The following is a 239675-nucleotide window of genomic DNA, read 5'->3' as shown; positions in this document are numbered from 1 at the left end:
CATATTTTAGTTCAGTTTAATTTAAATTTAAGCCGTTATTTGAGGAATGATGACTAAATTTTCGAAAAAGAATTGTTATTTTAGGAAAATAAATTTTTATACATAAAATTCAATTGTAATTTGATTAAAACCATAAGAACTAAATTAACTGTCACTGGAACAATCAACGGTAGAAAAATTACTTCGTTGTTCAAAACTTTTTCATTCGGTCTTTCTCACAAATTTTTTCCTTCAGCTGATCTAAAACGTTACAACAATATTCAGAATTTATTGTTTCCCAGTTTGCAAGTAATCCACAAACGAAATTCCTTTCGCATACCAAAAAACTGACGCTAACACCTTCTTGGCCGATTTCTGGACACGAACTCGCTTGGAAGCCGAAGAACCAGGTTTCTTACCACTCTTTAGCCTCTTGTTTTCATTTTGAATCCTGATGATAGGCCCAATGCTTATCCACAGTGATAATCAACGCACAAAATCCACTTCAAAAACACTCTAAATGTTGCTGAGAAAGTTGCATTCGAATGTATTGTAGTTCCATTGTTAGCGAATGCCGCGCTCATTGTGCACACAGCTTTCTGAAAAACAATCCTTCAGTCAAAATATTGCTTACACTGACCAATAGATTGTCTAGGGCTCTACTAATTCTCTGTCAGTCACTCAACGATTTTCCAATACGATATCCTGTATTTTGTCCAAGATTTCTGTTCTGTTGCTGTGTCTGAACGTCCTTGACGAGGATCGTCTTAAAGGCGTCTAAATTCTATTTTTTCTTCTATTTAATTAAAAGCGAAAAGACAGGAAAATGATATTACAAATAAAAGCGTAAATCTGCAACTGAATACTCAGCTCTTTTCCCACACTTACGTTTTATCCATATTTCCTAAGCTGATGCAACAAGCAGAATGATTGTTAGTAGATTATTTAGAGTCATTTAGTTTTTTCGAAATATATGCATTTGTCGCAGCTATATGAACAAAATGGTAAAAAAGTCGCGTCAATGGGTTTCGAGTTTTAGCTTGAATATGGCGAAACATGAGCTACAGTCAGGTTAAGATCCTCACTGGTATTTCGGAGCTTTCCAGACTGGTGGACTATGCACTTCCGAATTGAGGATCTTTGAATCCAATGTAAATGAGAGGATGTGAAGGTGTGACATTAATGAAGCATATGCTCGTTAATCTTGAAATCCGACGGCGAAAGTGGAAATGGTTCGGCTAGTGGAAGCAGAAGCGCTACAAGCAGGTCGCACTTGCCGATAAATCAAATTCTTAGCTTTAAATAAATATAATTTTAAATTGTTTATCCTTTGTCCCACCTAAAAACTACTTTGCAGGCGATGGGAGTGGTCCAGAAAGCAGGTAGCTGGGTGCCCCATCAATTGGAGGAGAGGGTTATTGATAGACGTTTGGTGACGTGTGAGATGCTTCTTGAACGGCAGAAAGAAAAAGTTTTCTGCATCGCATCGTCTCTGCAGATGAAAAATGGATCTATTGCGATAGCCCTAAGCGTCGAAAATGTTGGAGCCTGCCAGGTGAACCTGGTCCACCGACAGGAAAAAGAAATATTCATGCTTCGAAGGTTGTGTTGTGCATCTGGCGGGATCAGAAGGGTGTCATCTATTATGAACTCCTTAAATCATCTGAAACCATCACAGGCGATCGTTACCGACTGCAGCTCATGCGTTTGAATCGAGCTCTCGAAGAAAAGCGGCCAGAATGGGACGGTAGACATGACAAACTGATTTTGCTGCATGATAACGCCAGGCCACACGTTGCTAAATCGGTCCAGAAATATATAGAGGGACTAAGTTGGAAAATCTTGCCCTACCCGCCGTCTTCCCCAGACACTGCACCTTCGGATTACCATCTGTTTCGATCAATGCAGTCAGCCTTTATTAGAGAGCGTTTTACTTCTTACGAGAGCCTCGCAAACTGGCTCAATGAATTAATCAAGTAAAAAGAAGTCGAACTTTTCGTCAGAGGACTCCGTATGCTGCCTGAAAGATGGAGTAAAGTTGTAGCTTCCAATGGCATATACTTCACCTAATATCATGTATTATTTAACTGTTTGCCTTGTCTGTATGCAGCCAACAATGTTTCAACGCCGTTGATCCAAGTGTTGTCAATAAACGATTTGAGGATTTGGAGGAGAGCAAGCTTTCAAAGGTCACTCTTATCGAGCATTTTAACGTTAGCACATTCCGCAGCATGTCTTAGTCTTTTGTTTTATTTTTTCCCCGAAAAATCTCTTTAATTTTCTTTCAAACTCAACCTCCTTTATTGGCATTGCAGTAAGAAACAAAAAAATGAAAATTCAATTCACCTGTAAAGTTTTGCATTTTGTGTTTTGCAACTTTATGAAAACTGCAGTTTTACGCCTTAAAGGTTTCCATTTAAGTGAATGTCAAAAACAGAAATTGCACAAAATGAAAACGGAATGTTTCTCTACTCACATAACCACCGACATTTCATCCAGAACTCCCATCTGTATCCATACATGAAAACGACTACACAAGCACATTGTAGGTGTGTGCGTTTGTATGCAAAGAAAGTTTTTCTACATCTTGAAATTCACAGAAATGCACTAAAAAAAGTATTCGTAAATTGGGTGTACTTTTGTAAAGCTTTCATATGTAATCTGCCCCCGCACACTGAACGCCATGGCGAGCTGATAAGTGCATCATATATAAAATTTAGAAACAATAATTCTCATTCAAGCACATACAGTAAAACCGGAAAAGTACTGACACGCACACACACACACACTCACTAGTCCATGCTTGGTCCATGAAAAGTGGTCAGCTGCGTAAAAAAGTTAATTTATCGTCACTAAAGCGAAAAGCAACGGAAAATAACGGAAAAAGTAATAAAACAAACAATTGTAAACATCAAAAAGAACGTCAATCAAAAGCTTCAAAACATTTCACAATTCCCTCAAATTATAGTTTCACACAATATTTCCGAAGCGACGCTTGAGGAGCCAACTCACTCACAAATCATGATCACAAACACCCCATCGAAACACTCATGTGCACTTTCCCGCTTTCCAAAGCAATTCCGCCACTGCCTACCGCCCACTTTCCCATTGGTCGGCTGGCGTACAGTGGCCGTGCTCGCCATGTGGCGGCAACATATGGCGCCGTTGACCACTGCGGCAAAGGGCCTTTTCACCAACTTGCAGATGAAGATGAAAAAATGCTCAGCCAGGAAAAATAAATTTTCGAAAAAAGGAACTGGTAAACGGCGAACGTAATTTTCAAGTGAAGAAATATGCTGCCACAAGTTAAAAATTCGTAAATCATATTTCAACGGGCCAAATCAAAACAGCCAAAGCTGAGTGGATGCGTGTTTCCGCAGCGGGTAGGATAAGACGGAGTGGGGGCGAAAGCAATCAGTGGCACAGAAAAATGGCGTAGTATGCGAAACAACAAGGATTATGCTTGAGCTTCGCACACAAACCACTATGCCTTGCACTTACACTCAATTCAATTGACCTCTCAGCGTGGAGCGGAAGTTGTAAAAAAGTCCAAACAATTGGCGCTATAATGGGAGCAAAAGTAATAAAAACAAGTAAGGAAGGCCAAATTCCGTCTGAGCGGAATTTCGTATGCCCACGCACATTTTTGTAAAATTAAAGTTATAGCTTATAACATCAGATAAAGACGCAGACATTTGGTCTTAACCTTTACGAAGAAGTGGGCGTGGTTTTTGTACAAGCTTATTAGTATTTTAATCGAATTTAAATGAGGTGGAGAGCAATATGTACGTCTGGGCGAGTTATGTGAAGTCGTTATTAGTCCATAAGTAGGCATGGCATGGTTGGTATTATTACCAGACACAACCCATGCGGTCAGCATATGACCACCATTGGAATCATTAAGGACGCAATGTGCCTATCGTGCTTGGAGGAGGCGGATAGCACTGAGCATTTTCTATGTGTCCTGCCTTTGCTAGAGCGAGGATACGAGTTTTGGGTTCCGATGTCGTGAGAATGAGTAATATTCGTTCTCTAAAACTGGAGGATATCTAAAGATTTGCCAAAGAATATGGAAAATTCTCACAGGACTAACCTCTGTCTCTATTCTTTCTCTGATACTTTTCTCCTTCCCTCCTTGACTATCTACCCTCTTTCCAGAGCTCTAAATGCAATGGGCTTTTTAGCCTGAGTGTCACCTGGAGCCACCAAATCTCCTGGTGCTCTTTGGCTCGACCATTTCAAATTTCAATTTCAGGCATGGCACCAACCATTTTTGAAAATTTGCTGCACGTTGCCAATTTTGGGTTCATCATATTTCCCAATTTTTAGTAATTTTACATCATTTCTGACAGAGAAATCAAATTTTATTTTTACGGTAAAAATGGGGTAATGGGGGTAAATGGGGCGGCCGCCGTAGTCGAATGGGTCGGTGCGCGACTACGATTCGCAATTCACAGAGAGAACGTCGGTTGGAATCTCGGTGAAACAACAAAATTAAGATAAACATTTTTCTAATAGCGGTCGCCCCTCGGCAGGCAATGGCAAACATCCGAGTGTATTTCTGCCATGAAAAAGCTCCTCATAAAAATATCTGCCGTTCGGAGTCGGCTTAAAACTGTAGGTCCCTCCATTTGTGGAACAACATCAAGACGCGCACACCACAAATAGGAGGAAAAGCTCGGCCAAACACCCAAAAAGGGTGTACGCGCCAATTATATATATATATCTGGGGTAATGTATATCCCAAGCTTCATTGAAATTGCTCACATAAATTTTTGCTCGAGTTAGCGGGCGCACGGACGGTCAGGCGGAAAGACGTAGCTAAATCGACTCGTCATCATTCTGGGCATTTTTTTTATAATTATGTCTTTTACATCTATCCCGATTAGTTTATGCTTTCACATCAACCGTTATGTGAACAAAATTATAATACCCTTGGGCGCAAGTGCGCGGGTATAAAAAGGGAAGCGAGCAAAGAAAGAAGTAAAAGCATTCCATTTGGCCATAACGAAAACTTTAAGGGGAGAATGAAGGGCTTTTATTGTGAAATGTATGCATGCACGTATGTATGTATTTTCTCTGAACTTTTTAAATACTTGCAAACAATTGTGGAATTTAAATTTTTTGAACAAGCAAAAATTTGCGACGAATATGAATTAAAATAAATGAAAGTAACTAAACGAAATTTAACTCAAAAAAAAAAAACGCCAACATCAGCGGCTTCCAGCTGCTAGTATCTGAGTATCCCGTTAAATATTCCTTCACACGAGTAAAAGTGGATCAATGAGTTTATGCGTTTTTAATGAGGTTCATGCGAAAGTGTGTGAGAATTTGTGAAAGTACCTCCACTGCACTCCTAAACTTATTTCATTTGTTGTCGACTATTTTTTATTTTACAATATTTTACTTTTTTTAATTATTTTTTTTTAAGTATTGCCGGTAATCGACTTCGGCAATTCAGGCGGTCATTTGCTTCTATTTTCCTCGGTTGAAATTAATTATGTAAGCGTTCTACTTAATGAAATCAGCCGAATCTCTCTTTTTGGCATTTCAATGGAGGAGTTGAAATAGACGGAATGTGTCAACCGCAGATGTTGCAGCGATGGAGGGTTGTGTGGGTTGTCATTGTCAAAAGCTGCAATATCCCTTAATTCTAAGAATAGGTTTATTTAAGGGGTTAGGTGGGTTACAGAGGTTCAAAAAAAGGGTATTTTTACTATTTTTTTTTTAATATATACAATCATATATTTTATTTAAACAATTCAGCATATCAAAGATACATATTTAAACAGTATTTTGTGAAATTTTTATTTAAAAATTCCGAAAACTCAGCCGTTGGTACCTCATCTCCCTTAACGTCTCACAAAAAAATGCTCTTGCCGTGGACAGCATAACTCATTATTGGTTCATTTAAAATCAAAAAACCAAAAATATTTCGTTAGTACATGGATAAATCTCGTTACTGGACGAAGGAAAAAAAAATAAAATTTAATTTGAATTTTTGACAGACTTTGAACAAAAAAAACACATTTTTTGGTCAAATTTTCGTCATGTGTTAGCTCGAAAAAATTAGTTGTAATAAAAATAAAAAAAAATCCTTCGTTCAATAACTTGATAATGTTATTCCAAACATGTGTGCAAAATTTGAACAAAATCGCTTCATAACTTTTCGAGAAATCGTGTCCACCGACTTAAAAAATCGAGTTTTGAGATAAACGCGTATACCTGCGAAACGCTGCACTGACATGGCCTGATGGGCGGAACTTCTGAAGGGTCTATCTCGTAGAATTTTACTCGGATCAATTTGAAATTTTAGGAGAATATTTTAAATATATTGTACTATTTAATAAGACAAAAAAAAATCGATTTTTTGAAATTTTCAAACCCACCTAACCCCTTAAATTAATTTTTATCATTAAGTGTTGTTGCAGTATTCGAAGTTAAATACCCTGGCATGGGCTCATTTTTGGTTTGTAGCAATTCCCAGCCTCAGATGCTCTGTCTCCATATAAGGCTGGCATTCAATTTCTGAATTTTCACTTGCAGATATCCACCTAGACTATTGTTTGTGATTTCTATAGCAATTTTTATGAATCACCCGCCATTTATGGCTGCTGAACTTGCATCAAAATGGTTGGGCTGTTGTATGAAACCAACTTCGAAAGATTTTTTTGAGAAAATCACAAAAAATTTAATTCATACCGAATCTGCGTTTTTACACATTAATAATTTTGGTAGTTATACTAGATGCTTACCAAATACTCAATGCTTAAAAATTAGTCACTCAGAAATTCGGTACCCTAAAGTTTTAACAAAAAACACAAAAAATACCCCAGTAATGTCGAATATTTGTCCAATTTCTTAAGCACTTTCTACTTTATACCACCTTGATTCAGTTCCTTTCGGGCCACGGATACTTCCGGAGATACCTATACCGCATGGGCAAGGTAACCGATTCCAAGTGCATATACTGCGAAGCGGTGAGCGATGATGCTGAACACATATTTTTTAGTTGTAACAGATGGCTCGCGGAAAGGAATGGCCTGAGGGAGCAGATTGGCGACATCGCACCGAGCAAAGTAATCAGCAAAATGATCGAACGCGAGGACAGCTGGAACGCGGTAAAGAAATACATCGAGAACGTACTACGGAAAAAAAGATAGACCTCGACACAGTGCAGCAAAATGAAGCCGCACAGATAGAGACACAAGAAGACGAACCTATAGCATGAAAGCTGGCTACAAATATGATGGACCCACGTGGGTGAATAGAATTGGTCCTTTATGGATGCCGTTCTGAGCCCTCCCGAAGTAATATAGAAAGTAGTTCCGAGAAGGGTGTCTCCCCAGAAGGAGAAGAGGGATCGCTTTAGTGGCCGCACTACACGACGCAGTAGACGACAGTCGCTGTAAGTGCGAAGGCATTTTGAACCCTACCTCACCCTCCAAAAAAAAATACCACCTTGATCAAAAAGTTCTCGGAATATATTCAGAAAATTCAAAATACAAGTTTATTCCTCAAAAGTGATATTATCGCCTTCGCAGTATTCCCCATCAACTGCAATGCATTTATGCCAACGTTTGGTTCAGGTCTCGAAACATTTCTGGAGCTGTTTTGATTTTTGCATTACTTCCTTTCGTCTCTTAAAACGCGTTACTCATAGTGGTTTTTTGAGTCGCCCAAACAGCCATATCTGGTGGGAACTTCCCCATTTTTCGATTTAAATCTTGGAAGTATTTTAATATCTATTAAAAGTGGATAGTCCCAAATTTTCCAATGTTTTAGGTTACGATAATTTCCTGAATTTGCTGAATCATAGTTTGTATAGTATCGTCCTACTTTTCAAATCTATAGTCATTAAAATTTTTTTACCGACACTTTTTTGTCATATTTTCTCCGACGACAACGAACAAACAACTTCGAATAATGTGCAATAGTAATTGGTTGCTTCCTTGGAAAAATAATTCAATAACATATCCAGAATTTAAGGTGAGCTCGGGCTTAACAATTGACCAATTTTAACAACCGAAAGTATCCATAATTTTTCGCAGACTCGCCAATTTTGTAGTAAATTTTAGATTTTCCACTTAATATCTCTCTAAAGAGACTTCAAGACAAAATATGGCTAAAAAAATAAATTTTAAGGACCCTAAACCAATAGATTCTTAAAACAATCGACATAATTTAACCTTTTCCAAATGATCCAGCGTCATCTAGCGGATATAAAATTTTGCGGATTTTTTCCTTTGACACTGTTTTGTGGAATATCCTATTGCGGAAACTTGAAACGTTAGGTTTTCATTCAACTTATGGTTGAAATCTTTTCTTCCCAAAAGAAAATCGTTTGTACAAATTGAATACACTAAATCCTATACTTTTGTAGCTTCCCGTTAATGATTATTAATGGCATTGGGGTCTGTTTTAGCCACTGTAAGTTTTTACTATATTATATGCTGATGATCTAAAACTGTTAAGTAAAGTAATTTGCCAATCGGATACTTCTTTTGCTCAACAAAAATGAACTTTCACTTAATATTCACAAGCTATGAATGTTTTTCTTACTAAAGTTAAGGGGACAGATACCTGTAAAATTTCTAAAAAAAATTGTTTTTTTTTCATAAAATGTTAATATAATCCTTTAAGAATATGTCAAAACATTTTTAGAACGTAAATTTAAGTATTTATTATATTATAGATCGTCAACCGTGACGACTCTATTCTTTGCGTTCGAGCGCTGGGAGAGGCAGAGTTAAGTATTCAAACTTTAGACGCGTTTTTCTCAAAACTAATAGGACTATAAATAAGTTCGTGCGGTTTTGAAATTTGAATTTCGAATCATTCCCATGGCTTTTAAACGTTTGGAAATGGTTGATTGATCAACTCCCAAAGTTTTTGCAACCTCTTCTTGCGTTTGAGCCGGATCTTGATCGAGCAATTCCTCCAATTCGGTATCCATGAACTTTGGCGGCGCGGCCAAAATCACCACTTTTAAAGCGTGCAAACCACTTCTGGCACGTTCGCTCAGCTAGAGCATGCTCACCATAAACTTCCACCAAGATACGATGACTTTCGGCTGCTTTTTTCTTCATATTAAAAAATTCCCCGCAAAAACACATTATTTGGCACGAAATTCGACATTTTCAAGTGTGATAAAAATATTGTTGTTTACGCTTCAAATAAAAAACTTATACTGACGTTTGTGCCTTACGACAGTAGCTCTCCAATGAATGTTTGGAAATGTGGATCGATGGAATAATAATCAAGTTACGCCATCTGTTGTAAAACCGCACGAACTTATCCATAGACCTATTATATTTTTCGAATTGGCGTACACGATAACTCGAAAAGTTATTGACCGATCTCCCTGAAATTTCGCACACATATTTCTTATGATATTTCTTTCTGTGTGAATTTTTCGAAAAAATAAGCAAAAATAGTAGGAAAATTCGCCCCAAAATTCATTTTTCTTAACCATTTTATTCCGCAATTTTTTTTCCATTTTTGTTTAATTTATATAGAAATTTCGACATTAATAAACAAAAAAATGTTGGTTTTTTTGAATTCAGGTCACTGACGCCGATGCTACATTGTCCGCCTATTGAGAAGCCTCGCTGCGACCTTCCTGGAAGAATTGAGTCTACATCCGCCATTTTAAATGACTAAAAAAAAAGGAAAAAATGTGTATTTATATTTTAATGTATAAATAAACTGTATGCTAATTTTGAAAAAAATATATTGAGTTCTTCATTTTAAAATATTTTAATGAAAATTAGGGAAAATATGGCCGTTTACAGGTATTTGTCCTCTAAAAGCATTTTCTGATCTACGAGAGAAATTTGGCTGGTTTTACATTCGTAAATCTTGTTAGTCAGATATTGCCGATGGTTTATGCTAATTTCGCATTTCTGAGGCTCTATGGTAGGGATTTTAAAGACCCCTATATTAAAAAAATTGTATGTAACCCCCTAGTAGCTCTAAGCTCGAATACGCATCTTTGGTTTGGAATGCAATTTATGCCTCTCATTCAAATATAATTGAAAAGTAGATCGAAATTTTATTCCATTCGCTCTGCAACCTCTTCATTTTTCTATCCACTACAACTCGGTGCATGTTAATAAATCTGGGGTCACATGCCAATAGACGTATCCTTCAGTTCTTAGAGTTTGTTTGATATTATTTGTGACTCTGGTGATTGTTCCAAAGTTTTTGAACAGACTGGCTTCAATGTTCCTCAGAAAACTTTACTTTACTTTTACTATCAATTTAACTTCAACATAGTCAAATCAAACTACTATAACTTGGAGGCTCTTACTGACTTATTGTAGTATCTACAGACTACTCGACCCAGATTTTTCTATGCCAAGATTTCTTTTCGATTCAAGATTTGCGCCCCACTCTTCATGAAAGCACTCATTTGTTCTAGCACATAAGAATTATTTTGAGTGAATGTATGCGTCTAGTCTGTAAGGTTCGTGTCGTCATAGACTTAAATAAAACAGTGAAATAAAATGAAAATATATTCTGACTACTTAAGAACCAAATCGGACTGCAATTACCTGTTTTCCCTCGCCACTTAGCGGAATCACTCTCGTTTTGTAATTCGTCGAGTTCAAAATCCCGGCTGCGTTGAGCTTCTAGTTGTGGCATCCTTCAGTCTTATTTCGTCAAACTCTTTTCATTGCCTATTTTCAATAAAATCTCAAGCACGAGCCAAATTACATCACTACATTCACCTTATAAGCTAAAAACCATCCCGAATTGCTGTACACTTGAAAATACTGCTGGCTATCAACGATTTGACTCCACTCTGACTCTCCAACTGTGCCGTCTTAAAATGATATGGAATTAATTGCAATTAAATATTTCTATTTGTCAACAATACGGCATTTAATTGCCAATTCAATATACAATACGATAATAATAAAACTTTACCGCTGAATGTCAGAAACCAAAATATGTCAGCATCAGCAGTCAACTACCCAATAACAAAAAACGCTTAGCCATTTTATTGAACCGCCAAATGAGGAGTTGATTGGTTAGCTGATTTCAATGGCCGGTAATTTCAATAAAAATTTCCCCAAATTATTTGTATATGCCCATGCCACCTGCTACCTGCCCTTCCCACTTACTCGCTTAGGAAAAAATAAATAAAAATAAAAAGAACGAATAAAATCATAATAAGTAAATGCGTAAATGAGATGCAGGGCGCGCCAGCCAGCAAGTTGGGCCAGCGGTTGCTCCATTCAATGCAGACATCGCAATATGGAGAAGAAGACGGAGCAGTGCGTGCGGTGATTATAAGATTTTCTCGACTGGCCAGCCAACCATTTATCCACTTAGCTTCACCACCACCAGTGCAGTTCAACGCTAACAAAAACAGCGCACGACCAGCGGAATTGAAATATCTCGAGAGCGGATGTAATAAAAAATGTTTATTATTGAAAGCGCTGCACTAAGGGCGCAATGGTGTGGGAAGGAGAGGGTCCTTTGGCTGTGAGCAAGATTATGCTTATGGGGTCACACACATACAACGAATCGCGACACCGCAGGAAAAACCTGAGCCGGTGAGACAAATCTTTGGTGGTGACTAAAATGCGGACAGTTGAGAAAAAATTTAGAAATTAATTACTATTTTATGAATGCAAAGCACAGCATTTTAAGAGAATATTACTAATATATTTATTTATAATTTTGTTTACTAATAAAGGGTTTTCCACTAACAGGTGTTATTGGTGAATGAATTGCGCTATCGAGAGATGATTAACGACTTTCTATGGCAACAAGGCGGCGCTACGTGCCACACAAGCAACGGAACCATTGATTTTTTACGGGAAAAGTTTCCGGTCCGTGTTATCTCTCGAAGAGGTGATCACAATTGGCCAGCGAGATCTTGTGATTTAACACTTTGTGACTTTTTTCTTTGGGGCACGTGAAAGAGAAGGTCTACGCCAACAGCCCAGGGTCGATTCAAGACCTCAAAGATAGAATTCGTGAGGCTATCGAGGACATAGGGCAGCCACTTTGCAATTCGGTTATGGAAAATTTCATGAAAAGGATATTGTCCTGTAGCGTTGACGGGGTGGTCATTTGCCTGATGTTATTTTCCACTATTAACGGCATACCTTCCTCTTTATAATGAAATACACTTATTTGTTTTTTCTTTCGAACAAAACGAAAATGGTGGGCGTTTATTTTAACAGCAAATCATTTTAATCGGATTTAACAGCACAACTCCATTTGGCACTAACAGCGCGCTCAAGGATCTTTGAAACGTTCGAAAGCTCGGTCTGTAATTTAGAATTTTTTTATATTTACCTATTTTATTCTTATTTTTAAAAATAGAGATTAGGGATATAAGCTTCCAGTCATCTAAAACAGTTCCAGATAATCTATATCTGTATATACGAGGGCGGATCAATAAGTCCGTGACTTTTTGTATTTCTGACCTCTTTACTGAAAAAGAAATACTGCTCTTGCCAACAGGCATCTGTCAGTTGACTCCTGCCAAAATTTGAACGCGCTGCGTCAGTTAGTTTGTGTTTTACAGCTACCTTTATCAGACTACCCAGTAATCTGAGGAGAAAAAAACTGAATTTCGTGTGCTTATTAAGCCAATTCACCCTTAGAAACCCACTGTTTCGACTGTTGTTTGGTCTCTGGTGTGTGGTGATGGATTCATGTTTCGTCCACGGTTACAAAACGGAGAAAACTCCTCCATACTGCGGTTAAACAACACCAAACCTTCCTGTGAAGTTGTTATACGATTGCGTTTGTGGTCGACTTACTGGGTAGTCTGATAAAGGTAGCTGTAAAACACAAACTAACTGACGCAGCACGTTCAAATTTTGAAGGAGTCAACTGCCAGATTCCTGTTGACAGGAGCAGTATCTCTTTTTGAGTAAAGAAGTCAGAAATACAAAAAGTCACGGACTTATTGACCCGCCCTCGTACATATATATGTAGGTTCGTTTGACTCCTCTGTGGAGCATAGCGCATCAACTACTCCTCTTCGCCAACAAGCACGGTTGGTGATCTCGACTCGATCCACGTTAAGCCGAGAGATTTCATTACGTCATCTGTTGAACGTCGCTAGGTCATGCGTGGTTTGCCAATTTCTCGGCCGGCTTGCTGACAAAGATTCCAGCGTAGAGCCTATTGGGAAACGTTGTCGTCGCTCTTTCTCAGCTTGTGGCCAATTCACTGCCATTTCCTTTAACGTATGTCGGTTGCTACATTCATCTGCGAAGCTTTCCTCAACAAATCGGCATCGGTTATTGTTTGCGGCCAGAAAACTCGCAAGATGCGCCGAAGATAGCCGTTGATAAATGTTTTTAGTCGTTTCGTGATCGTCAGAGTTACTTTCCAGGTGGCGCAGCCATACATAAGCATTGACGTAACACTGGAGTTAAATATGCGTAGCTTTGGGCGAAGGCCGATGTTATTGATTTGCCACAGTGGAGCGAGAATGGTGAAGGCCGACTTTGCTTAGCTAAATCTGCATTCAATATCCATTTCAGAGCCACCGTCTGCTATGTATCAAAACTGTATATATCAAAACTGTATATATTTTCTCTGCATCTTATAAAATAAAGTCCTGAAATACACACAACCTTAGACGCACCTGTAAGCTATAATGCGTTGAAAAATGATAAAATTAATTTTCAAACTGCCGCAAAATAAAAATGACTTATCCGATTGGAGTGCTGCTTTTTTGCTATAAAAGTTTGAAATATTTGCTATCACTAAGCATTAATTAAATTTATCCACCAGTTTCAATTATCATTACAATTTTTAAAACAAGAGACATTTATTTTATTTCTATTTATTCTGAAATAAGCAAGCAAAGCAAAGATGAAGGATGTAGGCTCTCTGATTTCTATATCTGCTGGTTCAGTTTTTATTTTGTTGCTCATGACTCTTTCATATAAAGGGTGGTTAAGTTTGATTTTGAATCAAATACAATTTTTTTAGGAAATTATTGTCATTTCTCTATATTATGATAATATTGGTATGGCTCAATTGCGTATGGGACAAAATATTGGCCAAATGGCCGCCGCAACCTCGGCGGCACACCTCCATCCGATGGTCCAAATTTTCGATGACGCTGAGGCATAATTGAGGTTCTATGCCGTTAATGTGCCGAATTATCTCATCCTTTAGCTCTTGAATTGTTGCTGGCTTATCGACGTACACCTTTTCTTTCAAATAACCCCAAGAAAGAAGTCCAACGTTGTCGTTGACGTTTAGGTGTGGTTCACATTCAACATCGGCCCTTGAAATTTAACCACCCTTTATAATTTGCGCAAGCCGCGTATTTGCTAGTTTTATTAAAAATAGGAACTTAGGCGCAATTACTGAACCCCGAATCAGGCGGTTGATAATTCAAATTTTGCAGATCACTGCAGTGCAGTTATTTGTATTGGAGAGGACATTAGTTCGAAATTAACAAATTTTCCTACAGGGAACGCATAACTGAACATACAGTATTTGTATACGTTTGTGTATGAAGGCGGATTTAATATTCTTGTATAATTCATAAGAAATTCTATCAACGCGAAAGAAATGCGTTAAAATATTCTAAGTGGGCAACAAGCTGACGCCACTCAATATTGAAGTATACACACACACACAACGCGACACACACACATAAATACATACACTCCCTTATTAGCCCACTCCCTGGATGTGGCGTTTCGGCTTCCATTTCACGACCCTTCGGCGACCCATCCCCACTGCAAGCTCTCCCACCTGCGTTAGCAGCCACCCACTCGATTAGCTGCTAAACGCCTGCTAAGCTTTGTTTTCCTCCCCGACGGTGGTTCTGCGTATATTCCGGTGCGTTGCACAGGTTATTTATTTACTGGCGATATTTTCGTTTTCATGGCCCAATAAGAACTTTTCGAATTCACATTCAACTGCAACCCCTGGCCGCTTACTCCGCTCTCTCGCTCGTCTTCCCTCGTTCCTCTTCAATATTGGGCCCCATGACGATTCGACAGCCTTAAACGGAAATTATACTATGCACTGCAACATATTGCGGCAGCATTTTGCAATTGTGACTTTATGGCGAAGAAATTTGCCGTTTTGTTTCCGATAAAGTCCTGCTACTATTCCATTATTACTCTCACACACAGCCTTCGTTTGATTGCTTGCGACTGGATGAAGTCTTACTCCGCCGCCGTGGATAGCATAAAATTCGCATGTATGTGTGTGTGTAAGTGTAAGGTGGATTATCGAGTTGTAGGTGTGGCGGTGCATGGAGGAGCATTGAATGGTCGTTTGTGCGGTAGCAAATTACTTTGATATACAATATTTTTATTGGGTTTTATGGCATTCATAAAAGAAACTCAACTTTCCCTTTTTATTGTGGCGAGTTATCGTGGATATGGCGAAATGCTTCCGTACTTTTTATGCCTAAATAATGGATCCGAAAGTTGGTATTCGGACGCATAAAGTTATTGCAAATTATTCGATATACGAATATTTGATGGTAGCCAGTTGGTGTTAAATGATTTTTTATGCCCCACAAGCACAACAACGAATTGATGCATGCGTAAATATGTACATGGATATGCTCCGATTATAGGCCCCGTTGCATAATTATAAGCGCACAATAATCTTACTTATTTTTTTTTTATTGTGTTTTAGAGGAAATATTTAAGAGCAACAAGTTAGCATTAAAAATAAATAAACAATTGGCACGTTCACTTTTGTTAGGTATTTTTTCGAGCTACTCCTCCTACTGGTAATGTACATCTTGATGTTGTGCCGCAAATGGAGGACCTTCAGGGTTAAGCCGACTCCGAACGAAAAATGGCCGAAATACACTCGGAGGTTTGCCTACCGAAGGGCGACCGCTTTTAAAAAAAACTCTTTTTATCATTTTGGTGTTTCATGGACGGTGATTCCAACCTTTGCACTCCCGAATGGTAGTCACGCACCAACCCATTCGGCTACGGTAGCCGTTGATTGTTTTAGTAAACTATAGGGTTGGCAATTAAATAACTGCGCATTTGTTTTAGAAAATTAAAGACAATTTTTTCATGGAACTAAATAACTTTATTCTGTAATGTATTGCCAATTTTGATCAATGACCTTTTGATATATTTTTTTTATTAGTAAAAAACTGAATCAAGTACGATTTGACATCATCATCATTATTGAAATTTTTACCATTCAAGGAGTTTTGTCGAAACAAAAAGTAATCAGATGGTGCAGGGTCAGGACTACAAGGCGGTTGTGGCAAAACTGCCGAGTTGCCGAGTGGACAAAGATGTGTATGGCCTTGCATTGTCATGATGGAATACAATACCTTTTCGATTTGACAATTTGGGCTGTTTTTCTTCAACTGCATTGTTTAATTTTGTTAGTTGTTCAATGCAGACATCAGAATTGATCGTTCGGTTGGGTGGTAAGAGTTCAAAGTAGACAATTTCTTTGTTATACCACCAAACTCATAACAAAACCTTCTTTTGATGAGTATCAGCTTTTGATGTTGTTTGTGTTGGTTCACCTGGCCTGTTTCACGATCTTTTGCGGTTGATGTTGCTGTAAACAACCCATTTTTCATCGCCAGTTATCAGTCGTTTTAAAAATTAATCATTTTTATTACGTTTCAGTTCGTGAGGAACCCATGTATCGAGTTTTTGAACATAGCCGCCTTGTTTTAAGTGATTTTCAATGCATGTATGTGATACATGAAGCTTCCCTGCAATCTCAAGCGATCTGTGACGATCCGAATTGATTATTGCTTTGATTAGAGCGTCATCAAATTCAACTGGACGACCAGAGCGTTTTTCATCTTTGAGTAAAAAATCACTAGAACGAAATTTGGCAAACCAATTTTAACACTGCCGTTATTTTAAGGCTTCGTCACCATAAACAGCACTTAACTTTTTATGAGTTTTCAAAACTAAAAGAGGTAGGTAGCATGATTCAATTATACAAGGTTAAGTAAAGTTTGACAACTGATTTCGGATGCTACTTAATCCATTGATGCAATTTGGAAGCAAGGGAAAAAAGGGCATAAGTTTATCCTCTTTCTGAAAATGTAGTAAAAAATTGAAAAAGGTCGTTGTAAGCCATAGAATAATTTTATGTTATTTTATAAGTGGTACTTAATTATTTATATTTTTAACTTAACCATTCCCATGGATTTGTGTCATATATGTATGTATTTTGACCATGCATCGGATTGGAATCTATATGTGCCATTTGTAAACCTACACTGAAGTATATTAATAAATAAAACAACTTGAGAATAGTGGAAACTCTTAACGAGGAAAAACCACTTTTATTTCGTCACGTCCGCTAATCATACATTTGATTTTTTAACGAGATTACCTGCAAAGTTACAAGTATAAAATCTGTGTTAAAAAAGATAAATTTATATATACGCAGAAACACAAGTAGACGCCCAAAGCATTGCATACTTTACTTACAATTATCTTACCGAATGCTCATTGTTCTCTTCTTTTGTTTATTGCACCGGTTAAGATGCTTTATTCGAAAGTGCATCCGGCATTTAAAAAAAAAAATCGTTTAACGTCATCGCGTAAACACACGCTTTCACTTAATCTGAACAATTTTTGTAAAAATGATATCCCACCGTAAAGCTCCCTACCGTTGAACTGGTTAAACGCTGATTCCAACATTTTAATTTTGCCCAAAAACTCGGTGCTTGGTTTAACTAATCCGCCCTTAGATAAAGTGTCAACCCAAGTAAATGTAGGCTCATTGCATGAACAATCGGTCAACTTTAATTTGCGTATTATGTAACCGGCAATATATTTAAGGCATCTTCGTGTGAGCTATCAAAGTCAGCGTCCTCATTTAATGAATCGTTGCCGAAGAGAGAGTCGTCTGAAACTATCTCATCTTCTGTTAGCAAACTTTGTAAAGTTTCTAAAGAAGTATCATTGAGACGGAGCCAGTTAGTTTCATCGGCCTCAACATTGCCACGATCAACTAATATTGAAGTATTTCGTGCTGTTAATAGAAATCGGTAAGTTATTCAGAAATGAGTAATATTATATATGCATTCATTCACCTAATAAATATCTTCGTAATCTATATTTAAATTCCATAGGACTAGGACGCATCGCCCCGAAAAAATGCTCCAGTACATCCTGATTTAATCGATAAGTCAGAATGTACTGAAAGCAGTACTTCTCCTAAACATAACGATATAAGTCCCTGAGGGACTTGTTGCTTAGTTGTATGCCCCTTTGAAAAGGCAACATTGAAATTCGTCCATAAGCGCGTGTTTCATCGTTCAAGGCGTCCACCTTACTTATAATTTCATCCTGCTGGCCCAAGTCCATCCCATAGGGCTTTTTTGCAGCAGCAGTTTGAAAATTCGAAAACTTTGTATTGAAAATATCGAACCAATCATGCACCGTATCAATGAACTCTGCTGTTTCCATGGGCTGATACATATCGAGCCCCAACGCATAACACCTTCGGATTGCACTTGCTGTGGTGTGCGAAAACAACTGTGCTGCTAACTTCACCTTCTGGCGGCCTGAATGATGCACGGCTAGATGCAGCTCCGTTAGCTTGTGCGTTATTCGAGCATCGGACAATGACGTATACGCAAGAATCTGAACGATAGGTCTTGCCGTTAAGAGCGTGCCTTTGTATAAATACCCGGTGTCGATGAAATGATTTCTTAACAGTTTCAGCAAATGTGGAACATCTGCGAACACGAAAACCTTTCCGTCTATCGCTGGGTGGGCAAACCATGTTTGATCTAAATATAAATAAGTATCTATAAAATATCAATCCTAGTTTTTAAACGACCTTCACGTACCACATGAAATGTTTAGGTCCTTCCATAGGGCTTGATTTGCGGAACCCATATCCGAAACAATTCCAACAACCGTATAGCCAACGTCATATAATTTGCCGGGTTGCCTTTTCTAAAATGCTTTTAGAAACTTTGCAATCATAATCGCAAAATATCGGCTGCTTCCATGAAGACCTTAACCCTCGCACAATCATTACTTGCACGTTCTTACATGGTTTGCGCACCGTATCAGTTAAAGAATCGTATTCAAATACCGATTCCACTCTCATTTCATCGAAGCTTATTATACACAGCCTATCTTCTAACAGGGCATCGTTTACGCTGCGCATCATGCTCAATGAAAAACTTAAAATACCGTCCTCAAATTTTAGTTTTTGCAGCCATTTTGAGACAGTCGACTCACAAGGCAACGGTAATCCTTTGTTGTATAAATAATTATACGCCTTTCGCCTAGCAGAATGCAAGGATATAGCCTGTGCCATATCGGCCCAAGCCCAATGAATTGTTTTGGTCGGGTCTTCTAACTTTTTAATTTGCCCCTCAGAAAGTATTTGACTGACGTTTGATTTGAATTCATCCAGTTTCACTAGTCGTTCCTTAAGATGGACCAATTCTTTTTCCAGTTGAGACACACGAAAATCGGTAAATGATCTAAATCAAAATTCGTTTAAATAAAACTACACTTTTCAAATAAAAAAGAATTTACTCTGTTTGCGTAGAAGCGTCAACTAAATGAGGGGCTGTCTCAGGCTCATTCCAACAATGCAAAATTTCGATAGGCATCGGAAGAGCATCACCATACAATTTAGCCCTTTTCCGATCTGGTCCGATCTCGAAATCCTTTGCCGAAAAGTGATACATGCAAACTTTTTCGCCTGGCTTCAACGAAGTGCTGCATGATTTTACCCAATTTTTTCTTTTCACTTCGTCTTTGGGAACATGAACAAACTTAACTTTCTCTTTTGTTCACGTTTTGTGGCACAGAACACTGCTTGGTTTTGGCATATTTCGTCTGTTAAAAGATTCAATCCAAAAATTAATAGTAAAGAAAACACAGGCATTTTTGATAAAATCTTCCCCGAAAATTGTTAAGAAAACTGTAGTGTTTTGAGTGTTTTCCTTCATTGTACTTTAAATATAAACAAAGTATTCTAAAAATCTCAATTTTATTAATTTACTTAAAATGTTATTTCACGAAAAATCTTAAGCTATTAAAAATAAAGCACTTCAAGAAATCTTTTTTTCCGTTTATTTTCTTATTCTTTGGCATTTTTTTTCTTATAATTTATTATACTTAAATGATTACTAAATATATTAAGCAGATAAAGCAATTTTTTTTTTGAAATGTCAAACTGCTAAAAACTTTGTAGACCAGAAATATTAATAGCAACCCTCGTATGTTTCTGTGGTCAAAAGATGCTAAGTGTCAGTGTTATTTTTTGTCACAGAAATCATGCTTACGTGGATAAATGCTGTTATTTAAAACTGGGTTCTTTTTTTTATTAAACGCAAAGTATTGGTGGCAGCAACGGGCTCTAATCACACCTGTGTATATAAATTCTAAGCAGTTATTAACAAAAAATCAGATTGATAATCTGCAGCAAAAGACTTACCTAAATGTGGCTATGTGGCAGCTATTTATCAATGTAATTTTCACAGAACTTTCAATAGAATTGAAAGATGCGAAAGTCTAACCAAAATGGAATAGGCAAAACAATATTGCCTGCTAACTTTTTCAGCAAAAATTTTAATTTCTACGCTTTTGAGTACTTTTTCTTTAGAATTTGCTCTGAAATAAAAAGTAGCTTTTCCAAGAGGACAACACGGATTTATTAAGTAGCTTCAAGATGGCTAACACAGGGTGAAAATTAGGCTACTTACATCACCTTTAATTATTGCTTCATGGGTAGGTAGCAAAAACGAAAACAAACATAAATATTCCCTGGCCACGCATTCCATGGCAGTGTCTTGGACAAATAGTTTTGTTGCAATGGGGACATGTTTTTGCATAATTTCTGTCTAAATTCTGAAGACAAACTTCACATCAACGCCTTTTTCGTTCTGGTTCTGGGATATTTTCTTGCTCGTGAGAGAGTTGTGTGAAACGCTGAATGAGAAACGGCAATTCCCGAGCCATGCTTTAATGGTGCTTGAACAACTTAGATGAGTTTCAATTATTTATATTAATTATATTTATATTCTGCTCTATATGCAAAGTGTCATATTGTACAACGAATATCTAGCACTGAAAAAATAAACTAACCGGACCGAAAAGTGGGACTTCAGTCTATCGACGACGTCAACACCACCTTTGTTGGGATTGTAAAATTCAATAAATTCTGGAAGTTTTTTATGCGATGATGTGTTTACAAAATTGTTTTTTAGCAAAATTGAACGCAAGGCAAATCTATAGAAGGTCGTGTGATTAGAGCAGTTGATTTCTTCTTATTCAGTTCGCCTTCAATTTAGGAAAGCCAGTAAAACGGAATGGCGGCACGTTGTTGTTGTGTAATGAATACGCAGCAAACTAATTTTGCCGCCACCTTAAATAGACTTGCCTTGGTTGAAAGTAGCAACTCAATTTTTTTCTTTGGGTAGTCCGATAGTGAAGTTATACTATTTGATATAAAACCAAAACGAGATGAGACCAATTTATGCCCTTTCTTGTGAATACAGGGGGTATTCCGGGCTTTGTCTTTTTCATCGTGCCAACCACGGCGAATTGAGTTACTTTATTTTTCGCGATTTTGGCAAGTCTAACGTGAGCTTCCTTTCCGATACAAAACAAACAAAAGGAGGAGAAAATATTTATGTTTGTGAAAATTATGTGAATGGTTTGGTAATATTGTAATTTGTGAGATTTAAACTAAACAAACTAATGAAAACCAAGTGCCGCGTGTTTGATTGCAAAGCACCAATTAATACGAAGCGCCCAAACGCAATTTTTATACGGAAGACACCGTGGCAAGAAAGTGTGTATGTGTGAGTGCGTACAATTTCTTGTGTTTGGTTGTTTCCATTGCTCTCGCCTACTCTTCTTTTTCACAAACAAGTAATTCCCCTTCCTTTTCTTTGTTTATTCATGGACTCTTAGGACGCAGCGAATACGGAAGGCGCAATCTCCCTCTCAATCATTCTTGCGTGCATAATTGTAAAATTACGACAGGACTCTGATATGGGCCTTGCCTTACCATTTATTACTGCCATTGTTGAATTAACACTCAAATACGTCCCTGACTACCGCAAAATGCGAGTTTCTTCTTGACAACTAATTTTAAAATTAACGGGTTACAGGTTTCGTTACAATTATCTGCTTCATTGCTATATTCGGACGCCTAAATATATGTGACGCCTGGGAAGCATCTATCGAATTAAAATTTTAAGCTTTCCTATGTGCCTCTTAAAACTACCCACTTCCGCAGCCGGCGCGCAACCTCTACCACCGGTTGTGAACTTAGCTAGATTTTTACAGAACAGCTATGTTTTCAACACGCAAATACGCAATAACAGGGTGACATGAATGTTATAATTTTACACATAATTGTGTGTAGAGCCCGCTGGTTTGACGAGAGTCGCGAACGAAGTGCACATCATAAGTTGTGAAATGTAATTTAGCACCACATCTGTAACTTCCTCTGTATTTGTTAATATTTGTCAAATTTCTGTTTTGCCTTTGTCCCATTTTATCATTTGCGGAAATTTCATTTTCAAAATGGCAACAAGTAAATTGCGAAATGGTGCATTAAGGAATTTTGAAAATTTGAATGAATCGAATTTTCAAACTGCGAAATGACAGCTGACGTTAAGACTGTAGTGGTAGGAAATTTGATAAGACAGTGAAATACGCGGCCTTCATCTGACATTTCCGTTTTAAGAAAGCTTCTGCGGAAGGTGTAGATGTGTGGGAAAATCCAATGCAAATGCGTGATTTTTAACATTAACGGGTCGATTGTGACAAGCTGTGATGTTGTTTTGGCTGCGTCTGTGAAATATATTTTTTTTATTATCTAGTCACTGATGCCAAATCACCATCGCAAGTTACATAGGAACAGCTAAGTATATCGCGGAGTCCGTACTTTTACAGTGCGAGGCTCGTTGAAAAGTCAGTGCAAAGTAAGACAAATGGAACTACTGGCGCATACCGAGATTATGTTAAGTTGGTGGCATCTCTTAAAAGAGCACACACCAAGTTTTAGCCAAATTGGTGTATTTCTTTGTGTTTGGCATTCGTTTGAATCGAGGAAGTCGGGTGATTTTCAAAAAAGTCCTCTTCCATTACGACAACGCACCAGCTCGCGCCTCAGTTGTTGTGGTCGAAAAATTATTGGAAATGCGGGTTCCCACTCGTTCCACATCCTCCTTATTCTTCAGATTTGGCTACTTCGGATCTCTCGAACTACTATTTGTTCCCCAGTTTGAAAAAGTGGCTAGCTGGAAACAGATTTTATTCAAACGGGGATGGGATTTGCGAGAGAAACGAATGGCTATTTTTCAGACTTAGGCGAATTCTATTATTCGGAAGGGATCAACAAACTACAAGTGGACGTTGGACGAAGTATATAAATCTAAAAGGCGAGTATGTCGAAAAATAAAAAAGTTTCACCCCAAACAGTTCAGTAGTTTTTATTTTTGTAGGGACTTTTTAAACAACCCTATCCGCTCTTTTGTCAATGGCATATGCGCTACGAATTACCAAGTTTTAACTATTTTCTTTTGTATTAAATTTTTTATGTGGCTTTATTAAAGTAAAGTGCATTGTGCAACAAAAACCATACAACTCAAAACCCCAAACTTTGTGTTGTTCCCTACTACAGCCTTATAGCGACCAGTATCCGTATTTAATGGCCCTCACAAAGAAATCCTAAGTGTCTCAAATCGCCTCCTCTTGTAGACTAACTGACACTACCATTTCTGATTAAACGGTCGTTCAAAAAAAAGATTGTTGGATGGCACATCGTATTTGTCTTTCCCTATTCCAAAAAACCAAGACTAATAATGGCTACACTCCACAAACCATACCAAAAATCAAACGCTCTGTTCACATAGACTATCTTAAGACTACCAGTGGGTTTTCCAAGCGCCTAATACGGCAATCAGGACCTCATTTAAAATGATGATTTTTGTGCTGCTGCAATGGCCACACGACGGAAGTTCATTAACTTGATTTCATATTTAATAAAAACGTATTATCCTATTGATAGAAATCCTCATGCAGAATTCTCCTCTAATGCTTGGCTACTGTTAAATGAGATGACAATTTCTCGTATTGTTCGCAAATTTAGATGCTTTGTGTAAGCTATGGAGGAGCTATGACATTAATAGTCATGTCGGTGTCAAAATAACATGCAAGTTAACCAACAACCAGCTAATGGTGCACCCTTTACTTATACTAAATCCTAAGCAACAAAAGAATCCAACCAGTGCATGCTCTGCAACATTTTTTGTATAATCATATTACAGTTGGGTTAGGTTGAGTGGCTGTCATCCGACACACTCAGACTCTGAATAGTCCCGTTGTGATGCCACTAGTGCTCGTCCTTTACACTCCTGAGTCTTATCTGAACCGAGCTGACCAGACAAGGGACCCTTGAGGCGGTATGCCCGCGAAAGGAGAGGATCGGAATCCCCTTGACAACCTGCGCACTACTCCTGAAAGGATGGGCTTTGCACCCTTTTCAGCGAGCGCTGGGTAAGTACACGAACGTGTAGGGTCGCGAAGTCCTTCTGGCCACGTTTGGATAGGAGGCGTTCGAGGGATATTCTGAGGATGACGAAATCTCATCTCTCAAATTTCGTGGGCATCCTCACGGGGCACTGCCCGCGGGGTACACATGCCGCGAGACTCGGAATCACTTCGAGTCCCTTTTGCGTCAGCTGTATGGAGGATGACTAAGATTCAAGCATCTTGGTTCTCACTTCTTTTCTGCGCCTGCTGATATAGCGAGTCTTGATAACAAAAATCTGATGAACTTCACCAGCAGCATAAAGAGGTTAAAACAACCGCAGACCAGTCACCGTTCACAGTCCACAAACACTCAACCCTCCAAACCCCTTTCCCTTTCGTCCTATCGTCCTTTTCCTTCACCTCTTTTCCCCCCTCTTGCAGTTGTATCACAAAGGATGAACCAAACTTTTTCGTGCAAATGGGCCCACTCTCTGGGCAACCATCACTACCTAACCTAACCTAACCTTATCTGAACCAACCTGTTGATTTAATAAATTTTGTTAATTTCGGCAACCCTACTTGAGAGACCTCTTCAATGCTGCAAAGAAAGGCAAATCCTAACGAGAAAAGCCTTGTTCTGTATACTCGTAGAGCAATGCATGTACACAGGAGGTGCCCCACGGGTTCCTCTTCTTTAATATCGCGACAGCTTCGAAAAAAGTCATCATGCGGTACCCCCAGTCTGTTTTCACGCCTTCCCATTAGACAATGCCCTGTTAGACGAATATATTTACTTGCGGTAAATCTGAATTGAAACAAATAAAAAAACGCAGAAAAAAACATTTCTTTCACTTGTGAAAGTGATCAGGAATACCTAATCATCAAGCGAATGAACTCATCCGTACAATGGATAAGGAGCTTCCTCACAAACAAATCTTGAGAGACTTCACTTACTCAGAAAAAGACAATAATTTATTTAGGTTTACACTTATTTTCTATTGTACATTTTACAATTTTAAATACAATAAAATTACATTCCTATTTACCGTATTTACAGGTAGCCACACAAGTGCGGCACAGCTTTTATTACAAGGTTTTGATTTTACTTTTTTTCAGTCCATAAAACCTGCATTCAGAATACCAACAGAAAATAAAAAGAGTTTTCAAAACAGAAAATAAAATATTTAACACACAGAGGATCACAAATCACAAAATGGGTCGGCAGCACAGAGTGTACAAGGCAGGAGGTTGGCCAAAACGGGCGCAATCCTCAGAACTGATGCATTGGATAGTCGGGTCGATATCGATGGTTGGGTGTGCGCGAGGAGAATTGCGATATCGTATCATCGCCGTTGATGGCAACGTTGTGCGGGGGTGCCACCAGCAAAATGGGCTGCAGATTCAGCGACTTCCGCGAACCGGCTAGGCTGACAGCGTCTGTAATGTAAGCGTTGTTAATCTCACCTGGTCAGAAGAGAAAAAGTCATGATTTCGAAATTCGAAACGTTTTCCTACAATCATCTAAACTCACCTTTGTAGAGCGAACTCTGGTAGAGTGGATCCGGCTGTAGGCGCACATGTCGCGTGGCAAGTATAAAGGCGAGCGTGGCCAAAACAACACCGTCGATGCAACCAATTATGGCAAGAGGATAGGCCCAGCGGATGCCGCACAGACCGAGCTCAAAACGATTCGCATCGGGTCCACAGATTTTGCGAAAATCGTCCGAATTCCAGCCGAACGGAAAGGCGGCGCAGGCAACAATCATACAAAGCGCTGGATTAAATGGAAAGAGAAAACCAAATAATAGGAATTCGTGAATTTGGATAAAAATTATTGTAAATTCGAAATGTTTGGCTATTTTCACAAATTATGTAAATGAAATTCTCCTCCGAAATAGCGACTTATTTCATAACAATTTTTGCTCAACTATTGTGTTGACAGCAACATAAATAAAAAAATGACTACCTTTGCAAATTAATCTGATCGCTTTGCTTTGGCAGCGATTCGGGCTTGCCGTCAAGTACATTTTTTTGCATTCGAATGTCGGTCAGTAGAGTTTTTCATTTATTATTATGTTTGCAAACCTTTATGAAAAAACAATTCGCTATGAACATATTTAATGGGCATATGTATGTGTTTATATGTGTGTATGTGTATGTGCACAATGCAAGCAACTGCAATTGCACTCTGTTACATTCAATTATTTATACTTTGCACACATACATATGTACACCTGCACCTAAACATGTACAAACATGCTGAATACTGCGCATACTGACCTGATATGATTTGCATCCAACCGCATATATGAAATACTCTCGTTGACTTCATAAAGATCAAGAATACCAAGAAGCAGATTGTCAGCAAGGCCAATGCCACCGCCGCAACCATAAAGAATGTTGCCAACTGTTTGTTCATCGTGATGAAGACGCGTTGTTGTTGGTTGTAGGTAAGCGCAAACAATGGTTAATTAAACAAATGAAGAATGAAAAAAGAAAAAAGAACAAATAAATGAGTGAATAGAGATAAGACAGCTGAAAGACGTGGATATTTTATTGGTGCTAGCCACGAAGGTGACTGCGATACGCACTTGAAACGAGAATGTCGGCACTGAAAGTATGGTCTCCCAACGGCGCTTGCAATTGTCGAATATCTCGTCGCGCTGACACACCTGCCACAGACCTAAGCGTCCCGCACTTTCATTGTCTGGATCGCCAACCCATTCTGCAAAGAAATGACAAGCAACGCAATTAGAAATGGAGAAATCATACAAATGCGGAAATAGAATACGAGCAAATAAGGGCGATAAAAATTAATTAAAATAAAATAAAAATGAAATAAAGTAAGATAACATAAATTAAGGAAAATAAAATAAGATAAAATAAAGTAAAATAAAGAAGAATGAAATAAAATATATAAACACTAAATATAAAATAAAATAATATAAAATATTTTAAAGTAAGATAAAATAAAAAAAAATTAAAATAAAATAAAATAAAGTACAATAAATTAAATTCAAGTTAAATAATGTAAAGAAAATTAAAAGAAAATAAAATAAAATAAAAAAATACAGCAAAAAAAAATTCAATAAAATAAGATAAAATTAAAAAAATGAAATAAATTATATTAAAGTAAAATAAAATGAAAGAAATTAAATAAAGTAAATTAAAATTATATTAAATTTATATATATACCTTCTGCTCAAATATGAACGAGACGGTATCAATAAAACGGTCCGCGGATGACATATGGCAAAAATAAATTTTTTGTTTTTTGGTAGGACTGTTATAAGCTTTCATAGCAAATTTCAGCGTGATATGTCACATAGTTTGTTTTCTGTGCTACTGTAAACAAGTCAAGCTCGAGTGTGTTCTTCGAATTCTCTTTTATGACTTCAATTGTCTCAAAATGTTTTCCACGGAGCGGCAACTTGAGCTTGGGTAACTGGAAAAAGTCACATGGAGCCATATCAGGCGAATACGGTGCTTGCGGAACGATATTAACATTATTTTTGTTCAAATAATCGCGAACAAGACGTGATGTATGAGCTGGTGCAATATCGTGATGCAAGAACCATGACTTGTTGTCCCACAATTCCTTCCTTTTAAGACGAATCTTCTCGCGCAAACGCTTTAAAACGTCTAAATAATATTCAGCGTTAACCGATTTTGTGATTTGTGCGATTTTCAACACAATTTCCTTTACTTTTCCGATGTTTTCGTCGTTTACTCATGTTGCTGGACGACGTTCATGAGGCAAGTTTTCAACCGATGTACGGCCCTCTTTGAACGATTTGTATCACTGGAAAACACGTGCACGCGATAGAGCAGAGTCCCCATAGGTTGTCTACAACATTTTTAAGGCGTCTGAAGCCGAAATTTTGTTGGAATAACAAAATTTCAAACAAATTCTTTGTTCAACTTGAATTTCCATCGTTAAAGTCGAAGAACACACTCGAGCTTGACTTGTTTACAGTAGCACAGAAAACAAACTATGTGACATATCACGCTGAAATTTGCCATGTAAGCTTATAACAGTCCTACCAAAAAACCAAAAATTTATTTTTGCCATATGTCATCCGCGGACCGTTTTATTGATAGCGTCTCGTTCATATTTGAGCAGAAGGTGTGTATATAATTGGCGCGTACACCTTTTTTGGGTGTTTGGCCGAGCTCCTCCTCCTATTTGTGGTGCGCGTCTTGATGTTGTTCCACAAATGGAGGGACCTACAGTTTCAAGCCGACTCCGAACGGCAAATATTTTTTATGAGGAGCTTTTTCATGGCAGAAATACAGTCGGAGGTTTGCCATTGCCTGCCGAGGGGCGACCGCTACTAGAAAAATGTTTTTATTAATTTTGGTTTGACCGAGATTCGAACCAACGTACTATCTGTGAATTCCGAATGGTAATCACGCACCAACCCATTCGTCTACGGCAGCCGCCTATTATTATATTATATTAAATTTACAAAACTCAAATATTCGACCGTATATTTGCGAAAAAAACGCAAACTAAGGCTCCGTCACTCTAATAGTTCGAAGAGTTGTCCTTAAATAATTTCCATAAATTCAATATTTCAATGCAACCAACAAAAGATAAAGGCATTCAAATTGCGGCTTATATTCGACCAAATGGCATTACAAAGTCAAAATAATGTTTTTTTCATGGCTCATGACACAACTCACTCTCTTTAACTACACCAAAACTATTTTTATCTTCGCTTTTAGTTCACAAAATTCCCTTAAATCTAACACTCTGCCAATTGCTTCATGACTTAGCACAAAGTGTGGGTGTATTAACATGGCTGACTAGATGAAAATACGCCGAAAGAAAGCTTCCGACCAATTTCGAAGTTCACTTCGAGCTGCTCTAAGGCCACAACTGAGAAGCATTAATTAAAGGTTGTACTAAAAAAGCTAGGTGCAAAATTCTCACATATCCTCCTCGCGAAACACCAGAAATCGGGCAGCACCGAAAGTAGTGAGCCCAGTAGTGAATTATGTTGACTTAAAGCCGTTCCAAAATGTAACTTGCATTTGAGTCACTCTGTATTTTTTAATAAAGTTCACTAATTTATTTTTTTATTTTTAATTTGTATAACTAAAGATTTATGTGTTATAATAATTCCCTCAATGAATGATTTTCGGTATTAGTATATAAACTGGAGATGTCAATCTCGGAATCTGTCACACTTTTAATGTAATCCCGGGAATCTAAGATTCGTGGAGGATATGACTTTCTCCAATTCAGTAGTAATTCAATAAACCTAATATTTTTTATAAAATCTAGAACATTTTAAAACTTCATATTAAATAATCTTTGAGATAAATTCCTAGTACAGTAGAAATTATAATTCCTCACGCATTAATATTAGTTTTTTTGAAGTATTTATTTAATTCTCAGTTTAGAATCATCGTTTAGATTAACTACTAATTATACAAATTAAACTAAATCAAATTAATATTAATAAATTATTAAATTAAAATTAATATTTAAAGAGAAATGTAAGACAAGCATAAGCGAAAACCTGGATAATTTCTTTCTATCCGTACAGTCAGCGTCGAAAATAAATATGATAAGTTTAAATTATTTATTTATTTACTTTTTAATTTAAATCACAGTTCTTATAAAGCAAAGTTTCAAACTTTGTATTGAACAAATTTTCATCAAAATTTCAAGTACGCAATTTTAGAACTCCTTATTTTGGTATAATGAAATGCAAATTTCAAGTTCATCAAAAGTCACAATGTTTTTAGGTCGCGCGCAAAAGCATTTTCTCTATTTAATGCCTCGTTCACATTTTTTTATATGGAAAGCACACAGCTTCATCGGAAGAAAAAAAGCGATTCTTAAACCACTTCAAGCTTGCACTTTATCAAAATTCAATAATCTATAAAACTGTGTACTTGAAAATTTTCTAAAAATTCTGAGCAAAAGGTTTGAAATTTTGCCGAATTTCAAAAAATTTTGTAAAAAGTTTTAAGTTTTGCCTTATATGGTTTTTGTTATATGATAGTATAAACAGTATTTTTATAAAAAATAATTGAACATAAAAATTAATATACAATGTAAAAAATAGTCAGAGCTAATGAATATGTGGTGGGCACTTTCTTTTGACGCACTTTCATATTTCATATTTCAGGCTCTCCATAAAGTAAATAACAATTAATCAAATATGACTAAACATCCATACTCACGTAAACAAAAAATTGTCTACTTGCATTTTGCCCAACGGGAAAGTCTTGTAATTTGAATTAATATGAATTTTTTTCCAATTAGATTTTATTCAAAATCATTCCTATACTTAAACCTAAAAAAATGTATAAATTACCAAAGGGCTAATATCAACTAATTCTAACACTGAGATTCCGGGCTTGGCATCCCTAATATGAACATACGTATTTATTATATACTCGTATATGCCCCGCCATGTAAAGATAGAAATTTCAAAAGCAATCTAACTTAGCCAACTGTTCATTCCATTCAATTGACTGGCACACTAACCTGGCGTCACAAAGGCAACGATTCCGATGATAGCGTAACATATTGTGAATATCGCCCAGAGTACGGCTATGGCCTTTGAGTTGCGTATGTATTTGGTTGCATAGAGATGCGTCGTGTCCACGTACTCGATCTTTGTGCCCATTTTCCAGCTCACAAATAACTTTGCACACTCACGACTTCACAGTGATTTGGCTGAAAATAATTGTAAAGTAAAGTAAATACAATTATTTTTTATATTTCTCTATGGTTATAATACGGTATGTAATGCGTACTTGTGCAGAGCACATATAATATTTTGAAAGTATAAAAGCCAAAACATTAAAAAGTACTAACGTAAAATAACACATCATTAAAAAGCTTCTTGCGGCAGTAAAGGAAGTAGAAACTCAGTAGTAGAATCGGCTAATATTTTAAGCTGCTTACTTTTTGTCGTGAAACAAATAGTTTTATGTGAGTCAGTTGAATGACCTTAGAGTTACTTATATGCCAGAGCTGCTTGTGGCACTTCGTACAAATATTCGTAGCTGAGCCTTGTCGGTTGGCGGCTGACATTCTGTGAAGCCAACTTGCAACTAATTAATCACTGGTCTCCTCCAAAGTCGTATAAATTCTTCTTATTTACAGTAAACGCATTTAATTATTTAGCTTCCGCAACTCCACTTGGCGATCAAATAATAGTTCTTTGTAATTGCAATCAGTGGCCTGTTATCATGAATGTATATTTCTGGTTAGGTTATAAAAACTCAGCGGATAAGATCACCCAGGCAACGTGAAATGTCTCTGTTTGACTATTTCTATTTCCGGAGCAAAATCTGTCACTTTTAATAGTTTTCGCTGCAGATAAAACCATAAAACAACCTTCACTAAAAGCATTGATGGTCATCCACAACCTCAAGGGAGAATTCGGTAGGGTTGTACGTAGGTTAGGACTGTAGTATATATGTACGTAGAGACGTACTTTGGGGACGTAAAAATCAATTTTTCTTATTCCAAAAGTGTAATTTGTAAAAGGAGGAGGTAAAAAAATCGCACTTAATAGCAGTTGGCTGAAATGAAGTTGGAAAGCGCAACAACTAATTTAAGTTAGATGGCACTTAGAGTTAATGTACTGACAAAGTGCCGCGGGTTCGGCTATGTAGTGATCTCCGAAATAGCGGCTATAACCTTTACCACTTTCAACTATTTTTATATTTTATTTATATTTTATTTTTCATATTTTGAATTTTCGACAAACCAGCTGGTCTTGAGCTCGGTAAAATTATTTTTAATGTTTAGTGATGACCTCATGATTTTGTTATTTTACTAAAATTTTTTGTACCTATTTAAATAGTTTCGAACATAAAATAAAAATGTCTTTATATTTCTTGGCTTTCGATCTTGTATTAATTTCCCATTTTTCAGCTAGTTTGAAAAATATGCAGGATGGGCCAAATAAGACCTACTAATGTTAAACACAAATAACTTTTGCAATAATCATTTATTTTGGTTAATTGTTTTTATACATTGAATATATTTTATGGAAATTATGTATGAAATATTACATCAGACAAATGTCCACCATTTTTCTTGATACAAATATTGACTCTTTTTAACGCGTTTTCCGTTACACCACGTAATGTTTCGGGTTGAAGGCTCAGTATTTCGTCTCGAATATTTTGCTTCAGCTGTCTAATAGTGTCTGGTTGATTAAGATACACTTTGTCTTTTAAATATCCCCATAAAAAGAAGTCGAGCGCAGTATAATCTGGCGAACGAGGTAGCCAAGGGAAATCTGAATTTTTGGAAATCAGATGTTCGCCAAAAATTTCACGCAGCAGGTCCATAGTTTGCCTAGCAGTAGCCGCAGTTGCTCCTTCTTTTTGAAGTCACAAATTAGGTAAGGAGCTCCTGAAATCGATTCCGGCGTTTCAACCTCATTTTCGAAGAAATATGGACCGAAAACTCTAGTGGCCATTACACCGCACCAAACAGTACATTTATATGGGTGCAACTGATGTTGGTGTGTTGCCCTTGGATTTTCAGAGCCCCACAATCTGCAGTTTTGTCTATTGACATAACCATTTAAATGGAAATGCGCTTCATCCGACATCAAAACATTATTGCCGATATTTACGCTGCGTTAAAACAATTGATCGTTGACAAGAATAGAAAATCTCGATAATTTTAACGCGTTGTGTTGTACTGTAGGGTTCCATAATAAATTTCCAACAACTCGATTATAACCTACAAAAGGAGAAAAATAAATATAATATGTCAAAAAATAAAAAAGTTATTTATGCTTAACATTAGTAGGTCTTATTTGGCCCACCCTGTATAAGAGAAATAAATCATCTTGTCTACTTGCCCACTGTCTAGGTGAACTTTCTTCCATAGCCGAATTGGTATATATACAGAGTTGCCATTAAATATCAAATGGTAAAACTGTTGTATTTTTCTAGGAGCCTTCACTTAAAACAAAACTAAAAAAAGGTTGCTTGAAAGAACCTCACGCCGTTTCTAGATGGCATCAAACTATAGAGCTATCCATTTGTGGAATACACTCAAGATATACACCAAAAACCAAAGGAGTAGTTCCGCCAAACTGTTATCAAAAGATGTGTGTGTCAATGAGCTATAACTATCTATGAGAGCCGATGTAGCCGAATGGGTTGGTGTTTGACTACTATTCGCTAGTGCCCGTATTCGAAAGTCGGGGTATGAAACATCAAACATAGAGTCAGTTTTTTGTTCAATTGTGGTCGCCCCTTGGCAGTCAATGGCAAACCTCCGAGTGTATTTCCGCCATGACAAAAACGCCTCATAAAAAATCATCTGCCTTAAAACTGTAGGTCGTTCTATTTGTGAAGAAAGACCCACACCACAAAATAGGAGGAACAGCTGGCCCAAACACCCAAGAAAGAGTGTAAGCGCCAATTATAAATTTCGTATCACTTCAACTTCCTTAATAAGCAGCATTCCTTTTAAATATCCAGTGATTTTCGTGGTATAGGCCGCATTATGTATCTGGAAGCCAAACAACATTTCCGAATCAGTTAATGAATATAGTTTTAAAAGGTCCATGTTAAAATAGAAGGACTTGTTTTGAAAAAGCATTCACACTACCGTTACAGGCAAACTTATTGACCGCTGAAAAGTTGTATCCAATAAGATTTTTATGTATGGGACCAAGAATGCTGAAAGAACTCTTAAAGCTTTTTGGAAGCTTTTTCACTTCTTTGTAAAATAAATAATTTATCAGCTTTAACATGGTTTTAGCTGTCGGCGTTCTGCGTTGGTAATCGCAACCTTGGTGATGTCTCTCTATTTTGTGATTTATCATTTAAAACTGGTCATCAAAGAGACGTTGTCCACATAGTAAAACTTTTGATTCTGTGTCGCAGTATGTTTTTCCTTTTTTGTTTAAGGTCCTACCTGTCCAAACAAACCCCTTCATTACCACCTTTGGTGTGTTTTAGAGTACCATTCTTGCTTTTCTTAATGGCATTTGTATTCGTTTTAACCTCGCTTTTTTTTTCTTAGGTGTTCCTAGGACCGATCCCAATTTGTGCTTCGGGCGACGTTATGAGCGAGATTGTAAAGATCCTTATACTAGAAAAACGCTTTATAATTCTCTATTGAGGCCAAAGTTAGAATATATCTCAATAATTTGGAATCCAATTTATACTTCCAAAGGATTGAAAGAGTTCAACGCAAACTTTGTCCGGTTTTCTCTGCAATCTCTTTATTTTCACGAGCCAAGTTCATCTTATGGGACGCTTTGCACATTTGTTAATAAATTGGAAATCTCATTCCTCAAGGCACATAGTACATCCACTAATGTTTGTACATGGAATTATCTGTCATTTCATTGCTGCTACAGATCTGCTGGAGCAGATGAGATTGAATATTCTCCAAGCGGTTTTCCGTTGCATGTTAAAATTTTTAAGCCAAACTATTTAAATTACGCACCTTTTAATAGGCAAACGTCATACCTAGAACTTCTTTACAAATTACTAAAAAACCAATAACTCATCAGCAATAAACTGAGTGCTATTGTACGAGTCCTCTGCAATATCTGGTCCTGAAACTTCAATAGTAAGAAAAATTCCCAGATTATTACAGTGTTTCCCAAGCAGGCATAACTTCATCCGATTCAACTGATAATGACGGCGTCCGCTTTAACCCAATGGATTGGTGTGTGACTACCATGCGGGAGTGCTTGAAACACCAAAATGATAGAAAAAAAAAATTTCTGATAACGGTCGTCCCTCGGCAGGCAAGGGCAAACCTCCAAGTATATTTCTTCCATGAAAAAGCCCCTCATAAAAACCATTTGTCGTTCGAAGTCGGCCCAAAACTGTAAGCCCCTCCTTCTGTGGAACAACATCAATACACAGACTACCAATAGGAGCAGGATCTCGGCCAAACATCCAAAAATTATATTTATATTATAATATTTATTTTATAACTTCGTCCTCAGGTGAACCAACTACTCTTAATTCTCACAAAAGTGATATACGGATCACAATTCAACCAGTTTTTAGTTCGTGTGAGATAACTAAAGGATAGGTAGGTAAGCAGCAGTGTCAGTCGGTCGTTAAACCCACTTACTTGGGACGTTGCCGAGCCATTGTTATTCCACATAATCAAAGGGTAAAGCCATTTAGTATATTTAAAAAATCATGTTTTCTTATTAGCCTAAAATATACTTTGAACCTGCTTAAGCTCATCACCTGGCTTCTAACATTTCAAAATTTCAACAGCTTTTATCTCGAAATGTTATTTTACAATAATTTAAGCCGAACAACTTTCAAGATTTTTATTTGAGCAACCAAACACAACTTTCAATATTTTTATTTGAGCAACCAAACACAACTTTCAAGATTAATACTTATTTAGTAATAACACCCCGTTACACACATTCAGTTCTACGAACCAAATATACTTTTTCGGAAAGGGGATAAAAAATAAAAATACACATGTATCGGCGATTTTCATGTACATGTCACAATTTTTTTTTTGTATTTTATAACTTTAAACGAGCAATTCTTGTATGCATATCTGTATAGCCACACGATCTCAGGATTAGCTTAACGGATTTGAATGAAATTGGGCACACAGATAGTTTATCACATTTCTAGACTTTTCACCTAGGTGTTACCACTGACAATATTTCACAGGGTTGCCACCTGTTCGAATTAAAAAAAAAATTGCATGAGATATGCCGATGTGGGTATCAAAAGAAAGGTATTTCACTGCGCACTACAATAGAGATATAAAACCCCGAATTTTTTTATTAATTTTATTATATTAAAATTAAAAATTGTTACATTAAAAATTTTCCTTCAAATTGTGCCGAAAATTTAGAAAAAAATTCTGACGTGTACATGAAAACCGCCGATACACGTGTATTTTTATTTTTTCTCCTCTTTCCGAAAAAGTATATTTGGTTCATAGGACAGAAAAAAAGTTCGTTTTTGTAACGCAGTGTAATCAGCGCTTTTCTATATTGCCCTAATATTATTTAAAATTTTACATTCATATATCTTTGCCATTTATTTCACCTTTTTTCTATTAACCAATAAGTAATAATTATTTAATTATACTTTCAAATGTGCAACCAGTCGGGTGATGTTCCAAATACGAAAGACTTTTGCTGCAAACTCATCGTACCATCAACAGATAAAGTGAAGCAAACAGCTTCCCATACACAGTAATACATACATGAATATTTAACATACATACGTATTTCTGTTTACCAGCTTGCAGCATCACTTAGCTTTCCATTAATCAAAAAAAGAATTGAAAATATGTTCATCACAAAAACACTCTCACTATTGCTCCAAAATTGTTTTCGCTTTTTCGACGAGTTTCGCAAGCTCAACGGAGAAAAAATAACGAGTGGATGGGAAAAATGTAATAAAAACTAGCTGGCATTCTTTGGCCATAAACATCTACTCGCATGTGGTGTGATTGGCCACGTAAATATGGAACGTGATTCACGCAGCTTTTTCACTGCGAATTTCTGTAATTCGACAATTCGAACGTGATTTTGTTGTTAAATTTTATTAACTTTTGACGAAATTAATTTTTTTTTATACTTGACCAATTAATATATGCTAAATAGAATTAGCACGCAACCTCTTTTTTACGAATAGTAATCAATATAGGTGCGACCTTTTAGGTTCAAATTTCAATATAAACATGTATGTATATGCATACATACATACATACCCACGTACATTCACTTGTATATGCTCTCCGAGTTCATCGTGGGATTAATTCGGCACAGGCTGCTGTGAGATATTCAATAAAAGTGAAAAATGCTGCATATGCACAACCGAGTAAATAAATCCATTAGCGCACACCAGTTTAATTGTTAAGGTCGTTTGCGTGCGCGACCATTACAATAACAAATAACAATAACTTTGGGAAAAGCAACAGCAATTGCACTAACATCAAGATAAAAAATCAATGCGAAACATAGGCGTTGGCAACGCTGAAATTTCAGTAGCGCAAGAAAAAATTTGAAAAAAACTAAGAATTTCTTTTTTGATTTTCGATACTTGAAAGTAGAAAAATGGTTCCTCTGCAAATGATATTAAACGTATGACTGCTCAATAAGCCTCATTCAATAGTAAAATGTATCAAATTCGGCAATATGTAAATTGAAAAGTGGGTAAGAAACGATCGAAAATGAGCGAGTAGTAATGTTCTTCAAAATTGTTAATAGTTATTTTTTAAATCATGACTTACTATATTTTCATATTTCAAAAGATTTGTTTAAAAAATAAATACTAAAAAATGGTTTTTAAGGAAAAAATTAAATATTTTAAGATTGTGAGCTCTGGCACGTACGGCATGAAATAAAAAGCTCATAGGTATGAAACATCAACAACTTTTATGGTGGCAGAGGGATAACCGTTTTTGGAATCAAACAGCCAGTCTTCGATTGCTGCTATAAAATATGGTAAAAAAGTTATTTTTTATGCCAAAAGTTGAGAGGCTACTCCACAGCTGGTACTCCCTATTGAAACCAACACGCGGATATTCATTGGTCTCATGCTTGCCACGTAGCCTTTGCATGCGCTTTTAAATGTTAACACATATACATATATAGGGTTATTCAATAGGTGCGCTTCAACTTTTTTCCGATAGGGAGGGCGAACGACGCAATATTTTTTATTTTTCGCTCGTCATTTGTCAACTTCATTAGTATACATTTCATCATGGAACGCTACGCACTTGAGCAACGATTGCAAATCGTGCAAATTTTTTATGAAAATAATCGTTCTGTTGCTGCTACTTTAAGAGCATTGGGGTTATGTGAAGTCATTGGTCTACAGTAACAAGCCGGCGACGATTTGTGAGCTCAGAGCCAATATTGAACGCGAAATTTGCTGGAATTTCGGCCGATTTATGCAAAAGAGTGGTCGAAAATTGGGTTCAACGATTGGACTTCGTAAAACGTGCACGCGGTGGTCATGCAAAAGAAATCGAATTTCATACTTAAATGTATATGTTCAAACTCGATAATAAAAAAAAAAATTAGTTAAAAAAGTCAAACCGTTTGTGTTTTATTCAAAAAAGTTCAAAAGTTGAAGCGCTCTTACTGAAAAACCCTATACAAGGTGGCGCAAATTTAATCATTCAATTTTATTTTATTGAATAATTTTTTTTATTTTATAAATAAAATTTTGAATAATTTTTTTGTAAAATAAAAACAGAAATGATTTTCAGTGAAATCTCTGAGGGAAAATTTTGAGGGAAATCTTCATTCTGAACTTTCTCTATGGCCTGTATTTTCGTATACTGTAGCTGTCTAGTTTACAAACGTCAAATATGATCGGCGTATGACGTCATTTGCTAAAATCACAAATCTTCCGATAGGATGATTAATTTTGCGCCACCTTGAACAATACGCGTACTTATAATTGGCGCTTACATCCTTTGTTAGATGTTTAGCGGATCCCTTCTTCGATTTGTGGTTTACGTCTTGATGTTGTGCCACAATTGGAGGGGCTTAGCACAAATTTGTTGAAAACTGCAGGCGTGTGCTTGTCAAGTGAAATCTTCGCCGCATCATTAAATAATATATGCGAATTCTTTAGAAGAAAGAAAAGATGTATTATATGTATATATAAAGACCGAAAATGTGAATGTTTATGTGTAACGGGTTATTTGGATTAAAATGGCAGTACTGCGACTAAGCTCTTCCGAACGCAACAACAGTACACTAAGCGAAATAACAGATGGGACAATGAACAAAAAAAAACTTTTTTTGGAATAAAATAATCAGAAATTAAATCTGTTTACATTTCGGCATATGGGAAGAAAACAAAGGTAAGAATAAAATATGCTAAAGGATTTATTTCAGCCTTTTATTGTAAAAATTAAATAATTTTCAAGGGCTTAAAAGAAAATATAAGTAAAATAAGTAAAAATAAGGGGAAAACGATGCATGCAGCACAGTAGCGATTACAGCTTAGGTTGAGCTTCATCATCGTCCATAATCCGATTCCAACCTCCACAGCTCATAGTAATAAACTTCCAGCTCTTATCTCGTCGATTTTTCAGGTCAGCTATGACTTGGTCAAGCCACATTAACCGTGGGCGTTCTCGGGCCAAGGTACCAACCTGTTGAGAGTTTGTTGTTAAAAAGAATTTTTGTGAGCAACTGCCCTCCAAGCGCACAGTATGTCTTAACCATCGAAACCTTTGGAATTTAATGTGTGTAATGACATTTTCTCCCCGGCATAAGTTCAGCAACTCAGCGCTGCGGCGTATGGAGCCAAACTCCCTTCGAAACACTTTTCGCTAGAACACTCTTAAGCTTCTTTTGTCTTTGCTTGTCATTATCCAGAACTCGCAGCCGTCCGACAGCACCGGCAGTATTACATATAAACTGGTAGAGGCGGGGTAAAACTGATATTTAATTAAATCTTAAAAAAACGATGTAAAATAATATTTAATAGCATTCATGTCCTCCGTGAGTTATCTTAACTGATGCTAGTAGTCGTGGCATCAAATTTACGAGTGACTAAAATACACTAAGAACGATTTTTGCACATTCCTCTTGAATAGCTTTTTTAAGGTGCTGGCTATTAAACTTGCATCCGCCTTTATATACTTGCTCGCTAAGAATGCTCCAGAGGCTCCACAATGGAAATAGGTCTAGATTAATGGCGGACCACTTCAGCACAGGATAACTTTTTGACGCGAAAAACTTTTTTATACGCTTAGCGCTATGGATTGGAGCATTATCTTGTTGATAGGTCCAAGACTCACACTGAAATTCTTTGGCAAAATTCAATAAAACATTATCCAAGACCTCTACGTACGTGTCCGTATTCATCTTATGCGAAATAAAATAAATTGGGGTCTTGCCACGGTAGCTAAAAACACCCCAGGTAGATATTCACTGTGAAATCACGAGAGTGACGCATTTTCTGTGGCTCATGAATATCTCTCTAATACTTCTGACAACCATCAGGCCTATTAAATTATGGACTACCATTCATCGTCCCAGAACTTATGATTATCGACGAATTCGAGTCTAGCTGCTCTGTGGCATGGTGTAAGCTTCGGTTTAGCCAGGCTATTTTGATATTTTATTATTCGAATCTTCACTCGAACTTGTATTTATTTGCCAATAGAAGCTACTCAATTTACCTTAAGGAATCTTTTGAATGGTGAAATGTGAATATAAATATAATGCAATTGCGTGAAATAAATTCTTAACCAAAGCACTGGTCCCTTGGAACTATTTATTTCAAAAAACCCAAATTTCAAGCAACGCTCAAACGCAGCGGGACTCGAAGCAAAAGACAAACTGACTTCAAACTACCCAGCTACAGTATTTATGCTCGTGCATACATTTCAATACATTATAAAGCAACTCAAGAAAATATTATGCAGCTATCTTAGAAGATGAATTATGAAGTTTGTTTGTTCCCATATAGCCATTTCGCTCAGTTTAAGTCTCTGCTGATAACGGATATATTCAAAATTTTCAAGTGGCACTATAAATATGAAACATGCCGCATAACAAATTTATTACTTAATTAATTCAGTCTAGTTATATTTGCGTGTTATTTGCCTTGCTTTGTTCCCTCATTTAAAACCCTTCTCTTCAGACGCCTCTGTCTCAGTGGCCCGTATTTTTTTTAATATATAAAACACAATAACGCAGAAGCATACGTATTTATTACTGGTCATGCAGACGCTTTGAGATTTCAGTTTGGATTTTTGCTAAAATTTGGCATTTGCACACGTTCGGTGCTGTATCGGTGCTGTATAACAAACAACAAAGGTGTGTACTCGTACTTAGCGTCGGCTGGAGGCTGACTGAGCGATCGCTCTTTTTTATTGTTGCATGAATAAAATTGCATTAAGCCATGCCCGCACTTATGAGTCTTTGAAAAGTACTTCATTTTGCTATTAATTTATCTGATATTTATGAATGTAGTTTCTCATGGTGAGCTACATACCGAAACATTATACATAAAAATACAATAACAATAAGTGAAAAGAAATTGCAATTATCATGAATATAAAAACAATTTGAAGCAATGAAGCAATTTTATGAAATTATTTGTAAGTTATATAAAATTATTTTTCATTTATTTCCAGCCATTAAACCAATTTATCCTTTTATGCATTTGCATGTAATGGTATTTTTTTTTAGTTAATAAACTTTTTTCAAGTAAATTATAAAAATGTGATTAAATGGTTATTGTTCAAAATATTAAATAAATAAATATTTGGCGCGTACACTTCCGTTAGGTGTTTGGCCGAGCTCCTCCTCCTATTTGAGGCGTGCGTCTTGACGTTGTTCCACAAATGGAGGCACCTACTCTTTTAAAATGCATGCGAATGGCAGATGGTTTCTTATGAGTAACTGTTTCATGGCATAAATACCATGCCAAGGGGCGACCGCTATTAGAAAAAACTTTTTCTGTCATTTTGCTGTTTCATGCACCGAGATTTGAACGTACGCACCAACCCATTCCGTTACGTTATCTTGCAAATTTCATGGCATTTCGTCAATATAACAAGCCCCTTCTCACTAGTAATCTGGCTGTAGAAGACTTTTAAGTCGTCAATGGCTTTTTAGTCATTTATCTGCATAGATCAGTATTTTGACGTACGTCTCTCAGTCAGGCAAGCTGTACCATCGTTATGAAACCATTTAGCATTTAGGTTACTGTGGAGCTTTCTTTATTAGCGTTACACACTTAGTTGGGTGTTTGACCGAACTCCTGCTCTTACTATTTGTGGTGTGAGACTTAATGTTTTTCCACGGGCCAACAGTTTTAGGATGCACACGCGGAGGTTTGCCATTGTCTGCTCAGGGGCGACCGCTATTAGAAAACACGTTTTCTATTATTTTGGTGTCTCGTGCCCACACCGGACCTTGAACCCGGACTCAACCAAATGGTAGTCACGCCCTAACACATCCGGCTATAGTGGCTGCTCTTTTCAGGTTCGATAAATTTTGAAGGACCTATTTTTATGTCGACACCCAATGGGGATTTTTCGACAAATTTGTTTCATAAATCCTATTTTGGCCGATTTTGATATTTTTTTAAATGATTTCCCATGAGACTGTCTAGACCCGAATTAAAATTTTTATTCTATTAAAACACACCCTCGAATAGGAGTGTTTTTAGAAAAATTCACAAAACCCGTAAAAATAAAAAATGTTATACATTGAAATTCGGTTTGACATTTTTTTATTGTCGCGACAGTCTGTTCAATGTTACAGGAACGACCCGGATTTATATTCGTCTAGGGACTGTCATTACAGCAACATTCCCCCTACATGTATGGGGAATGTTTATGCTGCTACAGCAACAACAACAACAACCTATTTTTAGGGATGCATTCTTAATTGGTAAGTTAACTGTACGCTGGTGTCGCATCAATTGTGATAATTTTATTTCGTCATAAAGCCACTAAGCCAGAAGTGAGTCTTATTACCTGCCACTGAAAATTTAGCAAAGTGTTGTGTTAGCATTTTTTACTAAGTACTGAATTTTTCGTAACACTCATACTTTTTAAATTTTATTAATAAAATTTTTATTGAAAAAACTTTCGCTTTTACTACACTTTTACTGCCACCGGATAGCCATTAGATCCACATAATGTGAAAAATATAAAATTGTATGTATTAAAGTTGAGCAGCGAATACGGCCTCTAGCAAAAATATATATTTTCATGCTATTTCTCACCACTTGCGGGCATTTAAGACGCACACGCACACAACCAAATCGTGATGGCTGGCATTGGCAGAGTAAAAGCTGAAATTGCATCGACATTAAAGAAAAGGGAGCTCACCAAGTTGACCCAATTTCACATGCACTCATACTTATCTACTTATGTGCATGCATGCATTCATATGCATATGTATGTGTGTATATATGTAAATGGTGAAACGAAGGTTGTTCATTAATTTTGTAACCTATATTTAACGGTACAAAAAGTCTGTACGCACTATAATCAATTTCGTTTTCCGTCTTTACATGCTTACTTCCTTTGCTTTATTTATAGCTCGCGTAAGTATTTTAAATTCCCTGTTTAATTATACCTTCCCTTTCGCATTTGCGCATTTGGTTAAAATATTTTCATTTTTTATTTAAATATTTTCAAATAGGCGGCAAATGCGTGGTAGCGGTCAGTTGCAGCGGATGCGGCCTCTTCAACGATGCTTCCAATCCCCTCTGCTCTTTCAATACACTATAAGCAGCCAACTTTTGACTGAACGCTGTGTCATACTCTCACAGTCAACATCAACTTTCTTCACTTTTCCTTTTTCTATAATTTTTCTTTATATGCATTGTTCCTTAGTTGTTGCCGTACTTGTTAATTACCAGCTGGGATCAGCCAAAACAACAAGACAGCGGTGCTTCAACACCGTTCGATTATCAATAAGATCCATGACATTTAAGAACTTTAACACTAATTTCTATTCATTACTTTATGATATAAATGATGCATATTTTTTCATTTTTGGTGTTATTTCTTCCAATCATGATTATGAGACATAATTCATTTCATTGAGTGCTGAAATCTCGCATGACTTGCTGGAGTGAGATTCTCAGAATAGTGCATATTGGTGCCACACAAGACACCAGACGGCTTTAAGAGAGTCATTGTAGTAGGAATCAAAAAGTATGGAGCTTTTAGCGCTAACTCTCTGCCTCTCTCCCGCAGCGCACATCATTTAAATATGTAAAATTGCAATAGCAATGAAGAGTATAGAACAACTCGGATCCCACCTTAATTTTTAGTAAGAGGTTAACTGCTAGTAACCTGACCTTTTACTGACCCTTTTTACTACAATTACAAAAACATTCCCTGCGCTATATTCAACCTCTAGCAGAGGCCTGAGACCCATTTCACTTCACTTGGGTCTCAGGTGATGAAATATGCTACTATAAGCAAGAATTATAAAGAGAAAAAAGATAACTCTCGACTACTATGTAACAGTGCCGCTTCGTATAAAAGCAGCGCTCTGTGTCTGGAGACATCAAATAAAAAAAAATGTTTTTCTCAAGCCGGTTCACCCCTTACAGCGAATGGCAAAACTTCACGTAGATTTGTGCTATGGTGTTTCATAAAAATCATCTGTCCGTAAAAGCTAGCATTTTGCTGATGACAATATGAAAATATGCACATCCCATATTGGAGGACTGGCTCAGATCTTGAATAGTTTTACTTTAATTTGAGAATTGAATGTTGTCCACGGAACATAAATTTTGAGTTTTTGAGGTTATCCTATTGAACTTGGATTCAGCACTCCATAGCATACATTTTTACTACTTAATTATAGTAGTAATTGGACTTTCCATCTTTGCTGGACTCAAAAACTAACGCTCGTTGGGTTTCTATTTCTATTTGGGGTTTCCTAATAGCTCTCAAAATTATAGCTGCAAAATACAAATACTAAAACTTTGTGTTCGATGTAACTATAATCTATTTGGATAATGAATTTGAATTCCAGGTTACTAAATGAAAATAATAACATTTTTTGGAAAATAAAAAAGAATAAAACGCATAATTTTCAAAAGGTTTCACCAAATTCCCATGGGCATTCTCAGATATAATTGGAATATGGTCCATCGACTCTTGTCACTTCTGCAACGAATGCCCTGAGATTCCAACACACCTTCTCGCTCGGCCAATTGCAGTCAGAAGAATATACGCTCGCTCAACCCAGCTCTATCTTAAGTTTAATAAGGCAACTGGGCTTGGATGAGGCACTGTGATGAGTAGAAGGCACAAAAGGCCATGAGGCCAAAGGCAAACCTCAAATCAAATTTAATCTCATTTAATACAGCGACTTCCGCCTACCCAGGTGTAAGTTCCTCTTAATAATTCTGACGTCTTATTTTCTTGCCTTAACCATTATCTTATCTTTTTTTCGAATATAAACATCAAAAATATGTCTCCATTCATGCTCAGCCATTTTCTAACTGGTTCATACGTACATATGTACACTTGTGTGGCTGCGTATAACTCCTTAATTAAAACTGTAATTCAAATAATTGCCTTTGCATTCATACGCGTACTTACATACTTACTTTTCACTGCAATATGTGTTGCTTGCTTTTCCATAGCTTTAAAAGCTATGAAATCGCTGGTTATTGTCCATGTTCACTGGCACTTATTATGAGGCGCAGAAGTGAAATTATTTACCAGCTTTTACGTCGTTTATGTACGAGTAAACAAAACGCTTTCAGTGCAGTCATTATTATAGGTCGCAGACAATCAACATTGAACAGTACCAACAACCAGTACCGGCTTGCAATGGAGAATTCACAAATCGGTGCACTGCACTTAGCCAGACACTGGCCAACTGGCCACATAGTCGCTCATGCAATGCGGCGACGAGACAAATAGCCAGACAAATAACCAGCCAGTTAGCCAGCGCATCAGACATTCCATCAACCAGTTATGGAACAACACTCCTTGAGCTGCAAACAAGCTGCCGAGCAGCAACCGATCAAGCGAAACGCACCCATAGATCGGCGGTCGGAAAAATTGTATAAGTATGCTGCAGTTGCGCCATATCGTGGGATGCCACTGTCGATTTGAGATCGCTAATAAAAAATCTTATTTTATTGCACGACCGCCAACAGAAATGGATGAATGTGCGATCGATATGGCCTGATTATGTCTAGCAAAAGCAAAATTCATACTTTTATAATGATATTTTAGTAAAACAAGAAATTATGACAAATGAATTTGCGCCAGGAATTGCTTGGCTCCCACCAACTCAAGCAGGCAGGCCAGGCACAGATGTGCGAGTGAACATCTACAAGTAAATACATTTGGACATTAATACACAATCTTAAGTATGAAGTTAGACAACAATCAATAAACCGAACGAAAACAATTTACTAAGCACTAATATCATATTTGCGAGTGAATATTAAGGAAGTAATTCCTTCAATAGCTGGTGATTTGGTGTGCAACCAAGCAGTATACTTTTCCATACAAACATTCGAATGGGGCGTACGAATGCTGTGTACGAAAATAACTGGACGGTTCATTAAGATTCCGCTTGTTGCGGTTGTACGAGTATTAAATTGTACGAATACCAGGCAATGGCCACCGATCTGCGAAAATGACTCACCGCAGAATGGAGACTGGCTTCACAAGCAAATCATGCAAGAATGTGGAGAGCAGCGAATCAAAAGCAATTGTGTGTTTTATTTTAGTTATTCGACTGATACGAGTACACACACGTGTATGTGCGTATGTGTGTATGCTTCTTTGCTGGTTTACGTGGGTTGGTAAGAAACTAATTGGGTGATACTAATGTTTTTATTGCATTTTACTACTAACACAAATGTACTGCCTTTTTCGAAATGCAATTTGCTGTCATTGGATAGGCTTAAAATGATTTGGCACAAATGGAATTGCGTAACAATAAAATGCGGAATGCTGCATTGCCTATGCCAATGTGTTTGTATGTGTGAGAGTATATATGTATGGTATGTAACTGCATGGGTGATTTGCGGATTTCAATGTAATTTGATATGTGAAAAACATTAATTACAACAAATGGCTTTCGTTAGTTAGCGGTTGGATTGGTGTACCAGACTTTATTAGTTCCAATTAAAACTTTTAATGCTTCTAACAAAAGTGAATTTGCGCAAGGTCTTAGACTGATTGGCTGATATCAAGTTTTCAAGTATTCGTCAAATTGCTTAATTATATGATAATTTTATGTGGGAATATTCTGCTTGACAGACGCATTACAAAGTGTTGACTATTTTTATATTATTTCTTTGGTCCATCTAACTTACTGACAAAAGATTTAGAATTGGTATTGGGCGGTATGAGCTGGAAGTATTATACATATATTATATATGGTCTGCACTCTATGATCAGAAAGTACCGAGAATGTTTAAATAAAACAAAACAGAGTTACATTTCAGGCGAATTCATTTTATCTCCTTCAAAATATGACTAGTCTGAAGCAACACACATGTGTCAACGTTTAAGGGGGGGTAGGGTCACAAAATCGAAATTTTTTTTCTTCACTCATCTTATAGTATATCATTTCAAGAATGTTGTGTCAAAATTTTAAGTGGATCGGAGCATAACTCTCAAAGTTATAACCTTTGTAGGCACTCTACCTCGAATGCGGAGCATAGATAATTTTTCAGAGTCATTTTTTCAAACGCGTTTTTCCCGAAACGACTTCTTAAAAGTCGGTGCCAATCACAACTCCGAAACTATTCAACCGATTCTTTTCAAATTTGGCACACGTTTTCTAAATCAAAAATACCTCCCCCCACACTGTTTTTTTTTTATTTTTATTTTTTTAAGGTTATTTTTCACTTACAAATATGGCGAAATTTTTCGCCAAAAATGCTCGTTTTACGTTTTTTTGCCAACAAAACTACAAAAATGAAAAAAAAAATTTTATTCATGTGAGGGGGAGCATTACGTCATACTTTAACTGAAAAATTCGACTTTTTTAGTTTCAGATGATTCTACGACGAATGCCGATTGGCACCGCAGAGCACCTCTCGAAAAACATATCTCCAAAAAAACTCTGTCATGGGCTTATTTGTCAATATTTTATTATTAATATTTTTTAAAAACTTATTGAAAAGATGTACAATAACATGCAACTGATTTTATTAAAGTATCTTAAGCCATATTTCTGTAAAAAATTAAAAAAAAAGTGTTTTGTTTTAGCGCTAAACCCTACCACCCCTTTAACCCAGTCCTCCATGCACTCTTGGTAGGCCAACGAAGGGATGGCCTTCAGCTCTTTCATCGCATTCTCTTTGATCTCCTCTATCGACTTCTTTCGTCCAAGTGGGCGCACTCTCTGGGCAACCATTACTACCTAACCTCTATCGACTGAAATCTCCTTCCACGAAGTGGTAACTTCAACTTGGGAAACAAAAATAAGTCGCTTGGGGTCATATCAGGTGAATACGGTGCTTGCACGATGGTATTTACTTGGTGTTTGGTCAAATAATCCAGCACAATTTGGGCTCGGTGCGATGGTGCGATGGCGCGTTATCATCATGCAAAATCCAAGAATTGTTTGCTCACATTTCCGGCCGTTTGCAACATACAGCATCTCTCAAACGCTTCAAAACAGATAAATAATGTTTTTTATTGACTGTCTGGCCGATGGAAGGTACTCATGGTGCTCTACGCCTTGGCAATCGAAGAAAAGAGCCGACATCACCTTCCCGGTTCGTTTTGATCAGAGGGTATATATATGGGAGAGCTGGATAACAGGCCGTAAACCCATCCTTGCTAGGGGATAAAAAATTGCTTTACGTACGAAAAGTGGAATCTGAGAAGAAGACGAACGAATTTTCCTATTACGGTGGCCGTTGCAACCCAACTTAACTTTTATGTGCCGATTTAAAGAAACTTTGCAAATTTGAGGCCAAACGAAAGGCAAAAAAAAAAATTTGATATCTTGCATATATAAGTATGTTTTTAGTACAAATATGGTTTTTATTTACATTAAAATTTGGATGCTGTGTAAAATTAATTAGTATCAGTTGTTCTTTATACAAAACTTTGAAGTATTATTTGTTTTTATATATACTCGTACATACTGAGGTGTCCTTTGCTAAAATTCTGTAAAGATACAAGAAAAATCACAGTCAAAGCCGCAATTCAACATATGTATTTCAATAGAAAAGCCGACAATTAGCAAAGCAGAATTTCGATAACAAATGTATGTATAATATGTAATTATTTTTATCTTTTCGCGACTTAATAGCTCCAAATCATGCAGTTCCTAAGTTTGACGGTCCTATCAGTTCATCATCAACATGCATTCTCTGGCAACTCGTCGCATTGTGGCGCAACAATTAGATGTGCTGAGCGTGTGAACTTGCGAAGCTTCCGTTACAAAAGTCTCTTTAATGTTTTTATGATAGCACTTAATTATTTGCCACAGCTAACGCAGCTCCAACGGCGTGCGGCAACTTAGAATATTTTAATACAATTGTAACCAACCAAAAAACTGGCTGTCGACAACAAAATAGCGTCAACAGTGAAACAAAGCAAATTGCTAGCGTAAAGACTGTTCATATTTCCAGGCACTTAAAAAGACGGCATTTTGTTATTTTACAATTTTACTTTGTACAGTTTTTCCTAACACCTCGACGCGATACTGTGCGGCGTGAAACGCCTCAGTAAACAGTGGCTAACAATCGAGCAAGAGACGCATGCGCAGTGGAGTTTGATTTAATGGTGTGGTCATGCCGTAAATCAAAAGCAAAATCTTGCCTCTTTGATTTGTTGTTGTAAAATGGGGCGCGAAAAACACTTGTGTAGTTTACCTAGATTTCTCGGCATCACTTATGAGCAAACCAACCAGCAGCTATTTAATAGAAGTTCACAATTTTCTAATGAAATACTGCAGAGAGGTAAATATGAGAAGAAATGTGAAGAAAACTAAGCCAGACGATTTGTGCATATACCCTTTAACGCATAACGCATCACGTGTACCCATTACGTGATGCGTTATGCGTTAAAGGGTATATGCACACTAATCGTCTGGCTTAGTTTTCTTCACATTTCTTCTCATATTTACCTCTCCCATTTTTTCAAATTTTAAGAAAATGTTTGCAAGGACTAAGAGCCATTTTCTCACCATTACATATTACCGTTTTGCTTTTCGTTTTCACATGCAACCGTAGTACATTAATTTGTGAATTAAGCCTCGACAGCCATTGCACCCTTTGCAACACAACATTTGAATAATAGCCGAATCGATTGTCTACATTTGTACAGAGAGTGGCACATTCGTATCGCATGTGTTGCCGGAACAACGGTTAAAAGTCGGCCAACTCTCTACTTTTGCCATACGACAAGCCGGCACAACAACAATGCACTTTCATTGTGGCATCGCCTTTTGTACGACATGTCAAGCGAGTGCGTTGCTGAAACGGACGCAAAGCACTAATTCTAGCAGGGCTATTACGAAATTGTGGCGATGCACGAGTAGTTTATTTGAACTCAAATTGACTAGCGCGGTTTTCTATTTTATGCAAAAAATTAATACAAATTCTAGCTAACAAATTTTATAGGGAATATCAACTGGTCTTTCATAAAATGGCCAGAGAGTTTAATAAGCGTCTGAGAAAACGAAAATGAATCTCCTATCACAAAGAAGTAGCTTGTAATTATTTTTCGGTTTGCTAATTAAGAATTAGATTCTTTAAACTAATAAATAAAAGCTTAAAAATTGTAAATCCGAACAAATACAAATTTGTATTGTAAAATGCTAACCATTACCAGTAGTAGTCCGCCTTCACTGTCCACTTCAGTTGATATTCAATGTAGTAAAAAATTAAAAAAATATATTAAAAAATTATTATTATGAATATTAATTTCCCATTGCTTATTTTACTGAAACTATTGGCATTTTTCAGCGGGTTGTATTCTAAAGTAGTTGTTGTTGTTTTTGTTGAATAGTGAATGCGGCACTTTCTGTTTGAAATCAGGCAATCTCAGCTGTGCAAATTGTTTGGTAATCGACTCATTAATATCTTACTTGGAATCGTCAAATCAACTGTGTTGAAGAACTGCACTTTATATTTTTTCTTTTATTTGACACTATCCACTGATTTTTTTGTAGATATCTTTGGCATACACCTTTATTACTAGGCATGGCGACACTTAATTTTTGATTAAATTCAATGGTCTATTTCAATGAAATTTCCAATCCAGACTGCAAATTGAATGAAGCTGGCAATTCATGCTATGAAATATTTTAAGTCAGATATCGTTAACATCTGCGAAGCAATGGCCATTTACATAGTATTTTTTTATAACGCTCACATTGGCAGCATCTTCAATAATATTAGCTTTCGAGACGGTGCTCTTCCCTTCTTTACAAACAGAACTCACCCAGAATCTCGCCGTCCGTCCTTATTTTCTCTTCATAGATGTTGAAATGGAATAAAATGGCGTTTGCTGTGTGGCACGTAACGCCGTCCTGCTGGAACCACATGTCGTCTAGGTCCACATGGTTCAATATGGGCCATAAGAAATTGGTTATCATCGTTGTGTAGCGCTCGCTGTTGACGGTGACCGCCTAACCAACGTCGTTTTCAAAAAAGTACGGACCAATGACGCCGCCGGCCCAAAATCCACACCAAACGGTAACTTTTTGAGGATGCATTATCACCTGGTGAACCTCGTGTGGATTGGTGTCGTCCCATATACGGCAATTTTGTTTGTTAACACAGCCATTCTTCCAAAAATGCGCCTCGTCACTAAAGATCATTTTTCGCCCAAAACTGTGGTTCTCTTCCAAACGATTCGAACCCCAGTCAGCGAACAAACGGGGTTGTCTATGGTCATCAACTTTGAGCTCCTGGGTCAGTTGGATCTTGTACGGGTGTAGGCCCAAGTCCCGACGCAAAATTCGCCAAGTTGAAGTCTGCGAAAGGCAAAGTTCTTATGCACGACGAGGAATAGACTGCCTCGGGTTCTGCTGTACACTTTCACGGACCGCGGCAATGTTCTCGGCTGATCTAGCGTTCCTTAAACTTACGGGTGTTGGCTGATTGTTTACTGACCCGGTCGTCTCAAATTTGGCCACCAAACGTTGAAGAGTCGACTTTGAAGGGCCACCACGTCTACCGAAAAATGGGCGCAATGCGCGCAACGTTTGCATTAAAGAACACTCATTTTGATAATAAAGTTTTATCATTTGAGCGTGCTGTTCAATCGTGTAACTTGCCATGATGATTTGGCATAAACAACTGAATAATAAACAAAAGATTTGATAGATGTCACCAAAACAAAATAGCTGCCACAGGGCGCCAAAATCGACCCGCGCCAATTGAAAAACCCTTTATAAATCAAACAATCACGAATTCGGGCACAACGACTTGTTGTTATACTACATCAGACCCGAAACAGAAATGCAGCGAGACAGCGGGTAACGCGTTGACGGGTGGTGATCAGCTGATGCCCTTCCGTCGGTAAATTCGGACGCTTAAACACAATTCCGACGTGGACGGTAAGCACTATTGCGACGGCACGATTTTTAGCTGACGTTTTATGGTTACAATAAAATAAATCTTTTCGTTTGCTATATTTGTAAAACCACTCGTTGAAGCTCATTGTTACAAAAAAAAAATTTCTTTGTAAATTCTTGACATTTCTCGGGTTTCCTTGTATAAATCGAATATTCATCGTAAATTCCTAGAGTTCCAGTGTGGAACATAGGGCCCAACTGAATATTATTTGCTTTTTATTTGCTTGCTGTTGCTTGCGAACAAACAAATTGTCATCAAGTGGTCAGAAAAGCAACCCTGAGCCTTCAACCCGGCGGAGAAAATTTAAATGAATCGCATTAATTTGCCACCGTTAAAAAAACAAACGGCAATAAATCCGTCCGCGCCGCAACTCTGTGCAATTTCATGCCTTTAATGCGTTCTAATTTTGACAGCGAGTTCATGTCAACCCATTACCGGCTGTCCGCTGCAATTCTGTTCAAGGGCTCAATTGCTCTTCACCTTGTGATTCATATGTACTCACTTTTTACATAAAACATTTCTTCTTTAGCAAATTTTATTATAAAAATGATTAAAACGAGTTTTTTTAAAATGTAGTGTTTATTTTTCCATTGCATGTAGGGTATAAAAAACCTTGTGAATTTCACAAAATAAAAAGTGATGCGGAAACGCTCTATCGCATTCCGCTGATAATGGCCAAAAAACCGCTTATAAGCATAGAAATTGCAAAAATGCTTTTATTCAAAAATGGAAGAATGAGTTTTGGTTCATACGAGGTTATTTATATATTTACGAGCATAATTTCATGGTCTAATATGCATACATACAAACGTATATTTAATTTATATGTATTTTTTCGTAAATGTGAACCAAGATTTCTCTTTTGTATGTATGTATTATTGAATATATTGTTATTGGTTGTACTCTTCAAATTGAATTTACATATGTAAATGTCCAATCAGCAAATGTTAATGCTTCGAAAGAAATTGCGGTCAGTGGTTAGAATTTTTGTAAAATATTTCGCACGACCTCCAAAACGTCACAACTCGAAATTTAAAAAATTTAAAAGGTGACATTTTTTACTATAGATATAAGTACTCGTATCTATCATTCTTATAAGTATATAAGAAACAGTCTCAAGGCGTATCTATGGAAGGTGATATCAAAAATATGTGCTTCATTTACATATTACAATAAGGAAGTGGAAATTCTTATTCGAAGGGGAAGTAATACTCTTCCGGTCATATATGTAAATTAAATCGAAACAAACGAAAAACAAAAAGATATCGAAATATTATTATTACATATAAAGGGTGCTTGAATTTCAAGGGCCGATGTTGAATGTAAACCACGCTTTAACGTCAAGTTTTTTCTACATTTCATTTGATATTTTTTAATTTCAGACTAACTCAATTTGAACCATAAAAAGATGCACAATCGAGCAACGCGTTAAAGTTATTCAGGCTTATTATGAAAACGGGCGTTCAAATCAAAATGCATATCGCGCACTTCGTGACTTTTTCGGTCAATTTAATCGTCCAAATGTGCGTACAATCGGAAAAATTGTGCAAAAGTTTGAGCAAACCGGGTCTGTAAGTGATGTGAAAACACCAGTGCATGCTCGTACAGCTCGTACTGCAGAAAATATTCCTGCTGTTCGCGATAGTATGGTTGAAGAGCCGTCCACCTCAACTCGTCGTCGTGCCCAACAATTGCACCTCTGACGCTTGTCGTTGATGAACATTATGCATAAAGACTTGCATTTACACGCCTACAACGTGCAATTGACTCAAGAACTAAAGCCTCTTGAGTCAAGAGTCTTGACCATTTCCAGCGTCGTCAGTGGTCAGAATGGTGGCAGGAAATGGCAACAGTGAATGACCAATTTTCGAAGAAAATCATATTCAGTGATGAGGCACATTTTCACCTCAGTGGATTCGTCAATAAGCAGAATTACCGCATTTGGGCGAATGATAATCCAAGAGTGATTGCCGAAAAACCAATGCACCCACAAAGAGTGACTCTTTGGTGCGGTTTATGGGCCGGCGGATTCATTGGGCCGTATTTTTTCCACAATGAGGCCGGTCAGGCAGTTACTGTGAATAGTGTTCGCTATCGTGAGATGATAACGAACTTTTTATGGCCCGAATCGGAAGATATGGATGTGGACGATATGTTGTTTCAACACGACTGTGCCACTTGTCACACAGCTAACGAAACAATGGCTCTTTTGCGCGAAAAATTTGATGGCCGAATAGTCTCACGTCGTGGCGATGTCAATTGGCCGCCGAGATCATGTGATTTGACACCGTTGGACTTCTTTCTTTGGGGTTATTTGAAAGAAAAGCTGTGCGTCGATAAGCCAGCAACAATTCAAGAGCTAAAGGATAAGATAATTCGGCACATTAAATGCATAGAACCTCAATTATGCCTCAGCGTCATCGAAAATTTGGACCATCGGATGGAGGTGTGCCGCCGAGGCCGCGGCGGCCATTTGGCCGATATTTTGTTTCATACGTAATTGAATTATATCAATATTATCATACTAAAGAGAAATGACAATAATTTCCTAAATAAATTGTATTTTATTTAAAATCAACACCGGCCCTTAAAACTTAACCACCCTTTATATATAATAGGCGCGTACACCCTTTTTGGGTATTTGGCCAAGCTCCTCCTCCTGTTTATGGAGTGCGTCTTGAAGTTGTTCCACAAATGGAGAGACCTACAGGTTGACTCCAAATAGCAGATATTTTCTATCAGGAGTTTCTTCATGGCAGAAATGCACTCGGAGGTTTGTCATTGCCTGCCGAGGGGCGACCGCTATTAGAAAAAACTGTTTCTTCATTTTGGTGTTTCGCGAAGATTCGAAACTACGTTCTCTCTGAATTCCAGTCTCAGGCGGCCAAAAGATGTAATATAAGTAAAAAATGGTCAAATGCGTATTGTGCGCGGAAAGAGTAGAAGGTAGAATGGCTACTTTTTTTCAAGTACCCAAACAGTTGTTGTGCAGCAGAGTTTAATGCATAGAATTTACAGAAAAAGAGAGGAGATGAGCAGATTACTTCAAGCCTTCAGATTTTACATCGTGTGGGTGAAGGAAACATTTGTTGACGGATGTCATTCCATATCCTTCATCGTTGCAAATTACAAGCTCCCACTTTACTTCTTGCTCAATGCCCAGCAGTAAATAATAAATCCGGGCTAATTTTTACTAAAGATAGTTCTAATTTACTTCGATCAAATTTCACGAAATACTCAAAAGGCTTCGTTTATGTCTACTTATTATTGGTTTTGTTTATTCCATTTTTTATCGTTTTGACAATTTAGCCCAAAAAGCAAAAACAAAATATATACAACTGTTTGTTTTTATACTACTGTTACCACCTTGAATACATTCGCCTTGAACAGTCCTTTACAATAAAATGGAAAGGAAATGCAGAGGAGTCCACATTTGGGAAGAATTTTTACTATGAATGTGGAAAACCTAATTTGTCCTTTTTTTGCAGTTGAAAATAATTTTTTTCGAAGCGATTCTGAGTAGTAGCAGCACCTTAGAGGTTTACTTACCACATTTTCAAGGTACATTCCAAAGTAAAAGCAATATTTTTGAAATAGTTACTTAATAGTTTTTCGGCGTCTGAAAGTTATGTATACCCTTAAGAAAATTTGTCCAACCGCAGTTATTGAAGTAAGAGTATTTTTGCTGTATTGAAGTAAGAGTATTTTTGCTGTATTGGTGGGTAAATGAATTTTATTATCAAGGTTCTGTATTTCTTGGTATACTTCATAAGTGGTGCAGGCTGCAAAAAAACGATCGTTGGGACACAAATAGCTCAAATAATTACATCAAAGTTACGCATGCATTCGTTCAAAATCAGTCACAGAAGTTCATGGAATTGGAGTTAGCAAATCGAAATCTAATTGATGATCGTATTTTAGACTAAACATTTCGGCTAACGAACGACATAACTGACAGCCACAAATTATATCTCTGCGATCGACACTTACCACAGAGTATTTGACTAAAAATCCCGTTTCCCTTTTTATATTAATTTGGCACAGAGCAACTTGTACCTTTTGCCGAAATAATCCGCTGTATTGATTTGGAACGTGTTTTTTTTTTTTTTTTTTTAATAAAACAAGTCGATTTTGCTAAAGCCACTTTTTTGGCTTTGAATTTTAAAAAATATGTTTATTTTTAATAAAGAATCGATTTTGCGAACACCACTTTTTTTTGGCTTTGAATTTTAAAAAATATGTTTATTTTTTATAAAAAATCGATTTTGCGAACACCACTTTTTGTGAATATTAATTTAAAAAAATCTTGTTTTCTTTGAACTGCACCTCGCATCTGTATGTAAATATATGAGAAGAGGCCTTCCTAAAATTAATTGATCGTTTAAACCATTGATGTATGTGCATATGTATATATATATATGTATGTATGTGTAATATTCTCAGTACATTAAAAGGTGTGTCACTGTTCTCCTAAATTTAAAATATCGAATATGCTGCATTGCCACTTTTATTTTATATCCGCTTTGCTACGTGCGCTTTGGTCGAATTGTGTTGTGAAACGTTTGCCCACCCCCACCAAAGAGAACGGATTTGTTTTCGTTTTTCACAATAGAGAGTTTTGTGCAAATTACTAGATCACGTTTCTCATGCTTGCAAATAAATGCAGAATTGGAATATCCAATGTACCGTTGATAGATTGCCGCTTGTAGTCGCCAACAACAAATAGGTTTAAAAAACGAAAAACATTGATAAAAACATAATAAAAGAGCAAGCTTGAATTACAACTGTAGCAGCCACCCGGTAGGGAAAAGCCAAAGTATTGTAGAAGTATTTTAGTTCAGATACTAGTATTTAATAGTACTTCGTTGTTGACTAGAATAAAACAAGAAGTGAAATTATCAATTTTTTTGCAAATAAGTTTATTTTTTTTTTTAGATAAAAAATTTTAAGACTTCTCTATGGTTGGAAGACTATGAATAAGTGGGCAGGGACTGATGAATGCATTTACTAGAAAAACACTACATCCAAGTCTATCAAATAAAACAACAATTACTTAATATTTGCATTAAATTAATTCACTTTATATGCAGCCTTCCAACCTAAGTCAGTAAGATTAGAGGAACAAATTTATATTGTTCCACTAGCTTAGTTTAAGCTTTAAAACGCCAAAATAAACAATTATTTCACACCATTTACGTATTTATTACTTAATATTCACTATTTTTGCCGCTACTAAAGGTTTTTTGCAAACAATCGCAGCATATTTATCCGCAGAAAAATACTCACCGGACACATAAAATAAGAAACCAGGGTTTAATTAGCATTAATTGTATTTATGTTCCTAAGGTGAATGCCTCAAACATTCTTTATTGTTTTTTTTAAGAATTTGTTTTGAGTCTTAAGATTTACTTTAGTATACGTTTGAACTAATTTTTGAATGTTTAAGTGATTCCTGTAGCTGAAAGAAGTTTAATTTAATTTTAAGAAAAAAAAAAAAACAATTCTGTATACACTTTTAACATGAAGTAGAATAATTTAAAACGTTGGAATGGATGTTTTTTTTATTTTTTAACTGGTATACCATAAAACTAAATATTTTAGAAACATATTCGACTAGAATTTTTTTTTTGGCTTGTATGAACTGATATTTTAACTGATATTTTGCTGATGCATGGTCGGAGAATTGGCATTTCGTAGTGCATTATTGGATATTTGGCCGAGCTGCTCCTCCTATTTGTGCAGTGTGTCTTGATGTTTTTCACAAATGGAGCGACCAAACAGCAGATCATTTTTTATGAGAAGCTTTTTTATGACAGCAAAGAAACTCGGAGGTTTGTCATTGTCTGCTGAGGAGCGACGTCATTAGAGAAACTTTTTCTATCAATTGGTGTTTCGTACTCGCCTACTTCGAATTTGTGCACTTCCAAATAGTAGTCAGGCACCAACCCATTCGGCTACAGCAGTCGCCGTAGCTGCCCGTTGTAGGGCATTGCCGGGTTAAAAATACGACCTGCTAACATGCAGAAAATTTAGAACATAAACTGTTTGAACCGAAAAGTGCGCTGTTAGTATTATATTCCACACCTAGTATTTCTCCCTGCAGGGTAGTTAATAATTTATATGCATGGCTATGTAAGTGTGTGTGCATGTGACTACATGGCACGAAGAGTAAGCCAATGTGAGGCAATCAAAGAAGCTGAGATTCTTCTTGGGTGAAGTAAGCAACTGCCAAGCAGACCTCCACCGCGAAATAAAACACATACAAGCACAAAGATAATAAATATTGTTACATATATATGCAGACATACAATGTAGTACGTACATATGTACATACACGCATATATCTACAAAAACCTTTGAAAAAACCTCAGCGCTACATTTGCTGTTCTCTATCATTTATCATTCTTGTTGTTTTTTTCGCAGCTGTTTACTACCTGTTCGTCAGGTTTTTCTTGTTGCGAAAATATCTACGCGCCACATTTCTCTGCCATATCAGTTGACTCTTAAGTTTATTTCCTATTCCTATACATGAAAATATACAAAATATTCTTTCTTCTTTTCGTACATATGTATTTCCTTTATCCTTTGATACCATGCCGGCTTATGCGTTAAACAGATATATTGCACACATACAATTGAATTCATTTAAAAAACAAAGAAAAAACAATAACAACTGCGTACATTAAAAAATTTACTTATATACATATGTAGATATGTAACCCATCTTAGTATGCACACAGTAACTGAAATTTTCGTAACTCACTCACTTATTTGTATGTATGTATTCCTTCAATGCGAAAATAGCCTACGCCGAGTACCAATGGCATTTGGCACCAGAAGGCACAATTAAACAGAAAATCGGCGCGATACGACTACAATGTGTATCGAATTTGTTTATATTCACTACTCAAGCATACACTTGCATATGTGTATGTATGATTGCCTGAGTACTTTACGTAAAACTCGCTTTGGCTTATGCCTTTTGACGACTTTTTGACCGTTGCCGTGCCGCACTTTCCTTCCGCCACTTGCACTCTTTCGAAACGTACGAAAAATTGCAAACACAGTTGTTTCGCATTCGTAAGAACTGCGGATTTCCTCACACGAAAGTAATAAAATGCAAAGCTTTCCTTTCCTTCTTCTTTGGGTATATTTTGTAAAAGAAAAACAAATTTCACACTCTACACAACCGCACTAGTCCGCTGAAAACGTTTACACAAACCGAAGACTTCATGAAACTAAACTCGCATCATCGCTCACAACTTGGCTGGGACCGTGTGACTCGATCGGTGAGGTGAGCGCAGATAGGGCTCAAACACATCCACACTCTCTCTGAGCCAACCAGTTTTTGTTTTTGATTGAGAGGTGCACGTTATTATTCAAAATTTAACGAAAATTTTGTAGGAATCAAAATAATTGTGTTTAATTGAAATAATGCATTTATTGCAAATTTTTATACAAAATACTATACGTGATACAAAAAAATTATAGTAATACAAAATTTGACTTAACAAGTTGGCTTGGTTTGTTGGGTTATTACCATACCAATACTCCGTTCCGGACACTCAAAGTGAGTGATATTTTTGTTTTGAGTGAGATTTACGTTCGAGCTAGAATGAAATGCGCCTCTGATATATTTTATAAATAATACTTGAAAGAGTTTGAATAAACCGAATGATGTGTTAAAAAGACTCAATCAGAGAGCTAAATGAAAACTAGAGAAAAAAAAAGAAAACTTTTCAACTAATTCCAGTTATTTAAAAACAAAATATTTTACTAAAAGTGTTTTTGATATTTTCTGAACATGAGCGAATAACACTCAGTTTTAAGTAAGCTTCCGAAAATGCATAATTATTTTCAAATGTTCACTGTTCAAACGTTGAGAATACTTGTATTTAATGCTAATCGTATTGCCACCCATTTCGGAGTTTTTGGTAAACACTAGAGAGTGATCGAATTTCGGCTTCGGCCATGTTTAACAAAAAAACAGCCAAACATTCTGGTAAATTGTTTTCATCAAAAATTGTATATAACCTTTAGTTTTTCTATAAAAACCAACAATTATTTTTAAATTGTTTTGAAATGTCATCTTGTCCTCCATAAAATGTGGCTCGTGAGCCTATGTTTAGTATTGCAAATCAGCTCTATACCGGTAGGCGGTGCCACTAACTCGATATTTTTCTGCCAATCAGAAATGTTAAATGAATAACAGAAAATGAATATAAATTGTACTTTTCAGCCAGCACAAAAAAGCGGGATACGATTAACTACTACCATTAAAATTAGAGAGCTTGGCGTCTCGAATATATTTTAGAAATACAAATACCTATCATTTTCAAATACAAATACAATTATTTTTTAGAAAAACAAAACTGACGGTGTTCTAATTAGTTGAATAATAATTTAAACCTACCTTTTGGAATTGAAACTCTGATATGAACTATTTTTATTATTCTTAATTTATTCTTCAGTCAATAAGCTTACTGGCAACACTTTTGATTCATGCAACCCTGTGTGTGTGGGCGCAGCACTTCCATTTCGGCCAGCTGTACGAAAGTGAACGAAGCATTTCAAACGGTCGTTTCGAATTCAGCGACTGAAACAAGTAAATAGCAGCGAGATTGTAGTGAACTTTTCTTGTGTACCTCGATATTCTTATTGTGCTATCGTGATAATAATTTCTTTGCGATGAATACATCTGGAGGCAATAACAACGCATCGAGCCATCAACCGCGTAAGATATCTAATCAAAACATTCAGGTGTATGTGCGTGTAAGGTGAGTTGGAACCAACGTCGAATGTTCCCTCAAAATGCTATGAATTTATTATATATTTTGTATGTTTAATTAGGCCCCTAAATGCACGAGAACGTTGCATACGGTCAGCGGAAGTCATTGACACCATATCGCCCCGTGAAATAGTAACTAGACATACGGTTGATTCGAAGCTGACGAAAAAGTTCACTTTCGATCGCGTATTTGGTACAGACTCGCGTCAGGCGGATGTATACAGCACGGTGGTGGCACCTCTTATTGAAGAGGTGCTGTCGGGCTACAATTGCACTGTATTTGCTTACGGACAAACTGGCACGGGCAAAACGCATACTATGGTTGGCACCGAATGCGCAGAATTGAAATCATCCTGGGAAGACGTAAGTATAATAATGTACGATTTTGTGATTTTTTGAAAAGGGTGCATATTGGTTTTGGCAGCAGGTAGTTGTGCGATATATTAGTGGGTGCGAAACCAGTTTTCAATGAAAGATACAAAATAGCCTTGAAATGTTGCTTCTGATTTGAAATTCCTACCTGAGTCTTATGAAAGCTTTTAACATTTGAATTTTATAGATGTTATCGTAAACCGAAGTTTTCTGATGTGTTGTTTGTACTTCTAGGACTCGGATATTGGTATTATACCCCGAGCTTTGAGTCATCTTTTCGATGAGTTACGCATGTTGGAAATGGAATTTTCGATGCGTATTTCCTACTTAGAATTGTATAATGAGGAATTGTGTGATTTGCTATCGTCAGATGATAGTGTAAAGATCCGTATCTTCGACGATAGCACGAAGAAGGGTTCTGTAATTATTCAGGGCTTGGAGGAGATACCAGTTCATAGCAAAGACGATGTGTATAAGCTTCTCGAGAAAGGAAAAGAGCGACGCAGAACAGCTACGACCTTAATGAATGCACAATCCTCACGATCGCATACAGTATTTTCAATTTTAGTGCACATTCGGGAAAATGGCATAGATGGAGAAGAAATGTTAAAAATTGGCAAGTTAAATTTGGTGGATTTAGCCGGCAGTGAAAATGTTACTAAGGCGGGAAATGAAAAGGGCATACGGGCGCGAGAAACAGTAAATATTAATCAGAGTTTGTTGACATTGGGTCGTGTCATCACAGCTTTAGTGGAACGGACGCCGCATATACCATATCGTGAATCGAAACTAACACGTCTTCTTCAGGAATCATTAGGTAAGTTGGGATCTCTTTAAAAAAATATATCTCATTCTCAAATTTTCTTTGCAAAGGCGGTCGAACCAAAACATCGATCATTGCCACGATCTCACCTGGTCATAAAGACATAGAAGAAACATTAAGTACGCTTGAATATGCACATCGCGCTAAAAATATTCAAAATAAACCAGAAGTAAATCAAAAATTAACCAAGAAAACCGTACTTAAAGAATATACGGAGGAGATTGACAAACTAAAACGTGATTTAATGGCAGCTCGGGATAAAAATGGCATTTACTTAGCCGAGGAGACTTATACCGAAATGACATTGAAAATGGACTCACAGCATCGGGAACTAAATGAAAAAATGTTACTTTTAAAGGCACTAAAAGATGAACTGTCAAATAAGGAACGAATCTTTACAGAAGTCAGCCTCAATTTAGTCGAAAAAACAGAGGAGCTGAAGCGTACGACACAAAATCTTACTCAGACGCAAGGCGTGTTACAACAGACCAAAAGAGTAAATAAAATATATTTTAAATGAAATTAAAATTGTGCTGAATTTGCAAAATCTTTACAGATCCTTAATTGTACAAAAAAGCGTTATAAAGAAAAGAAAGTCTTGTTGCAATCCCACATGAAAACCGAGGAAGTGTTAACAAATCAAGCGCTTCAGATACTGGATGTTGCTGATGTTGCTACAAAAGACACACATCAGCTGCATGTAAGTTTATAAATACATCAGTAATTTTATTTCTCGATTTTAAAATTTAATATTTTTCTGCAGAGCACAATTGAGCGTAGAAAAGATGTTGACGTAAAGATCAAAACTGCTTGTGAACGATTTTCCGAACGAATGCATGATAACTTTGATGTAATGGATAGTAACTTAAGTGTCATGAAAGAGCAACAACAATCCTATACTCAAATGCTTCTGGAAGAATTTGGTAAGCTGTGTGAGTATGAATTCCTTTAGCGCCTTAAACAAATACTTCTTTCGTAGCCAACTCTGCAAACGTCCATAGAAAGCTGATAAGTAATAGTGGCATGAAAATTAAAAGTGTGAATGACTTATGTAAAGAGTCGCTTGCATCCACCACCGCAATCGTTGAGAAGTGCTCGAAAGTTCTAGCTGATTCTAGCAGTAAACACAAAGATATTTTAACTCAGCTGTTCAAGGAATTGGAAAACAAACAACTCGAATTGGTTACGCAGATGCAGAATAAACTGGTAGACTTAATTAAGTTTACCGATCAGCAAAAAGCCACCACTGAAAAAATGTGTAGTACCGTAGTAGAAAGTCTCCACGAGAAGTCTAAAAACCTTCAAACCCATACCACCCAAATGACAGAAGGAATTGCTAAAATAAAACAAATCTCGGATGCCAGCGTAGAGCAGTTAACAAAACTACAAATTGAGATCGAAAATGAACGAGCTGCTTCAGCCGAAGAACGCACAGTCATGGACGAAATCTTAGACAAGTTGAATGCTTTGAAGGAAAAGTCGTACAGTAGCAGGCAGTCGCGAGCAAATGAAATTACAAAACTAAAACTTGAGTTGGAAGAAAACGCGCAGTCGACTATTGATCAACTACAGCAGACCTCTGCGCTATCGCAAAACTTCTGTGAGACGAGTTGTAATCAAGATGTAGCAACGCAACGGGAGTGCGAACAGCATGCCACTGTTGCACTGGAATTCACTAATCAGCAAACAAATGTGCACAAATCACTCCAGGAGCAATTGCGCAGTTTGCAAACGGACGGTGGCATGCGTGTAGAAGAGTTCACAACTACAGCTGCTGCCCACTCGGAGTACACACAGAAAGTGCTGGAAGATTATGCAGATGAAATAAAACGAAGCCGTTTTGACAGTGAACAGAAAATTGAAGAAGCAACTGATGCTGTAAATAAGGGCCTTGCCGAAGATGCTCAACAACTGAAGCAGCACGTAGTAGTCTCAAACGGATTGACCAATTCTTTGCAACAAAATATTCTGAATTATGCAAACACCTACGAAGATCAGATGAAAACTTGTGTAGACGATGTAAACCAATTTAAGCAAAGTGAGCTCAAGACTTATGCTCCAACAGGTACGAAAACCTCCAACTCCAATCAGCAGTTTTCAGCGCTGAGACTATTTTAAGCTACTAAAACCCTTCAGGGCACACATTTAATACCTTCTTCTTTTAATGTTTCAGGCACCACTCCATCTAAACGCAATTTTGTGTATCCTCGCTCATTAGCAGCGACATCGCCACACATTGATATCGTAAAACGGTTTCGGCAAGAGAACGATTGGTCGGATTTGGATACTACAGCGCCTATTGATGAAGTATGAAGAGAGCATACAAATGTAGATGTCTGTATATTTAATTGTTTCTTCAATTTTAGGGAAGTGAAGATGAACACGAACTAAAGAATTCGGTTCAAGGAGTGTCCACTACTGAAACCCTATTAAACTCAACCCCTATAGATTTAACGAATGTAGAAACTCCACAACACTATACGTACGCATCCAAAAAGCTAAATGTTCTATCAAAACCACTACGCATCAGTAACTCGCTGTTCAACGGCAGTTCGCCGAGCAAACCATCCCCAATGCACAATTCGTCAGCACCAATTGCTAGAGTGAGTATTTTTATGATAATAAAATGGGAGTACTGAATGCTATAAACTATGATCAAATTACAGGCAAACAAGGAAAATGTCTCCTGAGTTTCAACGCATGGTATAAGTCAGTAAGAAAATATTGCATCCATATGTCATGGACTCCTACATACCTATATTACATTTCTGTATATCTATTTGAAAGAAACATTGCATCTAAGCCACCTTGAAGGTATATTCAACTGCGGATTGGTATACAAATGGAATCATTACTTTTGAAAACTACAGCCTTTTCTCATTCCAACTTTAATTTAAAACAATTGTCAATATATTTATAAAATTGAATAGACAAAAGTGAAGCGTTTACACTAATCACTGCTATTGAATTCATAATATTTGTTGAACCAGTGTAGCACCACATTGCATGTGCCAGAAGTTAAGGAAATCTGCTAGTTTTATAAAAAATAACAAATTAAATCTGCGTTAAACCTTTGTTATGACCTCCCGTTATGTCTTCGTAAAATGTTCTTGTGCAAATTTATTTCAGATGCTCTTAATTTGTCTTATGTTTATTTCTAAATGTATTCAACTTTAAACTTAACACTTTGGTTTGTGTGTGTAAATATTTTGCTTGTTTCATATGCCATTCGCTGATTTATAAATAATAAACAATACTTCGAAACATTTAATCATCGTCTTCTTCGTCCTTTAAAATACCCAAACGACGTGCAACCTCCTTAACATTGGAGATGAATTCCTCCTGTACAAGATTGAAACTCATTGCCAGCAATGCAATGCCGAAGAGCAAATACAACGAACAATAGGCAATTGACTGGCGCGATTCGTCCTTCACTCCTTTCGCGGGCACAAAGTCGCCAAACCCTGGAAACAAAAACAACACAATTTGATTTCAATTTCGGTGTCTTAGACGTCTCTACCAGGTTTGGTAAACAACATTCGATCAATACGCGAAGCATGCAAATTGTTACAAATGGGATATTTCAATTAAAAGACTCACCGATTGTGGTCAAAGTTATAAAACAGAAGTAAGCAGAGTCCAAAAACGACCATTTCTCCCAGTAGGCAAAGAGTGCTGCACCGCCCAAAATGTAACTGATTACCAAAAATACACACAACCAGATTGGCACTGGGCGATCTTTTGGTGAGATATCACCATAATAGTCGCTCCAATCATCACCATAGTAGGAGTCCTCGTCGTAGTCAAAGCTGGGACGTCTGCGTATCTGTCGTTTTACAGGAAATCCCATCGGCGACATTATGCGCGGTGACGGCGGTAAGCGTTCTATGAGTAGGAAGAAATGTGAAACCGGTAAAATAACTGATTAATGTATTTAAAAAAGAGAGCAAATAATACTTCGCTATCATTAATTGTGAGCTGTCGCTAAGGCAGGCATACCAAACATATGTTCAGCATGTGAAGGCAGCACGCATGCCACTAACCACTTGTTCACTTGCCCATCAAATCCACTCATCTAACACCCCTCTCCCTCTGGACACAACTTGTCGAGAGAGTAAGTCTCATGGGCCTACAGTAAGATGAGCTAGACGAAGACGACCGGTGATTTACATTGTACTGTCAGGGTTTAGTATTGCTGCTACAACAACAACAACAGGATTTATTTGTACGTGAATTCTTTTTTCGAAATCTCTCGGGTGCAACATAAATCAGCGCCTTAAGTCTGGGAGCCAATATTAAGAGTTTTCTATTTACCGCCGCTATGCGCTTATGGGAAACCCCTTTTACTTCATAATATTTTTGTTAGTATATTAGTTGGCCTTACCTGGTCTCTCTTTTCTATATCTCCGATCTTTATACTTGGATTGATGCGCCATATCACGGTTGTCATATTCGTCGTAAATGTCACGATCGTCTACATAGTAATCATCGTAATCTTCCTCATAGTCCTCAAGTGGAGCGGGTGATCGTCCGCGCTTTGAACGATTCATTGGATGTGGACCGAAATCGGGTAACTCCAATCTATCGCCAAAATGTGACTGATGTCCGGATTGTTGGCGGTGTGTCGGTTGTGGAGATGCATGGCGCGGTTGATTGTGGTGTGAATGGTAGGAGCTATCGCCATTGCTGCGCTGATCGTTGTGGTAACTGTTTTTGAGTAGTGCGGAGCGCGGCATCGATTGGCTGCGTGGCATGTGCTTGCCGCGTTGCTCACGGTGCTGATTATGCTCGAGCTCGTCGATTGCATACCGGTTGGGTATGATGGGAGTCTTGCGCACAACTTCCTCATCGACGACGTCCTCGTAATGAATGCGCGGATCAACAGATTTGGCGCGCGCCGTAACTGGTGCATGTGGTACGGATCGGCCGCGCTGCATTGTGCGCGGATTCATTCGATTGATTTCGCGCATTTCACGTGACTCACGGGGCGCTTCTCGTAATTCACGCGCCTCACTGCGCGCCGTTGGTGGTGGTGGAGCAACGTCACGGCGTGCGCTGGACGCGCGCACTGATCGCATGCTATACGAGCGCTTCGACGGCGGTACGTTTAGATCTTCAATTGAACCAAACCGTTGCTTCGAGTGTCCAACGTAACGCTCACGTTCGACGGTGTGTCGGCCGCGTATGCTTTCGCGGTTACGCATGCTGCGTCCGAATCTTGAGCCACGATTGAGAGTTTGTGTATGTCGGGGCCCCTCATCGTAATACTGTTGTTCGTACTGATAAGGCGGTATATGGCGGCTGCGCTGATGGTTGCTGATGTGTTGATGCCGACGTCCACTACTACGCCCGCCGTCGTAGTCGTAACGCCCAGCACGCAATTCCGGATCTGAATAAGCGTGCGGTAAACCCACCGAATTTTCAAAACCGGAATCGCCCACCGAGCGCTGTGTAAGGCGTATAGATCGTCGTACAGGTGGTGGCTGAGAGCGGGAGGTGTACCGTTGGCCGCGGCTAGAGCGGTGTCGCGGGCGACGTGGACGGCGTGCGGCGCGGGTGCAAACATAACAGCAAACGCGCCAATATATGAATCTGCATTTAAGTTAATGGAATATACACACATACAGATGCATAAGTATATATTTAGATCTGTAGTTAATATTCAATTGCATTCGATACCAACCTGAAAGAAGTGGCCATCACATCCCCGATATTGGAAAGGCAAAGCAGCATAAGAGGAATGCCCACAATAGCATAAAAAATGGTGGTCACTTTACCCCAGTCTGTCCGCGGCGATATGTGTCCATAGCCTGAAAATCAATCCAAAGGTAGGTCATTTGAAATGCATGGCCGAATCATTATTTATTTATTTATAAACGCCCTAAGCTCCATATTTAAGTCTATGCATTTTAATCCTTAAAGACTGTGACACAAAAGTAACTTTGATTAAACTGTTGATATATTACTTGCATATAAATATACCTAAGTATTTGGAAACAATTATAATATAGAATTCAAAAGATTTAAAAAGGCCACCCTTGAAAGCGAGAAATCAAGAACAACATCACTGTTAACCTTCCGTTGACAGCTTTTCTAAAACCCTAAGACTTTTTCGACTTTGGACGTGAATTTAGCCTATTTCCAATATAGGTAACGACTTGAGCTTCCAGGCAGCTCCCCAAAATTGAATTTTCTTTATGGATATAACATTTTAAAAATGGTCTCCGAACACGAACAAAGAGGCCAGACCCATGTGTTCAACCGAGGGTTAATGGAATTTAATTCACGTAAAGCGCGAGTAATGGGAGCATTTCTGGAATTGTTGGTTTTAAAGCTTTCCCCACAAAAGAGATAGAGGTTCCGTTCGATAGCAGCAAGTAGGGACAATCAATGACTCCAGTCATAATATTACAAGCAAAGTATAGACTTGAAATTTCTAAGAACTTGAGACTGATGAGCATGAGACGAGCAGAATATGATGGGATGACATAAATAAAGTTCAGAGACCGAAGGCTATATTTGAGAAACGTTTTTTGCACACGCTCGATTCTATTGACAGCCTGCTAACTACCTGGTCTCCAAATAAAAACAGTTATTTTAATATTTAGATTAACTTGATGACATAGAGATCAGAGAGCTTGGTGGTATCCCGTCTGACGAAGCCCAGCATGGACAACGATTTTGAAGTCATTTAATTTATATGGTTACTAAAGGAAATTTTGTTATCAAAGACGACGCAAAGGTCCTTAAACCCACTAACACACTGCAGGATACAAGTCGAGATGCTGTACTTAGAACGCACAAATTTGGATGTTTTCGAGCAGGTCATTTGAAACCACTTGGAGAAGTTCAGCGAAAATCGTGATTTCTGGCACCACAAGTAAAGCCTCTCAATATCGGCTTGAAGATGAATGGCGATCTCTTGATTATTTTTCAAATCATAGGGGTCCTCTGCAGGAAATGAAAATCGTCCGAGTACATTTTTCGCACGTAAAAGTTCCTCATAACAGTCATTACCCGTTCGAAGGCAGACATTCCAGTCATATATTAGAATTTCGACAAACGTAAATTGGAGAAGAAATTCGACTGCAAACCTTGCAAGAACATGCGCCGTACTCTTTTTTATTCAATGTCTGAGATTTTTTATTATGACCGCTTAATTTGAATTTAGTACCACTTTTTACATCGGGCGTACAGCGACACTGTTTTATGTGTGAATACTGCGGCTTAGTCGTGGAGAATCACTCGGAAAAAATCTTCTTGAAAAGAATGCGTAATTCAACGAGTTATTGATGCAAAATGAGTGCAGCAACACCAGAAACCATTGAACAACGGGATGATATTGTTTGTGAAACTCCAAGTTTGACTGTGCGCGAAATTGTTGATACCTTAGGCATATGAAATGTACCGGTTACTCCATATTTTATATATACTTATAGGTATATATAAGATTGGCGCTTACACCATTTTTGGATATTTGGTCGAGCTTGATGTTGTTCCATAAATGGAGGGTCCTGCAGTCTTAAACCAACGCCGAAAGGCAGATATTTTTTATAAGGAGCTTTTTCATTGCAGAAAAACACTCGAAAGTTTGCCATTGCTTGCGTGAGGCGACCGCTATTAGAAAAAAACTTTTTCGTTTTGATCTTTCACGCACTTTCGAATGTTAGTCACGCACCAACCCATTCGGCTACGGCGGCCCATATTTTACGAGAAGAATTCTCTATAGATTATTATGTCGCATTCGTTAACTATTCAGACGATATTTTTTCCAATCTTCCGTAAAATCATTACAGAGCTACTATAAAATTATTGAAGGATCAGTCGAGCAAGCGCATTGAAGCAAAGGAAGATTATATCGAATAAGAAATAATTTCATTTCTACAGGGTGGCTGATGAAAGCCGCTACCAAAAAAAAAATTGAATAACTTTTTATCTTTTTAAGTTATCTGTTCCATTTTTGTTTTAATTTGCAGATTGATCTTTAAAATTTATTAAAATGGATAACTGGGACACGCAAACAAGAATTTGGATAGTCCGCCGCTATCACGCACTGGAGTCCGTAGTTTTGGTACAGAGAGAGTACAGGCGGATGTTTGGCGGCGATCCCCCGAGCAGATGGACCATAATGAGACTGGTGAATAATTTTGCTGAGCAAGGAACAGTCGCAAGAAGGCCTTATCATCGAAACCCACCAGTTCGGACGGAGGAAACGATCACTGCTGTAGCTGCAGCTATACAAAGCAATCCAAGGGTTTCAACAAGAAGCTTATCTGCTCAACTTGGTGTCAGCCGACAGTCTTTGCAAACAATAATGCACAAAGATTTAGACTTATTTCCCTACAAAATTCAAATGGTTAACAAACTGAATGCAGCAGACTTGCCGATTCGCTTGGAATTTTGCCAGAAGATCCTGCAAATGGTGGAAGAAGACCAAAACATGTTAAACTGCCTTTTCATGTCTGATGAGGCCCATTTCGATTTAAACGGCAATGTGAACAAACAAAATTGTCGAATATGGAGTACTTCTAACCCACAGATACTCCACGAGACGGAATTGCATCCTCTTCGCGTGACAGTGTGGTGTGCGGTTTCTTCACGCTGTATTGTCGGGCCTTATTTTTTTGAAGAAAATGGTCACACCGTTACGGTTACTGGAGACCGTTATTTGAAAATGCTGAAAGAATTTTTCTATCCAGAACGACGCCGAAAGAGAATTCCTTTCAACTCTGTGTGGTTTCAACAAGATGGGGCAACGTCTCACATAGCCCAGACTGTTATGACAGAGTTGCGACGAAAATTTCCCAATAAACTGATTTCAAGAAACTCCGAATTTCGTTGGCCCCCCCAGGTCGCCTGACCTTACTGCACCTGACTTTTTCTTGTGGGGTTTATGTAAACAAGAAGTTTATAAAATAAAACAATCCATTCGGGCAACAATTGCGGCTATTCCTGTCGCAACTCTCAAAGCAGCAATGAACAACTTTTTACTAAGATGCCGCATTTGTGTCAACGAGCATGGGGGGCATTTAAATTCAATTATTTTTAAACCTAGTTAAGCTACATTTAATAAAATTTAATGACCTTCAACTTGAAAAAAAATAAATAAATGAATTCCATACACTAAAAAAAAAGTTATTTGAGTTTCTTAATGTAGCAAAATTCATCAGCCAGCCTGTATTTGCTTTCTTATTTTTCAGCCAACCTGTAAATGCATGGCAGTACTTAATTCGAATTCTTAAAGTGTTAAGATTCTATTAAATCGCCGTGATGAAATCATCCACATTTCGAATTAAATTGGAAAAATATTCAGCATTAAAAATTGTTAAATGACTTAAAACATACATACATACATACATACATATGTATGTGGCAATACTTAATAAACGGCTATAAAAAACTCATTCAAAGTAATAGGACTATGTGGCAAGCACTTGCTGTTTGGCTTACAATTATACACTACATTTGGATTTTTAATAATTATACAAATATACTGGTACAGTGAAACCTCTCCTAATGGACACCTCTATTAAACGGGCATCTCCCTTGTGTGGACATTTTTTCCTATACCAAGTTTTAATTATACATTTCGGAACAAATTACTCCCTCTTAAGCGGAAACTCTTGGCCAGACATGGACAATTATTTTTCATAAATATGACACAAAAACTCTATTAAGCGGATTCGAACTTCTTATCAAAGAACACTAAGATTTCTTTTCATAACAAATCAAACAGCAACCTCTGTTGAGCGGACGGGAACAAAATATAGAAAATGTCAGTGAACAGTTATTTGCGTACATACTTACTAAAGGGAGAAAAGTGGACTTCCTGGATAAAATATGATGCTTTTTCATGCACTCATTTATAGGGTTTTCCAAACAGAGGTGTTATTTTGATATTTAAGGAAAAATGCTATTTTTTAATATAAATGATCGGATGTTTATCTCATTATAAAGAGGAAGGTATGCCATTAGTAGTGGAAAATAACATCAGGCAAATGACCACCACGACCACGCTTACAGGACAATATCCTTTTCATGAAATTTTCCATAACCGAATTGCAAAGTAGCTGTCCTTTGTCCTCGATAACCTCACGAATTCCACCTTTGAGGTCTTGAATCGACCCTGGGCTGTTGGTCTACACCTTCTCTTTCACGTGGCCCCAAAGAAAAAAGTCACAAAGTGTTAAATCACAAGATCTCGGTGGCCAATTGTGATCAACTCTTCGAGAAATAACACGGTCCGGAAACTTTTCCCTTAAAAGATCAATGGTTTCGTTGCTTTTGTGGACGTAGCGCCGCCTTGTTGAAAATAAACGTTGTCCAGATCAATACCATCCCATTCCGGCCATAAAAAACCGTTAATTATCTCTCGATAGCGCAATCCATTTACCAATAACACCTTTTATTGAAAAACCCATTAGTTTGGTTAGCGCAGTGATTTTATTAACACTTACGAGGAAAACAATTTGTTTTTTTAATCAATTCTTGCAAACAGATTTTCCCACATAAAAAATAATAATTCAATAGATTTGGCATAATATCATCACTGAATCTCTGTATGAAATTTTTAAAGAAATAAATCCGATTTTCCTATTAGATTCAAAATTGGAAAAACACAGGCTGCGTTCATCGTGAAAAATGAAGAGATTATTATTGTTATTGACAAGATTATTGGAAAACCATCTGCAAATTGTTTCCTTTTGAAAAAATAAAATTAAAAACTTACGTCAATCGACCATTTCCCAGTTTTTTTAGGGACGAATTTAATTGTCTAGTTTATTGACTGAAATTAAATATTTATTTTTATTTTCGTTGTTACTTCACATGCACTTATGGGGTTGGGGGTAATCAAAATTTTCAAAAAATTGGATTCTTTTTGCATTTTCTAAAAATATAATATCTTAAAAATATTGTGTGAAAATTTGAAGTGAATCCGATAAATACTTTTCGAGTCATGCAACAATTAACAAAAGGCGCTCGGGCGATCTGGTGCGTTCGAGAGCAAGTAGCAAAACTTTAAATGCGTTTTTCTCAAAACTATGTTTTTTAAACTGGTCATCACTGTAACTTAAAAACCGCTTGGTAGATTTCAATAAAATTTATACTGCTTTTGAAAAACATAAAATACTCGTGCCTGATAGAAGGCTTTTTTTCAAAAATTTCAATTTTTTTAAACAATTATTGTCGGTTTTTTTTCTCAAAAATCTGAAAAATATTTTCTGAGGCTGCCATATTGTTAATTTAAAAAACAAGCTTCGGTGAGGCACAAGATTATCTATTAATAAAACTAATTTCCCTTGTCCGGTTGATTTTAGATGAACCTCCAAAGACTTGTGATGTTCACTGCAAGGGACTTCTGGAGAAACTGGTTCCACACAAACAACGATAGCTTTTACAATTATTCGTTTTTTTTTTTGAAATTTTGCTAAAGTTTAGTCGAAACATGATGTATTAATGTATGTTTTTATTTTTGTAAAATAAATTGACCAGCAAAAAAAAAATTATTGAAAATCACCATTTTTTCGGGCCTCTGACTACCCCTAACCTCTTATCCAAATAACTGAAATATGCACTTTTCTAAAAATACCCACACATTTTTGTTTAAATTGTACAGTATCAATATATTTTATTCAAATAAGAAATAGTATTTCATAAATTAAAAAAAATACCAGTCTAACGGTTAGACGCGATAGAAGTGAAGCCTTCCGTAAAACAAACTGAGAGAGAATAAGACGAAAGCAGCATTAGGAGCGGGATAATTATAGGTTCATTATAATATTGCTATAAAGTTCATATTTTATTTTCTTCATTTCATTATTATTCATCCTCAATGTTTTCAATTTCAACAAGTGATACGAGTGGCTTATGATAGCTAAAATATGATACAAATGCTTTGGTCTCGATGTTGTCAACATATCTTTGAAATACCGCGTCAATGGTTGTTTTTGATCGTGTTGTCGATTCAGTGCGATTGTTACACATTTTTAAATTGAATGTTGTATTGAGAAGGTCAATTAAAGGAACCGCTGTGTCCAATGCAAAATTTACGTTAAAATCGCCACTTAAAATCATTGGAACTTTATTGTAATCTTTTCTAAGTATCCGCGATACTTCTGGTGTATACTTTATTAAATTTTCGTGAATGAATTCCGTGATGCTATTTAGTGATTTTTTTTCTGTCGATATTCACGACACTTTTCTGCATTATTTTTCGGCATAATTGCGGTAAATATTTAAAAATGGAAATATTTACGAACATAAAAATACACACGCGGTTGCTATTATGAGCGTCCCCAGCAAAACCTGCGTGACCGAAACTCTAACACAATTACATTTTTTTGAATGTTACAAACACATATGCACGCAGGTTTTGCTGGGGCGTGACCGAAACTCTAACACAATTACACGTATTTGTTTGAAAATCGACTTTTTTTTTGGTTCTCCGTCACCTTTGGAAAATGTGTAAACAGTAAGCAAACTTTATTCATATATTTTTTCTCATTTTTGCATCAGTAAAATTAAACAAACGCCGTAGCCGAATGGGTGGGTGCGTGACTACTATTCAGAATTCACAGAGAGAACGTCAGTTCGAATCTCGGTGAAAACACCAAAATTAAGGAAAACTATTTTTCTAATAGCGCTCACCCCTCAGCAGGCAATGGCAAAACACCGAGTGTATTTCTGCCATAAAAAAAGCTCCTCATAAACATATCATAAAATAAAATAAAATAACTGTATAAAAAAAAATGTTTTTCTTGTGATTCGAACCAAGGATTTTGGATCGGAAGCTCACATTGCTAGTCGCTCGGCTATCGCGCCATGCTGTCGGCGCTGGCCTAAAAGTTATTTAGTTCGTCGCTACGTTTATATCAACATATAATATAACGCTTCGTAGCCAAGAGTGTCGCTTTTTTCGTTTCACTTTTTCTCAAATCACTCCCAACGATTCTAAAGAAGTTTTCACTTCAAAAATTAAAAACTAAAACAAGCGGACACGAAAGTTGACCGAAAGTGAGTATCCGCCCAAAGGAGGTTTCACTGTACTATACATACAAGTGTGTATATCTGTATCCTATACATATGTACAAGTGCCTATGCATGTATGCGTCAGTGCAATATGAAGCATTCGATGCCATTGAAAATTGGTCAACCAACTGTAACGCATTGGGCAAGGCTCCCCAATGATCAGACGCATCTCACATACGAGTACAATACGAGCAATGCGATTTGTGGAACTTTTATTCATTCCGCGCAATTATGATTTTTATGAAATACCTACTTGAACGAGTACTACGTTGATGCGAATGAGTAACTCAGAACTTGCGGTTTCCATTGTTTATGTGTCTCCTAATAGCGCATGACACACTTTAAATTCAATTGCTGGAGTCACCATTTTGAGCGGCTGTTTGCATGTCATCCGATTGTGCAGGAAATGTGAGTCAAATTACCAGCAGTGGCAGACTTGCAATTAAGTGAAGTTGTGAATTTGTCAAGTTGCGAAGTTGTCATTTTCTAATCAGTACTTTTTTATTTGTTTTTGGCTTGCTTTTAACGCAAGAAAATGCAAATCCCCATAAACAAATTCGTGGCTCAAGTCAATGTACGCCATTGGGGTGTGTGATACAGACATACAGTCCGGTTCACTTGAATGGAGGCACTCAGTTTCCCTAAATTATTTGCGCGTTAAAGCTGTAAAAATGAATCGGTTTTTTAGTCATTCATTGTTTGGTCGAAAACTTCTTAATTCTAATAAAATGGGTGAGCAGAAAGGTGTAACAAATCGCGGAAAAGGACAAATCGATTTCTTGACCTCAGATGGGCTTTCAAATCGCCAAACTGCCAAAAAGATTAGTCGAAGTCCAAACGTTGTGGATGCTTACGTGAAACCAGGTGTCTCCTTTGGTAAGAACTACAAAGGCAGAACTGCGATGGCTTTGATACCGAAGGAAAGCCGCAAAGTCCTTAGGATTGCATCAAATTCCGCCCTTTCACAGCAAAAATTAAAGAAATGGTAAATTTCGCAGCCAGCAAATCCACCATTCGAGCAGCTATTCTAAAAGCGCCACATCCGAAGCATAAAAAATTACAAAAAAATACCACTTTTGAATAAATTTCGCAAAGAATGCCGCATCGATTTTGCAATCGACCACATAGCTTGGAGTTCTGTTACAAATAACGGCCCCGCTGAATGGAAAAATCTAATATTTACTGACTTAAGAAAGGAGGAAAGCTACCTGAGTGGGCATCACAGTCGAGAAAATCATGGTATGGGAAGCTATATCGTACTATGGCGCATTCGAATTGAAAATTGTAGACCAAAAAATTACGGGGACAGCTATAAAGCTCTGTTGGAATCATATTTTCCCGAGATTCGTGAAACATTTGGAGCTATTAATTGGATCTTTCAATAGGATAATTCATTTGTATACACCTCAAGTGTGGTGAGAACTTGGACTGCGTCCCAAAGCGTTGAAACTTTTGCATGGCCCCGTATTTCCCAGATCTGAACATTATGGAAAATCTATGATGGCTTGCTCGTAAAGTTTATAAGAATTGGCAACAATTTTCATCATTAAAACGGCCTGGTCTTAAATTTCATTAGGCTCCCTGGAGGCTATACATTCATCAACGCATTTGCGAAGTAATTTATAAACAAGGTGGCATAACAAACTATTAAGCTTTAAATAATAAATTTAAAAAAGAGATTTTCTATATTTATATATTTTCTATATTATCTTATTAGGTCGGTCAGTGCCTCCATTCCACTGAACCAATAAATCAAGAACAGTATTACAGCTGCTGAAGTTTTACTACTGCGACATACCGTTAGATGGAATAATATTTTGACGCATGTCGAGTAAAGTACAGTCTTCACCTTTGATTACTAGACCAAATATCGCTGCTTTAAGGTAGTAGTCTGGTAACTTATTTTGAAAATTTCGAATTTCGGTTTTTTACATATTTTGAAAGTGCAATATATTGGTAATATACTGTACAAATTTTAGACCGAAATTCGAAATATTGACGAAATTATAGCACATACATGAGAGCGGCTCGTACTTGCGCGGCTCAATTGCTAAAACTTTAAACGCGTTTTTCTCAAAACAACGTTTTTCCGGATGGCCGTCGTGAAAACAAATTTTCTATCTAACGGATTGAGCTGAAATTTAGATATGTTTTTCTACACATCAATAGTTCTGACGGGTAGTAGATTTAATTTATTTCGTCCCTTCCATTTTTTAGTCCGATTTCCACTTTAAAAAAAGGCAATTTTCTTACGAAGTCCGCCCTTTTGTTATTTTTTGTCAAAATCATTTGAACTTACTACCCGCCAAAACGACAAGCACACTGATTAATAAGCAATTTGTTTTTTGTGTTTCAGATGACCACAAGTGACGAAATCACGCCGGCTAGCCACTGTACCTCTTTTTTTGCCGCTTGCTGCAGTGTACAAAAATAGTATCAAAACATTAAAAACAAAAAAAAAATTTTTTTTGTACACCTTCTGATACCTTTAATAACATATCAGAAAATCAAACCGATTGAATTTTATTTTCCCTTCCAAAAAATGTCCCAAACATGGCCTCAAAAAACGTGTAAGTTACCAGACTACTACCTTAATATCCATTTTCTTCCATAAAGATTATTGCCTCTAACCAAGTGAGCCGGACTGTACCATATGTATGTACATATTTTTTTAAATTTCGACACAAACTAACTACAGATATTGTAAGCTAATGTAGTTGGATTTACCTTAAACGAAGCTCTTAACGTATCGTCGGCATTTCCGCGTGGTGGCCAAAACCATTTGTTTTGATTGGCCGCCTCGGTCAGTAAACTCCAATTTGTGCTTTTACGAAAACCACAAAAATTAAATGACAATAACTTTACTAACAAATTAATGCATTAATACATACACACATACATGACAATGTATGTTTGAGCGTAGGGTACCTGTTTTTGAGACCAAAAATAAAAATGAGTTTGGGAAATACCCAAAAAAAAAGCACATAGCCAAAGCGTCCAGAACTGACCTTGTCTAACGTAATGATTTTTTGGCTTGAAGTGTCGGCGCTGTGCATTGGAGCGTGGAAAATGCGGAAAGCGCTGCTATTCTTCCACTGCTACAATCCGCTCACAATCATTGTCCAATCATCACTAATACTCGGACACTTCGTCGTAGATACAATGAAATGTGAACATCCAAATCAAAACCAAACTTTGGAGGTCAAACACGTGAGAATGCCACTGTGGTGGTTGGGCAGTTGGCTAGAGCAGCAGCGGTGATCTAAATGCACACATACATATATACATACATGGATACATGTGTGCACGGATGCGTGAGTGGGTGAGTTGGTTTAAATTCCGAACTAATTCATTTACATTTCACTTTGAAAATGGGAATAAAATAGCATCTAATCTACTATTTTGACTGCATCCAAACAGATGTACACATTCACATACATACATGCAGGCATATCTATATAGCAGATGATTAATTACACAGTCACATTGAAGTTCAATGCTGCTATTTTATATTTTTATTTTTTATTATAATTTTTTTTGAAAAATTTGCTGTTATCTCATTTCAAGTTGAATAATCGGCAGTGGTATGTGTATATATTTGAAGACTCGAATTTTAATTTTCCACTATAAAATTGTTTTTGTGTATTGTGCCAACACTCAATATATCCATAACATGCACTTTTGGGGTGATGTGTTTATCGGTATTGGCTTTGGTATTTCGGTCCCATTTCGTATTCCTCTCACGAAATCACCGAAAACAACAAATATTCACTTAATTTACATACACACGCATTTACATATTTTCACTTTGCCCAAAGCGGTGCCAAAGATTCCTTTCGAGCGTTAAATTGCTAATTCTTCGAATGATATACATAAATGATTTATTCGAACATTTATTGGGCGTCAAATGTGCAGTGATTAATGGAGGTATAATGCCAGTGACCACTGAATGATGTCGATTGTTGGTGATGATTGCTGCAAAGACAGCGCCCACACACTCACACACACCCTCCCACATGCCCAAATGTTGCATGTCGCGCAATGCAGCCACTGCAACATCGCCGTGATCATTGATTAGAACGTCTTACGAGGGTGCGTCAAGAATCAGAACGGCTGGCATTGCCAACTCAAGTCCAACAGATTGTTTGCCGAGAAACATCTTGCAAAGGAGCTCATCCAATTTTCCGACATATCTCGCAAATGGTTTGTTATGACGGCCACTTGAAACAAGCGTCTACGGGAATTCACGCGAAAATGTATATGGAATTACTGTCCGCGAAATAGGGCATCTCCTCCTCCTTCCCTCTTTGTTAACATTCAACACCAAAACAACCGTTTGAAACTTCAAAGAAGTGTTGCAGAAGGTTTTGCACACAGCACACCACCAGAGGCGAAGAAACCGTAGAGACAGTGAACTTTCCGTTGCGAATTGGAGACGAGGAAGACCGTGTTGGAGTGAAGTTTAGCACACCAGACAGGGCTAGTCCAATGTCTTCTCTACAGCATCTTTACAACGAGGTTTCCACGCTCAACAAACAACTTCTGCTAGGGAGCTACCGTAGGAATCACCTCTGAAGGCACTTGCTAGAGCCTGAGCCACTTTCAAGGCGACTTAGAAGACATCTCTTCGACTGCACCAACGAGATCCAGTACCAAACACAACTACAACTACTGGACCGGACACTATATAGAAAGACATTGAGCATACATCGGGACACTCTCTTCACTTTCCTAAACTTCCGACCCCCAAATGCCGTTTTCAGAGTACGGCCACCACCTATTACAAACGAAGAGCTTCAGCTGCCTCTTGAGACCCGCATAACTTTAGCTCAATTACGGTTCGGATATTGAAGCAGGTTATAGGTATGCCTAGCTATACAGAATCGATCACAACATTCTCAATATATGTCCGGCATGTGAAAGTACACCGTACGATACTAACCACCTATTCATAAGCTCTCTTAAGCCCATTATCCTGGACCCAACCTGTCCGTTTTCTGTGCCTACCGTTAGATGAGTTAGATGATAACGCTCGGTTACTACGCCGCACTGACAGGGCCTAGTGAACTGCTACAACAAGGCCGGGATGGATAGGTCAGACAAAAAGGTGATGGTGAGAGTTTTTTGGACTGCGCGCATCACTCACATGGATTACCTTGAAAAGGGTAAAACGATAACCGGCGGATATTTTTCAAAGCTGTTCGATTGTGCGCCGATTTGAATCAAACCACCTACTGATTTAAGAGGAAAGAATTATTTACTCAAAGAAAAAAATTACATGAATTAGGAAAGGAACTCCCCCCTTTCTTTAGAAATATAAAGAAATAGGTTGATAGTAAAAGATTTGGGTTGAATGAAGAGGCCCCCGTTAAAGCAAATACCTATTTTGAGGACCTGGAGAAATCGTTTTATTTGGAGGATAACAAAAGTTGGGAGAAATATTTGATGAAGTGTTTCGAAAAATCGAGGGACTTTGTAGAAAAATAGGCCGTCCAACTGATTTCAATGTTCAGAGACTTATTGGCCACCCTCATACGAGTATATTGACATATGTTGCATCTTCGGCGATCGGGTGGTTTACGCAAAGACCACCAATAGCAGAAGAAACCACAAAGAAACGTGCCAACGCGAAGCCGCTAATGAGTAATGACAATTTGACAATGCAGATATTTCCTCAGAAATGGTCGATTGATTTTATTTTGAATGAAGGGGTTTCAACCATACAGTTACGATGTACTTATGGGCCTATTTGCAACAAACTTACAATAATGCAAAGGCTGCTTCTACCAGACTGCGGCATTATTTTTATTATTATTTTTTTTTTGTCAAGCACACACCAAGCACCGGCAAACTTCGGCTGGGAGCCGTCATCATTAAATGTGGATTAATAATTCTTTTTTTTTAGCTTTTTATTATTATTTTTTATTGGTCGCAGAAGTCGATGACGCTTCGCTTGGCGTTTCGCACGGTTGATTTTTTTTATATAAGAAGCGTGTGGCCAACTCATGCCAAATTATTCTACCGACAACCAGCGACGCGTTCAAACGCAGCACAACAAAAAGTAGGCATATTTTATTTAATTTCGTCTGGAGTAAAGCAGAAGAAGTGCAGGGTAGAAGGATATATTGAAACAAGTGCGAGCAAGTGGAATATTTCAAGTGAAGGTGATTAAAGAAATAAAAAAAAAATTATATTGTAGTAAAATTCAAATAACAAGGCAGAATAATTGCAAAAATTGCAATATCGAAATATCGAAAAATATGTAAGACGTGCATTTGTATGAGTTTACGGGTATAGACTACCTATAGTTTAATATTAAAGTGATTAGAGGTACCTTGGATACTGATACCGTTTTTAAGTGACTAAACATTTGCAAGGACATCAACATAGGCAATCAAAGAAAGTTCCACGGGATTCCAAAGACGAACCCTTTTGGCCTAAAGAGGTATATCAAGCAATGCAAGTGAGAATTGGGCAAAAAAATAAAAAAATGCACTTAAAACTGCCACAGAACCTTATACATTTTGCGTAGTAGGAAATGGCGTCGTTGGATACACAAACCGTTTCCTGCAAACAAAGTTTTCACTCTACTTTAACAAAAAAAAACCGTTACACTTCAACTGCCTACTTACATATTTTGTTGAAATTTAAAAATATTTTTCTGCCCGTAGTTTGTGCAGGTATTAGCAGTCAAGCGGTATCTCCCTTGCAACCACAGGTGGAGGAACATTTTGAAAGGCTGCGAGCGCATTCATTTTATTATAAATAGAAATAATAAAGTTTTATGAATATTAATAGCCTAGACAGACGGTATTGTTAATCGGGATTAATTACTTAATACGGAATTATCTCCAGCATCAAATGCAACTAATGCGATGGACAACTTGACTTAATACTCATAATTTAAGCGGATTAGGGAAATTTGCGATGGCAACATTGCCGAAAAATTGCAGTTAATTTTTATTTCGAATGAAAAATAACGAAGCTTTTAAAGAGAAAAACAAGAAAAAGCAAAGAAAAGAGAGGTAGTTTCCTCCAATACGTTCGAAATTACATTAATTGTTTTGATATTTCGGAGTTAGAGAAATTGCAATTTTCTTAGTATCAGCGCGGCTAATACCCGTATTTGTTGCCTGCGGTCCATCTTTAACTGACGAAACCGTCCAATAAGGAACTAATACGCGTAATAACCGTCTGTCACGCGATAATTTTAATCAGAATTAACTGTACCGGTAATCCCGATTAACGCCGCCGTCAGTCTAGGCTTTAGGAAAGCGTTAAATACCGCTATAGAGTATGTTATGATAAAAAATAGGAAATTAAAAAATTGAAGTTGCTATCAAGTCACTTCTTCTCGTTTTTCATATTAGAGCCACTTTCTGGATTCGTAGCAATTCGTGATCAGTTGGCTTTACGCTAACGCAATTATCCGAAAATTGTTGGAGATGTTTTAGGCTTTAACAAAATTTTTTTTTTTTTTATTAAATTAATTGTTGTAACGTTTGATATTTTTCACTATTTTCAGTAGGAAAAAACTTAAATTTGTCTGAGCACTACTCGATCCTCGTTCTCTCACTACCACATAAGTCCAAGCCAATGTGGAGAAGTTTTAGAAGACACTTTTCTCTCAATGCCGCCTAAGCTTCCAATGCCACTTAGCATCTTCTTTTCCCAGCCGAAAAGATAAAATGAGCATTCCGCCGTTAGTTTGCTTGCTGACCACTCGACACTAATATTACTTTCTTCATGACTAAATGGTGCAACCCTCTGCAGTCCTGACTCCCTGAATCTTACTTCCACGGCAAAAAGCTATAGGTTAAAGAAAGAATATTTGGAAATCAGGCGCACATTATTTACTTATCGGAGACGGGATGAAAAAGATAAAGATCAGCTAATGATGGCACCACCGGTCGGGCGGCCGCTGTAGCTGTTGTTGTTGTAGCAGTATCTTCGCCCTGTCAGTGTAGTGTAATTACCGGTCGTCTTCGTCTAGCTCATCTAACGGTAGGCCCAGGAAACTGGCTGTTTCGACGGGTTGGGTCCAGAGGGAGAGGGGTGTTAGATGAGGGTTTGTTGGGGCATGTGAAAAGGTGGTTAGTGTCGTGCGGGGTGCCTTCACATGCTGGACATATGTTTAGTATGTCGGGGTCAATTCTGGATAGGTAGAAGTTTAACCTGCTACAGTATCCAGAACGTAATTGTGCCAAGATGACGCGGGACTCTCGGGGAAGCTGGAGCTCTTCATCTGCGATGGGTGGTGGTTGGACTCCGATAACGGCATTCGGGGGTCGGGAGCTTAGGAAGGTGGTAAGGGTCTCCCGATGGATGTCGTTTAGTGTGTGTCTAAACACTGTCTGGTCCAGTAGATGTATGTTAGTTTTGTCCTGGATCTCGTCGGCGTAGTGTAGTAGGTGTCTCTTGGCGTACCTGGGAGGGGGCTCTGGCTCAGGCAGGTATCTGTAAGGGTGAAACCTACGGTGACACCCTAGCAGAAACTGCTTGCCGAGCATTTTGTTGTGCTCCTTAACAGGGAGCATGTTGGCCTCATCGTGTAGGTGTTGAATTGGGGACATCAGGAGACATCCTGTCGCGGTCCTAATGGCAGTATTCTGGCAGGTCTTTAGTTTCGTCCACTGCGTATCACTGGTTCCAGGCGACCAGACAGGCGTGGCATAGTTGAGAACCGGTCGGCCTATTGCTTTGAAAGCCGACAGCAACATTTCTTTGTCTTTGCCCCAAGTGCTGCCGGCGAGCGACTTGAGGACCTTGTTGCGATTCTGTACTCTCGTTGCAATAGCGGTTGTGTGCGCTGAGAAGGAGAGCAAGCTGTCAAAGCTGTCAAAGGTGACTCCCAAAATTCTGGGGTTAGGCCGCTGTAGCCAAGTGGGTTGCTGCGTGATTAACATTTCGAAGTGCATAGATTCGAAACTTCGGACACGAAATACCAACTGATAGAAAAAGTTTTTTTCCAGTGACAGTCGCTCCTCGGCAGACAAGGGCAAACCTCTCAGTGTATTTCTGCTATGAAAAAGCTCCGCCAGCCGTGCGGAGGCGACGTAAAACTGCAGGTCCGTCCACATGTGGAAAACATGAAGACGCACACCACATATAGGAGGAGGAGCTCGGCCAAATACCCAAAGAAAGAATCTAAGCTCCAATTATATTTATATATATATATGTAATGATGGCACAATCTCGATCTTGTCATGCAACTTTAAGCTTGTCTTGATGTCCAGGACACGTCTACATAGCTCGGATTTGAAGAACGGGAAGTTACCTTGGCAAAAGCTTTATTTCTGCATTATATTTCTGTTTGTCTATAAGAAGCTGGGTGTACATCTTGCAATCTTTCCTGATACCATCAGGCCTGATACCAGCCTAGACTTACTGCAAGGCGATTCAATGAGTTTCAGTTTTCTATTTCTACTGGAGCAAATGCTCGAGACCTATATTCTGGGCCTGGACTGTTAGTGTCTTAAAAAATCCAAGCATTTTAATTTACACACATACACACATATGTACGTAGAATAAAGAATCAACTCCTCTCATTTCAGGTGAAAAAGAATGAACCATTTACAAGTTCTGATTGCACTCACAACACTACTGTGTAGTGTATTTGGTGCCAACGAAGATGCCCATTGGGTGTGGTCCAAGCGAGGCGACAGTGAGCACCGACCACGTCCTTTTCATAATGAAATTTCAGCCAGATATCAGGGCAGTGCACTAAGGCGTAATGCGCGCGCACGCGATCGCGAACCGACTACTAGGCGCCCACTGCCGGGCCAACCACAGAACGACGAAATCGACGACTATCCAGATGAAGAAGTAAATACAAATGTTGGCACACGCAATTATCCTTACCCGCCCTTCGGCAATGGGCAGCAGTTTGGCATAAACAACTACCCGAGTTTCGGCGGTATTGGGGGCCCTGCTGGTGGCGGCAATGGCATTTTGGTTGGACCTGGTGGGCCAACGGGTATAATTGGCCGGCCTCAACCACAATATCCGGGTGCGTTTCCCTCAAACGGCTTTATAGGTCAACCTGGAGTTGGATTTCCAGCACAACCAGGCATTTTCGGAGGCGCTAATGCGGGAGGAAGTGGATACTTAGGACCTGAAACTGGTCTAAATCCTGGTTTTGGTGGACAATTTGGCGGAGCGGGTCAATTTGCAAGCGGGCAATATCCGGCTGGTGGTCAGTACCCAATTGGCGGACAATTTGGGCTAAACGGACAATATCCCGGAGCTTTTGCGGCAGGCGGTACACAATATCCTGGTGGTCAGGCCCAAGGCAACCAGTTTCCAGGCGCACAATACCCCAGCGGTGGACCACAGTACACCGAAGGTTATGGGTTTCCAGCCTATATCCAATACTCAGGAGGAAGTCCCTTCGGCTATGCCACCACTTTCAATGACAATGAAAACACAAATCGAAAGCTAGAAGCGGAGGGGAAGAGTGCAGTCAGAGTGAAAAGTAGCAAACTAACCGATCAAGTGGATGACAAGATCACCAAAGGTTTCACCAAAGTGCCGAATTAGACGGATTATCTATAGCTGTAATGTAGTGTAAATATATTTAAGTAGTTTTAACTTTTTAAGTAAGAAATGTCACACTCACCTATGGTAGTTATAACGATGATCGAATAAAAAAGTGAGCCAGCAAAGGTCCATTGCGACTTTCGGACGTCCTCATCACCATCCCAACCGTTAGTTTTAATGGCAGTCACTATTTGCTTTTCAAAGCTAGCCAAATCCTTCATCACATTGGCAATCCAATCATTTTCGGAGAGGACAGATGCATTATCGGAGAAATGCCAAATTTTATCAGTTAAATTTAAACGCAAGTACTGAATGTCCCTTTTCACCTACAAGACACAGAAGCAATTTCTTTATGCAACTACAACAATTTTAGCAGAATTTTAGCTTACTTCAATCTCGTGTGGCATTTCCAAGTGTTGAAAGAGGTAAGCGCCGCCAACGCAATACGAGACCACCATTAACACCAGAATCACATGCGACACAACACACGAAATGACTTTCCATGAAAAGCAAATCGCAGTAATGCATTTTCCGCGCGTCGGCTTTTGGTCAAGCATATGCGGCGGCAATGACTGTGCGCGCCGAGCCGACATGTCGTCAACTCTCTATGCTTACACCCAATCCACTCTGCTAAAAACCGATCTTTAATGCTATTTTATGAGAAACTTTTTAAATGCAAATTTCGCAAGTGGATTTGTATATTTATTGCATTACAGATGCAAGTCGGAGAGCACACAAATGCGCTATGTTTATCACCGCGGGATAGCCCAATAGCCAAAAAATAGCCTACACACGCTCGGAGCGTTTGGTTTATTTTAAAATCGTACACACTGCCTATTGGTTTATTTTTGTGAGCCGAAAACTATGTATGTATGTATGTTGCTGTTGAGACATAAAGGAACCGACACAATCGCTCGCACAAAGTAAATTTTTAAAGATTTTCTATGGATACACACGCAGCGCCAGCGTTGCAGAGATATTTGGAATTTTTAGTAGAAACATCCATATTTATTTCACTATTTAAATACGCTTGAGCAATCATTTTTAGTTAATTAGGCACTTCTACTACATTTTAATTGAAGTTTTGCAGAATTTTCACATATAATATTAGCTTTTTCCTCCAAAATAAAACGCAACTGTAAGACTTATTTTTCAACCGTACCCAACACGAACTGAGAGCAGACTAATTAGGCCCGATAACATCTCGAAACATTCCTCTTATTTTGGAATACTCACAGAATTTTCGTTGAACGCTAAGAAAAAAAAAAACACAAATTAAAACAAAACAAAGGCAGTTTTATTTTACTTCCAACTAGGGGGAGTTCTTTAGATTCGCTTATTTCTTTTTTTCGATCAGTTGTATGCAGATAATCACAAATATTGAAAATATATTTTAGTACACCAAGTGCATTTAATTTAAGCTACAGTCAACAGAAACAGGCCGTAATCAATATTTATACATCAATTTAAAAAAGTATTAATAATAAACACATTTGCATTCATTGAATATCAGACGCCGCTTCACGGTGCTGCCAATGTTGTTTGTAATTTGTCTCATTTTTCTCATTTTCTGAAAATGCTCATCAACAAATGCTGTTAGTTTATTGAAATTGCGTTGAAATCAACAGCAAAAATTACATTTGAAATGCATCGTTACTCAGTGATGGAGGTAATAATTCAAATGCTTGACTTATTGATATTTTGCAATAGTAGGTAAGGGTGGAAAGTCACCGCGCTTTCCAACAGTGAGCACTTTTGAAGAGACTCCAACAGACCTGCAAAATTAACATAAATATTAATACCATTCAACTGTAAACTATTTTCGCTGATTTACCTCCAAAATAATGAGCTGCCGCGCTTGAGTTCGCCACGCGTTTGCAAGTCATTCCAACAATCAACCCAGTTTTTGTATTTTGGCATCACCGGTGGTCTTCCTGCCATTAAACGCGAGCTTGTTACTGACATGCAGGTAGAGACCACTTGCAGCGGATAAAGAATGCTTGAGAAAGCGAACTGCATACCAGAATATATTAAACATGTACCTTTACGTAAGTAAGTTTAGAATAATTATACGAACCTGCACAAAACCTGCATTATACTGTCTACCGATTTTGTCCTTGATGGCATATTTATTCAGAACGAACACTGTCGTGCTTGTAAGTACCAGGCAGACTACGTCGCAAAGTAGTTTTGGAACTAAACCAGCAAAAAAGCCTAAAACTCCTTCCGTTTTATAAATCTCTTTAATAGAACCGAAAATCGATGAATACAGTTTTTCTCGACCAATAAATTGCGCCATCATTCGCAGTGATATAACATGGAAGGGTTGCGATACAATAATTCCAGATACGCTCAACACTACATCCCGCTTTAGATTAACTTTGAATTGAATGTAGCTGCAATCAATAGCAAAACCAAATTTGTATAAGTGTACACATATTTTTTTATTTTACTTACAGTTCTTCATCCGTGAGGTTATTGTCATCTTTGTCTTTATCATCGACCTCTGGAAGGCCCACTCTGTCTGCAATTTTCTCACTGAAGATCATGCTCACAATTGAGCCTACCAACTTAGGTGCAAGGCCACGGTAGCAGCCATAGAATCCATCCATTTTCCTGATGTATCCAGCTTAAAAACATAAATCAACAACACAAGTAACATTTTGTAACACAAATTCCTCTTATCTGTTCTCTTATTTACTTAATTGCTTTTTTTTGTTGCTTATCACATCACTCACCGTACTGAAAGATATTCGGCAACACCATTATCGGTCTACCTAAGAAAGATGTGCCAGGGCGGGGCGGTATGGGTTCATACCCCAGTTGAATAAGTACCTTTGAGTATTCAAATGGGTGAAGTGCGGCGCTTACCGCCAGTCGCATTCCAAATCTAATCCATTCGTTCACCTCTTTATTCCCTTGATCATCGCTGATATTAACAAATGTGGGGTCCAACGCGGCCATACTATAACGTGTTATTCAAATTTTTAATATATTCGCGGTAATTTTTATCCTAGGAGCAAAAGTTTGGATGTTATGGAACCGGCAGCTATTATTTTTCCCCAATATCTGTAAAACAAAATGTGACAGGTTATGAAAAAAGTTGACAGTTTAAGGCTTTGTTCGATTCGTTATCAACGTAGGGTTGCAACACTTCGCAAATTTAATGATTTGGTATCTCCGAATTGGAGAACTAAACATGTGATATTAAATTATAATTTTTTTTTAATTTGAAATTCATTAATTAATAAATTACTTATCCATTAATATAGATTATAAGATTGAGATACTTTAGTGATAACAGCAAAATTTTTGTTTGAAAGTTCATATAGTTGCGAGTTCAAAAAAATGTTGGACCTCGATGTTGGATTAAAGTATAATTTTGTGTGTAGCTGTTCAAAATTAAGCCTGTTCGATGTTTGAATCCTGTAATTTTGTAGATTTTCATCCCGCCATTTAATTAAAAGCCGAAAAAAATTATAATTTTAAGTAGAGAAGAGAAAGAGGACGAAACAGTGGTACACTTCCGCTGCAATTGTCCAGCCTTAGCTAGGAGTAGAGCAAGGTGTTAGGCAAATACTCTTTTGACTCTCTTACGGAACTATTCGATGTTGGAGTAAAACCTACCCTACGCTTCATAAGAACTTTTAAATTGTTTCATGATATATAAATAATAAGGCCCTGTGTTACACAATGGCATCACAACGGACCAACCTGGTCTAAATGAGTTGACTATTTTCAAAACCGACTGCCACAAAAACTTAACCCAACCTAGGGAAAAACATATATTTTTCGAATAGCTTATATTAAGCGGTAGGCTTTAAAACGGAGACAACCGATTTTGGAAATGGAGATAACTGCTTATAGTTTTCGAGTTATTTGTAGTCTATGATTTTAAATTTGTTAACCACACAACGACTTTTCCATATGAAGATAAGCACTGACTTTATTTATTGTTTTACTATCACAAAATTTTATTTGCACACTTTCATTTCATTGACGAATTGATTGATTTCACGTTGAAATTTATATATGTCTTACCGACTTAAAAGAAAACTTCATATAGCCATATGAAATCTTTCTAGATATGAACCTTCAATACAGAATCAGAACAGGAAAAACGGGAAACTTTTGCAATATAATGAAATATTATTTTATTTTATTTTTATTTTTACAAGAGTAACAATTATAAATAAGTGTCACACGTAAGTACTAAGCGCTGGCTGCCAAGGCCTTCGGCATAATGAAATATAATAAAAAAAAAAAATTAACGCCTCAGCCGAGAAATCGCGTCATTTTTTATTCCAATTTTTCTCAATACAGTAAAAGATTGTTTACGATTTAAAAGAATAATTAAAGTGACTATATGAGGGACTACAGTTTTCCAACGAAATCACATTTACCCTCAAAATCGGCTCTGACGCGCAAAGTACAATTAGAAATATTTATTGCTACCAAGCAACCCTCTGTAAAACATGTTGGATATGCCAAGCTGATTTGCGCAACATGCACAGTGACCAAAAGTAATATAATGAACCGGTACTTACTAAACATATCTTATATTGGTACGAATTTTCGGTGAGTTTTGTGATATTTGTTTTGAAATAAATTAATGCATGTCCACAACTTTCTTGTTAGAGGAATACAAAAAATAGTAAATAAAGTTGAGGGACCGCACGTGGACACCAAAACTATTCAAGGATGCATTGAGTTGGCTCTTCGCTCGCTCAATCCGATTAACGAAATCCAAACAGTAATTTCAAGTCGGTAAGTCCCACGTATATGCCTACTTACGAAAACATAATGACTTTTGCGGTTTGGATGCATTGACATGTGTATTTTGTTATTGTATATTAGCACCGATGCCGGTGTGCATGCATTGCACTCGACACTTCATGTTGATCTGCAACGACGCAACTCTAAACCCTTCGATCCAACTACCATAACATGTGTCCTTAATCGTCTGTTGCAAAAAAACGGATTTCCTATACGAGTGCTTAGCACACAGCAGGTCCCAGATACTTTTCATTGTCGATATAATGCACGAGGGCGAAACTACTTGTATCGATTCGCAGTGGCCAAAAATGGTAATAGTCATACTGACCGTTTAAAGAATCACGACGTTTTCATGCCGGTGGAAGAATTAGATCGATGCTACTTTTTGCAGTAAGTTTAGAACTTTTACCAAAGAGGTGATAACATTGCTCAATATTATTTTTTGTTCTTTTAGAAATTGTAACTTCGACATTGAACGTTTGCGCGCAGGTTCTCATATGTTTTTAGGCCTGCATAATTTTCGCACTTTTATGAGCGTCAGCCGACAGCGCAGTGCTACTCGAGATCATCCTAGATACACGCTACGAACAATCGACCAAATAATTGTAAAACCTGGGAAGTCGGTGGCAGTTGGTGCAAATGCTAGATTAGCCGAAAGCCTCTACGACTACTGGGATATTGAATTCACAGCAAAGGCATTTCTTTATAAGCAAGTAAGATGGTAAAAAATGAGAACTTTTAGGGTACTTACAAGATTGTTTTTTATTTCAGGTGCGACGCATGGTTGGTGCATTACTTGCGTTGGCTACCGGACGAATAGATGAGCGATCCTTATACCAAATGTTAACGATTCCTTCGAAGAACTCGTGGGATCATCGCGTGTTACTCTCACCGCCATTTGGACTTTACCTTTGTCGTGTTTATTATGACGAAAAAGATCTAAAATTACCTGAGGTATTCAATAGCAATGAGCTTGCTGGAGCAGCTTCAAACTAAACGCTCGGCACTTAAAGCCACGCAAATCACTGTGACTACAGCAACTGGTAAACGGTTTGTGGAAACAAATACATCTACCTCGACACCTATACTACTTGAAGAGCGTTCTTATGGCTTTGTGGTTGACACTAAGCCAGATACCATACCCGCGTGCATCTTACCCGGATTTCTTTATTTAGGCTCACAGGATGCCGTGAATAGTGAGAATATAACCGCATATAATTTAACACATATTCTAAGCGTTGGAATTGAGACACCGCCTATTGTGGGAAAACAAGTTGAAATACAATTTTTGCCATGCCTAGATTTGCCCGAAACGAAAATTTTAGAAAACATTGTACCACAAGCAAATGCATTCATAAACAAAGCAAAATTGGCTCATGGCCGAGTTTTGGTGCATTGCAACGCAGGGGTTTCACGCGCGGCTAGTGTGGTCATTGGGTACTTAATGTTGGAACGCGACATGCTGTTTGAAGCTGCCTACGCTTTGGTAAAGTCACAGCGGGAATGTATACAACCAAATGCAGGATTTATTGAGCAGTTAAAGAACTTAAAAATAGCCGACTAAGTAAGATATAGTATTTTTGAAAATATTATTAATACTAGTTATGTAAACACCATAATTACTTGTAGTTTTGAAATGTATCAAAAATATCTTTAAATTTTAATTTATTATTCAAGTTGTCATTGTTGTTGTAGCAACATAAACATACCCCATACATGTACGGGGAGTGCTGCTGAGTGTTTGTAAATCCGGCACGTTCCGGTAACGTAGAACCATGAAGTCATAAGTGATAGTTGGGAACAAATCATTTTTCGCAGCGTGACTGCTTTTCGAGCTTGACTCCATATATGTAAATTGTTGATATATTCAGTCCTCTAAAATGAAACACATTTGTTTATTTTTATTTTCTACATTAAGTTTTATTCAATTTTATAATTTCCTCGTTCATATAAGAGGTACAATAGGATACCACGCCGGCTTGTATCGTCTGATTTCTCCTCTCATATAGGAATACATACATACAATTTATGGTGTATAGCGATGCAATAATTTAAAATAAATCCTTACTTTTGTTAATCTTAAAGATTTTTGACTATGTTGAAATGTGTGACTGCCAGAGTTTATGGCTATTCTGATACGCAATACAAGAGACGCCAAGACACTCCTGTTCACATAAGCTCTTCTTCGCACTTTTAGAGAAAAATAACTAACTACATACCATATAAATGTAAAAATAAAAAGACCAAGTTTGATTTACAGTGGGGTATGCGGGGAGTCAATGCGAGAAGGTATGTCACATCGATAAAGAAATATCTACAATACAAATACAACAAATTAAAATAAATTAAGCTTTACATAGTCGATGTCCCTATGTATGTATAATACAATTTATTTGTGTGTACGCACATATACATTTACATAGATATGTGGTTGCATGCAATTGCATTTGTAAAAATTTGCGATTTATGTATTAATTGCTTAGACAGTTTTCGCTTAAAATATCACATTTAAAATTATATATAAATTAACATTACTAATTACATACACACACACACATTAGTATGTGGAAGTGCTTCGTCGGCGTACGCTCGTCGCGCACTCTTCCTAACTTATTCCGAAAATCGTTTGCTAGATGCCCAATTGTTTGTCTTATTGCAATACCGTTAAATCATTTCTCTCTAAACGACAAGAATTTGGCTTTTGATTCCCGACATTTTGCCGTGCAGTCAGCTTCGGTTGATTATGTTTCATTTGTGCTTAAATATCTGTTATATGCAGTAGCCCCATTACTGGTAAATTAATTGCTACAATTATTGTTGCTGGAAGCATAAAGCGTTGAAGCACATTTATTACTGTTAGCAGCGGTTTAAGTAGTTTGGCGATTTGCTCTGGGTGTGGAAGACTTTTGAAGCCCTTTGACAACTAACAACGGCAAACATCGCGTTGCTGTGTGGTCCCTCTGCTTACATACATGCATACGCATACGAAGAATACAGATGTGTATGTGCGTATGTCCGTAGGAGCGCAGTATGCGACCACGACTTACAACTCTAGGCCAGACCAATTTATAAACTTAGCTGCACGGCATGCAACATGGCGACCTTGAGATCCGCTGCCAAGTGACTAATGTCCACCACCGAGTCTACCATTTCTTGCACAGCTGTGACGCTGGGGAATTGGGCTGCGGCCTTCTTTGACTTTTGCACACACGTTTTGAGCGCCTCGGACAGCGCATCTGTGCACCGTAGAATTTTCTCGCGCAGTTCTTGTTTGGATATGTTTCGATGCACTATATCGCCAATGGTGACCAAGTTGTGTGCACTGACCACAACGAATTTGCCGTAGGCAATAAAAAATTTCGGTGGCTGGTTTTTCTCAACAGTCTCCAGGAAAGAGTCGATCGCCTGCTGCAGGTTGCCCATGTGGGTTGATATTTGCACAGCATAATAGCACACCAACTTCTTGTCTTTGTGAGTGAGCTCTTGTTTCTTGGCATTTGCGTTGTTGGTTGTCGGCGTTGTCACGTTGGAAGCGGCCATAACCGTGGTCTCGGCTGCCTTAATAACAGTGTCGAAATTCTTTTTCAAATTAGCTGGTATTGCCTCACGCAGCGCCGAATTCTTTTTCGCGGCAGCGTCTTTGGACTCAAAAGAAACATAGTCGTAGTCTTCTACCCACTCCGAACTTCCACGATTCGTAGTATTTTGGTCCTGCGTGACGCCAGCGCTTTTTGCATTGTCCATCTCTTCCTCGCCAGCCTCGCTCAGACTGCGTTTGAATAGAAGTGACGCATTGCCATGTATGAAGGAGCTGGTCTGCCGCACGTCCTCGGTGAGGGTTTGCGCGCATGCAATGAGTTGATCTAGGCTGTCGGGCGGCTTGTTGATAGTCTTGAATTTCTCCTCATTGCGCGTGAGTTGCTCCAGCGCCCAGCCCTGCGCGTCCAGCGCCTGTGTAGTGTCGTGTAAAAGCTTGTCAGCATCGCGTAAGGCCCGCACATGTGGCCGCAACTTGAGTGCCAAATTGCGATCTTCTGAGCGGGTAGCGTTGCCCAGTGCACCTTCACCGAACTCACTGAGGTCATGAAGGGCGGTACGCAAACGTACGGCGGCCAACTTAACGTCCATCAATATGGGCTCAAGCTTTTCACGTAGACGCCAGTTTGGCGTGACAAAGGAGAGCAACCTGGAATAAGTAATGAAATGTTAGTAATGAGAAATTCTTTCTTCAGCATCAAATTGCTTAAGGACATACTTTGTGATTGCATTTGTTGCTTCAAATTGTAGTTTATCGAGCGTGTACAGTGCTGAGGACAACTCTAGTGGCAGCTCCTTGGTGGCGGCGGCAGCCAGCAGTGTGGCATTGGGGGAAGATTTCTCTGCGACCGGTGTGCTTAGATTTGACGGCAGCGGAAAATCGTAGGTCGAACTGTTGCCATTCACGAATTGTGTCGGCTGCTGTCTTGGTTGGAGTAGCAATTGCTGTTGTACTGCTCGCACCGGTATTGGATTGCGACGTGGCACATCGTAGTCAGGTATATTCGCCAGCGATGAACGATTCGATGATGAAAAGGATAAGCTCAGGCTGTCGCTGGTGAGCAACGATGAATTCGAGCTGCTAGGCGTCAGGGTGTTTTGATGCTGAATCAGCGTATTTAGTGGGCGTGGCACATCATATGATTCCTCTTGTATGGGTGTAGAGCAGACTTTCATATTGAGCTGCATGGAATCGCCGAAGCGTAGCTGCGTTGGTGTACGACACACATTCTTGGGACAATCGTAATTGACTGGGGTAGCCGGCTTTGGTGTGTCATAAGTCTCGAACTCGCCTCCATTTCCGCTACAGTTTGCAGCCGTCGCCGACATCATGCAGATGTTCTGATATATACTTTGGTTGCTATAAAGCTGCTGAGATTGTGATTGTGGTTGATTCTGATGTTGTTGTTGGTAAGGTTGACTGTGCCGATGATGACTGACTGACGCTGCTGCTGCCGGCCAGTTGTAGATGTAAACATCACCGTGTCGCTGGGGAGTTATTACCTGACGAAAGGGAAAGGGCGAAAGTCAAAAGGATTAATTATGATAAAGTAAGGAATTAAAAGCGGAAACATTCTTTGCAAAGGTGTTACACTTTCATTCAATAGACAATCGCACGAGTACATGCATGCACACAAACATTGACCGACTCTCACGCTCACCTACTTAGACGGCACTTCCGCTGTGTATCCTTATCCCATAAATACGAGTGCGAACATCATGGCAAGGAGTAGTACCGTAAAAAACCATTATATCGATTTTTTACACAGCACTAGACGGAATTCAAGGTGGCACACTTTTGCACACACATTTCAAAGGATCCCATAAACTTTTATTCTGAGCCTTAAGAATTACATAGTTTTATGCGTTATCAAAATTACAAAAGTATAAAATTTTATAAAAAAGTTCACTTAAACTAGGCTGCTTCCATCCTGCAAACACTTCGGTTTGAAATCGACGCTCTTTTACTCTAATGCTTGGCAAAGATATGACCACACGCACGAACGGCAACTCGGTAGAATCACTACTGTCGAATTGTTGACCAAACAAACAGTCGTACAACTGAACAGCCAAAGGCATGGTGCTATCATCGTGGGGACATGGAACCGAACTTTAGCGCATGCGCCATATTGAGTGATGCCTAGATGGCGCTGCAAGCGTGAAGCGGTAAATACGTATTGCGCTCGGAGCAAGGACCTTCATGGCTTAGCTGTATCGCGCGCTGCATTATGGACAAACAACAAAGTGCAATACATGTCACTGCCAAGGTAAGGCAAGTGTGCCCTCCCAGCTCCAGTTTTGGCGGTTGCCGGCTTGGCGGATTGGCTTTTAATGCACGCTATTCACCATAAAGTCACGTAGGGCGTAGCCATTGTGGCATGGATTGCATTTGTATGTACGTATGTATGCATGTGAGCAAGTTGTGCAAAGTCATGCAACAGAGAAATTAAGTGCAACAGAATGTGCGAGTGTATGAGTGCAGGACATGTGAGTTTGTACTTAAACTCCTATTAGGATAAATCACTTTGCCTTGTCGTTTGCCGGTGACTACACCTGAGAAAAAGGTTATTGTGGGAAATGAATGTGGAGTGCTTTTTAATTATTGTATTTGTTGTAGGTTTTAAGGTAGATTAAAGTGGTTTCAAAACCCGCGCACATACATATGTACATACGTACGTATGGAAATGAAATATGGAACACCACTAACTGGTTATTATTTTTAATCTCTTTATTATTTGTTATTTATTTTATTATTTAAGGGGGGAAGCTGGTCTAGAGCGCAAAAAATGGGCATATTTTATGAATTTATTTTGACTCAACAAAGGAATCAATCGAAAATCTGTGAAATAGGTTTAATAATATAGCTTTCATGGTACAAATACAAAATTTTTCGTCTGAATTAATTTCAAAATGGCCGCTGTCCAGCAGTTCTCCTAAGGCGCCTTTTTTCTAGTGGGTCCATTGCCGAAGACGTAAACTCCTTCATTTTTGTCCTGGATCAAAAAATAAAATTTTTTTAGTTTCTATATAACAACAGAAAGAGACGCACGTAGGATTTTTTCGATATTTTGTTTTTTCGCGAAATGGTGCACGTTTGAACAAAAAGTTACAATTTTCACTATAAAGAACGACATAAAATTGTTGATTAAAAAAAAAACTATGTAATATAAATAAAAAATCCTACGTACGTCTCCGGAGAAAGGTATTTCGAATGTATTGTCAAAATTTCGTAAGAATCGGTAAAGATTTGTTCGAGTTATGTCTTCGGCCAGTTTAAAAAAAGTGATTTCGAGAAAAACGCGTTTAAAGTTGTAAGTAGCGTTCGGGGCATACCTGCGAGGCACTGCCGTCGAATAAAAAATTTGGGCATTTAGACATTTTTGCTGGCATCCCTCATTTGGTATATTATTTCTAAGACCCTAAAGTACCTTTTAAGACAAAAAAAAATTTTTAGATTTTTTCAAAATTCTAAATTCAGCTTCCCCCCTTAAGTAAATTTACTTCCTACATACATAAAAACATAATAAACACAAATATTATAAAACACTTTTAAAAAAGTATTTTTTGCCATTAAAATAATTTAGTTTTAAAGTTTGGGAGATTTACGGGCGGAATGTTTCTCGGCCGGATTTTTATTGTGAGTGATCAACGTGAATTCTGTACTTCGTTCCGTATTATACTAACAAAAAATCTGAAATTCAGTACAAGAAGTGCACTGGAATCTAATAAAATATGCATACATATATGTACCTACATAGTATGTATGTATGTCCATATCTAGAATGGCTTCGAGATTCAAAGGACTTTTTATAAACCCGGCTCATATAACCGAAAAATTTCAAAATCGCTAATATATTGTATTCATTAGTACAAACATATGTGTGTATACATATACGAGTATATTATACCACAATTCAAGCAATCACCCTTCGTAGTCACCTTCTCCTATTGCCATCGGACCTATACTTGTATTGTAATTTCGTTCCGCAATAATTGACACGCAACACGAGTCATATTTCTCCTCCTCAGAGACCTTTTTCATTTCAAAGCGCATTTGGTAAAAGTAAAAACCAAATGCAACATACAAATACTCGGCTAACAGCTGCGAAGTGGCAAACATCCAAATACACTCATTAACTATTGGAGCGCAGGGGTAACGGTAAAATCGAAAAGGGAAAGTAGCCTTAGGTAATTGCAGTTTTTGTTCGGTAGACTGCCGAAAGGCAAACAACCGTTTGAAGATCAATAGAATTCGATAAAATTCTTGCAATGATGCAATACAAACGACATCTGCACTTGAAGTGTCGCGACAATTTTGGGCAAAAAAAAAAAATAAATAAAAGGGGGTAAACAAAAGAGTTTGGAATAATAGGCGCACTAATTGCAGACACTGAAGAAAGCGGAATAAAATGGCATGAGGGGATGGATTCTCAAATGCCACTGCGAAAATTTGAAATTATTACCCGTTGCATGACAGTTCGTTACTCCACTACGAACAAAGCCATATAATAACTTGCAATCAAATAACGTAGAATGTATGTTTCCTAAATATTGATGGTAGAAAAGTGCTTATGTATGTCAAGAATAGATTTTACTACTCAAGATTTTCACGACTAATATTATTTTGTTATTTACGCCTGTGACCGAGTATCAAAGTCTTCTATTACTTTGTGTAAGCGAATTACTTCATATAGAAAGGTACAAACTGCATAGTCTGATTCATCAGATCGAAATACTTTTTTTTTTATAATTTAAGGAACCCTGGCGTTTGAAATATGTCAACGCATACATACATGGGGTATATATGTCGGGCACTTTTTAATTATTTTTGAGTAAGCAGCGGTTCTCTTTCACTCTGCGCTTACACAATTGTCAATGGTTGTTGCTGTTTTTATTATATTGCCCAAAAACTTGGGGCTTATGTTGTCATATACCGCAGCCGTGTGCAGCCAGATATTAATTTGAGTAGTTCCTGCATTCGCTGTTACGCAATACACCTTATAAATATCAGTGCAAAAGGTGAGCTTTCTTGTGCATAGCTCAACGAATATTAATCCCAACTTGGAAGGTTCGATTCCTAATTCAGATAAAGCTCGTCTTAACTACAAACGAAGAATTTGGAAGAGGAACCCGTCAGAAATTTGTTAAAGTTTCGTTTTTAATTATAATGGAACGAAGTAGGCCGATGACGCAATTTCACGAACGATTTCATTAGATATACACCAAGGCGAAATTTCCCCTCAATTCCCCTCAATATCTATAAAAATGCATACAATACTAATATTAAAGCAATTGATAGCAACTATTCATAGGTGAACAAACGATTTCATTGTTCTAATAATTCCACGAATCCTCAACGCAAATGCAACACATACAAACATATGTACATGAACAAACACATTACTGGCTAAAGTAGAGCACTCTCTCTGAAGGAGTACAAATGTTCTGTGCCTTTGTGCATATATGTATGTATGTGTGAATATGTATGCACATATATGGATGTACATATATGCACAGTCATACATAAAAATAATTCCGATAACCATCATTATGGGTTGGCATAAGTGCGTATTCGTTTTCGCTCATATCATATTACTACAGTGTGTCAGACACTATAGTCATTACGCCTATGGAAGCAGTTCATGCAGGTCAAATCAATAGCTCTGAAATGGTTTAGAACTAGACTAGTTCGCATTTCTTCCAATTTCCATAAATGTAACAAGTGTATTTTTCATGTTTATGTCTTAGAAAGTCCTGTTTCATGGCTTTATATGGACCTACTGCCAAACAAGGAGCGAAGTGTTTCACAATTAACTATGTAGTAGCAGTTTGTCCCTAGTTTAGGGTTTTTCTAAAAATGCATGTGCAGGGAAAGAATGTATTGCGAATGTGATCTTAAGTTCTTATGCAAAATTAACCACCCAACATAACACATAAAAAAATTAGATTAGTAGCAACGCACCGTCTTATCGAACCGCAAAACTTATTGAGCAACTTAGTATCTCGAACCTTTTGTGCTGTTATGTACAACCGTTAGGTGGACAGAATTATAATACACTTGTACATAGCGCTCATGGTTATAAAATAAAATAACAAATTAATTAAAATCATTAACAAACTACTCGATTCCATATATCTTTTCGTAAGTTTAAAATCGAGCCATAAGGAGACTAATTTGTGTGCTAGTTGTGAACGGAAAATGTATCTCACTCAATTTAATTTTCCCTGCAGGGAATGCATGCAGTTCGTACAGTCATTCTCGTTGGCTTTTGACTGTTTTCTGCTCCATTTCTTAGGTTGTATGTAAAGAGGCTAGTAAAGAGTCATACTGCGCTCGTGACATATTTGGGCCGTTCAAAAGGCGTTGAGCGTTGATATGGGCACGGCCTAAATTTTCATGTTCTTATGAGTTGAGGGCAGCGACAGCTTTTCATATTTTCGTGCAGTTGAAACCTTCCCAAATAAAATACTCCAACAATTACTTAAAAACAGCTAAAGCAAAGCTAAATGGTGAAATTTTAATCGTATGCAGTTGAAGATTTGCTGAAAGTGATAATTAAATTTTAAGTGTAATGACAGTGAGTTTGATTTGGCTGCCAAGTGTTGAAGATAAATGTTTTTTTAGGAAAGGTTTGGCTGGAAATTGAAAGTAGGGCCATTTATATGCGCATTTGTATGGGCAGGTCATTGTATGGGTAGGTCAGGGTTCGTAGTGAATAAAAAATAAATGCTGGTAAATTGAAAGGGAAAGTCAAGCACACAAGAAAGCATAGAAAATTAATTTGGACAATAATAGCTCGATTTTCTCCAGATTTGGTAATTTGAACTTGAGTTGGGTTCCGCAGAATCTCTCAAATCAAAATTTAATAACAAATGTTTAACTAGCCTACATAGTTAGTATTAAATCGCAGGGATGATTGGGAAAAACATGAAAATACGCTCTAATTTATTGCTACCCTCTCAAATTTAAATTTTTTTTTTAAATAGTGCTACCGGATGACTTTCTGGAGCTTTATTAGTAAATTTTTCATTTTTATCCGTTTTTTTCACTTTTGTGTTATAGAGTGTAATGGGAAAACACATACAAAAAAAATCATACATTTATGTAAAAAAATATTTTAGTGGTTTTTTAATTCCCGAATATTAAAAAAATCGTCACGTAAAAATCCTTTTTTTAATAAAGTGAAGATATGAGCGCATTACGAAAATTTCTAGTCACTTTTGCATGGTGCTTTAAAATATGTATGTGCATATGTACCTACGTGCAAATATGTGCATATATATTTTCATACCTACATATGTATAAATTTTCATGCGACACTGTAATTATTTGATGGCATGAAAAGTATGTGGATAACTAAAGGGTGATTTTTTAAGAGCTATAGGAAATTTTTTCAAAAAAACACACGTAAAATTCAGAAAAATGCATGAAATATTTATTTAAATCGATAATACTGTCCATATAATTTTATGTTTGAAGATTATTTCATGCAAATGTTGACCGCGACTGCGCTTCAGATGGTCCATCCGCTGAGTCCAATTTTGGCACACTCTTTCCAATGTTTCGGCCGGTATCTCACATATAAATACTTTAATGTAGTCTTCCAATGCGTTAATTGAAGCAGGCTTGTTTGAATAGACATGAGCTTTAACATAGCCCCACAAAAAATAATCTAAAGGCGTTATATCGCACGATCTGGGTGGCCAATTGACAGGTCTCGAACGTGAAATAAAATGTTCACCGAACTCGCCTCTCAACAAGTCCATTGTTACGCGTGCTGTGTGGCATGAGGCACCGTCTTGCTGAAACCACATGTCATGCAAGTTAAGCTCTTGCATTTTGGGCAAAAAAATAGTTGGATATCATTTCACGGTAGCGCTCACCATTCACAGTTACGTTACGATTCGCAGCATCTTTCAGAAGTACGGTCCAATGATACCTCCAGCCCATAAACCGCACCAAACTGTGATTGATCAATGATTTGCACGCGTTGTTCGTTTGTAAGACGATTCATAGTTAAATTATAGACCAAACTGAGGATGTTTGACAGTGAAACAAAACACGAAACGTGCGTCAGCTGTTTAAACCAACTGTTTAAAAAGATAATAGCTAAAAAATCACCCGTTATTTTTCTCCTGTCTTTCTAACCACTTTTTTCCTATAAAATTTTATTTCACATAAATTTATTGCTTCAAATTTGTACCCATGTCTTACAGGATCTTTTAGTTATTGATATGAAATATCTAAATGTGACTAGCTTTATATAACAATTAGCCAAAATCTCACGTTGTTTTGCTGTACGTTTAACAAAGTTACTCATGATGACCACTCTGAATCACATTTTATAAGTCTCTCATCATACCCGTGCGATTGGTGCAGATGATTGACTCATGACAACATCCGATAGGGTGTACTTTAGGGTGTTTGAGAGAAAGATTCTGCGGAAAATGTTTGGTCTTTTGCTCTTTAGGGACGTCGAGGGTCCGTGCGAAAATAAAAACTACTCAATTGTTTGATCTACATTTAGGCTTATACGCTTCATCCAACGCTGTTCTAGTTTGTTGATCCCTTCCGAATAATAGTAATTGCCCAAGTTTGTTTCTGCAATCAACTACTCGTTTGAATAATTTTTTTTCACGCTTTGATTTGAGGAACAAATAGTAGTCCGAAGGAGCCAAGTCTAGAGAACAGAGAGATGTGAAACGAGGTGGAACCACAACTGCTGAGCTGTGCGCTGATGTGTCGTTATGGAAAAGGGAAATCACTCGACTTCCTCGGTTCAAACGAATGCCAAACATAAAGAAATATATCGATCTGGCTGAAACTTGGTGTGTGGAGCACGATACGCACGAATAGCACCATCTCTCTGACTTTGCACAGACTTTTCAAACTACCCTCGTAGGCATAGTGCAAATTATGTCGTCCGAAGGGATACCAACACCCCAGCACTGAAAGTATTCGATGTGAAACCTGCTGGTGGTAGCAGAGAAAGAGCAAGGCCTCTTTTGCGTTGAAAAGATCATGTAGAGGAGGACTTGGCTGCACTTGGTGCATCAACAGGCGCTGGTTTGCATGAGAAAGAAACGGCCGGCGCGCTTTGTTAAACTCGGCCAAAGTAGCTTAATCGGTTATCGAGACAATCAAGAAAAAGAAGGATAATTTATCGTAACGCAATTTTTTAATTTCTTCTGCGCATAGGCTTCATTTATTGCTATTGCGTTAGCTATACAGGCTGGCGACTGCAAACGCTTCTCTTAAAATGGCAAACATGAAATGACTCAAAACATTCTCCCTTTTGGATTTACCACTAAGATTGGTCGTTTAGAAGTGTATGCAGTCAAACAGACAAATATACCTTCATTTTATACCCCGAAGTGCATTAATAGGAAAAACTGTTGTTATTATAATAATTTTGCATTCCTGAAATTCCTTCATCTCTTAAATGTTTTGTATTTCTGTTGAAAATGTGTGCCTACTTTTTTCACTAACGCATTATTTTTTTTATAGAAACACAAGTAGGTTCATACGTGCATACAAAATGCGCGAAGATTTTAAGCACCCAGCCTTGTTGATGTCTTGTAAATGTGTCTTTCATATTCAATTTAGATTTTGACTGCAGGTAGCGCAGCCGCAACATGCGCGTCACTTAGGCATTGTTCCACAGCATGCGGGATGGATCTGTGTGCCGCGCCGCAAAATAAGCCAAGATTCACTGCAGCGAATATTTATTCCGCTGCTGCTGTTTTTATTATTATTTTTTTCTATGTCTGCATGTCCTCAAGACGCATTCATACAAGGTGCTAGCGATCGAACAGCCGATTTGTTTTTTTCTTGCGGATTGCTAGGTTGAATGTCAAACTAATCTGGTTTTTTGTTATTGTTTTGTTTGTTTATTCATTTTGATGCTTGTTGATTGAAGTTTTGACATTAAAACCACCAAATTCCAAAACATAGTTCATCTAAATTCCATTTTTGTGCTCCTGCTATCACCTTGTACGGATTCGCCTTGCATGCCCTCCTCTGTCAAATCGTGAGACTTCGTTTTATATATTCAGATGAAATATTGTTTGTGTAATTTCTTTATTCCATCATTCAATTCGATTCCAAGCCATTTCTTTCTTATTTTATCCGCAGTGGCCTTCTCAATGCTATTGCGCCGCTTATTCCCATAATGTGCCAGCCAGTAGAAGCAGCACGCACGTCCGATTTGGCGAAATTTCTCTCACATGTCTGTCTATAACAAGCTGCACGCCGAGCAGAGGGGGCACGCAAGCACGAAGTAGTTAGACGGCGGGTAGGGGGGCGAACGGTCAACAAGCATCATGCCACGCGGTACAACGGACTCACGTCAAAATATAATACATTCCAGCTAAAAAGAAGTTGTTTCTTGCTGCTGCTGTTATAGCTATTTTCGCTGTTGAAGTTATGATGTTTGTTGTTGCTCTTACTGCTGTTGGTAGCTGTTATTGCCAACTGTGCACTCATATGCCCGTAAAATATGGTACGAGTATTCTTCATATGGTTGATGCGCAGAGTTAAGCAACGTTTACGATTACATGTGCAGCTGTGTGTGCATGTCCCACTACAAGCAAACATTCATATGTACATATGTATGTATGGACATGTGTGCATATATAGCTATTTGTGCGATACTCGTACAAGTCACTGTGGCAACGTCCGCATTTGGTCAAAACTTGGCCATTTTTAGGCAACAACAAACTGCCTTATTGTGCGCCACACATCAACAAGCATTTTAGCGATTTCAGTGATGGCAACAGCACCGCCTGCAGTCAATCGCCAGCAGCAACATTATACAGAAGTTCAACAGCAGCACTTTGGAGCTCCGCATCTCAACGCTTCGCGGCGTGACAAGAGACATCAGTTGCAGGCTGCGCATAATGTTGGCCGGCCATCAACATTTAGGCCTGAAAATGCTGCTGTAACTGCTACCTACCCAACGCAGGCCCGCTTATTGCTTAGTACTGTTGTGTGCTTTGATTTTTATAGACAGCTTCAGTTGTTGTTGACCAAATGCGGGCACAAGGAACTTGAGCGTTTCGTATCGTTTTTACCATAAAGCCAACTATCACTCACCTCAATGGGCAGCGGCGACAGCAGCAGTAGTGGCGGCAGTGGTAGCTGCAATAACAACAACAACAGCAAACACACACGTATGTATATGATTGCCTTTATTTTTCATATTCCACACGCCACTGCTGCTCAATTGCTTTTATTTTTATTTTTGATTAAATTGCTCTGCATTTTTGTGCTATACATTTTTTTTTCAATATGCATTTCCTATGAAAAGTCATGCTTTGTATGTTTTATCGCTTTAACGCGTGTGGGCCGCTCTATTACTCAATTTACATTTCCGCTCCAGATTCTGCAATTTTACATTTTATTCTGACCAGTTTTTATCACCTTGCGGCCAACGCTTCATGAGCCAATTCATTTACTTGGAATTCATAAAAAAATTAGATAATTTTTCGTCAATGAAAAATTCCAATTTTTCGGTCAAGTGGCAGTGGGCGTTGTGCTGCGAGCGGTTTTCGTTTCAAATGCACTCGAGTGAATGTTTAATGCAAATTAAATTTGTGTTGATATAATTTTTATGTATCGGGTGTTTTTATAACTATAAATATCGACAATTATGAAGTATGAGAAAAATTAATGCAACGAAAACTAAAATTTCATTTGTTCCGGAATTTCCATGTCCACAACTGAATTTGGCATGAATATTCAGAAAATAATTTCATTGATTGAGGACTTGTCAAACAGAGACAACCGGTCGATTATTAAAATCAGTAAAAGCTTGAGATCAAAAAAATTATATCGAGATGGGTTTCAAAGGAATCGAATATTTTGAACTGCGGTCATTTCCTTCCATATCACGAAACAGATTTATGCTGTACGAAAATATTGATATCACTAAAAAGTGCATGGCTCCATTATACCCATTAACTTTATTAAATCTAAAATGAATTCGAAATTTCCAGAAGAGCGCCGTCTTACCGCCGCCTCCCATAGAGAAAATAACCCAGACCTACTCTCTCACCTTCCCCATAGGTAGGACTCAATACCAAAGTGTTCAGATTGTCTATGTAGAAAACTCGCCTTAATCATATCTGTCTGCCCATACGTTTGTCAATGCAAGCGAAAGCTGGAGACAAAATGGCTATATATCCATAAATTCTTTGTATGCGTATGTTACTATTCACATAAGGTTAAGACTAGTTTGCTCGTGGCGATGGTGCTTCTCTCACTAAGCAGTTGAAGAGTAGTACATTTCCTGGCTAGCTCATTGGCTTTACAATTTATCTCAATATCTGTGTGCGCCGGAACCCAAATAAGACTGACCTTGAATACGACACTAATATCATTAAGGGCTGTCCGGTAATTCTGTGCAACCTTTGATTTTAGTATAGCCTAATTCATTGATTTAAGTTCCGCCTGGCTATCCGAGAATATATTTATTGTAGTTTTAGTTACGCGATGTGTATTTAGATACGTAGCCACTTTTTTTATAGCTAATACTTCTGCCTGATAGACACTGGAGTAGGCTGGTAGTCGAACGGATAGTTCAAGTTCTAATTCTTTCGAAAATACTCCATAGCCAATCTAATAGTCTAGCTGGGAACCATCTGTATAGAAATTTGATTCTCGCCTTCTCCATGGCCTTTTTCTTCTTGACGGTATGCTCGAATCGGTCGAAGGTGAATCTAGGAATAGAATAGTCTATTTCTTGCTTGTAACTATTCAGAGTGTGCAAAATAGAGGCGTGGCTAAACTACCGGTCTTTCCATAGGGTCATACTTTTAAGTCCAAGCGCCGAGGCGGCGGCAACGTGTTTCCCTACAAGTTTTAGTGCAGGCAAATTGATTAGCACATCCAGCGCTTGGATTTGGGTAGTCCTTAAAACACCAGAGATGCATAAAAAAAATGTTCTTTGGAGTGCTCTTAGCAGATGGCATTGACATAAGGTTGGTCGTTATGAAAAATAAGGGAAATATAAAAAATATAAACTGAAAAATTTTAATTTTTTTATAATTACAAAGTATAAGTCAGCATTTAACTGTTATTCGTTTTGTGTCCCTATCGTACATATGACTTAAATTTTATTGGCATTTGAAGAAATTGAACCATATTTTTTACGTTCGAGATATAAAAATAGACATTTATGCGAGCACTGCAAGTACGTACAGATTGCATACATCTACATACACACTAAGTACATACACATTCATATTTTGTGGCCAAATTGTTACAAGCAAAAGCGAAATACACGCAGGCCGTTGTTGGCCTTTTACAAGTTGCAAATTCGTAAGAAAAGCTGTGTTGTAGTTGCACGCTTTGGCTGCCACCAGTGAACAACAACTTTTGGGCATTCAACTTGTTCGTTTGCGAGTTAGTTATGTGTGTATGTATGTATGAGCGCTTATGGTTTTAAATCTTTGTTTGCTTTGGTTTACTGCATTGGCCAGACGGCTGGTGGTGGCCGAGTGCTATTGAGGGGCAGAGTGGTGGCGCTTTGGGGAGTGAAATGAATTTACGTGCTTGAATGAGCTTTATGTGTTTTGTCAGATTGATGCTTTCAGATATTTAGTAGAAACTTTTACGAGGCTATAATTTTCAATGGCCAGTTTTTCACTTCTTTCATTCGACTATGAATTTTTCACTTTTTCTTTGTCGATTTAAATTTAATGTAAATTTTATTGGAGAAAGGGAAAGTAAATTTGATTGGAAATTTCATGACGCGAATGTGCATGAAGTGATCGAAAGGGATGACAACGCGAACAGACAACGGGTGGGTGCATATTTTAATCTTGATTAGAATACTGAATTAAACAACAAAAGTTGATGTAATCCTATGCAAACGCTTGAGTTGCAAACTGCAGCAGATTTTTTTAGTACATAATTTACATAGGACCTTTCCACTCGCGAGTGTAATGATCTTTGGAAATCATTTCACTACTTAAGTGAAATTTAGGAAATCCGGTTTCCCACTTATAGGAATAATTCGAAACACGTTTTAGAAAAATTGTTTGTGAGGCGTTTTTCGTTTTTTTCCGCTATCTCATCGATTTGGAAGGCGAATAATATCACCAATTGTCTCGTTGTTTGATCTGCAAACACGATCTTATCGAATGTCAATTGACACCTTTTCACATTATTCACCTGAACACACACTCGGCAATCAAGTTGAATGGCGTAGCGCAAAAGCGGATCAAGTGGGCTTAAAAAGCCTGCGGGCACTGGTATCAAGCCAACCGTCGGCCGCCAATCAGTAGCGCGCAATCAACAATCAACAACCGCCAACTACAATATTAACTGTCGGCCGTCTGTCTCCTCTTTTCATCAGTTGCACCTTTTAACGGTCTCTACTTAAAATTCACATAATTCACAATGAGTTTGCGAATTTTTTGTTGGCCTATTAGCGCTGACTTGAAACCTCGTTGAAATACTCTAATTAAGTGCAAATGTGCATACACAAATACGAGTACATACACACGTACAATATAGGCATGCAGGGAGCCTATGGTGTTTTGCCAATGAGGCGACTAAGCACGAGTGTATCTCATGTGACCTGTTTCAGCATTAGCTCAACCGAGCAACAAAGTAGAGGGAGATCACTTACATAACTACAAGATTGCGAGTGATAACCAAAAATTGTTTTCCGCTTATCGAAAATAGCGATGAATAACTTTACTTGTAAGCGTAATAGAATTTTTTTTCGTTGCACTGAAAGCATTTAGAAATGTGTTTACTTCTAATAAAGGGTGTTTTTCAGAAGTGTAGGATTATATAATAAATTAAAATAAAGCAAAGTAAGTGTTAGGGAAATGAGATTTCTTTTAACCGAACGTTGGTTTCCCAGGATTAGTGATAAAAATGATATCTCAAGAATGCAGCGCGCAATTTCGTTTATTTCCAGTCTAAAACATAATAATAGTTTTTACAGACCACTTAAAGCTAATATGAGCTTAAATTACTACAGATATGCAACTATCTATATAAATAATAGATAAATAAATAAATTTATATTAAAAAAATAATTTAGAAAATCCGTTAAATGCATTATTGGATACCGAAAGGTCAAGCGGAATAGAACTCGAGATCTTATTGAATTCTCTTAGAGAGCGGACAATAGGAGCATTACGAGCTTAATTTGAGTTAAACAATTTAAGATGAAAGGGATAGATGAGTAGGGATATGAAAGTGAATGCTCCGTAATAGAGAAGAACAATAAATTTCTCCTTTATTTACACAAAAACAAAAGGCAGCGAAAATATAAACCTGCTACCCTCTAGAGGCTTTATATATATGTATAGTATATATAATTGGCGCGTACACCTTTTTTGGGTGTTTGGCCGAGCTCCTCCTCCTATTTGTGGTGTGCGTCTTGATGTTGTTCCACAAATGGAGGGACCTACAGTTTCAAGCCGACTCCGAACGGCAGATATTTTTATGAGGAGCTTTTTCATGGCAGAAATACACTCGAAGGTTTGCCATTGCCTGCCGAGGGGCGACCGCTGTTAGAAAAAAACTTTTTCTTAATTTTGGTGTTCAACCGAGATTTCAAGCTACGTTCTCTCTTTGAATTACGAATGGTAGTCACGCACCAACACATTCGGCTACGGCGGCTGAGGCTTTAAGTTAATTAAAAAAAAAAGGGAATTATGTTGATGTTGGCAGTTTTGTTTCTGAGCAAGTGTAGCCCGATTCAGGAGCAGGTTCATTTGCAAGCTCGAATCTTTTGCGAATCTTAGTAACCTCTGAAGCTCTAACCCCGAGAATGTGATAACTATACGCTCAAAGGAATTTTCTCTATTCTCATGGCAGTTGCAAAGCCGATATTAAATTATCCAAATCATTTATTCGGTTATCCCCTCATTGATGGCAGTATTTTAACGGGTCAGAAAGCAATGTTAAAACAAAACCAGCTCAATATATTCAAAAAAGCAGAAATTTATACAACATTTCAGATCTGTCATGTTTTATATATATTTGAGGGATCCTAATATTCTCAAGTCAAATTAAGAATAAAGTTCTAACTGGTCGATAATGAACACAATGAACAAGACGCAAATCATCTCCTGTATCCGGAGCAAATTATTAAAAAATAGCGACCGCATAAATCTTATGTGGGTTCCAGGCCATGCAGGCATAAAAGGGAACAATCTAGCGAACGAACGGGCTTAACTTGCTGGGAAAGAACCACTTATAATTTTCGACTATATTTCGAAAAAAAAACGTGTAAAAATGTATATATCACAGGCACTGTAATGCACAAATGGTCACTTGGGGATCCTTTTATCACCATTATATCGTAAATAATCCAAGCAGGATAAAACCAAACTACCCATTAATTTGTCGTTGCAACCATATCAAATCATTTGTCCGCCTTCGACTAGCGCACACAATCGCCACACATTTATACGTTTTCAATGGTTCCAGCCCTCCATGCTGTCAACACTGTCACTCATCATCTTTAACGGTCTGCAACTTACTCGACGAAGTCTCGAGTATCTTCCGAAACCAAATGCCCTCTACACTGTTAAGAACCACTTCCTCAGAAAATATATCAAAAATGTCAGAATTTCTAGTTAAAACAGGATTAAAAAAGTTGATTTGATGTTCGCTCCTCTAACATACCTAGTTACTATATTTTACCATGGTCGTAATTAATTAAGTTTTCATGTCTCACTTTTACATGTAAGACCTCTAAGCTAACTAAATATTACTTTTACATCAGCGAGCCGAAGGTTCAGTGCTTCTTTTTACGTGTAGAGTTAATTGTATTATTATTTCACGTCTATAAATAAATAAATAAACTGCTATGAACATACATATGTATGTATATAAGTATTTATGCCTAGAATTTCAAAAAATAAAAATTCTTCGGCTCAGAATAATGGGGTATTAATTCGTTAACTTTGAATCACTTCCAAGCTTGAAACTAACAGGGATAAGAAAAAAAAAAACGTTAATAACCACTGCGCACTCATATAACTACATTGAGTTATGTGAAAATAACAGCTTGATATTTTGAAGGCTCTGGTTCATGTCGCCTCTCGCGCATGTGAATTTTTCAAATCAGATATTGAGTTGTAATATTCGAATTAATTAAAAAAAATGCCATTGACACTACATTTAAAACGGAAAAAGTAATGTTTTCAATTTTTTTTACCTGTTCCAAAATTTGAACTCCCGATCTCAAGTGTCATCTGAAGTACATCAATGTTATAACCCATCGGCAATGTCGTTGCCAACTTATGAGTGAGTCATAAATATAAATTTCGAAATTCGAGACCGACTAGTATCACTTCATACCCGTTGGGGTACAAAAGGGCACAATTAGTCTTTTCATAGGAATTGTTCAAACAAAGGGGAACATTTCATTCCATATAAAGAGACTAACCGCTTGGGTACATTTGACGTCTGAGACACGTCATGCACTCGATTGCCATAAGAGCGGTTGACGTGTTTTGTTTTTATCAATTTATTTATGTTGTGCAATCCGAATTACCTGAAGCCATCTTAATACTATTTATGTTACAAATATTTTAGAAATAAACGAAATCTTACGTAAAATGTACTGCTTTTACATATTGCTCCATGCAACCAAAAAATATTTTCTCAAATAAACCACGAGCCAAGGGGTTAAAAGTGGCAGTAGTCGCATATTCTATTGCGACTGATCCCGGGAGCATCCCGGAAAAGTCGCATTTTTGCAGAGTATGTACGTATGTACTATATGTGGATTAATATAATATTAGTAAGACATGGAATAAAACTACGTAGGTTTAACTCTTATTTTACATAGAATCGCACACTTTAGGCATCACTCGCACTTTTATTATTTTTGTGTTTCGCATTCATTTTCATTTTCTTCACCCTCACTCTCTCATAGTTCATTCTTCAATCTTTTCCGCAGTCCTTTAAATGCATTGCTTTTCCATATGGAAATGTGGCATCTTAAAACACATTCGCTCTTCGTGCATGCATGAGTTAATATTTGTATGTATGTATGTCGGTATATTTTACCTTATTTGGCGACACATGCCAGGAACGTCGTGTGCCCTGTCGCTGCTGCTGTGTCAGGAGGTGTGTCTGTTGGTTGTCGCGCAGTCCAACACCACTGTGGGCGGTTGCATTGTTGCCATGGTGACTACTGCTGCTGCTGCTGATGGTGCCACCGCTGCTGTTGATGGACAAATGATCATAGCAAGCGGTGGAGTTACTATTCAAGGTAATCAGGCTGGGTGCCAGCGAGGGACAGGGCGAGGGTGGCGGTGACAAGGAGAAGCAACCGGAATCGTAGGAGTTCAATATGCGCAGTCGATTGCCGGGGCACAGACCCTGAAATCCATAGAAAATATATAATCAATTTCTACAATTATAAAGAGATCAAATCAATGGCTAAATAGTTAATTGTGATTCATTGCTTTTGCGTAAATGGCCTCAATTGCTCAGTTCACTTGTTGTTGTTGCTGCCGCTGCTGCCGACACAGTTCATTGTTAGAAAATTGCCAGCACTCATTTGAACGTTTGATAGATTTGAAAATTAATATGAAATGTACAAATTACTGCAATATTGAAAAATCGATGCATAACCGCGACAACAAATGGCGGGCACATCCAACCAATTGTGCCAACTATGAATTATTACTTTGCAATTAATGAGCGTGCACACATACACACATACACATATACACATGTGGGCATGCAATCCGATGCATGCTGGTGTTTGTGTGGCCCAGTTGAGCGGTACTCATTTTCAATTTTATGCTTTCGATTTTCCTAATAATTTTTCAGCGCATTGTTGTTGTTGGGCTGTGTGCTGTGTGCTGTGTGGCTACATTTGAAATATGTGCAAATTTATGCTGCTTAACCGTTGTTGTTGCTGTTGTTGTTGCGGCTGCAGATGCTACAAATGTTGTTGATTGCTCCAAATTTGCGAGCACCAACCCACCGAGCTGTCAACAAGTAAGCTTGCAACACATGTTGCCAATAGTAGCAATAACAAAAAACAACAACCGCAGGCACGCCGACATCTGTTCGTGCACTACATTGTTGCCAACGTGACTGAATAGCAGCCTTAACGGCGCTTTAAGTATCATTGTACACATTTATATTGTTGCTATTGTTGTTGTTAATGTTGTCGCTGTACGCCTCAACGCAGTTAACTTTTGGGTTAATTGTTTCTATTAAAGTGTTGCGTTGCCTTTTTAATTAACATTTTTTGGGTTTTATTGGCGCTCTCGTTTGTTGTACTCGCAAATATTGCCGCCACCAATGAAAGTGCTGTTGCTGGTTTAATAAAACATTGTTTCTGTTTTCGCTAAGCGAACTTTTGCTGCCCAATCATTTACACAAAATTCGTATTCTGATTGGTTTGCCGCTGACAAGTGTTTTGCTGCTTTGACGCTGAGTAGCTGAGTCGCCTGTAAACAGTTGATTGGCGCCGCAACAAGCTGCATACTTCTGTGGCCAGCACCAAGTGCCGGTCGTTTGTTGTTGTACAGACGATGTTGGCGAGCCGGTGAACTGGCTTTGAGGCATGTGGCGCACTTAAACGGTTCTTAATTAAATTGTTAACAAACGGAGCGAAATCAATGCCCAAGTGTATTATATTAAAATAAATTATCGTTTTGCCTTCCCCCTCCCCGCATCACATGAGTGGTCATAAATATTTATTGAATGCGATTTTTGGCAGCCAATGGAATATTTTTGCAATCTTCTTTCAAGGTTGCGTGCAAATACAAAAAAATATGCTCTAGAAATGAGAATTAATATACTTTGTATGTATGTATGTGCGAGTGCATATGTGATCAGTAAGCACCCAGATTATAGATAAAGTGTATATCTATTATTGGGTGTCATATTAAGACCACTTGGAAAATCTCGCGTACGCACAATGCATAGGAATTTTTAAAACCCGCTGCAGAAATGGCTGATATTTTGCGGAGATTGTGCGAAAAGCCGTTATCTCGCGGCAAACTGATGTATGCCTAGCTAAATCAATAGATTTGGGGATTTTTTTTTGAAAGAAAAGAAACGTTGTTTGCCAATAATCCAGAAACAATTCCTGAAAGTAGAGTTGAGATTCGATGTGGAATGCATGGAGTTAAGCCCACACACATTATTATATATGTGCATATGTACATAACCTTCATGTTCACCACAAAAACTAATGAGAGCTTTTCAAATTCTAAAATAGACTTTCCTAATGGGACACCCTATTTGTTAATATTCAGTTTTAAATAAAATTAGTAAGTTTCTCAGCCTTGAACCGGCATAAAAATGTACTGAAAATATTTTCACAACATGGCCAGTGGTTCGAAAATTATAAAATTGCCGCAAATTGAATTTTTGATCACTTGAGTGCTCTACGGCCTGGTGTTTGTAAAATGTTTAAGTTCTGAGGCTCTAAATTCACAAAAGAAGCATATTTCAAACGTCAATGGGCTTTTGATAAATCGTTTGAATACAGAACTTTATTTAATATCAAAAATAAATCGAATAATCTTTAGTGCAAAATTATCAAGTCGATATAAATAATTTATTTTAACAAAATGCCTAAAAACCGAATTTTGATAAGAGAAAAGAGTGAGAATCCAAGTTTTAAGTGAGGAAGGGAAGTCTCAGGTTGATGGGATATTGACAGTGAGCAAAAACCTCTACACGAGTTTGTCAGGGATCATTAAAAATCCTCTTCTGCCCGTTAGAGCTCGAACAGCTTGAAGAAGACTTCTTTTAAAATGAGGCAATCCAAAATCAGAAAAAGCGAAATCGGCTCTCCGATTTTACGAAGGGAGTCGAGTATTCTGTGATCTGATGCATGGAATTGCGAAGTAGCTTAGTTTACATCGTTTTTAAAAATCAACATAGCTTCTTATCCTAGTCCTATTTCGAGAAAATAGTACAAATCATATAAAACGATTTTTTTCTTTCCTACAAGTATTTGGAACACCTTGTGGGACGCTCGTGATACGGCGGGTTGGCGAGGAATACCATCCAGATTGCCTGGTGCCCACTATTAAGTATGGGGAAGAGCGTTTTATGATCTGGGGTTGTATAGCTGCTGATGGTGTTGGCGAAAGGCTTCTTTGCGAGTGTCGCATGGACAGTCAAAAGTACATAAATGTATTAGAAATGGTACGTTTGCAACAAGAAAATGCTCCTTGAACCCGTAAGGGAGCAGAGATCGCACTTAGAGAAGGTCGATGTTGCGTGAACTAGCAGATGTTGATGTCTCATCGGTGCAAAACCAACAGCACAGAACAGTGCACGATGGAAGAGTCTTGTCGAAGCCCCATGCTCCAGAGAAGAATGAACAAGGAAAAAAATGTTCATTGTCACAAATCAGCGACTACGATGCGATGCTTGAAATACAATGGCATTTTTTGTAAGAATGGTCAGCACAGTCTTTAGATCTAACCCCAGAGAGCACATGTGGCCTATTTTAAAACGTGAGATAAAGGAACATCGCATAATATCGCAAACAGCCCTGAAAATGCTTTGATTTACGAGTGGAGCGCCATACGTACAGCCGAATGTGTAAAAATTGTACACAGCAGACTCCAGAGTAATGCTGCTGTTAGCAAACCAAAGCATGGACCTACTAAATATTAATTTTCTTACCACTAATTCCTTTTATTTCTTTTGATTTATTTATAAAATATTTCAAATTCATTTATTAAAGCGTAAAAATGAGTAAATAGTTTGAGTGATTAGTTTGCGGAGAAATAAATCCATTATTTTTGTGTAAAATTGTTGCCAAGTAGTTTAAAACTGTTTTATGGTCCATCTTTATCTCCTGGGCGATGCCACGACTACTAGCATGCCGGTCAACTTCAATTATTTCTGTGATTTTATCTACATTTTCTACGACGGACCTGTCTGTGCGAGGTGCATCTTTAATATCAAATGCCAATGCCTGAACGGAATCGACGAAATAAAAAGTGCTCGTAATTAGCTGTTGCAATATCGGCACCATAAACACCATTGACAATTTCAGCCTTTATCAAAGAAAAACTGTAAAATGTACCGAATTTTCTCTTTGTTGACTATAATACCCTGTTAATACCCTGTAACTCACAACTGAAGGGAACAAACAAAAAACATCAAAAGAATTTTTTAGAGTGAAACTAAATTGTTTAATCGATACTTTCATACGATCACTATAGCCATCTACCGAGAAAATAATGGATTTCTTTTTCCCCAAACTACTATTTAAATAATTTAATATATTGGGATGTTGAATTAGTTTTAAAGGTGACACACAGATGGCGCTATTTATCACTTTATCGCGTTGGCAATACTGAATATATATTCATGACAAAACCTCATCCCTAGGCTTTGTTTATCAGTATCTGTCATTTCGCTGAAGTATAAACAACGCAGTGTTTTCGTGCTCCGAGTATGTAAACTTTCGTGCCGTCGAAACGCAATTTGCGGGAAGCTTTGCTTTTCTGCTTCAATACAGCCCAAGCCCGTGAATTGCTGCAGGAGGCCTACCCAGACCATACTCCGTCGATTTCAACATGTGAGTACTGGTTTCGACGATTCAAAAGTGGTGATTTTCACACCGAAGACAAGGAGCGTCTTGGCCAGCCCAAAAAGTTCGAGGACGCGGAATTGGGGGAATTGGTAAACGAGGACTCGTGCCAAACCCAAGAAGAGCTTGCTGAATCATTGGCCGTTGATAAATCAACCGTTTTGAAGCGTCTAAAAGCGATGGGAATGATCCAAAAGCAAGGACATTGGGTCCCGTACGAGTCGAAGCTGCGCGACGTCGAACGGCGATTTTTTACGTGCGAATTGCTGATCGAGCGGCAAAATCGGAAGGGTTTTTTGCATCGGGTGGTAACTGGCGACGAAAAATGGATCCACTACGATAACCCAAAACGCAAAAAATCATGGGGTTTGCCCGGCCACGCATCAACGTCGACGGCCAAGCAGAATATTCACGGCAAGAAAATCATGCTCTGCATTTGGTGGGATCAGGTCGGCGTCGTATATTTTGAGCTGCTCCAACCGGGGGAAACAATCACGGGGGATCGTTACCGACTGCAATTGATGCGTTTAAGCCGGGCATTGAAAGAAAAACGGCCGGAAACGGTAAAAAGGCACGACAAGGTTATTTTGCAACATGACAACGCTCGGCCGCATGTTGCTCAACCTGTCAAAAAATACCTTGGAACGCTTGGCTGGGAAGTGTTACCCCACCCGCCGTATAGTCCAGACATAGCTCCCTCCTATTATCATTTGTTCCGGCATATGAGTCTCGATTTGGCGGACCAGCGGTTCTCCTCGTACGAGGCTACCAAAATATGGGTTGAGTCATGGATAGCCAAGCAGCGGCCAGAATTTTGGAGAAACGGCATCCGGAAATTGCCCGAAAGATGGGCGAAAGTTGTAGCTAGCGATGGCCAATACTTCGAATAAAATATTTTGTACCGTTTTTTCACAATAAAGCCCCAAATCTTCGAAAAAAAACCTTTAAAACTAATTCAACCTCCCACTTATCTATAAGTAATATAGTGAAACTAGCTGTAAGCTTCGTCTAAACTTATCACTTCTCCTTATTCTACATGTCTGAAAGTGTCAGTTAAGAACCGCAGCCGGGTGTCAAGAGCTGGTGAAGAATGATAGAAAATCTTGCAAACTGCATGAGAAAGGGCTGAGTTGATGATCGTCTTGTTGCTGGTTGCTAATTCCCTTATATAAGCTTCAACTCTCCTGTTTTCCTAAGGATTTCCTATTCTTTGGAGTCTTGAGTATAATTAACATTGGCCCACAATGGGAACTTGAGATAACTTCATACAAAATTGAATAAAACAAAATAAATAATAAATAAAATAAAGTACTTGTGAAGTAAAAAGTGCTTAAACACCGAATAACTTTTCCTTACAAATAGAGGTTTTTACGGCTGTATGCCAGATTCGAGGTTCCTATGATTCGGAAGGGAAGCTTTTGCATTGACTACTGCGAAATTTATAGCATGCAATATAACTTTGAACACGCAGGTTTGTGGAACATCAAAATCCTACGCTTTTGGGTAAAGAAAAGTTTCCACATATTTTTGCCATAACCTTCGCTATTTTGTTCGCCCTTGCCTTTAACTCTTTAACTCTTTTTCACTGATATCGCAATGGACTAATTTAGAATTTTCGGCCAAGTGAGCCCTCTTATGCCTTTTATTATACCACCTAACTGAGCCTAACCATGTTCTCTGTTCCCTATCCTTAAATCGGCATACATCACCAGAAAAAGTTGTGTGTGTGTTTCGCCTTTCAGTTCGTAGTCATCATCCATTAACACCCATAGCTAAAAGCTTGGACGATGGAATCCAGCAGCCATGTATGTATGTGTGTACCAGCATAATGCATAATAGTGAGTGCTTTATTGCACTATCGGATAAACACTCCCTTCCCCAATGCTTTCGGATTTATTTTGAGATGCTGCTTAGGCTCTAGGCAAAACAACGCATTAAGAACAAACTCAATGGAATGCCAAACAATATGCAAAACCTAAAAAGTTGAAAACTTTTCTCAATTTGCGTGCAATAAAAATCTAAGTTCCATCGCGTGACGAGCATGGGCCCAGCATGCATCCGTAGGGTCCCCTACTTCACGCTTTTAATTCGCACATACATCTGCAAACGTAGTGGCGCGTACATCGACAACAATCCAATTGTTTCTACTTTAATCTCCTGCTGCTGCTATTCCTACTTTGTAATTATACCAGCACTAAAAATAGCTGCAAATCTAAACTTTTGTGAAATTAAAATGCTCCTCTCCCCTCACTTTTCAGTTTATGCCTTTAGACTAAGCTAATCGTAGCAAAGGAGCGGACGAACGGATGTGTTGATGCTGATATTAAGCAATTTTGAATATTTCATTAATAACAAAGCTGTCACTCAGCCAATCAGACAGCCAGTACTCCATGCGCTCACCATATTGCAGACGCCTCTTGCGGTCGTGAGGCTTACAGTAGTTGCTCTTCTGTTCGTTAGCATTTTTTTCCTCTTCAATTGAGACAATTTACGCATTACAAATGGTTTGCTGATTAAAATCTGACTAAGTTGTTAATTTGTTTGCTGTTTGCTGGCTGAAAACGCTTACCTCGCGTCCACGTAACGAGCAAAGCCACCAGCCTTCCAAGCCATCTGTGTCCTGCTCTATAACGGTGAGGACATCGCCTTTTTTGAAGGCCAACTCATCCGGCGAGTCAGCAAAGTTATCATAGATGGCTTTTGCATAAAGTTTCTGTAATTGAAGATAGAGAGAGAGAGAGAGAAAAATTTTAATTTAAAGATTTATTTAGTCAGCTTGTCTTCTAATTTGTGTAATAAATGTATGTGACAACGGGTGATACATGTTTAGGTTTAATTTTAATTAAATTAAAAAAAAAACATTCATATAATTTCATTCTGCAACAGCTCATAAAACATACGAGTATTTGTAAATTTGAAGTACACCACTGACTGACGAGAAAAATTTCAAGCTGTCAACAAAAAAATGTATGATTGAAAAGGATACGTGTATTTGGAAGACCTTGTATTCCTTATTATTTACTATTATATTCTATGAATTATTATAAATTGAACCTGGTTTAAGCTCTGAAGTATTCAAAGCCTGCTCAGATATGCCAGCACTTGCATTCTTAAATCTTCCATCTAAGGCTGTAGTAGTGCCTTTTACATTTTTGACTAATATTCTGCGCACTGGCATACAAATATGTATGTATGTATGTATTCGTATAAACATATATGGGTGTACATATCAGTATTCGCAAATTTGGACCTGATTTTCGCACTTTGTCAACATTTTTGCCCCGTACCTAATAAACCAATACTTTGCACGACCTTCACGAAACCGGCATACGAAATTAGATTTGGCATTTTTGTTAAAATTTATGTTGCATTTATTTCGCCTTTTCTCCTCTCCTCGCTTTAAGCGCTCTTAATGCGTACTGCGCGGTTTTTGCGACTTAATTAAAAAGTATAAATTCCAAGAATCCAAACAAGTTTGCATGAAATCTGAGCAGATAAAAGTGTTGCGCGATAATGGATTATTATGGCGGCAAACACTTTATTAACGCCGGCTCACAGTCTTCGTGCCAATTCTGGAGTTACAGAATATGAATGAATGTACGTATGTATGAATGAAATGTGTTCAGTGGAAGCCTCAAAGCCTTGAAGCCGCAAAGTCTTACGCTTTTTGCCAGATACTTCCAGGCGTTTTTATTACTAAGCGTTTGGAATACAAGCACAGTTAGACAAATATTTATTGTTTATTGTTGTTGTCTTTTTCTTCGTGTGTGACCCGACCACAGTATGTATGTATGTATGTATGTGTACGGTAACTGTGGCTCACTTCATAGATCTGAGCACTTAAATGGTGTATGAGTTTTCTCCGAATGCAATAAAGAGTCCAACAAAACCGCTGCCTATTGGGGCTCGCCCTGTCTTGACGTAGCCTGGCGTTTGCTTTTTCTTGACTTTATGACTTCTCGTTTCGCTATTGAAACTTGTTTCTTTGCTTATAATCGTTTTCTTTTTATACAATTTCTAAAACAGAAAAACCTTTTATTTGATTTGAGTTTGAAATAAACTCACACTATTTTCTTTGTTAATACTCGTAGAAACCACACTTGAATGCCAAGTGTCAAAGTGGCAAGAAGGCAAGGAAGAAATCCACTTATAACCACAAGAGCTCATAGCGTGGTACGTCGCTCCACGCTCTTTCGAAACAAAAGTAAATAGTTTTTTGGTTTTTGTTTTATTTCGACGGGCGTAAAATTGCCCTTTGTCTTACACTAAAAGCCCTCGTCTAATTTGTGGAGGCCTTTTTGCCTGCCTGCTCTTATTTCGGGTCTATTGATAAAGTGTGGCGTGAAGCGACTGATTGAGGCGAGCTTTGTGCAGCGCAACTGCAAATACCAAAGCTAATTGAAAACGTCAATATGACAGTTTCACCGATTTATTCCACAGGCTATGGCGAGCGGGTGGCTACATCACTGGTTGCTTCATTGTTAAGCCAGCCTGCGCGACCGCGTCCCCCCATTTGCTTCTACTCGTAGACAAAATGGTAAATATGTTTGGGTGAAAATCAATCATCTATGGTGGGAAACTATTTGTTGTTTGTACATCGTTTGCTTATTTTGCACTCGATGGTTGGCGGCAAATAACTAATTTTACTATGAGAAGCGTACAATGGTTTACATACTTTGGTTGAAGCGCATAGGTTTTAAAACTATATAAACAAATGAAATTGTGGAACTTTGTTAGAATAGCTGCTTTCGAGTCACCAACACCTAGCGAACAGTGAATAACACAACAAATTTTCCTCGAATCCAACATTGATTTGCTTTAGCAGCACTGCATTTTTTTTTAATTTTGAAAACGATTTCGCAGTTACATTGCTTTTCAAATCTAAAATATGCAAAATATTATACAATAAAAAATATCCCCACACATACTTGTCGCTTGTCAGCCAAACGGCTATTAAAGAAGTCACCTGATCATCGCTAAACTGTTGTTGCTTTCATATAAAATTTTTCGCTTGTGGAGCAGCGGAATTCTCTAGTGAGCAGAGATGTGATGAATGAATATTTATTTTTATATGGAATCAAGTGACAGGGCTGGGCTTGTTTAAATTCCTGTAATTAACTAAATTCAATAATCTTATTTAATCTTCTTCTTATTCCTTGCTTTTGTCCCATTTTAATTGGGATCAACTCTTCTAGTTCGTAATCGCCTAATTCTTCGCTCTTGGCTCAGCTTGTTGTCTATAGTCGCACGCTTGAAGTCGCTTTCGGTCTGCTTCGTCTATGTATGTATGTATGTTGGGGTGGCCCCGGCACCGTAACGACGTCTATAACTTTCTTTGTCATATCGAGTTCAGGCTTCCTGTAGACATGACCTTATCAGCGTGTGTTTTGCTCAATTGGCGCAGTTTTAAGGCTTCCACGAATATATCGGTTTGGTACTTTGTCCAACGTTGTGACCCATGTTGACCATCTCAGCATTTTCATCTCAATCTTCATCTTTCGTGGGGCTTTTTTGAAGCGGCATTTTTCTCCGAGAGGTTATTTTTATTTTAGTGTAAAAATTAAAAGCAAAAGCATTTTTCTATTTTTATTTTTTTATTTTATTCAAGCTTTTTTTTTACCATTAGCATCAGTGCTTTAGGGCTTCTTAATTTTGAACAAATAGCTGTTGTTTGTAACAACATAAAAACGACGCCCTCCCATACAACTTGGCCTTTGGACGTGTCTTAGGTTTCTAAATGATGCTTGTGATTATGACCACAACATTTCACCCGAACTTAGCCACGTCTCTAGTTGTTTAATTTTATGTTCTGTAACTCATCAGCCATATCTGTCAGTATATAAAAAACCTAAAAAAAGTTATACTAAAATACCGCTGACGTGTCTTTCGCCCCTCTGCTGTCACAGAGAGCCTTCGAGTACGACAAGCTTACAAAAAGCAATTCTTCATTTATTTCACGTTTTTGTTATTGCTAATGAATGTCTGCAGACAAGATTTTAAAAATTAATAAAATGAAATGAGTATGAAATTTTCAAGTGCGAAACTTTCTGTCGAAAGGTTATTAACCACAAGCAAAGAAAAAATCAGCAAAAAATCAACGCTCGTTAAAAACTTGTGAAAAAAGTGAGGTTAATGAAAAGGTGGGAAAGTAGAAAAAGTTGATATTCAAAATATGTATGCACACACGTATGTACTTACACATTTTGCATGTGCGCTGAATTAACGCAAGTTAACGCTTAATAAACATTTAACATTTTACAGAATATGCTGACGGAGCGACTGAAAAGCCAAATGCCCAGCGTGGCTGTACGAAGCAGTATCAGCTTACAATATTGCGCCACAACAGGGGTGTGCAACGGGGGTTTAGGGCACAAAGGGCAGTGAGTATCCGCTTTAACACAGTGAAAAGCGAAATATGATGAATCACATTTGGCTGAAGTGCTGGCACTTTATATTCTTTAAATATTGTCATAACTTGTTGATTGAGGTGTTACTCTAAAAAGCCAGTGAGAACTTGACATTTTTTCTTTTGATGAAGTGGAAAAAGTGCATTAAGTAGTCTTTGCATCAGGAAGCGAAAACAAACAGTGGCTCCAAGAATGAATGAAGCGGCTCTATAATGAAGAATGAGGATGAATGTTAATGAGTGTCACTATGCTGTTGCATATTCCCTGAAGTGGAACAAGATCAAGAGGTTTTTTGTCAAGTAAACTTCTCTTTCTTTGCTTATGAGATTTATGTCTTTCAAAATAAGGTCACTGCGCAACAAAATAACAATTATAGAGGAACACCTTTTATATTCTTGTTAACCGCTCTAAAAAAACGAAAGGGTACTTCGTAGTCAGACTTCTTATGAATTTGAGCACTCCCTCGGGCTATTTAGTTCAATATTACCAATGGATTCAGAGTCACACCACCTAGGTGGGAAAATCTACTAATACTATTTCATTAAAAGATAACGAAGACAACGCAGTCCTTTAGAGTATTCAGTGAGAGCTCGTAAGGTCTCTCTATCCAAATTAAAGTGCGTATTTGACGTTCCACTAGAACGAAGGACACCTGCTTTGCATGCCTCGGTCCTGGACTTTTCATCCAGTGTCGTACGAATTCCATGTTTTATCAGTCGTTGAAAATTTCCCTCATGTAGGTTTTTGTAAGCCCCAGGAGGTTTCTGATTCATGGAATTTTGACGTAGCACCTAATTTCGCTAGGCAGTCCACCAGTTCGCTGCCATCATGACCTTCATATCTTGGTACCCAGCCCAGAAGGCAGAATTCCTTGCTCCCAGGGTATTGAGGATACTGAAGCATTGCTCAACAAGATTGGGCGTAATTGTATGAAGCTACAACGCACATAACGCTGCCTGACGTCTGACAAAACACAGATGCGCTCTTCGTGGGAGCTCTTGCCGCAAATTTCTATGTGAAACATCTTTGAAAGGTTGATAGGCAGTGAAATAACAGACAATTGGTACCAATCTTTTACCATCCGTTAAACTCGATCCATATTTGTACCACATTTCTGAATCAGGTTGAATGTGAATTACCTGTTTCACAGAACGCCCGATATGAAATCGACCTATAGCACAGAAGTCATTGTATTTCTATAACGCAATTGCAATAACAGGATTGTTTATGAATTTCATATCATGAGTGAAAGAAGGTTTCCTATAAGTGCACTGAGTGTATCCGTGGGACAGGTTCTTATCGTCACAGTTATTGAATGTTAATTTATTTACGTCCATAAATAGTCGGCATTCATTCCCAGCTGGCAGAACCATCTGTTGCAGATACAAACGAGGTACGATTAATGAACGAATTGATCATTGAAGTTAGTGAAGTAACATATAAGCAAGCTCAAGTCGGCAGTACACAACTGGTTTACCGTCTTCGTACAGAATGGATATCCCCCACGATCATAATGCCTCGGTCCTTATTCTTGGAGAATAGGGAGTGCAGCTGCTCTTGTTCATCTCATTGTTACTCGTTCCCGCAGAAACCTGGGTGCCTGGCCATGGCATTACTTTACTTTTCCCTGCCAGAAGCTGATGAGTATCACCTTCCTCAATAGCATAGATCGGAATATTCGACTAGATAGTTTCACAATCTGAAAAAAACATCAATAAATGTGACCTTCAAGTATTGCGAAGATTTATAACAAATTGAAAATATTAGAACCTCAACCTCACATACGGTATGTCCAAGGCAATTTTGAATTTACCTGAAGATGCCAAAGCAGTCACATACCGAACCCAGGCATTCATTTTCCTTAGTTATCCAACTTAATCAAGCTACTTGACCTCATAGCCAGAGTATAGTGAAATCAATGTTCGATTTGTATCTTCTAAACTGGCAACCTATCGAAAGGCCAAACTTATAACCTAATAGACAATACTGTCGCCCTGTTCATGACAATGATTGATAAATCATCAGAATAGCCTAAATACTTTCAAATAGTTGACTTAGGAGTTAGACTATTAAGTGAAAGAAGAGAGCTCTCTTCGATATCTAGGAAAGCGCAAAAAACAGCCTCGTGATTTTTAATTACAAGTGTACACCCGTTTGGATTAAGCAAAGTGAGTTATGCGCAGGCGAAAGATTAACTCAATTTGCAGGCCCAATATTCTTAACACATTTGTAAGATGAAGAAAGAAGGTGTAGGTACATAGCGAGTCAATCCTTTTTAACACCAAAATTTAAAGAGTTTTGTTTCAAATTTTTCTTACTTACATATAAACATAAAACTAATTTTCAAAATTTGATGTCTGGTGAAGTGAATATGTAGTCATACATTGGTATAAGTGAGTGTGCACTCGCAATCCACTTTGTCACTGAAAAAGGTCGGTTCTATTTCAACTATGGCTTGGATTTGTACTTTTGCACTTTGCTCACTGAATTATCAAGCACGCAGAGCCCCAATTCTTTCTGAAGGGCAACCTGAGTATGCATGCACATGCATATGCATGTACGAGGTGTGGTCAAAAAGTATCGCGAATTTTGTGTTTTTTTTTTTTCAAAAATTATTTATTCATTCATTAATATCTATTTTGTCCCCTTCAAAGTAATCCCCATGAGATATTATGCTATTTGGCACACGTTTTTTCCAATCTCCGAAGCACTTCAAAAAATCGTCAATTGTAGCATAGCGTCGTCCTTTCATGGGCCTCTACAGTTTCGGGAATAAGAAAAAGTCACAGGGAGGCAGATCTGCGGAATATGGTGGCTATGGCATCTTTAGTGTGTTGTTTTTGGCCAAAAAGTCGCGCACCAGCAACGATGTATGAGCAGGGGCGTTATCGTTATGCAAGGACCAATTTTTGTGCTTCCACAAATGCGGGCGTTTCTGGCGGTTTGCTTTGCACAAATTGCACATAACTTGCAGGTAATATTCCTTATTGACCGTTTTACCCTGTGGCAAGAACTCATGATGCACAATGCCCCTGCAATCGAAGAAACCGGTAAGCAAAACTTTTACATTCGACCGAACTTGGCGCGGTTTTTTCGGTCTTGGTTCGTGCGGCAGCTTCCATTGATATGATTGCGCTTTGGTTTCCACGTCATAACCATAAACCCACGATTCGTCACCAGTTATGACCCTCCGGAGCAAATTTGGATCGTCGCGGACAGAGTCCAACATCTCATTAGCAATGTTCATGCGATGCTGCTTTTGGTCGAAATTGAGCAGTTTTGCTACGAATTTTGCGGCGACCCGTCTCATGCCCAAATCATTGAAAGAAATCGAATGACACGAGCCAATCGATATGTCTAAGTCCTCAGAAACCTCTCTAACGCTGATTCGACGATTGGCCAATACCATTTTCTTCACTTTATCACTTTTTTCGTCTGTTGTTGAAGTACTCGGCCGTCCGGCACGCTTTTCGTAGTTCACATCTGCTCGGCCTTCTGAGAACATTTTGTACCACCGATAAACGTTGCTTCGGTCCAAAGTAGCTTCTCTGTATGACACAGTCAATATTCGGAATGCATCCGTGCACTTAATTTTGTTTTTCACACAAAATTTGATACAGATTCTTTGATCCATCTTTTTGAATAGGTCAATAGAAATCAAAGACGAGCCGAAACACGTGCAAGCAAAGTAGCTGTCAACAATTTATTGAACATTCAAAATGGCCGTACTCGTCGGCATGAGTGAGAGACATGAGTACCAACATATCGCTACAAAAAAATCGAAATTCGAATATACGTAACCTGCGAAAATTCCAAATTCGCGATACTTTTTGAACACACTTCGTATGCAGGTGCATTGAGGTGTGCACGTTCAGATATTTGAGTAAACCAGTGATTTGCGCATAAGTGCTGATTAATTGAGTATTCAAGGGATTTTGACCTCATTAAATAATAGTCCTCAATATTGCCTTTTTCAATTAAAAAATGTATTTTTATATTAATTTTATAAACTTTTATTTAAATATGTAAGTAGTACATTATTTATTGGTTTCGGAGATATTTATTTAAAGAAAAAATAACTAATTTCGCCAAAAAACCGAATTTATTTAATTTTTCGAAATAAAAAAAAAAATTCAAAAAAAATATAATTTTAAAGAAACAGTGAATTATGTTACAAAAAATGTGTTCGTATGTTTGCACTTATCTTGTTCTCAGTCTCGCACTTGAATATACATATTTGTCTGTACATGCATACATACAAACCCACATATGTGTGTATGTGTAATGAGTATAACGACTCATACGTGATCTTTAGACAAAATCCATCAGAAGTACTTTTCATAATCTAAAATTCTTAACGAACGTCATTGCGATGGTTCAAGTTCACAACTCATTTAGCTTGCGCAAACAGACACGTCTACATACTGGGAAACGTACATAAATTAGCATCAAATATGTCAGCTCAACAAGAAGGTTGTAAGTTTTATGCGCATTTTGTAAAATGTAAGCGCCAATATGTCAAGCGAAAATAAAATACAATTTTTGAAAACAAAAAAATATTTCAATATTTTCGAATGACTCACAAACCCACTTGCGACTAGATAAGATTTATCGAAGGACTTTTGTCTAGACAAAATTTGTTAAAGATGTCGTCACTAACAACTTTATGCACTTATTCACATATTTTCATATGATTAAATCAAATCAACTTCATCCCCAAAAATGTACGAATTTCTTATAATTTGGTGTTTAAGCTGCTGCTTAAAACCCCACAAATCTCTTTTTAGGTGGGTCTTTTTAGACAGTGACTACCACTCGACGGCGCTCCGGTTCGAAGCCCCAAACATCAAATGATAGAGAATAGTTTTTCTAATAGAAGTCAGTCCTCGGCAGGCAATGGTGAATTTCCAAGTGTATTTCTGCCATGAAAAGGCTCATAACATCTATCTGTCGTTCGAAGACGGCATACAACTATAGGTCCCACCATTTTTGGAAAAACATTGAGCCGCACACCACAAATAAGAAGAGGAGCTTGCCCAACCACCCAGAAAGGGTGTAAACGCTAATTATACTTGTATGTACATATAAAATATAAGTCAAAAATGGAATCGCAGAAGGGGCATATTGCAGTTTGTTCAAACCCAATTCTCGAAATTCACTGATTCTCTGAATACGCTCATCAGGTTTCGTAGCCTCCACTGCAAATATCGACCTCAACTTTTTAGAACTCGAATATTCAAAAATGCTGACAGAAGTTAAGAACTCAAAAACTGAAGTTATCAAGAAACCATAAAAAATAAATCAAGCGCAAAGCAAACAACCAAAAATTGAGCTCAGTATTATTTCAAAACTTTTTGAAATCTCCAGTTCATTATTTAAATAATGAAAAGGTTTAATGAAATGGGAGCTCTTCAAATGCTTGCTCCACATAAGACAAATTTGAAGAGCAGCATAGTGACTAAGCGCATGAGTCATACCGCATTTTAAGCCGATCAACAACTGTAAAAGTAGAAAGAACTCGTCAAACGTCAAAGAGAAAAATTTCACTGCACTGAAACAAAACAAAAGGAAGATGAAAAATGCTATAAACGAACATCTTGATTCGAATGTACACATATATATGTATGTAATCCATCAATGGATGCTGTAAAGCTACAGATCGAAGATCGAAATGCATTCCAACGGCTATGAGTGCGCGACGAAATCCATTAGCACTGCTGCAGCTTCAAACGCCGCACAAGGCACTCTAAACAAATGACTGTAAGTGATAAGTAAATATTACTGGTCCATACCGATAGTTCGTTAAACGTTAGACTGCCTGAGGCAAATGTACCGGAAGTGGTAACAAAGATGCAGCAGATAATAAAAAAGGAAAAGCGAATAGCGTAGATAGACATCGATGTTAGCCAACGCTTATGACAAGAGCTTAGCTGTTGTGTGTGGGTGTCATCGGCATCACGCTCGTGCTCGTAGCCAAATGCTTTTTTCCTAACTTTTTCTCTTTTTTATCTTAACTCTTCTGTATTACTTTGCTGTTTGGCTCCTTCATTAGCATCATTCAACGCTTCCGGAGACGTTCATTCACTGACGTCACTACATACATACCTACATAAGCACTTGAACTTAACGAATATTAGCTTTTGCTTAGGCGCCTCGGTACGCACCGACACTGTTGAACCGGTTCAGAAATTCCAGCGAATCGCGCCGGAATCCACAGCACTGTGACGTTGCGATGCGCACCGGATGTCAGAAAGTATGCGTCACGCACGTGGTGTGTAACGGGGAGATTCCAAAGGTTGAATTTACATATGACTGTTGGTGTTGCTCTTGAATATTTCGCCGAAATGTTTTTGAATATCTGTTGATATTTATCTTCATATCCATATGTACTTTACATGTGTGTGTGAATGAATATTACACTCTGTTTGGGACTTTGACGACATTCGTTTTGACGTTCCAAAGCTAATTCCCAATGTATTTGAATCTTTATCATATTGACCACGGTGTATACTTCCCGTAGTTCCTAGGCGGTTCCAATAAACAAATTATGATTTGGTTTATTTAACGCTAAGCATTTAATGTGGTTCCAGGAGCGGCCCGCTGTTTCCACTTGCCGTCTCCACAATTTGGCTGGTCTTCCGCGCCTTCGACTTCACCAGGCATCTGAATTCGTTTTAGAGGTATGGTTCCTTCGGCAAAGTTTCTTATTTTGATCCCTAGAATACGATTTTCAGAGAGCAATGGGCGATTTTTTTGCCTCCCCACAAAAGAAACTAAAAGTTCGACCCAAATTGGGGGACATCAGAATTCGTTTTAGAGGTATGGTTCCTTCGGCAAAGTTTCTTATTTTGATCCCTAGAATACGATTTTCAGAGAGCAATGGGCGATTTTTTTGCCTCCCCACAAAAGAAACTAAAAGTTCGACCCAAATTGGGGGACATCAGAATTCGTTTTAGAGGTATGGTTCCTTCGGCAAAGTTTCTTATTTTGATCCCTAGAATATGATTTTCACAGAGCAATGGGCGATTTTTTTGCCTCCCCACAAATCGATCCGGCCTAGTGTACTTGTTGCCACTGGAAGGCCTCTGTTATATTTCGTTTTTCCTATATTTGAAATTTCAAAAAAAAAACTTAGCTCTGGTTTTGTCTAGCCTATAGGGGTTTAATCGAATACATCAAATCGTTCCTTGACAAGCTTGATTATAGTGAACCATTAATGAGGGCAATCCTATTGAGTGTTTGCCCGAGCTCCTCGTCCTATTTGCGGCGTGCGTCTTGATGTAGTTCCACAATGGCCATTTGGTTACGGCGGCCGCAATGCTTGAGCAAAAACTCCCAGGAAAACAAATATGGCCAGTCAAACAGTTCGCAAGGCAAATTCGGCTGATTTGGAGCCGATTACCTCCACAAATTACGCAGAAATTATTACAAAATATGACTTGAACATCTAAAACCGTAAAACTAATTGGAGAGAATTTTTTATTGAAAATATTGAGTATAACAAATATTATAAGCCCACGCAATACAATCCATTAGAATCAAGTTGGCCAAATAGTTTCTGTGTTATGGCGGTCACGCCTCTATTAGACAGATTGTACATCTGCCATCAATTAGGCATCAATTTGTTTTACAAAATTATACACAATTTGAAATGCTGAACAAACTTTTCCATCACAACATTGGGCTCGCCCATTGCTTGCTTAGGCAAAATTATTTCTGAAAGCCATCTTGCCCCTTTGAAAAGGTGGTCACGAATTTATTGTCAACGTTTTAAAATGAGTCGCTTAGTTACAATCAAAAATCCAAACCGTTTTAAAAACGCCCATTAATTTAGTTAAGTATTTTAACGAAGCAATAAACATCCAATCAGCCGCTTCAGTCGTTCCTTACTCACGCTGTTGCCCGCTAGCGGCGCATGCGCAATATTAAGCCCTTGTACGCTTGTAACCCCATCAGTTGCAATTCGGTTAAACCCCCCAATGATTAATTGCCGCCGTTCAAAATCACGATTGTCGGCCAGTATTTGATGCTGTCGTATTTATCCGCTGCTCTGCCCAACTTCGGCCCCAGCGAATACAAATCAAACTTTTATTCGGGTGTGTTAATTGAATTTTGCTAAATAAAAGTTGCAAAATTCAGCTAGTGCTAGAAGGAGATTTTAATTTGTTTACAGTACAAAGATTATTGGCGCTCTTTGCGCTTGCTCTGTACGTTTTTGTTTTCTTCAAGGTCACTTGCATTTGTGTTTGTGAAACCGAAGTTCGCTTTATTGTTTTTTGTTCGTTTGTACCCGTAGTGGACTTGGAATATTGCACTTTTTAATGCGATTGTTTATGGCAGTTGTAAATTTAGAGGCATTTAACGCTTTAAGAATGTCAAATGAAATATTGTAGTTAAACGAACAATCGAATGAGGTATGGTAAACGTATGTACGTATGTATGTATGCATTACAAATAGCTTCAACGGAGTAGTTGAGTGATTGACTATATTTTTGCGCTACCTTTCTCACAAATGTATGCTCATGAAAATTTCTGTTTTCTATAAGTATTTTAATAATATCTGAAACACTCTAATGCATAGCATTTTTTGCTAATTCCGCAATAAAAAATATTGTTGAGACTTTGCATCGAAAGGTGAATGCCGTTTACTGAGAAGTTTGCAGTTACTTAATGGCAATATCAATTTTTCATTTTAACAGTTTGAAGAATTGCTGGTGAATTTTGCTGCCAATAGCGAAGTTATTGATAAAAGCGTGGAATGATGTCAGCGCTGAAAATAGACGCGCATAAGCAGCGCTAATACTTAGGTGGAGTACTAGAAAGCTTGAGAAAGTAAACAAAAAAGTTCAGATAGCTCTTATCATAACAAGCAATTCACTATTACTTACTAGTATTTTTATAAGCAGTGCATGTTTTTCTACGTTTTTAATGCATCGCATAACTTTAACTTTTGTAAGAACTTTGAGCAAACTTTTTCTATTAAATAGCAAAATAAAAAAAATATCTTGTGATTTCAAGATACTAAGTAATTTATTTTATTTCATATAAAAATTAAATTAATTTATTTTTACTTTAATGTTTCTTATTCCTTTCTGTCCTAACTACACTCTTCATCGTTTGTTCCGTTTTCTCTTCATTTTGTTTGTCTTAGACTAATTGAAAAAGTATTACTTCAAAGCATTTAATTCCTTCGAATATTTTAGAAAATCTTCTTCTCAAGCGCCGTGGAAAAGCAACTTAAAAAGGCTATGTGGGTTGCGTAAGTACGAGTATTAACTGCGATAAGTAACTCGAATAAAAATGGGAATGAGCGCAATTGCGCAACTTCGCAATTACCTTAAATATTCTTATCATTTCGCACAAGAAAGAATTCGAAAACGAATGCAAAACGAGGCAAATATCGCGCATTATAAGCACAAACATATCTCTATGTATGTGTAGTTGTATATATTTACATGAATGTGGCTGTTTGCATGTACAGACAGTTCGCAGCAATGATAATGTCGACACCTGTCTGGAGAGCCGCCCATTGTGTGCGTGGAATGCACAAGTAAGAGTCAATAGAAAGAAGCAAAAGCATATGAATTTTTCGCCAAAGCGGAAAGTGATAACGAATCGTGTGACATGGACGGCCTACAAGCATTTATTTACATTACGAATGTCATATTTATCTGTATGCAAATGCACAGAGGAGTGGAGTTACTGCAAGTGTCTACCTTTTGCCACAAAATGGCAATTATTTTATGTAATAGAGTGATTCTAATTGTGTTGTTGTTTATTATGATATAGAAAAAGTGTAATTAGAATTCTTGGAATTTTTAGCTGCTTTTAACTTTTTTTCAAAATCTAACTCCGGTTGGTCTATTTGAGTTCCAAGTTTAGAATTAATTTCCATTCTCTTCATGCAGACAGCACAAAAGTTATTAAAATAATATTCCTCTCTTACCAGCCTGGATTTGAATATTAGGATAGGTTGAGTTGTAGTGTTTGTCCACTATAGGAAACGCTCAGGCTACACTCAACATAGCCTTATCCTCCTAAAACCAATGTGAACTTTTCAAAAATTTTAGAAGATCCCTGATTTCTAAAGTACTGAGATCTTCTAACCCATTAAATAATTGTATACCTAAAAAATGTTAGCTGGTATAAATTATCCAAAGTGAAGTCCTTATTGGGGCGATACAATCAAAAGAGGCTTAGGGAAGTTATAACCCTCACTAAGGAGGAACTGAAAATGCTCACGGGTACTCTCACAGGTCATTGCAGGTTGCACAGTCAAATGCACAGGTTTCGGATATCGTCCATTAACTCTTGTCGCTTCTGCAACCAGTCCCCACACTCCAATACAAATTCTCTTGGCCAATTGCACCCAGAAGAAAAGCGAAAAGCATATACACGCAGTCCAATCCAGCTCTAACTTAAGTTTATTAACGCAACTGGGTTTGGATGAAGTACTGGATAAGTGGAGGTCACAAAAGACCGTGAGGTCGAAGTGAAAACCTTAAATTTATTATATTCTATTCTACTTGAAGTGGTGGCGCACGGTAGGTGCGAGATCGTTTCTTCTTCTCCTCATTTAAAAAGCTTCTGCGGAAGTGTTGTGTCTGCACGCTTATTCTTTGGGCGTGTCTGCCTATTAGGCAGTGCCCCGTTATAATGGATCTCAGTGTGCTAAGATTATGCTCTTATTTCGCTTAGCAGAGATTCTGTGCAGTTAGCACAATTTTAGGGCGATTTTGTAGGTCGGCGTTGATAATTTCATCTGGTCTCGGTGATTTGTAGAGTTGAAAACTGCCAATGGCGAATTTGAATGTTAGTTGGAGAAATATTATTCTGGAAGGATTCTGTCTAAAAATAGCGAATTTAACAAAGCAAAAAACAAAAACACTAAGTCTAGTCTAACGTTTTATTTACTGGAGACTCGAAATTCAATATATTTGGAAATGATAGCCGGGCTAAAATATGCCGGAGGAGAAATACGGATATGGAAGTAGAAAATTGGATACCTACTGTCAAGCACGACGTTGGGGGCGTAACGGTTTGGGGAGCTATAGCTGCTTCTGGCATTGGAAAAATGTCCTTTATTCAAGATACTATGGACCGATATGAATACAAAAACATATTGGAACAGCATTTGAGGCCATCAGAATAATGCTTGAGTCTTGGGCAAGGTTCGGTGTTATAACAAAACAATGACCTCAAGTATCAAATTATCAAAGAACGGCTCTCAAATTATTATTTAACTTGAATTTAAAAATTCGACAAAGCATAATAGCCAAAAAAATAGTTGATAGAGACATGAAACCAAATATCGCAGGAAAAGCAACCAATTGGACACGAAGTATTCAAAAAAGACAATCTTAAACTTAATAAATTTATTTTTGAAGTTAGTTGAACTGTATGTAGACTTTGTCATACTGTTCAGCGTTGCATTTTCGGGAATATTTTTAAAATTACTTTCTATAAAAAGTAAAGCTTTAGCGAAACAATTGGCTTATTGGACTTTCAAAAGCAGGAGCGTCCTTTAAAGACGCTTGGCTTGGAGGCACTGTCCTATATGGCCTGCTCACCAGGCATGTGCCCATATGAAAACCACTTATATCCATAAATGAGATACATACCTACAGAGTTAAATTTCGTTTCTCACAAAAATGTGGAAGTGCGCAACTAATAATGGCTACTACTTTTGAATAAAATACGCTCTACCATCTTCATGCAGTAAACGTGAATTTTTTATTAAAACTATTCAGTTTGTTTACCTATGAAACACCCACCTGTTAATTTAGTACCTGCATGATAAAAAGAGCCCTAAAAGAAAATTAAAATCATCCACACGGGAAAACATCTAAAATTGTTAAGCGATCGAAAATGCTTGCTGGAGTGTGCATACAGGCATTAGGGTGGAAGAAATAAAATTTTATTCTTTTTTCAAACATTAATTAATCATACAATTTTTTTTCTTGAATAACTTTTTTACTAAATAAAAATTATTGATTTTAACTCATGGAAATCATTATTTTAATTATGTCCGGTGATAACTGTTCGCATTCCTGTCGAATATTATCCTTAAGAGTTGCGATTGTCTCAAGCTTTTCGGCGTAAGCCCACAATTTCAAGTAACCCCAAAGAAAGAAGTTTGGGTGGTTAAATCGGAGATCTTGCTGCTCATGCCAAATCGCCGAAGCAGGAGAAACACTTCCTTCACAATATCCGTTGCGACCCGTACTGTGTGTGCACCATCTTGTTGAAACTAATGTTAGCTAAGCTCTGCTCATCCAATTTCGGCAGTAAATACCCGTTAATCATGGCGCTGTAGCGTTCGCCAGAAACAGTGACTGTTTTGCTGATGACAGCATCCAAAAAATAAGGCCCAATCCTCAAAAAAAATGGCGGTCCTATCATTCCTTCCGCCTGAATGCCACTCCACACAGTTTCTTTGAGTGGATGCAATGGCTCCTCATGCACGGCACGCGGAGTTTTCGGCACAAAATCGTCGTCATCGCAGATTGAAGAAGGCTTGACGGTAATTCGCACATCACTGAAGGTGAGCATGCATTAACTGATGCACTATTTGTATTTTTCACGGGAAAACTTGTAAGTATAAAATTAGCTGTAGCATTCGTCTCGTGAAGCCCCAATTGCGTGGCCTGTCATCAGGTTGATGTTTCTTTGTTTTCAGCGATATCAGCAGTCATTCTCGCCGAACAACCAGTCCGGTGGCGGCTGCTCCTTGCAAAGTCTCGTGTGGCTCCAGTCTGTTACAGTTGAAGAGCTAAGTGGCGGATTGTTTGCCATTTGGCGTAACACGATTAGGAAATCGACGTCGATATTCACCACCGAGCGGTCATTGTCCAAAAGAATCGACACAATTATTTCACGCTCTTGCGGAGCTTAGCGGTCCATTACTTGTCTATTTATATACTGCAACTGTCTGGTTCACAGGTGCCAAATATTATTGACGTACGACGCCATTTGCAAAAATTATGACATCTTCCGATGGGTTGAGTAATTTCCACGCGTCGCCAAAGCATTGAAAATTATCATTGAATTCCAATGGGAAAATTAGCTTTTGCGTAAATTTGATATAAATTTTTGCAGATCGATAATCTCTAATCTCCAAATATATAGGCAAAGGTTTGTAACAACAACTAACTTTTATGGCAACACATTTTTTTTATACTACTTTATTTTACATTATTCTCGTCAATCCTCAATTGTTTTTAAATTAACTATTTTTCTTTCGAATGTGATCAAGTTATATTTTGGATAATACGGGGACTAATTTTGAATAAAAAATGTTTGTATTTGTACTTCATGTTTTTGACCACAGAACAAATTTATGGGATAGCATCAATACATTTTTTTTTATTTTTTTTTGTACCATTTTTTTTTGTACCAACCCTAATATACACACAAGCAAATTCTCATTTGTTGCATATGTTTAGTATATCATAGTATCATAAACGTGCATAGACCTTATAAGGAGTAAAGTTTTAAGAAAAGTACGTAAATGTACGTTAAAGAAGTACAAATTTAGCCAGGCATAAGCAAAATTGATACTTCATGTCACGTCTCGTCTGGAATGCATACACAACTTCTTGATTTCACGCAAAGAAATGTGGCGGCGGTAACTTGCAACATCGACACATTCGTCGCCGACAAGCCCTTTGGCGCTTTGCAGGCATTCCCATGACTACAGTGCACTACAGTGATGAACATAGAAAAACATAAGCATTAAGCATAGCAGTATTTACGATTAGTTGCAACACACACAGTTGCAACAGCGTAAACAATCTAAAAAATTGAATGATAAATAAATAACTGTGTGCTGCCAGGATTTTTTATGCGAAACACAAACTCACTAATGCCGATGGCCAGAATTTCAATTCGAGTCTGGTCATAAACTTCATTCAAATATAAGAAGACAAAAGTTGTGTGCTAAAGTGTGTGTGTACATATCTACATATGCGTAAGTATATGTACATATGTATTTATATGTAGTCCAAGAACTAGGTATTTGGTGCAAGAACCCAATCGAAAACATTTCAATTGGGTTAAGTGAATTCGTTGTGTTCATTTGCTGATTCAGACGCAGTTTTCAAAACTTCCGTTCGAAATTTCGATGCCACTTCAACACGCAAAGTCCAGCAACTTTGAATATTTTAAATTTGCGTTTCAAAATCGAGGTACTTACACAATCAAAATTCCCTTATAGTTCCCTTCGGTTGACCACTGCCTGGCCATCTCGACGGGGCATGAATTGCAAAAGGTCACGCTTTTCAAGTGCTCGTATGTAGCTCAGTGGAACTATTTTGAAAAGCAAATTATTGGTGCATGGAATATACATACACACACATATATATCACTGCTATTCACTGAATTTGTACATATGGGTGTATGGATGTGTGAATAATGTAAGGCAACAATTGATTCAATGCCGGCAATGCGAAATATCGAAAGAAAACCTCAACCGGCTGAATGATGTAAAAATTGTAGCAGCAACAATCGAACATTTGCGGTTTCTCGGTAAAAAAGAAGAAGAAATACATAGCAGAAGTCAATTTGACAGCCAGACTTCGAGCGGCGAGAAATTAAAATATTTACACACATACACATGCACATCTGTCTTCATTCACTTTGTATGGACCTACATATGTGTGTATGTGTGTGTGTGTATCCATCGTGCATGCTGTTTAATTGAACAATTAACTTTTCCATCAAATAAATAGTAGCTTTTTGCATAACAGCAATAATAACCAGTGGCACAAATAATTGCAAGATATTAAATACAGTGATTTTTTAAGCAAATGTTAATGTTGCCTGCATACATACGCATATCGTAGAGCAAGTACAGCAACATATGTGTGTATGTGTGAATGTATTAAAGCTGCATGCTACTTCAGTTTAAGAAAAAAACAGATAATCAAACGCGTATCAATGAAAAATTTCAATGGAATGGCATATGCACTTATACATATGCAGTTAATACCCTGCCGGAAAATCATAAACTATGAGGTGTGGCCACGCTCAGACCGCTAACCTGTTCTCATCAAGTTTCAAAGATTGGTTGACGATACCGGGGGCATGGCAGCGGTTTGTTTACGAAAAAACTGAGCTTACGTTGGTTATAATTGTATACAAAAAAATCACCACGGCCATTGACTTCTTTGCCGTCTAAACAACGACTGATTGGACGAGTGTGTGAATAGGTGGTGTGAAATACGCGGGCAGAATTCGGCTGCCGAGCACCCGGTGACGTGGCCGAAATTGCTCGCACGATTTTGTTTTTCCCCATAGCAGATTGGCCAAACCTGGTAATCTACAATCCTCGCATACCAAACACTTCGTTACTCATGCGGCATACAGAGTTCCCTGTTTGCAGCACTCGTTTCGAAATTTTTGAAGGTCGAAAAATAGATTGTTATGAGAAAAAAAGTCTATTGACTTTTCGTAAAGATTTGTAAGGTCGCAGAATCTTCACTGCCAGTGGATCTCAAAATTATTAGAATTATGGTAAGAAGTTCTTTCCTTTTTCAGTATTCTTTCTCCTGTATTTCGCATATTCCATTTGTATCCTCTTTTTGTGTGCCCAAATTGTTTAACTTTTAAAATCTTTTCAGAAGGGGAGTGATTTGATGCAAAATGGAGTGACAGAGTGACGACGTCTAAATCGAAGTGAAAAACTTAAATAGGAGTGACCAAAAGTTAAAACAGACGGCAGTAATGCCTTTTTGTTTTTTACAAAATCTGGTAGATAATTTCAAGACGTTTATTTCTTAAATATGATAGCCGGGGTACTCGTATGCTCGACGCGTCTACGAGTTAAACCTTGTACTAACTTCACAGCCATGAAATCGCCCCATGCATTTGGCTTTCTGTGAAGTGTTGCTCACAACATTGACTGTCAAAAGAGGAGAAACGTTGGCAATTGTTAAATTTTGAAAAGAAAATAAACGAAAAAATATGAAGAAGATTTACTTACACTCTTTGCGAAGACGTTTCTCTTAAAAATGCCATATCTTCGGAGTATTTGAACTCAAGCACTTCACTCGCAAGCAAACTGCCAGTTTTCGCTCAATTTTAAATGACATATGCGTTTTAAATAGGTGTGAAAATATGTCCCATGTTGCACGGAGTCTTCACGGCGTGAACTAAGTACTATTGAGTACGAGTACTACTTTGCCTTGAGATACATACGAAATGTCAGGCATAATTCATGGCAATGTAATTTGTATGGATTATAACAGCCATTTCACGTAAAATGCGTACTTAGTAGTCCATTCGAGCCGTTCAATAAATCGATTATTAAGCGCACTGTATGGCAAGTTGAACCAAAGGACATTGTATTTTCACTTATTCATTTTTGGATACAAAAATTCAGTCAACATGGCGCTCGACATTCAGCAACTCCTTTCTCATTTCAAAAGAAATAAAGACCTATGATGCCCCCAGCGTGTAATCCGCATGTAAAACGAACAAAGTCCTCTATAGTATATCGATATACTATTTTAAAATAAATTTCCACAATTTGGAAACGTTGTTCTGACGCTAAACTATTCGTGATGACTTGCCAAAGCTGACTGAACAGAAACGTCAACACAGTTTGCCATTCTCAGCTGTAAAACCGTAGTTGTGGATATCAATAGTTCTCATGCTGCTAAAAAGAACACCCGATACAACCGCGACGTCATACAGTAGTTAAAGCTTTGATGTTGTAAGTTGCTTGTACGAGTCATGTTGGAAGATAATGAAATTAAAAAAATATATATCAAACGTTCTCTTTCTGCTCCCAGAATAGAACATAGGCCCTCGAATGGCACATGATTTCTCTACCCTGTACACAGCGGATGATTTCAGTACCTGTTGGGCTACAGTTTTGTTTTTCATATATATAATTTAGTTCGAAAAAGAAATATAGAGCGTACTCCATCTTGTCAAATCGAGCAATCGAGCAAAAGTGATATTTCCTAGAGCATCAGAATTCACCAGTTGCTTACTCGGAGATCAGATGGAACACGAACTAAACTTAATAGGCGTACCAATTCGAAGCTAATGCGTTTTCCAGCAGGGTATACACGAGGAATCCATTTGGTATTCATACAGAGGAATCCATGCCAGCGGAACGCCGCTGATAAGTGTTTTGTATCTAATAATATACAATAGCAGTTAATTACTAAGTAATAGTTATAATCAAAAGTTGCTTTCAATCCGCCGTTTGTTAACGCCATTTGGAGTGCGGTAGATGTTCAGTGCATAAGATTTTCTCTTCGACACCCGGAAATGGCAAACGCACTACATTTCAAAGACTTGGTGTAACCTACTTTTACAGTTTCGAAAGAAATGTGTTTGAGGTTATGAAGTGCAGCGGATGGGTTTTGCTTATGCCCTCATTCTATTCCATGAACTTTAATTGGGATGTAGGCATCGCACAAGTTCACTAGTTCTGGAAATTGCTTGCTAAATCCGTTCGGAACTCCAGCATACCAAAAGTCACGGTAGCTTTCAAGAGTCGATGATAAATATGAGAACTTTTCTCTGACACCGCACAATTGGAGTTTTAGGTAATTTTTAGAGAATGATCCAACTTCGGGTTCAGCTTCGGCCAGGCCACAAAATTTTGACCAAAAAACAAGCCGAACTTAAAGCCAACATTTTTTAATTTTTATTCCTTCAGAACAAATTCAAAACAGCCTGTGAAATTTCCATGATAGCGATCTTGTAACAGTATTATTAACTTTTTTTACACTTTTCTCATAAGCGGACACCTCCCATAAGCGGATTTTTTTTAACTTCCCTTGGGTGTCCGCTTAAGAGAGAGTGCACCGCATATGTTAGACCGGGTCGCACCCTATATGATGGAAACTAGTTTACAATTTCCCCCACTAGTTTGGAAGCTTACGTTATGAGAATTTTATGGTCATAAAAATGTTTATCCTTAGTGAGTCCTAAAAACAGACAAAACCAAGTTCACCTATTTTTAAAATCGTGTGAAATTCAGTGCGAGCACACCTACTCACCATATAGTGATTTTAGTTTATCGATGCATTTTTGGCTTGTTGGCCTACGTCAAAAATTGTGAAAAATAATACCAAGGTAATTCCGTTTTTAAATTTTTTTATTTTTTTTTAAAGCACTAATATGGCTCACACATCAAAACGTTCAGAGTGCGTTTAGGGTAAAATTTGCTGAACTTTCCAATAAAAACGTCAGACGGCTCCTCACAATATTAAAAGGGCCCAAGGCCGAAAATATAAATAGCACCCCTCGTACTTAGGACCTTGAAAATACGCGGTTTGGTTCGCTTTGGTTCGACCTTAAAAATCGATGTTCGATTTCTAGTAATTTTTAAATATTTTGTTCTAGTGCTCCTACCTCACACCCATATTGTCAATAAATATTCGACTATTATTATTATTTTCATTTCCAACTGAAACCATATTTTGGCCAAAGAGATCTTCAGATTAGACCACCCACTATGAGTAGCAACCCTGCCTACTCCTCAAGCCATGAATTCTTCAAGTGCTGTATCTTTCCCGAACCACCTGTATGCCCCAGAATCCAATACACTAAGAATGCTTTGAACACCACCGAAATGAAAGCTAGGACCTTAATAAACGTAGGCGCTTAAGGCCGCGGTCGCAGCAGGTTATTGCACCTAACAGAGGTTACATTGAATAACTACAAGTCTACTGTTGTTGTACCAAGGTGCGTGCAAAGATTATATAATTATTTTTGAATATTGAGTATGAGCCATTAGCTTTATTTTAAGTTCAATATTCCTGATTTACTTGGACGACCCTGTATATAAATAGAGAGCTATAAAACCCCCGTTTATATTTATTTAATGAAAATTAATAGAGTAGCATACACGCATACATATGTACATACTGCAAATATTGTTCGATCTCTATACATTGTAATATTTGTAACGACTGCGCGTGAATGCCTCACATTCCACCCACTTCAGCGCGCAAATTTCAGCGCCAGGTCTCTTTCTGCGTGGTAACAGATTGCACAGATATTGACTTGGGAGCACGAATTTGCATCGATCGCTTGTTTTGAAGGTATGGAAAAGAAGGGAGAGGGCGCTAATGAGCACTTTTTTCTATTCCATCGCAATAACCGATAACAAACATGTAAACGAACTTTTCTTTATCTGCGCTAACCTCGATATGTCTGCGATAGTTAGCAACGCGCTCTTGATTTAAGCCTTTTCACAAAGTTATTGACTACAAATTAGATAAATAACGCCTAATTAGTGTACCACGTGTGTGGTGTACACGCACACACACACACACATGCACTCAAGCCAGAGTAAATACTCGCACAAAATCGAGAAATCCAAAGCCGTGCAGATGCAAACAAGAACGCGAACATGAACGAGAACATGAGTCGAAAGCTCAGCCGACGTTGGAGCCCAGGCTGCAGTTGCTGCGATAGAGTGCCGCCAGCTAACAACTTCATGGAGCCATGAATGGATTCATCGATCTCGCGCCCATCTATGATCGCAGCAATTAGGCCAGTGGCGTTGTTGGTGTCGCGGGCTGCAGCAGTAGCGGGGTAAAGGGAGGGTTTGGGCGTGTTACACACCGCATCCGGAGGGTTTCAATTACACAACTCCTGTTTGAAGCTTACAGCTGCTGACACTAAGTACACTGTAATTAAAGGCAGCCAGTGTGCGGAAAGGCACAGCCAGACGAACAACTACAGCAATAATCTGTGTGCTGTTTTTGCTGTTGTCGATGGGTGCGATCGATAGTGGCACACAAGCATAGACATAGAAACAACTAATACCTAGGTATCAATTGCGCGGTTAGACATGAACGACCACAACAACAACAACATTGATATTAAAAGCAGCTACAACGTCTGCAGCACGCATGCGAAAAAGCAGTGTTGTTCTCCCTGTGCTGCGATATCTGCACAAACATTTGCCGACCATCCAAAGATCGGTTCGCTACGCGACGACGAGTCGCATGCGCCTATTCCAATGCAAGCGCGCAGAGCGAGGCGCATCGCTTCCCAAGTGAGATTAATATAAATGGTGATCCAAATATGCGCAAAAGCGAAAAGTAATTGCTGCTGCCGTCATTGATGCCAACGCCAGTGCTTCCATTGCCTGCCAACCCAGTGAATGATGGTTTGCTTGGCGGAGGGACGAACTGGCGGATAGGTGAATATCAATGCCAATTCTACTTCTGATGCTCGGATGCTGCAGAGCTGTAGTGTAGCGCATGTTTAGCTGAATGTTTTTTATTAGCATATGAGTAAAACGATAACAACAACACACATGCCATAAATAACTAGGCAGTGAGATAGTATAAGTAGCAAACACAAAGACGACGGGCCTGATTGACTGACTGGAGGAAGAATGACGGGCTGGCTAACTCGGCAACTTGCAATTAATACATTTGTGCGAAAACGCTGCAAGGCATTCTTCAATTTCAGTCTCAGTCTCAATCTCAGACTCTTGACTCACTTCGCTGTGTGAGTGCATAGAGTGCAATGGCGTGTGTATATGTATTTATGTGTGTGTGCAGGCATTGGACGCGGTAAGAGCGTTTGAGTAGTGCGTCGGATTGAGTGGAGGGATGCGCTTGAGTTAAAAGCGCTTATTTAATTTTCTAAATGACTACAACGTTCGTAGATCAAGTTTCCAAGCCATGAAGAGCCACATCATGCCAGCGCAAGCGACGATGGATCGCATAGATCGCTGTCATCTTATTTTTCATTTTATTGTTTTCATAGTTTTCTTAGTTTTTTTGCCTAGCTGATCATTTGATATATTGCCATTATAATAGGGGCGGAATTTTTCGCAGGCAGACACACATACTTATATACACACATACGCACATATTATGAAACAAACCCGTGAGAAATTTATGTCACTTCAAAAGTTTGGCGAATAGCTAAATACCAGACGAAAAGTATAAGTTTTCTATTCGGTCTCGCTAATGGGTGTCTAGAAAAATTGGTTGTAATAGAAAACGAGACACTGCGTTCTAAACGATCGTTTGCATCTCCTTAATATACTTGATATACCTTGAACCCTGGCTATCGAAAATAATCTGAACCTCAGTATTGAAAAGGGTTTCAGTATTTCAATATCAGCCTGGCCAAGGACGGATATTTTTATAAAACTTGCTCGGTCATCTTAACATCCTTAAAACATAGCAATCAGTCTCAGAAGGCAGACTTAACCGATGCTGTGGTGTGGCGCAGGCGATTGCGCAGGGTTTCCAGTCTGAAAAGGACCACTTAAGCGGGTGCTGGAAGACTGTAGTGTTGAAGGCAACGAATTGTGTGATGAATTAGTAAACTCCGATTCTCTGAAACATCGAATTGGATCGGAGCCAATTTTAAGTCGCGTACATCAAGTATTTCATTAATGCAGGTTGTGAGAACCATTGGTTTAGTACGAACACCTGTAAAACAACCAAGCGTTTTCTGAAAAGCCCTGGTAGCGAATTTCTTTTCAGATAAAGAGTGGTGAGCTACGAGCTCTGAGCCACTATGTACATCTTGTTTGGAGGATGAGGATAATACAGCGCATATTCTGTCCCGCTATTCGGCTTTCGCTAGACTTAAATGGTACATTTTCAGGGGTATTGAGAATTCTCTTTTCCTCGAAAAAGTGCCGAGATTAAATAAATAAATAAATAATTGGCGCACACACTTCTGTTAGGTGTTTGGCCGAGCTCCTCCTCCTATTTGTGGTGTGCGTCTTGGTGTTGTTCCACAAATGGAGGGACCTACAGTTTCAAGTCGACTCCGAACGGCAGATATTTTTATGAGGAGCTTTTTCATGGCAGAAATACACTCGGAGGTTTGCCATTGCCCGCCGAGGGCGACCGCTATTAGAAAAATGTTTTTATTAATTTTGCTTTCACCGAGATTCGAACCAACGACCTCTCAGTGAATTCCGAATGGTGATCACGCACCAATCCATTCGGCTACGGCGGCCGCCGAGTTTGGTAAACATTTTTTTAGAAATTCGGTAAGGAATAATGAATCGTCAATCCACCTGGCTCTTCATATCCTTTAAATCCTCGCCCTTGTCCATAAGTGAAATAGGAAATATAACCTGAACAGTTGAAAAAATTGACGGCCATCCACAATTCGATTCTACTTATAATACATCAGGAAAGCCAGTACCACAGGAGTAACTTGAACTTTTGAAGATAACTGCCGTTTTGAAAATATTTCTCTTTGCTATTGTATAAGGCGTTGTTTTTTTGTCCGCATGAGAACTTTCGATATCGATAACTATGGTTTGACACCTGAGAATGGCAACTGTGTTGACATTTCTGTACAGTGGGGTTTGGCAAGAACAACGCTTCCAAATTGGAAAAATTTACTTTGAAAAAATAAATGAAAATAAATATGTTCGTGAAGTTCTTATAGCAAAGTATTGAAACGTCGATTCATCATCATTTTCAACTTGTCCTTCGACTACTTGGAAAATTTGACATAATGACTTTTTCTTATATGCAAAAAATACAGCTCGTGCAAGAATTGAATCCAAATGACCATCGTTTTAGACGCATTTTTGCTGATTAAGCTCGTTTAGATTTATTGACAAAAGCAATTTAAAATTGGGCTGGTCGGTTCGACCATGTAATCGGAAGCCGCGGCGGACATACCATATCACGAATAACACATTCAAAAAATAAATGCCATACAATTATTTGTAATTATTTATGTAATAAAAAAAATTCATTCATCATTTTAGGTTCTTAAACTGTTAAAAAAACATGGATATATTAGAATAATTTTTCTTTTTAGTTTTTTAGAAAATATGCCACAATTAGCGTTTTTACTATTTCAACTTTTCCTACTGGGTTCATGGAGCACATACTCGCGCAAACTCCGATGCCTTAAATCATAAATAATATTCACTTTTTGCCGTTGGCATAATTGATTATTTTGATAATGACCGTTGAGCGCTGAAGAAATTTAAAAATCTATAATTTTTGATAGAGCGTTGTTGTTGGTTGTTTGGTAACCGCATTTTCAATACGATATACATACGAATACGATATGTTTTTCTAAAATAGTGGCGTTCCACATTTGTAAATGCTTATCGGTTAATTTATTGGAAGGCAGTTCTGGCGATCACTTTCAATTTTAATTTTTCTTGCGGTGACAGCCATTTAACTGCATTTAATTAAGGCGGGCCTAAGGGTAGGCATTACTTGCCATACAATTTGTGCCTCTCTAAAATGAAGCAATAAATTGTAATTTAGAAAAGTACTATTAAATAAATTAGCGATTGGATTAAAGTACATACATATATACACATATACATGTGAATACATACATATGTTTGGATATTTTGCTCCGCTGTATCTCAAAAACATTTAAGCAAGTCTGTAGGAGTGACCAGCTGGTCACACGCCTTCTCCCTTTGATTGTAGGTACATATGAGTGCATTGCTATTGTATTTTATTTGTGTTTTTGTATTGTAAGTAGAATTGACCACACAATCCGAAGAAAGTCCTTTTCATTTTGTCATCGTTTATTTAATGTATTTTTCCTTTGCAGATAACGACCATTTAGTTTTGAAAAATACTTTCCCATTTCTCTTGTGGTGAGCTAACAAGTGTGTGCGGTTGTTATCGCATGGTCTCATTTGTTGCGGGTGATTTTAAATGACCTTAACCCATTTATCTGTATAACTGCGTTGCCTTTCTTAGCTGGAAAATACGCCGGACGCTGAGTTCAGAAGCGAATGCCAACTGAAATGAAGTCACCTTACTTATAAGTAAGGGCAGGGGATATTTCCTTTCCAACACAAAACGGCGCCAGTAGCTATACATACACACATACATATATGGATGTAAAGGGGTTTTGTTGAGCTTGAGAACTTGAAATAATAATACAAAACAGAAAAATTTTTGGAATGATTTTTTTTATTCTAAACTAATAATTAATTTCACGGCACTATTTTTTGAATATAATATCCGGCATTTGTTCGCCGCGGATACAAGTTACATGGCCCATTCGATCAGTCCAATTTTTAACTACTTTTTCCAAAAAAATCCTAATAATAATGCGAAGCAAACGATGGTCAGTTTCCATGACAGTCGGTTCTACGTTACCGAAACGACCCGGATTTATATCCGGCCAAGGACTGTCACTCAAGCAGCATTCCACGTATGTAAGTATGAGGAATGTTTATGCTGATACAACAACTACAACAACATGGTCAGTTGGCTTTAATTCTTGCAAGAGCTACATTTTATAGGCTCATAAGCAAAATTCTTTACGTACAATTTTCCACGTAATCGAAGGATTAAGGTCAACCAGTTGAGAACGACGCCAAATCGACCTTTTCGAGTCTTCTTCAATACTTTGCTATAAAAACTTCACGAAAAGATTTATTTTCATTTATTTTTTCAAAGTAAATTTCCACTATTTGGAAGTGTTGTTCTGGCGTTGAACGATTTAGGATGACTTGCCGACCGTTATTGAAGAGAAATCTCAACACAGTGTCATTCACAGCTGTCAAACCATTTTTATCGATATCATTAGTTCTAAAAAGCAGCTAAAAAACGCCTGATAAAAGTGATTACACAGCATTAACTTCGGCTTTGATATTTTGCTAAGGAATGCGAAAATAGCGCCTAACGTAGTTAAGGAAAATATGTTGCTCACTTCCACGCATGCGGGTAGGTTCTGTAACGCACTACCGAGTGAATTTCATTGAAAATTTCTGACAATTGCCTTGAAGTGAAAGTGGATTTCATACATTGCCAGAAAATTTCAATGGAATTCTGAGAAGAACGGCTCTAAAAAGTGCTTTACTAATGTTGTGTTTCTTTAATTTTTGCATTTAAATTTTTATTTATTCAAATTTATACAAACATGTTCACATCGCAGACGAGGAATTTTTCGATTTTGGTCCACTAAAGCGACACTGTGAGTCACCCCAACTTATTTCAAAACCCATTACCGTTGAAATTGTGGCAAATAGTTACAACCCTACCGCCGTCGCCTTCTCTAAAGTGACTAAGTTTTTAATAACAGGTGGCGCAAAATTAATCAATTATGGAAAGATTTATAATATTTGCAAATATCGTCCTATAGCAATCATATTTGACACTTGTGAGCTAGACAGCTGCAGCATACAAACAGACAAGCAATGGAGCACGTAAGGGTCAAAATAAAGATTTCCGTCATTCAAAATAATTTTTTTTTTAGTAAAAATTTGAATGGTTAATTTTGCGCCACCCGATTAATTTTGCGCCACCCTTTACGTTTACCGCCAGAAATTTTGCACACAGTTGACAGCGTTTTGCTTGCTTATAGCATTTTGCATTTTGCTTTTGAGCCACAGCGTTGAAGGTATAAGCGGCAATCGCGCCTGCCTTTGTACCGAGCGCGCGTTGTGGCAGTCTTAATTACTGTTTACAACTATTGCTGAAATGTTGTCTTGTTGTTAGGTTGTATTTTTAATTGTTAGCAATTTGCATTCCCGCATTTTCATAAGCGACCCTTGGATTGATTTAGACTCAAAACAACGTACCGATAAACTGCAGTTGCATTGAGGTAATCGTTGTTCTTTGGTCGCAATTTTGAGATCAAAGCCGCGATTAAGCAATTGACAGCATGTTGGCTTATGACACTACCACCACAAACATGCATACATACATATACATACGTGTGTAAGCGTATTTGCATGACTGCACTGCCGGCGACCACTGACCGACTGCCTTCTTGCAACGAATGCATTGCGGCAATTGAGCTGTGTGCACACTTCATTGAGCAGCCTGTGGCAGTTGTTGATGCCATTCATTGCCGTTGCAGTTCTTATCGCTCGTCTAATCGTCAGCATTTTACTGCTGCCATATTTTGCTCACTCACGCGTTGCCTTCGCAGTCTAGTCACGGCGCCAAGAATTTTCGCTTCAATGGCAGCGTACAATTGCAGGTTGCAAACTCACTTAGTGCCCATAATTGCGACATATTGCCGCACGCTGGCTAAGTGATCCATAAACATTTATTTATGTGTGCTGTTATGTGAATCGCATTTAAAATTGCGCTGTGCCGATGGGAAATCAATTTTTTGAATCTAATTGAAAAATCGCATAAAAATATGGATCTCAAGACGCGCCATTTTCGGTCGAATGAAATGTGGATTATGCATTCCTATGCAAATGGCGTGTAATCACTTCAGCGCATTCGGAATGATTGAATACTCACACACGTACATGCATGTAACAGTAGAGCATTTATACATACATACATGCATACATATATACATATATACAGGATGCATATTCGCGGCGATGCGCAACTATTTATTTATGTGCGTCCATATGCTTACGTACGCATACCTATACAGATGCATATATTTTATTTTTATTGAAAATTAACTAACATTAACCCGAAATAACCCACCGTTACACTATGGCAATGCAAAATATTACGTTGCATTTACACGAATAAATTCAAGACGATTTAGCAAAATAACAAGAGAAAAATATTGTTTGCTGCGGAACCCATGTGCTCCATGAAAAGTCTCGGGCTTAACACATAGTTGGCACTGGATTTATTGCATTCACCTCTTTTGCAATCAGTGCTAACCTTAAAAAGACAGTTGTTAAAATTTCATGATATTCTATTCATTAGATCCGGAGAAGACCGACTCGACTAAAAATTAGCCCAATACCGCATCGCATACAGAAGAAGCATTTTTTCCTCGTTGACATGTTAGATGCTTGTGGTCCAAATGCTTGACAGCTTTATTGAAAAGTGCAACGAGCAATGACTCAACTAGAGTTTCGGTTAGTTAGCGGTATTAGTTTGGGGAACAATAAATCCATAATTTTTGCGTACAATTTCTCCGCAAATGGTTTTAAATTGTTTTATGGTCGATCTTTAGCTTCTGAGCAATGCAACAACTACTAATATGAAGGTTAAACTTCGATTATTTCGGTAATTTTATCGACATTTTCGACGGGCCTGCCTGTGGGAGATGCATCTTTAATATCGAATGCCAAGGCCTGAAGGAATTGACGAAACCAAAATACACGAAATTAGCTGCTACAGTATTGGCACCATAAACACCATTCGCAATTTCAGCGGACTGGCTGGCATTTTCGCTTTTATGAAAGAAAAACCGTAAATGTACCGAATTTTCTACCTGTTGACTTCCATTGTTAACACCCTGTAACTCACAATTGAATGAAACAAACAAAAAGCAGCAAAAACACTTTTTTAGTGTGAAATATCACCTTGACAACGAGCATAAGCTTTAAACTCTTTGATGGATACTTTACGAGATATCGATCACTATAGCGATCTACCGAGAAAATGATGGATTACTTTTTCCTAATGTAAACACCATGGGTTTTGATTTTTTAATATTAAAGTAAAGGTAATTTTCTGTACGACCACAAAAGAAATTACTAACTTTTTTGTTAAATTTATTTTTTACAAAAAAATATATATTTTTTTATTCTAAGTTTTTTTTTAATGTATAATTATGCATATCAAAGGAAAGAGCATTTATTTATTTCTACAACAGAACACATTTTTTAAAAAACGTTCAAACATGTTTGAAAATATAATTTTTTTTTTAATTTTTCTGTAAGATAGTTTTGAGCAACAAAAGTGATATTTTTACTTTTTTAGTTATTTACATTTTTTAATATGAAATAATTTTTTACTAAAGTCCCTATTTCGAACTTCGAAGGCACATATCTCGATTACGGTGCCTAACTTCAAAAATCGCAGAAATTACTTTTTTACTTTAAAAAAATTGGTTTGATCCAATAACCAGAAAAAAGTTAAGTTTGCTGTATAGTGTAAGACGTTTTTTCAACATGAAGGATATTTCAGATTTCATTTGCTCCCATCAGAGGACGCCGCAAAAGGCATTATGCGGCTAGAGCATTTATAATCCAGCGAAGTAGTGATGAAGATTTAACTTTAAGCTTTTTCAGCGTGAAACTTTACACGCTAAAGTTCCTTGGCCACCACTTCTTTTAATAAGAGAAAAAATAGAAAATTTAATACCAGTAACGGTTTTGCTAAAGTTGCAAAAATCGCTGATTTCTGTATTCTTTAGAGCATCGCTTTTTATATTATAAATTGCAAGAGAAGGGGAGCACCTCTTTCTTTTTTTCTGTATCTGCAGGAATTTCGGCGTTGGTGTCATAAAAATTTTGCCCGAGCAAACCCCTAGTAAAATTTTTGTAATATACATTGTATGTATGATATGCCGCTAACGACTATCCAAAATTATTTTTTTTCAGGCTTTCTGGATGTAATGGTCAAAATTATCCTTTTAGATGGGAGCTAATAGGCGAAATGTTCTACAAAAATATTCGCGCGCAATTTGACTGTATATGTCTTAAACTTTCATTTCGCTTGGACATATATTTTAACAATTTTTTATACTTTTTTAAAAGCTCTTAGGGCGGGCTCTTTGTGAGGCCGTAAAAAAATTCGAGTTAACTTTTGTAAATCATCCATCGTACATACATATTATGCCTTGATAGGTATACTTTCGGAAAATATTACTCGTAATAAAGTCCGGGCTGGTTTCAGTTAGTGCACAGTGTTTTCAAAAGGCTGTTAAATTAGGTGTTCTGCTCTGGGTATAATAATATAAATAATATTTATAACAATAAAATGTTTATACTGGCTGTTTTAACTTATTTCACAGCGGTTTTTTTTATTATTACAGGTTGTTTTGCTATTTGCCAGACAAATAAGCTCGAACTTCATTCATGTGTGACTTCACTTTATATATGTAAGTGTTTACTCGTGCATATGCATGTAATTGTCATTATGTAATTTGATATTCATATATACAGACCTTATGGATTTTTATGGCTTGTGGACGTGGGACATCGTAGTCCTGTAGGTAGCTCGTATCCAACATTTTGTCGGTTAATTTGAATTTTTTCCAAGAATCAATATTTTTTAAACTCAAATTTGCTGCTTTCACTCAACACAAAATATCCATGTACAATACACATATCCTTGTGATTATGAAGTCACAATATTTACAAACCGTTTTCGAAACGAGTTCTTCGCACCAAATCGAGTTATTTAAGTATATTTAATCCAGGACAATATAAATAAATAAAACTCGATTACAAAAAGTTAATGACTTTAACACAAATTTGACTTAGTTGCTGCCAAAATAGGCGCCTTCAATTCAAACAATTCATAAATCCTGTTAATTTGAAATTTTTTATTAGGTACGTCGCTTTTTTCACCACACAATTTCATAGCTTATAATCATCTTGCCTGTTAAAGACAGACTTGTTTTTGTGCTCGTATCTTTTTCTATGTGGAATTCGCCAGTAAACACTATGGTTTTGTATTTTTTGCAAGCTCAGCTTAAAAATCAAGTTTAGCGTGAACGGCGACTCGAGTCGAACATTTTCATATACAAAATATGTACATACTCGTACACTGTATAATAGCAACAATTCACAACAAAAGATAATAACGACGATGCAAAACAACACTATAAAATCCCATATATTCGGGTATGAAAATGATGCCAAAAAGATAACGACAAAAAGAAATTTTTGCCAAAAAACCGCTGAGCTAATTCGAATTTTCAGATGCTTCGCCGTGGAGTTACGGTGCTCGTATACATAGAAAACAGCGCGAATGCGACGAAAGGTTACCAAAACGTACCGAAAACTCAGCACGAGATCTCGAGTATCTGCTGTCTACGGTTGATTGCTGAACAAACGAAACGAAACCAAACAAAGTCAACCGCAACACACCACCAACAGTATTTGACGCGGCAACGTATCTCAATCGACTGACTTGGTAAACAAGCGAAGCAACGAGCCGACTCGCTTAGCGTTGCTGTAGAGTGTTGTTGCCATCGTTTTCGTATTTAGCTGAAATGGTGTATTTTTGTAGTTCGAATGGCGCATGAAATGAAAATTGGGCATTTATGAGGTACAAATGTAAACTTACACTTATTTAACTGTTTGCCTTATGGATCGACCGACGATTGTGTGCCACTTTCGATGGAAGCCTTTCTCGTATTTGAGACGGGGCTCTCATTTCAGGTGCGGAAGGAAGATAACGCGTCCCACTCCTTGTTTTAAAGCAAATGGTTAAACTGTACGCAAATTAAATACGAACGGGTCTGCGACGCAGTATCTGAAAGTTTTAATGGGGCTGAGGGTCGTGTTGTTTAACGGTGTATTGTTACGCCTCACACTGATACAGTTAAGTTACAGGGTTCCCTATTATTTTTTGTTGTTTTTTCTGATAGCTATTGATCTCTTCATTATCGGAAAGTACTTGAAATGATTGCTAATAAACTTCAGCACATCGGCTATACTAATGATAAATGCTTCCTGGCTTCCTGGTCGCTCAAAACTGGCGCGTGTACTATATATAATGCGTTGGCTGGTTAGGCTCGGACGTGAAACTCCCAGGCTGTTATATTTGAGGGTCAAACTCTGGAGTCTATGAAAAAATGTACTTCTTTCACCACAATTCACATAAAGAGGATAAAGGTATTGCAAAGAATTCAGCTCACTAGGCAGCTAAGTAAAATAGTGACTACGACGGGAAACCTATGGGATTGCAAATGAGCTACTTGTGCACATATTATATTAATTACCACCATCATTTCCTTTATCTCATCATTTATCAGATGAACTCCCGTTAATATTACATCTTTGCATCTCTTGAACCACGATTACTCCTTGGAGACTTTCCAATCTTGACGCTATGATCCATATTCAATTCAACTGTTATCCTAGAGATTTCCAGCAATAGTTAGAAACACAAAACGGAAGTTTAGTAAGTACTATCGTCCTTTAATGACTAAACACATATTGGTAGTAAAGTTTCCGGAAGTCTGTGGGCAATACCGTTGGCTCACTAGAAGTCATTAAAACATAGATTACTAATATTGATTGATTATTGAATGGCGCCAAAACTCTCCCCGCGACACTAGGAGAATCAGGCCCTCAGGATTTGTAAGGAGTTCGGCGAAGCCCAAAACCTCTCTGAGCCTCTCCCCTCCTAGCCGTTGAACGCCGTCCGGGACTGCTTATTGGTTATTCGCAACTAACGTTCATATCCAAAGGCCTTTCACTATCCGTAACCTGTGACCCGTCCGGTTGCCTACAGCTCGGCATTTCCGAAACATCCCCAAATCCACAATCCCACATTCCTTACTCAAAAATTAATACCACCTGGTTTTGGCCTGCTTACATTTGTACGGGATCACTGGATTTTTATAGAATTACAAACAGTGTTGGTTTGTGCCACGGATATATGTATACCTCGTATAGTCCAATTGTTCAATTCCTATTCTCCTATTCCTCTCTGAATGCTCAAGTGTGGATTTCTACATAATGCGTAAACTGCGTAAATTTCCCTAAATGAAGCTCAACTAATTCCGAGAAAGCTCACTGACTGACTGCTCTAATGAGAGACCCTATAAATATATTATAGGGATCCGCCGACACGTTTTAAGAAGAGCTGAAGAGGTTTGCTAAGTGATCATAGGTACATAATTCGTCCCGACTCGTGATTAATTAAGGAGTGCATCGAGCGCTGTGTAAAGAAGGTTTGGGCGGCCTTTGAGTTGTAACTAAATGATTTAATTTTTATTATTCTTCAGCAGCCTTCATTAGTAGATTTGCATTATTTTGAGAAGTTCTTCCGCCGTACGGTCCTATTTCAAAAATGCGATGGATGTACGAGCCTTTCAACTCCAAACAGAAAACTACTCCACTCAATGGACTTTTGAATTTGAAGTCATTATCCTCAATTCGCACTGAGTTCTAAGCAAGGGAAATTAATAACTGTTTAGGGTTCTGCAAAAATGTTGCCGTGTGCAGAACAATTGTTTCTCGGTCCCCTTTATGTTTGACAGGAATTCGTTGCTTATGCGGGAGGCGCAATTCCTCACTGTTTTTGTTCTTTCTTTCCTCTCCTGCCAACACATGAACCAGCGTTGTTGTAGCCGTTGTTTGTGCGAATGCATTGTTGTAGGATCACATCTATATACATACATATATACATACGTACACTCACTCATACCCAGAAAAGTGCACATGCAGATGCGTGGCAGCGTGTACGTGAATGCCACCCGCAGACGTCGTCGAATGTCACGTCACTCACTGGACGGACGTATGTTAGCACTCATGTTGTCCGCTACTCCTGGGCAAGTTTATTGTGATTTTTAACGCAAAACTGGTTTCGCATGTAAACAAATTCAACAAGCCCATACTACAATTTGCGCGCATATATATGTATGTGAGTGTATCTAAATATTGTATGTGTGTGTGGGTGTGTACATAAAAATGTATTGCTGCCAAGCGTAAGGGTTGAGATTTCAAATTGCCGGCGAGGTAATCAGGATTTCAGAAACATAACTTCATTTTGAATGGCTGCGAGCTGTTGCAATCTCTAAAAGCGGACTCGAACTGGAGCTGCATCTTTAATGAGATATTCGTACTCTCTCCGGGTGTTTGGCGGCGGATGTGCACGCAACTTCAGATAGAAGAAATCATGTCAAACATTTATTTGGTTTACTCGTTGCCCATTAAAAAACAATTGCATATGTAATTATTCATTTCCTTTTGTTAGTTTCTTTCGAATTCCCATTTAATTTTATGGCGCAGCGCTTGGCCAGAATTCAACGAAATTTTTATCAACCAATGGGAGCGCTGATAAGAATCCGTAAAGATAAGAATGTTTTTTTTTTTTTTGTAATTTAACTGATAATTTCAAGAAAAAATCCCTGTCTACATTTGGGTTAAAAAATGCTCATTATCGGAAGTGAATATAAAATCATTCTGATTGTGTAATAATTGACAAGTCATGTCAATCAATAGCGCTTCAGTCCACGGTACTGCGGAACGGGGGTACACTCGTATGCACTAACAAATATACGAACTACATGCGTATATATGTAGGTGTGTGGTACATGCATATGTACATGTGAATGTACTTTGGCTACCAGAAATACCCACACAAAACAGCAGCAGGCAGACGTCAATTGGCATTGCGCGAGTACCAGGTAGATGTCATTGTTTTGCGCTCGTTTCTTACGATACTTATTATGATTGGAAAGTTTGAGGCGTGTTTGATGCCTAAAATTTATTATTGTATAGGACACACCTTTAAGGAGGCGCACAAGCACAAGCAACACTCCAGACACAACTTGACTGAACTCAAGTGCTGCTGTGTGTGCTCGTCTGCCAGTGCCACTGAGGCATCGCCAACTTTGACACTGGCAAATTGACGACCTGACGAGCTGGCTGACTGACTTCCATTGCAATACACACAAGGCGACCTTTCCCACACAGCCTCTTGCCATATAGGAAATCAGTTGAGCACTTAAAAGGATATCACGTGACCTTCTCGAATGCTGAAGTGCACACATTTTTGTGACTTTGTTCACTTTCCTTGACTGGTTTTGCTTGTGAAACGTGTGAGAGTGTCGAAGCGGCGATAAACAACAGGTCTTCGGTCTATCGGCTCTTCTGTCCGCAAATCGCTGGTTTTTCTTTTGTCGCATTCACGTAATTCGATACCAGCAAACAAACCGGCAGTGTCTGCCACAAGTAGCCGTTAATCGTTTGCTACTTGCTTTAATGGGTTGCTCATATTTATTTGGTCAATAATGCTTGGTCGCACCCAAAATTACATTTGACACTGGGAAGTGATTTGCCGTTGCGGTCAGGGTCAGCCGCTAAGATGCCATTGACACTAAATATGTGTTTTCTTCAAGTATCAAAATAGGGAGTCGATGAAAAAATGCGGGAAAGTGAGTTGGTGTATAACTGAAATTTAAGGATTACGTTAAGATGTGTTGGTATGGTCAAAGGAGCACATCCATGCAAGTACACATGAAATGTTGCCAATGCATTAACTCATTGTACATAAAACCCGAAAATCCATTCGATTTTGATATTTAAACGAAAAATATCCAATTGCCAATTTTTGGTACTTTTGCTACAGTTGGCAGCTACTAATATAAGAATCCGAAATGACTCTTTTAGCAGGATTGGATATTGATTGCTATGGAAAATTAAGCAATATAGGCTGCCCCTTTATAACGGCCTGTTTCAGAGCTTAAAAATAAGGCTGCGTTTATCTCAAAAACTTCTTTTCCAAAATGAAAATCTTTGGAATTTTGTCTATACCTAAAGCCGCGGTTGAACTCAGACCAATCACAATTTTACCCTATCTTTTGGAGGTATTCGAAATTCAGTTAAGCGCTTTTCTTTCTAAGTACTCCCTTGTACGCAAATCCGGGTTACGAAAAAGACATAATTGCATGACTGCGCTGACGCTACAGAAGATATTCATGAGTTCATTGACGAGAAACAAATCACTTTCCTTATCCTACTTGACCACTCAAAGTCATTTGATTCAGTTCTTCTTCTTAATTGGTTTAACAAAGCGCGCCAGTCGTTTCTTTCTCGTGCTGACCGGCGCCAGTTGGACAGACCAACTTCACTTATTGAATTGCCCTTCTCCACCTGATCTTTCCAACGCAAAGGAGGCCTTCCTCTTCCTCTACTACCACCAGCTGGTACCGCATGGAATACTTTCAGAGCCGGAGCGTTTGTATCCATTCGGACGACATGACCCAGCCAACTTAGCCGCTGGATCTTTATTCGCTGCGCTATGTCTATGCCATCGAAAATCCCATACTGCTCATTGTTCCATCGCCTGCGATATTCGCCGTTGCCAACGTGCAAAGGTCCAAAAATCTTCCGCAGAATCTTTCTCTCAAACACTCCAAGCGTCGCTTCATCGGATGTTGTCATCGTCCAAGCTTCTGCGCCATACATTAGGACGGGTTGATTCAGTTAACCACAGTATTTTATGGGTAAAACTGGACTATTTTTTGGAGATTTCCTCTACTTCTAAATAGTAAATTGGCTCTTTTCTAGAAAACAGGTCACAAGCTGGCTGTAGTGGACCACTGACATTATCTGTTTTAGAATTACACAGTGAAGTTCCACAAGGATCTATTCTTGGTCCTCTTCTCTTTTCTTTCTACATCAACGATCTACCAGCAATCTTTACCGAAATGCACTCGCATGTCTAAATTTATCGATCTTGCGCTCAATAATATAAATGACGGTGTTCTTAAAATCAACAAAAATTTATGCCGCATGACAAATGGGCATCCGACAATGCACTAACTCTTAATCGTAAGAAATCTCAAAAGCTAGTTGTTTCCCGAAAAGCCCTCGACACTTCAACTCTTCCAAAAATCTTGCTTGGCGGCATTGCCATCAATTATGTGCGTACGGCTACAAATCTTGGAATCATTTTCAACAAAAAATTAACTCTAGTCACGTAAATTTAGTCATAGGTAAGTTGTACGGTTTGCTTCGCGCGCTCTGGAGTACGCAAGACTATGCTCCTGTACGCAATGGCATTCTAATTGTTAAAACATATGTTATACCATCGTTATTTTATGGTTGTGAAATCTTTGTAAACTTTGGTTATGCGTGCAAAAACAAGCTTAATGTATTGTTTATTAATAGGTATTACTCATTATGTGTTCGAGATCAAGGCAGAGAGATCCATGTCCCTGGATAAGTTTCGTCAGTTCAGATCCCTCTTACTTTCGCACAAAATCTACTACACGATGTACCTGGGCACCTCACCCTCAGAATAACTGCCACGAAGTCAGTGAGAAACTGTAAACTTCTCGCTGCTGGACACAAAATACTTACGTCGGAATGACAATTTTTTGTCCGTGGGACTCGACTTTGGAACCCTCTTCCCTAAAATTTGGTATCTATAAGTAGCAAAAACACACTTAGACACAAACTTTAGAAATACGTTAGAAGTAAGGCAGATAATATTAATTCATCATTATTTTTTCTCGTTTATTTAAATGTTAACTTGAATTGTTTCTCTTTGCAACTTAAAATATCTGCATATACAAATTTCATCATGAGAATTGTAACCTATTGTGACTAGCACAAATAATTAAAATGTTTAACCTTGCGGGATTGAATCAGTAAATAAATAAATAAATGTGTACGACTTCCTTAATATTAAATTTTTTGTGTAGTTTTATAATAATGAAAAATGGATTAATAATTTCAGAAAGAAGAAAAACTTAATGTTTGCTCACTTCATTGACCGAGAATCTAATCCAGTTTTCTTTAAACTTTTTGGTAGTGCAACCAATCCCAATCAATTTTCGGCAAACGATTTTCGTAAAACTACTCTTCCAATATTCCTAATATTTTTGAGGCTCTTCTCAATATCAAGTCTTTCTTGCACATTCAGACCTGATATTTCTTTATGAAATGCGAAGTTTGTGAAACGCAATTTGTGATATACAAATTTTCTTTGTCTGGTAATATTCCTTAACATCGCAGAGGTGTCAACACTGCTATCTCTCATCTAAGATTTACAATAAAATATCTTTTATTTCTAAAACTATTTCAAGTCTATAAAATATTTACTTAAATAATAATTATCAGCATAAAACGGACTAGCTTCCTTTCTCGTCCATAATTTTCAGTCTGCCACTGTACGCAAATGTATGAAAAAATGGTAACTTTTTGTAATTTGTGTAATTAATTTTTTATTCTAATCGATACTTGGGCAAACAAAGCGAAGACGGAGCAGAAGAGGATGAAGAATTCGTCAATAATATTCATTCAGCTGCCAGTTTTAATATTCATGGAGTTTATTAATCATCCGAAAGTTCAGCCCACATTTAAACTATTGCCTTGAATACATATCAGTTCCAGCAAAAATTCTACTACTTGGCATTGGCTGCATGCCTAATTTTTTTTAATTTTTTTAAGTATTTTTATGAGCGACATTACTTGAAAAGCAAGTGGGCAGTAACATCAACTACTTCGAGTGACGTAAGGTGGATAAACCGCAGATTTGACTTAACCGCATTTTGTGAGCGCTTCCAGAAATTTAGGTTAGCTCACCGATGGAAACGAAAGCCTCTTAATTATCTGCAGTTTTTGTTTGTTTTGAATACATTTTATAATATATTATTTTTATTATTTACATATTTTTATTTATTAAAATTATAACAAAAATATAGAGAAGCACCAGCTGCCAGGGCAATCGGCTTATTTTATTACCTTTAAAATGTTGAGTTGGGTTTTGCCGTGGTGTAGGGTCAAACCCTGAACTCTTTTGGTATTACGTCGCCCCATAAAACATAAAACGCCCCGTTTACGCAAAAATTTAAATATCAAAAACATATATTAGGTGCGCAACTAAGTTCCCGCTGTTTGTCAATAGATGCCGCCAGCACTGTGTGCTAGTCGATTCTAACATAACCTAAAAGTTATAAACCGAGCTTAGACATATGGTAAACAAACTGCTTGGACACAGTAGTGATTTTGTTTGGTTTTGTGAAAATGTCTGATTTTGTGCCGAATAATCGTAATTTGCGGGAAGTGTTGATTTTCCTCTTTCATTCGAAAAAAACGGCGGCTGAAGCGCATTGAGAGCTACAAAAAGTTTATGGAGATGCTGCTTTAAGTGAAACAACGTGCCGAGATTTTGGTGATTTTAATGTTGATGACCGTTCGCGTGAAGGAAGACCAAAAACCTTCGAAGATGCTGAATTGGAGGCTATGTATTTGGTGGGACCAAGTTGGTGTTATTTATTACGAACTGTTAAAACCAAGCGAAACCATCACTGGAGTAGGCATCGACTTCAATTGATGCGATTGAGCCAAGTACTGCGCGAGAAGCGTCCGCAATACGCGGAGGGGCATGAAAAAGTGATTCTACAGCATGACAAAGCTCGGCCTCACTTTGCCAAACCCGTTAAAACCTACCTGGAAACACTGAAATGGGAAATCCTACCCCACCCGCTATATTCTGCAGATATCCAGATATTGCGCCGTCCGATAATCACCTGTTCCGATTGATGGCGCATGGTCTATACGAGACGTTATACGAGATCTACCAGAAATATGGGAAAAAGTAGCATCCAGCCATGGGCAATACTTTCAATGATTCACTTGTAACCATTTTTTCAGAATAAAGTTGTATTGTCAAAAAAACAGCGAGAACTTAGTTGCGCATAGTTATAGTTATTTTTATGTCTGGCTGAAATAGTTTTTTTTGTGTTGCTCACCATAAATTACAAATTGCAAGTAGCAGAAGCTATTTTTTTAAATTACTTTGAGACAAATATTTTATGCGCTCTATAATATCTTTATTGTATAATACAAAAAAAATTTTGTAATTTGACCATGTTTGATTACTTATGTTGTTCTTGTTTAAAATGTAAGTGCAATGTGGATTTGTTCTTTATTCGCCAGTTGTAGCTGATCTGTAGCGAACAAAGAGTTTGAATATGGAATTAGATAAATACAAAAGTTACTCTCACAGTTACGGTGTCAAGTGCTTAACATTTATATGAAACCCCTCTATTCCACAGCTCGACGAGTGTTTGAGGTATAAGTAGTATATGAAGAAGTAGGAAGATTTCAGTATTATTTGAGTTCAAATGCTCCCAAACCTATGATCTAAAAATACTTACAGACTTCCGATTAGGTAAGTATATTAAGTAGGCAAGTAGTGGTAATCGGTATTTAAACCAACTCACTTAGACTGTGGCCGATCTATTGTGATCCACAGCTTCTGTATTAGTGGAACTGAGGTACGTTCCATCATTGGGCATGCGCACCTAGAAGGCCTGGAGGCAACTAACATGGAAATGTGTTTCCTTTCCTCGAACCATACTTATGATTAGAGTTCAAATTAAAAAAAATTATAATAATATTGATTATAATAGGAGCAAGCTAGGAGTCCTCTCTCTCTCGTCCTATCGTATGGCGCAGAAGCTTGAACGATGGCAATATCCAATGAGACGTCCATTGGCGTGTTTGAGAGAAAGATTCGGTGGAAGATTTTTGAACCTTTGCACGTTGACGATGACGAGTATTGTAGGCGATGGAACAATTAGCAGTATGACCTTTTCGATGACGGCTCTCAAAGTATTCGATGCTGTACCAGCTGGTAGTAGCAGAGGATGAGAAAGACCTTCTCTGCCTTGGAAAGATCAGATGGAGAAGGACTTGGGTTCAATTGGGGAGTCCAACTGGTAAACAATTGGTGCGCTTTGTTAAGCTCAGAAAAATCGCTTAAACGGTTATTGTGCCAATCAAGAAGAAGAACAAAAAGTAACCATTAATCATGGCAACAAAAAAATTACTCGCAAAATTCTTATGGCGAATCGCTGCTCCCTGAGAGATGCGAATAAACAGAAGCTGCTTATCTTTGAAAGGAGAGTTCTGCCAAAATTTTTTTATCGATATGTGATAAAGGCAGGGGTCTGCCGACCGCTCAGATGGATTGATGATGTAGATGAAGACGCAGTTTTTTTGGGATTTCGGATACGAAACTGAGATAATTGGATGCATATGTTGTGGCAGGCGAAAACCCGATCAGGATTGTCCAGTCAACAAAAATGTTGATGATTTTGTATTTGTTCTTTAACCATTATTAATTTAAAGTAACTCACAAAAGTAAATAATAAATTTATTATTCAGCAAAAATAAAATAGATAAGTTTTCAAAACCACAATTTTTAGAACACGATTGACGTTTGAATGCCTTATGTTCTATCAATACTGTGGTTTTGGTCACTTGACCGCTTTGATGTCCAGTGTTAAAAGGCTGAGCATGAGTTTATTTGTTACGAAGGTCAAGTGTACATAGTTTTTTGCATATAAAACTTATTTTTTTGTAAAAAACAAAGCATTCCTTTCCCATCTAAACATTCATACATATGTACATATTATATATACATATCAATGTGAGTACAGCTCGTGGCTCGTTATGGCGAATGAATGCAAATTTATTCATTAAAAATGAATCACACATTGACGGACACCGGTTTTGTGTAAATACAATTACCAAATGTAGCAACTTGGCATACCTACATATATATTATTTACACACACACACACACACATGCTTGTATATCCACAAAAGTATATGGCACACATTGTAAGTCAATAAATATGTCCGTATGGAAGTGTTGATGGCGGGCGCACGAAATGTACTTCACCTTTTATGAATGCCCACAGATGCTCCTTGTTAACATCTCTATGGAAATAGGCGCGCGCGAACCAGCTTGTAAACATTTTGAGATCGCGATCAGAGTCGTGTTAATTAAGTTGTTAATATGCACTGGAGGCAGCGAAACGAATTCTCCTAAGTCATGGGCCATTTGCAGTTGTTGTGCTCGAAAGCATACATATAATCGCATTTCGATATGTGATATCACCCGCATAATGATTATGCACCAAGAACATAGGTACATACACACATATGATGCACACAAATAAATTCATTTTTCAATCCACCCCGAAGTTCTGCGAGACGTAGTAATGCAGTACCTCGCGGGCAGACAAAAGCAGCGATGGCAGTGGCTTTCTTGCTTTATTAATTCCCAGCTGTTTGTTTGTCGGGGTAGTAAAACGTTGTTGTACCACCCGAAATTCGTCGAAGGGAATTCCCAATTCGATTGCTATTCGACACGGTTCAATGGATTTTGCACTGTGAAAAAATTATGTGAATAAAGCGCTGTGGTAGTACCCCGTCTAATGATTTTTGAAATTTTTTAATTAAACAATTTGCACTGTAATATGCTTAATTACCCACTGAAGAAGTAAATTTATGTGATAATAATCGCCAATACGTATTTAAAACCTGGGCTGGTAACACCAGAAAACTTAAAAAAAATCCACAAAATCGTTGAATGATCGAAAAGTGAATTGCGTGAGTTAGCTGACATTGTAAGAGCATCAAAAGAAGGTCTTTGCTTTATACTGCATGCGCACTTGACTATAAGAAAGGTCTGTTCAAAGTGGGTGCCGTGCCACAAGCCAATCACAATAATAGCAAAACTGCATGAATTGAACTCCTTTGCTCCCACATCCACCGTATTTGCCAGATTTGGCTCCCAGCAAATACTAGCTGTTCGAAGGTCTAAAAAAAAGCTCGCCGAAATTTCGCTCGAATGAAGAGGTAAACTGAGGCAAAATATAAATCGTTCTACAAAAGTGGTATTGAAATGTTCTAGCGACGCTGGCGAAATTGCGTTTTTCTTGATGGAAATTACGTTGATGAATTAAGCCAATTTTGAACAAATAAACGTGTTTTCTTTGTTAGGTCCGGGACTTTTCAGCCCATATGTTATAGTAACTTAACTTAAAATTAACTGGAGTATCTAGAAATGGGGAAAACAATTTAGAATTCAACATAAACATAAGTTTATTAAGGGGACAGATACCTGTAAACGGCCATATTTTCCCTGATTTTCATTAAAATTATTTAAAATGAAAAAGTCAATATATTTTTTTCAAAATTGGCATACAGTTTATTTGTACATTAAACTAATATAATTTTTTTTATTTTAATCATTTAAAATGGCGGATGTACACTCAATTCTTCTAGGAAGGTCGCAGCGGGGCTTCTCAATCGGCGAGCATTGTAGCATCGGCGTCAGTGACCTGAATACAAAAAACCCAAAATTTTTTTTATTTATTAATGTCATAATTTCTATATGAATTAAAAAAAAAATATAAGAAAAAATCGCGGAATAAAATGCTTCAAAAAACAAATTATTTTTTTGAAAAATTTTCAAAAATGAATAGAGTTGTCTCGGTTGACGATCTATAAATACTCAAATTTACGTTCTAAAATTTGTTTGACATATTCTAAAAAGATTATATTAACATTTTATGATACAAAAAATTCTTTTTTCGAAACTTTACAGGTATCTGTCCCCTAAAATATACCTACTTTGCTAGCAAAAAGCATCTGCTGTTGGTCATCGTCGATTTCTTCCATTTGATTGGAAACCAACAGAGAACTTTCTCACACAAAAGAAGAAAACGAATGAAGCAACCGTAAAAAATCGTTTTGCAGCCAACTTAAGTTTGACAATACGAATAAAAAGCACAAAGTGTGTCGTCAGTTCCGGAGTCAAAATCCCCTCTCTCTTCTCCGCCCGTCATTCTCCCTTTCAAATGTTTCCCTGTGTAAATCGGGACATAGAATGAGCATGGGATAATTCTTTAGAAGACTGCGCAAATTTTTATTGCAACAATGCAACAAAAACTCATCAAATTTCAATAAGTTTAAGCCACTAAAACAGTTGTCAGTGTACTTGCATAATTAATTCCATCCACATCTGCTGTTACTCTAATCTCTAAACGGGGAGAATAACTTCACTAACAAGCACCCATGCAGTGCCTTGGGGGTGATAAAATTAAGGGTGACCAAAAGGCGATCATTCACCACACTTCCATATCTTTAAAAGTGTTTCCAAATTGAACTACTACATTTCCCTAACTGCCCACAATCTGCCTTTATTTCACTACAACTGAATATCTCAAGTGTTGGCACTCCATTTAAAAATAATAGAGCCATTTCGTAGTTTATCAGTCCCTTAAATGCAGCAAAGAAATAAAAATTTCTATTACTCGGGGTGATTGTCAAAGTAGTTGCTTCTGAGTTAACAAACTATTGCTCATTGAAGTTCATACACAAGTACGTAGAGTAAAGCAGTTCAAGTTAGTGGCTTTGTAGTGGCTGCGAACTCAAATCACCCAACTGTAATCAGCCGCTTCGAATTGATTTCGGAATTTTTTTCGCAATTACTTATCGTTTTGTATTCGTTAAAGATAATTATTCAACGAATTCTATGCAACTGTAAAGAAAGTAATTGCCCATACATCCCCACATGCTTGCATATGTACATTGAACATTTGTGCATACGCACACACACACACACATACATATATGAGTGAATACCAGAATGTGACTGTGAAAATAACAAAAGCAAGAAATTTTGACTCTGCGCACGTTTTCCACATTTAAAAAAATGATGTATTTATTTGTCCATTATGGCTGCTGCAGCACAGAAAGGGTGTTTGCCAAATATGGGTGTTTCTACAAAGCGACACAAATGCCAAGAAAAGAGCCAATAGGAACATGTTTGCAATGCTAAAAACAAAATGCCACACACTTATTTAAGAAATGCAATTTATTTCTGGATCACTATTTGAATAAATAAAAAAAAATATTTTCAATTGACATACTGGGTTAACCAAATTACTTTGATGTCGGATCTTTCTGGTAGCCTAAAAGTTGTTTAAAGCGTTGTTCTTATAACATTATTAAACATACCTAAGCACATCATAATTTTCGATTAACAATCTGGTAGAGTCGTTAGACCGTTTTTCTTAAACAGAGCAGCTGGAAAGGTCCTCACTGTCAACAGATTGCGAAGCCGAGATATCTAAACAACGATGTTTTCAACTTTTGTTAATATTATGAATATTGAAGAAGATAAGTAAGTTAAAAGAGTGAGACATACAGTTTGTGTCAAAAAAAAAGGAACCGCGATTATTCACGAAGTATAAATGATATATATTTAAAAAATTTATATATATTTATATTTATTTTTCATGAAAGTATGTACAAAACTACGAGTCGCAATTACTCAATAAGCCGTGTAGTCTTCATCGTTGTCGAGTATAGCCTGGCATCTTCTCGGCATGCTTTGAAGCTTTTCTGCGTAGCTGGTCGACAAAGAGGACCAGATTTTGCAAACTTGACGTACGAGTTGGTTGAAATCGTGGAATGGCTTTCTGGGAATATGCGTTTTCATAATTCCCCACACATTTTCAATGGGGTTGGCGTCTAGGGACCGGGAAAGCCAGTCAATACTGTGACACCATTTTGTTGTTTTGTTGTTTCTCCATGTGTTTTTCTGAGAGCAGTGGTTTTTGTGATGTGGAACAGTAGGATATGTTTGCCTCCTTCAGTCGTCGTTTAATGGTGTTGATACTCACATCTATTCCCTTTTTAGCAAGAATTGTGCGTGCTTGACGTAGTCGCAAAGAAAGGTCTCGCCTAAAAAGTTTGGAAATCACTTCATCCTGCTTTTTGGTCGTCCCTCGCTTCAAGCCGCGTTCGGAAAAGTCATCAACCTTTTTGTGCACTTTATACCGCTGATTCCACATCACAACAATCTTTTCTGATTTTTTAATCACTTTTGCAGCGGCGGCGTAAGAATGCGTGCATAAAATACCGCCTCAAAATGCTTCGCGTTCTGCTCACTCATTTTTGTTTGGTTGCGTTTATCCTGAGTTAGCACTGTCGTCGTAGCCCTTGAGTGGGACTATTACGCAGCAAAAAGCAGAACGAAATATATCTCGAAGTTGCAAGAAAAAAGCCGGTTTTTTCTTCTGACACAGGCTGTACATACCACAACGCCAAGGAAGCACTTGATTTATTGCAAAAGAAATTCAATACGAGATGATAATTTTAAGATGTATTGAAACCATTTGGCCACATAAATGTTTCGATTTAACGTCTATGTATTATTTTCTATGGAACCATCTCAAGGATGTAATTTAGAATATTTGCATAAACCAAAAAAAGTGCGAAAATCGCCGAGATAGAGCCCAAGCCGAAGAGTTCACCAAAATAAATTGGCATCTGTTAATGTGCAAGTGTGGAGACATTTAGTAAGTAGACCTTCAAACGTACTTGTCCAAAAAATCTAAAAAATTCACATTAAAAATATGGGTTTAATTTAAATTAAAAAACAGAATTTAAAGGCGAAAAATTCTTGTATTAATTTTCAACTTTCACTTTGGAAAATTTTCCTGCGTATGCCCCTACTTTATACATATATTTATTCCTTCCGCTCTATAGTGAAGCATAGGACCATCATAGGGTCCTACTTCCATTTTATAAAATCAAATTTGACGACACTCCCTTGCATTTGTTTGGGTGAACTTTTTCAAGCAACGCATTTTCCTGCAGGGTCTTTCCTTAATGCACCCACTCACAAGTGCTCATGCACTTAGTGTTGCAAAAGTCCGCATGTGTGCAAACTTAGTCCTTCTTTACCACAAATAATTTGGCATGTTGGAAAATCGCTTGAGGTTGAATGAAATTCAATTCCATCCAAATTTGCGCGCATGAAATTCGTCTGCCCTCAAGCGTAATGTTTGTAGAACTGGCACTTCTGCTTTTGAAAACACAAAAACAAAAAAACCGCGCGCATTGGCATACCGAGAACGTCTACCATAACCAATCGCCACCAGCTTCCTTTCAGCTGCCGCTCGCCAGTCGAAGTTCGAGTTGAGTTCAACACCCACATATGAATACCATAAATTGTTGCGCGCCTTGCTGCTTTTACTGGTGCGAGTGTATCGCTAGACAGGATTGCTCTTCGTATTGCGGTTTCTGGCGTTGCAGCTGCAGTTGCATTGGTGCGTCTGGTGCTTTTATTGTCGATTTATTTGCTTACGAGCATACAAATATCTCAATTACATTCCAGATGAAATGCTTTAAAATTGCCAGGCCACATCTTGTCTGTCCAGCAGCATCTCAACTTTGCGTTTTCTGTGGTACTGATGTGGTGTGTGATTCGAACGGTTAAAGTGTGAGCGCCACAAGCACAATATGTTACATGCGGCACTACACTGAATCAGTGGTAACTCTGAATGCTTTACCCAACGCACGCGGGGATGATCAGAATAGGATCTTTAGTAGGATATACAGTTATCCAGTAGAAATAGTGGTTTAAATAGTTAAGGAATTCAGTTTGAAGATTTAAAAAGTCACGTCTTACTTTTTACTTATAGAAAGTTAAATATAGCATAAAAAGAAATGAAATCAGACCCCTATATAAAGGGTATATCAAAAGTAACGCCTGGATGTCAGTAGTAAATAATTCCTAGACGGCATCTTTTTTTATCATCTTTGACATTTGTCAAGTAAACAGATGAACAATTTTTCACGATAGAACAACTCGTTAAAATTATTGATGCTTATTATGAAAATAGTTGATCATTAAAAACAACATTTCACAAAATTGGTTGTTTTTGGTGGAAATAAACGTCCCAATCAGTTGAGAATTCTAAGGTCGGTGAAAGAAATTTCAAGAAACTGGTTCTTTCCCGTATAGAAAAAAAACTGGCAGACTAGACGTTCTATTGGGAATACTGCTGTTGAAGCGCAAAGTGTTGCTGAACAATCCTCAACACCGATATCTCGGCACATCGAAGTTCTCAAAAATTAGGCATTCATGAACTGATTCTTTGGCGGATTTTACTATATTTGCACGCTCGCAATGGATATTTTCCCATATTTTTCATAAATAGAGTGAATCCCGAGAGATTCCAAAATGTTACATGTTTTATTTCAAATCAACATCGTGTCACGTGTTTTTTGCAGACCCTTTATAATTTGTGCGCCCATCATATATAGGGTGTTACTCCTACAAATGGAAGAACCTGTAATTTAGCGTCGACTCCTTTTCTTTCGCATCTTTGCAGGGCAATGAAGGTTTAATGCCTTGCAGTTACTTCCACCTATACCTAAATGACAGCCGCCGTAGCCGAATGGATTGATGCGCCTTTCCGTTCGTAGATGCACAGGCTCGAAACCTCGGATACGAAACACAAATTGATAGAAAATTTTTTTCTCATGTGGGCGCTCTTCTGAAGACAATGGCAATCCTCCGAGCGTATTTCTGCAATGAGAAAATCCTCATAAACATCTTCTGACGTTTCGGAGGCGGCGTAGGTCCCTCCATTAAGGGATAACCTCAATGCTCTCACATGGCAGTTCCGAGAATACATCGACGCATAATCGACATAATAAAAAGTGCGTGTATCGTAGTACACATAACAGAAGTGAAACTTTCAAGGCAGTGAAAGAAAGAGGGAGAGACTCGAGAGAGAATGAGAGAGAGAAAGAAAATATATCTAAACAAATTCACAATATTTGCAGAGAATACAAATAGACAAAATTTACAAAAAACGGAGAAGGGTCGACCGGTGTAGGTAAACGCTGGACACAAACCGTGGCAACAACGCGCACTACTCCCAGCTTTTATCAAAGTTCAAAAATTGTGCTAATTTCAAAATAGATGGTTGTAATGAGGCACCTATTTACTAAAGAGTACAAATAGAGTCGATTTGTGAATAAAATTAAAATTCTAAATCACTGAATTACGAAACTTCTAATTTGAGATCTTCGAAATATTTTTATCTATTTTTCAAAGCTATTACCATGCACTTTCTTCTTATCCAAAACCTACTTGCCATATGGTGCAATCTCTTGTAGGATTTTTTCCGACTGGCTGGATGTATGGCACACACTTTGCAAGGGCCTTTGTGGCAGAGCAAACTTAACACCAACACTTGAATCGAAATTTTGCATTTGTTACTTAAGTTTATGGATTTCCGCTTTGCGTGAAATTTGCGTGCTCGTGTGTTGCGGCTCTTCAACAAGAAATCTTTTAGTTTTTATAATTTTTCAAGCCCATATCTTCCGTACTTCCCTTCCGTGAATATTTGCTGCATTACTTCTGCTTTTTGCTTTTTTGCCTCTTTGAAAGTAAAACAAACAATTGTCTGTTTTCTTGGAAACTGTTGCAATTACATACAAATTTACTATTGACTCTAATGTTATGTTATTGTTGTTATTGCGATGATTGTTTTCATTGCTCAGTTGTGCCAAATTGTTGCAGTGTATTTTTTCCTGTGTGCGGCGGCGTGTCAAAGAGATCCAACTGTGTTTCTTCGACTTTTAAATCTCTGTGTTTTTGATTTTTTTTTTCATATCGACGGGTCTCTGTGGCCTGCAAGCACCGCCTTCGCCGCCGTGTCAAGCAGTCAGCCATTAGTTGTGATGTTTGATTTGTCCGGCTATGCGTTGCAACGCTGCCACAAAGCAGATATGCACATATACAGGCATACACGTATGAATTTTTCGGCAGTTTATCGTCTGCCAGTTTACTTGCAGTATTTACTGAGTTTGACAATATTTTTTTTTTTATTTAGAATAAACTAGACACATTAGAGGGTCGTTGGAAAGGTCCGTGCAAAGTCAGAGAGATGGCACTATTGGCGCTTACCGAGATTATGTTTAGTTGGAAGCATCTCTTGGAAGAACACACACCAAGTTTTAACCGGATGGCAACTTTTTTTTATGTTTGGCAGTCGTTTGAACCGAGGAAGTCGAGTGATTTTCCTTTTTCATCACGACAACGCACCAGCTCACGCCCAGCAGTTGTGGTCGCAAAATTAATGAAAGTAGGAGTTCCAACTTGTTTCACATCCCTCCTTTTCTCCATACTTGGCTCCCCCATACTTTGCTCCCCAATTTGAAGAAATGGCTGGCGGAAAAAGGTTTTATTCAAACGAGATGGCGACTGCAGATACGACTGGTTATTTTTAAGAACGAATGGCTATTTTTATGAGCCTAAAAGGAGACTATGTAGAAAAATAAAAAAGGTGTACCCAAAACAATAAAGTAGTTTTTACTTTTGCACGAATTTTCCAAACGACCCTCGTACTACGTACAAGCACATCTTCATTGGCAAATGCATTGGCGACATTGTAGGCACCACATTTTGCTGCTGCAATTACAATTTATTACATGCTTCTCATCTTTTCGTGCTTGAGGCCATTTGCCGAAATTTTAATGTACCCCACACGCTGAGGAAATTCGCCGAAATTTACATTTAAATAGTAATAAAAAAATTAATGAATTTTGCGTTGGTATAATTCAAGCTGTCCTAGACGAGTGTGAGGTGCACATTAAACATAAATTATTAAATAAAAGATGTTTCCGAACTACTGTTGCAACACTCCACTATTATTACTTACTATGTTTTTATGCTTATATTTTCAAGCTTGCCGCTTAGGGTGCAATTTGTGGCATCACTTGCTATTCAGTCGCTAATGGAATCACTGCAATTAATTTTAAATTGATGCTTTGTACAAATCAAGAGGGTAATTTTCAACTTCCTTTTGTCCGCGTGAGTGCAATTTCTTCAGTGGCTCAATTGGAGCCGTCATTTATGCACAGAACTTGCAACAGCTGCATTATATTCGAGTTCGAATTCGCACACAATACGAAATGACAGCGCAATTGCATTTGCAAGGCGTCAAATTGAGTTGAAAAATCAGCAACAATTTATTGCAACGTATGATGCTGTCGCTGCACTTCCGTCTGAGGCTGAGACTGAAACTGAGACTGATAGGAATGCTCACAGCATAAGCGGTGCCAGAAGTTACATCTACCATTGTCAATGGGCCGTGAATTTGCAAATATCATATTTTTGTTAGTGCATTAGCCTGTGTACCGGTAATGTTGCGGAAAGCGCGTGGAAAACACCCCGCCCAATAAGCAATAGTCCCATTTTCAACACATGCGTACATATGTATATGTATACGAGCACACATACAGCCTTCGAAAAAAACTTAAGGACGATACCCAGTTTTTTTTCAACGAAATCCCTTAAATGTTTTGCATATTTGGATTAATTTATAAACTTGAAACTTTTCTTTTTATCGAAGAAAAACATAATTTTTTTTACTTCATTTGCAACAGTTAATGCAATACGAAAATTTGCAGAAAAATACTTAGGTAGGTAGGTATTCGAGAAAAATACTAAGGTAGATAGGTAGATGAAATGGTTGAAGAACCAGTGTGGCGCCCCCAAGTAGATCGCACATAGACCAGAAATTGATCTGTAGTGATACCTAGAGTTTGTATGGAGAGTTTAAGAACTTTATACTGCCAAGCTTTCTAAGGCTGAAAATAGTGCCGTTATTACTAAGTTCCAGAGTTCCTCTCGCGTTAACTTCGTTACATATTATGCATGTATCGTTCTGCACTACCTTCAGTTTGGCCGCGTACGATGGAGTGAGACAGTGTCCCGTCAGTATCACCACTAAAAGTTTACAGTCTTTCCTGAGAAGAGACAAAATATATTTTGTAGACCTGGCATTGTGCCTGCGAAGCATGATTTTTGCAATCCTGCGTGAGCTGGTTTTTCCCATCTTGAGTTCACTTCTTGAGTCATTACTGCATCTGAATCCAGTCGTTGTTGTATACCAGCCATGTTAGCTACAGAAAGATTTGTGTCTGCTTTGGCTAGTATCTCCACTTCCTCGTTTCCTTCAATTCCCCTGTGTTCTGAAACCCAGTAGATGGTGGTTTGTTTCTCAGTTCCTAGCTCAGTTCCTAGTTTGTCTCTACACACTAATATATAGATTTATTCGTGCTTATTGATTGGTGAGACGAATTTGGGGTCGAATGCCGAATAAACTCTGTTTATTTTCGTTTGATCGCTGAATAAAATATAACGCCACTGATTTTGAGCCCAGGATATGTGCCCTCGAGCAAACTCAATTCGGCGTTGTCGTTGCGATGCTGTTACCAATGGCTAATTCCGTGCCAGTCGATCGTGAAGCCGTGCTTCTGCCAATCGAAGCGCAACCGTTCTTTTCGTTATTGGCTCTTCCAGGGGAACACAAAATTATCGATGGATGTTAGCAACACTTTTCTTCGGATCCTTTTTTGACAATCTAATCATAGCGTGTTCAGAGAATCAAGCTTATTAATCTGTCTGGTAGTCCTTCGCGCTTTCTTTTTTCTGGTAACGTTCTCGGCTGTTTTATACTCAAAAGAAATATTCCAAAGCATTAAAACCCATCGTTTTTGAAATGTTTAATTGTGTTGAAATACCACAATGGGATCATCCCGTATTTTGCAACTCTATGATTGCTTTTCGAATAGCTGGGGTGCAATTTTTCCCTTTAAACATTATTGAATCGTTTCAACTAAAGTAAAGTGCGAGAGGAATACTCCAGATACAACAGTATATTTTGAACGAAAAACGAATAGTTCTTAAGTATATTTCCCACAAAAATATCAGTGCTCCTACTAAATAATAGATAAATGAAATGAATGATAAATGAATGAAATGAACACATTTCAAGGAATGTGAACACAGAAAATATAGTCAAGCGCAAAAAGTACGGTTACGGCACCGTCCTCGGTAAAACGTAAGCATATATGGCTGCCAACGCGTCGTTCTTAAGTATTTTTCAACGGCTGTACATACATTGATATGTACATATGTAAGTATGCCTTTTTTTGTAAGCACAAGTTTGTAGAACTTCGGTTTCCATTCCAAATGTTGGCGGTCGCTTCCCAGGCAATTGGCATCTGCATTACTGCATCATCAGCGGCGGCAACGATTGATAAGAGAAACTTATGTCTATTTACTCTTTACTCGTACAAAGTGAAAGCCGTTGCTGGCGGTCCAAAGGGTTGGTGTTATAACAACTTCAACTTCATCGACAATACAATGCTCGCTCTGCTGGCATGCCATATGTCGGGTCTGTATGTACTATGTATGAGTAAGCAATTGAAGGTATGCGCGGCGCGCGAATTGCGACACTTCTTCAGGAATGCATTCCATTGCCGTAATTGCTTGCTGGAGTACACGAGTGTGCAACACCCATCTTGTGGTATTTACAAGAAGTTTTGTAAATAAAATGCAGCACTTTCAGTGCGTTGTGTGTAAACAAACTTGAATAGAAAGAACGGTTACACAGGCGCTACTCGTTTGTATGTATGTCCATATGGAACTGTGCATCTTTCAGCGATGACGCAATGTTATATATTTACCTCCACCACCTTTCTTATGATGAAACTTAAATATACTTACGCATCAGAAAAGTTAACGTAGCTACTGGGAGAACTTAAATGCAAAGGTCAGGCGTTGAGCAGTTCTTGAACAAGCTACAAACATCGACTGTTTTGGAAGGTTTCTCTAAGTTTTTTCTTTCATTATATTATAAGCCTGAATTGATGACGCGATGGTAACAGAGAAAAGGAGGCTGGCTCGACAATGTTCTGCTCAGGTAAAATGACGACATAACAAGTGCCGAACTTGATTAGAACTCCCAGGAAGCCACAAATGATGAAGACCAGGGAACACCTGACGAAGACTGCTTGAGTCAAAAGCCAGCACCATGCGTCTGAGCTGGAATGAAATGAAGAGATTGGCATAAAACAGACCCCAAATGGAAGAAATTCGCTGTGGCCTCAATTTCCACACAAGAACTCTAAGAATTTTATGATGAATTGTTGCCAACTTCCAACATTAAAGGTTAACTACTTTTTGCTAGGAGCAGTTGCCTTTGAGCAGGCCAAGGTGAAACCTCCGAGCCTGCGATGTCAACTCACTGTTTTACGTAGTTCTTTAAAATAGTTAAGCAGGTGAAATGTGACTTATCAACGACCCGGTTCGAGTCTTGGCTTGCTATAACATTTCTCTCCAGTTCGATTTATCCCTCGCTTGAGTTCTTCAACAACATATACCATATAGCTCAGCGTCCCAATCGCCACCATTCAACAATCGGAGTTTTGGGCCTCCATTGCGTCTATTTCTTGTGCACGTACCCAGTCGGATTTTCTCCGGTGGTATGCCTCGTCTGCCCTTATAATGTAACCAGACCATCGTAGATAGGTTATTATGCAGTCTTTGAAGCTCGTTATTGAATCGTTTTGCCCAAATGCCGTTTTCGCAAACAGAACCAAATATTTTGCGTAGAATTTTTCGCTCAAAAAAGTGCTCATCGGCATTGTTTCACTGGTACGATAACTTATTGTTTTCACTGGTCTTTCAAGAATGTGACAAGTATTCATTGATCAATTTCACTCGTTATGTTGCTTTTATTGTCGGTTTCGACACCCAGATATTTGAAATCTTGAACAATTTCGAAAACGTAGGCGTGTATTTTAAGACTTAGCCAAGAGTTTTGCACTACGTCACCTTGTAGTGAGAGCACCATTGTCTTCGACTTCCCTACATTAAGGAATAATCCTATTCTCCTTGCCACTTTATCAATTTTTACAAAGGCTTCTTTAAGGTCATCAATGATTCGTGAACAATGGCTTTGCACTGACAAAATGGAGGAGTTTCATATCATACGAGGTTTGTTCGGCTAGTTTTCCAGTACTCTCATGTATGTTTGTTTGTACATATTTTATATTAGACAAATTTTAGTTCAGTTCTTTTACTTTGAGAAAACTTTCGCAGCCGTTTTATTTGGTATTTCGTTCCAAACTTTTAAGTTGCCGAGTTGGCTCAACAAATAGGCCCAAATGCTAAAGTCCAATAAGTTTAAGTCTGAAGAAATCATATGAATCTTTAAAAATAGTCCGCGACTCCAATTTTGGACAACTCTGTATTTGTGTACAGGAGCGGACTCTTGTTGGAAACAAAATGCTCTCTTTCCAAACATCTCCATTACTGCCATGGAAAAGCAGTTCATGGAAAACCACCTGCCATCAAGAGGAGTTCGGCCAAACACCCAAAAAGGCTGTAAGGCCCAATTATATGTACATATGTATAATAATTGGCAATAAGTATGAAATGCAACGGGATAAACATAATTTTATAGTAAAGTGATTCTGAAGAATTGAGTAATTTTTTTTTGTGCAATAGTAATTATTTTACAGGAAGAACGAGTAGTAATTTCAATATTTTTTATTTGAATAGAAATATTCCAAATATTCCCCGCCATTCAATTTCCAAACTCATTGCGGTGTTCACTGGTCACTGGGTGATCGGTACTCATGCGGAGAAGCTTGGATTTCCGTACAACCCCTATTTCAGAAGCTGTGGGGATCCTGCAGAGAAAGAAACTGTTGAACACCTGCAAAAGTCAGGCTCTGGCGGCTAGACTCTTGAGATTCCTTAGCATGCTCTTTGGGGATGACTTGAAGAAATTCTCCAGCCTAGATCCCTTTTCTCTCCTCCACTACATCAACAAAACTGGATGACTGTAGATGGTTTTCTCTTCCCAAAATGTTTCTTTTCACAGGTAGTCCACATTATGGTATCAAAACAACACGTAAGTGCTACTTGAAGTGTGCCTGGGGTGCTCTTGCCATCTAATCTACCTGCCTACCTACCACCAAAAATAAAATCGCAAAACTATAACTCTCTACGGATGCGTTCGCTTATCGATAATAATGTGCGCGACCTCAGACTAATAAATCTCACAGTTTAGGCTGCACAGTCGATAATCACTCTAGAATTAAGATTTCCGTATTTCGAAATTTTTCATGTGTAAAAAGATCCATTTTGTTTCAAGGAGATATGATACTGAATTTTTGGAATTTTTTAAGCGTGAACAGCTGCCGGTGTCAAAATAACAAATGATATAAAAAGAAACTATAGCCCACCTTTGCATGCACATCCGCAAATTTATGGTTGCAACGATATATGCAAATTAAACTTGTTTTCTGGATGTAAGTTCTTCCCGAATTGTCTCTTAACTACCCTTTGTTCTGCCATCACATCCCGTACACTAATATCTGGCGTGACTGAAGGCTAATCAAAGGGCTTTAAATTTTCAACCACATATTCTGTATACTGATCGAAAATCCCTCGTAGCTAATGGCTTATTGTCATCGCTAATCGTTTTCGCTGACGAATAAATCAACGAGGACTTTTCTCTTCATACCTCCCAAAATTTCCCATTTAATAGTATCACCTGCGCTGTGTCTTGCGCTAGAAGGCAACTGCATTTACAATTTTGAGTAGAAATTAATTTTATTCAAATGGATACGAGTCCAACAATACTATGATGCCGTATTGTACTTAATTTGCTATTATCAAATTCCTGATCTCCCGCTGAGTTGTTGAATGAGCTACTTTTTCTGTTTTAATCGTCTTGCCGCCTAGTTTGTTTTCGAGCAATAAGTAAAGTACTCACTTAGGCGAGGTCGTTAAGGAATTAGTTATGCCTCCATTATTTATCTTAAGCTCGGGTTACTACAAACTCAAGTCAAGTGTCTAGAAATTTACTAACTATTTACTTCAATACAAATACAGTGGTGGCCAGAACTTAAGTATCATCTTAGTGCAGTCTTTTAACATAGCAAAATTTTTTGAAATTTAAATTATTAAATTTGTATGTAGTTTTGTGTGCCGATAGCCTGATAGAATCCAGTGATTTATCAGTAAAAAGTTTACGGCTCTAATTAACAGAACTTCACAGAAGCATGTTAGAAGTCTTTAAAGAATGGGAAGAATTAATTTGCTTAAGTTTTCGTTGAGGTAAAGCAATGCGAAGACACAAGTATCCCAGCCTATTTAATAATGAGATTATCATTTAAGGAATATCTACTTATGACTACATAAATTTGATGAGTAATACTCACTAGCTGAAGAGTTCTATCCGAGCTTTTCTGGAGAGATGGTTTTTCTTATGATCAAAAAGCAAGAAAGCCAGACTCGAATTATTCCCAGTCCTACACAACTTAAAAATTCAAAAATGCAAAGTTTAACTGTTCTCTGGTGCATCTAGGTCTTTTAAAAATAACGCCTAATAATCATGGCTCGGTTTTGGCCGGATCCAAAATGGCGCACCAGCTGTTTCTGTCCTGCGCTCCCCCCAGTTGAAAATTTCGAGTGCTGACAGGTCCTGCAGCGGAGATGCGGTCTTCCAGGAAAGGAATGATGAGCGTTTTATAGAGCTCTATTTCTCAATTACCCACTGAGGCCAAAGTAATACCCGTTGACAAGAGTTATTCTCGGTTTGATCTCCAAGCTAACGTCATTTTTGTCGTTAATGCTGTTGCCAAGGTAGACAAAGTTCTTTACAATTTCGAACTATCGGTTGTTACCACTGGCATATAGTACAAGTCGCGAAGACTGCTTGAGTTCTGACAGCAGGTACTTTGTTTTGCCCTCATTCATCGCAGAAAACACATTATATCTTTAAACTGGAGTATGCCGCGCATAGAGTGCAGTTAGTACTCTTATGGAAAATAGTACCAGCGCGGCTTAGCTCGGCAGTGCGAAAAAGATTGAAACAGTCTTAATAGAGAGAATCACCTTGACTGAAACCTCGTTTAGTATCGAACGACTTGAAGAGGTTACTTCCAGTTCCAGTTCCAGTTGCATTAGTTTTGCGGAGATACCAAACTCAGGCATAGAGGCATAGAGGTGATTGCTATCCTTTCTATTAAAGGCGGCTTTGAAATCTACGAAGAAATGGTGTGTATCGGGTTGTTTTTCGTAGGTTTTCTCCAGGATTTGGCGTATTGGGAAGATTTGGTCTATGGTGGACTTACCAGGTCTGAAGGTTCCAGTCCCTTGCTCTCATCCGACCATATCCTGCAAAAGAGCTGATGCATGCGATTTGTCAGCTCTTCGCCTCCAGCTTTGAATAGCTCTACGCCTGGATGTTAGATTAGTTCCCAAACGGTACTTTTTTATATCATCTTTGCCATTTGTCAATTGGGCAGATGTACATTTTTATAGATTTTATAGAACAATGTGATCCAAAGCAAGTAAAGTCTGGCATTAGAATTCCCTCATTGGAAATACATTGAAAATTTGTGTGGGTTCAACAGGCAAAATTTTAAAATACGTTTTAATTTATCATTCTCCAAGCTACAGACGTGCTCAAGTGTCTTCCATAATAATAGGTACGCTACTATGTAATGGTATCATAAGAGTTTGTTTGGTGATTAAGTTTTGTTCAATAAATTTAGTTTAATTAATTTTAATTTTCATTGGAACTCCTTTATTATTCGTGTGACAATAATGCAAGCATAAGTAAACACAATATAGAAATATAAAGCGTAATTTGCGTAAAAAATGTAAAAGGTTTTCCAATAAGAGGTGTTTTTTTGGTATTCAATGAAAAACGTTATTGAAGTGAAACTTCTTTAGGCGCGTCGGGGGCCCCAAGGCAGATTGAAAATAGGCGAGTGAAACGGTAAGTTCGGAGCGTTACCGAAATCCGTCAAATGGCACTGCTTTGCCAGTAGTGGTTTTGTATTGTATTAAAGAACTGTTGCATACTTTTAGGAACTCATTAATTGCTTTTTGCGTCGATAATAAAGTGTATCTACGATATTTTCAATAACTTTCTAAAACCAGGGAATTTTAATGCAGGGAAAGTTAACGAAATGAGAAGGCGCAAAATTGAATAGCAGTTTTAGTATATTAGGAAATAACCATTGTGCGAGTGATCCTGAAAATTTTGCGATGTCATGTGAATAATTTGTGAATACAATCGATGTATATACTAGAAATGTGTTGAAAAGGTGCCTATGATTCCATTGTAATTATAACTATATTTTATCAATGTCTAATAAAAAATTTATGAGTAATATTTACGCTTTTCTGAAAAAAAATATGAAAACCTGAATTTAGCACGAGAGAGGGGGGAGAGATCTAAACCGGAGCTCCCATGCATGGAACAACCAACTTAGAAGTTTCACTTCTACCGTGCGTGAGTCTGACAGACCCTAGTTTTTTTTTAATATAAATGATCGGATGTTTATTTCATTATAAAGAGGAAGGTATGCCGTTAATAGTGGAATATAACATCAGGCAAATGACCACCACGACCACGCTTACAGGACCACATCCTTTTCATGAAATGTTCATAACTGAATTGCAAAGTGGCTGCCCTATGTTCTCGATAGCCTCACGAATTCCATCTTTGAGGTCTTGAATCGACCCTGGGCTGTTGGCGTAGACCTTCTCTTTTACGTGGCCCCAAAGAAAAAAGTCACAAGGTGTTAAATCACAAGATCTCGGTGGCCAATTGTGATCACCTCTTCGAGAGATAACACGGTCCGGAAACTTGTGTGGCACGTAGCGCCGTCTTGTTGAAAATAAACGTTGTCCAGATCAATACCATCCAATTCCGGCCATAAAAAATCGTTACTCATCTCTCGATAGCGCAGTCCATTCACCTGTAAGACCTGTTATTGGAAAAGCCTTTACAATAAGTAAAAAATGTGATAAGCAGGTGCTGAAGATCTGGCCAATACTGTACAAAGAACACAGCATCCAATATTCCCTAGGCCACAAAATAAATACTTCTGTGCCGATACACACACTAACGTATTTGTTTTTTCATTCATGATTACAAACATACATATACGAGTGTGTTTAATGGTTCTTGTTACGCAAGTGCACGTAAAAACCCTGCAGTAAAAAGACTCATAAAGGGACCCATTCCGTGGCTGACAATTAAATGTTGCAAAATGATTGACTGATGCTGTGGTGACTGAAGCTCTAGTGATTGAGCAGGTAGTAAATTTTTTTAGTTCTAAAGCGGTGTGGTAATTACAACAATCAATAAAGGATGGGTAAAAGTAGGTTCCGTAAAGATGGAGCGTCGACTAGTACCATCTCAAATTGGGCTAGTTCATGGTAGTCTGGAAACAGTACAGTTTTCCAAGTGTAGGAAAGAACTTAAATGTGTGTGTTGAAAAGTCATATGTCGATGCATGAAAGAACGAAAGTGCCATTTGTCAAGTGCAGTAGCACTTATACTAAGCAAATGAGCTTGAACAAATATCCGTCCTTCTCCGAAGTGGAGGCTCTACCAGCCGAAGCAGCGCAGTTTCGTCAAGTAAACAAAAAATCAAGTGAGGCTTACATGCATGCTGAGCGCTAATCCAAAAGATCTGAAGATCATTTTCCACAATATGGGAAACAAATTCGTTGCGCACCAGATTTTTGGAATTTTCAAAGAAGCCAGAAAAAAAATTATTTCATTGCCTCAAACACTTTTATATACATATAAGGATGGCAACCGACAGCACAACATGTGCGCAAAATAGTTAGAAATTACGCTGATAGAAATGGCATAAAAAACAGAGCCAAACCAGCAGGCAATTGTGGCAGGTAACTCATAATTTGTTGTTTTTTTGTATTATCTTATCGACTAAGTACTAATATCAGCGTGCAATTTTATTTACAAAATAGGAATGAAACATATGAGCTAAAATAATTTTCCACGTATTTTGATTAGCAGCCAACGTGTTCGCTTACTCATAAGTCTCGTACAATTTTTATCTAATCTGGCATATTGGCTTATCAGTCAGCAGCGCAGGGCAAAATCACTCAGTAAACACATGCGAATGTATCGACGTGTGTGTAGGCGAAGTTTACCTCCCCTCATGCAATACAAAAATCGCAAAGTAAATATTGGTACACAAAATGGTTGATGCGAGAAAATATGAATTTATACCTAACGATAACAAAAATATTAATGTTGTGCATGCGCGTGGAATCGCAAAAATGTTGTATGTTGGCGAAAAGGTAGATTACAGGGGTTACGTAAACATTCATGCATATGCATCAGTATCTCAATCTAGGAAGGCCTTGCTTAAAAATATTAGGAACATCTTCTTCCTTGTGTGCTAGATGTGGTGGAATCCCAAATGTAAAATAAGGTCTGGGAGCAATTCGACCAATGACCACCACACAACTGTTTTTAATGAAATTAAACTTAATTTGAGTTTATTCATTATTTTTTAATATGTTTAGTACTTCTTATTCAATACATGCAATTTTACATATCACAAACTTCTTGTCTTGCGCCCTGAAATCATTTTTTCTTTGCTGGCTTCAATGATGTCTTCTACTTATAATTAGCGCATTGACGTCTTTTTCGCTCAGTCAAAGCATTCAATGTTTTTCTTATGGGCATTATGAATTAATTTATCCTATCGAAAGTATTAAAAATGTGTTTGCATGTAATTTAAAAATACCAATCTTATATGCCTTCATTTAATAATCTAAAAATTCAGTATTTCTTATAGACTTTGAAAAATAGATTAATGCTAAACAATTCAATCTTTATATATAAAAATGAGTGTTTGTTTGTATGTCATCGATGAACTCAAAAACTACTGGACCGATTATTATAAAAATTGGTACATATTTTTCCACGGAAAAGGTTTGTAGAATATGCTCATTGATGCCACTCGCTACCAGGTGGTGCTGCAGAGTAGCAACGCGCGCCGGGTACAGCTAGTTAGAAATAAATTAAACCTATAATTTGCTTATTTCGTTTTAAGACAGATAACATAGACAAGGTAACATTTCTCAAAGTTTGCAAACAAATAAATTTAGTACTTTGTAGTCGAAAAATCTAGTTCAATATGATTTGCAAGCGAATAAAATTCTCTCAAAGTTCTAGAAATCGAAGCATTGGAAGCATAATTAGTTCTAACCATCCCTAACCAGAAAATATCATGATTTCATAAGTTTCGCTAAGGCATAATGAAATTCATTTTCTCGAGTAGCAATGGAGAGTCAATCACCCCACACATCAAATCGAAAACGAAAGTGAGTGAAATAATAGTGTTTTAAATATAGTGGTTTTAGATTAATTAGCAAGCACCGACTTTAATAGAAAGAAAGTGGATCAGTGAAATGCAAAGAACGCAAAGCATAACGCACAAAAGCGTCCTGGACACGTTCAAGCTTAGTAATAAGGCAAGCCTAATATGGTCTCCAAATAAAGACGGCGTATTCCAACTCCGAACGCACCAGAGAGGTATATACCATCTTTACAGTACATGGATCAACAAAGTCTGATCTAAAACGTCGAATAAAAACCAGTACGGAATATGACTTTGCAGTGGTGTAATTTAAATGTCGTTGAAAAGAGAATCTAGAATCGAATGCCACACCAAGATGAATGATTTCACTTGGATTGGATAATCTACTTATAGAGCCACCAATAGAAAGTAGGTATAAGAGAAAAATTTTAAGAATAAAAGACATAAAAACACTTGCTTATATTTAAATTTAACTTACTTCTTTTACTGCAACCAACGACATTATCTAAGTCTGATTGGAGATTTATAGTCTGCTGCACTTGCAATCACCGAGTATATCTTTAAACCATCAGCGTACAAAAGAAAATTTGCGTTGCTAAAACAACTGGAAGTGTCATTAACAGAAATTATAAAAAGTAAGGGACCCAGTATACTTTCCTGGGTTACACCAGAGGCCCAATCAAAGCAATAGACGACGCACCAACAGTAACAACACATTTCCGAGAGGAGAGATAGAATTTAATACATTTTAAAAGAGTAATTAATTAATAATTTGGAAATTAAAGCCGTGTGATTAACCTTATCAAATCTGTGTACACAGTGTCAACTTAAACTTTATTTTGAAAAGCTGACTATTCGGAAGAAACTGCAAAATTTGAAACAGTTGATCTACCTCTCTCTACCAAATATACCTTTATCGAAAAGTTTTCAAAATTCGTATCAACGGTTTCGTAAACCCAAAATCGCGGTGCTACGCAAAATAAGCAACAGTTTGAAAACGACTGTGTCTAAACTTATTTGCGCACGTGCGGCATTTAGTTGTTATTGTCAGCAATGCAATCTGATATTCACAATAACTTTTTTTCTTTTTTTTTTTTTGGAGGTGTAAAAAACTTCGCCTTATTGCCCCTGCAACGTAGTATGGGACTTGAACCCACTAAAAAACATCTCCAGCACTAACTTGAAAATCAGTACTACGGCACAACCATTGAGTACTACATCGCAGAACGAACTTAGCCTTAGAAAACAGCCATCTACCGAGAACATAATGGATTTAAATTTCCTTAAACTAATATAAGAAATTTATTTGGTCCTACAATAATAATATAGGGTAGGCCATGTAAAATTTGCTTTTTGAATCGGCTATAAAAAAAAAACTAATCAATATTTTTTCAAACTTTTTTTTTATTTTGAAGATTAAACATTGTCGTTTTTGAATGAAAAATAATGTCGTTCAAATGACTGTCACGACTGGCCATTCGATCAACCCAATTTTTAAGCACGTTTTCGATTGTTTGGGCTCCAATTTCATGAATGGCAACTTCGATTTCGTGTTTTAAAGCATCAATCGTCTCTGGATGGTTCGCATAGCATTTGTCCTTAACGGCTTCCCACAAAAAATAGTCCAACGGGCTTAAATCACAGCTCCGAGGCGGCCAATTGATATCGGAATTTCGGCTGATTATTCGGTTTTGAAAAACGGTAGCCAAAAGTTCGAGTGTAACTTTGGCAGTGTGACAAGTTGCACCGTCCTGTTGAAACCAAATGTCGTCCATGTCATCCTCTTCAATTTTTGGAAACCAAAACTCGTTGAGCATGTTACGGTAACGCTCGCCGTTTACTGTAACCGCGGAAAAAGAAGAAGATTCACCACTTTGGAAATAGGTTTTCAATATTTCCCAATTTTGTTCAAGCGCATAGCGTCCCATTTCGAATGTCAAACCTTTAAGTAAATTATGAACACATTTGACATGTCATTTGTGTTACCATTCTCAAAAAAATAGGTGGTTCAAAAAACAAACGTTATATGGCCCACCCTGTATTTTCGCGTGTTGTATTCGCGACCAAAATCCTATGGGCGTCTATGTAAACTCGCCTTAAGAATAAGCTTTTTTGTGCAAATGTGTACACATATTTCAAATGGCATTGCTATTTTTTCCATCTAATCTAATTTAATCGGTGGCATTTTATGATTTTCCATTTTTTGCGTACTTAGAGCTCAAATAAATTTTATGATACAGTTGAAGTTTTCGCGATTCTTTTCACTTCTCGGTATTTTGTCATAAATCCATGTCTTGGAACTTTTTTGCTTAATAAACAGCGCAGATAAATTAATAGAACAGCAGGAATGCACTTGAGTAAATAAAGAGTTTATTGGCCAATTGTAGGTGTCTACACACAAGCACACATGCACTACATATGAGCACACACACATACTCGTGCACTCGGATGTACTTTAGCATGAAACGTCGTTCAACCAGTGAGGGGATTTTGCGGATATGTTTGCTTACGAAGGTAGGCCTGAACATGCATGTACATATTTGTGAATATATTTGCATATATTTAGTACTTGCAACTCATAGATGTTTGTGTGTAAAGAAGCTGAGTACCTATGAAATACTTTTCATAATCTCTTTAACCGTCCTTACGCAAGTTTTTCGACCTCACACAGCCTTCAAAGAAATGAAACATATGGCAGAGCCCGAAGGTTAAACGACGTCATGTGAATATTTACACATATTTATCATATTTTTGGCAAATTAATAAAGACTTCTTATCAAGTACGATAACATTATCGCCATTGAACGCCTACGTTATAATATCGTGCAATTTCGTTGTTTTCTTGCATTTCAGTAATCAAATTTTGTCAACAATTCATAAATCCTTCCGTTCACTTACTGTGCCACTTCCACGCCAACAAATACTACCAATACAAGTAAGGAAGTGCTAAATCAGGTCCGGCCCGAACGTTATAAGCACACATATAAAATTAAAAAAAAAAATAAAACAAATAAAAATAAATAACTGAAATTTGGGCTGGCTGTTGATTTTTGGAATCAAGCAAACTCATAGGCAATGGGAGGTATAACTTTTGACATCAGTGGGACACACGGGAATTTAGTTTTAAGATTAAAAGTAGACCTGCTTTTTATCCGATCCCACTAATATTCATGTCGGATCTAAATGAGACGAAGGTCATTACGTGAACCAAGCCACACTGATGGCTAAATCGAATCATCACTCAGAGCGGTTTGGTGTATATGGCACACACGATGGTTTGGGATTATTTGTAGGTTTTGGTGACATTTCTTTGCTTTATTTACATTTTTTTTTCTAAGTTTGTTCGTCTTCTTCTCCTTCGAGCAATCAAATCGCTCTCTCGCCATTGCAGTGTTGCCAATTTTTGGATATAAGAAAGCACTAAAATGCCCATTTAAAAAAAAAATGCCCATTTTTTATTAAATTACTTAAAGAGCTTTGTATACGTGAGATATTGTCTTTACTGTGTTCGTTTTTTCTTCAACTTTTTCTTGTATGATGCTTGCGATAATTTCGTCTTTGTTTCTAGCTCTTAGTGCTTCTTCTGCTTCATTTGCCCGATTGCAGGTGGAACAGCATTTGTAATGGTATTTCTGTATGAGCAGAGCTGGATAGAACCAAGGATATTTTGTAACAAGAAGTTCAGCTGGTTAGCGTATTGTCGAGAAGATTCAAAATTAATTCAATATCCATAAGAAAGAGATCGTAGAATCACGCTGAATCTATTAATCAGTTCGTCACTTGCCCCAATTAATTGGAATACTATTTATTGTTGTTGGAAAAATCGCCTGGTTGTATTGTCATCGTTAGTGTTCCCCGAACCAGCCATACGAATATCAGCTAGCAGAGCCATATGTTCTTTTAAAAGTATTTGAATTCTTAATTTATTTTGTTTTACGATATCTTCGTCAGCATCTCGAATTTGCCATTTTTTATTGGTAACTTATGAGAAATATGCAAGACACACTTGGACATCTGGCACTTCTTAATTTTTGAACAACACTCTCATTAGCATTCATCTTTGATGCAGTCTTGGACGCATTTTGTTTTCCCGCTTTGTATAGGCTGGTTAGTAATGGAAAAAAATTTTGAACTTGTGTTTTGGAAACGCAATGAATGAGCTCTATTTTTCTACGACCAGGACTAATTGCGATTTTTTTCTTTTGCGAATTTTATGGCTACTTTTTCACTTCTCTACTAATTCGCTATTAAAATCCTCATTATAGTGTATTTACTCTATCGATAATATTAGCGTATATAAATGACTTCATGGCTAAAAAGTTTTTGCAGAAATTCCCTCATTGTGCCGTATTATCGTTTGGTAGTCGAGGTTCCTAAAGGGTTAAATATCATTAAAAGTTGCAAAAGGTAGCAGCTAATTTTTCACATTTATGATCACAGCGAACCACATTAATAAACAAAATAAAGACTCGCTTGAATACGATCGAATTTCGTAAGTTTTACTCTCCAAAAGGCTCGCATTAAGTAATTTTACAAGTAAATACATTTTTTTACAAAAAAGTAAGTAAAATACAAGTGTTAACTTTGACTACAACTTATAACTAAAATATATCTACTACAACCTAACCTAATCTATTTAGAAATGCGACTACTCTTTCAAAAATGTACTCCTGGATGTCATAAACGGTTTTCCAATAAGAGGAGTTATTTTGGTATTCAAAGAAAAATTCTATTTTTTAATATAAATGATCGGATGATTATTTCATTATAAAGAGGAAGGTATGCCGTTAATAGTGGAATATAACATCAGGCAAATGACCACCACGACCACGCTTACAGGACAATATCCTTTTCATGAAATTTTCCATAACCGAATTGCAAAGTGGCTGCCCTTTGTTCTCGATAACCTCACGAATTCAATCTTTGAGGTCTTGAATTGACCCTGGGCTGTTGGCGTAGACCCTCACTTTCACGTGACCCCAAAGAAAAAACTCACAAGGTGTTAAATCACAAGATCTCGGTGGCCAATTGTGATCACCCCTGCGAGATATAACCCAGTCCGGAAACTTTTCCCGTAAAATGTCAATGGTTTCGTTGCTTGTGTGTCACGTAGCGCCGTCTTGTTGACCAATGGCCAATTCCGGCCATAAAATATCGTAAATCATCTCTCGAGAGCGATAGATAGCCCCTGTTATTGGAAAACCTTTTATAAGGTACAGCACAATGTTCAGGCGACGCGCTGAGATATTAAAGCGGTGTTCGGATTGGACAAATACGTTTTTATTCACTGCAAAATGCATTCATTTGAGCTGAACATTCGGGAGCCCGCTTGATGATGGGCAGCAGATGGTCCGTTGCCTAGAAGGTGATTAAAGCTAATGTTAATGCATGAGCTTAACTTTCCTGGCAGATCTCAGAGATTAGTCCTTCAAGGATTTGGCGTATCGAATTTTCAAAACAGAGTTTATTCATGAAATGTGCTTATTTTTAGTTTTTATTTCTTCATTTTTGCTTTTGTATTTTCATTTTGCACTTTTTCAGTAAATTATATGTTTGTATGTATGTATGTATGCCCGCACAAGCGATTTCTTAAATTTAGAAATTTATGTATTGCACTTAAAATAACACTCTCCATATAATGGCCCATCAAAATTATAGTATTTCACATAAAAGCGAGCATTTACAAGCATTTCCCATCGTCAAAAAAAAAAGGAAAAAATATACACAACGACTTTTGCTTAAGCACATAATTTCTATTGATGAAATAATTTTTTGAAATAAATTGTTATGAAGAATATTTATGTACTTTACTACGGGGCGACATTCTTCCGAAACAAAAACAACGAAAATTACAATAAATTGTAACTTTTTACTACACAGAACTCGTTCAAAGAATGAGACCATGAAATGAACGTCTGCCGACGCACGGTCGTTGCCAACTGCATACATTTGTAATAATTCGTACATGCATACATACATACGCATATTAAACATGCAGAGACATACATATTAAGTAATATTACAAATAGATATGTCACATTTTATTTTATTAAGAGCATTTCATTTGTGTGTATAAATATGTATTTATGGTTCACGGTGTCAGAGCTAAGTGGATCGTGGGTGTATCCCAAATTGAGTTATATTATATTTTACGGCGCCCAGAAATATTTAAATTTAATTTTGTTACACGTAACACCAATTAATCGACATGCTGCAATAACTACATAACTACATACATACGTACATACTTATATTTTCGATGTTTGGTAAAAGATAGAAAACAAGTATTATTTCTAAACCTCGACTTGTTTTAGATTTTCGGTCAAAGTTGATATAAAAAGTGAATCTGCCTGGTTGGACGTTTATAAAGCTCGTACATGTGTGCGTATACCCCTGCAGGGAAAATTAGTAACCTCGGAGATGCGAAGAGCCATCGGCAGAAGCAGCCCGCAAGGCGGCATGCTATCTCAACTCCTCTGTGTTCTGATAATGAATTAATTGTTGAAAAACCTTGCTTTAGCTGTAGAGGGAAATTTCCAAACACATCCCGTGAAATTATGCAGAGCTTATAAGAGCGGTAGACGAATGGTCGACGTCATGTGGACTAGGCGTGAACACAACAAAGATTGAACTGGTATTATTTACTAAGAAACATCACTTACCGGATGTAAGACCCCCGACATTGAATGGAATCGCCTTTTCGTTTAGCGAAAGTGTTCGTTAACAAGGCTTGATACAGGGTCCGCCATATAACTTTACGGAATTAAAAATGCTATAAAAAACTACTCAATATTTTTCCAAACTGTTTTTTTTATTTTGAAGTACAATCTTTCCGGTTAATGATGGAACATAACTTCATTCATACGGATGCCTCGGCTAGCCATGCACCATCCCATACGATCGGTCCAATTTTTCAAGACATTTTCGATTGTATGCGGCTGTATTTCAGCTATGACATCGCGTATGTTGGTCTTCAGTGCATCAATTGTTGCTGGTTTGTTGGTATAAAACTGGTCTTTGACGGCACCCCAAAGATAATAATCCAACTGCGTCAAATCGCAGCTCCGAGGCGGCCAAACGATATCAGAATTTCGGCTGATAATGCGATCTTCGAAGACAATGCGCAAAAGATTGATCGTAGCATTCGCTGTGTGGCAAGTAGCGCCATCTTGTTGGAACCAAATGCCACCAATATCCTCCTCTTTGAGCGTATACATAACCATTTTGTTCAGCGGAAGAATACAACTAATTTTCTGTCAAAACAGATGACAACCAAGTGTTACCATTCTTCAAATTAAACGTAGTTCAAATCCGTAACGATAGATGGCGGGCCCTGTATTAGAGAGAAAGCTAAATTGGATTTTTGGATACTGTTGAGCAAAGCCTCAACAGCACTTTACTCATGCAAAAAAACCGTAGAGTTAACCTGGGGTTTATCTCCGAAAAAAGTTCACTGGTAGTATCCAGCAGTGGTAGGACCGACGGAATTAGTATGGTGGCCGACACTTGATAAAAATATTATTGTGACAGCTTGGCTCGAATTCAAGGAACGTCAAGCGAATATATAAATAGAGCCATTGGAACCACGCAGCTGAATTTGTTCCTTTTTAGGGCAATTGTCCCATTATGCCGTATCAAACGAGAACAAATCTGCTTGAGGAACAAATGTTCTTACAATATTGAAATTATGCTGGTCCAACTAATGGCCTAGGATGGCACGTGATGATCTTGTGTTATCGTTTGACGTACACCATCTACTGTTTCTGGCACAATAACCGTTTTGGGCCGACCTTCACGAAATCCATACTGTAAGATACGACAGCCACGTTGGAACTCGTTGTACCAGCGTTTCACAGTGGCTAAGTGTGGTGAGTTAATGCCAATGGTCGAAGTAAGTTGACCAATGTACTCCTGTCTAGATAATCCACGTCGAAAATCATTGTAAATCATCGCACGAAATTTTTTACGTTAGTTCCATCTCTTAATGAATTTTTCAACTCAATGAAGAAAGAAGAAATAAAGCTCATAAACGAAAATATTAAGTTTATATTAAAAAATACCAAACTTTACATATGGATATAAAATATCAAATTACAGGTATCGAATCACAAGTAGTGATGGAAAAGCCCAAAATTTAAAGGTAACTCTTTACCATTTTACCACTGATATGGTTCTAGTCAATGATGACCAGTTTAATTTCCTCTGTAACTGAACTAGTAAGTTTCCATGCTAGTTTCGTTTTTCTTGCAGGGAATATTGCTTGAAGGTATGTATGCATGTTTGTATGCGCATAAACATAAATTAAAACGAATTCCCCCGAACAAATTTAAACTTTCTTTATTTCTAAAGCTTCTCAAAGACGCGTCTATTTTTTCGTTTTCTTTTTTTTGTTTTTAATTTAAAATTTGTCTGCGCAATTCAGCATTTGTCTGCAACGGTATAATCTGCCGTAAAAAATCTCGATCATTTACAGCCATTAATTATTATAAATGTGCGACAATGATGGACGAAGACATTCATCGCATCCGTCCGATAACTACACGACGGCTCCACGATGCCATATATACAAAAACAAACAAAAAAATACAAAAAAATTATGAACCAAAAGTTGAGAAGATTTGAAAGTTTGCGTGCGCTGTCTCTGTGCACAAGTGGTTGTGGTTTGTTACCAATGAGAGGAAGTGGTGTTGACAGTGGCGTTGCCGGTGATGGTGACTGTGGTGACATTAAGACTGACACCGCCAATCCTCAAATCTTCTGCCGTTCAGCTTTTTGGTGCACTGTTTTGCCGTTTGTGGGTTTGTAGGTTTGTGTGTGCAGAGGAAAAGTATTTACGGCATCAGTTTTAAATGGGGTCCAACGCAGTTCATGGCTTGCTGCCACAAGCACTAATTGACTGTTCATTCTTCGGAACTCTGTACAGAATTTTCGAAATTCTGGAACATGACGATGCAATTATATGAACAGACGCATAGTTGCACATTTGTATGTATGTATCTGCACTCGTGTGTGTTTGCTGCAAGAAATATTATGCTTCAGAAATAGAAGTGCCAAATAAAAAAAAAAAAAACAAGGCGCTGAGGGCTTAAAATTTTATTTACGTAAGCGAGTATCACAGCATATTTTGCTACAGAAATTATAAAAAAAAAACGCATAGCAGTTTTATAATTACCCTTGCTAGCGTACACAGAAAAAAGGTGGTGCATGCGACCGAGTTAACTGATGATCTTCGAAGGACGGCACTGATTGGCGACTTATAAGACAAGAGCCGTCTCTTGGTTTGCTAGCAACGTTAGTGGAATCGAGTATCTACAAATGTGTTCGTATCCGGCATGTGTTCTGGTATCGAGTTACTTTAGGTTGCGGCCACTAAGGTTAACTTAGCCTATAGTGGAACTAGATCTTCAGCATCAACCAAACTCTTCGGTGTTTCGTCGATATTCTGAGCGACCATGATATATTTTTTAGGCACATGGATGTGTTAGGTTAGCCAGTTGACAGCCCGCAAGTCATACGACTTAAGGGGGTCTTCTGGTCTCCAGCGAAAAAAAAATCGATTTTTTCTTTTTGCATAATTTTGTTGTATGTGTATGCGAGAATACGCCACAGAAAGGATTTTTTGAAAATCGCATTTTTTCACATTTTTCTGGGCACCGAAGTGTACCCTCCTCCGGCCGTTTTATCATAAACTTTATCTTTAAACGCGTTTCCCCGAAAATCGTGTTTTTTAAGCATTTTGGTCACACTTTTCATAGTAGTTATACTCCGATTTCAATGGTTTTGGTCTTAAAAGGTTCGGAAAACTTACCGCTAAGTTTCCCCGTGTACGATTTTTGAAATTTTTTTTCATTCCATTTTTATAACCTTTTAAAGTTCAAAAAATGAGCAAAAAAAAATTTTTTTTGCAAATTGTTGCATAACTTTTGAAAAAAATTAAAAAAAAAAAATCTGTCACGGGAAAACTTAACCAGGGCAACTCTGAAGACAACGCATATCTAATTTTTGCTTTCTGATTACCCAGGTGGAAAAACCGTGACCAAAATGGAGACCTGTTTCGTTTGGAGGTGGACGTCTTCAGCGCCATTTCAAGGTCGCGGGTGTTAATTTTTTTCAAAGTCAAAACCATTTTTTAAAAGCCAAGACATGTACCTTTAAAATAAAACAAAATTTTTTTTAAATATTCACAGGATTTGTCACAATCAATCCCCAAAAAACCCTTCATTTCAGGGCCTCGAGACCAGAAGACCCCCTTAAAAATAATAGAGTTAATATCGTGCGTAGGACAGCAATAAGGTTTAACACCTTAAGTAAGTGGTCAAAAATGGACGGCATGTCGGAGCTTCGCGGACAGGTGGATCATGCAATCCCGCCTATACTTGCCATTACAACCTTCATGACCATCCAACTCTCGATGAAAGACCGAGAACGGGACGATGTAAGGCAGGGCGAATCCATCCATGTATACATAGATGGCTCAAAATTCAAGGGCAGGTTGGGCGGAGGTGTATATTTCGAACATCTGGCGATCTCCTTCAGTTTTTGACTTCCCGACTTCAGTAGTGTCTTCAAGGCTGAACTGATGGCAATAATGAAAGCCTTGACATCGGTAAAGTATAATGCGATACGTGGAGAATGATATCTACATCTTTACTGATAGCCAGATGGCTTTAAAATCCCTCACAAAGCGATATTATCGCCTTCTAAATACTACCCATCAACTGCAACGCACTTCTTTCTGCCATCATTTGATCCAGCTCTTGAAACATTTCTGAAATTCTATCTCCGGTATAGCCATCAGAGCCGTCTTCGGTTTTTCTTTTTCTTCTTTTGTATTGGTGTTTTGGCTCGATCAAACAGAAATTATCACATGGAGCCAGATGAGGTAATTCGATGGCCGTTGGATGGTATTCGTTTCGTTCTTGGCCAAAAATTCAGGGATCCCGATGACACTGCGCCACGGTGTGTTATCGTGGTGTAAAAACCACGGGTTGTTTTCCCACAAATATTTTCTTTTTAGACGTGAACGTGTCTTCACGTGAACGTGTCTATAGACTTAATTAACTGTCTGACCTTCGAATGGTATGCAATACCGTTATAATCCATAAAAATCGTGAACATCGCTTTCTTTTTCGACTGAAAAAGCCTCTCACTCGCTTGATGTCTGGATTGCGTGTCATACTCATAAACCCACGTCTCATCTTCGGTAATGATGCTGCTGGATCGGATTCAGCCTGGGAAATCATATCTTTGGCGTTGGTCCCTTTTTTTGGATGAAATTCTGGCCCTCTGGGACCAACTTTGCAGAAACACGGTGCAAAGCAATGTTCAATATACTCTGCTTGCTCTCTGATGGTCAACTTTGCATTAACTATGTTGATGTTTTCACCAGTTTTTGAGGCGACAGCCTACCATTACGCTCGTCATCCTCGATGAACTCACGATCTTTTTTGAAGCGTTAATGCCGCTCCGAAACGACTGTTTTCTTTAGAGTATCATTACCGAAACAATTTCCCAACAGTCTCCCAACTTTTCTTGAGTTTTCTCAATATTTTTAAGGTTTAATTTTTATCGCAAATTTAATACAAGCTCGCTGGTGCAAATTCAAATCCATTTTTAATAATGTAAAAAAATTAAAAAAAACGTACAGAGGAAGATTTACTCAAGACGGCGTAACTTTTACAAAATAAAAATAAATTTAAATAAATAAAATATGACAACCTAACAACAACAAAAAAAAACAGAACTGAAATCAATTGGCTTAGAGCGTCACCTGAAGGTGGTTTTGGAACGGTTTGCATAATGTAATATATTAAAATGGATACATAAGTGAATAGATGCAGGTAAAATTAATCACACTATTTTACCTGTATTATAATATTATATATATATATGTATCATGATATAAAAGTGGATGAAACAACTGAACACTTATGTATTATATATATTGTGAATCAAACTATTATAAATTTGATTCAGAAATTATGATGGTCATGGATTAATTAATGAATGTTTTTTATTATGCTTTTTCAAACAAAATTAATTTTTTTCCCGTAATACAAGAAATTTAAATGTTTCCAATTCATGAATAAAAAAAAATTATGATATTTGAAATACACAAATATAGGATCGCTTAATATACAGGTAAAATGGGATATTTTTCACATTTAATTTTACTACATCTATTCACATATATCATGTAAAAAGTTTCAACATAAGCTATCCATTTATATATGTTACAACTTTTTTCTATGACAATATGACAATATACTATACTAAAACAAGGTATGACTAAATTTTGCTCTCCGTATTTGTATAACGTCGAATAACGTCGAAATTTTGACGTATGGGCGATCCTAGTTTATATAATTCAGTGCCATTACTCTTAATATCGCTCTTTTGTTCGAGCAAGTAAGAAATAATTTTTAGTAAGTCTTTAAGTCTTTGATTAAATAAATTAAATTAAATTAAGCGGAATGTATGTTAATTCTTTATACTATGTATGTATGTATGTGTTCCGTCCACCAACTCAACTAACCACTTTACCGACAACTGATACTTGCACTTGGTAAATTATGGAAGTAAGTGCAAGAACAGCAATTTTTTAACCATTAATACGACTGTTATCGCACATGCATATGTCTGTATGCAATTGGGTCATAAATTGGCGTAAACAAGATTTCAATGTCTTCACTTTACTAGTTCTGTGCGTTGCTCTAAGTCCGGTTATGTGTCCAATTCCGGTGCGCAATCGTTGGGGGTACCCTGTAAGTGGCGCCATGGCGCGTCGAACATTGCCGTAATTTTCACGGTGGCAAAAAATTTCTGCATTTACAAGTTGTGTTGCATTTTCTATAACTTTTTTCGCAGCGCTCAGCAAGTAGCCAAGAAAAAGGTGGGGTATTCGCGTAATTTGCATTGCGAGTGAATTAGCTGTACTTCAAAGCAAGTACTTGTACGTATATTTCTGTTGTACATGGGATGTATAACAATGCTTACATATTTACGTTTTTTCATTTCACCTTGGCTTACGCCAAACTTCAGTTTTCGATTGAGTTTGCATGAGTGTATGTGAAGATACTCAGGTGCGAATGCATTTGCAAATGGGAAGATATTATAAAAGCCTTGACTTATGAACGATAATTCAAATAGCAGAATATTTCCGCATAGTTATCACCTCTATCGCTGGCCACACAGCCTTTATTGCTCACTTGGCTGGTCAATTACTAAATTGCCGTATGCAGCTGAGAGTACTCAGTGGAGCCCAGAACGCAGCTGAGCGCAGTCACCGCCGCTACCTATTGTCAATTGACGGGCTGTCATTGTGAAGACGTAGATGGCTATTTTTATTCCTGCTGCAGTCATTGATGTTTGTGAAGATTTACAGTTTACAGAAAAAAAAAAACAAATCATTGCATTTATAATTTTTTGTGTGTGTTTCAAGTGGCCTATGGTTATTGAGTTAAAGTGTGAAGGCATGCACATTCACTGGAATAACAAATAAAATTCCTTCGTTTTCCTGGTGTAACAACAAAGGCACGAAAGCGAATATGTTAAGTGCAGGCAGTGACTAAAAAATGTAAATAAAAAAGTCCAACGAATCCCACTGTGGACCTGAACTGCAATTTTCGGCACAAATTGGAAAAATAAAGATCGGAGCTTGTTAGTTGGTGGATTTGAATTTGCAGTCGGAACAAAGAAAATAAATTAATTCGTACTGACAGTAAGTGAGTTAGCAGTACCACAAAAATTAATGCTTAATTTTTTTTGTGAGTTTTGCAACAAATAAGTTCTCTGAGAACACAAAGATCTAATAAAGGCATATATCGTGAAGGGGATTATATATATATATAATTGGCGCGTACACCCTTTTTGGGTGTTTGACCGAGCTCCTCCTCCTATTTGTGGTGTGCGTCTTGATGTTGTTTCACAAATGGAGGGACCTACAGTTTCAAGCCGACTCCGAACGGCAGATATTTTTATGAGGAGCTTTTTCATGGCAGAAATACACTCGGAGGTTTGCCATTGCCTGCCGAGGGGTGACCGCTATTAGAAAAATGTTTTTCTTAATTTTGGTGTTTCACCGAGATTCGAACCTACGTTCTCTCTGTGAATTCCGAATGGAAGTAACGCACCAACCATTCGGCTACGGCGGCCGCCCGTGAAGGGGATTACGTGACGTAAATATTATTCTCCGCATAAATGCGATGTGCCCATTCTTTTGACATCTCAGCTTTCTCGTTTTAAGATATGAGCGGGGTGAATAAAATCCCTGAAAATCCCTGTACTCGTATAAATAATGATAAGATGGATCCACCACAATAAATTCGTTACTAAAGTCATAATCCCGAAAAATAGGCGAACCGTGCATGAACTTCTTTGGGAGTGGCCAGCTTTGCCGTTTTTCAACGCAGACAACGACAAATTGAATTGGCTTGAAGTTACTAACTAATCTTGGCGGTAGGAAGCTCTAGGAAAAGAGTAACAAAGTGGAATTTCGCCAAATAATTGCGTTCTGAGCTAGCTCAATCGACAATACAAACATTCCTCTACAATATTTAGTAATAAAAATGAACTTTTTAATATTTCCAAAAACTTACTATGTAAACCCGATGAAAAATATTATTAAAAATATTGCATTCCTCCATATATGCATTACAGAAGAGTTTCCATATATCACTGATGTTCCTCAGGCAAGCGCACTATATTGGGCTTATGCATTTTTGATACACATTTTCATGAAGAATTATGTCTACAAACCAGAAAAGAGGCGTCTATTTTATTAAGTTTTTACTTACATTCGGTAGCACAGAAAACACAGGGTAGTACGAAAAAGGTAAGATTATTTTATATTCTCGGCTTTCGGGACAGACATTTTGTATAGGTAACGTCGTTTTTAATTACGGATTGGGAGTGGAGCTCGAAAAAGCAGGTATATGTGAACCTATTACAAGACTCGAAAAATTAATGTTTGGGTATTGTTAATTTGAAGTTTGAGGTAGCCAGCAAATCCGTTTATTTTCTCAACTGCTGGACAAAAAAAGTTTTCTAGTTCCGAAGAAAAATAAATGTGACAAAAATTACAATTATTCGAAAATTATCCAAAACATTCCAACTTAGACTACTGTACATTGTTTGTGTTTAACATTTTCAGCCTCTACTCTACGCCTGCTTTGAGAGTGCAATAAATACTGAAGCGTATTTACATTCTGCATTTTCACTATCATTAAATTTCAATGACATTTTCTGTATTTCATCCAGACATTCATGCGTACATACACACATAATGAAGTAATTAAGGTATTCATGGGTAGATAAACACTTTTGACAGCTTTACATATTCTTATGTATGTATGTGTGTAAGCACTTTTTATTGTATTTGTGTATGAATGCTTGCATTGACGTATTTCGAGAATATTTAATTCGTTTATGGATTGCCAGAAAAATTCTCATTCATTTCACTTTTTGTGTGTTTACGGAGATACCAAATTGTATCATGTAATTATAATTTACAACATTTACACACTCGTTTCGAAGAATAGCGTACATAAAAGGTGGCGCAAAATTAATCATCCAATTTTGTTTTTGCATAACTTACTAAATAAAAAAATGATTTTTAGTGATGGAAAGCTTTAGTTTTACCTTTCGTGCTCCATCGCATCCAAATCTTCCAATAGGGTGATTAATTTTGTGCCACCTCGTATACATACTTTTTAGTACACATCAGCACTAAATCATAGATGAAATCACTCTTTCCTTGACTATATTCAAATGAGAAAAGCGAAGTGTCTGTTCAATAGGCAAACGGAAGCTCATGACAACGAAATGGCAAAAAAATAAAAACATTAAAATCAAATAAATAGTGTGTAACTTTAAACAAACTCTATAATAAAATAGATTCTATAATAAAAAAAATGTTTCGGGCCCTAAACGCGAAATTACCGTAAGCGCCAAGCAGCAAGCCGTTTTTTTTTGTTTCCTTAGCCCCGTTAAATAAAAGTTATAAACTCATACTTATTTTCATTAAATTTAATTACTATCCATCGCATTGATCCCAGTCTTAAAAAGCTGAAGGAGGTATCGATCAGATATTCACAACACGAGAAGTCTTGGAAAAGACCCATGAAAGGCGAATCGACACACTCCACCCTTTTACCGGTATTAAAGCTGCATTCGGCAGTAGGAAAAGGAGTTACCTATATGCCACGACGTCTGAATTTGGTATCCCCTCAAAACTAATACGGCTATGCAAAATGAAGCTGCTCAATACCAGCAGCACGGTTAAAATTGAGGAGGACCTATCTGAGGCGTTTGCTAACAAACGAGGTTTCAGACAGGGTGACTCACTTCTTGTGGCTTATTGTGATTTCTTTAGCCTGATGCTGGAAGGGCATTTAAACAAAAAGAGGTATGGAACAGCTCATTTTAATTGCATCGCATATATATGTATATATACATATATGAATTTCTGTTATAGACAAGAATCATGCCTGAGCGTCCGTCCTAGAGCACGCTTGTGTTAAATTCATGAACAAAGTAAGACTATGTTCAAACAAACTAATTAGCTGAGGCAATTAAGCTTAAAATTGCGTTGTTTTTTTGTAACATCGTAAACGTTTAAGGAATGCGGTTGGAGTGACAGTACTTGCCCGGTTATAAATTCGGTTCGTTTAGGTAACGTAGAACCGACTGCCGCAATTTCAAAAAGCCAAGAACTCTCAGACTGCGCTTCTTTTATTTTATGATCCTCTACTTCTGTATTATTATATTTATCTTCTACTCGCCAACCCTCATCACCGCCTTACCCAACCCGCATTCGCTTACCCTTCACGTCTGAATTCATGACCTTATAATGTTTGATTTCAGTGGTGAAAATTTAGTGATCACTGCCGGCCGTAGTGCAGATATATATGATATTAGGATACTTGAATGTATTTGTATATATACATACATACATACATATACAGGTAGAATGCTCACCGAAATATCTATAAGTTATTTCTGAATCAAAGTGCTTAGTTTCCCTTAAACTTTTTGAGATATTATAATTTCATATTCTACCCCCAGTCACCAGCTTTGGATTGGCTCCCAAATTGATTGTAATAAACAAAATTATAAATGCACCATTCAAGTTAGCGCAATTTGAGAACAACTCTACTGAGTTAAGTACGAAAACAGTGTTAAAAGTCGGAGCATCTAATAGATTATTCGAATGTTGTTGCTAAAATTTGACGTTCGACAACCTTAGTTCGACAGCAACAAATAAAGCAACCTCAAGTTCAACATCGATTTTAGCCATTCAGCGTGAAATTATTTTAGCCAATAAAAAACATAAAATCACTGTAATCACATCAGCATTCGTGTAATGTTTGCACAAGGTGTTGCATGAGGCGGGTATTTGGCTGCACGCTATGGGACACAAAACAACCCCATTACCGGCTGGCTAGTTGGCTGACTGACTGCTTCCTGCCACATACCCGGCAGAAGAGTGCCTCGAAGCTCTCTCAAACTGCGGATTGGCTCTCTCTTCTACTTGTAAATGGTCTTCAGAGATAAATTCAGCTGGATAATTCAGCAATTGCCTTTCATAGCCAAATGCTGTCTGATGATTGCCCACGTCGCATTGACTTTTTAGTCGTTGGCTTAAAATGTCAGTGTTTGAACAATGAATTCCACCCCAAGAGTGCTTCAAATGCGGCAAACAAGTGCAAGGTTCCAGCAGCAGCTGCTTAAAGCTTAGGGATAACAAGCGAACAATGAAATTTTCACAACAGTGTCAGGGTCGAAAACAATGAGTGAAGTCGTGGGGGTCAAGCAGGAGTGCACATGTATGTGTGTATGTATGTAAATACGGGTGTATTTATTTGTACAGAAGCTGAGCGTTGTAGCCATAAAAGGACAATGAATGGATCTAACAAAGTGGATATGGATGGTTTTATGGATGTGGGATATGATAGTAAAGTATAGTGTGTAAGTGCGGAGATACATAGATGTGCAAATACAGGGCCCGCCATATATCGTTATGGATTTGAACTAGGTATTATTTGAAGAATGGTAACACTTAGTTGTCATCTGATTTGACAGAAAATTAGTTTTATTCTTCCGAATGAACGAGAATGGTTGTGTATACGCTCAAAGAACGCTGGGAAATATTGCGACATCACTTTGACAATCATGGTAGTGTTGCAGAATGTGTACGAAAATTACGTACGGCAATGCGAAGAAGAAAAGCACCTAATGAAGCGTATGTGCGATGAAGCTCATTTCCATCTCGGCGGGTATGTTAACAAGCAAAATTGCCGCATTTGGGGCTCAGAAAACCCGCACGCACTCGAAGAAAAGCCGATGCATTCACAACGAGTCGCTGTTTGGTGCGGATTTTGGTCGAGAGGCATCATTGGTCCATTTTTCTTCGAAAATGAGCGAGGAGTAGCCGTAACCGTCAATGGAGATCGTTACCGGGCCATGTTGAACGAATTTTTGCTCCGAGAAATTGAAGAGGAGGATATTGGTGGCATTTGGTTCCAACAAGATGGCGCTACTTGCCACACAGCGAATGCTACGCTCAATCTTTTGCGCATTGTCTTCGAAGATCGCATTATCAGCCGAAATTCTGATATCGTTTGGCCGCCTCGGAGCTGCGATTTGACGCCGTTGGATTATTATCTTTGGGGTGCCGTCAAAGACCAGTGTTATGCCAACAAACCAGCAACAATTGATGCACTGAAGACCAACATACGCGATGTCATAGCTGAAATACAGCCGCATACAATCGAAAATGTGTTGAAAAATTGGACCGATCGTATGGGATGGTGCATGGCTAGCCGAGGCAGCCATATGAATGAAGTTGTGTTCCATCATTCACCGGAAAGATTGTACTTCAAAATAAAAAAACAGTTTGGAAAAATATTGAGTAGTTTTTTTATAGCATTTTTAATTCCGTAAAGTTATAAGGCGGACCCTTTATATGTACACATACATACATACGTACGATGAGCTAGCAGAAAGGTGCCGATTTTAATACCTATATTTTTTACCAGGTCATGCGAGAAAATTACTTTCAACTTCTGTCTGTTTGTTGGACAAATTAAAAACATCCAGCTAAGCACGACAAGTAATGTCAAGTTTGAAAAGCAAAGAGCCTTCACGCATACATTCAAAATGTGTTCAAGAATACAGGAGGTCGCTCTCGCTTATTCAACAACACAACACTTTACTGGGTCCCCGACCACTTTGGAGTGGAGGGAAATGAAAGAGCGGATGAGTTTGCAAGTAAAGGCTCTGAGCTTGACCTTCAACGAATGGATGAGGGCGTAAATATTTCTCTAAACGTACTGAGCGCTACGATTGACTTGAGCGTAATCGCAGAAATCAATAGAAGATGGTCTGTGGCTACATACTGACAGCAGCGTCTCCAAATCGCTGTAACCAAAACTGAATCATAAGAGGGCAAAACTTCTGTCTTGTTTCAACAGATCAATACCAGCGTCCTCACAGTTGTTATAACGGGTCACTGCACTATTGACACCCTACCCAGAGCATTCTATTAAGGTTTGTCAGTAGAATGGCATCACAATGGACCTTAGGCCACCGGGCGTCTTGTCCTAGGCAAGCAACCTTGCTAATCTTACCTTCCTATCCTCTACTCTTACAAAAGAGCACTAATCGGAACTGTGGCTACTTTTTAGGTATGTGTTTTTTACTGGAGTCATAAAATAAAAGTTTCTCGTTGTAAAGGAAGGTGTAAACCTTTAATTACAGCATACCTACATATGTATATGTGTAGCCAAGTTATAATGCTTTCTTTACATTTTTATAATCCTACATGCGAACAATGCGACACAGGGCCTCTTGGTGTGAGAAACTTTGCTAATTGAAAAACTTATCATCATTGCATATTTTTGATTTTTCCTTTTTTCTCTTTCTTTGCATACATACAAACATATATAAATGTACGTAAACGACATGCGAGTACCATCAGGTGAACTTCCGCATTTGAATATATGTATTTATGGTACATACATACAAATCCACATTAAAGTCCATTTCTAACGTCACTAACTCAACCAATAAAATTCCACATCGGAATATCCAGATACTTCACGCCCAAACAGCGTGCCTTACCCCATTCATACTCGCGCACACTGCGCAGCAACAACGGAAGTGAGGCAAATTCGCTTTTTTATGACGCCAACAAATTTATTACGCGTCACAGAGCATTAATGAATGAACTGAATGGATGCATATCAGCCGGCAATGGCGAGGATATGGTACTAATACATACGTACATATGCATTTATGTATGTGTCTCCTCTGCGTCGTCAGCATCATGAATAGAAACATACCATACGTACGTATTTGCGAAAATTCAGGCATCTCCTACAATACGAGTACACGCATACATGCGCACGCACCATGCAGAGAATTACGCTAGCACTGAAGCGGTGAGTTTTTAACGACGCAATGTAAGAGCATAAATAATCCAATCACAAATAATTTGGGAGAGTTGTGTTGTCGCACACTTGTTTTGTCTCTTTGTTGAAAGGACTTACAATTTTATGCTGACTCGGAACGACAGATGTTTTTTATGACGAACTTGGCAGAAATTTTTTTTACAAATCTTGGAGCCTTGAGTTATGTATATGATTTTTTGTAGAATACGCTATATTTGACGTCGCTGCTTGAACCAAAGATTGTTCGAGACTCTCCAAATTTCTGTGAGGTCTTCGACAGACTATGTTCTCCAATTCTGACCACGAACTGTAGCCTAATGGACTCAGATCTGGATTTCCAGACGGCCAATCTTCTACGGCTATGAACTCCGGGATTATTGTTTTTAGCCACTGCTGGGTGGTTTTTACTTTATGGGCTGCAGCGGAATATAGCTGGAAGATCCAACGCTCTCCATTGAAGAAAGTACTGCTCAACAGCTTCACCACGCTTTCTAAGACATCCGCATGTCTTCTAAGACAAAGTGTACCAGACACTTTTGCCCCGATCTTAACCTCTTTTTCACAGAAATTTAGAGAAGTAACGCCTTTACAAGACACTACCCACCAAACCATTCCGGTTGCTGGATCGTGGCCACGTTGAGCCCTTGGAACAACATTTTTTGTGTCCTTAGAAGCTTTAGCATAAATTTTGTCGTTTTGTTTATTAAAAACTTCTTCAACAGTGAACATTTTCTCATCTGTGAAAAAAATATTTTCATGATCGCATACCACCGAAGATGCTGCTTGCATCTGTCGAGTCTAATTTTCTTCAAGTGCGTTGTCAAAAGATTATAAGTTGTTCATGTGGAGATCATCTCTAATAAGTTTTGACATGGATCTGGTCGATACATTCATTTCCCTGGGCATGATTTTCTGCTTTCTAAGGGAATTTCTGCAAATTCTTTCTCGAACGGCTTTTATGGCTGCACTGGTTGGAACCAGGCCAGGATGACCACTTCTTTTTCTGTCTGTCACTTAGACGTTTGCGAAAAACGATTGATCGTGCGGAAAACAAACATTCTCAAAATATTAAGTTTTTTCAGCAATTCGTAAATCTCACTTGCATTTTTGCCATACTTCTGTAATCCAATAACTAGTGACAATGCATACGAACAAAAGCAAAAAAAACGGAACTTTTTTCTGCGAAGAATTTATGGCAAGACTAAGTACTTTTATAAAATACCCACAAAAAAATATAAATCCAAAAAATAGTTAAAACGTCGTCGCGTTTCTATTATTTTGAACACAAGTATGCGCCCGCATGTAATGCACGCATATTTCTCCACGCATATCTATTTCCGTCTATTTACATACCTACAATCATAAATATGTTCATGACGTCGCAAGTGCTTGTATTTGTGTTCGCAATACGCCAATACGCCCAAGACCTACCGCCACCGATATCATAATTTTTGTTGCAATTGCCCATAAAACGTTAAGACAAAGCAGTGAAATCCATGTTGAAGGGTACCATAGGCTACGTCGAGCTGCAGCGATACTGCTTTCACCCAACTGGCGAAATTTTTGCAGTTAAATTAAAGAGAATTTAACATATACTCGTATAATTTCGAATTGCATAAACTGAGTCCAACATGGCGTCCAAGTTCAAAATCCGAAGAAAATCCGAGATTCCTTTTTTAGTTATGGGTGTATTAGCCTCCTCATCAGATGAAAATTTGATGAAACTGTCTAAATTGCATAACTTCATACGTATGCATGTATGTGTGTATCTCGCATCATAGCGCTTATTGAAAATGGTACTGTAGTCCACAGAACCAATACTTTGTATATGCCTTAACCCTCCGTTGGACACCCGGATCTGGCCAGACTTTTTCTACTTTGAAAGTGAATTCAACATACATATGTACAGGGTTGGCCATATTAAACTGACCCATTGAGTAACCCTATAACTTTTTACTGTAATTTGAAATCTAAGGTTTACGTCAACAAGCCAAAGACACTAGGCGCACTTAAGGCCAATATCCGACGGGAAATAGCCGCCATATCGGCCGAGACGCTGGCCAAAACTATGGAAAACGCCGAAAAACGGGCACATTACGCTATACGAGCTAAGGGCGACCACTTGCGCGATATCATATTCAAAAAGTGATGTAAACGAATCTCCTTGAACTAAATTAAATGTTTTTCACAATGAAACACAAAAAAATGTTTCTTTTTCCATATTTTTTTAATAATCACCATGGGTCAGTTTAATATGGCCAACCCTGTATTTCCATTATAGCTCATGACTTCAGCTTCCAGCTTCCTAAACTTCCTAAAATTTAATTTTATATCGATTTATAGATATAACCTTTTTAAAAGGTTCCTCGAACAGGACGAATAAAGACCAGACCCGGGTGCCCAACCGGAGGTTTTAAAAATATGTCCGACGGAGGGTTAATTCCTAAGAATGCAGGGCGCTAGAGTTTTATCCAGCCACCGATCGTCAGATAGCTTTTAGGTTGTTTTTGTTTTTGATAGCAGAGACTTGGCGAGAGATAATTATTTTGCACTCAGGATTTTTGACAAAATTCCACAGAAACAGACTCGTATGACAAATCTGCTTAATGAAAGCTTCGTTTAAATATATGGGCAATTGATAATAGAAGTAGTTAAGCCGAACAAGTCGTTCGGCCTTTCGAAATCACCCCGGTTAAGGCTGACTGGGTACATATACGTACATATATCTATGCCTCTATACAATTATGTACATATGCATGTGTGTGTGTTTGTATGTATGTATGTATGTATGTACAAGATATAGCGCAGCCTTTGCAGGCAACATCATTCTGCAGACATCGTCTGAATGTCAATTTTATACCATCGCCTAATCGTTATACGTTTGATGGCGTAGGTTTGCCGGTGAGCCGGCACTTTTCGCGCCTCTTCGCAGATTAAAAAAGTATCTGCGTATTCGCACGCCTATACGTTCATACATATGCATGTAGGTATGTATGGCATATGCATGTATGCATTGATACGAGCATCACAGCATCACAGCATCACATAACGGGATGTTTCGTAAAGATACACTTTACATATGTACATACATACAGTGTTGTTGTACGGATTTGGGATACGTACCTGCGCAGTTTGTGCCCGTTGTAGTGCACCAACACCCGCGTAACTGACTCCACCACCACCTCCGCCCACTGTCACAGCAGTTTGCGCCTTGGCGCTGAGAGGCAACGAATGCATTAGCAGATGCTTTGGCAGCGCCTGAGATTGTATCTGCTGTTGAAGCGGTTGAAACGATTGATGCTGTGTTTGCGGTTGCTTCTGGTGCTGTTGTGTATTTTGCGTCGTCACTGCTGCTGCTGACTTGCCACCAGATACCGTAATTGGATTTTCTTGCATTTGCGGTTCGCGCGATTGTGTTAATGCGGACATTATTAGCTCTTTACGAACACTAAATAGCTATTTGTTGTTTTTAGTTTCCCCTATTTGTTATTTACTCGTATTTAATTATTTTTATTTTATCGCTGTTTTTGCCATATGCGTTGTATTGGATGTGTCGCCACAAATAAATAGCCCGTTCTAACGCATAATTCGCATAAATTGCACTTATCGTTGGGACGAACCTCCCCTTGCTTGATTCCTTTGCGATTTAATCTCTTTCTGAGTTATATTCACCTCACTGGATTTTTAATTAATTTTTTGTGTGATATTTACTCACATACTTTTGTTGCACGCACCAACCTCAAAAACTTTCGTTGCATTTGTCGGTTTTATCGCTTCATTGTGTCTTATTCTAGCACTTGTATGTATTTGCGTATGTAGTATTTTTTAACACTAATTATTGCATTCACCAAAAAACCGTTGATGTTTACTCGCGTCTCACGCTTGACCGTGTGGAAATAATCTAGTGATTTGGTTTCGATGTTCACTTCTTGTTTGGAAAATCATAACTAAGCAGCAAAGTGGTAAATACCCAACGCATTGGCAATGACAATGACGGTATCGGCGTCGGTAGCGACGTCTGTTTATCTACAGGAAATGTGTGTGCTCTTCTACGTACACTCGCGCTCAGAATTATCTGCGCTGCGCAGTAGAACGGCAGGCCGCAAAAAGTTCAAATAAAGCACGCGCAAGGCATACATACATATGAACATACATACATAAATATGCAGTTACGGGGGTGGTATTGGGTAGTTGGAACTCGGACTTATGCGCGATTGCACGCCTAAGCTAAACAATAATTCTAATTTCTACTTTCAGCTCACTTGGCCATTTACTTTCGCACTCTAAAAAGTTGATTCAGTTTTAGATTCCAAAGCCAAGCCATACATCTTTCGGACTTTTTGGTAAACACTTTCAAGCAGGCGGTGGAAAAGCTCAGTGAATGGCTTCTTTACCGTTGAAAATTCCAGTGGTATTGTAGATGTTTTCAATAAAGTAACGATAAAATTCAAAGTATTTTCACAACAATACCCAAAAGTAAACAACAACAAATTACTACGCAGGGTTTAGATTTTTTTGTATTTATTTGGTATTTATGTAAATAGTTAAATTTTATTTAAGTAGCTCCATACTGTCAATTTTTGCTTGTAGATTGTGACATTCTAGGGATCAAAAGCAAAAATATAATACATTGTTCGTGTTGTTTTTGCTCTACTGCCACTATCTGTTGGCACGGAGAATAAGTTGAATAAAACGTAAATTTTACACAAATAGTGGTGAACAACCAAAATTCATTGATATCGGTGATTACGGTTATCGTTATGGCTTTATGGCAAGGAGTCACTAATCGAATGCTGTGCTGCCCATAGGTTGGTTGGAGCAGCTGATTTATATGGTTATGGTTATGGCTCCGCTAATTTAATCTTTAATCAAACAAGAATCTGATACAAAAAAAAAATAAAGATATTTAAAGCGCGGAATCTACAATAAAAGCAAGATGAGACGCTCTTGCACAATTGTTCTACAGGGTTATTCAATAAGAGGTTGAAAATTTACCAGTCAATAATAAAATTTACAAGTCAGACTTTTCAATTTTTTAATAAAAAATATTCAAATTATAGAAATAAGCAACAAATATTATATCAATTACGGATTTTTTTGTTTTAATTGATAAAATAAAATATGTGTATATGTAGGAGTTTTTTAAAAGCTTGAGGACTTAAAATGATACTACAGAAATATGTATTGTTAAAATGAATTTTTTTATTATAATCTGGTAGATAATTTCGTGGAATTTATTTTTGAATATGACATCCTGTATTTGTCTGACGAGGCTACGAGTTACTTGGTCCATTCGTTCAGTCCCTTTTTTGAATATATCAAATCTAAATGAGTCCAATCAGCAAAAACGCGAAGCAAACGATGATCATTTGGCTTCAATTCTTGTACGAACTGTAATTTATAGACACGTAAGCCAAGATCCTTACGTAAAATTTTTCACGTAGTCGAAGGATAAAGGCCAAAAAGTTGAAAATGATCTTGATTCGACATTTCGACGTCTTCTTCAGCACTTTGCTCTATGAGCTTCACGAACCGATTTATTTTTTTCAAAGCGTTGTTCTGGCGTTAAACGATTCGTGATGATTTGCCAAACCTTACTGAACAAAAATAACAACACAGTTTGCCATTCTCAGCTGACAAACCATAGATATCGATATCGATAGTTCTCATGCAGCTCAAAGATATAAATAAAAAAATGGAAGAACGAGAAAAAATTTTTTGTTCCACTCTTAAAATTTTTAAAATTCTGTGAGGTTGGGACATTTCTCAAGAAAAATTAAAAGTGGTGATTGAATAGTCAATATTAGAATTTTTTTTTTCCTAAATTCAAGGAAAATCCCAATTGATTTCAATGGTAAATAAAAAATACTAAATAAACTTCTCTTCTTCATAATTGGCGCGATAACCGCTTACGCGATTTTGGCCGAGTTCAACAAAGCGCGCCAGTCGTTTCTTTTTCGTGCTAACCGTTGAAGACAAGTGCTGCTCAAAGCTCATACAGCTCATCGTTCCATCGCCTCCGATATTCGCCGTTGCCCACGTGCAAAGGTCCAAAAATCTTCCGCAGAATCTTTCTCTCAAACACTCCAAGCATCGCTTCATCGGATGTTGTCAAGCTTCTACGCCATACGTTAGGACGGGCATGATGAGAGCCTTATAGAGTGTTACGTTTGTTCGTCGAGAGAGGACTTTACTAATCATTTGCCTACTTAGTCCAAAGTAGCATTTGTTGGCAAAAGAGATTCCATGTTGGATCTCCAGGCTGACATTATTATAAGTGTTAATGCTGGTTCCTAAAGAAACTTGGTGTCTAAGTTTTTTTGGTCGTAGAACAAATCTAGGGCGTAGCATCAAGAAAAAAAAACAATTTTTTATAAGTATTTTTATACATTTTTTTCATTCATTTCCATCCAACGCCAGATGGATAACTCTTTGTCATGACCTTCAGAGTGTTTAAAAATAGATTTGTGCTACGCTTGAGTTTAGTGAAAATAATCTTATCAGGAGGAATTGTATTTCAAAATACTCAAAACAACTCAACAGCACTCAAAACTTTTTAATTAAATAAATAATTCATAAACAGAAATTGAGTGCACTGAGGACGTCGAAAGCTCGTTATACATAGATACATATATATATACATACGTAGAACAATTCTGTAAACACAAACATTGCATTGGAAGTCATTCATTCGCAAAATTATACTTTTGCGCAAAAATAATTAAGTCATAATTCATCCTCAAATGGCTTTCCTTAGCAAAAAAAAATTTAAACTATTGACCGAAAGAATCGAACCAGGGAATGTTAATGTCATTAACATTAATGACAAAATTAACATTCTCTGCTCCAACTCTAGACATTTCAACAGAGGTTTACAGAGATGAATTGAAAAATGGTATTTTGGTAGCATTTATTTGACATTAACAGAAGCTGTGCTGTTAACACAGAATGCTACTGAAATTAACATAAAAGAGAAATGAAGGAGTCCGGTGGTCTAAAATTTTCAAAAAATGGATTTATTTTTGATACTTCGAAAGTATAGGCTTTTAAGAACACAGTCAAATTTTATATTCCCAGTATTTTCGATTCTACAGTAGTTTTAGCAGGTAGTGTCAGATTCGTCACGCGGCCACTTTCAGAGCTTTAAATTCAATTATATCAAAACTACTTTTGGGCCCGGTGTTTGCAAAAAAAAAAAAACTATTCAACCGAATCTTCTGAAATATGTTGTTGACAACATCAATGGCTATTGCCCGTACTAGAATCATTTTATTAATATATTTAAATTATTTCGTATTTTTTTTATTAAAAAACTGCAAAAAAAAATTTTTAGAGTGTTAAATTCAAACATATGTAGGCTACAGTCATATTGATTAATAATTTTCTTGGTTTTTGTGTTTCAGATAAATAGAAGAGTCAAAATGGACAACACCGTCCAGGTCAAATTTTTCGGGAGGGTCACTTATTAAAATAAAAAATAAATTTTTCAATTTTGTATGTAAAAAAACATTTTTCTAATAGCGGTCGCCCCTCGGCAGACAATGGCAAAACTCCGATTGTATTTCTGCCATGAAAAAGCTCCTCATAAAAATATCTGCCGTTCGGAATCGGCTTGAAACTGTACGTCCCTCCATTTGTGGAACAACATCAAGAAGCACACGACAAATAGAAGGAGGAGCTCGGCCAAATACCCCAAAAGGGTGTACGCATCAATTATGTATGTATGTATGTAAAAGAAGTTAAATAAAAAGCCAAAAAAGTTTTTTTTTGTAAAAAAAAAGTTCCTGAAAATACCCAAAATTTTCGAGCTCTAGATCACCGGGACCCCTTAAGACAAGTTGCGGCAGAGGGTTTTTAAATTGACTTAACTGGTATGTATTTAGGACAGTTGTGGCAGGCTCAGTTAAAATGTACAAATAAGCTTGATTGTACCGTTCAGCTTTATTTCTCAAAACCATTTGAAGTTTATAAATAACTGTAGTAGTAGACAAATTTTCATGGAGTAGTACAGAGCATCAGAAGTGTAACTTTTCACAATTTGAAATTGTTTTTCCAAACTCACTCAGCCAAAATCTGATTTATTGAGTAGACATCGTTGAAAATAAATTTGTTTCTGAAGAGCACCGCAGTTTTCTTGATACTATTTTCTCTTTAATCCCATGAAAGATCTGCTGGTGTACCCCAAGGGAGTATTATGGGCCCCATCCTATACCTGCTATACATATACGATTTACCAGCTTCTGAAGAAACAATACGTTTGCGTTTGCGGATGACACTGCCGTACTTACAATTCACCAAAAAAACTGCCGAAAGGACTTCATAAAATAACTCATTGGTTGAAAGAGTGGCGCATTAAGCCAAACGAAGCAAAATCTTCCCAAGTCACTTTTACACTAAATCGAGAAATTTGCCAAGCTGATATTATATAATAATATAATAACATAATCGTCCCCCAAACTAACGTCAAAAAATATCTCGGCATGCATCTTGATCACAAACTTGCATGGAAAACCCATATTTTCACCAAACGAAAGGCTATAGGAATAAAACTCGGAAATCTAAATTGGTTACTGTATCGAAAGTCTGAAGTTTCTCTCGAAAGTAGGCTCTCACTTTACTCGGAAATCTTGAAACCCATATGGGCATATGGCATTCAACTTTCGGGAAGTGCAACTAACTACAACATCGATATACTTTCAGTCAAAAACCTTCAGAATGATCACAAACGCCCCTTATTATAACAAATGCAAAAATTCATCGTGATCCCAAGGTACCCCCAATAATTGAAGAAATAAGAAAATATGCCACAACACACAACACACGAATCCAACCGCACTCAAACCCTCTTGTAATAGAAATAACTGCAAATCACACAAACTTCATCAGACTCAACAGAAAATCTACAAAAGGCCTCATATGGTAATAAATTAGTCTAAACTAATATTATTTATCATAAAATTAGTAAATGGTTGCACCACTGGGTGTATTCCATAAATATTTTTTCTCTCAAGTAATTTAAATAGCTTTAAGTAAAAATTTTGCTTCATGTTTTAAGCGAAAAATACGTGGTTTTTGTGCAGCATTCACAGCAGGCTGATGGGTGAAATGTTGAATTAAATTCGTGAATTTATTTTAATTTTTTTATTGCCTTGAAGTTTGATCAAAAAGTTCCAATCACCAGGCGACGCTCTAAGTCAAGTGATTTGAGTTCTGTTTTTGTTAGGTTGGCACATCTTTCCTACCAAAATGTTATCGCCATGGCTTGCCATTTGTAAAAGTTATGCCGTGTTGAGTAAATCTGCCTCTGCACGTGTTTTCGATTTTTTACAGTTTTTAAAATGGATTTGAGTTTGCATTCAATTTTGCGTTAAAAATGGATTTAATCGGAATGGTGGGAAACTGTTTCGGTATTGATACTCTTAAGAAAACAACCGTTTACGAGTGGCATGAACGCTTCAGCAGAGATCGTGAGTCGCGGATAACGATGGCATAAGTGTTGCAGTTGATGGAAAGTACTTTGAAGGCGATAATATCACTTTTGAGGAATAAACTTGTATTTTGAATTTCCTTTGAATATTTCGAATATTTTTAATCACAGTTGTATTTCGTGGCGTCTGAGTTTCCTCCAGCATGACCGAACATCTCTTAAATGCCTACCCGTGGTGTTAAAGTCACAACGCATAAATTAGCTTTCTTCTTATTGCTTTCTTTACGAATAAACACAGTCACAAATTCCAGCATACGTTTCCAGAAAATGCTCTATTTTAGTTAAACAATAAATTTTGTTAAAAACCTTGTTTAACACAGTTACGAACAAGGCAGTCATACGTTTTCGGGTTGAACCCCTTTTCTGTGTCAGTAATTAATTTATGGAAAACATGAATGCTAAATTGTCAACAACAAATAACTACAACACACAGTTACAGCATATGTATGTATGTATGTATGTATGTACATATGTACATATGTAAATAAATTCGAAATCAAACAAGTGTAATGACGTATGAGATCGTATTTTATCATTAACGATGGTAGAGCAACCTACGCCTAACCCTCCTAGCCGCAGTCGCACACAACTAAAGAATATTCCTTTGAAATTTAAAATGTGTCCCCATAAAATTTGTGGTAACCTAATCTGTTTATCATAACCATTTTACTGCGGAAAGCGACTAACCCGGCCGATGAAACCCCAGCCGTTGCACATACCCATTGCGCAGGCGCAGCCGCAGCGGATCGCCAGCAGAGCTGACGGCGCGCCTTTTGGAGTGTTTGCTTCTGCGTTCATTTCGGGGCTTGTGCGTGTCCCCCCAACAAAGCGATCCAAATATGTCACAACGTCGATGGTGGTCACACACAAAGTAAAAAAATAAAGATAGAAGTAAATAGAGAACGAAAACCGCCAGAGAACCAGCCCAAAGATGCAGACTGGTGAATGCATTTGCCGGGTGTTAAATATCATATAAACACTTGTGCACAGACGCATTTAGTATAATAACAATAACAATAATAATAAAAAATTACAACAATGTTGTGGCAGACACAATGAACTAATATCAGATTTTATTAAAAACTCATAAAAATCGAACAAAAGATGCATGCAACACACAAAGATCAAATAATACACCGCAGCCAACCGATGTTGCACATAACAACAATAAATCCAAAGGGGCCAAGCAACAGATATTTCAAAATTCATATACATACATACATTATTTGCGCGCGCACACATACTCGTACACATATCGCAAACGCGCCGCTGTCAGGTATGCCACGTTTGCTATGCGTAGTTGCAGTGGATGGCTGCGTCGGCAGTGGCGACAAGTACCTTCTTCGGAGTCTTTTGTCTATTAATGCGACCATTTTACACCATCATCGCGATCTGTGCCTCTATTTGATTCTGATTACACGGGCGTAATTTACAGCGGATTCTGAGGAATGGAGCACAAAATACCGTCGAAGTAAATTATGAAGGGTCGTCGACGTTCCACGCTTTGTCCAGAACTATGCAGACGTGGCAGCCATTTTACGCAATTCCAATTGCTGTCGACTTTGTGCGCATTTAATTGTCTTTCACTCTTCTGCAGCCGCGATGTGCGCGAAAATATGTGAACAATGTCGTCATGACCACACTAATTCGCAGTAAATGTCAACAACATTCCCACTTCATCAATGTACGAATACCCTCAAAAGCGCACGATCATCAGCAGTCAGCAGCGAAGGCAGTAGCATACATAACTATCGCCAGCACCATCATCATCACGAGAGCCACTCCCGCTAAATGCCATAAAAATATGTTGCTTCTTCACTTCTCCAACCGTCCAGCCATACAGCCGTCCAGCAGCGAGTGGACTAAAGTTACGATTCGTCAGCAATTTTCAAATGTTTTTCGAATTACGCGTTGGGTTCGATGGGGCGGTAGCTGGGCGAGGGCGGTGGTGCTCACACAGTATGTACATATGTTCGTACATGTATGTGCATGTGTCAATCCGATAGTGCATATGACGTTTCTAGCTGCAGCTGTGCCTTAAACAACAAACAATTTGTCCATTTACTCGTTGTGATGTTGATCATATCTGCGCTCCACCGATCGAAACTTTAGCCACCGCATTGCTTCATTTACGCCAACTCGACGCAGAAAGCATCCTAACCAATTGGGACGAGGAGCGGTCGTTTGCTTACTTTGCTTATTTGGGCAGAGTCTTGATTGGGGTGTTGAATGAAAGCACCGCAGAATAACTTACGCCAGTGGCGCGGCAGTGTATCTATTGCAGCTGTGAGTTAGCCAAAATCGGTTGGTTCTCCTGTTGTTTTGCGGCTGTTGTGACCATAGTTGGTTTGCAATGCGGAATTCACAAAAGTGGCCAATAACCAGTAGCCAGTCTTGCATAGTCTGTGGTACTGTAAATGGTAGTGGATGCACTTAATGAAATACATTTAAAATTTAGATAGAATTCAAATCGACCAAAATTGGTGGAAATTGTTGTGCGATTTCATTTACTGCTTGATGAGTACTAGGGTACCCAAATACAATATTTATCGCTTTCGCGCGGCTCACGTACGGCGCTCGGGTCATCAGAAGAGTCCCTGTTGGAGGTAAATCGTTAAGCTTCTCAAATTACTTCTGTGAAATTGAGTCTACTCGGTGCTTACTTCTCTTCTGAGATGTCACTGTCATCGCCGTATTCCACAGGTCTTTTGCATATACAACAGTTTTTATTGGACTCGTCAAAACAACTCTGACAGTAAACCGCCTGGCAGCCAGGATTCGAACATTCCACTTTGTCTCTGCAAGACCATATAAATGAACGCAACAACTATTTACATATCTGCATTAAGGGTATTCATCTTAGCATTTAAATGGCTCGTAAGTCCCTTCAACCTCTTAAGCTTCCAAGCTCGTAAATCAATTGTCAAAATTTGCATGAGAAGTGGTTTACACAAGTTTCGTAATTTTAAGTTATGATTTCAGTGCGTAAATTGAAACGAAGGCAGAAACCCGCCCATCTTATTAAACTACACAAATATTTCTCGGAGTGCGTTTATGTAACAACTTAAAGTTCAGCGTTTCGTGAGTTTGGTTTATACTTGTAGATGAATACCCTTATTATTTTGGTTTCTGGACTCTAAAAATGACACAAGAAATCATTGTTTGTCAAAGGAAGACCAAAAGAAAATCTAGCACTATGAGAGTGATTCAAATGTCTCTGCAGAGTGAAATAAATAATACTCTAGTCGGCTAAAAACGTTCTCTTTTTTTTAAGATCGATACCCTTTACCAAACATTTCTGTAATTTTTTTATACCTTCAAAATATTTGTTTAATTTATTGATGACCATTTCATTGACCCAATATTTTATCATCGAGCCACTTCTTAATATTGGTAAATTGGAACTGGAAGTTGTCGCAGGGTGAAAAATCTGAAGAATATGATAAATCGTTAAACAATTCGTAATTTAATCCCAAACATTTTTCTATTGGGACTACGGGCTTGTGAATCGAATCGATTTAAAAGTTTTGCGCATATGCTTCAATGATCGGTAAACCCTTTTTAAGATAAACGACGTGAAAAACACTGGGCGCAACGGAAGAAACTGTCGTCATGACTTTGAGGGTCAACAAACTCATGCGAGGTGCTCTGTCTCGACTGTTACTTGGTCTCTGGTGTGTTGTGCCGAATCCAAGTTCCGCCAAACACTCCTTGGAAGTAGTCAAAATAATTATGAAATCAACCCATCTTCCGAAGAAAATTTTCAAATCCACATATTTATGCGAAACTAAAATCTCTTGTCCACGTGCTAAAACGACGGCATCTTCAAGTTCGAGCGCCTGTCTTAGGTTTTATCGACTATTTCTGACGTGGTGATCTCAGTTGGATGGGCAGAAAAAAACCACGAAAAAATTCGTCTGATTCGACTACTATGAAATTAAGAAAACCTGAGATGATTCTAGTCGATTTATAACAGCTACACTCTAGGTGTGATAAGCAAAATCTTGATTAAACTTGATGGAGGTGGGGTAAAAGTGGTGGCGGATGTTGATGATGTAGTAATGGCATCTGGGCTGTATTCTAACACGATCAGTGGGGTCAGTCAAAGGGCGCTAGGTGAGCTCAACACTTGGGCTAAAGACTGTGGCTTAAGTTTGAACCCACGTAAAACAGAATTCATTCTTTTTACCACTGGATACAAAACACACAATTTTACCCTACTACTAAATAATGGAAAAACTCTCCCGATTTCATCCAGCGCAAAGTACTGGAGTACTCTATTACAAGTTATAAACATCTATGAAGGCAGTTGATGGGTTATGCCTTGGAATTATATTGGCGTTACGTCACCTTTGTAAGACTAATAAAATTCCGAGATTTATTTTCCTACTTCCTATGTCTTTCCATATTCCATATTTCCGATATTCCATACTTCACGGCACTAATTAAATTACTAACAAAGTGATTATGTTGCAGGGAATACACTGGCTTCCCTAAGCAGGTAATGTCAAACCCTCCAGTACTTTTCTTTCATAAGGCGCGCTTCTCATAAAAACCTCCTACCAGTCAGTGGGCGGCTTCTATCATTGGAATAGTCATTCGTGTTAAGCCTTTTAAGTTCGTTTCTATCAACATTCAATCATAGAAATCGTATAAAATTACTCTTTCAGGGGGAATCCGCACAAAATGCAAGTATCACTTTTACGATGCCCGAGTATAAAACGGCAAAGAAAGCAGCTGAAAGAAATTAATTTGCATATAAGAATTAGATAAAAAATAATTAATTAAATAAGTTTGAAAAAAAACAAGAAGATTTCTACAAGTACCTCGCGGTCTTCGCTCTAAGCCAGTCTAGAAAAGTATATGGGTCAGATTTGGGCTCATTTTTAAACTTTGCGCGCGCCTTCCGTCTCATGAGCTTGAAGAATGTCACTGCGAGTAAGTCAAGCTGTTTTAGATATTTATTTTACTCCATATCTTCTGCAACAACTCACTGCGCTTCATCAGTATCTCATTGTACAGCCAAGCAGCTCGTTGCCGCGCCTCAGCTGGGTAATAGAGACGCATCACAACGTGTCGCAGTCGCAGGCCGTAAGGCTCACAGAAGAAGCAAATCCAAGCCAACAAACAAATACCTGCAATTTCCATATATCGCTTCAAATTCGGACGCTTCGGCACCGGAAGGCAAGGCGTCGCATCGATGTTGTATTTCTGGCTGAGCGGCTCGAAAGCCTGCACGATGCCGCGAAAAATTTCGGCCGTGTAGCCCCCTCCCTTTACATCGACGGTAATAAAGGGCGGAACTGCCAGTGAATGTATGAAAAAAAAATTTAAATAAAAAAATATCTGTGGTTGGCAGTAGCTCACCCTCCACGTTTGCCTCCTGGCTGCCATAGTAGTTGATCATAGCCAATGTCCAATATAGACTGTAATCAAAAAAACAGATGCAGAAAATCTGTATGACGGAAATAAAAAGAAATAACATCGAGCGCATTAGCCTATAGATCTCTCGGCGTGTCAAACGGCAGTTGGATATCTAAGTAATGGACAAAGATTAAGTTTAATTCCACTAAGTAACTCTAATTCAGTTAACGATTGAACCAACCCAAATGTATTTGCGCTTTTCACTTTTCTTCAGCGGCAATAATCGTTCCAAACCCGCGCCCTTGCGCTGCTCATCGATCTGCAGAATGTCTTTCGTGAGATAGTGATTGTTGTAGCCCGGCTGCCGCAAGTATTTCATTTTGAAGTAAATTGCTCTGAAAAATATGTAGAATTCAGTATGAAGATTATGGTTGGCAAAGCTCCCACTTGATTATCACTAAAATGCAAAGGAGTCCGCTAATCACATCCAGCCAACCGAAAATGAGGAAGAAGCCTGCCATACGCCCATGTATCTCACTCATAATATCGCGGCCCACATCGCTGAGATTTCTTGAGGCCACCGTTGTAAAGCTGAAGTCATGGTCGAAAGTGACTGACACCTCGAACATATTCTTTATCTCGTCCGTGAATTCGCGCAGTTCTGCAATGGATAACGGTGAAGTAGTTTGGAGTTCGTGCATATTGTGTATACGGCTCCATATGTCACTTACTGTCCATAATGGTACCCAGCACAGCATCGTCAAAGAAGACCACCATCACACAGAGAACATCGACTATTTTGACTGTATAGCAAAGCATTGAGAAGATGTGCGTTGCCTGACAGAGTCCCTTGAATGAGCCTAGTTTTTCACTACGCAAGTGCCATGAAAGAAAAAAAATTCAGAAATATATTTCCAGTCATTTTTCCATAGTGTAGGGCAAAGTCTGGTAACTCTCTCGTAGAAAATTGCACAAAGCAAAAAAAAAAAAAAAACAAATCTGTCGATCTAAATAACTCCTTTTTTAGTTTACAGAGAGTGGGTGTTAATAGAGATTGTTGTTGTAGCACCATAAATTTTCCACATAAATGTACGAGGAATGCTGTTGGAGTGACAGTCCTTGGCGGGATATAAATCCTGGTCGCTCCGTTAACGTAAAACCGAATGCTGTGGGAACGGATTGAGTGAGTGTTAACTGAGCTTCTGGGTGAGCTCGTTTCCCACCCGAGTTTGGAGCGGCTAAACATCTTCGTATAAATTTAGGCCTTGCAGCTCGAGGACTCTAAGAAAGAGACGAGCTTTCGTGCAGAGTTTCTTGGTGGTTGTTCTGCAGTGCATTATTTGAGCTTTGGTGTGAAGTCTTGATGAAATGTATTTTGGAGAGACTCTATGTGAAGAACTTGCTGATGCGACGCTTTGGTGCATTGCATGACTGTAGTATGCACACAGCGTACACTTCAAATTTACCATTTCATAAGCCTTTGGAGAGATGCTGCGATCTGCTCGGCAAAGGAAATGGTAAATAAGCAGCAGTATTTGCAGACGGGAAAGAATTTAAGTGGAAGTCGCTTAAACACTCCTAAAGGTTTTGGAAAACTGTATTCTCAATTCTGTGTCGTCCTCTCTCGAATCACTCAAGCACTTAGTGTTTTGGGATACCTGCAATCCTTCATCGCATCGTCTGCGGTCCTCATGCACCGATCGAAGGGTGTGCCCAATTCCTTATTGCAAAAGCTCACGATGCTTTTCAGCCATTCAAACATGTTCTTGATCGCGCTCACTACAAACAAAGAAAAAACACATTCGATTAAGACACATCAAGAGAATATTCTCGCCAATCCTCACAGATCACCAGCACCAGCTCTTTTATGCGAAACAGCAATAATTCGACTTTTTTGACGACTTGCTTTATATTATTCATGGCAGTTCTAACAGATTTCTTAATGGCCACCAGCGGCTGTCTCATCACCTCCAGCATTTCTTCTAGCGCTTCCTTTAGTTGCATTTGGCCACAGGAGAGGCTACGCACGAGCACGTCCACGTTCCGAAAAATATTCACAGTTGGTCCCATAGCGACCATCACAAAAGCAAAGGCGATCAACAAGGATCGCCCCTTAGAGCTGCACAAAATGGGAATGCACAATGTGGCAATGCAACTGCGCGAACAATAAATGAACGAGAATTGGCATGAAGGTTTTGCTAATAGGATGTCTCTTACCGCACATGCCGACTGTAGGCGAACAGAAGGAACACTAATACAGCCGCATTATACTTGAGCCATTTGCCTCTTAGAAGCTGGACGTTGTCAGTTTCGTACATATGCCAAGCCACGAACAGGCCCATTCCAGTCAAGTATCCGCATATCAGCAATGTTACAATGGTTTTACCCGAGAAGTTTCGGTGTTCATTCTTGCGGCTCTGTGGACCTAATGTTGCCGTTGACTTCGTTGATTTTGTCGTTATGGACACGTGATCATTAGTCGCAGTTGTTGCTGGCCAAGCCGTTGTTGAAGTGTCGTCGGACATTTACGTTCTTCTTTACTTCTTTGGAGATGTGAATATTCGTAAGTTGAATACGAGCCAAAGACGTATTTTGAGTTATGAAATTTTATTACACAAGTGTCAAAATAAAAAGGAAACAAGTAAAAATTACCAACTGATCCTATTCAAAACCTCTGTTATACTCGTACATACATCCATATGTATGTGGAATATCCAACAGTTATTTCAAATCACCATTGGTTTTTTGAGTGATTTGAACTCTCAAAGTATATACAGTATTTGCTGGATATAAGCGCCGTCTAAATTTTTATTTTATTTTTTCAAGAAGTGAAGTAAATTAATTTGAAAGTGACTACTGCTGACTGAAACTAAAAGATAATGAAAATATATACCTAATTAAATCGCAAACTTACGTCTAACTAAACTAAAAGATAGAATTCAACGGCGCAGAAACAGTGCTGGAGTTTTACTGCGCCGAAATACCGTTAGATGGAATAATATTTTGATGCTCACTTATCTCCGAGCAAAGTACAGTCTTCACTTGAATTATCAGCAAACCTTCGATTGCTTCATTTTCTTCCATAAAAATTACTACCTCTAATCTAGTGAGCCGGACTGTATATGTAAATATTAGTTAATGTTTAGGAATCTGTTTACTTTTATCGCTATGTGTGGAACTTAATAAAATGTCAGTTCCCTGTTCTAATTATAAATGCAATCATTTAAAAAATATTTCATATAAAAACTAAGGTAAATAAACACTAAAAAAAATTAAAAAAATAAATTAACGGTATTTCAAGTGCGACTTTTTTTATACTAAGGCGGTCAGGTAATACCCAAAATATTTATATAGGGTTTAATTCATCCATTAAGATAATTGTCATTCTATTACCACGCACGACTTAATCAATCGTGTTGAAAACCCACTCAAGGGTATTTTCTCACATGCCATACAATGCCTCGATATTTACATTTTTCAAAATATCTTTCTAAACCTGCTGATTTAAGATGCCATTGATTCGATACAGCGGCCCCACTCCAGCGTTAAAGAAACACTCACACGCCATTAAACTGCCTTCACTATGCATCACGATTTCTGGGCAGTAATGAAGTTTTAGCTCTCTGGTTTTAGGTTTTTATTTGGAATATTCCACTACTTCCGCACAAAATAATTGGTCTTCCCCAAATTTTAAACTTTTGCACTTTTTGATGCAGGGTGATGCGTAAACAAAAACTTAATTTAAGTTCTCTGGTGTAAAATGTGTTGTGAGACTGTGTTGTTATTTCTGTTCACCTGATGGTCTCTGTGCCGTTTTGTTTACTAATACCATAAACACATCGACGACAGTGGACTGCCTGCAGCCTGTGCCAAAGATAAAAATGCACAGGTTTTTATGAACGCAGCCCACATTTTGACTCTAATACTGCAACTGTTAACGTCGCCAAATTAAATACATAAAAATATTTCTAAGCCAACGGCAATGAGCAGATGTAGAACCACCACAAAAATATCGAGCGTTATTTAATCAAAAAAGCATAATATAATTATGCTCTTTGAAATTTTATTACCAGCGATGATTTTAAACAAATAAATAAATTTTTATTATTTTTACACCAAAATATGTACCATATATCACATTTGCTATGTCACTGCCACTTTGAGAATTTTTAAGAAGCTGGATTTAAGGCGTCGTTCGCAGCTAAGGAAATTTTTCTGTCGTTAGCTTGTGAACCGACGTCGCCTGTGTATTATTTATTATTATCCCAGACAACAACCATTCACAATGGAAAAATTATTTCAGCAGCACTCTGTATCATATGTACAAGGTGTGTCAGAGAACATGAAGTAATGAGAAGGCAGAACTAACTGTTAAGTTCTCTGGCGCAAAAGTTAATGCTAAATATTTTCTTTTATTATAGATAGCGCGGAAAAACGTATTTAAGTGTACTTGGAACCGACTATTAGTGTATTTACCCTAGACTTAATTGTTAGTTAACAAAGTTAAGAACAACCTACGAAATGGGAAACATAAATAAATGATTATACCAGCCTTAAGAAACAGAAAGCTGTTGATTTTGGATTCTTAACTTACGTTAATTGAGAGCGGTCAGAAAATCATATCAATCAATACCATATGGGCATTTTCACGGTAACGGACGCGACATTTGTACGCTTTTAAGTGCGTCCAAAACAATGAAGACAAAGTAAAAGTTTATATATATTGATATTGTTTTAAAGGGCTGACGGAGTGCTAGATTTTAATATATACGGGAAAGATCTTTTACAAATAAGTACGTAGTTATAAGCAATTATAAAGTGATACGGACGCGACAAAAAATAGAAGTTTTTTTGAGGCGCATTCAGAAATATACAAAATTCAGCAAATTAAGGATTTTTATATATATACAATATATATGTTAACAAATGCGAACGCATGACTGTTATTCGTAGGTTTATGAAATATGATAATTTTCTCTTCGTTTTTTTTTAATTGAATATAGAAGAAATACGGACGCGACATAGCGGACGCGACAAAATTTTCCATGAGCTAGGAAATAGAATTTTTTTCATTATAACACTTCAAATAATATTACAGTAAAAACGACTTAAAAAATTAAGAAGAAAGTTATTAGTTTTTAGGATGGTCTATTTTAATTATTTTCTTTAATGAATAGGCCGCCCGAGCAACTTCAATACATTTACTGTCGAAATATGAAAACCAATGCATACTTTTAACTCCTTTGATATTTGGAACATTTTGCCATAACTCTGACAGTTGATTAGAAAAACTATCAATTTGTGTTCCAGAGATATATGCACAAAATTTTAACTCCATCAATGTTGTTCTTAGCACATTCATAGAAGCATAAGGCATCACCGAGAATGATATTTCTTGCTTTAACGATTTGCCAGACTTTTCGTTTAACTACGGCACCTAATCCGTCTACAGCACCTTTGCCATGTGAAGTGGCGAAAAAATTCCACTCTAAGATTCCGCAATGAAATTCAGCTGCAAGTCTTGGAAGACTAGAAAGAATAAATTTATTTTTGAATTGGGAAGTGCTTCCATCAGAGAAAATATAAATGCTGGTAACTCCTTTGTACTGGTTTTGTAAGATATTGATAATTTTGGAAATAAAGCAGTAAACGTCGAATTTACTGTGAGTCAATCTATCACTGATAACAGCATAGGACTTGGTTTCACCAAGAACCCAAGCTACGCACGTAAACACTGTTACTTGGTTATAACTAAAGTGGGCATCTTTAATTTCGTTTTGGCATGTCAAGCGATAATTTTCAGCAAAATCAACTTGAATAACAATTTCATTAGCTGCTAAATTTTTCTTTTTAATTTCAAAGTAATTTTGTTGGTGACGTTTAATAAAACAGTGCATTTTAAAAGCTGGTAGCTGAATCTCTACATCATGAATTAAGTCGCTTAAAGGACCAATAGTGTAGTTTAAAGTTATACGATCGTCTACTTTTCTCCACTGTTTCCATTTGATTTGCGTATCAAATTGATTAATAAACTGTATTGCAACTAAATCGTCTTTAATATCGCGTACACAGCTATCACAAGTATTAGCCATGCACTTTTCATTCATAACGTCGCAGCAAACTGGTGTAAGAAATAAATCAGCTTTGGCAGGAATCTGCGGTATAATCTTTGCACAGCCTTCTAGTAAAAAAATAAAGTTTGCATGGTACTTACAGATACATTTTATTAATCGTTTTTGTCGAGAGTCAATGGCTACTTTTCTTAAGTGAAATAAGTTATTTGCTTAAAGTCTGAAAGCAATTTATACTTCAACACTTTTTGCACTAATGAGAACAATAAATGCTATTTTTCGGTAACGGACGTTACATACGAATATAAGCAGAAGTAATCAAAAAAAAAACTACCGTTATTCGATCTCCACTAAGTCTCTCTGCTTGTTAAACATTATGTTACTATCAGTAGAAGATTTTTAAATTATAAAAACATCATGTATTGCTTTGAATAAGGGAATATTACAAGGAAAAAAGTTGGTATATTTGGTCAAAAGAGTTAGATTTGTGTAAATTTTGTATATTCGTTGTATATTTCGGCTCAAAATTAAAAGAAAAAAAAATTCTTTTATATTTATAAAGTAAACACATTTAAGATTTATTATTCATCAACAAAAAGTTTTCAGGAACAGTTTGAGTTTTGCACTCGTGGTTGACCTTTTTGTGAAAATGCCCATATGATTTAATTTAATATTATTATTTTATAATACAATAGTACAAATTTGAATGTGATATTAAATTACTGCATCTTTAAAACTTACATAAGCAGTACAGCCAAGTCTCTTTTTACACGGACTTTTTATCGATTCTGATATAATATAATATAACGCGGTCCCTTAATACATTTTTTGCACGAAATTTTCGTTCTTGTTTTTCTAAACAAAACATAATTCCTAAAAGGATGTAAGTAAAAATTATTGGTGTAAGAGCATTGCGTACATTTTAGAACTAACCAAGTCCAACTGGACATTTTCACCAAATTTCAACGTTATCTTTAGATCACATGTAGCTGGATAACAAGTATTGGATAAAGTGGCGCAAAATTAACCATCCAATTTTTTTCTGAATATTTTTTTTACTGAATAAAACAAAGAAATTTTGAGTGATGGAAATCTTTATTTGAGCTTTACGCTCCATTGCTTGTCTGTTTGTGTGCTGCAGCTACATATCTACTTCACAGGTATCAAATATGACTGATGCACTGCAAAAATTATAAATTTTCCGATAGGGGGACTAATTTTTGACCTGGTATAAACAACTCGAAACAGCAAAAACAGACTTTATTACAACGAAAAAAAAAACAGCCGAAAGCCATTAATAATTTGAATAAAACCAGACAGATGGGTTGGACATGTCTCACTTAGTATCTGACATCTACTACTACTACGGATATCTACTGATGATAGCATTTGTGGTCCAGCCCGTAGTAAACATGCACGCTTATTACCAAGTAGCGATGAATAATTACAAAATTAATTTTTTTTCCTAATTTCAATTTGAATTTTTATATTTTTTATACTTAGGCAAATGACCACCACGACCACGCTTACAGGACAACAACCTTTTCATGAAATTGTCCATAACCGAATTGCAAAGTGGCTGCGCTATGTCCTCGATAGTCGACGAGGCCACGAATACCATCTCTGAGGTATTGAATTGACCCTGGGCTGTTGGCGTAGACCTTCTCTTTGACGTGGCCCCAAAATAAGAAGTCACAAGGTGTTAAATCACAAGATCTCGGTGGCCAATTGTGATCCCCTCTTCGAGAGATAACACAGCCTGGCAAATCTCCGAGTGTATTTCTGCCATGAAAGAGCTGCTATTCGTAGTCGGCTTAAAACTGTAGGCCCCTCCATTTGTGGAACAACATCAAGACGCACGCCACAAATAGGAGGAGGAGCTCGACCAAACACCCAAAAAGGGTCAAATATAAAATAAAAAAGTTGGTTTACGAAAAGAGGCCCTTCTGAGTTCTCTGCTTTATATTGCAAATAAATAAGAACACAGTTTGTAGTTTTTTCTCCATCTCCTTTTTATTCTAAATATTCACACTTAACCATATACTTCTTCTTTTATATGTATATATATTTATATACAATGTACATAAATTTACGTATGTGCACAGTTATTCGGATTCTCGCACACTCACAATCATTAATTTATTTTTCATACATCTTAGAAGATATTTACAAGCTTTTTTTGTTTAGAATTTTTGAAATTAATAGCCTTGTTTTAGTTGGGATAATATATACAGATATTAATTTATAAGAACTAAAAGTCCATACATATTTGAGTAACTTCCTACTGCATTTTCCAAAACCATTTGCACAATGCACTGGGCAGAAAACTATAAAAATTATGAAATTTTTTCAATTGGTGTGAGTTGTTTAGTTTAGTCAAATGGATACAATAAATTTACGAAATTCATCAACATAAGAAATTTCTCTTGGTTCCATTGGTTGACATTTTTCTTTTCAGTTTTCGAAATTAATTAATAAAAATTTTAATAAATTAATAAAAATTTTAAATAATCAAAAATTTAGTTGAAATTGAGTAATTGAGTTTGTTATTGAGTAAAATTAGAAAAAAAAATTATTTGACTCAAAAGTTTCGAAGACAGTTAAAACCAAATCTAACGATAAAACTTGACAGAAAGTCGTTACTCGAGTGTTGCCAGGGTAACTGCTTTTAACCCACTTCTACTTATCAAAAATGATTGTAACTAATCTTTTTTTGTTGCTAATTGAGACTATTTTTGGATTATTAATGAAACTAAAAATGTACAGATTCTCATTTTTCAACTTGGGTGTTACCTTAAAACTATAATAAAAATAATAGAATAGAACGATCAACCTGGGTGAAGAAAATTGAACTGAAAGAGAAACATAATTTTTCAAAATCTTCTAATTCTCATTGAACGGATTTGATAGCGGTTGTATACGTTGTGTTCTCTTATATTTGAAGAGCCCTTAGGCTGCCTAGATGAAGATCCAGACCAGTAAGCAGTGATAACACGAAAGTTTCTCATTAGATTTAGAAAAAATAACAAAATATTTTTGTGGGTGCCATTGAAGTTTGAGAAGGGGAAATTCCATCTGCTAATACAGTGCATCCATTGTGACTACCATTCAGGGGTGCGTACGTTCGAATCTCCGCGTATGAAACAGCAAAATGATTGAAAAAAGTTTTTTCTAATAGCCCCTCGGCAGGCAATGGCAAACCTTCGAGTGAATTTCTGTCATGAAAAAGCTCGTTTGCCGTTCGGAGTCAAACATCAAAACGCACGCCACAAACAGGAGGAGGAGCTCGGCCCAGCACCTAACAGAAGTGTACGCGCCTGTTATTTTTTATTAATTTTTGTAATGCAGTGCATCAGGAAGGTGTTTTTACAAGCGCAGAAACAGTATTAACCTGCATATATCTAGTCGTAAAATACGGAAATAGTTACTTAAATTTTGTTTGACTTCCTTTATGTTTGGTTTCGCGTACTAAAATTAATGTAAAATAATTTGCAATTTTGCATAAACGTATTTTTTTAATTTTATGTGGAAATTTTTCAAACAAACAAGTCCATTCAAAAAAGAACAGAAAAAGAAGCGTAGCTTCGAAGCTAAAAATATGAAATTATTTCCAAAAGGGCAAATACTCTTTTGGAGCCTAAGTAACGTACTCATTATTGATAATAGGCGTATTCGATTCGCCAAGCGTTAGCAAGTGGCGAATAGATGAAGCAAGTCGTATAAATAAGCATATGTTGGTAGCACTGGAAAATAACTGCCAAGAATTAACTTTGCATGGAAAAATGTAATAAATATTAGTAAGACCACGTTCAGGTAGGACACCTTTTGTTGCTCCCTGTAATGCTCGTGCTCTGTTCTTCTCAGTGTTGCTCTTGACTGTAGATCAAAATCTAACGATTGCAAGGTATGTGAACATGACGGGCAACATCACAAAGGGAATTCGCAAAGCAACAAAATTTGCTCTGTATGAACGCCGCACACTGGGGATTTTGCGGAAAAAAGTCAAATTTGCAACATACCACCTACGCAATGTTTAATGGTATTTCTAAATTCCAGAATAGAACCAACAATAAAATCAAAAAGAATTACTAAACTCCGACTTACAGTTTTTTTTATAGATATGTCAAAAGTATAATTTTTTTATAGTATTGAACTGACTAAGAAAAAACTTCAAAGCCCAAGGTGGTTTTTTTTCTTTTTGCTTGAGCCGACTTCCAATTTTTTATTTTTCATTTAGGGTACGATATTTTTATATATTTTAGCCGGAAGAACAAGGGCTGTAACGCATTTGATTATCTATTTATAATTAATTTTACGAAAAAAAAAAAAATCATATTCCTTCATATTCTTGGATCTGCAAGTTGAGCTACATTTACCTACGGTCAGAAACTAGTATCAACGTGTTGCTTAATAACGTCTCTTTCAGTTTTAATCAATTGCAGGTGCCACCAGGCGCCACTGATTATTTTTTGGCAATGATAATAACTAAACGCTTTCTAGTGTGTGCATAATGATAACGAAACACTTTTAATTTTGTTTTGACATTTTGAGGGTAATTCAGAATTATGAACTTACATATATCCTGTGCGTAAATATTTGCTGGCTTATATTAATAAAAAAAAAAAAAAAAAATTATGAATTTAAAAAAAAATTTTTTTTTTTAATTTTTTTAAAAAATAGTTTTTAGACATGTTCTTTTCATACACAAATATATACAACTTCGTTAGTAGTAAAAATGTAAATATTTTTTGGGATGTATACTTTTTTCCGCATCTCTGTACAAAAATCCCCAGTGTGCGCCGTCCAATAAAACTTGCCTAATATCTGAAAAAAAATTTCTTAGCACTTGATGACCTGGAAGACGCACGTCCGACGGAAGGTCTCTCGAGCACTAAAAGTCTTCTGGTAGTGTAAGAGAACCTTTGGCCAGACATGGCGTCTAAGATCGGCGATAGTACCCTGGTTGTACATCACCCGAATTAATCTCTGGCCTCTGTAGTCCGGTGAAACGCTACTATGGTTAATTCCAATGTAAAACCCCTCAACAGACTACAGAGAAGTGCTTGCTTGGGTATCACAGGTGCTATGAGTGCGACATCTGGCGATGGCCTTAATGCCATCCTGAACTTGCAATCTTTAGATCTTCGAACTCGAAAGGAAGTGATGAAGGCGGCATACAGGCTCAAGTTAAACGGAGTCTGGGGAAGGGAAGAAAATACTGGCCACTGTCAGATATGCCTCTAGTTGTTGGAGCGGTGCACATTATTCTAGATGCCAGCGGACAATCGGATGCATTACGTTAGCTTCGGTAGGAAGTATGATATTTCGATCCCAGACAGAGATCAATGGTTAAGCCCAGAGAGCCTATCAATAGGATTTCAGCACACTTTTTTAACCGATGAAACCAAAATCAGTGATGGTAGCGGATCTGGAAGGTAAGTACTCGAAGACACTAAGTAGTGCTATGCTATAGGACAGATAGCCACGGTATTCTTTACAGAAGTCAATGCCATCTTGAATGCAGCATACTGACTAATTGAGAAAAAGTGGCGGGGTAGCAGTAATGGAATTGGTAGTGACAATAAGCAGAACTAAGAGCCCTTGCTAATCCACGCTGCTCTTCGAAATTAGTCGGTGAATATAACACAAAACTGAACAGTGTTGCAAAACACAACAAAGTTTGTCTTATTTGGGTGCCTGGGCACTGTGGTATTGCAGCGAACGAGTTGGCTGACAAGCTGGCTAATGAAGGTTCTGCAAGCATACCACTAGGCCCTGAACCCCTTTTAGGTGTCAATTCTGCATCGATTCAACTATGGATTGACGACTTCATGGGATCTAACCATAGAAGATGTTGGTCTGAGTTGGGCTCCTGCAGAGTAGCCGAGTGCGTTGTGAAAGAACCAGAGAGGAAATTAGCGACCTTTCTCCAAAAACGTTGTAGGAAGGGCCTGAGAGAGATGGGTGTAATCACAGGACACAACGCCTGTGGTCAGCATATGGCTACGATGGAACCATTGGCGATCCAAAATGCCCATCTTGTCTTGAGAATGAGGGCACTGCAGAGCGTTTTCTTGTTTTGTTGTTTATTAAAGCCTTATTACTATTGTCTTACTGAGTAATAAAGTATGGTGGTAGAAAACTTGACAAATCTTATGTTGGCCTCTACAGGATTACAGGGTTCGTTGGCACGGAATGTTTAATATAGCGCTTTCGAATAAGGATATTTTATTTCAAGTAGCAGAGGAAAATAAAAGAGAAACCCAACTGTTGTGAGAAATCATACGCGTATACCAGACTAAGAAAACTGTCACAGTTAAAAAAGATTTACAATTTCATTTGAAAATTGACCAACTAATAAGTAATGGAATGGGTTTGTCAATTGTACAATGCGTAGATCACCGTTTGAGATTTTTCTGATTTGCTTTTTCCAGCTTCAAATTAGGCGAGTTTATGCTACCTGCATGCCAAAGCCATGCAACATTTTTTACTCCACCGAGCGCTGCGCGTCTAATGAAATAGAAGGGAAGCTCTTCACTGCAAGTGCTGATGATGTTTTCAAATTTGGAATTTCTCTCCCTTTAAAGACAATCCCCACCAATTTTAGGATTTGCGTATGCCATTTTCATTCTATTCTAAACAAAATAAATTTACTTAATTAGCAGCAGGTAAACATTTTCAATTCAAATATTTATCCTAATCTTTCCTAACTGCATACGCCCCTTTGGTTTTAGTATTTTCTTTAAATTCATTTTTCATTGCTTTATTAGTTGTCTATTCAATTAAATATTCGATCTGTTCAATTTCAGTTGCACTTAACATTTTGTATACCCGCATAGGTATTAGGTGAATGCTCTAAACTGCATTTCTCGGGTGTTTGTATTTACACGAAACTAATAAAAATTTACTGAACTATTTACATATGTATGCAATGAAGGTGTAATATTTTCATATGTAATGTAAAGGCATACATACGTATGTACGTATATGTATATATTTATGAGCAATTTAGCACTGGCGAATGGTATTTTAGGTGGAAATACTCGATACTTTGAATATTTCCAGAGCGATTTGTCTTACTTACACACAAGCATGTAAGTGCAAGGTGGCTCAAAAGTAATCATCAACTTTATTTTTGAGTAACTTTTAACAAAAAAAAACGTGATTGTGAGCGTTGGATAACTTTATTCTGACCTTTACGCGTTCCATCGCTTGTTTGCTTGTGTACTGCAGTTGCTCTAGTTCAGAAGTGTCAAATACGATTGACGTACGACAGAATTTGCAAAAATTATAAAACTTCCGATAGGATGATTAATTTTGTGCCACCTTGCACTTACATAGTACGTGTGCATGTATGTGTGGAAATTTAAAACTAAAAAAAATATAATTACTCTTCAGTGCCGAATTTACGTAGTAAAGCTCCTAAAATCGTTTTTTGACTCTGTTTTCTGTTTTCTTTTTACTTTTGGCAAAGAAAGTTGAAAAGACTTGACACCGTAAAAAGCTATTTGTACCGCTTTCTTCTTTTCGAACCCCACCCCCATATAAATATGGTGTGCTATTTTCTATGAAACAGCATCACGTTCTTTCTAGGCGAGAATTTCTACAACCTTGACAACATCACTCGTTTGGTTGGCAAAATCTTTGCAATCTGTTGCTCTTCACTAGTAAGGCAGACGCACAAAAAAAATTGCACTTTGCAGTGGAAATGAAGGACGAAAAGTAAACAAATATTTTGGTAAAAGCGATTTTAATATCCAATATATATATATTGTTTTTAGTGAAAAATTAAGCTCGCCTACACGCTGTACGCTGGTTGTGTCAACGAGTTTTGGTTTCAAAAAGAAATCGATGCTTTTAGGCGAAATATTGGACAGGTAACAAATTTAAAAAGCAAATATTTAAACATTGGGTTTTCCGGGATTTTTCCCATTTTAATTAAAGGTAAATTCTTTTAAATTTCAGGCGTTCGAAGTCGACTTTAGAGCTATGCTCTAATGGACTTTTTTTCTTAGAAATTCATTTACAATCTGGATTTGCTCGGAATAATGTTGAAAAAATCGTTCCATATAAATAAGCCCACGCTAATGTAGATACATACTTGTCGCAGCTAGGCACATAATGCTCCAATTTACAAAGGGTTTTTGTGTTTTGAACCAAATCTCTTCTAAACGTTTTTTTCGACATAAATTGCATAAAGTTATATGAAAGAGACACGCCCTGAAAGCCAAAATGTGTTAAAAAGCATAAAATTAATTGTATACAAAAAACTGCAATAATTCAAAAATGATTGACTATGACACTTTGAAATGTTTACTATCACTCCGCATTGATTAAATTTCTCAATTTTGTCGGCTTACTGTTACAATTTTGGAAACAAAAGAAAAATTTATTTTAAGAATTGTTGTCTGTGTGCTCCATTGGGCGGGAATATGGTGAGCAGCCATGCTCTCTGATTTCTATATTTGCCGATTTGTTTTTGCGCTGCTCACTACTCTAACGGGTATTTGCTGGCCTTAAAGTGAGTTCAACAAATACTTCCTGGAGAAGGAAGAGAAGTTAATGGGACCGAGATGAGAATTTTCCAACCACATTGACTACAGGTATGCTTGGGTATGTTCATAAATGCAGTATTACAGCAGCACTGCAAGATCGACAGCACGTGGCAGCGCAGCTTTGCAAACAGGGTTATTAAGCCAACATGTTGGTAGTATAGCGGCTCTCTGTTGCAATTGTGTAAAGTGTAAATTTTACTTTATGTACAAATTAACTAAACTTAAAATGGAAATGTTAATGAACTGATTATAAATATGGGCTTACAGTTGGAAGATGCGTCTGGAATAATCGAAAGTCAGGTCCACGCTCAATCGATCAGGCTTAAATATTTATTCTAAGCTTCGTCGGGAATCAAAAATGGAAATTTGAAAATTTAGAAACAAAAATTCGTTAAAATTGTATAAGATTCGGCCAAATAATATGTGAAAATTTTGGCTCGATCGAACTTATATATACAGAGCGGAGGTGTCCGTTAGGAGAAAGTACGCTAAACAATAATGCTTTAAATAAACCTACACTTCGTTATATATTACTAAAATTGAATGGAGAATTTTGATTAAAAAGTTGACACAGTTGTGACAATTTTTTTAAATTAGTTAAATTTTGGTGAAATTTGTTCAAAGTTTGAAGCTAAATGCGAACTTACATATATTTTTATTTATACTTTTATAAAAACATAAAAAGGATATAAAAAAAGATATTTGGAACTTCGTCACACTTCCCTTATTTTAAACACGGGTGTAATATTTTCTCCGTTAGTATTTTGCTTAATTACGTAGCTAAATAACTTATTCGTGCCCTAAGCAGTCGGATTAAAAATGTAACGATTAATTGTGATCCGCATTTTTCATTGCTTGATGGTCAGCATAAATACCTACTTGAGATTCGTAACCAATAAATTGTGTAAAAATTAAATAAATAGGGCTGTGTTCTATTACCCAATTCGTTCCATACACAGTTTATGTGGTTGTTGTTGTAGCAGCAAGAAGAGCCTCAACGAAGGTGTGAGGAACGCGCGAAACAGAATAAACGGTGTGAAACGCACAAAAGTTCCTCATAAAAATCATTTGCCGTTCAGAGTTGGTTTAAAACTGTAGCTCGCTCCAATTGTGGAACAACATCAAGACGCACACCATAAATAAGAGGAGGAGCTCGGCCAAACACCTAACAGAAGTGTACGCGCTAATTATCTATTTTTTAATTTTTCGACAGGTTTCCGTCACACCACCTCACTAACAGAACTTTCATAAATGGTTAAATGGAAATAATATACTATTTTTTTTAATTTATACTCATTTGTTTGAAATAAAAAAAAACAAAAAGAAATATAAAAATATGTATACTTGGTTTTTAATTTGTAGTCTGTGAGACGTACGATTAATGAGAGAGTAACACTGCTTTAAGTTTAGTGGTCTAGAGTTAAATATTGGGACTATATGCATTTGCGAAAACACTGCGCTAAAAACCTCAATCGAATATATTCCAAGCATGAGCTCGTTATAAATCACGAGTCACGATACGGTCACCGGCTTTTCGAAATTAATTATCAGCGCAAGTATATGCCAAATCCGCAGCGTTGCCAATTGTGATGCATTTCCGAAGGGTCCCTAATTTAGATCAATTTGAGACCAAATTAAAAAAACTTTAATACAGTAGAAACTCAATTCTTGCACATATTCGATACTTGCAACACAATTTTTCTTTGTGTACTCAGTACTTACGAAATTGGAAGATTTTCACCTCGATACTTGCAACAGTTTTTGTCTGGCATTTCTCTTTTACTCTTTTTGCGTTGTATATTTGAGAATAAAACTCGGGGAAGTACCACCATAAATTTAAGCTGCTTACAATAAAAACAAAAACTGACATTCTAAACAAATTAAAGAAGTTTGTTACGCGATCTGAATTCTTAAACCTGAAAGCAAAACTTTTAAAATTTCTGAGTTTCCAAAAATTGAAAAGGCGTTTTCAATTGGAGCCTGGAGGCTTCCACGCTAGCAATGGTTGGGTTGTAAGCTTTAAAAAAGACAGGATACGACGGGTGCTAATAAGAGTGACTCCATCAACCCATTCTTGGACAAATTTAATAAAACAATTATAGATTTAAGTTTAAACGGGCAGATATAGATATACAATGCCGACGAATCTGGCTTATTTTGGAAGCTCTTACCCGCTAAAACTCTTGTGCACTCAAAACAAAGATCTCGACTCCGGGGTATAGGATTAGTAAGGAGAGTATAACGTTCCTTGATTGTACAAATGCTGCTGGAAATCATAAAGTAAAAATAATGGTTATTTGGAAATCGGCGAATTCGCGTTCATAAAAAAGTTTACTTATGTATGTATATGCATATGCCTGTGGTCTACAAAAGAAAAAGAAGTACTTGGATGGCCTTAGCTTTATTTTAAGAATGGTTTCACAGAACATTTCTTTTAGAAGTCAAATCAAAGAATTCTATTTTAATCAAAAAATGCTTAAATTTATCAGTTTATTCTAAGAGTTCCTTCATGCGCAAAATCTTCTTGAGCAAGTACTTTTTCTTATTGATAATCTTCCAAGCCATCCCAAAGAAAATGAGTTAAAGAGCTACGACGGCCAAATATCGATAATATGCTTTCCTCCAAACTGTACGGCTATACTGTCCATGGATCAAAACGCTATAAGGCTTACTAAATTGAACTACAAAAAATTCCTCTTAAGTCACATTGTTGCTCCTGGAGAAACTATCCATGAGTCACTGCGAAATATCAACCTGAAAAATGCAATATGTTTTTTAGTTAGCGGAGGGATGCTCTTACTGTAACTTCAATTCAGCCATCGTTTCAAAAGCTGCTTGAAGAAGCGTCTGACCTGAATTGTTACGATATCATTCCTCTTTCGGATTTACGATTACAGATAGCTGGTGATGCATTCAATATTTAATTCATTGCAACTTTGCTTCGGGAAGTAGAACCATTGCAGCAAGCCTCCCAATTTGAAATCGAGCAGTGGATTGTTTAACCACAATCGGAACTCACTTAATGCCTTAAATGAAGATACTGCTGTGAAGACGACAGAACAGTCGGTGAAGGAACTTACGAAGTGAGGAGGTGAAGGAACTTACATTGGAGTAGGCAATATCAGAATCAATATATGCTTCGATTGGGCAGAGCAAAACAATGCTTGTTTAAACGATGTTATGACGCTGCAGAGGCTCAGAAACCGTATGGTACCGAACAAGCCAGTGTGTACAAAGCACACCAAGACCGAAAATGTCTTTTATTTCAACTGAAACTTATCGCTTTAAAGTGTATGTAATTAATATCGTAAAAACAAATAAACTTGGATTGCTATCAGTAAAAGATTTTAATTTGTATGAAAAAAACTCAGTACTTGCAGCAACCTCGAAACTTCAAGCGCGCCCGACTTTTATTACGTGCAAGAATCGAGTTTCTACCGTACATTTTTAGCGCAGAAACGGCAGGTGGCCCAATATTCTACAGCCCTTCCTCTTTCATAAGTGTTATGCTTCATTTTTTCGAAAAATAAATTAAACTAAGCTTCTCAGTTATTTTCCAATGCTTCGACCCGTCAATTCAGTGCCAATTTTGCGAAAAATAAATTAAACTAAGCTTCTCAGTTATTTTCCAATGCTTCGACCCGTCAATTCAGTGCCAATTCAGAAGCCAATTTAAAAGGGTTATTGCAATTTTACTACCCCAGTTGTTTATTCGCCAGCCCAATGCCCATGAAGTGTGTGACTCTTCCAATTTCAATTAACTAAAAATCTGTTTTTGTTTTGTTTTTGTAAATTTACAGTCGACTTTTATTTTAATCAGTAATTTTAATAGTATATTTTGGGGTTGTTTTTTGTGAATTTTGCTTCCCAACTTTCTTTTAAATAATTTAACTTAAAACTTTTTCTGTTTTCTGTTTTTTTTTTCTTGTTTTGCCATAGTTTTCGCATAAATTTACCTTAAGTTTAAATAATAATCAGAATAATAATATAAATTAATTCATTAAAGTAACATAAATTAATTACAAATACAAATATAATTCATCTATAAGCATTAATTTAATTAAATAAGAAATTAATTATTCGCTCTTAACTTGTTTTAACTACAATATATGTATGTATGTATGTTTTCTCATTATTGATTAATGTGTTTTCATATTCCATGTTGTGTGTATGTGTGTATAGTATACGTATGCATGTAAAATAATGTGAATAATGACAATTGAGAAAAATCAAATAAATGTTTGCGTGCTTGTATGCGGTTTAGTACTAATCACTTATGCATATACTTAAAAACAAAAACGAAAACGAAAACAACAAAAAGTGTTGAAAACAAACAAAATATATATAGCGGTAATTGAACGAAATCTATAAATGATTGATTGCATTTCTTGCTGCTTTCATTTTCACTAAAAACTAAGATTAATTTCAGCTCTGCACATTTTTACAGCATAACACTAAATTCAGATTCACAAAAATTCATACAAATACAAATATATACAAAATATGTATACTTTGTTGCAAAGGTTGCACTCTTTCCACACTCCACATTTTCCAATACAATACATTGTTGCATACAAACAAAAGTTCAACAAAAGTTGCGCACGGTGCCCACTGGCAGGCTTTGCGTTTTGTTGCTTTTGTTTGGCTTTCTATAGTGCCACAAATGGCTGCTTAAACTTAATTCGCTACTGCTTACTGCAAAAAGCGAAAATTCAATTTCTCATATCTTTTCGAAATACGAAGGTTCTTTAAAGCAAAATAATAAGGTGTTTCTGGTTTTTATAGAAATAGGCATTTTCCTAACTAGAACTAAGAGGTGGCAAAATATTTCTTTTTTGCTTTTGTTTGTTTTAGGGGAAGTGCAACGTTTAGCGTTTAGTTTAATTCCATTCCATACATAACAAAATTTATTTTAAATTACATTTTTAACGCTTAACTCAGAGGCTTTTACAAAGCGGCAACCAAACTGAGTTTGCAAACATTTAACTAGTCAAACAAAACATTGAAGAAAGGAACCAAAAAGAAATGCGATATTCACTATGTATATGTATATTCTCCGTTACAACGTATTTTTTGTTTAATTTAATTTCTTAAAAAAATAACATTTCGAAATATTCATGCTTACAGATTCTTCGTACACATTCAGTATTAATTCTTTGCTAGTTTTATTTAATTCTTTTTGTTTCTTTGTATTCTTTTTGTATGTCGTATAAAAAATGAGAAATTAAATCAAATAGGAAAACGTAACTAAGATCTTCATGCGGTTTTGTTCTGCAATACAAAAAGGAGTTACTTTTGTTTAGAGCTTTTTCAACGGTATCTCAGTAGCTTTTGCTTTTCCACTAGAGGTTAAATTTGTTCTATAATTAGTTTAATTACTTTGTTGTTTCTGGTTTCTGGTTTTGCTGTTATTGTTGTTGTTGTTTCTGTTTTTGTTTAGTTTCATTAGTTGCTTTTGGTTTTCCTACCTTTTCATATTCTTGTTTTGTTTCATTTTGTCTACAATTAGATTCAAGTCTTATGCGTTGCATTATTAGGGCAAAAATACAGAGTAAACAAGGGAAACCAAAATAAAACAGGATACATACTCGTACATCTACTAGAATTCTACTAACATATTTCAAAATTCGAACACCACAAAACTGTCGCTTCCAATGTATCAATGCATTAATTAGCTCATGGAAACAAAACGAAAAATCTAAGTCAAAGTAGAAGCACAAAACCTAAATCTGAACACGGCGGCGGCGTAGATGTGTGTTGTTGTGTGAATATGTGTGTGCGCATGTGCGAGCGCCCGAGCGAGAACGAGCGTGAGAGCGCCAACATGTCGCGTGGTGTTGGTGTGTTAAACAGTGACGCAGAGCGTTAGCAGTGACTTTGCATAAAAAACAATTTACAATTTACAGTTTACAGCTTACAGCTATGAACACACTACATTTGCAACGCTTAAAATTCACTCTAATCGCATAAAAATAGTTTTCGTTTCCTTAGTTAATTATTTTGTAATTTAGCTAAATGTTGTATGCAAGCACTGACGCCCAACGATAGACTCACCACCACCAGAACGCGCGTTGTGCTCGCCGACTGCATTTGCGCCGGTGCGCGCCCGCACAAGCAGCAGCTTGATTGTGTTACAAATTTGTTTGATATTAGTTTTTCAGTGTTTAACTAACGCTTTACAATTAGTACTAGAAATATTTCTGCACTGCGCACAAATTCTCATGCTTTTTCGCAATCTACATACTATACATCGTCGTGCGCTCAACATTCCGCGCCACTTGCTTGGCTACCTTCGGACGTCCTGCTTAAAAACTACCGTTATTACGAATTTACAAACTACAATACATGCGTAAATAGTAAATAATTTTTACATCGGTCGACGCTGAATCTTCAGAGTTCACATTTACATTTAGCAGCATATTCGCCCAGCTTTTCGGATAGTTGGGCCGTG

The 239675-nt window shown here is 37.6% G+C and overlaps 9 protein-coding genes across 15 annotated transcripts; 4 read left to right on the top strand and 5 right to left on the bottom strand.

Annotated features, from left to right (window-relative positions):
• Positions 1–25402: 25402 nt before the first annotated feature.
• Positions 25403–59729, bottom strand: LOC129242652 (LHFPL tetraspan subfamily member 3 protein). Of its 3 annotated transcripts, none has more exons than XM_054879424.1 (6): positions 59252–59729; positions 30958–31149; positions 27044–27177; positions 26733–26859; positions 25984–26226; positions 25403–25889 (listed from the first exon to the last, which is right to left on the bottom strand). In XM_054879424.1, the coding sequence occupies exons 2-6, from the start codon at positions 31097–31099 to the stop codon at positions 25723–25725; spliced, it is 813 nt and encodes a 270-aa protein (XP_054735399.1). In that variant the 5' UTR covers positions 31100–31149; positions 59252–59729; the 3' UTR covers positions 25403–25722. The 3 variants fall into 3 exon arrangements, with proteins under 3 accessions (XP_054735399.1, XP_054735398.1, XP_054735397.1); XM_054879423.1 differs by having other exon boundaries at positions 25403–25916; positions 59248–59728; XM_054879422.1 differs by having other exon boundaries at positions 25403–25916; positions 59252–59728.
• A 1318-nt stretch (positions 59730–61047) lies between these two features.
• Positions 61048–65738, top strand: LOC129240531 (kinesin-like protein Klp61F). The gene is made up of 10 exons (XM_054876391.1): positions 61048–61261; positions 61335–61635; positions 61879–62461; positions 62518–62963; positions 63024–63167; positions 63231–63390; positions 63447–64532; positions 64641–64774; positions 64834–65070; positions 65134–65738. The coding sequence occupies exons 1-10, from the start codon at positions 61173–61175 to the stop codon at positions 65155–65157; spliced, it is 3204 nt and encodes a 1067-aa protein (XP_054732366.1). The 5' UTR covers positions 61048–61172; the 3' UTR covers positions 65158–65738.
• LOC129240532 (uncharacterized) lies at positions 65709–87202 on the bottom strand. The gene is made up of 6 exons (XM_054876392.1): positions 86425–87202; positions 86115–86361; positions 68151–68277; positions 66852–68059; positions 66068–66352; positions 65709–65931 (listed from the first exon to the last, which is right to left on the bottom strand). The coding sequence occupies exons 1-6, from the start codon at positions 86626–86628 to the stop codon at positions 65735–65737; spliced, it is 2268 nt and encodes a 755-aa protein (XP_054732367.1). The 5' UTR covers positions 86629–87202; the 3' UTR covers positions 65709–65734.
• LOC129240533 (uncharacterized PE-PGRS family protein PE_PGRS24-like) lies at positions 81591–86200 on the top strand. The gene is made up of 2 exons (XM_054876393.1): positions 81591–81660; positions 85051–86200. Exon 2 carries the CDS (start codon positions 85061–85063, stop codon positions 86033–86035), a length of 975 nt encoding a protein of 324 aa, XP_054732368.1. The 5' UTR covers positions 81591–81660; positions 85051–85060; the 3' UTR covers positions 86036–86200.
• A 108-nt stretch (positions 87203–87310) lies between the features above and the next one.
• LOC129242559 (mitochondrial carrier homolog 2) lies at positions 87311–89125 on the bottom strand. 2 transcript variants are annotated; one of them, XR_008582189.1, is made up of 6 exons: positions 88774–89125; positions 88493–88664; positions 88113–88431; positions 87870–88048; positions 87674–87810; positions 87311–87605 (listed from the first exon to the last, which is right to left on the bottom strand). XR_008582189.1 is itself a non-coding variant. In XM_054879263.1 (5 exons), the coding sequence occupies exons 1-5, from the start codon at positions 88997–88999 to the stop codon at positions 87726–87728; spliced, it is 981 nt and encodes a 326-aa protein (XP_054735238.1). In that variant the 5' UTR covers positions 89000–89125; the 3' UTR covers positions 87311–87725. The 2 variants fall into 2 exon arrangements, 1 of the variants encoding a protein (XP_054735238.1); XM_054879263.1 differs by having other exon boundaries at positions 87311–87810.
• Positions 89126–90509: 1384 nt separating this feature from the next.
• On the top strand, positions 90510–91807 carry LOC129240243 (tRNA pseudouridine synthase-like 1). Its single transcript, XM_054875917.1, has 5 exons — positions 90510–90613; positions 90674–90802; positions 90893–91201; positions 91266–91524; positions 91583–91807. Exons 1-5 carry the CDS (start codon positions 90567–90569, stop codon positions 91805–91807), a joined length of 969 nt encoding a protein of 322 aa, XP_054731892.1. The 5' UTR covers positions 90510–90566.
• On the top strand, positions 91779–92895 carry LOC129240244 (dual specificity protein phosphatase 19). The gene has a single exon (XM_054875918.1). It carries the CDS (start codon positions 91779–91781, stop codon positions 92373–92375), a length of 597 nt encoding a protein of 198 aa, XP_054731893.1. The 3' UTR covers positions 92376–92895.
• An 86-nt stretch (positions 92896–92981) lies between these two features.
• LOC129240242 (breast cancer anti-estrogen resistance protein 1) lies at positions 92982–207191 on the bottom strand. 3 transcript variants are annotated; one of them, XM_054875913.1, is made up of 5 exons: positions 206871–207191; positions 119480–119623; positions 112395–112709; positions 95067–95851; positions 92982–94997 (listed from the first exon to the last, which is right to left on the bottom strand). In XM_054875913.1, exons 1-5 carry the CDS (start codon positions 207174–207176, stop codon positions 93878–93880), a joined length of 2670 nt encoding a protein of 889 aa, XP_054731888.1. In that variant the 5' UTR covers positions 207177–207191; the 3' UTR covers positions 92982–93877. The 3 variants fall into 3 exon arrangements, with proteins under 3 accessions (XP_054731888.1, XP_054731889.1, XP_054731891.1); XM_054875914.1 differs by lacking the exon at positions 206871–207191 and adding an exon at positions 152145–153096; XM_054875916.1 differs by lacking the exons at positions 112395–112709; positions 119480–119623; positions 206871–207191 and adding an exon at positions 96010–96584.
• Positions 207192–214287: 7096 nt separating this feature from the next.
• LOC129242839 (DC-STAMP domain-containing protein 2) lies at positions 214288–221259 on the bottom strand. Of its 2 annotated transcripts, XM_054879705.1 has the most exons (12): positions 220816–221259; positions 220443–220753; positions 220257–220377; positions 219330–219469; positions 219046–219259; positions 218840–218993; positions 218602–218770; positions 218229–218537; positions 218061–218166; positions 217897–217971; positions 215898–216032; positions 214288–215831 (listed from the first exon to the last, which is right to left on the bottom strand). In XM_054879705.1, the coding sequence occupies exons 1-12, from the start codon at positions 221121–221123 to the stop codon at positions 215759–215761; spliced, it is 2115 nt and encodes a 704-aa protein (XP_054735680.1). In that variant the 5' UTR covers positions 221124–221259; the 3' UTR covers positions 214288–215758. The 2 variants fall into 2 exon arrangements, with proteins under 2 accessions (XP_054735680.1, XP_054735681.1); XM_054879706.1 differs by lacking the exons at positions 219046–219259; positions 219330–219469.
• Positions 221260–239675: the final 18416 nt, after the last annotated feature.

This window comes from Anastrepha obliqua, chromosome 3 (assembly GCF_027943255.1).
Source record: "Anastrepha obliqua isolate idAnaObli1 chromosome 3, idAnaObli1_1.0, whole genome shotgun sequence".
Lineage (NCBI taxonomy): Eukaryota > Metazoa > Arthropoda > Insecta > Diptera > Tephritidae > Anastrepha > Anastrepha obliqua.
This window is presented reverse-complemented; position numbering and strand designations above follow the sequence as displayed.

Bases quoted from the DNA above. Each gene is read 5' to 3' on its own strand.
- LOC129242652 (XM_054879423.1), bottom strand. From the start codon at position 31,099: ATGGGCACAAAGATCGAGTACGTGGACACGACGCATCTCTATGCAACC. The intron at 26,860-27,043 runs GTGCGTATCGCA...ATGAACAAACAG, and splicing joins TGCCGACATTCTCGTTTCAA to TTGGCAACATTCTTTATGGT. The intron at 26,227-26,732 runs GTCAGTATGCGC...CATTTAATCCAG, and splicing joins TTGGATGCAAATCATATCAG to CGCTTTGTATGATTGTTGCC.
- LOC129240531 (XM_054876391.1), top strand. From the start codon at position 61,173: ATGAATACATCTGGAGGCAATAACAACGCATCGAGCCATCAACCGCGT. The intron at 61,262-61,334 runs GTGAGTTGGAAC...ATGTTTAATTAG, and splicing joins CAGGTGTATGTGCGTGTAAG to GCCCCTAAATGCACGAGAAC. The intron at 62,462-62,517 runs GTAAGTTGGGAT...TTCTTTGCAAAG, and splicing joins TCTTCTTCAGGAATCATTAG to GCGGTCGAACCAAAACATCG.
- LOC129240533 (XM_054876393.1), top strand. From the start codon at position 85,061: ATGAACCATTTACAAGTTCTGATTGCACTCACAACACTACTGTGTAGT.
- LOC129240532 (XM_054876392.1), bottom strand. From the start codon at position 86,628: ATGTCGGCTCGGCGCGCACAGTCATTGCCGCCGCATATGCTTGACCAA. The intron at 86,362-86,424 runs GTAAGCTAAAAT...TGTGTCTTGTAG, and splicing joins AAATGCCACACGAGATTGAA to GTGAAAAGGGACATTCAGTA. The intron at 65,932-66,067 runs GTGAGTCTTTTA...TTTTGTTTCCAG, and splicing joins TATAACTTTGACCACAATCG to GGTTTGGCGACTTTGTGCCC.
- LOC129242559 (XM_054879263.1), bottom strand. From the start codon at position 88,999: ATGGCCGCGTTGGACCCCACATTTGTTAATATCAGCGATGATCAAGGG. The intron at 88,665-88,773 runs GTGAGTGATGTG...TATGTTTTTAAG, and splicing joins GCCGAATATCTTTCAGTACG to CTGGATACATCAGGAAAATG. The intron at 87,811-87,869 runs GTAAATCAGCGA...TTAATTTTGCAG, and splicing joins GGCAGCTCATTATTTTGGAG to GTCTGTTGGAGTCTCTTCAA.
- LOC129240243 (XM_054875917.1), top strand. From the start codon at position 90,567: ATGAACCGGTACTTACTAAACATATCTTATATTGGTACGAATTTTCG. The intron at 90,803-90,892 runs GTAAGTCCCACG...ATTGTATATTAG, and splicing joins CAAACAGTAATTTCAAGTCG to CACCGATGCCGGTGTGCATG. The intron at 91,202-91,265 runs GTAAGTTTAGAA...TTGTTCTTTTAG, and splicing joins GATCGATGCTACTTTTTGCA to AAATTGTAACTTCGACATTG.
- LOC129240244 (XM_054875918.1), top strand. From the start codon at position 91,779: ATGAGCTTGCTGGAGCAGCTTCAAACTAAACGCTCGGCACTTAAAGCC.
- LOC129240242 (XM_054875913.1), bottom strand. From the start codon at position 207,176: ATGTCCGCATTAACACAATCGCGCGAACCGCAAATGCAAGAAAATCCA. The intron at 112,710-119,479 runs GTAAGCGTTTTC...TATGGATTTCAG, and splicing joins GCTCGTTACGTGGACGCGAG to GGTCTGTGCCCCGGCAATCG. The intron at 95,852-112,394 runs GTAAAATATACC...CCCTTTCGTCAG, and splicing joins GGCATGTGTCGCCAAATAAG to GTAATAACTCCCCAGCGACA.
- LOC129242839 (XM_054879705.1), bottom strand. From the start codon at position 221,123: ATGTCCGACGACACTTCAACAACGGCTTGGCCAGCAACAACTGCGACT. The intron at 218,994-219,045 runs GTGGGAGCTTTG...CATATTTTTCAG, and splicing joins TGCATTTTAGTGATAATCAA to AGCAATTTACTTCAAAATGA. The intron at 218,167-218,228 runs GTGAGTTGTTGC...ACTTACTCGCAG, and splicing joins TGAGATACTGATGAAGCGCA to TGACATTCTTCAAGCTCATG.